This window comes from Macaca nemestrina, chromosome 1, assembly GCF_043159975.1.
Source record: "Macaca nemestrina isolate mMacNem1 chromosome 1, mMacNem.hap1, whole genome shotgun sequence".
Lineage (NCBI taxonomy): Eukaryota > Metazoa > Chordata > Mammalia > Primates > Cercopithecidae > Macaca > Macaca nemestrina.
This window is the reverse complement of record NC_092125.1, coordinates 25,416,810-25,660,602: the sequence shown is the minus strand read 5'-3', so window position 1 is coordinate 25,660,602 and position 243,793 is coordinate 25,416,810. Positions and strand designations below refer to the sequence as shown.

At 44.3% G+C, this 243,793-nt stretch overlaps 3 protein-coding genes, 1 long non-coding RNA gene, 2 other non-coding genes and 1 pseudogene across 12 annotated transcripts; 3 read left to right on the top strand and 4 right to left on the bottom strand.

The window, feature by feature from the left end:
* Window positions 1-258: 258 nt before the first annotated feature.
* LOC105492995 (myelin protein zero like 1) lies at window positions 259-72,259 on the bottom strand. Of its 4 annotated transcripts, XM_011760403.3 has the most exons (7): window positions 72,058-72,259; window positions 64,928-64,969; window positions 23,013-23,179; window positions 17,129-17,342; window positions 15,617-15,749; window positions 12,836-12,938; window positions 259-3,301 (listed from the first exon to the last, which is right to left on the bottom strand). In XM_011760403.3, exons 1-7 carry the CDS (start codon window positions 72,122-72,124, stop codon window positions 3,200-3,202), a joined length of 828 nt encoding a protein of 275 aa, XP_011758705.1. In that variant the 5' UTR covers window positions 72,125-72,259; the 3' UTR covers window positions 259-3,199. The 4 variants fall into 4 exon arrangements, with proteins under 4 accessions (XP_011758705.1, XP_011758703.1, XP_070931247.1 ...); XM_011760401.3 differs by lacking the exons at window positions 64,928-64,969; window positions 72,058-72,259 and adding an exon at window positions 64,352-64,750; XM_071075146.1 differs by lacking the exons at window positions 64,928-64,969; window positions 72,058-72,259 and adding an exon at window positions 48,419-48,515.
* TRNAP-AGG (transfer RNA proline (anticodon AGG)) lies at window positions 71,095-71,166 on the top strand. Its single transcript has one exon. It is a non-coding gene; the product is annotated as a tRNA-Pro (tRNA).
* TRNAP-CGG (transfer RNA proline (anticodon CGG)) lies at window positions 71,850-71,921 on the bottom strand. The gene has a single exon. It is a non-coding gene; the product is annotated as a tRNA-Pro (tRNA).
* Window positions 72,260-79,459: 7,200 nt separating the features above from the next.
* Window positions 79,460-156,064, bottom strand: LOC105492993 (RCSD domain containing 1). Of its 4 annotated transcripts, XM_071075067.1 has the most exons (8): window positions 155,866-156,064; window positions 145,632-145,774; window positions 102,665-102,766; window positions 101,147-101,236; window positions 96,898-96,969; window positions 92,697-92,900; window positions 89,128-89,871; window positions 79,460-82,742 (listed from the first exon to the last, which is right to left on the bottom strand). In XM_071075067.1, the coding sequence occupies exons 2-8, from the start codon at window positions 145,647-145,649 to the stop codon at window positions 82,710-82,712; spliced, it is 1,263 nt and encodes a 420-aa protein (XP_070931168.1). In that variant the 5' UTR covers window positions 145,650-145,774; window positions 155,866-156,064; the 3' UTR covers window positions 79,460-82,709. The 4 variants fall into 4 exon arrangements, with proteins under 4 accessions (XP_070931168.1, XP_011758701.2, XP_070931164.1 ...); XM_011760399.3 differs by lacking the exon at window positions 145,632-145,774 and having other exon boundaries at window positions 155,866-155,995; XM_071075063.1 differs by lacking the exons at window positions 145,632-145,774; window positions 155,866-156,064 and adding an exon at window positions 115,929-115,950.
* On the top strand, window positions 150,387-201,720 carry LOC105492994 (uncharacterized). Its single transcript, XR_011610806.1, has 5 exons — window positions 150,387-150,475; window positions 161,539-161,664; window positions 167,290-167,403; window positions 198,124-198,239; window positions 200,916-201,720. It is a non-coding gene; the product is annotated as an uncharacterized lncRNA (long non-coding RNA).
* LOC112428701 (small ribosomal subunit protein uS13-like) lies at window positions 190,890-195,236 on the bottom strand (annotated as a pseudogene).
* Window positions 201,721-228,410: 26,690 nt separating the features above from the next.
* Window positions 228,411-241,424, top strand: LOC105492992 (cellular repressor of E1A stimulated genes 1). The gene is made up of 4 exons (XM_011760398.2): window positions 228,411-228,804; window positions 234,292-234,411; window positions 236,147-236,331; window positions 240,147-241,424. Exons 1-4 carry the CDS (start codon window positions 228,451-228,453, stop codon window positions 240,148-240,150), a joined length of 663 nt encoding a protein of 220 aa, XP_011758700.2. The 5' UTR covers window positions 228,411-228,450; the 3' UTR covers window positions 240,151-241,424.
* The last annotated feature ends 2,369 nt before the right edge of the window (window positions 241,425-243,793 follow it).

Sequence of the window (243,793 nt, the reverse complement as noted above, 5' to 3'; positions counted from 1 at the left end):
GCGGGGGGCTTGCTCTTTTATATATCACAGAAGGTCTCCCTGAGGAGGTAACATCTGAGCAGATGCTTAAAGGAAGTCAGAGAGCAAACCACAGGATTATCTGCAGAAGGTGCTTCAGGCCCAGGGAACAGCATGTGCAAAGGCCCAGAAGCAGGTACATGGATGGCATTTTTGAAGAGAAGGCAGGTGTAGCTGGAATGGTATGAGTGAAAGGCGTATCTCTTTTTCTATTTTGGTCAAAATGAGCACACAACACAGTCCAGAAATTGAAAAAGATGTATTAAAATATTCACAAAAATACAACTGAAAATCAAAAAATAATAATGAGCTTGATGGTTTTTCCCTAGCTGATACATTTCCATTGAAAAACTACAGATAGTTTGAAATTTCAATCTCTAAGTAATGTCTTTTGCATGCTCCCGTACAGAATTAGCGCATAATTTTAAGAGGACTCTTTTTGCCAGGACGAAGACACGGAGAGGGCAGATCTGCCCTTTAGGCAACCCCAGTTCGTTATCTGCAGCCAGGCAAGGAGTGCTGAGGCATGGGGAAAAAGGGGAGCCAAAAGGGCTGGGTGTGCGGGGCTTGGGAAGAGGTCCTGCCCTGAGAGGCTCATCTCAGTGTGAGCAGCTTCCTCCAGGGAAACCCATCCTGGCAGAGTGCCAAGCTGGCAGCTTCTCTTGCCTGGGGAGAAGGTTGGTGAGAACTGGTGAGGATTCTCTGCCAGAATGCCAGGGCGCTGACAAGAGTTTGAGGTGTCTGGTTGGGCAGGAGGCCAAAAAGTCAGGCTGGGGAAGGGGATGATCAGGGAGGAAACGGCCTCCAGGTGTCATTTGAGTGAGCGGCCCCCAGAGCACCAGCTTCACCAACACATGGTGCCGGCACTGCAAGAAGAAGTGAGGGCTCTTGCTCTTAGGGAGCACCGAAATGTTTCGTTTATTCACAGGAACTGTTGAGAAAGAAGTGAAAAAACAATGCCCCTTTTCTCTGTAAAAAAACGACTGTAAGGAAACATGACACAGGCCTGTCTACAATGTGTGTCCTCTGTACCTCAAAGCACAGCCTTGGTCCGCTATGTGGTTTTCACGGTGGCAAAGGCTCACCACGAGTCTCAGCTTGAAGGATGGTGACAATCTAACACCCTTCCCCTCCAAACACACATAAGACGCCTTCCAAAGTCTCCCATAGTTTTCAAAATAGATGCCCAAAAAGTTTTAGGATGCAAGGCAGAGTTGAGCACTTTGGGGAAATGTCTCAGGGCCAGCACTATGTCACTGTGTGTCACTCTCTCGGGCTGGGCTTATGAACATGGAAGGCAGCAGGGCAAGCATATTTTTCTCCATTCCACACAGAACAAAGAGCAGACGCTGGCCAGCTTCAGATGTATGTGGTGACCAAACCTGATCCCTGTTGACTCACACGGATGTGGCATGTAAGGTGGAGCGTTACAAGAATAACAAAAATAGCTCCTCAAAAAACAAAAGGCTTCATGTGTGGGACAGTTAGTTTTGAAGCTCATATGCCCTTTATCTTATCACCTTGTGCACACCTCGAAATCTCAATCCTGTTTTATTCCCTTTACGAATTCTCTTAGAACTCAGCCTTCAAACATCCCCAGAAGATGACAAGATGAGAAGAAAAAGCAGCAGTTCATAGTGGACTCCAAACTAGAGGGGAGAAAAGTAACATTGCCCCTCACTCCCACTCACCCCAAACACGTTCTGCAGACCATCTAGACCGTATTCTTCCCGTAACTGTGGGCTTTAGGACAATTTTAAAAGGGGGAAAATTAAAAAAGAAATCCAGAAAATGGGAGAAATGACAACATAAGTGTTTAATGATCTTCACCATGCTTTCCATTCCCAGTAAAAAGTAAAAACTCATAGATTTTAAGTGGGGTGGGGAGTAGTGAATGGGAGAAAACAAGTTTTAGGAAAGGACAGCCAAATTATCTAATCTAGGCTCTCATTGACCTCAACAGGCTTTGAGGCACCATGAAGCTGTTACAAAGCCATGACTGATGCTGCTTCCTGCTGGCAGCATGACTGGCGCTTTATAAAGAAGGTGACTCTTGCCAGCTGCAGTGGTGCAACTATAGTTCGTTCCAGCTACTCGGGAGGCTGAGGAGGGAGAATCACTTGAGCCCAAGAGTTCAAGGCTAGTCTGGGCAACATAGTGAGACTCTACCTCAAAAAAAAAAAAAAAAAAAAAAAGAAAAGAAAAGAAAAAGAGAAAGAAAAAAAGCAAAAGAATGTGATTCTCTAGAGAGCAAGCTCTAGGATATTGGAGAGTGGCCGAGTGGCAACATAATGATCCCATTTCTGCCTACATAGAAGGAAAGAAACTCCTCTCCTTTAGCTGTATGGTAACTGTTATTTCAAGCAGAAAGGACATCAGCAAAGAATAAAACCGATACCTTTTGCTCTCCATTTTACAAAAGTTCTCAAGCAAAGCTTGGATTTTTCTACTTAATCAGTATTGATCCAACAGTATCCAGAATGAAGTGACCTTCGGCATTTATCCTTTGCTAATCTTGCATTATGAATCCAGAAATTGAAAGGACACATTTCAAGGGTGCAACTTAAAGTAAGTCTACACAACATGTAAGGCTAAAAATTGCCCCATATTTTAGTGAGAAAAACATCAAAAAAACTTCTCAAATTGTTTTCAAGTGGCATAGCCAATGGATGTTTTTTAAAAGCTGCAGACAAATAAATGGTACTGGTACTGTGTTAAAGGCTCCTGGGTATGCTTCCATCATAGCATCCCCATCCTCCAACTACAATAAATGCTAAGACTGATTAAGCCCTTAGATTAAAAGGCCATGTCTACTGCAAATACTACAGGATCTGCTATTGTCTCCATTAAGGCAAACCATTTCTAAATGATGGTGAAAGGAATGTTTCTGAAATCTCCCAATTGTAAATGACCTGAAAAGAAAGTACGAAAACAGCAAGACAATGGGTACATATGTAGAATCATATCATCTTTTCATCATGCAACACTGGCTCCTCACATGAGGAAGATTAAATAGAATATTTATACGTATCCTTTGTACACATCTTTCTCTCCCTCCGTGAGTACACATGGGCTTGTCCTTGCCTGGGTCTCCAAGGCTGCATGTGCAATGGGCTACATTTTCTGCACAAGAGTCCAGTTTGGTTTTGTTTCTTGCTGAGGATATGTTCTAGGTCTTCTCTTAATTTTTTCGGATATCCGCATACACCACAGACTCTGACTTGTTAATCTTGTCACTGTGATGTCCGCCGGAGTGGTCTAACTGTGCATATATGACTGGGCCCTGGAAAAGGGATGCAGAAGGATTAGAGGTTTGAAAAAGCTGGCGGTTCCTTCAGCTACAGGCATAGAAGCAATGATTAAAGTGATCACATCAGGGTTCCAAAGCAAAGACTTCCCTCTTTTGAATGTCTTCAGGAAGACTTCTTATGGATGATATGTCCAGGACTGACTTTGAAACAAGATTGGACATACGTTGACAATAGTTAAAGCAGGTACATGGGGCTTTGTTACATTATTCTTTCAAACCTTTTTATTATATTTTATTTTTATTTATTTATTTATTTTTGAGGTGGAGTCTCGCTCTGTCGCCCAGGCTGGAGTGCAGTGGTGTGATCTCGGCTCACTGCAAGCTCCACCTCCTAGGATCACGCCATTCTCCTGCCTCAGCCTCCCGAGTAGCTGGGACTACAGGCGCCTGCCACCACGCCCGGCTAATTTTTTGTATTTTTAGTACAGACAGGGTTTCACTGTGTTACCCAGGATGGTCTCCATCTCCTGACCTTGTGATCTGCCCACCTCAGCCTCCCAAAGTGCTAAGATTACAGGCGCAAGCCACAGTGCCCGGCCTCAAACCTTTTTGATGTTTGAAAATTTCCGTAATAATATAATATTCCTTCTTAGGAATATCTCTTATCTTTTTTTTTTTTTTTTTTGAGACGGAGTCTCGCTCTGTCACCCAGGCTGGAGTGCAGTGGCCGGATCTCAGCTCACTGCAAGCTCCGCCTCCTGGGTTTACGCCATTCTCCTGCCTCAGCCTCCTGAGTAGCTGGGACTACAGGCGCCCGCCACCTCGCCCGGCTAGTTTTTTGTATTTTTTAGTTGAGACGGGGTTTCACCGTGTTAGCCAGGATGGTCTCGATCTCCTGACCTCATGATCCGCCCGTCTCGGCCTCCCAAAGTGCTGGGATTACAGGCTTGAGCCACCGCGCCCGGCCTAATATCTCTTATCTTAATAGCTATTACAGAAATCCTCACCTCTTTCCATTGGGGTAAGAGTCTTAAGGACTAAGATGGGAACTTCCACCCACCTGAGACCCACAGAAATCATGAGCTTCAGAATGATCAATCCATGCAAGAAACCAACATATTTGGTGCCACCCAAAGATACAATCAATTTAATCTGGTCACATTATACAAATAGGTATAGTTTTAAGCAAATAGTTTAAAAGCATTTCAAATATTCTTCAATACAACTACTTACAGCATAATTCTTTTAGTCTGAGCCTATCGTGACCAATACAAATATTGCTTCCTTGATTTCTAATATTAAATAACTGTTCTTCCTGTTTTAAAATAAAATTAAAAAGAAAAAACAAAAAACCACAATCTACACAGATAGAAAGAAAACCCCTAAATGGAGTAAAGTAGAAAAGATCCTCTTCTTAGCCTCAGCAGTAAGGAAGAGGTTACAATTCCAGGGAATTGTCAGGGTCCCATCCAGGAGAGCAAGGGAAGTCTGGATGGCCTGGGGGCAGAGCGAATTCCCTAACTGTTGGGGGAAGAGGTCAGATAGGTGGCTGCACTTCATGACTCTTTCCGTTCAGACTCTTAAAATCGTAAACAACAACAAAATAGCCCTGGTTTTAAAAGAAAAATTTAATATTACCCAGTGTCAACTTTTCTCCCAATCTAGGGGAACTCTCCTTGAGAAGTCTAATAATGTGCTTAAGCTTTCACTTTTGAAATAATAAGCTCAGTAGCCAAAAGCACATGGTTTAAAATAAACACACTTGCCCTCATCCAGGAGCCCTAACAACCTGTGTCCTTAGTGTGTAACCTGGGGTTCTGTGGAGTTCAGGTACTCCAACGCCTACAGAAGGGACAGGCCCAGTTGTAAGGGCTATACAATGGTGCATCTAAAAACGGAGTTAGAAAATAACACTCGAGGACTAGATCCATTTGAATGTTGGCAGATCTGCAGTCTGAATTACGATATCGTCTTTGTTGAACCTTAGAGAAGAGCACTGGTCATGTGGTCCTGGGCATATTTGTAAATTTCTAAGCACAAGTTTCTTCATCTCTAAAATGGTATTACTAATAATATCTACATTTTTGTTTTTTGTTGTTATGAAAATTAAATAAGATGATACCTATAACTTAGGCAGTGTCTCACAGATAGCACTTAATACATGTTAGTTATTATTATGAACGTCTTGTTACACAAATACATTTTAAAATGCACTAAGGTAACTGATCAAGTAAATTAACTGATCAAATAAACAAACTCTGTGTGTTTATCTTTAGTCTACAATGGCTGTCATGGGTAATATTAACAGATCACATGGTTAATAATCATACAGACCCTCTATATTCATCTCAGAAAGCTGCAAGTTAAATGCTAACCCCACCAACAAACAAAAGGAAGTTAAAAAGACTGTTTTCGGCCGGGTGCGGTGACTCACGCCTGTAATCCCTGCACTTTGGGAGGCCGAGGCAGGCGGGTCATGAGGTCAGGAGATGGCGACCATCCTGGCTAATATGGTGAAACCTCGTCTCTACTAAAAATACAAAAAAATTAGCCAGGCGTGGTGGCGGGCGCCTGTAGTTCCAGCTACTTGGGAGGCTGAGGCAGGAGAATCGCGTGAACCCGGAGGCGGAGCTTGCAGTGAGCTGAGATCACACCACTGCACTCCAGCCTGGGTGACAGAACGAGACACCGTCTCAAAAAAAAAAAAAAAAAAAAGACTGTTTTCTACTAGGAACAGAATGAAAACTAACTGTTCCCTGGTAACAGCTATTTCAAAGAATAGGACAGACCTCCCAACATTAAATTATATACATTTTTAGATAATAAAACCCCATATCATAATTCCTAAAAACTCACCGAGAGTTTTAGGGTATGTTCATGGGAGAAGGGGTTTACAATGTGTGACTGACTGCACAAATGGCTACAAACTCTTTCCTTCACTGCATCTTACTCTTTGCAACATAATGCTGTAGGTCCTTCCATCAAGAGTAGAAATCTGTTTCTCTACCCTTACTGAATCTGGGCTGATCTTGTGACCAGCTCCGACTAACAGAATGAATGAGGCAGAAGTAACGCTGTGCAGTTTCCATACCCAGACCTCAACAGACTTTGCCGCTTCCACTCTCTTACTGATCTTAGGATCCACATAGCCACTATGACCATGTGAAGATGCCCAAGTTAGCCTGATGGCTGATGAGAGACACATGGCCAAGCTGTCCTCTCTCTGCCTGGTCAACAGCCTGACAATAGTTAGATTTAAGTGAGACCACTGTAGACTGTCCAGCTACCATTCAAGCTTCTAGCCAACTGCAGATGCACAAGCGAGCCAGCAGAGATCAGCTGAACTCACCCAGACCAGAATCTGCTCAACCAATCCATAGAATGGGAAGTCAAATAAATGGTGGCTGTTTTAGGCCACTATATTTTCAGGAGTTTGTTATGTGGCAGTAGATAATCGATACGCTATGTGAGTAGAAAAGAATGAGAACAGAGAAAGTAAAGAGGAAAAAGAACACAGAATTATCTCTTAGTCTGTAAACGTTAAAATATCAATGAGGTCTTTCATGTAAGACAGTACTGTCTTTCATGTCAAAAGAATACAACTATCTGTTGAAAGTAAATGGGAAAACATTGAAGAAATCCCTTCCTGCTGATGGACTTGGTATTCTTCAAACTGTTTACCACTGCCTGTTATCCTCATTCCTCTTCCCCCTTAGAATATAATAAGGTCTTAAGTCAGGAATTTGCTTAACTTCCTAGAACTTGACAGAACGTAGGTGCTAGATGAAGGGATGGATGGAATAAAGGATGCAGAGAAATTGCGGATGTAGGTTGAGATTCGGGTCTGCTGACAGATCACGCTCGATCTAGAACACCTCCATGAAGTCTGATTCTGAGTGCCCTTTAGAGGTGGAAGGAGCCCTGAGTCTCTATGGAACATGCCTCAGCACCTCGATTTTGAGGGCAAATTAGGCTGCTGAGGAATTCAAGAGGATCCTCTGAACCACGATCAACTTTGAAATGAACCCACCATTGCTAAGACGTTCACTTTTGGGTATGCAAGAATAAAGAAGGAAAACAACAACAAAACCTACATTAACCTAGCTGTTTTCACTCTACCTCTTGGTACTCACCCTCCCCACCCTCCACCTCATTTATTTATTTTTGCTTTTACACAAAGAATTACAACAATAAAGTGAAAAACTACTCGGAATATGTTTTCAACTACTTTCTACATGAATAGGCCTGAGCTACTGAAAATGTTTCAAGAAACACATTGCTTAATATAGGCCTATTATTTTAGTTACAACTAGAGATAAAATTACCTCTGAAGTTTCCTTGTACCAAAACTAATTATTTATTCCAATAAAAAACCATACTGGTGAAGGTTGGAGGAGAATGTCCAGGAAGAAAGGATTCTAGAAGAGCAAAGAGACCTGCTTCTAGATACAAATTAACTGCTCAGGAGTCATTATGCTGCGTCCTGTAGTACACCTTTCATAGTCTCTGTAGCTTGTAGCCCCATTTAATTTGATTCTAGTCCTTCAGGTGTTAGAGAATCATTCCCAACATCCTAGCATGAATCACTAAGAGAGAACATCTGCTTTTACCATATGCTCATTGACTATTGACAGAACACCTTTTTTTAGTATTTATTTCACTGTTTTTTAAGTAAAATATAAATATGAAACACAGCTATGTATTCTGACTTTCTTTGAGATAAATGAGACAAATACTGATGATCAAAGTGGAGGTGAAAAAAATTGGACAGGATAAAATATACACGTGCCTTAGAACCAGACAGATCTGGCTCAGCCACTAACTACTGACCTTGAGCAAATGACTTGCCTAACTAAGCCTCAGTTTCTTCATATGTAAAATAGGGACAACAAAAGAACTTACCCTGGAGGACTGTTGTGAGGACTAAAGGAAAAATGCACAAAACTACTTCTTGAAACATTACCCTATCTATGCTATGCACTATAGTTGACAAATACATAAATATTCCATTCAATCACTGTTTAACAACATAACCCAAAAACCTACCTTCTGCATACAAAGCATCAACGATATCCAGAAAAGGATCTGGAAAACCAACTATTCATCAAATACATATACAAAAATTACTTTATACCAATCTCATTCAAAATTAAGCTTCACAAAGAAAAAAAATTTTCTTATCTTTTCCCCAATGCCTTAACACTCTAGGTAGTGCCTATCTAACACAACACCTTCCCAACCCGGCCTCCCACTCCACTTTGCTGGAAGACCCCTAATTTGGTTCTGATCTTTACTCTCCCTTTGCTCAGGTAGACCCCACCTTCCTCTGCCCTAGGAGTGAATCAGAATGGCATCAGCTTCTAAGCCACAATGCTGGAAGCCAGAACAATCAGCAATGCCTCAAAATGCTGAAGGAAAATGATTTACAACCTGGAATCCTACCCAACCTGATTAGCAATCAAGTTTGAAGGAGGAGAGTAAAGATAATTTTAAAGGTGTTAAAAACGTATTAATTATCTCACAGTTTTACAGGTCAGAGTCTGAAATGTGTTTCACTGTGTTAAGATCAAGGACTGCATGCCTTCCACAGGCTCCAGGAGAGGATCCGTCTCCTTGCTTTTTCCAGCTTCTGGAAGCTGCCTGTATTCCTTGGTTATGAGTTCTTCATCTTTAAAGTCAGCAGTACAGCATCTTCCAGTCTTTCTCTGATGCACACCTTTCTGCCTCCCTCTTCTAACGACCTTTATGGTTACCATGGAGCTACCCAGATAACCCAGGAAAATCTCCCCATCTCAAGGCAATTTAATCACATCTGCCAAGTCCTTTTTGATATGTAAGGTAACATATCCTAAAGAATCCAAAGATTAGAATGTGAACCTCTTTGTGGGGCCATTATACGGTCTACCATGCAAGGTCTCAGAATTTTTTTACCTCCTGTGCATTTTTTTTCTCACAGGCACAGGCTGAAGAAATACAAATCTTCTCATGAGTAAATGTATTTTAAATGAAGACTCAATCAATTTGTACAAACTGCCAAGAACATAAGTATAGTCTTCAAATTATAAAACCCCCATGAGATGAGAAAATAGCCACCATTAGCAAGAAATACAGAAACAAAAACCGTAGTCAGATCAATAAAGACTACAGACACTGAAATTATCAGTTTTGAGGTATAAAATAAGAATATTTAATATGCTTAAATAAATAAGATAGTTGAAAATATAATGAAGTTATAAGGAACTATCAAAATTAGTCAGGTATATTTAAAAAAGAACCAAATAAATTTTCTAGAAAATAAACCTATAATATGAAATTGAAGTTTAAAAACTTTAAAAAGGGGCTAAACAGTAGACTAGTCACAGCTAAACAATTAGTGAATGAGGGCAGATGAAGAAATTATGCAGAAAATGGCAGAAAGACAATACGATGAAAGATATGCAAGAGAGGCTAAGAGACTTAGAGCATAGAGGCAGTACAATACACATATAATCAGAGTTCCATAAAAAGATAAATAGATAAAATGCAGAAAGGAGAAATTCAAAGAGATTGTGACTGGAAATTTTTTATAATTTATTAAAGATATCAACCTTAAGACTCAGGAGGTCCAATGAAATTACAAGCAGATGCAACAAGGAATAATTTATAATTAAATAGTATATAAAATGCAGAACACCAAAGGCATAAAGAAGATCTGAAAAGCAGCCAGAGAGAAGAGACGGATTACCTACAGGGAAACAATGAGAATGTCAGCCAATTTTTCCACAGCTCTTCTCTTAATTATTTCTATCTGTTTATGTTGGGTTTAATTTGCTCTTCTTTTTCTAGTTTCTTCAGACAGAAGCCTAGATCATCAGTTTTAGAGCTTCATTTTTTCTAATATAAACAGTTAATGCTACAAATCTTCAAAGTACTTCTTTAGCTATATCTCACAAATTTTGATATGTTGTTATTTTCACTCAGTTCAAAATATTTTCTAACTTTTCTTGTAACTTCTTGTTTTACTCATGGGTTATTCAATTTTGAAATATTTAAGACTTTCCAGGTATCTTTCTATTGTTTTCTGTTTAATTCCATTGTGGCCAGAGAACATACTCTATATGATTCCAACCCTTTTAAATTTAATGAGAATTGTTTTATGGCCCAGAATATGGTCTATATTTGGTTAATTTTCATGTGTACTTAAAAAGAGTAAGAATTCTGCTCATCCATCTGTTTATCTGAGATAGGGTCTCACTATATTGCCCAGGCTGGTCTTTCACTCTTGGGCTCAAGCAATCCTACTTTAGCCTCTCAAGTTGCTGGGACTACAGGTACACACCACTATATCTGGCTTATGTGTTTTATTTTTTGGTTTCTTTTTATGCCTGGTAGTTTTTGTTTTTTTTTTTTTTTTTTTTTTTTTTTTCTGAGATGGAATCTCACTCTGTTGCCCAGGCTGGAGTGCAGTGGCGTGATCTCAGCTCACTGCAACCTCCGCCTCCCAGGTTCAAGTGATTCTCCTGCCTCAGCCTCCTGAGTAGCTGGAATTACAGGTGCACACCACTACGCCTGGCTAATTTTTGTATTTTTAGTAGAGATGGGGTTTCACCATGTTGGTTAGGCTGGTCTCTAACTCCTGACCTCGTGATCCGCCTGCCTTGGCCTCCCAAAGTGCTGGGATTACAGGCGTAAGCCACCGTGCCCGGCCATTCCTGGTAGTTTTTGATTGGTGCCAGATATTATAAATTTTACATTGCTGGGTGCTGAATTTTGTTGTGGCATAGAGTGTTGGACTTTGTTGTAAAATGCAACTAAATTACTTTTGGATTCGTTTGATTCTTCAAAGTCTTCCTTTTAAGCTTTGTTATGGTGGGTCCATAGCATCCTGTATTCTGGTGCTAATTTAGCCCATTTAGGCATGACCATTTTGAGAACCCCAACCAATATCCTGTGTATTTTAAGTCTGTCTACTCTGGCTCTTAGGAACACAAACTAGTCCCAGACCTGTGTGAGCCCCAGGCATTGTGCAACCCATTGCATTTCAGGTACTTCTTCCCCTAGTTTCAGAGAGTCTTCTCCTCTGTGTATACAACTCTGTAATCAGACAAAGACTCAAGGGGACCCTGCTCCAGATCTCTGAAGTGCTCGTGCTCATCCTAGCACGTTCTCTCTATGGTTCCTTCTTTGGTACTCAGCCTCATAAATCCTAGCCTCCTTGACCTCCCCAAATTCTGATTTCTGCCTTCTCAATTCAGTGAGACAGCTGGGCTCGGTTTCCATTTTCCCCACCTACACTGCAGTGTGGGAACTGCTTCAAGGCGGTACACTGGGGCAATAACACAGCTCACATTGTCTGTTTCCCTTCTCTCGGGGATCACAGTGCTGCATAATCTGTGTTCCACTGTCTTGAAAACCATAGTTTCTTTTTCTTTTTTCTAGCTTGTTTTCAGCAAAAAAGCAACTTCCATAGTGCTTCAAGGGCGGAAGAAAAATGTTACAAGGCTTTTTTAGATGCTATGCCTATGTGTAACTTTCATGTCTTCATTCACAACCCTATTCCTGTTCACAACCCAAATTAGTAGACTGAGGTATCTGATGCATATTATGTAATCTGAGAGAAAGACAGACAGATAGACTGAATAGGAACAAGTAATGAGCTTGATGCTGTGGTAGAGAACATAATGTCTGGACACCTGGGTTCTAGCCCCAGTTCTGTCACCAACTAGGTGTGTGCTTTTAGTAATTTAACATCACAATGCCGTAGTTTCCTCACCACATATAACAACTATGGAGTAAGACTATGGGCACTTTCCCCACAACACTGTTACTCTCTTTATTTCCTCTAAAATCCATTCCCACCAGCTAACACCTTTTTAGGACAAAGCTATAACTGGCCAAATTCTTTAGCATGCATTCTACCCCAGAAGAATCAAACTAAATGAACAAAGCTATGGAATTTTTGCCAAGCCACAATTATAATTAAAATACGATAGCCAAAACACACAAAGCTAGATTATATGCCAACTTCCAAATAAAACCTGTTTCTCTTCTGTACTTTCCACAAGTAGAAACCAAAACCATTCCTTGTTCATCAAGCCTATTAATTATTCAGATAAATGCTTACTTTCCATTTTTTCTAAAGAATCTGTAGAAAATAATTTTTGTTTTATTATCAATACTAAGAAAACCAACTTTTCCCTGCTAATTTCTTATCTTACAGAGTACCTCAATACAGAAAGAATCTCGTTCACTAGATTCATTTCCTTGGGCAATTAAAGAAGAATCTTTTACTGACAAGCCATTTCCTAATTCTGCTTGGGGCAAGGAAGCCACATTGTTAATAAACAATTTATGTTATTGGTGGTTTCATGGAAATCTTTGCTCAAGCAGATTTTTCACCACATACTTTCCTGTGGTATTCCTAAGCCAGCCCTTTAATTCCTCACTCCCACCCTTTCTCTTTCTGTCTCTGTCTGTCTGTCTGTTTCTGTCTCTCATAGCTCAGTATTCTTTTCCACACCCAGGGAAGTGACAGAGCACCAAGCTGTAGGGAACAGTGCAGTGAGCAGAATCGCAATCACCCATTACCTGGTGAGATCCAGAAGGCAGACTCTTTACAAGACCCTCAGTGTCGGAGGGGGACTTCCGAGGAGCCTGCTTAACTGGTGACAAACTCTCTGATGTACTGCAGCTGAAGAATTGGCAATTTGAAGAACAAGTGTAAAAAATAATAATAAATAGAAACAAAAATATAGAAATGCAAGTGACGGCAAGATGAAGCAACAGATACATAAAAACAAAAGACAACGTAACAATGGGTATCAAAATGATCACATATTTTAAAACTATTTTCTATTCCTGACACTCACTCATTCTTCTAAGTCAATGAACTCATCACTGGGGGAGGCACAGAAACAAATGTGGTGGTACAACCTCTTCAACCCAGTTTACAAAAATCATATTGAGATTCTGGTTACAGTACACATTTTTCCTTTTGCTGTTTGTCTTTTCCCCCTGCCATCAACCCTCCTTTGGGATAAAGGTTTAAGGGAACAAGCTCTATGGTACCTTTTAATAGTTTAATGGCAATTCACTTTTGTTACAATCAAAGGCAAACCCCTTCTGAATGTATGTTTTAAATTACAGATATATATCCAGGCAAGTCTTGGCTTATCTTGTTCTCTCCATAGTTTTATTCCCTACCAATACCACAATCAAATCCCCCCAAAAACCCAGGAAGTCATGAATGAGAAACTAGGGAATACCACGTCACACAGGCTGAACCTTTTCACGGGGACAGGAGTCTTTAACAACAAGCACTGTCTCATAAATGAATCAGGGAAAGTGAATGCCAGGAAGTAAGCCAGCTGGGGTACAGCGTAGGGATTTTCCAATGCGATGTGTCATAAGTACAGCTTAAAGCCTTATGATGTATACTTTTTAAAACTTAGGAGTTTAGGGAGAATCACATTTAAAGCATCATTACTAAGACCAAAGCATACCATGCATTCTGCAAACTGTTCCTTCTCTGAAATGGGAGGCTACATGCTCTGAACCAAAATTGTTTAATTATTCTAAGACATAATCAGTCAGGATCTTACTTACTGATAACACAATACATGTATGAAAAAAGAAAACTAATGCACACACACACACACACACGCAATGGCATTTTACACGAAGAGCACAAATATTCAGATGTGCATAAAAACTCTATGTAACTTGACAACCCAGTTTCATCCAGATGGTTTGCTCAACATGTTTCCAATACAAACGTGTGACATACTCGTGGACAAATCATCATAGCTGTTGGGTTAGCTCAGAGCTAGCTGGTTAGTCATTAACAAGGGAGAGGGGCTGAATACGTACACAGGAATATTAACAGCAACGGGCAATGTGATTAGTTACCATGTGTCTAGTGGGAGTGGAAGAGGAGACCCAGCCCTGTTATTGTCCCAATGTGTCTTCTATGTCAGCTTTTCTTAAGAAGTGGAAGATAAGCAGGATCTGATCCCAGCACACCAAGGTAGAAAAGGTAGGGGAGGAGGAAAAAAACCAAAGTAAGAAGAACAGCAGCATTCACGATGCCATGCAGGAGTCTAAGGAACTTGTTCCTGCCCCTCATTAACCCCAAAGCAAGAACTACAAAGACTGGCATGTCACCACCCTGGATTAGTCTCATGTTGAAAATCAATAGTCCAGCTATATTTAATCATAAAACACTCACCATGCAAGGGGGGCAGATACAGTCAGAATAGAAGCATTCCAAGCAAGTAATATCTGAATTTGAACACTCAAACTTGTTAAAACACAGCACTCCTAAAAACTCTAGATCAGCAGAGCCCATAGATAGAGGTTCCCACCATCCACCAGCAAGAGTTCAGGACATGCAATCCTTTCACATCAGAGTCCCTTCAGGATGGTTAAAGTTAGATCTGTGCACCTGCAACACTGCTCATGCTACATCAACTTGAATCCAGCCTCTGCTCCCAGTCTTACCACATGAGTTCTACATAGCTTATATGGGTTAGCTTTCCAGCTGGGGTGGGGAAAAGAGAAGGTTCTTTAATTAGACACGCACCCTATGCTTAAACGTGTTCCATTTGAGAAGCCATAAACAAAAAGTCTATTTTTCTTTATTGCTGATATATTTTGTTATCAACTCATTATCCCATTGTGGGTGATTCTAGCTAAGAATGATCAAAGCAATAAAGATACTTAAGCTTGGAGTAGGGTAGGGGAACTACAAAAAGGAAAATCCCTGCACCATCATCACATTGGACTGGGGGAGGTAGTTTATTAAAACCATTTCTTCTTCTTCTTCTTCTTTTTTTTTTTTTTAAAAGAGACAGGGTCTTGCTCTGTTGCCTAGGCTAGACTCAAACACTGGGGCTCAAGCAATCCTCCCGCCTCAGCCTAAGTAGCTGGGACTACAGGCGCATGCCACTACTTCCAGCTCACAACTTCTTCTTAATTAGGGTTTTATATTTCCCAACTGGAAAGAACCACCTTGTGAGTTTATTACCAAGAAATTGAAATTAAACTCTTAAATTGGGTAAGTGACTTAAGACTAAGAATACTAATTGCATAGTGCATATATTGAAACACAGAGCACAAACTGCTGAGCAACTCATCTCACCAAACCTAAGAAGGAAACTGGAACAAAGATTAGAATCATTCCACATTTCATAGCAGGCCCACTGATTTCTGCTTGCCCATGTTAGAACACCTCCAAAGGAGACTGCCTGATTCTGACATGAAAGAAAACAGTAGTTAATTCTTCAAAATCCTTTTTTCATTAAATACATAAGTTTTTATAAACCCTGATTCCCTCCCTCCACCCCTGCCCTAAAAAACAGTGTTTCTTACCCAGTGTAATCCCGTTTAGAGTTTTTCCTTCTATAGAGGACAGCCAGAATCATGCTGATGAGCAGAGTGAGACCTAGGACCACAGCAGTAACTATGCCCACCACTACCCAAACTGGAAACACAGGCAAATTCTCTAGAGAAAAAGAACAAAATAGTTTGGTTTTTGTTTTGTTTTGTTTTTTTGAGACGGAGTCTCGCTCTGTCGCCCAGGCTGGAGTGCAGTGGCCGGATCTCAGCTCACTGCAAGCTCCGCCTCCCGGGTTCACGCCATTCTCCTGCCTCAGCCTCCCCAGGCGCCCGCCACCTCGCCCGGCTAGTTTTTTGTATTTTTTAGTAGAGACGGGGTTTCACTGTGTTAGCCAGGATGGTCTCGATCTCCTGACCTCGTGATCCACCCGTCTCGGCCTCCCAAAGTGCTGGGATTACAGGCTTGAGCCACCGCGCCCAACCAAGAACAAAATAGTTTTAAGGTACATTGCTACAGAGAGAAAACATGGAATTTTATTAAATTAACAAGCAAGTATTTTCATTTAGCAGTTACTGTACCCTCTTTTATTATACAAACTATGAGATCCCACTGTCTATCCTATTACTATGTAATTCATGACATGTGAATATTAGATGAGAAAGAATGAACTATGGAACTAAGCATTTCTACACCTACAATCCCTCTCAGTGCTCTAACGAAAAACTGGAGGTATGAATTTACCTGGATCTACTCTCTGACAAAGCAGACTTTGTCTCAAAAATGAGACACCAGAACCTGCATTTCCTGTTTGTTCTCAAAATCAAAAGGGAGAAATAACTGTGCTGTTGTTGAAAACTTTCTCCTAGAGAGTATAAAACTGTATGAATCGGCCGGGCGCGGTGGCTCAAGCCTGTAATCCCAGCACTTTGGGAGGCCGAGACGGGCGGATCACAAGGTCAGGAGATCGAGACCATCCTGGCTAACACGGTGAAACCCCGTCTCTACTAAAAAATACAAAAACTAGCCGGGCGAGGTGGCGGATGCCTGTAGTCCCAGCTACTCGGGAGGCTGAGGCAGGAGAATGGCATGAACCCGGGAGGCGGAGCTTGCAGTGAGCTGAGATCCGGCCACTGCACTCCAGTCTGGGCGACACAGGGAGACTCTGTCTCAACAAAAAAAAAAAAAAAAAAAAAAAAAAAACACCTGTATGAATCTCCTTCTTTCCCACTGTCCATCACATCCAAACATAATGAATTTGGTCTTTCTTCTGATTAACACTGAAAAATTAATATTCCTGAAATTAGACTAATAGGCTCCAGACGGCAGGAATAAAAATGGAGAACCAGCCACTCTGGGTCAGAATGAGCAACAGTTCCCCAATTCCAAGTGTGTTTGGTAGAGCCACAAGATCACGGCAACAGGGAGCACAACTGTAGGGCAAAAATCCTCCCTCCAAACCCACCATGAAATGCAACTCTGGTTCTCCATCCAAACATGAGATAAAGGAGACTGCATTAGTACTGCGAAAATACTCAAGGAAGTACCTTTTTCTACGACATAGAGCCTAATGTGTCCAGGCTGGACAACGATGTCAGGAGGGTTTTTGACATCACAAATATAGGTGCCATTGTGTATAAACTGCATATTTTCTATGTTGATTGATGCATCTTTCTTGTCAAGGTCTCCAGCCCAGCTGATTCTGTCTTTAAATGGTGGATAATTCCCAGGGTACACTTGCCCTTGGGAGTAGTGGAAAAACTGCAATTAGAAAAAAGGAACACATGAACTATTCTCAAAGGCAGAATTCCTAAACTCTGTAATGTGCATGCTATGAAAGGTTCTTTTAAAGACTTCATACTGAAAGAAATGCAACATCATACTACAAATCACAAGTTATGGAATCTAAGCCAGATAGAAGTTTAGAGATCATGGGACTCAACTCTGCCAGGTTTCAATGAAAGAATCAGACTCACACGTCATCTCGAATCCTCTCAGTATTTCACTGATATAATTATTACCACCCATAATTTTATAAAAGACAAAATGGAGACTTAAGCCATTTTCCCAAGGTCCCAATGATAGTAACTGGGGACCCAGAGTAAAATTTAGACCCATCTGAGTCTTCAAAGTCAATGTTCTTCCAATAACACCATAATTGAGCCCAGTGATCCCTAAGGCTTCAGAAAGCTTAATGTTCACTTAGCTTACCACTAAGATACACAAAGGCACAAAGGAAAAGAATCCTAAATATCTCAGATCAGCTAATCTGAGTTTCTCCCTCTTCCTTCTGGTTTCCCATGGAGAAGTCATGGGTGTGTGAAAGGAACAAAGTCCAGATAACACAAGATACTCTTTTGAAAGTTCAGCCTTTGACCCCTTTCTCTTTCCACTCCTCACTCTCTCCTCAGTCCTGCTTTCAGCAAAGGAACTGTCTTCTCAAAGTAACCTTGTCAAATTCAGCACCTGGAAGCAGGGTTAAGGCCCAGTGGGAGGGGATCTATCCTCACACTTGGCTCTAATCCAAGCAGCTATGCTGGAGGCCTGATGTCTGGTTCATGGCCCGGGTGATGGTGGAGCTGGGGATAGAAACCAGCTCTATTAGCAATGCAAACAGAACATTTTCAGAACTGTTTGAGCATGCTGAACACACCAGTGCAGACTCATCCATTCCCATGATTTAATGATCATCTGGATTTTCTTAACTCCCAGACCTCTCATCAATAGCGTCCCGTAAGCTCTAGACTCCTCGCCCAACTGCCTACTCACTTTACCACCTGACTGCCCCTCTCCCCCAAGCTTGTCACCTTCTCTTACAAACTTTATCTTCCCATCTTCACGTATCCCATCTTCACTGATGGCTACCGTTTCTTTCCCAAACCATAAATCTTGAAGTAATCCTTGATTCTCTTTCTTCCCATCCAGTTAATCCCCCAGTATTGTCAATTTGTCTCATTAGTTTCTCTCAGTTCTCCCTTCTCTCTATTCAGTTCCCAATGACAATGTCTGTTTTTATGCTTTCATTATCTTGGGCCTCTTAACTGGTATGTCTAACTCATCATCTTCCACAATGCCTAAATGATCACTGATAAAGAATAATGGTTATTATTATAACATTTATCAAATATTTACCCTGCATTTCATATGATCTAAATGCCTGTTAAGAACGCTGAAGGGTCTGGGATTTTATCCTACTTACAAGCTAACAAAGTTAGTTGGCCACATGTTCATACATGGCTGACAGAAGACACAGACTCCTGTGAAATCTTCACTCCCATGAAGAAGACTCAGAAACAAAGAACCTTATGAGCAGAAAGCATGTGTTTGTTCCCCTTGCCCCCCAAGTCCCACAGCCATGACATGGAGGGGCTCACATGGATGTTGTGCAGGCAGGGGCATTATATCACAGCGGAGTAACCCCAAGCTCAGGGAACACAAATCTCTTACAAGGGGCAGAAGACATGTCTGACTTTAGCCCTGAATGGAGACACTACCTTCACTATACTCAAGAATAAACAAACCTGTCCTCTGCTCCAGAGGGAAATATCATCTCTGCTTTCCAAGGCTAGTTACTGCACAAACAAAGTCCAGAACAAAGGCAGCCAGTGCCTTTGCTAGCAAGGTGTGCAAAAACGTGAAAGACCCACGGAAAACTGTCTCCCAACAACTCCCCAACCCTCACAACCACCCTGCAAGGGGAGACTCACCTACCTGATATTTCATCAACAGGGAATGTGAGGCTCAGGAAACCTTGGTTACTTTCCCAAAGTTACAAGTTTTAGAGATGGAGTTCAAACTCAGCTTTGATTTCAAAGCTTATGCTATTTTCAATGTTTAATGCCTCTTGGGTGAGATCATGTCTTATCTGTTCAAAGTCCTTCACTCTCTCTTCTTCACCAGAAAAATGAACCATAAACTCTCAGCTTTGCAAACGAATCCTTACATCATCAGCTCTCTGCGTTCCCTTCCCACAACATCTCCACATATTCCCTGCCTTACATTTGTGAACCAGCGGGGATGAGCTACATGATGCTGTTTCCCAGCACTGGGTCTAAGACAGCTCCCTCAGTCAGGCTCCCTCATTGACTGGGGGCCATTGAAGGCAGGGGATAAGTTGTATTTATCTCTGTACTCCTTAGCACTTTGCACACAGCCGGAACTACATAGTTTGCTGAACCAAACTGAGGAATAATGCCTTGGTCAAACCTTTGAGAGATGGAAATAAAACAGTGAAAAATTCACAGAAAAGACTAGAATCATTATCAATCAATATTTTTAAAGTACAAGCCATGGTGCTAAAGCTATGAGGTATACTAAAGATGTAAGATAGGCATGTCCTCTTAAAACACCCATATTCAGGATGAAGAAGAGGAAAATTGTCATATTAAGGGATCTGTATTACAGGAATGGCCCAGATAAGGGTAGTGAGTTTTAAGGGCTAAAAGGTTTTTTTAAAAAAAGAGGCATTATGGAGGAGACAGAAGGTAAAAATGGGGTACAACTTAAATGACAAGTGTTCAGAAGTAGGAAAACAAAGCACAAAGCATTTTTACTAAACTGGAAGTGATGCCGTAAGAGAACAGAAGCGTGGCTAAAGTGGTAGGCTGGGCCAAACTGTAATGAGCTTTTAATTCTAGACAAATGTTGTCAGCAATGGGTATCTAAGTTTCTGACAACTTGCAGTGGAAAGGTGAAAGAACTGTTATAAGACTACGCACCTGCTGGCATATAAGGGTTGGATTGAAAGATGAAAACACAGAAGCAGAAGAATAACAAGGGGTTACTGCACGAGACCACGCACACAGTTAACACTGCTCAATAGACAGCAGAGACACAGGAAGGCTGACAAAAAGCTAGATGCTAGAAACAAAGTAGGAAGAACCAGCAAAGGTTCTTATTTCTTGGGGACAGAAGGGAAGTGGTAAGGGACAGGGAAGGAAAGGGCAGAAAACACAAAACAAAACAAAAATTGATCACAAAACTCATCTCTAGATGAACATAATTACACGCCCCCCCTCCCCCCACCAAAAAAAAAAAAAAAAAAAAAAAAGGCAAAGAAGGGAAACAGAAGGGAGAAAAAATGAGTTCAGTTTCAGATATGTGGATCCTGAGGCCATGGGACAAAAAAGCCATCTACAGTATGGCTTTTGAATATACTGGGTTTGAATATACTTTTCCTGTAAAACCTACAAAAACAAAAAAGCAACCCACTCATCTTATTAAATGTGTCCCGACATTTTGGAATTAAAGGATCCTATGTCAATAACTGAACATGCTCGGATTAACTGCAATCAGACTCGTGTGTAAGTATAAATTGATTAGCTAAAAATATTAATCAGAATTACAGCATGTTCTGAATAGTAAGCCTGAGTTATGTAAACCTTCATGGACCCACCTGACCAGACTGTTTCCAGCAGAAATGGAACTGCTCTTTAAAAGAAAGTTATTACCTCTGGTGTCTTCCTGATGACTGCTTCATTTTCTGTGGACTTAAATAATGGCCCTCACACCAACTCTTGCAAAAGACTTCAGTGGGAAATCTTTAAATGTTTAAATAGTTCTTTGGATTCTCTTGAGTAAACTTATGTGTTTAATCTTGCCTCTATGGGAACATTAGTGTATGTTCTATGCTGATGCCATATTTATGTGAAGCAGAGAATGCCTTTGTATGTCTTCCCACGATATCTGTATGGATCTCTGTGCTTACCATTATGGTTACTGTAAGGGAAGGCCTCTCTTATAAAGACCTCTAGACTATGCATTCTCCATAGGGCAGATTCTCCCCCAAGGGAGCAAACACTTGCTCTTGGGTGGGAAGCTTTGAGAAAATCTTACTCTTTTATATATAAAACAGATACAGAGGATATCTACCATATTAAAATTTCATGGAAGGGGGCAGAGATTAAGAAAAAACGTCAAAAGGCTCCTTTTAAAAATAAATTTTAAAAAATACTGAGAAGCACTGCCTTAGGTAATCCCTAAAACCTATGAGGCAGTAAATATTATTAGCAGAGTTTTCTACCTGAGAGAGAAATAATATATAAGGGAAATCATACCGTATTGAACTTTCAACAATTCTAACCTGTGTGGTGTGGCCACTGGTGAATAATCTTGAGTCAGTGTCTCCCATCCTCCCCACCCTGTCTTCCACATAGAGCTGTGAAGAGTAAATGGCATAGGCATATGACGGGCCCAACATCTAGGTGGTGATCAACAAATGTAACTCACCATTCAGAAGAATTGGGTATTCTTTTTTTTTTTTTGAGACGGAGTCTCGCTCTGTCACCCAGGCTGGAGTGCAGTGGCGCGATCTCCACTCACTGCAAGCTCCGCCTCCCGGGTTCATGCCATTCAGCCTCCCGAGTAGCTGGGACTACAGGCACCTGCAACCGCGCCCGGCTAATTTTTGTATTTTTAGTAGAGATGGGGTTTCACCGTGTTAGCCAAGATGGTCTTGATCTCCTGACCTCGTGATCTGCCCGTCTCGGCCGCCCAAAGTGCTGGGATTACAGGCGTGAGCCACCGTGCCTAGCTGGGTATTCTTAAAGATAGATGACAGACTGTCCTTGCTAAGTACTAACAACCTGAAAAGTGCAACAGTACTAAAATATGTGCCAATATGTGAAGGGCATTCAACATGCTGGGAGAGCAACAGTAACAACAAATTGTGTATATTAGTAACTCAAGAGCTAGACACTTTCCTGAGCACTTGTCTTGTATAATCTTACTTTATCCTCCTAACACCCTTGTGTGGGAGGTTTTATCATCTCCATTTTACAGACCAGAACCAGGATAGTCAGTTCATGTTTAATAAACACCCACTGCATAACCAGCACTCCACTAGTTACTAACTAACCTTTTTTTCAACCCTCTGGTGCTGTATTTCTGTTACATCCTTCATCTTACTTCAAAGTCAAGTATATATCAGCCTTCCTTCTAATCATCTCTGGGTGACAGCAAGGATTGTTTTAGACATTTTTGAAGGCCCTACGTAACCCACTACATAGTAAGCTCCCAATCAATATTGCTAAATCAGATGGACTATATGCTAAATTAAAAAAAATAATCAAATCAGAAGGTACATACACACACATATATATAAAATCTGGTAATATGTAAAATAAATATCAATAAAAATGGGGCAATGAAAGATGAAAAGATGCAGGATAAATCCTGATTAGAGTCAATTAAGATCAATTTCAGAATGGGATTTGATGGTGGAGAGGAACTGAGCAAAGACAAGGAAACCAGCTGCATTTAAGACATGCTGAACTTATTTTATCCTGAAGCAAGAGAAGGGCCTTGAAGTCTATAATAGATAATAAATACACTCATTTTAGAAATGAACCATCAGAAAAATGGATCACTAATTATACAGCAGTAAAGAAACCTGTGAGGTAGGAGTAGCCAAGAGTAGTCAAGCATTCTTACCGACACGGTAGTATCAGCCCCCTCTGGCTGGAAGCTCCACGTGACTGAGGTCAACCCGCCAGTCTCATCAGTAGACTTGAACTTGCAGGTCAGCTTCCCTTGTGTACCATTTGCCACGAAGATTTCTTTTGGTGTATATACTTCCAAGGCTGATACTCCAGCTGTCACTGAAGAGAGAGGAATAAGGGTAGTTAAAAGTAGGACTTAGCATGAATACCACTGCATATTTTTGCCAGACAAGAAAAGATACAGCAAAGTTACTAGATATATATAGTAATTCATTGCCATTACATATTTCTGGCAGAATATTCTATAGCTAAGTTCAATCAGAATAGTACCATAAACAGAATAATTGCTGATAGTTTAGGTTTGTATTGCTTTTTAGTTAAGATATGCTTATTAGTTTGGCTATATTGAATATTTATTTAACTAATAGACTTTTTAAAAGAGCAGTTTTAGGTTTACAGAAACATTGAATGGAAGGTAGAATTCTCATATTCCCTCACTCCCCCATGGCCATCCTGTTTCTCCTATTATTAACATCTGGCATTAGTGCTATACATTTGTTTTAATTGATGAGCCAATATGGTTATATCATCGTTAACCAAAGTCCATAGTTTACATTAGGATTTGAGTTAGTGTTGTAGATCCTATGGATTTTGACAAAGGTGTGTAGTGACATCTCCACCATTACAGTATCATATAGAATAGTTTCACTCCCTAAGCGTCTCCTGTGCTACACCTATTTATTCCTGCCCTCCTTTCCCGCACATCCCTGGCAAACACTGACCTTATACTGTCTCTATAGGTTTGCCTTTTCTAGAATGTTATCTAGTTAAAACCATGCAGCATGTAGCCTTTTAAGGTTGGCTTCTTTCAGTTAGTAATATGCATTTAACTTTCTTCCATGTCTTTGTGTGGCATAATATCTCATTTCTTTTTATTGCTGAATAATATACAAATTGTATGGACGTACCACAGTTTATTCATCCACCTTCTGAAGGACTTCTTGGTGGCTTCCCTGATGGTCTATTTTTAATGACGTGATGGGCGTATTTTTACTTCTTTAAGTAGTTCTGATGCGCATCTGTTACGCAATTATCACACTGAACTCTTCTCATCATCCATGTATAATGCAATTAAAACTATCCTAAGATATAACTTGATTTTAAAGCCACATTTATTATTTAACTGATCCTTTTCTTATAAAGAACTTAAGGAAGAAAAATGCTTATTTTGGTTTTGTTAGTGAAACCATACATACCATAAGATTTCACTGTGCTAGGTAAGTAAACAGCTGATTACACCGTATATCACATTTTCATTTTACCCATCAAGTTTTGTCAGTTAGCCTAAGCCCAGGAAATAGTAATTAAAATGTGTCTACCACTTGGAATATAAAAATGGCTCTTTTTTCAAGATCTGCAATCACAGGCAACTGCAGGAATTGTTAAGGACTGTTGCTAAAAGTATTTGCCAAATTGTTAAAGATTGCTAACTTGAACATGCTGCTCTAAAAGCAATGCTTTCACAGACAAAATGAAAGTCAGAAAAAGAAAAAACTTATTTGGCCTAAAATTGGTAACTTAAAAATATCCATCTTCGATATTTTTTAAAGAAATAGTTTGGAATAAATATCTGCAGTGTTGCAATTATTCTTAGAATGTAACAGATGGGCAGAATAAGGAAGAGTATTGTCAGGCAGGACTGATGGTCATTTTCAGAATTTTTTCTCCTTGAAGACTTAACTGACTCTCAGCCAAGGAGAACAAGAGTACTCCCCCATTACTCCCAACCATCTTGCAAATGTTTATTCTCAGGACACAATGGGCACTTTTGGCTATTCTTTTAAATAAACTGATAGCCATACTGCATCAAGCAGATTTTTTTTTCTGCTAAAGAGGGTGGATTATTATTACAGGGAACAACAGATTATTATTTGTGGTCCAAACCTCAAAACAAGCATTTCTTTCAGAGGAGATGCAAACAAAAGAGTTCCTTGCTATTGTGGGTAGGCAGAAAAGTAGCCCCAGGGCACTTGGGTTCAAAATGAAGGACAAAGCACAAGACTAGACTAGTGGACCAGCTTATTCCAGGAAGCAGCACTGGCTTGCAACCCTTATTCACTCTGTGTGATTTTGACTAGTTTTCTCCATGGTGATGAGTACTGGAAAGCCACAGTCTCTAAAGTCTATAAATAAGGTTTCTTAAGGATTTTCTCTTTCTTTCTTTCTTTTTTTTTCTTTTCCCGAGTCTCAATCTTGTGACCCAGGCTGGCGTGCAGTGGCACAACCTCCGCCTCCTGGGTTCAAGCAATTCTCCTGTCTCAGTCTCCTGAGTAGCTGGGATTACAGATGCCTGCCACCATGCCTGGCTGATTTTTGTATTTTTAGTAGAGAAGGGGTTTCACCATGTTGGCCAGGCTGGCCTCGAACTCCTGACCTCAGGTGATTCACCAGCCTCGGCCTCGCAAAGTGCTGGGATTATAGGCGTGAGCCCCTGCACCTGGCCTTCTCAAGGATTTTCTTAAACCAGATCCCTTCCTCAAGGCCTGGTTGCAAGACTTGTCATCCTGAAACATTATTTAAAGATGGAATTAGACCACGCGTCCACGTTTACAGTCACAGAATTTTGAGCAAAAAGACTAACCAAATTCCCAAACAGCTTTTAGGCATCTATTTTAAGACAAAGATTTCGTTACACCAAAGTTAGTTAATAAACAGGTGACTTTTTAAAAAACACACAACACTCTTTGGCTAATTTGAACGTGTAGCTCTTAGCCAGGATTATGAAATCCAAAGCTAGCCTATCAGCTAGCTCAAGAAAAAGAAAATGACTCCACACACTGAGAAATTAGCTTCTTCCATCCCTGGCTATCTACGCTTTTCTCTAATACTACTCTTGTCATCATTTTTGGAGATTTCATCAGTCGTAAGATAAACCTTCTAAAACCTTAGTCTGTTTCTCTTCTCCAACAATCTGGGTAAGATCAGGCCTATCCCAGCCACTCATTTCTACGGTCATACCTGTTCAATCAAATTTAGCCTAAAGCTGCCTCCTTACATATTTTAAGTTCAGCATAAGGGTTTTTCTGTACACTGTGAACTATAACAAGTATAGGTGTAAACAGGCCATAGCCAATCACCTTGTGCCAATCACCGAGTTTTGGCCAATCAAATGTAGCCAACTGTTCAGATTGTGTTCAAATAAGGCAAATGTCAAGCTATAATCAATGCAGCTGTTTCTGTACCTCACTCCCGTTTTCTGTACATCACTTTCATTTTTCTGTACATAAATCTTCTTCCACCACATGGCTGTGCTGGCATCTCTGAGACTACCTTGGCTCAGAAGGCTGCCCAATTCGCAATTCATTCATTGTTCAATTAAACTCCGTTAAATTTAAATTCAGCTGAAGTTTTTATTTTATCATACCCTAAACCAGGGCTTCTCAACCTCAGCACTACTGGCATGCCTTGTAGGATGCTGAGCAGCACCCCGGCCTCTACCAGATGACAGCAGTATCTCCTCTACCTCCAGTTATGACAACCAAAAACGTCCCCAGACATTGCAAATGCCTCCTCAGAGGCGAAACCCCCCGGCTGAGAATCACTAGCTCTAGACCCTATCATCAGTACCTGCACCCACTCCAGAATCACAGTTTCAGGCTTCTCTACTCCCTAACTGACCACCTCTTAGCTTTCCAATATCCTCCAAAACCCTGAGTTCGTTGATCCCTAAGCTGCATCAAAAACTAAAATCCCAGCATGTCTTCATTTGCTTTACTCAGATTAAACCCCATAAGCCACCATTATACTCACAGCCTAGAATACACAATCAGCTTTCTTGCTTCTCCCTTCAGGGCCTTCATGTGGCCAAACGTCTATCCTGGTTAAATTCAATTCTTTACCCACTCTGCATCTCCATCAGGGTGGCTGACCACAGCTGGACAAAAGCACACAATCCCACTGACTATTTTCGCCTTAAATTTATGGTCACTAATCTCAAAGGGACTCAATGCTGTCTGGCAATCCATCCACATTGCCCTAATCCATCTGCTTTCTATTTCCCTAGAGAACTATTTTAAACCTTCCTCTCTAACCTCAAATTTCCACTTCCTCTGGTTTCTCACTACCAGCTAATGACTGAGCTGCTTATTTCATTGAGAAAACAGAAGCAATGAGAAGAGAACCTCCCTGTGTCCAGATACCATAGCTACCCACCTCCCTGCATCTGTGCCCATTCTGCTTTCCTTGCACTCCTATGAAGAAAGTGTCTGTCTGCATTCCTCTCAGGATGAACCTCTCTACTGCACATTGCATCTCATCTCTTGCCTACCTAAGGACATTCATTGATCCAGCAATTCTCCCTCTTCTGAATTTTTCACTCACTACTGAATTACCACCAGCAGCAATATAAACATACATATTTATATTTATACCCCAGGTTTAGAGAAAAAAATCTTGACCCTGCATCTCCCTGTAGCTCTGGCCCCTTTGTCCTCCTTTATTTTACCAATCTTGAAAGAACTGTCTGTACACATGGTGTCCAATTTCTCTCCTCCTCTGTTCTCTTGAATAAATCCAATTTAGGCTTTCATCTCCGTTACTCCATAGAAATTGTTTTTGTTAAGGAATGCAATGACCTCCATGATTAATTCTCAAGTCTTGTCTTATTTCCCTATCTGAAACCTCTGACAGTTACTCCCTCCTAAAACTTTTTGTTTTGTTTTTTAACAGTTTAGCTTTTGGAATGCCTCTCCCTCTTGATTCTCTTATCTCATTGACTGCTCATTCCCTGGTTCTCCTGACTTCTATATGATTAAGAGCCCAAATCATTTCTCTGACAGCTTGTCTATTTAACATTCCTTCTCTTGGTGACCTCATCCAGTTTCAAATGCTCCCAAATGCTGATGACACCTGTATGCGCGCGCGCACACACACACACACACACACACACACATACACAGCCTATTCAACTTCGCTTGGATATAATTGGCATCATCTCAGATTCAATATGTCCAAATTAAACTCCTGATTCCCAACCCCCAAACTTCCTTTTCATGGGCTTCTCCAAATCAGTGAATGGCAACACTTGTTTTCTAGTGGCTGAGACCAAAATCCTGAACTAGTTTGTGACTCCTCTCATTTGCACAACTTTCCTCCAAGCTGTCAGCTACACATGTCTTCTCTACTTAGAAACCTATCTAGAAACTGCTCTCTCTCTGCCTCATTTAGTGTCACCATCTTGGTCCAAGTCACTGTCATCTTTCACCTGGATTAAGTATTGAGAGCTTCCTAATTGGTGTCTGCCTCCTCCAGCTTTCCCCACTTCACAGCAACTAGTCCACAGAGAGGCCAAAGAAATCTCGTAAAAATTCAGGTCGGATCATATCACTCTTCTACTGAAAATCCTCTAAGGGTATCCCATCAGCCAGATCAGGCCAGTCTTCATGTGGCCCACAAAGTCCTACATGAGCTAACTCCTGGCTACCTTCGGACCTCACTGCCTACCCTGACCCCCTCAAATATGTTGCAGCAGCCACCCTGGTCACCATGTTTTTCCTCTGCCTGTGGTGAGTGTACCCCAGATAGAGAATGCTATGGACAAAGAGACCAAAGGTATCCTAGGAAATCATGACGCATGGCCAACTGTGTCAAATGCTGAGAGCTGGGTGCTCTACGTAGCTGACGGTAGGGAGAAATTTCAGTGAAGATCCTTGCTTAAAACTGCACATGGTTTCCTTGCACACAGCATCTAAAATTCAAATCAACTTTTGCCAAGCACAGAGCAGCAGTTTCTGACCAACTACGACGAGCACGAATGGCATCTTGTTAGAACTGTTCTCCTGTGTGGGTCAAGAGAGAAACGAAATCACAGGTTTCCCTCTCAGGCTGTATTCCATGCAGTCCGAGCAAGGGATGTGCTCACTGGTTTCTTAAACAATTGGGAATGGTTGGCTTTGTCCATTCCCCTGTCTTTTTTTAAATGACTAGGAGTATTATGGGAATACATAGTAAAATTATTGTTGAATTCAGACAGCTCATCTGCAGAGTCATAAAAGACAGTTTTAAGGGGCTAGTTAAAATGGCTAAAAATGCAAATGTAAAGACCATTGAGATATACAGAAACTATTGTTCTAATCTATATTCCATGTCACTAAAGACTAGAATCTCAATCTGAATAAGATATTAAATAGGTTTCTTTGAGGCCGAGGATTTATAATTATGGCATAGTGGCAAAAATGGCTGTGAAATGTATTACTACATTTGGTTCAAACTTTGGTTCAAAAACTCATAGATGGATTTTAAAAAGCCTGTTGATTCCTGAATAAAACCAACTGCTTTGGGAATAAAAACACAGAAATGAAATGAAATAAAACAGATTAAATGATATACAAATGTTTTCATATCCTGCCAACTTTGGATTCTGAGCTCCACATAAACTTGCAAACAAACATCAACATGGAAATGAGAGTTACCGAGCTTACTTTCTCTCTGGGGTACGGTTTTATAAGGAGGGGAGAATCCTGCTGAGTTATGCTAGAGTTTAAAGGGCAAGAATATAAACAAATAAAATCCAAATAACCCTTCTCTTAGAGTACTCTGGGGAATAAGCTTTCTAAAATGTACTGCGTTACTCAGAGGTATCATTTAGCAATGAAGTAAGTGATATACTGACTCTTAAAATGGGCGATCAATTCAAATGAAAAAAGCCCGCAAAGTCATTTGACAAGTAATCAAAAAGTCTGTGGAATCATCTGACTAGAGGTCATTTTTACAATAATCAAAGGATATTCAAAATGTAATATTCTTACAATTTGGATGGACAACCAGAACATTTCAGAAAGAAAAAAAAAAAAAAAGTAAAGATGGAAAACAAAACAATATCCATCACAATCACAAAGAAAAAAAAGGCAAATTCAAGAATGGTTCACCTCAGAGGCTATTTCCTGACATCACTGACCTATTTCAATATTCTGAATGACTGAAACAATAGTGTAAATAATGTCTCCCAACTACATGCCAAGATGATCTTACTCCAAGTAAATTCAAACTCTCATACCATAAAATCATTTGAAATACACTGTGGCAGCATTATTAGGAACAAATAAACACGTTCACAGCAGGAAACACAGGCAGGGATATTGAAGCTGTTACTGGTTGAAGCAATTCCATGTCATGTTACTACTGGGTCCATTTATAGCATACCGGTTTGTAAAAAACTTTACCTTTTTTTTTTTTTTTTTTTTTTTTTTTGAGACAAAAGTCTTGCTCTGGCCGGGCGCGGTGGCTCAAGCCTGTAATCCCAGCACTTTGGGAGGCCGAGACCGGCGGATCACGAGGTCAGGAGATCGAGACCATCCTGGCTAACCCAGTGAAACCCCGTCTCTACTAAAAAATACAAAAAACTAGCCGGGCGAGGCGGCGGGCGCCTGTAGTCCCAGCTACTTGGGAGGCTGAGGCAGGAGAATGGCGTGAACCCGGGAGGCGGAGCTTGCAGTGAGCTGAGATCCGGCCACTGCACTCCAGCCTGGGCGACAGACCGAGACTCCGTCTCAAAAAGAAAAAAAAAAAAAAAGTCTTGCTCTGTTCAGGCTGGAGTGCAGTGGAGCAATCTCAACTCACTGCAACCTCCGCCTCCTGGGTTCAAGTGATTCTCTGGCCTCAACCTCCTGAGTAGCTGGGACTACAGGTGCGCACCACCACACCTAGCTCATTTTTCTATTTTTTTAAGTAGAGACGGGGTTTCACCATGTTGGTCAGGCTGGTCTTGAACTCCTGACCTCAAGTGATCCACCCGCCTTGGCCTCCCAAAGTGCTGGGATTAAAGGTGTAAGCCACCTCACGCGGCCCCTAGAAACCTTATCTTTTTAACACACCTCGTTAAGGTTTTCCTTGTAATTGAAAAAGGCTTTTGTTTTGAAATTTTTTAAGCACTTTGATGTTACCAGTATAAACTCCTGCTTAAAAGAGTACAATCAAGCAATCTATTTAAACAGCGTTCTGACCTATCTCTTGTTCTCTCTTGGTACAAAGCAAGAGTCTGATATTGTAATATTTCCTAGTAAGCAAAAATATGACCTTTTAAAACATACTAAGAGAGAGGAACAAAAGAGAATACTAAATATAAATTCAGGGTAGTAGTTACAACTGGAACAGGGTGGAGGAGGCAGGAAGTGAAAAGTACACACTATTGGTAATGTTTTATTTCCTAGGCTGGTCATGAGTACATGGGTGCTCATTTTAATACTGACAGTGTAAACTGTACACACATACACTCTTTGTATATATTTTACTTCTTACAATAAAAATTCTACAAAAGAGAGAGACAGGAAGACATTAGTAAAGCAATAAAAGATTTACTTTTTAAGTTTCAGAATGCTCCAGTGAAAATTCCACACGATTCCCTCACAGTGTCTACTGTGACTTCTACAATCAGGCTGGATGAAGTAAAGCTGACTCGATGACGTGTGCTGTGGAGATAATGCATGCACAGAGCTGCCTTGCTGCCACTGTGGGGTCAGACTCAAATCTCTCCTGGGAACAGGGCCACCCTGCAGCTGAAGTGGGCTCTTTCCTCCCGCGAATCAGGGCTGCTATTGTAGACCTCTCTCGGCTGGATGGCACAAAGTAGGGGAGGGCTGCAAAAGTATACTCCATTCAACAAGCCCTAAGTATTAATAAACTAAGCTTTTCATTAGTCAGGAACACACTCTTCTGTACTCTTTGTCTAAAGTTATGCTTCAGGCCTTAATCTCAGGGACTTCCTCCTAGCGTCTGCCCTACACTCCCCACACTGTGCTCCCAGGCATCCTGTCCTTTCCTTGTCAATGCTCTCCTCACACCCCACGTAAATGACCGGCTGTCTGCACCCCTCAGAGGGCAAAGGGCTGTGTCTACCTTGTTTACCATTATATCCTCATTACCTGACAAATGCCTAGCCCTTTCACAATGTGTTCAACAAACATTTGTTTGAATGTCAGGAAAAATGAATGAATCAGTGAATGAATGAATGAATGAATAAATAATACAATATATCAAACTAAACTCAGATAAGCTCAGCCATAAAAATCAACTTGCTCTACAACAAATGGCTTCAGCATAATGCCCAACATAAAAAGTGTCTGAGGAGATGATTTGGGGTCAACTTTGAACGCTGACACTACTTTGGAGGATGCCTAGATACGTTTCCTCCAAGAATCATCTTTCTGTGTGAGAGAATCATCCCAAAGAAGACTTACCTTTTGAAACATTTGATTACAAAAAAAAAAAAAAAAAATCCAGCCAGACAAGGTGGCTCACACCTGTAATCCCAGCATTTTGGGGGACGGAGACAGGAGGATGGTTTGAGCCCTGGAGTTCAAGACCAGCCCTCATCTTTACAAAAAAATATTAGCTGGGCATAGTGACTCAAACCTGTGATCTCATGATCTCAGCTACTCAGGGGGCTGAGATAGGGAGGATTGCCTGGGCCTGGGAGGAGGAGGCTGCAGTGAGCTGTGATTGTGCTACTACACTCCAGCCTGGGTGACAGAGTGAGACTGTCAAAAAAAACAAAAAACAAAAAACAAAACAAACAAACAAAAAAACCATGTACTTTTACTAACACACAAGATTACCAAATCCCTCTCAGAGTCAATTCCTTCCGCTCATGATCGATGTCCAGCTGGCCACATATCTATCCTTAACCTTTTTTGTACCAACAAAGATCTTTCTGTTTCTCAAATGAGAAATGCTCAAAGGGTCCTGAATCAGGCCAGTCATTGAACTAATCACTTGACTTTTTAAAGCCCTGGGATTTCTTCTTGCCCTCCTCTATGTATGTACTGTTCATCTCTCTCTCTCTCCTGCAAATGGTCTCCTTTCTTCAATCAACCATTCATTATTTCAACACACACTGAGACTCAGCCTCTACTCGAATGTACTGACAGTCTAGTGGAGACAAATAAACAAACATCTACAGTGCGGCTGCAGAAGCACCGTGCATGGCCGCTGGGATGTACAAAGTGCATTAGGAGATTTTCCACAGCGCAGGGCTTCCATTAAATACTAAAGGCTCAAAACACGAAGCAGGCAACACAAATGCCCCAGTTGCAGTTAGCTTGAATTGTATCATCTGCATAAAGCATCCAAACATTTCTCAGTTCTTAGCAAGCAGATGAAAATAAGGAACTTTTGGTAGGAAAAATCAGATTTTACCTCTGCTAGAGTACAGTGGGCTAAAATGCTTAACATAAAGAACATGTTGAAAGCTCTGGAGGCACAGCTGATAGATAGGAAAATAACACTCTCACATATTTTACACTTCCCAGGTGCTGAAATGGCATATTAAAAATGCTCTTCAGGAAAAAGACCACTGTACCCTAAATCTATCTTTCTGAGCTCTCAAATCTTATCAGGTTTATAGTATATTTGAAGATATATGAACCAAAATTTAATTGAAACCAGAAAAGGCCAATACAATTACTACAAGGACAGAACAAGAGATTGGAAACAATACGCCTATGGTTGATGGCAATAAGAGTATATTCCTCTCCTCCAAAATACAGCAAACTTTTTAAAAAATTTAAAAATATTGCCTACTGAAACTACTGAAAAAATATTAAATTACTCTATATGATATCATAATAATAGATATATATCATTGTACATCTGTAGAAACCCATACAACGTACAACAGAAATAACGAACCCTAAGATACATACAATGGTCTTTGGGTGATAATGATGTGTTATCATCATTATCAACTCTAGGTTCATCAACTGTAACAATGTATCACTCTGGTGAGGGATACTGATAATAGGAGAAGCCATGCAGGAGATAGATGGGAAATCTGTACCTTCTGCTCTATTTTGCTGTAAACCAAAAACTTCTCTAAACAGTCTAAGTCTTAAAAGAATAGTAGTGCCTGGGTCCCACCCTTACCTCCAGGAATTCTGATTTAATTGGTAAGGGGGATGGCCTGGGTATCAGGAATTTTAAAAGGCCCCCAGGTGATTTGAAACATGTAATTACTACCCAGCACACAAATGAGATGTTGGGACTTCACTTATGATGCTATTATACAATAAGACCATGCCTGAAGCAGATGAGCCACACCTTGCCTGGCATTTGACTGACTGCAGGTATAGGTATGTTCACTTGTAAAATATGTATTAGTGCACATGCATGAACCTGAACTTTTCAAAATACCAGGGCAGTGCTCTACTCAGCTTCTTTTTTTTTGAGACGGAGTCTCTGTCACCCAGGCTGGAGTGCAGTGGCCAGATCTCAGCTCACTGCAAGCTCCGCCTCCCAGGTTTACACCATTCTCCTGCCTCAGCCTCCCAAGTAGCTGGGACTACAGGCGCCCGCCACCTCGCCCAGCTAGTATTTTTTGTATTTTTTAGTAGAGACGGGGTTTCACCGTGTTAGCCAGGATGGTCTCGATCTCCTGACCTCGTGATCCGCCCGTCTCGGCCTCCCAAAGTGCTGGGATTACAGGCTTGAGCCACCGTGCCCGGCCTTCAGCTTCTTAATCAATAACACACTTGTATAAGTTTCCATGTCGACAGAGAAAAATTACAAAAATCTACTTTATTCTGAAGACTGCACTGGCAGCCTGAGTTAACACAACATTGGTGTCCAAAGTCCACAAATTATATATAAAACCACCCACAAGTGTGTGTGCGCTATTTTTTATTGTGATTTTAATGGTTTAAAATGTACTTTGGAAACAAATGAAATATGCACTAAGCATTTGGAAGCTCTGAAGTGCAGCTGTGCCAGGTGCCGTGGCTTACGCCTGTAATCCCAGCACTTTGGGAGGCTGAGATGGGTGGATCGCTTGAGCTCAGGAGTTCAAGACCAGCCTGGGCAACATGGTGAAACTCCATCTCTACCAAAAATACAAAAAGTTAGCCGAGCCTATGGCACACACCTGTAGTCTCAGCTACTTGGGAGGCTGAGCGGGGAGGATCGCTTGAGCCCAGGAGGCAGAGGTTGCAGCAAATGGAGATCGGGCCACTGCCCTCCAGCCTGGGTGACAGAGTGAGACCGTCTCAAATAAATAAAGCTCAGCTGCTAGAATCTACTGAAGAGAGCTTGAAAATCTCTGTTCTGCTTGGTTTTAAGAAATTCAAAGGCCGGGCGTGGTGGCTCACACCTGTAATCCCAACACTTTGGGAAGCTGAGGCGGGTGGATCACCTGAGGTCAGGAGTTTGAGACCAACTGGACAACATGGTGAAACACTGTCTCTACCAAAAATACGAAAATTCGCCAGGTGTTATGGCAGGCGCCTGTAATCCCAGCTACCTGGGAGACTGAGGTAGGAGAATGGCTTAAACCCGGGAGGCGGAGGCTGCAGTGAGCCAAGATCGCATCACTGCACTCCAGCCTGGGTGACAGAGCGAGACTCCGTCTCAAAAAAAAAAAAAAGAAAGAAAGAAATTCAAGTTTACTTCACGGTGTAAAACCAGTCTGCTGCAGCTGGACAAACGGCCTAACCACAAACCAATCACCCAGGGGAAGGTAAATTAAATGGAGAAAGAAATACTTCGCCTTTGTTACAGCTGTGAGTACTTTCAAGATGTGTTTATGGTAGAGTTATCCTTTGGACAAGTTCTTAATGAGATCTGAATTTAACGCAGATTTGTCCATGACAATTTCCTATTGAAAATACATTTAAAAGCTCCTCCATTGCATCATAAAGTCCATAATTATCAGCATGGCACACTAGGCTTTTCAAAGTAACCTTCCTTTTCCTGCTTTACATTTGGCAAAGCCTGTTGGTGGTGAGCTGGTATCAGCTTGCTCTCACTTCCCTAACATGCCACACAGCCAGCATATCTCGGGGCTGCACTAACACAGCTTGGAACGAGGCCGACCTCTGAAAGTTTACAGAATTTCAAGACTCCACCTGAACGTGATTTTGGTAAAGCCCTCCCTGATCTCGCCACCTCTTCTTCTGCCACACTCTTCAGTATTTCTTCACACGACTCTGGCAGCAGTCTACTGAAGACACACCTTTCAGTGAAAAGCACAATCTCCCCTGCAATTAACTCCAGCTCCCCTGTTAGACTCACAACTCCTTGAGCCATGGAACTACACCTTAACTTGCCTTCGGTGTGCCCAGCACCTACTACACTTCCTGGTGGTCAGAGAGCTCTCAAAGAACATTTCAAAAGGAGTGAACAGATAACACCGAATTTTTTGGTTCCCTGGAAAGTGAAGTTATAATTAATGAAACATATAAGCACTATTTTTTTTCCTAAAATAAGGAAACCAATCTGCCCTTAAATGGATGCCTAACTCCAGTCAAGCTCTCTCTGGCTCCTAGAAAAATCTGGCAAAAAAGTACAGGTTAATCAGCACTGATTTGTCACTGCCAGAAAGAGTTCAAAGGGTAAACACTCACCCTTGAACAGAAAGTAAAATATGAGTAAGGAAGGGAAACATCTGCCTCTGCTTCCTATTGAGATGCTGGCTTTATCAGAATTTTTAAAAGACAGTATCAATTGAACAATTCATTTATTGAATAGATAGTAAATCCTAAGTTCTGAGTGGGACGAGTCTCATTAGATACTGTACATGGAAATATACACAACAGTGTATATAACAAACTTTGTGTCCCTACAGTATGCAGGGTATGGCACAGTGCAGGGCATGGGAAAATGGCCCTCCAAGCAGGCAGTCGGCACTACCTGGTCTGTATCTTATTGTTTATGCCACCTTACCTTCCCTAAGATAAGTTCCTACTAAACTATCCCCCTAAAATAGCAAACAGACTATAGGTAGCTAATTAAAGTCAAAATTTGAAAAATGAAGAGGTCAGGGAATATTTTATGAAAGATGCACTTGAACTTTATCTGGTATACTGAGAAGACTCAAAATAGATCGAAAGGGCATTTTGCAGAGACAGGAAAACGTGAGATGATGTTGAAAGATGAATTATGGAGATTAATTTGGCTAGAAGAGAGGAAAAGTTTTCAGATGAAAAGGTAGTCTGAATTCAGATGAGCTAGAACTTGATCCTGTAGGAAGTGGGCACCACGGAGGATTCTTAAGCAGGCCTGATATAGTAACAGTGGACTTTTTGGTTGAGTCGTAAAGATACACAAAAAAGGGAGGAAAAGAAGAGACATTTGGAATAATTATTGGAAAATTTATTGGAATAATTTTTTCCCAAAGGATTTTTGTTAGTTTCATTTTGCCTCCAATACTGGAAAAACAGAAAAATTTCCATGAGTTGACTCATCTCTAAATCTTTCAAAAACAACACTACTAACAAATGAAATTATTTTTACATGTATAAACCTGCAAACTGACTTTAGATATGTGAGGGATATTTTTAAAAACTTAAGTATTGCATACATTTAATTTCTTTTTTTTTGAGATGGAGTCTTATCCTGTCGCCCATGCTGGAGTATAATGGCGCCATCTCGGCTCACTGCAACCTCCGCCTCCTGGGTTCAAGCGATTCTCCGGCCTCAGCCTCCTGAGTAGCTGGAATTACAGCGTGAGCCACCACGCCCGCCTAATTTTTTGCATCTTTAGTAAAGACGGGGTTTCACCATGTTGGCCAGGCTGGTCTCAAACTCCTGACCTCATGATCCACCCGCCTCAGCCTCCCAAAGTGCCGGGATTACAGACGTGAGCCACCACACCCGGCGCATACATTTAATTTCTAATAGTAGGTAATTCTACATGATTATATTTGTCAAATAACTACCCCATGTTCCTTGAAGTTATTTTTTTAAACATCACAACCATTTTGATGGGACTCCTACTAAAATGGTATTATTTTCCTTCTGTCTTCATAAAAAGATAATATTGTGCGTAAAAGTTTAAGGAGAAACATGGTAGTTGCCTAGCTTCAAAGAATTACCCACAAGATAGTTATTAATTACAAAGGGGGAAAAAACAGTTACTTTAGAGTGGAGAAACATGGCAGACAACACCTTAACCAAGGATCAAAGTCAACATTACCAGTAATGGAACAAAAGAGCAGCACCTTTCTCCTTAGGTCAGGCACTGAGAACAGAATATTACTTCTGTGGTGTTCCTGCCAAACATGGATAGCCTAAATCATCAGACACGCCTGAATGAGGGGCAATCTACTATGTAAATGGCTTATATAATATACATTAAAAATATTAATGTTAAACTTTAAAGAAAACGACTCAGGAAATGCTGCAGACTACAGGTAATGAAAGAGACATGATGGCTAAGTGAATTACGTGATTCTGGATTTTCTTCTGCTCTAATGGACATTGCTGGATCAATGGGCATCATCCAAATAAAGTCTACATATTAGATAACAGTACTGCTACTGTTTCAATATTCATGTCCTAATTTTGATAATTTGATAATTACACCGTGGTTATATAACATTATGTCCTTAGTCTTCAGGAAATACACGTTAAATTATTTAGAAATAAAGGAATGGCATTTTTACTGCTCTCATGTGGAACAGAAACACATATACAAGGTGGGAGGGGGAGGAAGGGGAGAGAAAGATTAAAGCAAATGTAATAAAATATTAACATCTGAAAAACCTGGGTGGGCCGGGCACAGTGGCTCACGCCTATAATCCCAGCATTTTGGGAGGCTGAGGCAGGCAGATCACCTGAGGTCAGGAGTTCGAGATCAGCTTGACCAATATGATGAAACCCTGTCTCTACTAAAAATACAAAAATTAGCTGGGCGTTGGTGGCATGTGCCTGTAATCCCAGCTACTTGGGAGGCTGAGACAGAATTGCTTGAACCTGGGAGGCAGAGGTTGCAATGAGCCAAGATCGCGGCATTGCACTCCAGCCTGGGCAACAAGAGCGAAACTCCATCTCAAAGAAGAAAAGAAAAGAAAAACCTGGGTGAAGGATAGATGGTATTCTTTGTGTTCTTTCTGAACCTTTCTGTAGTCAGAAATTTTATCAAAATAAAACTGCAAAAGAAAGAACTACAGTATTCCATTTAACCTTTATTTGGTAGCTCAGAACTTGTGTGGACATTAGGGACATAATATAACTTAGTGTGCCCTCTGGGGCCACTAAGGTATGTCGGACTATTTGCTCCTAGCCAGATGTCTCCAGCCATGGTTATTTTTGAACTTTTGTAAATACTTTTAACATTCTTATTGTCTACTCCATGCAGATCAGGCCAGGCCACTGCTGATTGCAGCTTGCCTCCAGTAGCCTCTCTTTCACTTCAAATTAATTGTTCTGTTATAGGCTTGAAAACTCATCTAGTTCACATTCATTTTACAGATGAAAATACTCTAGCCCAAAAACGTATTGAAGGTATCCAGATCATAAAGAACAGAAACAGGATTTAAACAATTCCGAAGTTCTTTTTTTGTGATATCATACTGATTTGATCAGTGTATAAAATACAAATAGTCTCTTGGTGAAGAACTGTGTTACAGGTAAAGCTCAAGAACTTGAAGGAATGGGTTTTGCCATACTAATCTTAGCTTCCTATTAGCCTTTTTTTTGTTTACTTTCGAGTGGCCAAATATGCCTCTGCAGATTAGTAAAGTGTTGATGTATTTCAAGATTTTCCCCTAAGCCTGCTCTTTAACAAAGAAACCTACATGTTTCATAATCTCTGGATATTTTACATCTTACTGAGTTGGCTGCCTGTATTGCCTGAAGTTTAGATTACTACTCGCTTTGATTTATATACACAGACAACAATTCAACAAAAGACTAAAAGAACACATGCCATTAAGTCATCTGAAACTGACTGTAGCTTAGAATGTACAACAAAATTTTAGAGCACCTTGTTCCTCCAAAAGTATTTTTCCATATATTTTCAGATAATTGAAAGAACTTTTTGCTTCCTGACTTACTGTAAACATTTAATGGAATGAAGTATCTTGAATTTCTTGGGGTCATTCTACCCAAAGGACTGGGATTTATTCCAGGGCTTCTGAATGGCAAGAGTTGCCTGGAACAGCCAAATCCCTGAAATGGTTGAAACTGCATTTTGAAAAGGGTGATATGAAACAACTTTCAAGCCACAATGTCGTTTCGAGATAATTTCCAAACCCAAATGTTTGTGTAAATTTCCATCAATGAGGGACTGTTTAAAGTAGCTATAATACATCAACATAAGAGAATACCATAGTATCATAAGAAAAACTGAGGAAATTCTTTAGTGCTGGTATAGAATGATCTCAAGACATTATTAAATGAAAAGTACAAAATGTAAAGCACATCATATACAAAAATTAACTCAAATAAAACACAAACTTATATGTAAGAGCTAAAACTATAAAACCCTTAGAAGAAAACATACGAGTAAGCTCTGTGATCTTGTATTAGGCAATGGTTTCTTAGATACCACACCAAAGCATGAGTAACAAAATAAGTAAAAGGTAAATTGGACTTACCCAAAATTTAAAACTTTTCTGCTTTAAACTACCAAGAAAGCAAGAAGACATCCACAGAATGGGAGAAAATATTTGCAAATCATATATAAGAGACTTATATTCAAATATATAAAGAACACTTATAAATCAACGATGCAAAGATTAAACAATTTAAAAATGGATACTGTACATGAATATCATTTCTCCAAAGATATACATAGCCAATAAGCACTTAGTGGTGCTCAAGGATCACTAAGTCATTAGCAAAAAGGCATATTGGAACCACAATGAAATACTACTTCACACTAACTAGGATGGCTATATCAAAAAGATGGTACTAACCAGTAGCTGGAGAGGATGCAGAGAAATTAGAACCCTCTACATTGTTGATGGGAACAGAAACGATGCAGCCTTTTGAAAAACAGTCTGGCGGGACCTCAAATGGTTAAACACAGAGTTATGATGACTCAACAGCAATCCTAAGTACGCACACAAGAGAAAAACATATCCCTCATCTTATGAATGGATAAACAAAATGTGGTATATTCACACAATGGAATATTATAGCTATAAAAAGAAATGAAATATTGATACATGCTACATCATTAATGAAAACTGAAAATGTTATGCTAAGTGAAAGATGCCAGACAGAAAAGGCCCATATTATCTGATTCCATCCATATGAAATTTCTAAAACTTGGAAACTCACAGATACAGAAAGTAGATTAGTAGTTGCTAGGGGAAGAGAGACTAAGCCCTAATGGATGTAAGGTTTCTTTATGGGGTGATGAAAGTGTTCTAATATTATATAATGATGGCTGCACCACACTGTGAATACACTGAAAAACCACTGAATCCCACTTGAAATGGGCGAATTCCACAGTACGTGAATTATATCTCAACAAAACTTCTGTTTAAAAAAAACAAGGCAGCTGTAGAACCATGTGTATGGTATGCTATCACTTATGTATGGATTTGCTCACATCTCCATAAAATATCTCTGGAACCATACACAGGATACTAACATTAGGTTCCTCAGCAAAGGGACAGGGGACTAGGAGGAAGACTTTTTATCATGTATTCTTTTTTAACTTTTGAACTATGTCAACATACTACTCTCTAACATTTTTATTTAAACGTGAAATACAAGATCTGGTGTGGTGGTTCACTCAGCACTTTGGGAGGCTGAAGCAGGAGGATCACTTGAGCCTAGGAGTTCTAGACCAGCCTGGGCAACATAGTGAGACCCCTGTTTCTACAAAAAATTTTTAAAAAACTTGCCAGGCATGGTGGCTCATGCTGTAAATCCCAGTTATTTGAGAGACTGAGGCGGGAGGATTGCTTGAGCCTGGAAGGTTGAGGCTGCAGTGAACTGAGATCGCACCACTGCACTCTGGCCTAGACGACAGAGTGAGGCCCTGTCTCAAAAGAAAAAAAAAGGGAATGAAATTAGAAAATGTTTTTAACAGACTAGTTCCTTCTACTGGCTTAGCAATGCAAGGCTCTATGCAAAACAATACACTTGTGGGCTGCAAATGGTAATGAGTGTTAAAATTAGGCTGAAACAAGAGAAGTATTTGTACAGTTTTCTTCTTCTATTGTATAATTCTGGTTCCATTAATGTTTCCTGATTGATCTTCTAACTCTCTATATATCTCACTGGCTCTCTGATTTTCTGTCTCTTGTTTGGAGACCCAAACTGAATAAATTTCTGCTATGAAGGATCAAATTCCCAAATTTCTTATAAAAATAAAACCACAGCAAGAATAACAAACCTATTTTTTCTTAAATTTTGTGATAAAGCTTCTCTCTACAAAAAGTTGTATTTTAGAGGAAACTAAGAATGGTAAATCACCCTTAATTTAAGAATATATAGCCCTTAGGAAAAACCGGCTTAGAAACACATGTTCCACTCCTAAATTTCCATCCAAATGAATTAATATTGCCCTCTGAAAGCCATTCCTCATTTTTCAACAACTTTGTCACAGAGCTCACCCACAAACAGGCTTCTAAAACAGGCCACTGAACCCCACCTCCACTCACAACAGGGGCAGAAGGAAATAGCACCCCCTTGGTAAAGTTCTCCCTTCCATCTGATTCCAGGGTGCAGCCCTTTCCATTTTGGAGAGCTCTGTGCTACAGATCTTATTCAACGTATGTACTGTCTTCACTCTTCTGTTATTGGTGCCGATGCTGCCCACCCCTTTGCTGATGCAAACGGGGAGGGAGAGCTGCTTTACAATGCTGCATAACATGCCAAGACAGCCAGCCTCAACTCCCTCGCACGGCACACAGAGCCTTTCAAAGGCTGGCACCAGGTTACCATTCCAGCCAGTTTATCGTTCTCATCTCACCCCAGAGCCTACATTTCTGCCACATCAAACTTCTAGCCCTTTCCCCAACACAGCACACTCTTTATAATATGCTTTATATGCTCTCTCTCAGTCTGAATGCCTTCTCCACCAACCCACTCCCGTTGGGCCAACTCCCACTCTTCCTTCAAGGCAACTCCAAGGCAATCACCACTGCAAAGTCCTCCCTAACTCGTGGTCTCATCATAGATATTTTTTCTGAAGTATAAAGGAATTTTTTATTTTAAAAGACTTATAAAGGCATAAAAATTGGCATAGTTCATGTAATCGAAGACACCACTGATGGTAAGACGCATTATTTTCTGTGTCACCAGGAAATAAAAATGCTGGCTATGACTCGCCAACAATTGTAGGGCATGGCCCAATGTCAGAGATATTAAAATGTTAAAAACTGTGTCAGAATTAATGCAAGGCAGTAAACCACAAACCCGAAAGGCATGTTGTCTTCCAACTATCAGTTAACCTATAACACATCTCAATAATTGTTTTCCAGAGTCTCCCTGGCTTCTGGCATCTAAGACTCTGAATTTTACTCAAATTTGGTTCTTCTGTCTCTCGGTTCTTAGCTCAGAACTTAAAATCCAGGATATGCATAGGAAAATGAATCCTATTTATTAAGTTTGAAAATAAGAGTGCCCATTTATTCAAAACATGTTTAATAAAATACAAAAAGAATATGATAAAATATAGAAATCAGTAATATCATGAAACTAAACAAAAACAAAAAAAGCTTCTTTGCCCAGAGTGACCCAGGCAATCAATACCCAACATTTCAGCATCAGTGTTAACTCAAACTTAATAGAGACACTAAACATTTTCAGTGTTTTTAAAAGACACACAGGATATTCCCTGTGGTCAAGGTTCCAAAAACATTCTTGACATTAGTCTGCTGAATCTTCTATTCACACTACTAGTAACATGGTGTTTAGTACAATGCAAGGTTTTTGCCCCATAACATAAACAATGACAAGCACTTAAAAATATATTTGTGGCCAGGCATGGTGGCTCACGCCTGTAATCCCAGAACTTTGGGAGGCCAGCGTGGGTGGATCACGAGGTCAGGAGATCGAGACCATCCTGGCTAACACGGTGAAACCCCGTCTCTAATAAATGTACAAAAAATTAGCCGGGCGAGGTGGCAGGCGCCTGTGGTCCCAGCTACTCGGGAGGCTGAGGCAGGAGAATGACGTAGACCCGGGAGGCGGAGCTTGCAGTGAGCTGAGATCGCGCCACTGCACTCCAGCCTGGGCAACACAGTGAGACTCCATCTCAAAAAAAAAAAAAAAAATATATATATATATATACACACACACACACACACACACACACACACACACTTGTAATAAAGAGTCTGACATCATTTTTGATATTTGACTGCCAAGAGCTTTCAAGCTGTACCCCTTTCCTCAGGGCAAGCTAATAAGAAAGCCCAGGTGAACCATCCTTTGGAACAGGTGGGAAGTTCAAACCAAGACCTGGCTGAAGAAGCACATAAGGACCTTCACTCCAGACTCAGCAACTTATCACCATAAAAGTAGAGCCAGTCTCCTTTTCCTGCTTTCTCAAGCCACTCTTGTACGTGCATAGGAAGCCTGCCCTGCTCTCCCCAGAAAGCCACAGTAAGTCAGTCATAAACCCTTTTCGTACCGTCCTGGTACACATGTGGTATCATCAATTTACATATCTTAACCAAATTTTGCAGTGGAGGGGAAAAGTAGTGGATCCATCCGCCTGTGCAGAATAAACACAACATTTATTCTTAAACTGATGACAGTAAACATTATTCTATTTTGATCTTATTCCCAATTTAATGGAAATAAATTTAATGAAACAAGTGGATAAAAATATTTACTAGTTGTTGGAGTCTGTAACTTTTATTAAGGTCTATATGTGAACTTAGAAGGAGAAAATGGGCAAACCACTTGTCTATCTGGAAGTTCCTGGTTTTTTTTTTTTTGAGATGGAGTTTCGCTCTTTCGCCCAGGCTGGAGTGAAGTGGCGCAATCTTGGCTCACTGTAACCTCTGACCCCCAGGTTCAAGCGATTCTCCTGCCTCAGCCTCCCCAGTAGCTGGGATTATAGGTGCACAGCACCATGGCCCACTAATTTTTGTATTTTTAGTAGAGACAGGGTTTTGCCATGTTGGCCAGGCTGGTCTCAAACTCCTGACCTCAGGTGATCCACCCGTCTCGGCCTCCCAAAGTGCTGGGATTACAGGCACGAGCCATTGCACCCGGCCTTTATTTGTTTTTTAAAGAACACTTAGACTCTGTTTGGACACACTTCCTAATTGTTTTACACATCAAAAGTTGTCCCCTTAGTAAGTTTTTAACAAGATGTCTAGAAAGGTTTCCTGAAAAACTTCCAGTGTGACCATGTGGTCTGCAACTATGTGAAACACAGGGTTACCCGAGACAAGAAAGAATGACGTGGGACCTTGTGCAAAAAGTCCTCCATGTCTCAGTTTCTCATACTTTCAAGTTTATTCTAATAGTAATGACTTCAAAGAGTCATTACAAGAATGAAATGAGTTAATATTTGTAAAGGGCTTAGAAGAATGCCTGTCCATTACATACCTCAATGTAATAAAAGCCATCTATGACAAACCCACAGCCAACATAATAATGAATAGGGAAAAGTTGAAAGCATTCCCTCTGAGAACTGGAACAGGACAAGGATGCCCACTCTCACCACTTCTCTTCAACATAGTACCGGAAGTCCTAGCCTGAGCAATCAGACAAGAGAAAGAAAGAAAGGGCATTCAAATCAGTAAAGAGGAAGTCAAACTGTTCTTGTTTGCTGATGATATGACTGTTTACCTAGAAAACCCTAAAGACTCCTCCAGAAAGCTCCCAGAACTGATGAAAGAATTCAGCAGTTTCCAGATACAAAATTAATGAAAACAAATCAGTAGCTCTTCTATACACCAACAGCAACCAAGCTAAGAATCAAATCAAGAATCCAACCCCTTTTACAATAGCTGCAAAAAAAAGTAAAACAAAATACTTAAGAATATACCTAACCAAGTAGGTGAAACACCTCTACAAGGAAAACTACAGAACACTGCTGAAAGACATCACAGATGACACAAACAAAAGGAAACACATCCCATGCTCATGGACAGGTAGAATTAATATTGTGAAGGCCAGGCACGGTGGCTCATGCCTGTAATCCCAGTACTTTGGGAGGCCAAGGTAGGAGGATCACGAGGTCAAGAGATCGAGACCACCCCAGCCAACATGGTGAAACCCTGTCTCTACTAAAAATACAAATATTAGCTGGGCTTGGTGGCGTGTGCCTGTAGTCCCAGCTACTAGGGAGGCTGAGGCAGGAGAATCACTTGAACCTGGGAGGTAGAGGTTGCTGTAAGGCAAGATTACGCCACTGCACTCCAGCCTGGCGGCAGAGCAAGACTCTGTCTCAAAAACAACAACAACAACAAAATTGTGAAAATGACGATACTGCCAAAAACAATCTACAAATTCAACACAGTTCCCATCAAAATACCTCCATCAGTCTTCACAGAACTAGAAAAAACAATTCTAAAACTCATATGGAGCCAAAAAAGAGCCTGCAAAGCCAAAGCAAGACTAAGCAAAAGGAACAAATCTGGAGACATCACATTACCTGATTTCAAACCATATTATAAGGCCATAGTCATCAAAGCAGCATGGCACTGTAATAAAAATAGGCACACAGACCAAAAGGAACAGAATAGAGAACCTAAAAATAAACCCAAATACGTACAGCCAACTGATCATTGGCAAAGCAAACAAAAACCCCAAGTGGGGAAAGGACACCCTATTCAACAAATGGTGCCGGGATAATTGGAAAGTCACATGTAGGAGAACGAAACTGGATCCTCATCTCTCACCTTATATGAAAATAAACTCAAGATAGATCAAGGACTTAAATCTAAGACCTGAAACTATAAAAATTCTAGAAGAGAACATTGGAAAAACCCTTCGAGACATTGGCTTAGGCAAGGATTTCAAAAGCGAATGTAATAAAAACAAAGATAAATAGCTGGAACTTAACTAAAGAACTTTTGTGTGGCAAAAGAACAGTCAGCAGAGTAAACGGACAACTCACAGAGTGACAGAAAATCTTCATAATCTATACATCTGATAAAGGATACTAATATCCAGAATCTACAACGAACTGAAAAAAATTAGCATGAAAAAAGGAATAATCACATCAAAATGTGGGCTAAGGACAAAAATAGACAACTCTCAAAAGATATACAAACGGCCAATGAACATATGAAAAAAAGCTCAACATCACTAACGATCAGGGAAATGTAAATGAAAATCATAATGCGTTATCACCTTACTCCTGCAAGAATGGCCATAATCAAAAAATCAAAAAATAGATGTTGGCATGGATGTGGCAAACAGGGAACACTTCTACACTGCTGGTGGGAATGTAAACTAGTACAACCACTATGGAAAACAGTGTGGAGAGTCCTTAAAGAAGTAAAAGTAGAACTACCATTTGATACAGCAATCCCACTACTGGGTTTCTACCCAGAGGAAAAGAAGTCATTATATGAAAAAGACACTTGCACACACGTTTATAGCGGCACAATTTGAAACTACAAAAATGCAGAACCAACCCAAATGCCCATCAATCAATGAGTGGATAAAGAAACTGTGGTTCAAGCAATTCTCCTGCCTCAGCCTCACAAGTAACTGGGATTACAGGTGTCCACCACCAAGATTTTTTCATATTTTTTTTTTTTAGTAGAGAAAGGGTTTCGCCATGTTGGCCAGGGAGTGCAGGAGTCAAGATCGTGCCACTGCACTCCAGCCTGGGTGACAGACCAAGACTCTGTTTCAAAAAAAAAAAAAAAAAAGGAAGCTGTGATATATATATATGATGGAATACTACTCAGCCATAAAAAGGAATGAATTAATGGCATTCACAGCAACCTGAATGAGACTGGAGACTATTATTCTAAGTGAAGTAACTCAGGAATGGAAAACCAAAAATCATATGTTCTCACTCATAAGTGGGAACTAAGCTATGAGGATGCAAAGCATAAGAATGATACAATGGACTTTGGGGACTCAGGGGAAAGGGTGAGAAGGGGGTGAGGGATAAAAGACTACCAATTGTGAGCAGTGCATTCTGTTTGGGTGATGCATGCACCAAAATCTCACAAATCACCACTAAAGAACTTACTCATGTAAGTTCATGGGTGGGAGGGCTGGGTGGGGCACGGGGGAGAGCAGTGGACCAAGAAACTATCTCTGGGAGGCAGGGAGGTGGCAGGAGGCAAGACTTCATGTGAGCTGAGGCTCCAAGCCTCTGTGCATACTCCACTGCTTCATCTACTTTCCCATGGAAAATATAAATTGAGAGATAAAATAATTAAGAATTTTAAGACAATCACTGTAGAACATTAAACCTCAAGTTGGTTGTGAGTGCAAGGCCCATGTTACTGGTTGCATGCCTATAAAATCATTAAAAATTCTGCAAAATATTCTCACAAAATGTCTAATTTGAGTGATAAAACTTATTAGTAGGCCAGACACAGTGGCTCACGCCTATAGTCCCAGTACTTCGGGAAGCCAAGGCAGGTGGATTGCTGGAGCCCAGGAGTTTAAGACCAGCCTGGGCAACATGGCAAAACCCCATCTCTATAAAAAGTACAAAAATTAGCCAGGCATGGTGGTACATACCTGTAGTCCCAGCTGCTAGGGAGGCTACGGTGGGAGGATCACTTGAGCCCAGGAGCTGGAGGCTGCAGTGAACTGAGATCATGCCACTGCACTCCTGCCTCGGTGAAAGCGTGAGACCCTATCTCAAAACAAAACAAAACAAAACAAAAACAAAAAACGCAAAAATACTTAACTATAATCTACCAACTGAATGAACTGAAAAACATATTTCTCTGTCACATTTATAATTCTATATCCTAGCAAATAAAGTACACGTGGTTTAAAGTTACCACTACTACCACTATCACTATCTGACAGGAGAAGTTTCGATGGAGTGGCAGAGGCAGCTGAGGGATGGCTGGACAGAAGAAAGTGGGAAGGGAGGGTGTACATACAAAGAAAGGAGTATAGTCCATTTTTGTAAAAATTTGCTAAGAGTTACAGCCCAGAAATGTAGCTAAAGAGGATTGTAGAACCAACAGAAGGCTTTTAAGATTAGAAATTCTAGCTCACGTTTGTATTGTAGTAAGAATGATCTAAAGAGGGCAATTATTAAAGCAACAAATGCTTCAGGATGTAAAAAGAGACGGTAGGGTTTTCCCAAGGTTGTGGGATTGCCAAGTAAGTGCAATGATGGCACAGAAGGGCTGGGGAAGTAGGAGCCTTTACAAAGGAATGATTATAACAATGAACTATGGACTCCAAGTTGGAGCGGGAGAGGGAAGCAGCCAGGAAGTAACGAATGCAAAACAAAAGTAGGGAGGGATGGGAAGAGTTGATGAGTTCCAGAAACTCTCCTAGTGAAACTATAAAAGGAGATGGCGCTTGAAGGGTGGGATAAGATGTTGGAGTTGCTACATGTTCTGGTAATGAGGTTCTGAGCAGATAAGAGGGGTAAGGAAAGAGAGCCAAAGTAGAGGTTTAGAGTAGTGACTGTAGTTAACAGGGATATGACAAATGAGGGGGCAAATCCAGACACTTTTGAGAGTGAGGTACAAAACAAAAGTTCTCTAGCTGTATTTCCCGTGTATATGGCTGCTTACCAGGCTCCCTCCCTGGGGCTTCTCTGGGTGTCATGGCAATGTTTAATGTTTATGGGAAGGCAGCACGTACAGAGAATTTGAGAGCTCAATTTCTACATCTGTATAAGGTAAACTACATATCTTAGAATTTTTGAAAGCTTTAATTATTATTGAAAAGTTCCAAAGCTCTTCTACTTAAAAACTTTCAATTAGCAAACTAACAAAGCACGGTAATACTCTGCACACCACCAAATTCATTCAACAAACACCTGAATTCCTTCTATGTCCCAGTCACTTTTCTAAATCCAGGGAGGTGAGGTAAGGAAAGGGAAGGATTCTAGGATGAAGACCAAATTTTTGGCTTGGCTGACTTGAGGGAAAGACAAATAGGACAGCAGCAAGCAATAACAATAGCGAGTGGCGTGCAGGAGGAAGCATCGTTTGAAGAGGAGAGATATATGGAGTTGAGTTCTGAGCATACAGAGTTTGAGGTGCCTCTGGACATTCAAATGGATATGTCCAGTGGTATGTAATGGTCAGTAGGTAAGATTCTGCAGTTCAGAGCACTGGGAATATATTTGGGAGTCACCGTTTATTCAACAAATACGTAGCTGCCACATATTCGCTATCAACAAACAAAAATGGATGAAATTACCAAAGATAAGCATGCAGTGAGACTAGCAAAGGGCTGAGAGCAGAACTTGCCTAAGGAAAATCAACACTGGGGCACAGGTAGAGGATGAACACGTGAAGAAGACAGGGAAGGGAGATGAGAACCAGGAGTAATGTCACAAAGGCAAAGGAAATGAGATCAAAGTGGTCAACAATGTCAAGGAAAGCAAAAAGGTCTGGAAATAAAAGGCTGAAACAGGTTAGTTGATTTGGCAATATCAGGTGCCCTTTATCAAAGTGTCAAATAGTGAGAGGAGGAGGAAGTCAGATAGCACCAAGTTGAGATGTGAAGAGAAAATGCTAAAATAGAGACAACAAAGAATAGATTTGTTTATGATCATGGGAAACCACAATTTGAGATCTCCACATATGGCTTCTCTTTTAAAATTCATTAGTTATTTCTGTGAAGTTGCTTTTTGTTAAGATTAACATTACAATTGGGGACTCTGAGTAAAGCAGATTACGCTCCATTATAATGTAGGTGTGCCTTATCCAATCAGTTGAAGGTCTTAACAATAACAAAGACTGACCATCCCTGAAAAAGAAGGAATTCTGCCAGCAGAAGGCCTTTGGACTTGAAATGCAACTTTTCCCTAGGTCTCCAGCCTGCCAGCCTACCCTACAGATTTAGGACTTACCAAGCCTCCACAATCATGTGAGCCAATTCCTCTCTTTCTATCTATCTATCTATGCCAGCAAAATATAGATAGGTTATCCATCTATATTTATATAAAGAAAAAGAGAATGCACACACATGCACATCCTGCTGGTTCTGTTTCTCTGGAGAACCCTAATTTTGGTATTGAGAGTGGCTCTAAAGGAGTAGAATCTTAAGGATGAGTTCTCTGAATTGATTCTAGGCTTTCAGGACTTGGCTCTCTAATGGATTAAAGGACACTAATTACTATTTCCAGTAGTAAAGAGTGCACTTACGGGTATGATGTGGCAATAGAGATATGCAAAATATCGCCATTGGGTACTTTTAATCAAACACATATAAGAATACGGTTCTGGGTGACCACAAATACTATACCTTTAAAGATTTTTGTCAAACTAATGAGTATAATGAGATTTGTTGGTTACTCCTAATGGCAATGGACAAAGTGAGAAAAGAAATGGATGAGCTCAGGGATTCAGATTCCCAGCTTGAGCACTACATATCTGACCAGAAAACTTTATGTCTGAAAGATACCCTTATCTCCATTAGCCGCAGAGCTGAGATTGCTGAAAATCAAATCCAGAATCTTATTCTGCAAATGACTGAACAACAGCACAAATTGAATTCCCAACCTCTGCAGGGTGTCTACTACTAAAGTGAGGGCATTGATTGGGAAAGAATGGGATCTTGAATACTGGAATGGAGAAACGTGGGAACTCCCTTATGGAGCTGGAAACATTGAATCCCTAAATTCTTATGAGTCTTCTTTGCCAGTGGAAGCAGCCATCCACCCACATCTGAGGAGATTAAACCTGCTGTGCCTGAGGAAACTTTAACAGCCTCCCCTGAGGCAGCTGCATTGCAAGACACTGCTGATTCTCCTCAGGACCTACCCCCAACACCTCTCTTTGCTTCTAGATCTATAACTAGACTTAAGTCTCAGGAGGCTCCCAAAGGTGAGGTACAAAGTGTGAACCATGAAGGTGTACATACTCTAAAAAAAGACTTGATTTTTCTAATTTATATAAACAGAAATTTGGGGAATATGTGTGGAAATGGATATTAAGGGTATGGGATCATGGTAGAGTGAATGTCAAGTTGGGTTAGACCAAATTTACTGATATGGGCCCACTAATTACAGATTCTGCATTTAATGTTGCAACTCAGGGAGTTAGAAAGTGCTCTAACAGTTTGGTTTGCTGGCTGAAACATGGACCAAAATGTGGCCCTCAGTAAATGAACTTGAAATGCCAGGCCTGCCTCAGCTTACTCTGGAGGAAGGCATTCAAAGGTCTAGGGAGATTGGAATGTTACAGTGGGTTTATCTTTTAAGATCTACTTACTCACCTGTGAGTGTCCAGAGGACGTTATCTTTTTTTTTTTTTTTTTTTGTGAAAGAGGGTCTTGCTCTGTTGCAGGCTACAGTGAAGTGGCTCAATCATAGCTCACTGCAGCCTTGAGCTCTTGGGCTCAAATAATTTTCCCGCCTCAGCCTTTCACGCAGCTAGGACTACAGGCTCACACCACTAAGCCTGGCTTTTTTTTTTTTTTTTGACAGAGTCTCACTCTGTCACCCAGGGTGGAGTGCAGTGGCACTATTTCAGTTCACTGCAAGCCCACCTCCTAGATTCAAGCCATTCTTGTGCCCCAGTCTCCTGAGTAGCTGGGATTATAGGCAAGCATCTTCACGCCCAGCTGATTTTTGTATTTTTAGTAGAAACGGGGTTTTGCCATGTTGGCCAGGCTGGTCTCAAACTCCTGACCTCAAGTGATCCACCCATCTCAGCCTCCCAACATGCTGGGATTACAGGCATAAGCCACCATGTCCAGCCAGAGAACACAACTTTCACCACATGACTGTGAAAAGCAGATCTGTGAGGGGATTCCCAGCATTTTAAAAGAACTTTGTGACACTCTTATCTATAGTCTAGAACTTACAGTGGGAACTGCTGTCACTAAATTGGGAAACATAAATGCAGTGGGAATAATTAGATCGTAGGATGACAGGGGCCAAGTGGCAGCAATGAACTTCTAAAAGCAAGGTAGGCATGACTACCATGATGGACAGCAGAGTCAAGGCACAGTTCGAAGTCTGATTCTCACAGATCTATGGCACTGATCGGTTGGTCATGGTATTCCTACAAGTGAAATAGATAGGAAGCCTACTAAATGGGGAAGCCTACTAAATTCTCACTTGACCTATATAAGCAGAAAAGTTCTAGGGCAAGTGAACAAAAATCTAATGTGAATCATAAAAACAGAAAGTCAGGACCCTTCAATCAATTCGCAAACTTGTGTCAGTTCACAGATTTAGAATTCCTTGAATAAAACACAGGCTGAGTCCAAAGTAGCATAAATATCTAAAGGAGTTTCAATGAACGCTCTTAAGTGGAAAGCACATTAGCTTTATTGACCAAAACATTTACAGAATTAAAACGACTTTGGGAGGCCAAAGCAGGCAGGTCACCTGAGGTCAGGAGTTCAAGACCAGCCTTGTCAACATTGTGAAATCCCATCTCCACAAAAATTAGCCAAGTATGGCAGTGCATGCCTGTAATCCCAACTACTCGGGAGGCTGTGGCAGGAAAACTGCTTGAACCCAGGAAGCAGAGGTTGTGATAAGCCGAGGGCACACCACTGCACTCTAACCCGGGCAACAGAGCTAGACTCATCTCAAAAAAAAAAAAAAGGAACTAAAATGAGCTGGGTTTGACACACCTATAGTCCCAGTTACTTGGAGGCCGAGACAGGAGGATCACTTGAGCCCAAAAGTTTGAGGCTACAGGGAACTTTGATCATACCTGTGAATAGCCAGCCACTGCACTCCAGCCTGATCATCATAGTGAGACCGCATTTCTAAAAATGAAAAAATAAAGAACTAAACTGTATTTTGTAGTTTTTTGTTTGTTTTTGGGACAGGGTCTCCCTCTGTCGCCCAGGCTGGAGTGCAGTAGCGTAAACATGGCTTACTTCAGCCTCCATTCCTAAGTAATCTTCCCAAAGATGGGGTTTTGCCATGTTGCCCAGGCAATATTTTGTAGTTCTTAGTACTTACTAGAAGGAAATTTCTGAGATAAGATATTGTACAGGCCAGCAAGCTAATCAAAAATCCTTAAGGCCAGGTGTATTTCAGAATATAGAATTTTTCGGATTTTAAAAAATTAATACAATACCTATATGTTACGTAATAGTCCCAACAGAGTATAGGGCAGCATCCCACAATCAAACATATTAATATCTCTGTGGTAAAAAATACAATTAATCATACCAAATAGGATCACAGTTGTAAACAGTATCTTATTACTCCAGGTTGAATTTTGCAGCCAAAGAATTTGTATCAAGCTTAGGAAAAAACTTAATTTTCAAAGTTTTTATGGCTTTGGAGTTACAGATAAAAAAACTGTGGACCTATAATTTGTTTTTTGGTTTATTTTTACTTTGTAAAGATGGGGTCTTGCTATTTTGCCCCAGCCAGTCTTGAACTCCTGTCCTCACGTGATCCTCCTGCCTCCTTAGCCTCCTTAGCATTTTCTGATCCTTTTTCTTTTTTTGAGACACAGTTTCACTCTGTCACCCAGGCAGGAGTGCAGTAGCACAATCTCGGCTTACTGCAACCTCCGTCTCCCAGTTTCCAGTGATTCTCGTGCCTCAGCCTCCCAGATAGCTGGGATAACAGGTGCGTACCACCACATCCAACTAATTTTTTGCATTATTAGTAGAGATGGGGTTTCATCATGTTGGCCAGGCTGGTTTCAAACTCCTGCCCTCAAGTGATTCGTCTGCCTCGGCCTCCCAAAGTGCTGGGATTACAGGCGTGAGCCACTGCACCTGGCCCATTTTCTGGTCTTAAATCCATATTATTCAACTTGATTATAAATTAGCATCACCTCTGTTCATTATTAATTCATTCACCAATTTCTTTAGTGTGCAAGATTCAGCAAGCCTCACTGGAGTTCTAAATTTGCAGTCACTGAAGAAAAAAAAGAAGAATTAAATTCCTAATAGCTGAAAATGATCAAGACTCAAAGTTCCCAAGAGTTAACAGACAAGTGCTAGACCTCTGACTTGTGGCAGATAACATGGCTACAGAACCTCTGTCAATGGGGCAGAGGAGCCAAGAAGAGGTACAAGTGAGGAGTCTCTGGTTTGGATGCCTGGGCCTGTTTGGACATTCTGTAGGGCAAGCATGCCAGGAGTCTAATTGCAAAAGGACCTGCACAGCCTCCAGAGAAGAATTCATCTCAAAGGAAGAGAGTCTAGGCTTAGTGGCTTCTTCCACAGGTCATGTCAGCTAATGAGGGGCAAGGAACCATTCTGAGCCCAGTATGGTACCAGACACTCAGTATAATGGATTCATGCTTGTGCTCTTGATAGCAGGAGAGGTATGAGTGAGAAGAACCTACAAGAACCACATCAGCTGACGCGGTGGCTCACATCTGTAATCCCAACTCTTTGGGAGGCTGAGGCAGGTGGATCACCTGAGGTCAGGAGTTCAAGACCAGCCTGGCCAACATGGTGAAACCCTGTCTCTACTAAAAATACTAAAATTGGCCTGGTGTGGTGGCAGGAACCCATAATCCCAGCTATTCGGGAGGCTAAGACGGGAGAAAGGCTTGAACCAGGGAGGTGGAGGCTGCAAGTGAGTGGAGATCGTGCCACTGCACTCTAGCCTGGGCCGTATCGACTCTGTCTCAAAAAACAAAAAACAAATAAACAAACAAAAACCAACATCATTAAAAATCCCTGAGGAGCATTCAGAGTACTGGGTGGCACAAAGAGATTCTGCATGGTTGGTGAGGATGGCTTCAACACGGCAGCTTTATTTCTCTTTGACAGAGTCAACAGTATCGAGGCATGAGGGATCTTGGCACAAACAACATTACTCCAAAGAGGAAGAAATCTGGATGCCCCAGGACAGCTAAAAAGCCACTCTGTAAACACTTAAGATATTCCAGAATCTTCCCCAAAATGTTTAGAGACTTTGAAGAAAAAATTCCATAATATAGGAGAGTGGTTGCAAACATGTGCTTTGGAGTCTCAACTCTACCATATATTAGCTGTGTGATCTTAGACAAGTTACATAATCTCTCTGAAACTTAGTCTTCTTATCTATAAAATTAATAAAAAATAATTACTGCACAGAGCTGTAAGGAGTATGTAAGTAAATTGCTTAGCAGAGGCGTGGCACATAGTCAAGCACTCAATAAATGAGAGCAGAGCAGAAGATATAACATGAACCTAGTTCTATGCCCTAACTTCTAAGGGCTAAGAAACAGAAAAGGGAGAGGGAGAAGTGAAGACATCTCCGTAACTGCTCACTCACTCTCTTTCTTTGCCCTTTTCAGACATCTAGGAGATTTCAAATATTTGCATTTTACTACATTTCTCTTAGGAACCTGAGTCTTCTATCTATGCTTCCTATTCCTCAGCAACACCCTTTGGAAGAACGTATACAGCAATGATAACCTGGACTTGACTAGAGAATAACTATTAGACACTGTCTGGCCACAGGGTCACTAGGTTCTCATTGAAGCTAAACTGACAATACAACACCTTATAACTTTTCATCTTTTCAAGTTTACCAAGTGTTATCTGGAAGAAGCACATGATTATGTTAAATTTATATAACTTCACATTGTAAACTTAATGTTTGGAGAGAAAAGAACACATTTCTGAATTTTAATAACAGTGTCTTTTTTTTTTTTTTCTTTTGAGACAGGATGTCACTCTATCACCCAGGCTGGAGTGCAGTGGCATGATCTCAGCTCACTGCAACCTCTGCCTCCCAGGCTCAAGTGATTCTCATGCCTCAGTCTCCCGAGTAGCTGGGATTATAGGCATGCGCCACCACGCCCAGCAAATTTTTTTTATTTTCAGTCAAGATGGGGTTTTTATCATGTTGTCCAGGCTGGTCTTGAACTCCTTAGCTCAGGCAATCCATCCGCCTCAGCCTCCCAAAGTGTTGGGATTACAGGCATGAGCCACCACGCCCGGCCGATAACAGCATCTTTTTTTAATTAATTAATTTATTTATTTATTTTGAGACAGAGTCTTGCTCTATTGCCCAGGCTGGAGTGCCGTGGCCGGATCTCAGCTTACTGCAAGCTTTGCCTCCCGGGTTTACGCCATTCTCCTGCCACAGCCTCCCAAGTAGCTGGGACTACAGGCGCCTGCCACCTCGCCCGGCTAGTTTTTTTAATTTTTTTTTTTTTATTTTTTAGTAGAGACGGGGTTTCACTGTGTTAGCCAGGATGGTCTTGATCTCCTGACCTCGTGATCTGCCCGTCTCGGCCTCCCTAAGTGCTGGGATTACAGGCTTGAGCCACCGCGCCCGGCACAGCATCTTTTAAAATGCACATAATAAACTCCCTAGATCTCCAAGTAGAATATCAGGGTCCCAGTATAAAAAAATGTTCATTGCAAGTTCATCGAGGTTTGTTCAGTTGGTTGCAGCATGCTCCTAACAAAACTTAAGTCACGGATTTCATTCTATGGGGCAATCTTATCTGCAATACAGAGGATAGGCAAAGACATACTGCCATTTCTAACCCCAATCAATTAAACCTAAGTACTGGATTCAATGTATCACTGTTGCTAAAAAACTACTCAAGCTCTATGTTCTGACAGTAAGATCAGAGGTATCAAAAGGTATCACATCTAGAGACTCTGAGTTTAGAAGAAAAAACCTACTGAAGGAGGATTTATCAATGAAATCATCTTGGATAAAGGCCTAATGGGATCAAGAAAAAATTATAAGTGAATAAAAAATTACAGTAGCCACATGCATTGAAAGACAATGAATAGGTTGGGCACGGTGGCTCATGCCTATAATCCTAGCATTTTGGGAGGCCGAGGCAGGTGGATCACCTGAGGTCAGGAGTTCGAGAGCAGCCTGGCCAACATGGTGAAACCCCATCTCTACTAAAAATACAAAAAAAAAAAAAAAAAATTAGGGCCGGGCGCAGTGGCTCACGCCTGTAATCTCAGCACTTTGGGAGGCTGAGGTGGGTGGATCACCTGAGGTCAGGAGTTGGAGACCAGCCTGCCCAACATGGCAAAATTCTGTCTCTACTAAACATACAAAAAATCAGCCAGGCATGGTGGCAGGTGCCTGTAATCCCAGCTACTTGGCAGGCTGAGGCAGAAGAATCACTTGAACCTGGGAGGTGGAGGCTGCAATGAGCCAAGATCATGCCACTGCACTCCAGCCTGGGCAAGAGGAGCGAAACTCTGTCTCAAAAAAAAAAAAAAAAAAAAATTAGGCGTGGTGGCTTATGCCTGTAATCCCAGTTACTCAAGAGGCTGAGGCAGGAGAATCACTTGAACCTGGGAGGCAGAGGTTGCTGTGGGCCGAGATTGCACACTGCACTCCAGCCTGGGTGACAAAACGAGACTCTGTCTCCAAAAAAAAAAAAAAGTGATAATGAATAAATAAAGGGGTTTAAAGGCAAAGATATAAATATCCCAGGAGACAACTACGATTTATCAATTTATGCACTATGGTGAACGGAGTCGACTGACCTCTGCTTTCTTACAGCAGCAAAAATTCCAAAGACTTTTGTCTGGACTCTAGGGCACTGCTAATGTCAAAAGACTTAGCAAAGTAAGAGTGGAAAAGGAAAAAAGGAATATCACTCAAGATACATGAAGGCTTAATATCACCAGCCTTAGGGGTTAAGTCTCAGAGCCATATGACACTTGAGACCTCAGGAGATGCTTCTAGTTCTTCTAATAACTATATTGCCTTCGATGGGGCTAAAGACTAATTTATAACAAATTATATGCCAAAGCTTACCATTTTACTCTCCCTTTTAAAATGACATCTGTGGTCTTAGAGAGCAAGATTAGAAATCTTTCCAAGGTTGAGGTACACATGAGATGTCTTACACAAATAATTCAAATTCTCAGATAAAAGATACAACTCAAAAACACTCAGGCTCCAGTTAGAAGGCTGTAATTATCCAGAAAAGACGTGATTGTGGCTGTACTATATTAGCTTCAGTGCGGATGCAAAGAGGATGGTGAGAAATATTTAGGAGGTACACCAGCATCTACTGGCTGGAGGAGAAACAGCAATATTTCTGAAAAGCTGTTTTTCCCAATTAAATCACATTTTTAAAACTCAGTGGGAAAGATCAACCTTTAAAGAAATCCTACAATATATCCCTTGTAAGTTTTAAAAATATCTTGTAACACAAATAAGATGTTCCATTTTTTAAAAATTTGCTGCAAATTATCATATTAAATCAATCATATTTTCTTAAAAGTTATGACTGTCGGGAATTTAATCTGTCCTTTGGCATTATTTATTTGAGTAGATGTTTCCTGTCTGTCACTTCTCACTAGCATCTAGGCTCCCGGCTGCATCCCATACATAAACAGTGCCTGGTGCCTAGTAGGTGTTCATTTAAGTTGAATAATAAATTAGACTTAGTAAAAACACAAATTTGCATTTTATGTACTTTTGCATATAGCTGTCTTTCACTTAATATTTATCTTTTTCTTTTGGCAGCATCTAAGCCTAGTGGATATCCTGGAGTTGGAGTAAACAAAAATATATTTTATAGGACTAAGTTTCTATTTTACTATCCCGACTAGTAAACAAGTAAAAGGCCAAGGGAACTGATAATGAGAAATAATCAAGCAATGTTCACACTTGGGAAAAATTCTTCTTGCATAAACACATATTGAGTACCTACTTATACCATGCTAAATCATAACTACATATTGCAAACTCCTACCAAACTGTTGTCAAGACATGCCTATGCCTCACTGCCATTTAACAAATATTTTTAGCATCTACCATATCCACTATGTTAAGCACTAGGAAACTTCTATGAGCAAGACAGATGCTTTGTCTGTCCTAGATTCTGATGGAGGAAAAAAAAGAGAAGAAAAACCAAAGAGAAATTACAATAAGGAGGTAAACAGCAAACCAGCAAAGAGTAACAGGTAAGTATCCTAGAATAAGGTGGTCAGAGAGGTCTCCCTAAAGAAGTGAAACTTAGGTTAAAGCCTCCATGATGAAAGGGAGCCAGCCCTGGGCAACATCAGAATAGCTAGTTCAAAGGCCCTGAGGTGGGATGGGCGTCACAGAGCAGAAAGATGGCAGGGTGGCTTGAATATAGTGAGAAGGGGGTGGTGGGTGGTACAAGTTGAGGTTACAGAGGTAGGCAGAAACCAGATCACAAAGAGCTTTTTAAGCTATGGGAAGTGTAGATTTCATTCCAAGTGCAATGGGAAGCCATTAAGGATTTTAAACAAGAAAGCAACATGATCTGATTTGCATTTTAACAAAATCATTCTTGCAGTTTTGTAAAGAATGGATTAAAAAGAACCAAGCGGGGTACTGGGCGTGGTGGCTTTTGCCTGTAATCCCAGCACTTTGGGAGGCTGAGGCAGGCCCGTCACTTGAGGTCAGGAATTCCAGACCTGGCAAACATGGTGAAACCCTGTCTCTACTAAAAATAAAAAAATCAGCCAGGTGAGGTGGCTCACGCCTGTAATCTCAACACTTTGGGAGGCCAAGGTGGGGGGATCACGAGGTCAGGAGTTCGAGATCAGCCTGGCCAACACTGTGAAACCCAGTTTCTACTAAAAAATACAAAAATTAGCCAGGCATGGTGGCATGCACCTGTAGTCCCAGCTACTTGGGAGGCTGAGGCACAAGAAGAATCACTTGAATCTGGGATATGGAGGTTGCAGTGAGCTGAGATTGCACCACTGCATTCCAGCCTGGGCAAGACAGAGCAAGACTCCATAACCAAAAAAAAAAAAAAAAAAAAAAAAAAATCCCAGAGGGGGAAAAAGAGGAAGAACAGCTGGGAGGCTATCACAGTAACATAGGCAAGAAATGATGGTGACTTTGACTAAAAGGCTAGGAGTGGAGGTAGAAAAAACATCAATTCCAGATGCATTTTATTTTTTATTTATTTTTTTTATTTTTATTTTTTTTTTTTGAGACGGAGTCTCGCTCTGTCGCCCAGGCTGGAGTGCAGTGGCGCCATCTCGGCTCACTGCAAGCTCCGACTCCCGGGTTCACGCCATTCTCCTGCCTCAGCCTCCCGAGTAGCTGGGACTACAGGCGCCCACAACCGCGCCCGGCTAATTTTTTGTATTTTTAGTAGAGATGGGGTTTCACCGTGGTCTCAATCTCCTGACCTTGTGATCCGCCCGCCTCGGCCTCCCAAAGTGCTGGGATTACAGGCGTGAGCCACCGCGCCCGGCTCCAGATGCATTTTAAAGACGGGAGAACTGATTGGATGTGAAGGACAGGGAAGAATCAGGCATGGACCCTAGGTTTCTGGCCTGCACAATTAGATGTATGCAGGTTCCATTTACTGAAATGGATGGTACAAATTATGGAGATTTAGTCCTCATATACTGTGTGCTCATTTCAATTGCCAAATTCAGTGAATTCTTATCACATTTAATCTCTCTTCATCTGACAATGCTGAAATACCAAACTCGCCTGGTTTTTCTCTTAGTCACAGAGCCTCTTTCTCAGGTTTCATATACCCCAGAACTCTGTCCTTGGCTCTCTGCGATGTTCTTCAGTGCATTTTCCCTGGATGACCTCATCCAAACAATCCAAGCTTTAACTATTAGCCACGTAATTCTCCAAATCTCCATTTCCAACCAGAACTTTCTCCTCACCTCCAGAACTGTCTATCCAATTGTTTTCTGCCCATCTCCATTTGGCTGTCTTACCTGCATCTCAAACTCAACATGTTCAAAATTATCTCCATCATCTTCTTCCCCCAAGACTCCTATTTACCCATCTGTGAAAAGGCCAAAAATATGCCCAGCTTCCCAAGCCCAAAATCTATGATCATTTTATCCACCTCCTCTTTCAAGCCTGCATCAATGTTTCCAAGCTCTATCAAATGTACTTTCTTTTTTTTTTTTTTTTTTTTTTTTTGAGACAGAGTCTCGCTTAGTCACCCAGGCTGGAGTGCAATGGCGCGATCTCGGCTCACTGCAAGCTCCACCTCCCGGGTTCACGCCATTCTCCTGCCTCAGCCTCCCGAGTAGCTGGGACTACAGGCGCCTGCCACCTCGCCCGGCTAATTTTTTGCATTTTTAGTAGAGACGGGGTTTCACCGTGTTAGCCAGGATGGTCTCGATCTCCTGACCTCGTGATCCACCCGCCTCGGCCTCCCAAAGTGCTGGGATTACAGGCGTGAGCCACCGCGCCCGGCCTCAAATGTACTTTCTAAGTGGCTCATGAATATGTGTCCTCTCTTCATGGCCCAATGCTTGAATTCAGATCTTCATCATCCTCCCCTGGATTATTACAATAGTCCTCTGCCTTCTCTGGCTTCAGCCTCACCCCACCCTAAGCCATCCTTCACATCTCAATAGACAGAGAAATCCTCATTGGATTAAGTGTGGCAGACAAGGCCTTTTGTAAGTTGGTGCCCTTGGCAGGCTCTCCTGCCTCAACTCCCACCATCCCCCTTATATACAGTCCAACCTCCCACTATACTGAACGACCAACAGGTTCACTCATAACTCTGTATGTACTTCTGCCCCTCCCCCATGCCTACTCAGTTTAAACTCCTTTCTTCCAGTAGCCTGAACTACAATCTGAGATAATGACCCTCCTTCAAGCTTCCACAGTACATCTTTACCAATGTGCTTCTGATCCTACACAGTGGCACACACCTGTAGCCCCAGCTGCTTGGGAGGAAAAGGCAGAAGAATCACTGGAGCCCAGGAGTTTAAGCTCCAGAGCAGCCTGGGCAATACAGTGAGACCCATCCTACCACCACCTGCCGCAGGGGGAAAAAAATAGACTTCTTATAGCACTTTTCACAGTGTTTCTCTCACTGAATTGCAAATTATTCAAAGGTGAGGACTCTCTTTCCTAGAGCAGCTTGGTGCTTAACACTTAAAAGGTGCTTGGTAAATGTTTGCTGAATAACTGTCTTGATAAAACTTGAGAAGCTTTCCTGTAAAAGATGAACTCTTATGTGCAGTATCCATGACCAGAAAAACGGTGATTTGGCAACAATTTTAGATACAATAATTTTCTAAATTGAACCAATAACATCAGCTGTTGATTTGTACATATCAACATTCATTTTCATTACTGAAGAATTACGTCCAAGGTGTATGGGGCTATTACTCTAGTGACCTTTCCACTACTATGTAGTTTTGCACTCCTGCTACATTTAACACCCCGATTTTAATTAAGATCACCCTAACTGCTTTGTCCTCCATAGCAATGTCTGACCTCTCATGCATAATAATTGTCTGAAGCATATTTCTGATGAACCTTAATTTTAGGCTATTTTCTATTTGTTTGATTAAACACAAATACCACCACCACCAAACACACTTTTAACCTTTTTTTCTAAGACAAAATACAGAATGGATTGTGTCTTATACAAAGTGTGTCATCATCTGTCAACCTCTGGAGGGTAGGGAGACTTTACCTTTGCGCTTTACAGCCCCTGGAATCACTGTTTATAAGTGGAACAGTTGGTGATCCAACAGAACTTCACCTAGTTTCCCTGGTCCAAGGATTATATTAAGAACTTTTCCATGAAGAAAGAAATTACTGAGTAAACTCTGGTATTCAGATACTGAGATGCAACTGACATTTTGAAAACAAAGAGAATGAAAAAAAATCTACGTGGTTTCTTAGCAGCTGGCCCTCTTTATAACTATTTTTTAACCGAATTCGGAGACAGCAACAAGTACTTTGCTTTGAACAACACAGAAAAGTCCTGTGGCAGATACCACTTCAGATGTCCATAAAACAACTCATCCAATTCCCATAAATTGAGGCCAAGGTTTACCTTAAGCTTGAGTCACAATATTTGGTAAGAAAAAGGAGCTTTTTTTTTTCCTTTAGGAAAATTATGCTTTTTAATGCTCTGTATGTTGTCAAATTATGGTGGCTACGTCTGGAATTATGATGGATTTGACCAAATTCTTTTAAGCCAGGCCATCTCACTGGTATTCCAAGCTCTTTGCATTCTAACCTTGAAGTAACAATATTTTATATTGGCGTTTTGCAGACCATGGAAATGAGGCAAATGAGATTCCAGGACTCTTATTACGGAGACTTAAATCTGAATGAGAGCATGGGAAAGGCAACTTACAAGTACAATAAAACCCTGGCTTAACAGGAAACGAACCAACAAAGGCCCTACAAATGAAAAACCTGCAACCTTCCGCCACCTCCCAAAGGTGGAGAACGCCAGAACCCTAGTTCCCGAATCAGAATCCGGGAGGGCCCAGACGATCCAGAGTCACCGTGAGGAGAGAGCAGGCGGTGCCGCGAGGGCTCACCGCAGCAGCCCGCCGGGCCCGCTCCCCCGGACCGCCCCCCGGGAAGGAGCAAGATAGAGCGCTCTCCCCTCCTCCTCCGCACTCGAGGATCCAGGAAGGAGAAGAAAGAGGCTCTGCGCCTTCCTGGCCGGTCGCGGGGGCCCGCGTTCCCCATGGGCTGGGTTCCCTCGGCCCCAGAGAGCGCAGGCCGCGCCCCCTCCCCACCTGGGGTCTCAGCACGCGCGCCTGGCCTGCGAGGGGCGTGTGCCGGGCCCGGGAGCCCCCCTCCCCGGCCCCAGCCCTGGTCCTGGCATCACTCACAGAGCCCGAGCGCCGCCGCCAGCACCGACCACAGCCAGCGACTACTGTCTGGGGCTGCAATCACCGCCCCGGCTCCGGCGGCCGCTGCCATCGTCCAACCGCTGCAGTCGCCGCCGCCGCGCCCCTAAGCCCCGGTCCCCGCTGAGGTTGGCTCGGCTTGGGGAAGACGGTTCTGATCTCTCCGCCACCCGCGCCGGGTGGCACCTCCACGCTGCGCTCCCCACTCCGGCCCCAGCCGCGGCTCGCCAGCTCTGCACCCAAGCCTCAGCCCGGCTCCGGCCCTCGCTGTCCGCTCATTGGCCTGCCCTCGCCCTTTTAAGGACGCGATTGGAGAGACAGTCTGTCCATCACCCGTCCACGGGGAAGGCCCCGCCTCCTCGGTCCCACCCAGGCGGCTTGGCCCCGCGCGGAGGCCGGGTCTGCAGCGGTCCCAGGCCGAGCCGAGCCCTCCGCCTGCCTGCGTGGCTGTCCGCCTGCGGGCCCAGCCAGCCAGCGTCTCCTTTGCCTTTCTCAGGGTCCAGTCCCATGGTCCTCTTCATTGTCTCTCCTCGCCACGGGTCTTTGCTGGGTACTAACCTCGCCTCCGCTTCAGCTCTTCTTGGTCTCTGCCGGCCTCACCTAACGAAAAAGAAGCAATTCATTTACCTTAAAAAGAAAGAAAAGACAGAATGAAAAATAGTGAGGCGTTCAATTGATGGGGGAGAGACTTCTAATTCAGTCGTGCAGGTGGAACACGTTCCCCTTGCCCTGTCCCCAAGGCCTGTCCTTTGCGTGGACTAGATAATGTATGTGTCGCAATTTGCGAAATCTGCTAGTTTAAAAAGAAGTCTCCATCTTGTCCTAACCTCCTCTTAGGAACCTCCCTCCTGGCTTCAGAAGGATGGGAATCTGGAACTCGGGTTTCCTACTACCTGGAAAACAAATAAAAATGCTTTTTGATTGTTTTGCTTTTGCATCTCAGTGTTCCTGTCTGTGTCCGTGAAAAATAGAATGCCGAAGTTCCCCGACACTGATTCTGAAGTGCCCTGCAGAAGTTCCCGACACTGATTGCTGGCCCTGCTCAACTTGGTTACCTTGGCCCAGAACAGTCTGCCACCTACGGGTTGTCCAATCAGTAGGGGAAGTATTTGGAAGGATTCTTATGAAAATGACTTACAAAAGGGAAAAATGGAGGGACAGGGGCACAAGAAAGATGAGTGTGAAGGAGGAACAGGGAAGATTCAGGTGGGAGGCTGATACGGTGAGGAAGGGAAACAAGCTTTAGACAATTAGGACAAGAGCCGGGGAAGAGTATGGTGAGAACCCAAAATGCAACCTGTCACTTCAAGGTTTTGTCTAAGGTCAGTCTTAACAATGCCATTCCTGATAGCTGTGCTGTTTTAGCTAACACTGTAGTACAGCAAAATTATAAGAACATTAGAAAAAAAACTAAAAAAAAATACCAGAACCACTTCGCCCTATTTCTCTCAGCAGATCCTTTTGAAGTGTGTCTTACATGCCATAGGTTGGAAAAGATACCAATGCATTAATTGAACCATGGATGTAGAACGCCTGGGCTTTACTCTCAAGAAGCACATCCTCTACTAGGGGTACACAAACAAGTACTCGAGTAAAAATGAGGGCTGGGCGCGGTGGCTCACACTTGTAATCCCAGCACTTCGGGAGGCCGACGCAGGCAGATCACGAGGTCATGAGTTCGAGACCAGCCTGGCCAACGTGGTGAACCTGTCTCTACTAAAAGATACAAAAAAATTGGCCGGCCATGGTGGCGCGCTGCCCGACTATACCCAGCTACTCGGGTGACTGGGGCAGGAGAATCGCTTGAACCTGGGAGGCGGAGGCTGCAGTGACAGAAGATCAGTGCCATTGCACTCCAGCCTGGGCGACAGGGCGAGACTCCGTCTCTACTAAAAATACAAAAACTTACCTGGCGTGGTGACGGGGGCCTGTAGTCCCAGCTACTCGGGAGGCTGAGGCAGGAGAATGGCGTGAACCCGGGAGGCGGAGCTTGCAGTGAGCCGAGATCGCGCCACTGCACTCCAGCCTCGGCGATAGAGCCAGACTGCGTCTCGGAAAAAAAAAAAAAAAAGCGGGGTGGGAAGAGTGACTAAGGATGAAACCCAAAGCCAGCAGAGACAGTGACACTCAGCAGTGTTTAAAGCTTCTCTGCTGATTGTGATGTACCTCAGCCACATATACCTTGCTCTCCCAAAATCCACTGGCCCAAGAAGCATCTAGAAAGATTCACCAAGGATGAATAAAAGTTCACCAGAGAGAAAACAGGAAAAGAAAAAGAAAACTCAGAGAACCGATGAATAAAAGTTCACCAGAGAGAAAACAGGAAAAGAAAACTCAGAGAACCGAGAAAACAGGAAAAGCACACTCATCGAGAAATGAAACCACCTACCAAGTGTGAGAAACATCAGGTTTGCAACTTGAGGGGAGTGAGGGGAAGAGGGGAAGACAGAATGCCAGGAAAGGAGGCTGCGGTCATATTTTGAAGAGCCTTGAGTTGTTTTTTCTGGAGGCAGTGGAGAGTGGTGAAAGGGGTGTAGGAAGTTCAGATCTGTGTTTTAAAAAGGTAACCACTGCAGCAGGGCAAGAATGAAGAGGGCAGGAAATAAGGTATTGACAGTGGGGATAAGAAGACAGGATTTGAGAGACATTTCACAAAAAGAACTACAGGACTGGATGTAAATTGGATGAGAATATAATGAAGAGAAAAAGAGTCTCAATTTCTAGCCTGTCTATCCTTGTCTTCAAGATCTGTTGCCAGAGGAAAACTGGAATGTGAGTGTTTTTCCAGGAACCCTGAGAATTTGACTCCTCACAGATAACAATCAGACAGAGTCAAAGAGGAATCCCTGGCCACCTTGAGAAAGATTTGCCTGAAGCCAAATCAGTTTCACAAAGAATGTCTTAATCCAGAAGCATTGTTGCTAGAAAATTTTGAAAATTGGAAAATTAGAGTTCTAGTGTCTCCTGCCCCTGGGCACAGAGACACCAATTCGGGGGAACAAGGGTAAAAGGGTCCTTAGGGAGGTGTTAATTCTTACAGGAGAAGGCTGTGTTGCCAGACTTCTAAATTCACTGTAGCTGGGATAGAATTTTCCTCAAGATACACTGTCTTCCTGGGCCCTGCAACCATCTGTGTACTGCATCTGCTTCACAAGGACCTAATTCTAAGGAAGCATGTGCCTGGACAGATAGCGCAGGCCTTTCTGCTACCAAATAAGGATGTTTCCCACTGTCAATGAAGCAATCGATATTCTGAGTTTTGTTATTGTTAGTCTTTCTGCATCATTGTTATGACAGTCAAATGAAATACTCAAGTATTTGGTCTGCCGAGTAAAAGACAAGTTCCTTTTAATGATTAGAGAGAAGTAGAAGTTGGGGGAAAAAAACCTAAAATGATAATAGCGATAGTAAATTCAAATGGGAAAAGAGAGCGAGCAGGGACACTTCTTGAGACTGAGGCTTTCAGATATCTGAAGTGGTTACATTATTTTCTCTAACCAGTTATATTCTATGGCTTCCTCATTTTAAGGAGAAAAGCAGTATAAACTTCTTAGGTGTCCAGGGCATATTTTTTTCCAGTTAGATTTTGATGAATACACAATCCTGGCAATCTAGAACTTGTTAACATTGTACAGGGTATTCTTATCCTCCCTCCTTTCCTGGAGCCCTAAGAACTGAAGACTCAAGTTAGGGCAGTTTGAAATGAAACAAAGAAGGGTGAAGACAGTGCTAGATTTTCTATAATTTTCTGTTGTCAAACCATAGGAAGAAAGTTGACAGTTTGAAGTCGGCCACACAGTACTTGTCGTTAAATGTTTGTTGAAAAATGAGCAGGCCGGACGCGGTGGCTCACGCCTGTAATCCCAGCACTTTGGGAGGCCGAGGCGGGCGGATCACGAGGTCAGATCGAGAACAGCCTCGACAACATGGCGAAACACCCCGCTCCGCCCCCACCGCCCCGTCTCTGCTAAAAATACATTTGGTGCCGGCCTTTTGTAATTCCAGCTACTGGGGAGGCTGAGGCGGGAAAATTGCTTGAACCCGGGAGGCGGAGGTTGCAGTGAGCTGAGATTGCGCCACTGCACTCCAGCCTGGGTGACAGAGCAAGATTTCTGTCTCGGAAAAAGATAAAAAAGAATGAGCAATGAATGAATGAATAAACCGATGAATGCATGACACATGAAATAAAATTAATGAATGGGTCTATTTAGGATAGTCACTCTGTCTACTCGTTTCCTATCTGGTTGGTTATTTGCTAGAATGACAATTCACAATTACTGTTTATCAACGTGTTTGTCAACGTGATATGGAAGCAGAATTCTAGGAAAGCTAGAATAACGCCATTTTAAGTTCGGCTCCATTTTAGGACTAAGAAGGCACACTCCTTGCCTGCCACGACCCATAGTCATGGGATGTTTATAGTTAAGTAAACAGCCTGAAGATCTCTAGGACCCACTCCTACAACAGCAAGAAGTCCAAATGTCCTAATATCCACAGCAATATATGCCTTTAAGGTATCATAGTTATGCTTTTATGTATTCACACACTAAAATGTCAATAATTGTCTTCTTTAAATCAATAGAGTAGGCCGGGCGCGGTGGCTCAAGCCTGTAATCCCAGCACTTTGGGAGGCCGAGACGGGCGGATCACTAGGTCAGGAGATCGAGACCATCCTGGCTAACACAGTGAAACCCCGTCTCTACTAAAAAATACAAAAAACTAGCCGGGCGAGGTGGCGGGCGCCTGCGGTCCCAGCTACTTGGGAGGCTGAGGCAGGAGAATGGCGTAAACCTGGGAGGCGGAGCTTGCAGCGAGCTGAGATCCGGCCACTGCACTCCAGCCTAGGAGACAGAGCCAGACTCAGTCTCAAAAAAAAAAATAAATAAATAAATAGAGTAACAAATTTTGTCATGTTGTCTGCTCACCCGCATGTAGGCACAGCTTAGCTTAGCTTTTACATAGGTAAGATCACTATATAAGAAAAACTTAAGGACAGGGTGTTTCTCCTCCTACTTTCTGAGGATGTCCTGCTCTGTAAGAGTAGTTTCCAATAAACCTGCTTCTTGCATTACGCTCTGCAACTCAACCTGAATTCTTTCCTGCACGAGATCCAAGAACCCTCTCTCTAGGTCTGGGTGAAGATCCCTTTTTCCGGTAACAAAAGTACTAAAATGCAGTGAGCCATGATCATGCCACTGCACTCCAGCCTGGGTGACAGAGTGAGACCCTGTATCAAAAAACAAAACAAACAAACAAAACACCTAAAATTTCTATTGTTAAGGAATTTGGGACAAATTGTAACCATTCAGAATTATTCATTGAGCGCTAGCTTTCCTATGGTAAGCCTCAATGCTAAGTATTTAAGAATTTAGGGCCGGGCGCGATGGCTCACGCCTGTAATCCCAGTACTTTGGGAGGCCGAGGCGGGCGGATCACCAGATCAGGAGATTGAGACCATCCTAGCTAACACGGTGAAACCCTGTCTCTATTAAAATACAAAAAAATTAGCCGGGCCTGGTGGCAGGCGCCTGTTGTCCCAGCTAGTCGGATGGCTGAGGCAGGAGAATGGCATGAACCCAGGAGGCGGAGCTTGCAGTGAGCTGAGATCTCACCACTGCACTCCAGCCTGGGCGACAGAGCGAGACTCCGTCGCAAAAAAAAAAAAAAAAAAGAATTTAGGCGGGGGGCAGTGGCTCACGCCTGTAATCCTATTAGGGAGGCCGAGGACGGTGGATCAGCTGAGGTCAGGAGTTCGAGACCAGCCTGGCCAACATGGTAAAACCCGTCTCTTCTAAAAATACAAAAATTAGCTGGGCGTGGTGGCCTGCGCCTCTAATCCCAGCTACTCCGGAGGCGGAGAATCGCTTGAACCTGGAGGGCGGAGGGGGCGGAGGTTGCAGTGAGCCGAGATCACACCACTTCACTCCAGCCTGGCGAAAGAGCGAAGCGAGACTCCGTTTCAAAAAAAAAAAGAAAGAAAAAAAAAAAAGAATTTAAAATATAGTTAAGAAGCCATGCCTACTATATCTAATTAAAGATATTGGGACAATCGAACAGCAATCACACAATTGGTTACCAATTCTACAGTACAAATCAGTGTTGGTGTAGGTGTCTTGCACTCTAGGAAGTTACAGTTAGAGGAGATAAGATTGAAACCCAGTTATTTACCACATACAATTGGTTTTGATATGTTAAAGGATCTTTTTCTGGGAAGGTTAGAGTTTGGGATTTATCCAAAAGCAAACAGGTTTTCCAGCTGAAGAGAACACTGAGTAAAAACAGAGATGAGAATTCACAAGGCTAAATAGGTGGGGCTTTGAATACTACAATAAAAAATATCGGCAAGAAACCGAGATTTCAACATTACAGAAAAGTGCGAAAGAGAACGAATGAAACATCCAGGACCCAGTAACGGAGAGAGTCTGGAATCTGCCACAGTGACATTGTCCCACACTCAGAGCCATTTATTAGCCATGAATAGAAATAAAATTACAGTTTTCGAAATAACAGGTCGATATTATACTGATAGTGACAACTACTTTGCTTTCTTCTGTGTTACTGATTTTTAAAGAGCAAAACAGAAAAGAAAGAAAATTGAAAACGCATAATCTCTAGAAAGCAAACACAACCGAAAGATCGAATCCTAACATGCGAACAACCACATGAGGGCGCCTGACTAAATAGCTATGCATTCCTCAGCGATGACGGTAAACCAGAAGCATATCGGCTCGTTGGTCTAGGGGTATGATTCTCGCTTAGGGTGCGAGAGGTCCCGGGTTCAAATCCCGGACGAGCCCTCTTTTGTAGTAACAATCTCCTAAGTGCATGTTTTGTAGATAGATTACTAAACATAATAAACACAGGTTGGTCAGAGTAAAACACAAAATTGAGACTTTTAGAAACTTGGAGCACACTCCACGTTGGAATACCATTAAAAGGCCTCATTTTGAAAATGCAAAAAGTTTGCTAGTAATGTAGTATTGTACTATGAAAACGTTGTTCCTACCTGTCTATTCCTGGATGCAGCGCATGTACAGAGACATCGGGAGATCTGCTCTTGGTTGCCTATGGCGTGGTTTAAACTCATCCACGACAGTGCCCAGCACCGGGGGGGTATCTCCCGAGCGCCCCTTTCCTCGGAAATGCTCATTCCCGAACCCCGGGACCTGCTAATCCATGACGCCCCCTGCTCGTTTGGAGGAGTTAAAGGCGTGCACAGGATTCCGCACTAGGCGTCTGTTTTTCAAGTGTGTGTTTTACATGGTACAAAGCAATTTGAATGCGTTGCCCTTGGGCGTACAGTAACCATATGTTGTATTAATTGAGCTCACATGGTCCTTCGCTTCAAAACACAAAGGGGATCAACATTTGAGATCATGGGACCAGTATGCTTTCATTTAAGTTTCTGAATGGAATATGGGGGACAGGGGGGAAAAATCTGTTTTTAAATTTTGGGTGTAGGTGGGTGGGGTAAAAGCCTGGGCTCGTCCGGGATTTGAACCCGGGACCTCTCGCACCCGAAGCGAGAATCATACCCCTAGACCAACGAGCCGCTCTCGGCAAGGGCGCTCTCAGCGCTTCCCTTCAGCCTTGTTCCGCCTCTCGCCTCACGTTCCGAACAACCACAACCTGCGACCCTTCTGCTGCGTGTCCTCTGATTCCCTAAGCCTCTGGTCCGGAGCGCTTACCGCCCAGCCGCGTGGAGGAGCAGGGAGGGACAGGCTTTTGCCTGGTTCGGCCGTTCCAACCCCCCATCGCCGGCAGGGCCTCCACGTTCTCACGCGCTCCCGGAAGCCGCCTTCCGGAGCCCGGGCAGGCCCCGGCGGTTCTACTCGCAGTGTTGGCGGGCGCCGGGAGTACCGGCCGAGGAAAGTGCGCAGGGGGCAGGGCGCCTCAGTACGCAGCCCGGTGCCAGGTCCCCCGTCCAGGTGAGAGGGCAAAACACCACAAGGACCTGGAAGAACGCCCTGACCAGGCTACAGAGCGATGGATTCCTTTTACGCTGAACTGAAAGTAGCCTAAGAATGCAGGAGTGTTTTCGAAATAAGGGACCTCTGCACTTGGCCACGCCCCGCCCAGCGCGTCAGTGCACGCAGAGCTGGGCCTGCTCGCTCCGCGACTGGGTCGGTGAATGAGGATGGGGAACTCGGGCGAGGGAAGGGAATACCCGAATCCTGGCTAAGAAAGGGGTGGTGGGAGACGAAAGAGTGAATATGAAGTTAACTCCCCGAACCTTCATTTGGGGGTAATGCACTCTTTTAAGCCCTTTGCTTGTATTGAACTCACCTGATATTCGTAATAATCACCTAGGTGCCATTGTATCTCCATTTGCAGATGAGGAAACTGAGGCTCAGAGATGTTAAGTCGCTCACATACGTCCACAGGGCTAGGAGCTGGCGGTGGCGCTGGTCTAGGAACTCCCGAGGTCCTGGAGGGTGGGAGAACTGGGGGCTGGGGCGTATAAAAGGGACTGGAGAGTCGGGGAGAAGATTGGTACCTTGGTAGGTTGGAGGAGAGAGGGCAGTGGCAGTGGGCCCGGTCTCCTCCCTCCCATCCAGCAGAAAATCTGAGCCTGCCCTACGGCCCTTCCGCCCAGAGGAGCTGGAGTCCGAGTGCGGGGTCTCCCGCGGGTGTGGTTTCCCGGCCTGGGGGTCCAGCTCGTCTTGCCTGCTTTCGGACTGCTCTCACCGCTTCCCCCCGCCCCACGACTCCCGCCCGCCACCCTGCACTCCGGCTCCTTGCAGTTTGTGGCCAAGTTGCAGAGGTCCCTTATTTCTAAAACACTCTTGCATTCTTAGGCTACTTTCAGTTTAGCGTAAAAGGAACCCATTGCTCTGTAGCCTGGGCCGACCGTTCTTCTAGGTCCTGGTGGTGCTTTTGCCCTCTCACCTGCTAACCGAGAGCTTCCCACGTGCACCCGCTTCTCTGCTCTTTTCTCTCTCTCCCTCTCTTCCTTTTAATGTCAGTGAGCTTTTGGGACGACACTTAGCCATAGGAGGTCAGGACCAGGGTTCATGCCCGTGGGGAACGTAACAGGGGAAATGCAGCGAAGACACCTCAGAACAAACAGCGAGCACTGAAAAACCTTTCTTTAGCCCACTCTGGCGCTGTAGAGAGCCCTGTCGCTGGCTGGTACAGGGCCCAGGTCTAAGGTGGGCAGCCCTGTCTACGCCTTCTATTTGTTTGGAAGTGCGTAAAACTATTGACACCCTCTGCTTGTCTGAGACCACTTTTCTTCCTCCCACTGACCTAAGGTGTGAGAACTGGATATTGCTTTTTTTCTTTTCTTTCTTTCTTTTTTTTTTTTTTTTTTTTGAGACGGAGTTTCGCTCTTGTTGCCTAGGCTGGAGTGCAATGGTGCGATCTCAGCTCACCGCAACCTCTGTCTCCCAGGTTCAAGCGATTCTCCCCGCTCAGCCTCCCGAGTAGCTGGAATTACAGGCATGGGCTACCACGCCTGGCTAATTTTGTATTTTTAGTAGAGACAGAGTTTCTCCATGTTGGTCAGGCTGGTCGCGAACTCCCGACCTCACGTGGTCGGCCTTTCTCGGCCTCCCAAAGTGTTGGGTTGAGCCACCGCGCCCGACTGGATATTGCTTTTAACACACTGTTTGGTAGTTTGAGGGTGGTCAAGGGTGGGGAAGGTTGGGGAGAGAGTTTTCATTAGGGCAAGTCCTGAGCAGCTAAGTGTCACCCTCCTTCCCTTTGAGAGTGTGCGTGCCTTCGCTGGGGCTCTCTCTGCCTTGCCTGAGCTCATCCCACTCCTGGGAGCTCTGACTCATTCCTGCCACTCACCATATGCCTGGTACATGACAGAGCTGGACACTTCTTTTATCTTTGCTGAGTATACACTCTCAAGTGTTTTTTGTTTGTTTGTTTTTGTTCGTTGTTGTTTTAATTTCCCAAGCCTGGGGAGAGGGATAAAAAATGAAAATAAGTTCGCAAGTCTGCTTTTCCATTCCTTTAAGTTGTTTGTAATGGCTTCATAGTATCCCACCAAGTTAATGGCACATCCTTTTCTTAATTATTCTTCCACTGTATGATAAGTAAGTGGTGTCAAACATTTCATTGAAATTTTGTGTATATAATTTTTTTTTTTTTTTTTTTTTTTTTTTGAGACAGGGTCTCACTCTGTCACTCAGACTGTAGTGCAGTGGTGCGATCATGGCTCACTGCAGCCTCAACCTCCTGGGCTCAAGTGATCCTCCCACCTCAGTCTCCCAGGTAGCTGGGACAGGCATGTGCCACCTACACCTGGCTAGTTCACCGACACCTGGCTAATATTTTTGTATTTTTCTGTAGAGATGGAGTTTCACTATGTTGCCCAGGCTGGTCTCCAACTCCTGGGCTCAAGTGATCTGTCCACCTCCGCCTCCCAAAGTGCTGGGATTACAGGCATGAGCCACTGCACCCGGCCCCTTTATATGTACTTTGGATTATATTTCCTTAGAACACAATCCCAGAGTTGGTCTGGTCACAGGGATAAACACTGGTCCTTGGCCACTTTTATAATTCTTGATGCAATTATGTGCTAAGGAGCGTGGCTTGGCTGGTTAACAAGTAAGATGGAAATGTGGAAGAAGAGGACCAGTGGCTCTTGGAGAACTTTAAAGCCCATGATTTCATCTTTTAATTTCATTTAAGGGTTTTGATGGCATCAAAGCTTTTGAGAATGGTGATAATGTTAAAAGTATTATTGACAACAACAATTTTGACTTGGGGTCAGAGGTGTAAAAGGGAGTAAAAGAAATTAGAAAACTAGTAAATCCATTAGGAGATGATTAGAATAACTCCAGGATGACATTATTGAAACTGTGAATGGGCATTTAAATCACTTGTAATGAGGATTCAGTGACTATTTAATAACTAAGATTTGCTGGCCACTGAATTCTTACCCAATTTAGGCTTAAGTGGTGCAGACTTGGCTCTGTCTAGCAAGGTCAGTCCTTAGAAATGAGAATACAATTAATTACATGGGTTCACTACTCCAAGGAACCTTCTCGCTAACTTGGCACACAGGACTGACCTCATGCTCATATGCTGAGCCTTGTTTGCTGCTTGTGTACGAGAAGGCCATGGCAGTTGTCTTGGTAGGCTTGTGTCACCCACAGCAAGCCTTCCTCCAATTTAAACAGAAACTTGGATCTGACTGAAAATTCGTGTCTTTTTCCAGATTCTAGTCCAATATCCAGCAAAAGCTTCAGCTACGTGTTACTAAATGCATTTCTATTTGGTTTCCCTCAATGATCCTTTTTACGAGGTATAGATCATGTGTCCCTCTGAATTTTGCAGTCCCTTCATTGAACCACTATTAATGAATTCTTGGAACTCCCTCAGCCTCTTCATTTTTCATTCAAAAGGTTTTGCTTGTTTTTAAGTTTTGAGAGTACATGAGGTCGGAGGGATAATATGAATCTTAGATCTAGATTGTGAAAGAACTGCTCTCCACTAGGACACCTTCACTTCTACCAGGGAATCTTATTACCTGTTTATCTTATTACCCTCTGTTTTATACAGAGCTAGTTCTGGTCAGATGTTTCTGGTTAACACAAAAATGTATCGTTTTCATGATCAAACTTGTGATTCTTTATGAAGACATGCTCATGACAGCATGTTACAAAAAAGAAAGAGAAAATTAGATATAGTAAAATCCCAATTTTGCACCAACCAAGAATTAAAACAAACGTATATAATGCACTGAAAAAAAAAAAAAGAAGAAAATGCATAAAATAGTAACATTAGTTATCCCTGGATAGTGGACTTAAAAATACTTTTTTATTTGCTTCTTAAAATTTTTTCTTTCCCCCCACCAATTTTCTAAAAGAAAGATGCATTGCTTTTACAATGAGAAAAAAATAAGGATAATTAACATTTTTAAGCCACAAAGAAAACAGAGGTCTTAAAACTGCATTTCTTTTTTTGTGGTAGAATGAATAGAGACACAGAATTAGAAGCAATGTAAAGCAGGCCCTGTTGTGCTTCTCCATCCCTTCTGCTTCCAGAGGTGGTCAATGAGCCTGTTTGTATCACTCCTGAGGCCAGGTGTAGCTGTGATGGGGATGTGCCTGGCACTGTCTAGTACGCGTGGCTTCCTTAGATGGTCAAACAGCAGTGACTAGTGTTGGAGGTCCTATTGTTTGAAGAGGCTATTGTTTTCTTGGAGAGGAATGAGTATCTGTGTCTTGGTAATATCCATCCTTTGAGTACCAATCACATAATTATTCTAGAATTTTGTTTCTGCATGCTGGTTAAAGTGCAATTCAGTCTACTCATTCTTTAAAACAGAAGAAACTGGTAAGTGTGGTAACTGACTCTAACTAGGGTTTACCCAAGTTAGAGTAACTTTCTCTAATTTCTTTCTTTTCTTTTTCTTTTTTTTTTTTTATTTAGAGACAGTCTCACTCTGTCACCCAGGCTGGAGTACAATGGCACCATCTCGGCTCACTGCAACTTCCACCTCCCAGGTTCAAGCGATTCTCCTGCCTCGGTCCCTGGAGTAGCTGGGATTACAGATGTGTGGCACCATGCCCAGCTAATTTTTGGATTTTCAGTAGAGACAGGGTTTTACCATGTTGGCCAGGCTGGTCTCGAACTCCTGACCTCAGGTGATCCACCCGCCTCCGCCTCCCAAAGTGCTGGGATTACAGGTGTGAGCCACCACGCCCGGCCACTTTCTCAAATTTCTATGTAAAATTACATCATGAAGGACTAGAGTCATTACTTACAGGAGTACTCAGGGGGAATCCTAGCCTTCTTTTTTTTTTTCTTTTTTTTTTTTTTTTTTTGAGACCGAGTCTTACTCTGTCATGCAGGCTGGAGTACAGTGGCATCATCTCAGCTCACTGCTGCCTCCAACTCCTGGGTTCAAGCGTTTCTCCTGCCTCAGAGTTCCCAGTAGCTGGGATTACAGGCACACCAACAGACTCGGCTAATTTTTGTATTTGTAATAAAGACGGGACTTCACCATGCTGGTTGATCTTGAACTCCCAGCCTCAAGTGATCCACCCACTTTGGCCTCCCAAAGTGCTAGGATTACAGGCATAAGCCACCGCGCCTGCCCAGAATCCTAGCCTTTTCTGACCTCTTCCTTCATAGTGTCTTCCTGGCTGCTCCAGCTCCCATGGAGAAGCCCCACAGCTTTTCAGGATTAGGAGGATGTGTAAGACGTCTCTTAGTTCCTGTTTTGGATGTGGGTGGTTTTACTCTTTTGGCTTCCTTTACCCTCTGAGGCATGTAATACATTCATCATGTCTTCCTCCTCTGAGGAGTCTCAAAGAACCAGTTTCCTGCCCCATTTGACCACAGTGAGACTTCGCTGGAATTCCCACAGCTCTCCTGGGATTTGAGGGCAAAACTGGAATAATGGTCTCTTGTCAGCATCCATAGCCACCGTGATCAGGACATCCAGCACAGGGCTCGTGGAGAGCCTGGGTTACCCCAACAAAACTGGGAAGGCAGAAAAGTGTGTCTCCTGACCCTAGAATTTTGTGCACTTTGCTCCTCTTTTGTGACCCCCTCTGGGAAGGGTCTCAAGAAACTTCTCACACCTAGGTATAAATGACAAAGGAGGCTTCAAATAATGATCTCTCTCAGAAGTATTTGCATATTGAAGGAAGCTAATGAGGACATTTCAGGTGTTTGCTATCAGTTAAGAGAGGTGTTAAGCAGGGATGATTGTTGAAAAAAATCCCATCTCAGCTCTTAAATCAATTCAGTCATTCATTATTTAACAAATATTTATTGAGTACCTACCATATCTGAGGCACTGTGTACACTGAAGAATAATACAAACACATTGTACTCCCCTAGAGCTACAGGTTAGCTCTGGGCACAGTAATACATTATTATATAAAAAATGAGACTGATTTTCTTGGGTGGCTTATGAAACCTAATCCCATTTTATGTGAGCATTTGGATTTTGTTCAGTGCTTTTGACATCTTCATAAACCACCTGATCATGCATTATATAGAGACATTCTTTTTATCCTTTTCTTCACCTGGTCCATCGAGCAAAAACTTGACTGGAACTAGTTGGGGTCAAATAAAATTTAATTTTGAAGCAAACAATGGAATTGGGTGTTTCGGGTTTTGTCCCGTGGGAAACAGCTGTTGTTTTTTGCCTGCCTTCATAGCTTCTTTTGGTAACGGCACCCTGATTTCACTTTGGGGGAATCTTCTTGCTTGCCTTTGCAGGCCTTGTAGAGACAGTGCAGGATTGACTCACCTAGCTCCTAGCTCCAGGAAAGGGCACACAGTCTCTGCATCTCCTTGGTTGTAACGATTGATTCAGGGCATAGGGCCTATGGAAAGCCTCTACAGGATTTTTTCCCCACAGTAATGGGGAAAGAGTAAGCCCTTTCACTGGGTTTGCGGACTGGGAAGAACCTGCTTAAGAATATGACCAGCTGGACGTGGTGGCTTATGCCTGTAATCCCACTTTGGGAGGCCGAGGCGGGAGGATCATTTGAGGCCAGGAGTTTGAGATCAGCCTGGCCAACATGGTGAAACCTGGTCTCTACTAAAAAATACAAAAATTAGCTGGGCGTGGTGGTGCATGCTTGTAATCCGAGCTATTAGGTTGGTGCAAAAGTAATTGCAGTACTTGGGAAGCTGAGGCACGAGAATTGCTTGAATCCAGGAGGCAGAGGTTGCAATGAGCTGTGATTGTGCCACTGCACTCCAGCCTGAGTGACAGAGTGAGACTCTGTCTCATGTCAAAAAAAAGAAAAGAAAAAGAGAGAGAGAGCGCGCGCTCGCGTGAGCGAGCCTTGGCTGCAGCTATTAAGGAAAATTCATTAAATAATTTTTAAAAAAAGAATACGGCCAACAAGAGGGAAAGCAGAGACCAATGCCATGAGAGATTCCTGACATCACTTGGGTGACTGTACTTAGGTTTGTTTTTTTCAGATCTATGAAACTGAAAAAGGGGGAGAGATTCATTGATCTGTATAGTTCTGTTTTTCATCAACTAGTTTGAGTTGGGTTTCTGTCACCAGCAGCTAGGTGAACTTATTCATTCGGCTGTACTAAACACATACCTAATCAAGAAAACCTAATCAGAAGATGATGGACTGGTCGCCTTTTCACGCATTTATTTCTTTGACATATATTTATTGAACATGTAGTTAACTGGTCATAGGACAAAACCTGCATGAAAAACTGGGCATTGTTCAGGGTGACATCAGTGAGGAGCATGGAGTTCTGAGGCCCCTGAAGCTTACCTAGTTCCACATGCAGCTGAAACAGAATCCCAACCCCCTTTTAAATAGTGGCAGATCCCTTCAAAGCATCCAGGATTTTTTTCTTGCTGCCTCTCTGGAATAAGGAAGGACACAGTTTGAAATTCAAGCTAGACTATAAAGAGAGTGGAAGAATGACTCTGACTCTTTCTTTAGCTCTGTTGATGTAGAAGGATCAGTGTTTTCTTTCAAACCCATTAAGAAAGCCTGAAAGAAACAAAGTCTTCCTGGCCTGTTAATAACTTTGTGCTACTTAAAACACAGATGAATTTCTTTAATCCCAAATTTAGAAGTTGCAGTTTCAACCATGCAAATAAAACACCTGATCATGGTTGCTTCGAGAAAGGAGAGTTTTGGCCGGGCGCGGTGGCTCAAGCCTGTAATCCCAGCACTTTGGGAGGCCGAGACGGGCGGATCACGAGGTCAGGAGATCGAGACCATCCTGGCTAACACAATGAAACCCCGTCTCCACTAAAAATACAAAAAAAATTAGCCGGGCGTGGTGGCGGCGCCTGTAGTCCCAGCTACTCGGGAGGCTGAGGCAGGAGAATGGCGGGAACCCGGGAGGCGGAGCTTGCAGTGAGCCGAGATCGCGCCACTGCACTCCAGCCTGGGCGACAGAGCGAGACTCCGCCTCAAAAAAAAAAAAAAAAAAAAAAAAAGAGAAAGGAGAGTTTTAAGCAGTGGGGCTGCAGCACTAAGAAAACTCAGTCCCTGCACTTCGCGAGTTCCCTGCCAAGAGCCCCCTTCATTGATGAACAAGCCCTAGGAATGGGGCCTCTGTTTTTTTCACAAGGTAGACCAAATAATGTGACTAACAGGAGACCTGGGGGATAGAAAGGTATTTTGATGCCCACAAGCATGGTCCCGCAATGTCACATTCTTGTCATTTTTACTGCCCCTTTCTTGTCTGCTACTATGTTTAGACCCTCCAGAAGAAAAATGCAGTTTCTGGCCGGGCGCAGTGGCTCAAGCCTGTAATCCCAGCACTTTGGGAGGCCGAGACGGGCGGATCACGAGGTCAGGAGATCGAGACCATCCTGGCTAACACGGTGAAAACCCGTCTCTACTAAAAAATACAAAAATCTAGCCGGGCGAGGCGGCGGGCGCCTGTAGTCCCAGCTACTCGGGAGGCTGAGGCAGGAGAATGGCGTGAACCTGGGAGGCGGAGCTTGCAGTGAGCTGAGATCTGGCCACTGCACTCCAGCCTGGGCGACAGAGCGAGACTCCGTCTCAAAAAAAAAAAAGAAAGAAAGAAAGAAAAATGCAGTTTCATTTTTCATATCTAAATCTCATACTTTCTATTCCATGCCTTCCTCAAGTAAAGTGGCCCTTTTCATCACACACTCATAATCATGCACACATTCACAAAGTACTTGCCCAGATAGTGCATGTGTATAAACAACCCAAAGACATATATAAATAAAACCAAGTATTGTTTAGGGGTAGACTTCTCTCTCAATAAATGGATGGTAGCTCGATTGATAGCAAGCTAGCGAGCTAGCTAGACAAGTTTATAGATCTCAAAATAATTGACACACACATTTCCCAAATTCTGCTAATATCCAAAGTTTATCATAACTATGACAATATCAGTCTCAACCAGGTTACAAGTTTGTTACAAATTACAAACTACTTAAAAATAGTTTTGAAAAAAAAAAATCCCAAATATTAACACTAAACACTACCCTGGAGTTAGAAAAACTGTAAATGGGATGAGGAAACTGAGGTACCAGTGGTGACATAAGGCCTTTTTGTCTGAGAGACTGTTTTCTGAAGTCAGCATAGGATGTAGTCTAACAGCCCTCCAGAAGAATAATTCTTCCAGCTACCAAATCAGCACATTGAGACATTAAAATACTCAGATCAGAATAAGGACCAACACTAAGTTTAAATGTGTATTTGGATTAACATTTTTCAGCAGGAGTGCATGAAGATGGGAGAGGATATAAGTCAAAGACTGGGTAGTCAGGCGCCCTGTCCCTTGCAGAACCTCCTACACTCACCAAACAGAATATTAAAGCAAGAGCTACCCAATAAGAAGAGACTAAAGACCCCAACTCACTCCTCCTGTGTTGGCCAGAAGAACCTGGGCTGTGAGTCAAGAAAAGCTTCCCAGGGAAACTAAGAAAAATGTTTTAATTATGTAGCTTGCACATCATGGTACTCAGGGCACCTCCCAGGAAACATCTAATCCACACTCAAGGATTCTGGAAATGCAAATTCATCCTCACAGGATCAATTGGGCAGCTGCCATTATTCAGGTATCACTGCTTTGCTTTCAGGAGGAGATGCAATGTGGGACATGAAACCTCCTGCCATTCTGCCTCTCCATGGGAGTTCTCCACATTCTCAAGGGCAGGAGAAGGGAGTGAGCCAAGGCAGCAACCTCCCATGGTGGTCACCAACTGGAAAAGCACAGGGCAGGAAAAGCTACTGCGAATGGAGCAGACACTTTTTTTTTTTTTTAATGTTTTAATCATTATCTCTTCCAGTCCAATGTTTTAAAGACTGGTTGGCCAGTTCAAATTTGGACCAAGTTGAAAAGTTGTCTCTAGGGTTTTGATACAATTTAGGGTCTTCTGTAACTTACAGGATTTCTATTTTATGTTTATGGCCACCTAAAATTAGTTTTTAACTGATATTTGAGAACCGTAAACACTTTAGAACAATAAAAAGGAACTTTACCCAAGCAAATCTGATAAGCTAAATCAGAGCTCAGGTCGGAGGTCAGAGGTTGGAGGTCGGCTGCAGGGATGGGTGAGTGTGGATAGCATCCAGGGCTCCACAGGCTGACCAGTGCCCCTGGGACTCATCGCCACACGGCATTGTTTTCAGTAAGTTGTTGTTTAACCAAGTCCATCAAATGACATAAACTCAAACTGATAAAAGTCTGCTGCCCTCAGATCCAGTCTCTATCTGCCAGGGAACATTTGGTGTGGAGTCCAGGAAATAATCCACCCTGTGTCTTCAGGCTGACTCCAGACTCTCAGCATATTCTGCCTCTGCAATGCCTTCGTCTGCTGCTGCTACGACTGTTGCTGCTACTTGCAAAGAGATGTGTCCAGCAACTTCATCACTGGGGCACAATGAGCTGTTCTTCACATTTTAGTGTCCTGGACAGGAGTGTCATCCTGTGAACAGGGGAGGAAAGAATTAATTAGGAAAATGGTGAGGAAATCCTGACACTCAGTATCTCTCCTCAGGGATGCTGGATCAGGCAATAGTAACAGTAGGAGTAGTAAGAATGATAGTCATAAGAATGCTATGTGCCTGACTTAGTTTTATTTTTTAATGCATTGACTTATTTAATCCTCACGAAAGCAATATGAGGTAGCTACTTCTATTAACTCTGTCATAGGTGAGGCAGTGAAAGCACAGAGAGGTTATATCCCCTAGGTCACACAGCTAGTAAGTGGTGAAGTCAGGATTTTAACCTAGAGATCAGAGCTTGAGTCGTCAAGTACCAAGTGACCCCGCCCACCCCTTGATGCCTGAGTTCCCTCTATCTTGGCCTCTTACCTATTCACTCATTCCCATTCAATGTGCTCTCCTGAAACTCTGCTCAAGATTCTTTGGCAGCATATAAATGGAAAAAGGACAGAAAGAGTTGAAAATAAAAGACTAACACTTGAGTAAAAGGACAGTAAAGTAGCTTTTTATTCAACAGTCATTCAGAAGGTATTACTTCGAGATCCTTCTGTGCTAGGAGCTGTACCAGGACTCCAGCCTCGTCTCCATCAGTTCTTTAGCTGAGAAATGGAAACATTTGGGAATGTAACCACAGTACAAGGTGGGGTGTGATGTGGACCATCCTAATGGATTATACTGAGCAGGGGGGCATTTGTCCTCAGAGCAATCAGAAAAGGCCTGTGGAGGGAAAGATAGAGGTGTGGTGAGAGGACTTCCAGGTACCAGTGAGGGCTGGGTTTAAGTGGACTGCTGGCAATTTCAGCTGGCAGTGCAGGCATTTGGGCAAAGAGGCTGAGGGATTGGATGAGGGGATGCCTTGCCTATTGTGGAATGGTGCAGGGTGCAGGCTGGCTGGAGCCCCAGCCACGCTGTTAAGGGGCGTGGAGACAGCGAAGGTTAGGCAGGTGGCAAAGCCCAGCCTGTGGAGGAGCATGAACTCCATTTTTCAGTGGGCAGTATCAAAGGGTTTGGGATAGGAGAGCAGACAACCTATGGTATTTATAGGAAGAAGAATATGGCAATGATGTGTAGGGTGAGTCTGGAGACCAGGAATTCTGTTAGGAATGAGTTGTGATTGTAGAGATAGAAAAGAAAGGCTAGCACTGGTATCATCATAGAGATGGGGTTGTGCCATGTTGCCCAGGCTGGTCTCCAGCTCCTGGGCTCCAGCGATCCTCATGCCTCGCCTTCCTAAAATACTGGGATCACAGGTGTGAGGGACTGTGCCCTGCCACAATTCCATTACTGATTGAGCTCCCACAAAGCACTGGTCATGTTTGGGGCTGGGGAGGGCCAAGGAGGAGGAGGGGGAAAGGGGAGAAGAAGAAGGAGAGGCAGAGGGATCTCTGGGGAGGACAGTTAATGTGTCTGAGGGATGATGGAGGTGGGAATGCAGGGAGTGCGTCCCCAGGAGAACTGAGAAGAAATAAGGGCCAAGAACTGAGTCTGTTGACCTGCCAGTTAACCAGGAGGGAGAAGAAAGAAAGAACAAAGTAAACACTACAAAGTTACAAAGGTAGGGGATTCTCAAGAGAAGGATGTATTTCATCAGCTCAGGGAGAAAAGAATTTCAAATCAAATGTTGAGAAACCAAGGGGAATGACTTGGAAAGCAATTCAATCAGGCAATTAAGAAGTCAGCACTTATCGTTAATACAACAAAGTCTCAGATTTGATGTCCAAACATTTCGAATGTCTTTGTTTGGGTAAGTTAGTCTCTGGCATAGCTGAGTGCCCTACACAATACTGGATACATAATGAGTGTTTGAGAAACATTTATTTATTTATTTTTAAAACATTTATAAATTTATTTTTAGACGGAGTCTCTGTCGCCCAGGCTGGAGTGGCTCGATCTCAGCTCACTGCAACCTCCACTTCCTGGGTTCAAGTGATTCTCCTGCCTCAGCCTCCTGAGTAGCTGGGACTGCAGGCTCGCACCACCACCCCTGGCTAGTTTTCGTATTTTTAGTAGAGCCACGGTTTCACCATGTTGGCCAGGCTGATCTCGAACTCCTGACCTCAAGTGATCTGCCCGCCTCAGCCTCCCAGAGTGCTGGGATTACAGGCGTGAGCCACCGTGCCCAGATAACACTTGCTAAATTTATTTGAAGTATTAGAGTTGTATCTGATTCTGGGCCCTCTTTCCAGGGTGACTTTTCCTTATAAACAGAATCCTAAGTGCAGTGACTTGATACGTCCAGCCTGCCTGTGATCGAAATCCCCACAATGGCTCCTTCTTTCAGCATGACATGTTAAAACACTTGTGAGGGGCAACCTAACAGTAAGGGAACCCTTTATAGTGCTTTCACACATCTGATGCCTTCGGCGTACTTATGGAACTTTCCTGTTTTCTCTCGAAGAACAAATTGCTCCTGCCTTTGTGCTTCACATAGCACCCTTCGAGGGCAGAATCCCATTTATTCCACTGCCTTGTCGTTATTTGTTTATGCCTCTGTCTTTTTCACTTTTGACTCCCGGTATCTCACATACTGGTAGGGATAACGGGTGCTTATTAAATGCTGATTGCATGAATGCAACCATAATTAGTTTGTCTGATCAATCTATTTCTACCACCAAGGAACAAGATGGGAATTAGGTTGGGGGTTAGAAAACTGCTTAGAGGTGTGTGCTGCCTCTGGGGGATCCAGGAAAGACCTGGGACAGGCATGGGTGCCTCAGGAAGCCTATAACTCAAGGAGTCAACCTTGTAATTGTTTTCACTGATGATTCCTTTTGTACTAGTGACTCAGGCATTTTGATTCTGACCTTGACCTGGTTTAAGAGGAACAGGGAGGACTGGAGAACCAGTGCCCTCTTCCAGATTAAACAAATTATGCACACGTGCACAGGTACTTTGTAAGCAGTTTATTCTGATGATGGGGCAGGTGCCTAATATATCAACATTGATAGAGCTCTGTGACTATGGACAACTCCTGTCCTCCTCAGAGCCTTGGTTTCTTTCTCTCTCTAGACTAGTCTGGGCGTGGTGGCTCACGCCTGTAATCCCATCACTTTGGGAGGCTGAGGTGGGCAGATCGCTTGAGATCAGGAATTCAAGACCAGCCTGGCCAATATGGTGAAATCCTTATCTCTACTAAAAATACAAAAATTAGCCTGACATGGTGGTGCGGGCTTGTAATCCCAGCTACTTGGGAGGCTGATGCAGGAGAATCACTTGAACGCAGGAGGCAGAGTCTGCAGTGAGCTGAGATTGTGCCACTGCACTCCAGCCTGGGTGATAGAGCAAGACTCCATGTCAAAAAAAAAAAAAAAAAAAAAAAAGAAACTAGGCAATTGGGTTAAGTGGCATCTCAGAGATGACAAGAGGAAAAGCATTCCTTTCATTCCATTCAGAGGTGGAAGTGGAGCTACTCTTTGTCAACCTGAGCTGCCTGTTTGGGAGGAGTGTGCTCCTGAGGGTGCTGGGCATTCTCTTCCTCTGCCCAGGGCTCTGTCGGGAATATGGAAGTGGCAAGGCTTGAGGGATTACCAGTGAGGCTGCCCCAGAGCTCCTGGAGTTCCTGCAGGAAGACTTCTTCTATCTGAGACCTCCCTGAAGCAGCCCTCTTCCCTACTAGCTTTTCAACCAACGCGACTTTTCAACCCTTCAGGATTGGAAGGTGCTGTCAGTGAAATGGGGAGGTCTCCTGGCAAGGCATGTGTCTCCTAACCCGAAAATAAGATGTGGCAACCCCTGGCAGGTGACTACTTGGACCCAGTGACTTCATCCTCAAAAAGGACTAACAGTTTGGGGCATGTATTTGCCTTCTGTAGAGCTGGTGGAATCTCTCAGTTCCAGAAGATTCTAAATCTAAAGACTGCTTACGTAGAATGGAAAGTGTTAAAGAAATCTGGAGCACCTCTGCCTGACAACTTAACCCAGGGGTCTCAGTCATACTTTATGAGTCTTTGGGACTCAGACATTTTTCTCCCTGATCTAGCATGAGTGAGAATAATGTGAGGGTCCTAGGAGATCCCCTAAACACATCAATTCCTCTTATATGTGTACTTCTATCATTAGAGAGTATTTCTTTTGGGTCAATTTCTGTCTTCCTTCAAAATTCATTCACTCAGTCAACAAAGATTTTTTAAAGAACCTACTATGTTCCAGGTTCTGTAGCAGGTGCTGGAGATGCAGGGAGGAAAAGGAGTAGAGAAAGACAATTAAAAAATACACAGGAGAATTTCAAATAGTGATGTGTTCTGTGATGACGAAGTAGAATCGTGGGAGAGAGTAACTGATGGGGTGGAGGGAGGTCCGCTTAGACTGAGTGACACAGACAGGCCTCGGTGAGAAGGGACCATCTGAGCTGAGCTCTGAGCCATGGGTAAGAAGTGGCCCTGTAAGGATCAGAAGAAAGGTCCCACACAGAGGGGACGGCAAGGATAGAGCTCTGAAGTGGGAATGAGCTTGCTGTATTTGAAGAACAAAAAGACCTCAGCATGGCTGGAGCACAGTGAGGGGGAGAGTCAGGGAGAGGTGGGTACATCCAATCCAAACCCCTAGTACCGGTGAATGTGACCTTATTTGGAAAGAGGTTCTTGGCAGATGTAACTAAGAATCTCAAGACAAGATCCTTCCGGATTTAGGGTGGACCCTACATCTAATGACTGACATCTTTATAAGAGGGAGGAGGGGGACTTTGAGACACACAGTAACAGTGAAAGGCCATGTGATGGAGATGGAGGCAGAGACTGGAGTGGTGCATCTATACGCCAAGAGATGCCATGAATTGCAGCAGCCACCAGGAGCCGGAGGAGGCAAGGGAGAATTCCAAGGGTTGCAGGCAGCCACCAGAACTTAGGGGAGAGGAACAAATTCTCCCCCAAAACTGCTAGAGGAAACCAACCCAGCCAACAACTTAATTTTGGAGGCCTGAACTGTAGAACTGTAAGAAAGTATATTTCTATTGTTTTACGCCACCAAGTTTGCGGTAATTTTTTTATGGCAACCCTAATACAAGAGGAGAATAATTTTAGCAAAGAGCAGTTGATCTAAAAAACAAACCAAACCTGCTGGTTGCTGTCCAGAGAACGGATTATATAGGCAGGGGAAAAAAAAAAAAGTGGAAGCAGGAAGCCAGAAAAGAGTCTACTGTAGCAGGAAGCTGATAGTGGTGTGAGTAAATGAATGCATGCATGAATGAATGCACTAACAAAAGTGAAGGGGGAAACAATTGTGGGTGACTGACTTGATGAGATTGTTAGGGACTCTGCAGGGCTGGTTCTGCTCTTATTTATTTATTTATTTATTTTGAGACAGAGTTTCGCTCTTGTTGCCCAGGCTGGAGTGCAATGGCGCAATCTCGGCTCACCGCAACCTCTCTGCCTCCCAGGTTCAAGCGATTCTCCTGCCTCAGCCTCCCTGGTAGCTGAGATGACAGGCATGTGCCACCACGCCTGGCTAATTTTGTATTTTTAGTAGAGATGGGGGTTTCTCCATGTTGGTCAGGCTGGTCTCGAACTCCCGACCTCAGGTGATCTGCCCACCTTGGCCTCCCAAAGTGCTGGGATTACAGGCATGAGCCACCGCGCCCGGCCTGGTTCTGCTCTTAAAGCATAGATAGGTGGGCTCAAGATGGGCTTCCTGGGAGTTGGTGGGGAGCAGACGGGTGTAGGGGAAAGGGCCAGTTAGCGCAGGCCTAGGCAGAAGGGCACGGGCTGAGTCACTCCGTCCTCCTCATGTGCAGCAGATGCCCAATTCCTGAGAGAGAGAGTGAACGTCCCAACGTCACATACAGCCTCTTTCTCTGAGGGCCAACTCAAATGCTACCTTGGCCCTGAAGCATCCCCAACTTTTTGTCCCATCCACACACAAATTGTTTCTGCCACCCTTGCACTTTGGGCTTCCCTAGGAATGCCCCCTGTCCACTGCCCAATTCCACCTTGTTTATGCACGTGAAAGAGCTGCTGGTCTCATGTGCTAAACTGAGATGATTTTTAGAAAGGAGCTCCCCTTTCTTTTTCATCTCTGGATCCCCTGCAGCAGCCTGCCCAGGCTCCTGCACTCAGCAGGCTTCCATAAAAGCCTCAGTTACTGAGCCGTGCCGAGGCTCGGTCATTCCACACACACCCAGAAGCTTGCCAGAACTCCCAAGTCAGCGAGAAGCTGGCAAGAGCACAAGACACACTTCCCCTTTGTGTCCTTTTGTCCCCTCAGCCTCAGCAACAGCCTTTCTCCAACCAGTTGGCACGAGGCAGGAGCCTGGCACCTTTGTTTCTGCAGATTGAGCTGATTTATGAAGGGATGTACAGAACAGGGCATGTGACAGACGCACTCCCTGGTCCTGGCACTGACTTCTGCGTGTGAACGAGCCAGACCACCTACCTCTGGCCTGGGGACCGCTCGCTCGCTCTGGACCTCACTGCTGGTCTCCAGCTGGTCAGGGGCGGTCTGGGGGCTGCAACCTGGCTCGAGCACTGCCCCTTCCTGTTGTTTTTCCTTGCCTTTCTCCTGCTTGGGGACATCACCGCCCTTCACTCCTCCAGGGGGACTATGGGGGGTCTCCTTCCCTGCAGCTCCCTCCTCCGGCTTCTTTGTTTCTTGGCTCTCATGTTCAGGTCCCGCCTCTTCATTTTGCACCGTCTCCTCCTTCACCTCTGCAGCCTTTTCCATCTCTGCTTCCTCTCCAGCTGGCTTTTCCTCCCTGGGGCTCCCACACCTATTTTCTGCCTCTGGGCCAGAGGTCTGGAGTGCTTTCGGGGCCTCCTCCTGGGCCGGGTGCTGGCCGTCCACGTCCTCTGAACTCCGCCTGGCCTTTTCGCCGTTCTTGGCTTCCTCTGTGGCCCTGTCCTCCTCCTGCTTCTCTGTCCTGCTGGGTGACCTCCTCAGAGGAGGCTTTTCAGCGGGCCCCAGGGTTCTCACTCCCTCTCCTGCTGCCCCCTCACTGGACGAAGGGGATCCTGGGGCCTTGCTCTTGGATGGGAACACCTCATCCCCATCCTCTTCCTTAGCACCATTCTCCTGAGATGACTCCGCCGCCCTGAAATCTCCAAGTTCCCCACAGTCTGACTGCGACCTTCGGAATCGCCTGGAGGGAGGGCGCCTTTTGATTGAGCCCCTCGTCCGCACCTGGAAGAAAGTGTTAAGGAAAATTATCCAAAATCCATTAAAAAAAAGGCCAAGAGGAGGGCTGTATGAGCTTTCAATGTCAGTCTGGTGCACTGCTTCACAAGTCCATGCAAGGACCATTTAATTTTCCAGGAGAACGAATCATTGTTTGCTATTTATTATAGGTTAGAGTCGTGTGGGATTGTGAAATCACATGGTGACTTGCAGACTTATATTTTGTGAAGATGAAAATGCTCTCCATTAAGTAAAAAACAAAAACAAAAACTCATGATGTTATTACACTGTAAAACACTAACCAGTTTGGTGTCTAATTTAGCAATTTTATTCTGACACTTAAAAAAATTGCTGCCAGGCATGGTGGCTCACACATGTAATCCAGCACTTTGGGAGGCTGAGGCAGGAGGATCACTTGAGCTCAGGAGTTCAAGATCAGCCTGGGCAACATAGCAAGACTCCATCTCTACTAAAAGTAAGAAAAATTTGCTGGGTGTGCTGATGCACGCCTGTGGTCCTAGCTACTTGGGAGGCTGAGGTGGGAATATAGCTTGAGCCTGGGAGATGGAGGCTGCAGTGAGCTGTCATCATGCCACGGCACTTCAGCCTGGGCAACACAGCAAGACTCTGCATTAAAAAAAAAAAAAAGAAATTGTCTAATTGTCTATAAATAACCAGTTCTTCAAATGCTGTTTCAGTAAGTTTTACCATCTTACAAGTTTCCTCATAAATTGACATGTTGAATAAAATCTTTCTCTATTTTGCGTAAGAGTCAGATTTTTATCTTGTGAAGATGCAAAAATGCTTTCTATCCAGTAAAAAAGATAACTTATGATTTTACTGCACTGTAAAATTTTGAAAAATTTGAAAATTGAACTTTTGAAAATTATACTTTGACAAAGATGAATCGCACCAAGAAGAGTGTTAGAGACCTGCTGACGGTCAGGTCCTGGTGCAGGGACCTCAGGAGTGCTGAGCTGGACACCTGGTGACTAGCTTCCTCTCTTGCCTGACTGTGCCCTTCCCATCCCCCATGAAGCTGGCTGATACTGGGAAACCTGAGCAGCCAGATTCCTTTGCTTCTGGAACTCAGGTCCACCACGGTCAGAAGCTGTTCCCCAGGAGCACCAGCAGAGCTGCCTGAAGGTGGTATCTCTGGGGAGCATGTGAATCTCAGAATCGGGCCTCTTCTCAGCTCATCAGACTTAGTCAAAGGTGCAATGGAAATGTTCACATCAGATACCCTATCTACTGGAGTGATGCATCCTTTAAAAATTAGTATGTAAGTGGGCTGGGCGTGGTGGTGCACGCCTGTAATCCTAGTACTTTGGGAGGCATAGGCAGCGGACCACTTGAGCCCAGAAGCTGCAGGAGCTGGTTGAAGACATGGCAAAACCCTGTCTCTACAAAAAAAAACAAAACAAGGCGTGGTGGTGCGTGCCTGTAGTCCCAGCTACTAGGAGGCTTGCTTGAGCCCAGGAGGTGGGGCTTGCTATGAGCCAACATCTCACCACTGCACTCCAGCCTGAGTGACAGAGGAAGACCCTGCCTCAACAAAACAAAACAAAACAAAACAAAATAATTAGTTTGTAAAATAAATTTTTGTAAATGTTATTTTCCCACTGATTTACATTTTGGTATTTGTCAATCCTGGTTCCCCATCTATGAGGTTTGGAATGAATACTTGGTTTATCAGGGCCTCCCAAGCCCTTTCCTGAGACCATGATGGGGTCAGCTCTGGAAGATATCAAGGCCCCAGCCCTTAGGACCAGCAGGGTTCCAAAATCACTTCCCCTTGCTGCTGTCAGAAGGCCGAAGCCTCCAGGCATTATGACCAGGTAGCAGCTCCTCCCTCCCTGTCTTACCCTGTGAGAAGGTGGCTCTCTGGGAAGGTTCCTCTCTGCCTTCAGGGGTCTCCATCACCCTGGCTGGGGAACTTCCACTCTGCCCCTAGCCCACAGGCTCAAGCCTGCCCGAACCCCTCCTTACCACTAGTTTATTTCCTTGAGCCCTCCCTGTTTTTACACATTTGACTTTTTTTTTTTTTTTTTTTTTTTTTTGCTAGCTGGACTTCCTAGAATGGCCTAGAAGATCTCATTTCTCCATCATTAATTTTAAAGCTGCACCCATTTAGCATTCCCTGGCACCAGACCCCCAGAAGTCTTGGCTCCTGCTTGGCCCTGGCCCACATTTGTTGGCTACCTGCTTGGCCCGTACCTCTGATCCTTACTTCCTCCCAGCAGGGCCAGGGATGTGATGAAAGCTCACACAGAGGACCAGGGTTGCATCTGTAGAAATGCACCCTGCCGTGTCATTTTTGCAAAGGGAACAGTTTGGATGTTCTTTAACTGGGCCAAGCTGCAGGAAGAATGATTTGAGTCCACACTGGGACACTTAGGACTATTCACACCAGGCCAGACAGGATGTTTTGGAGTTCTAGGGATGCTGCCCAGCATTCTGTGCGAATCACTGATCAGGCCTTTAGCTTTTGTGTTCAGCTTTTGACATTAATGAACCATACAGCTGGGATCAGTCGTGAATTTCCATACCTCTCTCCGCAAAGGAGAGAGCACACCATCCCCCAAGCTTGTCTTGGGGCCGAATGGCATAGTTATAGGGAGAGAAGATGAGCCAGTCAGTCAAGGAAGGTTATCCTAGTTCAGGAATCACTTGCAAAGGAGGGGAGAAATTTCACTTGGGTTAAAACGCAGCTCTGAGAATAACTCCGAACATTTCCTCCTTTCCTCAGGACAAAAGGGTAGAGAAAATTCAGGGGTGCCAGAGTCCACATTTCCACAGACACACTGCCATAATCTGGAGCTAGAATTTACCTTGTTGTAACAGGGCAGATGACTGCCTTCAGGGGGCTGGTCGAAGCTGACAGGCACCTCCTCTGCCTCGCTGGGCCGAGATCGCACACCAGGGCTACTGGGGGTAGAAGGTGGGCTATGAAACGGTGACACCATGGCCTTGAGTCCAGGACTCTTGGGTGAGGCCCCAGGCAGCAGAGCAGCTGGGTCAAAGGTTAAATTGGCCTGTCAAGGAAAGATGAAAAACTTCAAATAGGACTGGGGAGAAGATGAGAGCCTCTACTTTAGCTTGTCGCTTACCTGGCCTCAGGCCTGGTTGAGACTAGGTAACACCCGGCTTTTCATGCTAATTCCCAATCCATTATCCACTGTCCCATCACCGCCTGCTCTTGGAAAGCATCACCTACTCTGTCCTCCTTCCGCTACCTGGCTTGCCACAGGCTGCATTCCAAAATGCTCAGCCAGCACTGATGAGGATCCAACAAAAATGTCCCAGAACAAGCCCAACTTATCAACAAAGTGGCGAAGCAGCAGCTGCCAGGAGCACCTGTGGTGCCAGAATCTCACAGGAAGTCAGGCTCTGTGATCGCCTTTCTCATCAGAGTCAATAGTACTCACTCCCACTGGGTGCCTACTATTGCCGGGCACAGGTAGCCGTGTCCTCCACAGCAACCCCACACGTTCAGCTGTGTTCTCATTGCACAATCAAGAAAGTGGCTAAGGGATCTGCCCTGAGATTCACACCGGGTCTGATTCTCCCTCAGCCTCCAGGTATCAGGTTCCTTCTTAACAGATGGCAGAGCGGTGAACACAGTAGGCCGCTGAGCTCCTCTAGGAAGAAGGCAGCAGGACACACCATAGTATGAGCCACCACTTGGGGTATCAAGGTACAGGTATGACCCGATCAAAATGAAAGGTGGCCAAATGGGAGAGTCACCCAGAGGTAACGAAAGCCTCAGGGAGTCTTGAGTTTGGTTGGGGAGGAGGCAGATGGTCCCAGATGCCCGAAGGTGTCCACGGGGGGAACGTGCGTGAGTGTCCAATCCTCTTTAAGGCCATCTAGGGGCGCTTCTCCTGCCCTCGGCATTCCTGAATCACCGCAGAGCTGCATCCCGCAGACCCTGTGGCAGTGCCGAACCAGGAGACAGAGCCACTTTGAGACTTCACAGAGAAGGGACGGAGTGTGAGGGGCAGACGGTGCAATGGGAAGTTCATGGGTTTTCCACACCGACAGATCTCACTTTAAATACTGGATCTTTCAGTAGCAGTGTGACCTTCAGGCCTTCAACAAGTCCAACAGCCTTTCTGAATCTCAGATTCTTTGTCTGTCCAAACCTCTTGTCCTGACTTCCAAAGTCTTTTCTGTCTGGTCCCTGTGTACTCTTTCCTGCCCCACACTCACACCCTCTCCCTCCCGGCTCCCCTTGGCCACCTTCCCACCTCCCACCAGCCAGACTCTGCTGTCCTGGAAACCTCCTATGTATATTTTAGGACTTGTAGACTTGAAAGCATTGCACACGTTTAGAAGGGTGTTAGTGTTTTCATTGTGATCTTAAGAAAGAAGGTATCATACAGACAAGACTGAGTCATGGTAACAGTTCAAGATATAAAATACGAAAGTTAAATAGCATACTAGCCCAAACTATGTCAAAAAGCAGCATATGAAGCTGGGTGCAGTGGTGTGTGCCTGTAATTCTTACTACACAGGAGGCTGAGGTGGGAGGATTGCTTGAGCCCTGGAGTCTGAGAGTTTGAGTCCATCCAGGGCAACAAAGCAAAGCAAGACCCTGTCTCAAAAAAAAAAAAAAAAAAAAAAAAAAAAAGGCAGTATATGGGGAGTACCAGGGAAGGATTTGCAGCATAGTTGCTGTGCAGGTTGATGTGCTAGCATGATTGAGAGGGCTTCATGGCAGAGGGGGTTCACTGGACCTTAAAGGAAATGCCCTTCTCTAAATTTCAAGCAGAGAAATTCCCTCTGTAAGACTGCTTGCAAATAAAATGGATGTTGACAGTCAGCAGAAAAGTTGAGTTGTGAATTTTGGACTATCCTAAAAAAGAAAACCCCTAGTTCACAATTCATTCAGTAGAATAGTTAGAAGAAAATCTAGCTGGTGATGCATTTCTTAGCTCTTTCTCCCACATATTCCCAAGAAAGTAAGGTTCCTGTGAGATTTGGCTAAGTTGTCGTTCTGTTGCTGACAATCTCAATGAGATTGAACAGCTAGACATCCAAACCACATTCTCAAGTTGTTGTGTTTCCCCAAAAGACTCACTAATGCCTGGAAAAAGGAATGGGTCCAAAACTACAGGGTACACAACATTTGGTAACTGGTTTCTGGCACTTGAATGAGGACTAGGGTGGGCTGCAGGGAGCCAGAGGTAAGAGTCTGGGGCTGCATCCCTTAGCTGGATGCTAGGAGGGGTGCTGGAGTTCTGGGATCCCTTCTGAGAGATCCCTGTTACATATTTAGGGGCCCTGCAGTCTCCCAGAGTGACAGGTAGCACCACCCTATTCCTGCAGCCGGGTGGAGGGCTTCTCAGCTTGAATTAAATTTCAGGTAGACACTGCAGAGCCCTCCCCACCTTCCACAGGGTAGGCTCATGGCCAGAAACCAGAGATGCTTGCCTTAACCCCCAATCAGGCTGGGATCCAAATCTCTAGGCTCTTCCATGGCTGGGAACTACAGAGGCTGTGGCTATTCGTCTTGACACCTTTGATGCCTTCAGAATGAAGTTGGTGAGCCAGTGCTCTTAGGTGAGCCTGGATGGGAGGCTACAGCGCACAAGAGCCTTGTTCCTTCTCCTGGGTGGTTGGAAAGAGGGTGGGGTGAAAACAGGAGCCTCTCCTATAGCCCCCGCCTGGACATAACATACCTACCTCTCCTCTGCACTTTAGCTTCTGCCATTCCTCCACGGGGAACATCTTCCTCCCTCCTTTTCAGCCACCCATCCCTTAAGGACGGGCTCAGGACACAGGTGTTTCATAAGACATTCATTAATTACTCTGGGCCACTCCATTCTCTTCTTGCTCTGAAATTCTAGAATGGTGGGTCTCACCTGGGGTCGGAGATGGGAGACGATTTTGCCCCCAGGGGACATTTGGCAATGTCTAGAGACATTTTTCATTGTCACAACTTGTTGGAGAGTGCTACTGGCATCAGTGGGTAGGACCAGGGATGCTGCTAAACATCTTGCAGTGCACAGGACAGCCCCTGCAACAACACTATCCAGCTCGAGTAATACCAAGGCTGAGAAACCCTGGTCTCGAGCAGCAGGAGCTGGGCAGTGACCCACCGTGGAGATCTCTGGCATTAGCTCCTTTTATTATATCACCTGTGAAAGCTCTCTCTCCACAAGACTGTGAGCTCAGGGCCAGTGTCTTCCGCTTAATTACAGTCCCAGGGAGCCAACCAGCCCTGGGCATGGTGGGCGAGGGCTCTGGGCACACAGGATTACTGGTGGAGGGGTTGGACAGCATGCTTCCCAAACAACAAATCTGTCCATACTGGTACAGTGTGCAGCAGCTGAACACCAGCCCTATGCAGGGCTGAAATGGTGTGTGGCTTGCATTCAGGCCTTGGGAGAGAGGGCTTGGCTATTTTGGAAATGTTTCTTGCAACTATGGTGTCCTTTCCCATAAGACTCTTTTTTTTTTCTTTTCTTTTCTTTTTTGGAGACAAGAGCTTGCTCTGTCACTCAGGCTGGAGTGTAGTGAAGCGACCTCCGTTCAATGCAGCCTCAACCTCCTGGGCCCAAGCGATCCTCCCACCTTGGCCCTCAGAGTAGCTGAGACTACAGATGCACATCACCATGCCTGGTTAATTTTAAAATATTTTGTAGAGATGGTGTCCCACTATGTTGTCCAGGCTGGTCTTGAACTCCTGGGCTCAAGTGATCCTCCAGCCTCAGTCTCCCAAAGAGCTGGGATTATAGGCGTGAGCCCAGTCGCATAAAGACTCTTGAGGCATCCCATTATCCATCAACTCCCGCTAAATGTCAAATACATGAGTTTATGCTTGATGTGGTCCTTATGTTAATTCTTTTCCCTCAGGCAGGGCTGTGAGATCCTCATGGTTTACTACAATTTGATTACTGGCTGATTATTGGGGTCAATTATCCAGGTGACACATGGGCTACCCGATGAGCCTCAAAGTCATGCAAATTTTGGATAAGAAGTGGAATTAGATAAAAGGTAGCAATGGACAATGAATTTTGCACTTACCTGAAGCTTCTCAATCAGAGGCGAGCTCTTGACCTTGAACTTAGGAGGGTGGCTCGCATTGGGTGGTGATTTCTATGGGGCAAATCAACCAAAACAACCAGATAAGTAAGGTGAGGAAAGTGGGGTTCTGGTTGGAACCCGGAAGCCACAGGCAGAAGGAGAAGAGAAGCTGGTGTTGCCACTTTCTCATTAGTTCAGTAGCCCACATACCTCATCAGGGCCTGGGTGATGTGGACTTTCCCCCTCCCTCCCTCCCTCATCCCACCACAGCAACATCTTCCAATCAGATCAGAGAAGTCAGCACCGAAGTCCTCAATACAGAAGGTCTCTCCCAGGAAGAGTGACTTCATTGTCATTTTGAGGGAAAACTATGTCTGAGCAAGATCTTCACCTCATGACCTTCAACACTGTGAATCAACAATTTGGGGAATTTCAAAGATAAAGGGCAAAAATGACCATCCTGTTTGTCACACACACAACAAGAAACCAGACCAGGATGACAGAGGTCAGACTGGAATTCCTCCCTGGACCCAGTGATATTTTGGAAAATCCCATTGATGGCATGATTTATAAATTACGATTTTCCAAAATGTTGAATATTCTTTTTTTTCTTCTTTTTTTCTTTTTATGAGACGGAGTCCTGCTTGTTGCCCAAGCTGGCATGCAGTGGCGCAATCTTGGCTCACTGCAACCTCCACCTCCTGGGTTCAAGCAATTCTCCTGCCTCTGCCTCCCAAGTAGCTGGAATTGCAGGCATGCACCACCATGCCCGGCTAGTTTTTGTATTTTTAGTAGAGACAGGGTTTCACCATGTTGGCCAGGCTGCTCTCGAACTCCTGACCTCAGGTGATCCACCCATCTCGGCATCCCAAAGTGCTGGGATTATAGGCGTGAGCCACCGCGCCCAGCCTTAATATTTTTTTTAATCAAGTAACCATTTACTACGTTCCAGACATTGTGTGGGTCATAGAAAGATGAGCATGATTCAGTCTCGGCCGCAGGAGCAGTCCGTGGCTAATACATGTGCTACATAATCACACATATTCTCTGTTAGTTGTAGATATTTTTGTGACGAATGTATGCCAGGAATCTTGTCTGCCTTTGGGATCTATATCACGTAAAAATATTACCTCTGTTTTGCATAAAATCCCCACAAATATGTGGGAATGGTGACAGTGATAGGATGATGATGAAGAAAAGGAAGAGGATGACTTCCATGTGGTGGGACAGAGGCCAAGGCAAAGAAAGGATCTCCCGATAGTTTGGAGACCAGTGTGTATGATCTGCTCCTTGACCCAATGTACTAATTTACCTGAACCATAAGAAGAGGAACCACACTGATCTCTTAGAAAGATTCTGAGATATTTATGATGTGAGATGATTGTATTTTAGGGATGGAAGGAGGGAGGCTCACTCAACTGAACTGCTCGTGATCTTTTTACAGCCCAACACCAAGGGAGAGCATGGGCTGTACTCACAAGATCCCCACTCCTTCTAATTCTAATTTTGGCAGGAGCCAGACGATACCCCTGGCTTCAGCCTCCTCTACCAAGATGCAGCTGGGCAGGAATAAATGATTCTAAGGACTCCTGCTGCCTCTGCCTCCATGTGTCTTCAATGTCGGGTATGTTCCTATAGCAGTCTTTCAAGGAGCTTTTTATCTATAAAAAGTATAAAGAGCTTCCAGCTACAGTGGAAGTGTCCTTAGTTTCTGTGCTTTACAGGGAAATTTCAGATGGGCTGGGGTTTTCAGAGAAACTTTTAGAGACTGTAGCAACAATTTTGCTGATAAAGCTCACTTCACGTAATACTATGAGTTCTTCTCTTCCCCAGCTGACCACTGTCTTCTGAAATCTGTGGAAATTCAGTGGACTCTGCCCCTTAACCACAGTATAGTACTGGGGACCCAGCTGATGCTCCATAAAACCCTATTGATTTGAATTGCAAAGCAGAAAGAATCCTAAAGAGCCTCTAGTGCAGTTCCTAGAAATGACAGCAGGCGGCATCATTTCCTTTACAGTTTAACAAGGGGCTTCAGGCAAGTGGCTGAGACTAACAATTGGTGGAGGAAAAACCAGCTTTCCATCCCTATATATGTATATATATAGATTTATCTACATGACATTCTTACCACGTCTAGAAACTACGGACTAATTTTCAGATGGGAATGCTTTTCGAACTTTTCTGAGTAGAGGAGGTAGGATCTGTGACTGCATTAAACACCCTTTGGCTGGTTCTTCTAGAGAGGGGTAACCCCCATCAGGAGGGGTCCTGCAGTCAGCAGGTGCTGTCAGGGGGCTGACCCCGCTGTCTCAGACCTGAGCAAGCATAGCGGGGCAGGGACGAAATTTCTGGCACTGTGCATTGGGAACCGAGGGGTAGCCTGACTGGGGCCCTCCCTGCAGGCCCCCAAGGTTCCCAGCATTAGGACCTCTGCAGGCTGAGCTACAGGAGTTTGGAAGGAGAAATTGTGGACAGCAGCCTCCAATTAGCCCTGTAAGACAAAGCTGGCTGCTCATTTTATTTCTATGTGAATTTGGAGGCCACAAAAAGTCATTGATCCCTGGAGGTAGTGTCCTTTCAATGTGCGAGCAGCTTGTCATTCCAGGCAGGACTTTCTAAAATCCACCCTTGGACTTATCCAGCCCTTGGCCATTATAAGCCATTTAACTTCTGGGTGACGTGCCCCATGGGGTGAAACCTGCGAATGCATTTCCACAGAGCTGCCAGGATGGAGTTATTTAACCCAATCACTAGCCTAACTCCCTGTGCCTTTACTCCAGGGGATAAAACTTCCCTAGCCAGCCTCCCTGATCTAGCTGGTTAGTGTTTTTGTCCTCATTTCACAAACAAGAAAAGAGATTCGGTATGGTGCGGTGACTTCTCCTGGGCCAAGCCTGGGCTATCAGGGGGCAGCCTCATATTAAGCTCTGAGTGGCCATAGCCTCAGCCCATTGCACAGCAACAGAGACACTGAGCCCAGAGGATGAGGGTTACAAGGAGAAGCTGACCCTCTGGAAAGAGAAGTTGTTGGTATGTGTTTGGTTACAGCATTGGCTGATGACCCCATAAAGCCACAGAATCATATTGTTGGCACTTGAAGAGACCCAAGGAAAACCTCAGTATTTTTGAACTGTGCTCCTTGGGGTTCTCATCCCAGAATAAGACCCTTGTTGAGTGGGGAGAGAGTATTCTGAGAGCATTTGGGGCTCCAGGCCTCCCCTCCCCCATCTCACTTGGCCTGGGCCAGCGATGAGTTTCTGCTTTACCTCGTGGGTTTCTGCTTATAAGCCTTAGGTTGACAAAAAGGCTTGAAAACCATTGATCTACTTCAGCTGTTTCACTTTATAGATGAGAAAATTATAGGCATTAAGATGCTTGCCCAAGTTCACATAGGGGTACCTAATGGCTATTGTCAGGATGCTGGTTCCCCAAAAAGAAGAAGAGAATAAAGAGGTTGTTGAAAGAGGTTGGGATTCGGGGATGAAATTGTCTTTGGCTTGCTTGCTTTATTTTGGGGTTGGCCTCCCAGGTCAGATGACAGAACATGCAAATCCATTTCTGGCACATACCATGACCACAGTGAAGTTTCATGGGTTGCTGGCATAGGTGTGGAGAAGACACTCCTGCAGCTACAATTAGATAAATAAAGATAGTAGAATATGCAGGCTAAGAACCTATTACTGGCTCTGATCTATGATACCAGAGCCTTTATTATGTTGGTAACATTGGCTATTTATATCTGAGAGCAACGAGGCCTCCTGTGTGCTCTGGTTTTCTTCCAGTGATCTTGAACAATAGCCAGGCTTTACAAGGATGTTGCAGAACCACGGGGTTTTCTCACGCTTCCGTCCTACCCCATGTGAGTGTAGCCCCCTTTCCAGGTCCCTTCTCCACACCTTATTCCAAGATCATCTAAGTCAGACCTGTGAATAAAACAGAACGTTCCTGGCTCCTGAATTGGGTCTGTTAATAATATATGACCCATTCTCTTTGCTAAAATTCTCAGGCTTGGAAAATAGTGTTCCTATCCTTGACAAATCATAAAGGAACCTCAGTACAAAGGAGCAGGGAGGAACCTAGTCTCCAAAGTAAAGGATTCAGGAAACATTTAAGAGGAGATTCACTCTGAAATGGAGACATTCCTCGCATAGAGTCTGAGCTTTCAAGTATGAGTTTGGTGCCCCCTCCTCCAAGAAGGCGATAGAACCCGTCACAGTGTCGTCTGAGCCCCAACAGCAGCACTTACCTCCTCACCATTCTGGCCCAGCTCTACCTTGGGGGGGAACAGGGGTAGGGAACAGGGCGGTTTCCTTCGGGTTGGTTTACTGGCTGGTGTCTGGAGGGAGGGCGACAGACAGACACACAGAGAAAAAGAGAGCACTGATCAGGCAACAGGGAGGAAGAGCAAGGAAGTGGAAACTGGTTTCCGGAAGGTTTAGGGATTTAGGAATGTTAGGATGTTAGGGAAGTGTAGGAATATTTAAGAATGGAGGAAGGGAATTGCATGTCATTAGGACAGCCCGCTTACTATTTAAATTAATTCTGTTTACCATCTACCCATTTTGACTTTCATCCTCTCGGCTCCATTTCCTTTCCTGCTAGAACGTCCTCTTTTACTTGAGATTCACTGACTGAGTCACATTCAGTTTTCAGACAGTGCCAGCACCTGAGATCAATGCTATCTTCTTTATCCTTTATGACATGCCTACACTGTCTAGAAATTATGAACCTGATTTTTCAGATGGGAAAACAAAACCCCAAAATAGTGCACTTAAAAACGCAGGGCAAATAAGTACTCACTTGCCCCAAGGGGCCATGATAGATTTCTCTCCACCTTGGGGCACCCTTCTCTCCTCTCACTTCGTATGTAGGTATGTATTTATTTATTTTGAGACTGAGTTTCGCTCTTGTTGCCCAGGCTGGAGTGCAATGGCACAATCTCAGCTCACTGCAACTTCTGCCTCCCAGATTCAAGCGATCCTCCTGCCTCAGCCTCCCGAGTAGCTGGGATTACAGGCATGTGCCACCACGCCAGGCTAATTTTGTATTTTTAGTAGAGACGAGGTTTCTCCATGTTGGTCAGGCTGGTTGTGAACTCCCAACCTTAAGTGATCCGCCCGCCTTGGCCTCCCAAAGTGCTGAAATTACAGGGGTGAGCCACCGTGCTTGGCCCTGTCATCTCACTTCTAATGAGCTTCTCACACTGCATGACTCAAGAAAATCTAGCCCAAATCTCTCCAAAGTTAAGACCCTCCCTTGTCATACTTTATTCTACTGGTGACCGGACGCTCTTCCTTCCTGATCCCTGGTTTCCCATCTGAATGTGCTTTCCTTCAAGTCCTCTCTTCTTTCTCAATTCTCAGTTTGGAGTCTGCCTCACCCTTGCCTTGCTCTGACTACGGGGCAGGAGCTGGCTGTAGGAACTTCTTTGTTCTGACCCCAGTCCAGGCCTGGCACAGCTGTGTGGGATCTAAGTCTGTATAGGTGGATGATCAAGATGGAAATGGATACGAATGCCCATCTCTGCCCTGTGTCTCATCCCTCCTGGCCACAGTGCAAGCCTCACCCTGGTGGGGACAGATTCTGCCCAGGCACAGCAGCCATGAGACATTCCTCACATTCAGAGAAACCCCTCCAGCCCTTGGCTTCTCTTCCTAATTTGGTAACTCCCAAGCCTCCTCCCTCCCTCTCTGCTGGGCCTGACCAGGTTTCCCCTTCCTCCTGCCCCCTGCCGAAGAGGCTGCTCTGAAGCTGCCTGACTCACCTCCTTGGCTGCAGCCGCCTGCTCCCTAAACCGCCCGGCCAGCTGGGCCACCGAGGGGGACGCTGAATTGTCCACATTGGCATTGGTCTCTGCTGGTCGTTCCTGGCAAATCGAGGAGAAGCAACAGTTCATCAGCAAATGGGTACCAGATGCCATGCAAGGCATTTGTTTTGTGGCCACAAGCAGGAATGCTGTGACAATGAGGTATTTTAAGAGCCTTATCCAACGGGCTCCTGCATTCAAGGACTTAAAAAATTCGGTCAACCACATTTAGTGAACATCTACGATGCTCTTAGCCCTGGGTGTGGCTTTGGGGACCTGGAGACGAGCAAAACCTGGTTCTGTCCTGGAGGGATGCCCAGGGATCTTAGAGGCAGTATGGGTCCAATTTTCTCATTCCTCAACGACCCCACTGACAAAGGATAATGTCTGCGACAGTGTACGAGTCTCCTTACCTCCTGAATGAGGGTGAGCAAATGCCCTTTACTGAACTTGAAACACACATATATGTGTCTTGTGTTCCCTAGTTGAGTGCTATGGGTAAAGAAGTGTTCAGTATATATTTGTGGAATTAATAAATAAGTGACATGAGAGCAGATAGCACTGTGGATGGGAGCCAAACTGCCTGGATTCAAGTACTGACTTGCTCCATCGCTTACCAGCTTGGGGACCTGGGGCAAATGGCTTAACCTTTCTGTGCCTTGACAAGGATGGTTGTAGCGCATCCCTCATCCGTTGTTTTGTGGATTAAATGATTTGCTATACACCCAGAGTGCTGGGACAAGGCCTGGCACGTCGCAAGTGCTTTGGAAGGGTGGTTGTTACTGTTACTGGCGATGAGTCTTGCCTCCAGTGCGGTCATCAGTTTACCGTGGCTGTCCCTCCATTGAGGTGCCTCCAGGTTCCCTGAAGAGGCCAAGATGCACCCCAGGACACCATTTATTCTTATGTACCATTTGTCACCAAGACACACAGTAAGTCGGTGACGCTGGAAATGGCCAGTTCATTTCTGCCTTGTTATAGGAGGCCTACATAACCACTTGGTTTGAATCAGATTTTTTACATGTCCAGTCCCAGAGACATTAGGTTTTTGTCTTTTGTCACCACGATGGCAGCATTTCTTACACAGACTTCGAACTCCCCCGTCACTTCCCCTCCTCACTTCTAGTCTGAAAATGGGAGGATTTGGGCAGTAGTTTGTCTGAGAAAGTCCATCTCTGCCTTTCCCTGGCTCTTGTGGTCTACAAAACAAGAGATGCTTCCCTCCAGCAGCGAGCTTACTCCCTCGTCCACACAAAAACACACACACACAAACACACACACACACTTCCATGGCCCTCCTTTTGTGCTGAAAGTGGTATCTCCGAGCTTTCTTATTTGGGTGCTCCCTCCAAAGTAAATAACTTTAGTCGTTCTAAGACGCTGTCCCCTTGGAGCAAAGGAGGGGCAGATCTCCTCACCTCCCACCCACTTCCGGCAGGGAAGTTAAGTTAATGGGGTCAAGCTTTGAGAAGAAGGCTTTGACAGGCCAGGCACGGTGGCTCACGCCTGTAATCCCAGCACGTTGAGAGGCTGAGGCAGGTGGATCATTTGAGGTCAGGAGTTCGAGACCAGTCTGGCCAACATGGTGAAACCCCATCTCTACTAAAAATACAAAATTAGCTGGGTGTGGTGGTGTGTGCCTGTAATCTCAGCTACTCGGGAGGCTGAGGCAGGAGAATCACTTGAACCTGGGAGGCAGAGGTTGCAGTGAGCCAATATCGCGCCACTGTACTCCAGACTGGGCAACAGTGAGACTCCGTCTTTAAAAGAAAAAAAAAAAAAGGCTTCATTTAGGGATTTGAAGGACCTGCTGGGACCATGGACTTTCCGATCTGTGAACGGCTGTTCTGGAGGAAAAGACAAGTACCTGTTTACTGTGGGTTGCTCTAATTCAAGCTCATCTCCATCCCAGCCTAAACACCAAATACTGATTTCATATAAAGATATAAAAGGAGTCACCTCTATTCAAGATTCCAGATTTCCACATGATGCTGGGGGAAAACCGGGGAGTGCAGGGCCCCACCCTAATGAGTTCCCCACTGGGGAGGGCTCCTAGACCTGACCCGTTTTACTCTCACACTTGCCACATAAGGAGGTCAGAGAATGGAACAACGAAGAGAGGCTTGGGGACAGTGTGTGATTAATTGAGCTGTTCTTGGCAAAGACGCTGGCTGATTGGTTTGTCCATCTGTCTAACTTCCTGCCCACATCACAGATCAGTCTCTCTGTCCCCTGCTATTTACGCTTGGGTCCTGCTGACAGTGCGCTTTACCTCAGCTTCAAAGGCGCCAATCGCTGGTGGAGCAGGAAGATAAATTCCAGTTAAAAATAGAGCTGTATAGGAATCAAAAGCTCCTCCCTTACTTCCCTGTCTCAAACTGGCCTTGGCAAGGGGCTCAGAAGTGAGAGAACTCTGAGGTTTCTGGAAGCGTTTAGGGCTTAAAATTTGGGTTGAAGGAAATACTCTAATACCTCTGAGTTTGTTTTCCTGGAGCCTAGTGAATGGGTTTTCTTTAGACCAAGGACTCCAGAGCTTGTTGAAGCTTGGCAGATCCTCTCACCATCAGCCCCTCTCCAGACACTTCCCATCCTCTTTTGTGGAAGACTGATTGATTATTACCGTCTGCCCTCTGGGCACATTAAACCCAGAGAAGGCAAGTGACAGCCAGAGTCACACAGGACAGACCAAACAGGATAATCTGTGAAACATCTGACTCCAACTCCTGAGACTCCAGTAATGGACATCGGTTAAGTAGCATCGTTTGTGAAAGTGCCTTGGCAACTGTAAAGTGCTATACAAATCTCACCATTATTATTAGCCTCTGAGTTGCATAGGTGCAGTGGAAGAAGCGTGGTCTTAGGGATGAATCGGGGCTGGCGGCTCAGCCTGTTTGACGCTTGGCCTGGATTTCTGCCTTGCAATTCTGGCAGGTACAGCTGCTAACCCCACTGCAGTGTGCTCAGTGCCACACCACCTCGGCCATGGGCCAGGAACTCTTCACGGCAGTCTTGCTAAGGCCATACCCTCACCTTGACTGTTAGGTCTGAGAACTTCAGTTTCTCTACCTATTCCCAGACTTTCCTGAGACACCCTTAGCCTCTCTGGATTAAAAGTTCTTTCTCTGTTCCTGTGATGTCCATAAAGCACTTAGCACAGAGCCTGAAACATAGCATGTGCTTGGCTGGGCACAGCAGCTCATGCCTGGAATCCCAGCATTTTGGGAGTCCAAGGCAGGAGGATCTCTTGAGCTCAGGAGTTCGAGACCAGACTGGGCAATAAAGAGATACCCCATCTGTATACAATATTAGCCTAGTGTGGTGGCATGTGCCTATGGTCCCAGCTACTCAGGAGGCTGAGGAGAGAGGATCGCTTGGGCCCAGGTAGTCAAGGCTGCAGTAAATCATGCTCACATCACTGCACTACTGCACTCCCGCCTGGGCAACAGAGACTCTGCCTCAAAAAAAAAAAAAAAAAAAAAAAGTGCTCATCTAAGGTTGGTTTCTTCCTCCTCATTCCATCTGACCTGGTCTGTTGGTGTCAGGACCTGGGGCCTGCTGCCAGAGTCACTGACACCCTCAACTCACCCCTGCGGACCATACCCAGATGTAAGTCCCTCCCCTGCCAGCACCTACCCTCTAGGTCTTGGTCATTGCCTTGACTTTAGCTTGTCCTTTCTTCTTGGGCCATTTTCCATGTCTTAGATCTGTTTTCTGTACTCATCTCCCTTTGTGCCCTGCTTTAGCTCACACTTGTCTTTACAGATCGCAGGCCTGCACTCCATCTTCCTGGGCCCAGGCCTTGCTTACGAAGCCCTCCCTGCTACCTTCCAGCTGGGCCATGCCAGGTAACTCGGAAACCATGCCTTTGGTTACTGTCTGGTCTGACTTTGCCAAGGCCAGGAGAAAATCACCTCTGGTGTTTACTTTCTATTTCTATGGGACTTTCTTCTGAGAACTGAGGAGCCCCTTTGTCTGGACAGCATGGAACTTCCCCTCCACTGTTGCCATGTTGCGTAAACACAATTTGGATGCTGCTGACCATCCACATAATGAGACCTTTATGTACAGGCCAGACTAGGCTCTACCTGCTTCCTAGGCTCTGCCCTGTCTCTCCACCCTCTACGCTGGTCCAAGGTCTCAGTATCTCCCAGCCTTTGGGCTATGGTTTAGGGAAACAAGGCACCAGGGAAGGCCTCATCATCTACAGTTTAAGAGAAGATGCAGTGAGAGAGCCCAGCATGGGGCTGGAAGAACTATGCTCTTAGCTAAAAGGAAGTTTCTCTCTCTCACCAGAAATAGGCTAGAGCCCAGAGCCTCAAAGGTCTGAGGTATGTTTGCTTCTTCACACCTCCAGAACTGAAGGGGATCACCCCTTCCAGTGTGACCATGCTTAAACCATCACTTCCAAAGGACCACCACAGAGTCTCTCTGAAATACTGCAATGACTCTAGAATCTTCCTTTATGTCCTTACTTATCTCTAGTTCTTCAATTTATCCCAATGTTTGACCATTACCATCCTAGAAGGAGGGAAAAGGTTCTGGACTGGGAACCAGGTAGGTCTTTTGACCTACTTGTCTATCAGAGTACCTCCTATGTGAGAGGCACTGTCCTTACAGCCTTCGATATATTTTCTACAATTCTTACCTCTCTAAAAGAGGAAACTGGGGCCCAGAGTTGCTAAGTAACTTACTATTCAAGTCAGTAAGTGCAGGCATGAGAATTTTCTGGATTCCAAAGTTCTAGCTCTTTCCACACCAACATGCTGTACTAACTCTGTACCTTTACTGGAAGAGTTAACTTACTCAGTCTCTTGTTAATAGACATTTACTGGTCTAGGCCCTGAGATACATCAGTGAACAAGACAGTCCTTGCCCTTCAGAAGTTGCTACTTCAGCAATAAACAGGCACACAGCGAAACCATAAGATACTTTGTTATATTCTATGAAGAAAATAAAACAGGGCACTTATTTTATGGGAATGTGGAAAGACATCTCTGAAGAGAGAGCACATGAGTTGAATCCCAGTTGGGGCAAAGAGAAAAGGAAAATTGTTCTGAGCAGAAGCACAGACAGAAACAAAGGTTGAGAGGCAGAGAAAAGAGAAGGGTGGCAGGGACAAGAGGGGGCGGGAAGATGCGAGAGGTGGTGTGAGGCCAGCTACATTGGGCCTCATGGACCAGAGCACGCAGTTTGTGTTTTATCTTGAGCCAGCGGGATGTCATTTGGAGGATTTCAAGGAGGGATGTGACCTGAATCACACATCAAGGGGCTGTCTGTGGAGGAGGGACAGGAGTGGAAGAGGGTGAGCAGAGGCAGGTGCTGGCGGCAGTCCAGCTGAGAGTGGGTACGGGAGTGAACCGGGCTTGTGCAGGCGGATGGGATTTGAAGGTCAGGCTGCCAGGAATTACCAATGCATGGGTGTGAGCAAAGGAAAGAGAAGAATCATGGATGACTCCTGAGGGTTTGACTTGGATAACAGGATGCATGGGGTATTTGCTTCTGGGTTGGAAAGCCATGTTGGGGAGAGAGGAGTGGGTGGGGCTAGGTGGGCAATGAATAGTTCTTTCTTGGTCATGAAAGTCTGACATGTCTATTAGACATCTAAGTGGAGATGCAGTGCAGGAGGTTGAATATATACCCAAGTCTGGAGTTCAGAGAAGTGTTTCAGGCCAGAAACCAAACTTGGAGAGTCACTAGCTAGAGATGGTAGTTGATGTTACAGGACTGCACAAAGTCAGAGGAAATAGAGAATAGGGAAGAGAAGAGGCCCAAAGACTGAGGTCTGGGTTGTCTCCTTAGCCACCCTAATCTGCCTTTCATTCTCAATGTGAGGGGACTGGTCCTGTTATTCCAGTGGGAGCCTGGAGGGCATTTTGGTGTAGAATGCAGATGGGATGGGCTTGAAAGGAAAATAAACCTCAGACCCCAAAATCACTAAGCCAAAGGGAAAAGTCAAGCTGTGAAATGCATCAGGCAAATCTGCCTCCCACTTTATTCCTGAATAAGATAGACAAAGATTACAAAGCGACATACCCCTCTCATAATTTTCCCACTAGAAAATTCCTTGTGGCCCCAAGATATTTACCCTAAAACAGTTTTGTTGAATTTTACCCTGATAATGTAAATTAATAGCTTATCTTCACAGGTGTGGGACAAAGGACAGAACTCTAAGTCACTCTCCTGCTCACCTGAGACAAATTCATACCTGAGTCCTTCCTCTGATGTAAAAATGCAGATTCACTGAGCTATGGAGGCAATAGGTGGACTGTTTACTCATCTCTCACATGTAAATTGTGTATCTGGTGAAAGGCTGATCAAAGTCTGAAAAGAATGCAACCATTTGTCTCTTATCTACTCACACCTTTTTAAAATTTCTTCCTCTTTCCCCAATATTCATCCTTTCCCCTTTAAATATTAAAGCCCTCAACATCATCTTTGGAGAAGGGCACAGACCTGCCTCCTGGGGGTACATCCTTAACTTTGGCAAAATAAACTTTCTAAATAAAGACCTATCTCAGATACTTTTGGTTTACATGGGTTAGGGCCAGAAGATTTCTTTGGCTAAAGTGATAGAGGGTAAGAAATCCTGAACGTCATTCGTGAATGTTGCGTGCCCCATCCATATGGTTGGGTCATTTAATCATCCCTTCTGAGCATCTGTAGACACTGTAGAATGCATTGGGGTAACCGTGATGGCCCTCAAGGAGTGAACAGACTTTTTCAGGGGTGGGGAGAATACAGAGAGATAAAGAAGAACTGCAAGAAATAGATAATGTAGAGGAATTGAAACAAGTATATATTAACAAATACATGTAATCAGATATTTCACACAAAAGCAAAAAAGTCCCAGATGTCCCCTACCTAACCACTTGTAGACTTTAAGGATCAGAAAATGGCAGGTCCTTGGCTACTGCAACTGGCTCCCAGGGAAAATCCCACCTGAGGTGCTCCACTCACACAAAGGACCCACACACAGGCACTGACCCCGGGAGTGTGTCCCTGTTTGGAACCTCCAGGGCTTCCCAATTGCTCCCAGGACTTGGCATTGTCACCCAATAGTCCGGTTAGGGTTTAGCCATCCTCACACTGTAGGGAACAGTCCTGGCTGCTTCAGTGGTTTTAAAATCAGCATAGTTCACAGCCGCTGGTGCCTGGGAGGGTCCTCCAGGTGGGGGTCTGTGGGTTTAGTAGTGATGGCTAGTGTCTGGGCAAATTCCCAAGTGCCAGCAGGAAACCACAGAGGCAAGGGAGATGTTCATCCAGAATGCCATTGCAGTGACAGTATTTTATCAGTGTAATATGGGAGATGATGGTGGGAAATTTGTCTCTAAAATGTGTTAACAGTTGTACAAGCATAAAGAAAGAAAAGAAATTATTTTGAGTCTGGTGGGGGGTTGGGAAAGCACAGAGAACAACAAATTCAGAGTCAGATCTGGGTTTCAGTCTCACTTCTGATATATTTTGGGTGTGAACATCTCTGAGTCTCAGTTTCCTTGTTTGTAAATGAGGCCATTAATATCCATCATCCTTTGGTCCAACCCAATATGCAAACACTCATCCTGTTTTCTGGCAGTGGCACCGCCCTTCTTCCATGGGTGGCAGGAAGGAGGCTGATGCACTGTCTGCCCTGGAGGGTGCACTGTGCTTTGAACTGCTTTATGAAGGGAGGAGCACAGAGGTGAGGCTTTGAGCCAGACTGCCTGGGTTCAGATCCCAGCTCTACATTTACTAGTTCTATGGCCTTGGACAAGTTACCTAATTTGTCCGTGCCTCAGACTGCCTATCTGTAAAACGGAATGATGGTGATAGTAGCTATGTTACAGGCTCATTGGAAGGATTTAATGAGTTTTTGTATGTGAAATGCTTAGAACAGGGCCTGGCATGTAGGAAGTGTTTGATAATTGTTAGCTATTACTGGATGTTGGCTATGGGGCTAGCAGCATTCCTGAATACTCTGAGGGATGTCTAGGCTTGCATCCTAGATGTCTAATCTTCTCCTGTCCTTCCATTCCCTCTTGGATACAGAAGTCCCAGACAGAGCCCCAGCTAGCTAAGATGTGCTCCCTGCTGCTTGCAGCCATTCTTTGCTCAAGAATGGACCATCTGGACTCAGCCATCTTGGTGGGCTCTTTTGTTACTAAGGCAGGAGCTTAACAGACACTCTCACCCCATCCCTGAGAGATGGATGTGCATGATATCTAGCAATTGAAAAATAAATACAGCTAAGTTTCACTTTATGGCTTTTAGGGTCTTGACAAGGATTTTGAACACTCGCACATCCCAGCTGTCCAGAGCCCTGGGTCAAGTCAAACAGCTGAACCAAAATATCAAGTCCATGTCTGACATGGTTTGGCTGTGTCCCTGCCCCAATCTCATCTTGAATTCCAGCTCTCCTAATTCCCATGTGTAATGGGAGGGACCAGGTGGGAGGTAGTTGAATTACGGAAGCAGGTCTTTCCCATGCTGTTCTCATGATAGTGAACAAGTCTCACGAGATCTAATGGTTTTATAAAGGGGAGTTCCCCTGCAAAATCTCTCTTGCCTGCCGCTGTGTAGGCCGTGTCTTTCTTTTCTTTTGCCTTCCACCATGCTTGTGAGGCCTCCCCAGTCATGTGGAACTGTGAGTCCATTAAACCTCTTTCCTTTATAAATTACCCAGTCTTGGGTATGCCTTTTTTTTTTTTTTTGAGATGGAGTCTCACTCTGTCACCCAGGCTGGAGTGCAGTGGTGCGATCTCGGCTCACAGCAACCTCCATCTCCTGGGTTCAAGCGGCTGTCCTGCCTCAGCCTCCCAAGTAGCTGAGACCACAGGCACATGCCACCATGCTCAGCTAATTTTCTGTATTTTTAGTAGAGATGGGGTTTCACTGGTTAGCCAGGATGGTTTTGATCTCCTGACCTTGTGAGGTTCACCCACCTCAGCCTCCCAAAGTGCTGGGATTACAGGCGTGAGCCACCGTGCCTGGCCGGATATGTCTTTATTAGCAGTGTGAGAACAGACTAAATACAATGTCCACTCACTGACAAATGGAGAAACAAAATGTGACACAGACACACAGTGGAATATTTTTCACCTATAAAAATGAATGAAGCTCTAATATATAGTAAATGTGATGAACCTTGAAAACATTATGCTAAGTGAAAGAAGCCCATCACAAAAGACCACATATTATGTGATTCCATTGTTATGAAATGTTCAGAATAGGCAAATCCAGAGAGAAAGAAAGTAGATTAATAGTTGCCTGGAGGAGATGGGAAGACAGGAGGTGGGGTGATAACTAAAGCTTTCTTCTTTCTCGGTGATGAAAATGTTCTAAAATTGACTGTGGCGGTGGTTGCACAGTCTGTGAATATACCAAAAAGTATTTCATTGTACACTTTAAATAGGTGACTTGTATGTAAATTATATCTCAATAAAACTGTTATTATAAAAATTGTCAAGTTCTTACAGCCAGTCTGTTGGATTGTGGGTAGGAGGGGCCAATGGAGGGAAATTGGCATTGCTTCCATGTTCGTGACTTCCCTTCCCTCGTGCTCAGCACCCTCCACCCCCAGGCTCAGCCCTTCCCTGCTCCCAGCATGCCTTGCAGCTGCAGACACATCTGAGAAGTCTCTTCCAACCCTCCACTGGGAGGGCTTACATGTCTGTGAGGAAGACAGAGTGAGTTTCATGTCAAGTACCTGTGAAGGGTCTGGCTTGAGGGGGCACTCAGTCCATGGCTGTTCACTTATTCATTCATTCAGTGAATATTTATTGAACACCTAATGGGCCCGACACTGGTCAGATGTGGGGATATAAAGATGAAGTTTCATGGTCCTAGAGCTCAATGAGCTTCTACTCTAGTTAAAGGCAGACTTATAATAAAACTATCAGAATGAAAACAGGCCATTGCTGCAATTGGGACATGCATAACACTGCAATGGAAGCTCAGGAGAAGGGGTACTTAACCTGCTTAGGTGAATCAGGGAACACTTCACGAGGAAGTGATGCTTATGCAGAGTCTTGAAGGACAAATAACAGCTTGCCAGGAGAGAAGGTGGGCATGAGGGGAGAAGGAGGAAGGCATGTTGTAGGCACAGGGGCTAGCTGGTACGTGTAAAGTGTCAAAAGCATGGAAAAGCATGGTGTCTATGGGAAACTTTAGTTCGATATGGTCTAAGCAAAAAGAAAGGTAGAGAAATTGAAAGACGTGGCTTGTCCAGAGTAAAACATATACAAGTTATAATTCAGGCTCCAGAACTTATTAGCTATATAGGTGACCTTGGGCAAGTCACTTGATTTCTTGAGTCTCAGTTTCAACATCTGTAAAATCAGGTGGGCAATCCCTGTGTCATTGTGTGGTGATGAGGAGTATCTAAGATGATAGCAGCCGTCATAGCCACCACTCACCGTGAGCTTCTTCAGTGCTGGCTCATACCTCAAGTGCCCGCTAAGCATGTGGGAAGTGCTTGGTAAAAGCAGTTATACTGAGGCTGTGCTACAACATGTGGACTTCATTTCTTAAGCCGGAATGATGAGGAAAGTTATATTATTTGCTATTTAGAAGGATTACCTAGAAGCAGATAGGTATCAATCTACGTTTCAATCCATTCTGAAAACCTTGGGCAAATAGAGGGAATCTGCTGTGACTCTTTTAAGGCAGTGCTATTAAAAAGGAATTTGTCATGTCCTCTTCCTCCTCTTTTTCTTCTCCTTCTTCTCTTCTTCTTACAGTTATGCTTATTGCTGTCTTTCATATGCTCTCCCATTGCCTAATGCAGGGAGCTCTCAGAGGCTTGCTGGTAAGAATGCAAGGTTAGTCCTGAGCATCATCTTGGATCTGTCTCTTTCCTGAGTGTCAGATCACATGAGCTCTTGCAGTCTCAGCCTCCTCATCTGTAAAATGGGATCATAACACCTGCCTTACCTACCCCAACTATCATGGGATAGTTATGAGGCTCTAAAGACACAATGAATGAAAGCACCCTGGATGAGACATACACAGAGAAGGACAGGATGAGTACGGTCTATAACTCTGGAGTTTATGGCCTACTGTGGAACAGGGACAATAAAGCAAGTACGTAAAGTATGATAAGGTCAGTCAGTATGGTAGCAGAATAACGGCCCTCAAAGATGTCCATATCCTAATCCCTGGAACCTGTGAATATGTTAGATTAAATGGCAATTAGGAATTAAGATTACAGACGGAATTAAGGCTGCCAATCAGCTGACTGGATTACTTGGTGGGTCCCATATTATCACATGGGCCCTTAAAAGTGGAAGAGGATGGCAGGAGAGTGAGAGCCAGAGTGATGGGAGGCAAGAAAGACTCTACCCACCATTGCTGTCTTTGAAGATGGAGGAAGGAGCCACAAACCAGCAAAGGCAGGCAACCTCTAGAAACTGAAAAAGGCAAGAAAATGGTTTCTTCCTTAGACCCCTCAGAAGAAATGCAGCCCTGCTAAAAACTTGATTGTAGTCCATCTTGAGCTTTTGACTTCCAGAACTCTAAGATAATAAGTTCATACAGTGCAAGCCGCTAAGTTGGACATTTGTTACAGCAGCCATAGGAAACTAATACGGTCAGTGGGTCAAGTATTTGCAAGCACCCACGATGTGTTCTGAGTTCTGAGAACATAGTGGGGAAGAAGAGAAAGTCACTGCTTATCACTGGAGCTCACATTCCAGTGGAGAGAGCTAGCTAAGACTTCCAGGAGGAAGTAACAAACTGGCCAAGCCTGAAGGGTAAGTAGAGTTGGTCATTCTCACGAGGGAGCTGCACAGGTGAGGAGTTCAAGGCCGGGGAAGCCTCAGGGAATGACAAGTTCTGTCATGTAGGCATGCGTGCAAGATGAGGCCAGAGCATGAAAGGCTGCCTAAGTTGGGACTCTGGCCTAAGGGCCATCTGAGGTCACTGGAGGGTTCTAAGCAAAAGGCAAAACCACAGATTCATTTTTGCAAGATGCCTATGGTTGCAGGGTAAGAAATGTGTGGGCTGGGGGTCAGGAGTAGGCTTCAGGGGTGGAGAGCCCAGTCTAGAGGCCACTGCCACTGTCATGGAAGGTAAAAAATGAGCAAGTTGGCAACTATGCCACCTCCTGCAGAAGGTGGCAGATGATCTTTTCATTGGGCTGAGCTTCTTGTGGGGTCTGCATCTGCCAAGGGAACTGGGAGCCGCATTTGGGAAGAGTGAGTGTGGAGGAGAGCAGGAGCAAGGAGAGCTGAGAAATGGATAAGGGCTGACCCCTTCTGGGGTGAAGTGGCAAGAAAGAAAGAACCTCTGGCAATGGGATGGCTGAAAGGACTGTGAGGATCAGAATTTCAAATGCTTGATTTAGAATTGTTAGCTGTGTGGTGTCAGCACGACCTCTTCCTGCAATCTTCAGACCTTCAGTAAAAGTTGAACTGTGTGCAGCAGCCTTTTTATTTGTGGGTGCTTTTTAGACCTGTAGAGTGAGAATCAAGAGCGTAGTCCACATTTAGAGGAGTAAAGGAATAGCTTCAAGATGTGGAGTTTGTTGAATGAACTACTTAGTAGATATTAATGAGGCCCAGAACATGCCAGACCCTAGGCCAGGCTCTAGGGATTCATCAGAGCAGAGCAGAGCAGAGCAGAGCAGATGAGGCTCCCTCCTTATAGGAGAATCGAGAACAGAGATTCAGCAGAGGCAGAAAACTGGGCCCAGTGGTGACCATGAGCAGGTAAGTCCATCTGAGAATAAATAGAGATCTTAAGGATGGCTTGGATCCACAGGGTTGGAGTCAATATTCTGTTGATTTCAGGAGTCTTTAAAACTAGAAAGGATGATGGCCTGGATGGGGGTATGGTTAGTGGAGGGGAGATTATTGATAGGACTCAAAAGCAATTTAGGAGGAAGGACTGACCAGAATTGGGGACTGAAAGGTGGGGGCAGGGAGGAGTCAAAATGATGCCCAGATTTCTGGCTCTGGCTTCTGGGTGGAGATGAGTGTCATTTACAGAGACGGGGAGCTGAGGGGAGGAGTAGGACTGGAGGAGTGCTCAGACAGGGTGAGTTGCCAGAGTGGAGGGCCCAGGGCAGACCCTGAAGCACCTGCTTGGGATTTGTGGAGTCAGACAAACCTAAGGGTGAATCTTGGCTCAAATTACAAGGTGATGGCAGAGCCTGAAGACAGGGAGGGTGAGCGAAGGCTGCAAAGGAGATGGAGAGGGTGCTGGGATGAAGAGGCAGAAGGCAGCAATGCCTCAGGGGGTTACACACAACCATTTTTGTCTTCTTCCTTTTCCCACCAGCAGGCATGCAGGGGCAGAGGTGCCGATCAAACTCAACCTTGTCAGTCTGGCAGCCTCTGAACAGCTTGAGTGTCTTCTTCTTCTTCTTCTTCTTTTTTTCCACAAAGGGCAAGAGCGGGAAAGAAGTGTCTCTTCATAGCTGGCATGGGTGATTTAGATGGATTTACTCACCTAGGCCAGCAAGTAAATGTATGATTTGTTACTCTCTAAGGTAAGTTCAGAATCTCCCTGTCATGCACTACTCTGACTCTCTACTGTTGGTTAGTTCAATAATACAATTGACTTCACAGAGAGCTCCTCTAAGTCTGAAGGGCGGTTGGGCTCCAGGGAGCCACCTTTCCAGGGTTGCCTGGAGTCCTGGGGTATGTTACAGCCACCTGGAGGCCCACACAAGTACCCTTCACTAGGGGCCATTCCTGCCTCCCAGGCAGGAGTCAAGTGACAGTGTGAGTGTGCGTGTGTGTCCTGAGGTCTGGGACACTTGTCCTTCAGGCTGCAGCAGGAAGCCAAGGCATACCTTCTAAGATTAGAACAAATTTCCCAAGGACCTGGCCCCCGGTCTGCATCCCAGTCAGCTGTAGCCTATCCTGTTACAGCGTCTCCCAACCCTACCTCCCTTGCAGTCAGGAGTGAGCATGAGCAGGACATGGTGCTGGGCCCTCTGGTCCCTGCCCTTGCAAGCCTCACGAGGGGGTACTGGAGGGAGACAGGAGAGGACCATCAGTTAAGACAAATTTTTGCATTTGACTTGTGGATCCAGGTCACATGCAGAAGAAATCAATGATAATAATTCAGTAGCTGCAACATCCTGAGCACCTAGTACATGCCAGGCCATCTGCATGCACAGTCTTCGTTAAAGTATGTAACAAAACCCAAAGAGGAAGCCACTTTGCCTAGTAGCCCATGTAAAGTGAAAAGAGCAGATGGGGCAAGGGCTATGCTGGAGACCAAAGGAGGCCCTGCCGGCTGCAAATAGACATAATTTCTCATGGTTCCCAGGCCCATTCTCAGAGGCTCAGGGCTGGCCTTGAAGTGACAGGTCAGGCAGGTTCAAGCATGCCCAGAGTACAGCCTAGGGCTTGTCCTGTGGAGGCCAATGGGCCTTGGCTCACATTATCAAGGCAATGGCAGAGCAGGAAGCTAGGAAGAAAAAAAAGAATGTTTTCCACTTTAATCAGTCTGTATCTGCACCAATGGTTTGACATGGCCACTTGATCAAATTGCCTATTGTTATTTGTCCATGATCCCTTGAAAATTCTAGATAACCTTATTATCCACAAATCAAGGTGTTTTCAGTGTTTAGATGTCACAGTCATTAGATTATTAGCAAAAAAAATTAGAAATTTTTCATGCGCCTCATTTCCTTACTTAATCTTTGACTGTACTTGGAATTAATGCATGGGGGAAGTGTCTAATTTGGAGGCAGAAGAAAAATAACTGGATTCAGAAGAACATTAGAAGAATACAAGCTTAAGTTTTTATAAATTATTGAATTCGCAAATCTATTTAACTATATTTGCAAAATACTACATAAAGTTCTAGAAGAATCTACGAGTGCCTAGATATACAGAGAGCACAATCTGAAAAACTGACATCTGAGCTTCCTTCAGGCACAGTTTCACCCTGAGCACTTCCAGAAAACGCCCTGTGAATCTCCCCTTCCCCACCATGCACCTTCCCCCATTCAGGCAGAATTGGCAGCTCCCTCGTTTTGTTTTTTTTTTTTTTTTAGTACATCTTGGACATATTCATTCATTCATTATTTCTGTATTCCAGGCCCTGCACTGAGTGCTCAGGGTATAGGAATGAGCCAAATCAAAAGGGTCCTTTCATAATGGAGGTTACAGTTTAGTAGGGGAGACATATATTCCATAGCCATTATTATCTTAACTCCAGCTTATTATTTATTAGGGTGATAAATGCTGAAGAGGAAAAGGGTTCTAGGAGGTCATGGGACAAGAAAATCTGACCCAAAGATGTGACATTTAAACTGAGGTCAGTAGAAGTGATCCAGGCAAAGTGTGAGGTTTGAGGGATGAGAAGGGTTAGTCAGAGGGCGGGCAGAGGTAGCCAAGGGTATTCCAAGTAGAGTTTACACAAAAACCTCCTGGAGGAGAGACAGGAGGTGTTCGAGGAACTGAAAGAAGGTGTTGCTGGGACTCAGAGAGTTTTTGCTTTTGTTTTTGGAGATGGAGTCTTGCTCTGTGCCCAGGCTTGAGTGCAGTGGTGCAATCTCAGCTCACTGCAACCTCCGCCTGCCGGGTTCAAGTGATTCTCCTGCCTCGGCCTCCCGAGTAGCTGGGATTACAAGTCCCCACCACCATACCTAGCCAATTTTTTTAGTTTTAGTAGGGACGGGGTTTCACTATGTTAGCCAGGCTGGTTTCGAACTCCTGACCTCGGGTGATCCACCCGCCTTGACCTAAATTGTTGGGATTACAGGCGTGAGCCACTGCACCTGGCCTGAGAGCTTTTAAAATACCCACATTTTTTCATGTTTTTCTCTTTCTACTGTAAATGCTGAGCACAGAGACCATGTGTTATTCATGGCCCCATCCCCTAGCCCATAGTAGGTACTCAGTAAATGCTGGTAAAGTGAATGAACGAATAAATGAGTGATGCCTCCATAAACCAATACCACTGGGACAACATTGTGAAGGCTTGATAAATATAGATCCAGACCTTGAAGTGAAAATGGAAACAAATTGTCATCCAGGGAGGCTCTGAGCATGTCAGGCTTGAATATTTTAATTAAGGTTCAGTGACTTGTCCAAGCTCCCTACAATAGTAACCAAAGGGCAAAGAATGAGGCTTTCTCCTGCCCAAGCCATTACTTAACAGTCTGAGCCTCCTGTCTCTACTTGGAGCTATGAAATCTATTATAATTCCATATCTCTATCCATGGGTATCTGTCTTCTCCAGTTTTAACAACCCAACCTATCCTAGAACATGACACATCGAAAATACTTAAAATTTGTTTCTTTATCTAGAGTGGTTGAATATATCTGTTGGCTGCTTGATATTTTCAGACCCCTTTCAGCAAGGAGAAAATTTGAAGAAAAGAGAGGTATAATGCAGAAGGTAGAATTAATGTATTATGAATATAGTAGAATGCTGTCTGCCCCGGGTCCGAAGTCCACATCTCTGGTCTGGTCTCAGTATCTGCCTTCAGTCACTAAGGGAGAGGCTCCACGCCTCCAGGCCCCTTCCAAGGGGTCCTCTGCTGCCCAGGGATACTCAAGGCGGGATTCCACAGTCTCTAGTATATCAAGAGGGCTCCATCCAAAGTACGGGATAGACCCCCGCTCCCTTGAAGCCTACTCAGCTACAATGGGACCAAAGGGGATCTTGGAGCTGACTTTTTAAAACAAACTTTTCCATCTCCTCTCACCGACCTGCTACAAAAAGGGAAAAGAAACAAAAGCCATCCAGCTGAGTTGAGTTGCTTCCCTTGAAAGTTCGATTGCAGGGTTCTTCAATCTTTTGGCTTCCCTGGGCCACAGTGGAAGAATTGTCTTAGGGCACACATAAAATACACGAAAAAAAACTCATGATGTTTTAAGAAAGTTTATGAATTTGTGTTAGGCCACATTCAAACCACTCCCCTTGGCCACATGTGGCCCATGGGCCGTGGGTTGGACAAGCTTGTTCTATTGGGTTTTACAGAGCAAAGCAGCTAGGCTCCTGGCATGGCAGGCAAGATTGTTGGGTATTCAGCCTGTAGAGGCTTGCTGATGGCCAGCCCTCTCTCTTCCACCCACCCTTTCCTCTGGATGCTCCCTTTGGGCCTTGAGCTGATTCACGGTTACTGTCCCCTCCCAGGGCTGACAGAAAGCACTCCAGGGCATTGGTCCCATGAGAATTCAGACCTGCGTGTGGGGAATGGCTGCTGGGCACTCAAGTCCCCTCTGTAACTAGCATCATCCGCATACTCAGGAATTCTCTCTACACTTCCTTCCTGCTCACTGTCTCTCTTTAGAAACTGGTTTTGAATTAGTAATAGTAGGCGTTCGTAATGTATTTTTCAACAATAATAAAACAGCCAATTTACTGAATGATTATTGTGCCAGGTACTGTGCTAAGATGATCTCATTTAATCCCCATGACACCTCTGTGACATGGATTCATAATTATCTCCTTTTTACTGAAGAGAGTTGAGACTCAGGAGCCCAAGTAACTGAATTATGGGTTGCGGAGCTACGGATGGGAGATCTGGAAACCATGCTCAGTTGGTCTATTAAAGCCTGTGCTCCCGACCACAACACCACACTGCGTCCAGCAGGAAAAGCATAGAGAGTTTACATTTTGGGATTAAAAAGTGCTCATGTGGCCACGCACGGTGGCTCATGCCTGTAATCCCAGCACTTTGGGAGGCTGAGGCAGGCCGATCACTTAAGGCCAGGAGTTTGAGACCAGCCGGGCAAACATGGCAAAACCCCATCTCGACTAAAAATACAAAAATTAGCCAGGCGTAGTGGCACACGCCTGTAATTCCAGCTACTCAGGAGGCTGAGGCATGAGAATCTCTGAAACCCAGAGGCGGAGCTTGCAGTGAGCAGAGATCGTGCCACTGCACTCCAGACTGGGCAACAGAGTGAGACTCTGTCTCAAAAAAAGAAAAAAAAAAAGAAAAGAAAAAAGGTTGCCCATCAAACTTATTAATAATGAGACAACAGTAAAAATGGGCAAAGGATTTAAATAGACACTTCACCAAAAAATACATATGAATCACTAATAAGCACATTAGTCATCAGGTAAACATAAATTAAGACTACAAAGAGATACTACTACACACCCACAAGAATGGCAGAATTAAAATAAACTGACAATACCAAACGATGGTGAAGCTGCAGAACAACCGGATCACTCCTATGTTATTGGTGGGAATGTGAAATAGTATAGTCACTTTGAAAAATATTTTGGTAGCTTCTCATGAATTTAAGCATACACCTACGCTACACCTACCAACAATCTCACTTGTATTTGCCCAAGACAAATGAAAGCATATGTTCACTTAAATACTTGTATACAAATCTTCAAAGAAACTTTATTATTAATATTGGAGACCTAGAAATAACTCTAATGTCCATCAACAGGTAAGTAGATTGACAAATTGTGTTATACGTGCATTATGGAATACTATTCAGCAATAAAAAGGAACAAACTACACACAACAACATGCATGAATCTCAAAAGCACTGTGCTAAGTGAAAGAAGTCAGACAGAAATGACTTCCCGTATGATTCTATTTACATAACGTTCTTTAAAAGGCAAAACTACAATAACAGAAAGAAGATCACTGATTGAGTGGGACCAGTGGTGGGGGCAGGGAATTGACTGTAAAGAGTGTGAAGGGTCTTTTGGGGTGATAGAAATGTTCTATATCTTCTTTTTTTTTTTTGACACAGCGTCTCACTTAGTCACCCAGGCTGGAGTGCAGTGGTGTGATCTCAGCTTACTGCAACCTCCAGCTCCTGGGTTCAAGAGATTCTTGTGCTTCAGTCTCCTGAGTAGTTGGAATTACAGGCATGCACCACCACACCTGGCTAATTTGTATTTTTAGTAGAGACAAGGTTTCTCCAGATTGTTCAGCCTGGTCTTGAACTCCTGACCTCAGGTGATCCACCCGCCTTGGCCTCCCAAAGTGCTGGGATTATAGTCGTGAGCCACTGCACCTGGCCAATTTTTGTATTTTTAGTAGAGACAGGGTTTTGCCATATTGGCCAGGCTGGTCTCAAACTCCTGACCTCAAGTGATCCGCCAGCCTCAGCTTCCTAAAGTGTGAGGATTACAGGCGTGAGCCACAACACCCAACCAGAAATACTCTATATCTTGATCATGTTCTATACATCTCGTGCTGGTGGCTATATGACTGTATACATTTGTCAACACTCATCAATGTATACACTTAAAATGGTTGAATTTTATTGTATGTATATTTTACCTCAAAAAGGTGATTAAAACATTTTAAAGTGCTCATGATAGTTCAAATACAAAAGTTGAGGTGCACTCAGCCTGCAGGAGGTCTCCTTTCATTTGCCCTAGGGCTAGAAGCCTGGCTTAGTCTCAGGATGCCAGCTCTGTGTGCCTCAGGGCGTCAGCAGGAAGGCACTGTGGCTGCAGGAGGCTGGCAGCCTCTGGCCGCTGCTGGGGGCAGGCCACATCCAGCCACTCCTGCCCTGCCCAGGGCGGCTGCCAGGCAAGACAGTAGAGACAGCACAGAATTTGGAGTTTGATAAGACCAGGTTTGGATCCCACTCTATAATTGATGGGTTGTGGGATCCTAGGCAATTGACTTAACTGTTCAGACTCTCATTTGTAAAATGAGGATAATAACACCCCCTACAGGGTTATGGGGACACTAGGAGATGGTGTTTGATTAGACAGTTTGGGTTCACATCCAGACCCTGCCTTTTACTAAATGTGTGATCTTAGGCAAGACACTTGACCTGGTTGAGCCTCAGTTTCCCGACTTGTAAAATAAACATTTATAATAGCACTTATTTTTTAGGATTGTGATAAAGCCCAAATGAAATATTGCATATAAAGCCCCAGCACAGTGTCTGGCACATAATAAGCTCTCCCCTTATTTTAGCTATTGTTGTTGTCACCTAAGATACCAACTGACACACAGTAGGTGTTAGTCAAAATGTGGGCTGCCTCGCACTCCTTGTAGAGATACCAGGCTGTTGCCAGTTTGGCCCTGAAGGATTGTAAGGGGGTGGCAGGGATCTGCTACTGCCAACTCATTTTCATTCCCATCTTGCAGAATAGGTTGGCAGAGCAGATGGGCTGGTACTGCATCTTCATGTCGGAGGAATTTACAAATGGGAGTCTTCTGAACCACAGGAGCTAGCTGGAGTGTGTTTCTGGCCTCCAGCCACAAGGACACTCACTCAGAGCAGGGCCGTTCATGTGCGGGGGTCATTTGGATGTCTCCAGGCTGTGGGGTAGGGCAGTGGGGTCAGGATCAGCCTTCAGAGGGAAGACTGCTTCTGGCTTCTGCAGGTTGGGGAGGGTCTTGCCGTTACCCAGGCGTATGGTATGAAGGGGCCATAAAGAGCAAGTCCCGAACGCAGCTGGCCTCAGGGGTGTGGCCACAGTTTGAGGGTTGTGCCTGCCCCTGCTGGGGATAATTTCTCAAGTGAGGGCAGGGGCTCTCAGAGGCTTCCGTGGGTGAATGGCCTGAGTAGTTCTCCAGGGAAGGTAATGGTCTAGGGAGTGGGACTACGGGGTTAAGTCTCTGAGCAGACAAGCCCTGTCCTGCAAAGTTAAAGGGGAAGGTCCAGATGAGTCATTTCAAGAGCTGAGCAGCTGGGAGGCGGGTGAGGCCACTGACCCAGCAGTCAGAGGAGCGGCGTGAACTCACTGGCCCCCATGCCCTTCCGCTTCATCTGTGAGATGAGGGGCTTGCAAAGGACCCACGCTGCTAAGACCCATGCTGCTGGCTTGCTCTTCATTTTCAACATAACGTAAGAAGAAAATTGGAAAAACTTGGGTTATCTTTCTTATGTAGATGAAAATAGAGGTGGATAATGGATAACCTAATTAAGTTCAGGCAGAATCGGAACAAACTCTGCCAGGAAACTCAGGGATGCCAAGCAAACCCAGCGATTGCTACAGACCCAACACCTTCACACTCAGCTCTTCCAACTAAAGAATCCCATCCCTCCTCCTCCTCCTCCTTCCTAAGCTTTTAGGAGTGGAACTCCCTACCTTTCTTAAATCAGGAATAAAATGCACAATATGATATGGTCCTTTTATTCCAAATTAGCAAGCTGAGGCCAGCCATTCTTTTGAAAAGGAGAGTTTCAGGAAAGCAGATGGCATGGCTCAAATAGCCTAGGAGGTATCCACAAGCACTTATAGAAGAAAGTGGGTGAAAAACTGGTAATGAATAACTGACCAAGATGGTCAAAGGATACAAGGTCAGAAGAAGTTTAACTGTGAAAGGGAAAAAGAAAAACAGAAATGAGGAGATAGAAAGAGAAAGAAAGAGACAGCAAGATCAAGAGAGCCTGCATATGCACACATACACACACGAGTGTGCTGCCTGCACACCCCAACTCCCCCAACACCCCGGGGGATTGCTGCCACCCAGCTAGGGAAACAATAACCTTCACTTTGGTTTTATCAGAAAAGTCATACAAAGAAGGAATGAAGATTTTGTTTTCTTTCCTGTTACTTTTTTGCCATCTGCTACACCAAGGGCACAGGCCTAGCCCCTTGGCCAGCTTGAGAGCCTCATGGTTCTGAAGCAGGAAGGGTCCAAGCAGGAAGCAGGGGCTCTAAGAATAGAATGGGTCATCTAGGGAGGCTTTTGGAGTAGATACAGACTGGGTTTCTCACTAATCCCCCAGGGTGAGTTACTGGGGCCCTCCTGCCTCCCGCAGGGGGCTCCCAGGCTCTAAGCAGAGGTTAACATACAAGGTTGCTGCACAGATCAATCTGTGCGTTATATTCCTCATGGGAAACCCAAGAAGGGTTCTCCTTATAGTGAGCACAGAAATATAATGGCCCCCCAGCCCAAGAAGCAATGCATATAAGGTCTAAGATACAAATAATTCAATCTCCTTTTGCTACACTCCTATCAGCATCTGTACCGTCTTCCACCAGATGCATGAGAAATCTCTTTTTGGATACTGGCCAATCTGCTCCTTGTATAGTTATTTGAGCAGATGACTCACAAGATTTTATATATATTAATTGACAGCAGAGTTGTGGACAGCCCAGGCAGTACTTTATCCCACCACCTCAGCACATCCACATCCACTTCCTAGTGGCCTCCAGGAACCCAGGATGGTGGCTGCTGTGGCTTTTGCAGGAGAGGTGGCTCCACTCGTAATTTGGCTTCCAGCCACTTCACCCAGAGAGGATCGAGGATTGCTAAAGGACCTTCTGGATCTCCACAGAAAGCAGAGAGTAGAAATGGTGTTCACTTCCACCCCAGGGTCAGCACAGTGCTGGCAGTGAGGTCAGACAGGCCCATGCTGGTCTGTCTGGGATCAGCCTAACGTCCAAGCACAGCCTGGCATGGAAGATCCAGAACTAGGCCCTGAACTTGGGACTCCACAAGGGGAGGATGTGGAATTGGAAGTGCAGGGTCTAGTCCCAGACCTACACTTCACAGCAGGGACCCTGGACAAGCTACCTATCTTTTCTCAACTTCATTTTCTTCCTCTGTAAAATAGGGATGATATCTACTACATAGGATCATTATGAAGATAAGTGAAATAAGGTGTATGGTAAGTGCTTTATAAACCAATGTTTATTTAAAAACAAGGAAATCCCAACATGTATTATTCCCATTTTCAACTGATTTTACTTAACATGGTTAGGGGCTGGCCCATATTGGGGATAGAACCTGCTTGACAGTCAAGATCAAGCAGGGACTTCTGCAGGCCCCTAGTTGAAAGCAATGAGATTTAAGAAGATTCAGTCTCCCTATAGAAGTCTTAGCTAAGCCTCATTTTGATGGAGGCCAAAGGAAGTTCCTGAAAAATAAGATACTATCAACTAACAATTTGGTGGTGGGGAGGAGTTTACAGAGAAATTAAGTTGTGATTCCTCTGTATTGAAGTTGACAGACCAGTTAGGGAAATATGAAACCAGGGTACACCAAATGCGAGAGTGAATTAAAGCGGGGCACGGCGGCTCACACCTGTAATCCCAGCACTTTGGGAGGCCAAGTCAGAAGGACTGCTTGAAGCCAGGACTTCGAGAACAGCCTGGACAACAAAATGAGACTCCATCGCTACACAAAAATAGAGAAATTAGCCTGGCATGCTGGCATGCACCTGTAGTCCTAGGTATTCAAGAGGTATTCAAGAGGCTGAGGTGGGAGGATCACTTGAGCCCAAGACTTCAAGGCTGCAGAGAGCTATCACTGCACTCCAGCCTGTAACAGAGTGAGACCCTGTTTCTAAAAACAAACAAACAAACAAACAACAAATAGCGAGTTAAGGAGATAATGGTATAGAAGTTGTAACTGTAGGGGCATGATTCATAGCTCAAGGAGCAGCACAGGCTGTAAGTGTGGCTGTGGCTATGGGCCCAGGAAGGAGAAGTGATGGGGTAAGGATGGGGGTCAGATGTGATCAAAACGTGATTATAGACAGTGTTCTGGACATGGAGTGTCTGACTGACATCTCCATTCTGTTCCTTATGTGACCTTGGGCAAGTAACAACCTCTGTAAGCATCCGTGGCCTCATCTAAAAGTGAGGACAGGAACACTTAACGTCATAGGCTCATATAAGAATCAAACGAGAGAGCACATGTAAAATGCTTAACACAGAGCTTGGCACACGAACAAGTGCTCAACAAATGCAAGCTATTAAGCATGGAGCCAAGGTATTTGGAATCTATCCTGAAGGGGTAAATATGGCGAGGAGTTTAAGAGAAAACACTTGTCCTAAATTCTTACATGCAAACCAAGATTGCAAAAAAGAGGCACATGAGCAGCCCCCACAGTGATGCAGACATCCTTTTGGAGAGAGAGTTCGACGTCCAGGGGAGGGTGGGTGACCTGGCTAAGATGGCAGGAAAAGACCCTGTAACCCTGGGAGGCCCTGGAGTAGGGGCACAGCGAGTTCAGGGACATTCCATATCTATCCCGCCAGAGAGGAGGGCAAAATATAGAAGAGAGCTGAGAAAATGGAAGGAAAACTTCTATTTAAGGAGCAAATGGGGGAGGGGGCTGACATGGGAGGAAAGAGATGACAGAAGCTAAGAGCTGGAGCTAGAAAAATTCCAGACTCGTATCAGCTACAAGATCTGGCCAGGGAATGGACACGTGGTCCAAGGGGAGCCTGTGATCACAGTTCCCAGCATGCTTTGCTGGATTCCCACGCCTGGCTCCGCAGTTCATGGCGTTCTAAAGGCAAATTGAGATTACTTAATTGAAACATAGGATGCAGCAGCAGAGTGTAGAATGTGCCCAAGAGGGTGTTAAAATGAATGTATCCCTTTTTAACTAAGGGAAAACTCCCAGAAGCTATTACAATTTTAAAACCCCAGGAAAAAAAGCCCTCCTGACTATGAAGGAAAATGTAAAACTTATTTACATATAGAAATACTATCAAAGAAGTCAAGAGAAAACTAGAGACCTGGAAAAGTATTCTAAAACAGATGAAAATGAGGTAGTGTCTGTTATATAAAGCACTCTCACATAATGACCGGAACGATACATAAGAAAGGATATAAATAGGCAATTCATAGAAAAGCAAATTCAAAAAGCCAATCAACATAAAAAGATGCTCAAACTTACTACAGTAGTTGTCAGGGAAATGCAAATTAAATTAACACTAAGATTTCTTTTTACGCTTATCAGATGATGGGTGATGGGAAGGAGAGGGAGAGAGAGAGAGGAGAAAAAAATAGCAATTGCGGTTGGGGAAATGGAGATAAGGAACCTTCATATATTGATATATTGCTGGAGTAAATGTGACTTGTTACAGCCTTTTGGGAAAGTAATCTGGCAACATCGATTAAATTAGATTACACAAACCCTTCAGCTCACCCTACATTCCTGAGAATCTACTCCATAGACATAAACGCCAGCGTACACAGCCATGGGGGCTAACTGCAGTACTGTTTACAGCAGCAAAACACTGGAGACAAAGTGAATACCATAAAAAGGGAAATGGTTTATGGCCCATCCACTTAACGGGTTATTAGGAAACCATTAAAAAGAATGAATTAGGCCAGGCACAGTGACTCACGCCTGTAATCTCAGCACTTTGGGAGGCCGAGGTAGGTGGATCATTTGAGGTCAGGAGTTCGAGGCCAGCCTGGGCAACATGGTAAAACCCCGTCTCTCAAAAAAAAAAAAAAAAAAAAAAAAAATTAGCCGGGCATGGTGGCGGGTACCTGTAATCCCAGCTACTCTGGAGGCTGAGGCACAAGAATCGCTTGAACCCAGGAGGCGGAGGTTGCCATGAGCCAAGATTGCACCACTACACTCCAGCCTGGGCAACAGAGTGAGACTTCTTCTCAAAAAACAAACAAACAAGCAAACAACAACAAAAAACTCCAAACTGCCAGGAAAAATTGCAAAGTCAGAATTGTAAGATGCAGATAAGTTTATATAATATGACACCAGTTTTATAAATCAACAGCCAAAAAAGCTTACCCCTTATGGGTGTGTATCTCTATGTACACATATGCACACAATGTATATGTAATTATTTATATAGTTATGTGAATATAAACTATCCTACAGAAAGGTATAGATGAAGTTTCTGGAGGCTGGACACAGGGAGGGGGGCTGATCTGGGGGAAGCAAACCAAAAGAAAAGCACTGCTGCATAAACCCAGTGTGTCTCATCCCATCTCAGTTATGTAAAAGTGTGCGTAGCCAGGTGTGGTGGTGCACACCTGCAGTCCCAGTTACTTGAGAGGCTGAGGCAGGAGGATCACTTGAGCCTGGGAGCTTGAGGCTGCAGTGAGCTAAGATGACACCACTGCACCCCAGCCTGGGTGACAGAGTGAGACCCTGTCTCTAAAAAATTAAAACAAAAATAAGAGCATGTGCACGTGTGTGTGTGTGTGCGCGCGCACATGAGTAAACTAGAACTGATTTTATAGGGCTGTCCATGATATATTTTCAAGGGAAAGGAAGCAACAAGATACGTAATATGGAAAACATCAAATAAAGAAAAAAAAATTTTAATGCTGAAATGAAAATTTCAAGCTCTGCTCTCAGGACGTATGATTTGAGCAGGGGAACAAATACCAGGAAAACAACGCTGCAGTGAGCTGTCAGTCTTCTCAGAATATCAAAACCAAGTCCTGGGTGTCTGGGGACTGGGCACATATGCCCAGAGGGGAGGGGAGGAAGGAGGTGAACTTACTAATAATACCATAAGGATATTTCATTACTAAATTTAAATGTATGCACCTTGAAGCTGTTTTTAGGAAGCATGAGGCTTACTAAAATTTAAGTCACTTTGCCCCATTTGCAGCCAGCCCTAAACATATTTTTTTAAATGCTGTCCCTTTGCTATTGGCAACTACTTTCAGCTCAAGGAAATGATCAATCTGAAGTCAAAATGGGCCCTGTCATCTCAGCATATACTCTTAAAAATCCAAATCACAAGACAAGAGAAAGAGAATGGGAACATAGGTGATTTCCTTTAGGCCTCACACCCTGGATTTTCTGTAGGTTTTGGACATATCAGCATAGATTCATCTATATCCCTGGTGATAAACAGACTGTATCTCCAAAGGAGTCACGTATTCACCAGTTTCGGAAAAACCAGAAGGACGGGAATCAACATCTATAGATTGAGTGCTTACTATGTGCAAAGCACATCACAGACATTGGCTCACTTAATCCTCTTACTACCCTGTGAAGTAGATATTCTTGTATTATCAGTCCCATCTAACAGGGAAGCAGAGAGAGAAAGTGGCTTTCCCAACCATGGTCACATGCTGGCATAGTGAAGTTGGGTTCAAAATGTGTCCCAGTCTGACTCTGAACAAGACACAGCTATCCTCCCTTCTATGAACTCTCTTTCTACTCTACGTCAGTGATGTAAATTCTGAACAGGAGCTCCTATTCCGAGACTGCAGTTTGACTCCTGGGAGCAATGACCCCCTTTGGAGCAGATGGAAAAGGGAGAGCTTCCCAATGTGCAAGACGCATTTTCATCCAGGCCCACCTTTTAGCTTGTTTCCATGCCTCCCTCTGCCATCATTTAGAGGAGGCGTTGCTAACTCCAGTGCCTTTAGAGGGCGGGCAGGCAATGTAAATGAACATGTGGAAAGCGTCCTGTCCTGACCCCACCCAAATGAATGGAGCTGCTGTTCCTCAGCTCTAGCTCACTCTCTGCCTGTGTTACACTGGGTCATTTTTCAAAAGATCATTCAAGGCCCAGCGTCACCAAATGATCGGATTTTTCAAAAGAAGATTAAAATCCAGATTAAGTGCAATCTGTTGATTTTTAAAATTTGCTCAATTAAAAAAGAAAAACAAGGAAGAACCTCAATAGTGGAGAAAATTTTTGCCTGCTGCATTTTATCCCAATAAAAGCACTCCGTTTGCCTGGACAGGAGGTGTCTCTTGGTTTAACATATTAATTTCTTTTTAATTATTATATGCATATCATTATACCACTGTTCTTAATGTGAAATAATATCAAAGGTATCATTACCTCCTCACTGAATTCTAGGGAGGATTATGACATAGAACTCGAGACAGGATGAAAAGACCTGGGTTCAAGTCCTCCACTTGCGCCTCAGCAGCTACTCAACCCCCTAACCATCCTGAGCCGTAGTTTCTTAAATGAGTTCACAATACCCACCTCACAGAATGCCTGTGAGGGTTTTAAAAGATAGGCTGTATAATTAAAATATTCAATAAATATTTGTTCTGTTACTTCTAAAAGACAGATGTGAGGCTCCATAAATCCTTGTATATTGTAAACAGATACATTTAGAGAGATTATGTTGTTTAACTAATAGTTTCTTCACTTTAGAGAAGGATTTCCCATAATGGGCTTCTGTGGTGCAAGGAGAACATGGTGTTTTTCCCAGAGTTTTAGTTTATGTATAACATTTTTCTTGCCTAAATGAACAAGTATTCTGCCTTTTCAACAGCGAACGCATCCTCACCTGTTCTTTGGGGCTGCCATCTCTGGTTGGGATGGAGAGTTGTCTTATATATGAGAAGCAAAGAAGATTCTATTGCAGCTGCTAGCAGTAGCTAGGAACTCAACAACCACAGAGTATTGCTGGAGACCAAAGGCTTCCTGCTCTCCTAATCTCTGCTTTTGTACCTCTTATCAGCTGGTACTAAGAGAGAGCCCTGCTATGCACCCCTGGGTGACTGGTGGAGGGCACAGAGCAGGTTATGCAGCAGTGGTGTGCTCCCTTCGCCTTGCCCAGAGGGGGTTTGGGATGGCACATGCAGGTCATAGCAGGGAGACTTTTTGATAATCTCAGGAACAAAGCTGATTCTGTGACGAGCTCTGTCCTTTCTGACAGCAATACCATAGGAAACACCTGTATACAGCAGGAAACTAGAGGAATTAAAAATATTTCCCTGATCCCTAAAAAATAAATAAAAGAGGAGAGAAAAAATGGTCTCTCTTTTTCACAGGGAAAACAAACAAAGCGATATCTGGTTTGAGCCATTTCCTCTCCGCAAAGCACATCCCTCCTGTGGGCCAGCCCTCCCCAGGCAGAGATGGGCCTGGACCAGACGCTTTAACAAGCTGTCTGGATGCCTAAGGGTGATCGTCAGTGCGGGTCTTGGGGCAGGCTCCAAGTGTCCAAGCTTAAGATTTCTTTTCCAGGAGGGAGGTTTGGGGAAGCTGAGCTCATTTCCTTCGGGAGAGGTGCAGCCTCCATCCAGCTTCAGAAACAAGAGGCCCTTGTACTCTTCCTCCACAGCCTTCTCAACCTCAGGAAGCCAGTCCCTGGGAGGCAGGAAGAGCAGCAATGACAGGCTCGTCTGGAGTAGACATGACGGCTGGGTCTGCAGGACCTAGCTGAACTCAGGAGCAGATTTGGGGATGGCAATCAGGTGATGTCGGACTCTGTCTCCCCTGCTTTCTCACATCCAGTAGGTCACTAAGCCTAGTCCTGTCTTCTAGATCTTTATTACTGGTCTAGACTCTTCATCCTCACTGTAGTTACTGAACTTCAGGCTGCTATCATTTGTCTCTGGACTGTGGGGAGAGATTATGGCTACCTAACTGATTTCTTTCTGCTCTCCTCCTTCTTGTCTATTCTGCCCTCTTCTGCCCACATAACCTTTCTCAAATATAAGTCTCATCATGACTTTTCTCGGTTTATATGCTACCTACTAAGTAATCAAAACATCTTAGTGGAGAATATAAGGCCCCTGTCAATCTCTCCTTCCTGAAAGGTAACTGTGGAGGCTAACATAGCACTAGATTGACTTCTGCTTAACCCTGGTTATAGGAATGCCTCTGAAATGTCCAGTTTAAGTATTGTTCCTCGTGTAAGAGCACAAACTTCCTGTACATCCTGCCCTTACATACAATCATCCTTGATAAACTTGTACTGACTTAAATCCTGCCCTTAGATCAAATTCCTACCCATTCCCTCTGAAGCACGTGTACCCTTTCCCTATGGTATATAATCCCTGGTCTGAGGGGTAATGGTGCAGAGATCTTCCTGTCTTGCAGCCACCCAAGACCATACTTCTGTCCATAAGTTCCCCAATAAAATCACCCTCCAATGGCAAGCTGGACTTCTTTGTGGCTCAGTTGCCTCTGCATTTGGGAGTCACTTTGTGTATATGACCCTTTCACCAAACAGTAACACTTCCTCAATAATGGCGAACACTTATTAAACATTTACCATGTGCCGGATACCATGCTTAGCGCTTAATGAAGATTATTTCATTTGATCCTCAAAATTACCTTTTGAGCCAGCCAAGCATTATGATCCGTATGCTGTGGATGGTGGAATTGGAGCTCAGAGAAGCAAAATGACAAAGGTGACAAAGCTGCAGTAGAGCTGGGGTTTCAACCCTGGCAGTCCAATTCCAGGCCCCTGCTCTTCCCACCAGGGACTTCCTGCAGCCTTCTGAACCTATTATGCATTTTCCTGCCTCTGTGTCTGCAGATGCTGTTCTTCTACCTCAAATGCCTTGATCCTTATTCCCTTCACCTGGATAGCTCTTCTTCATCATCCAAGACCCAGCTCCTTCCTGCCTTTTTTAAGAAGCCTTCATGGACCTCTCCCCTGGGTTATGCCATCACAGCCACTCCATGCAATTCTCCCTCATAGCACTTATCTTGCTATATTGAACTATCTGTCCCTTTAACAGAGTGTGAGCCCACCTTGAAGGTAGGTACCCCCTCACCTTTACCTTGACATCCCCATATTCCTAGCAGAGTGGCCAACACATAATAGGTGTGCAATATTTGTGGGTTTAAAGATATCAGCCACTGGACACAGACTGAGGGTCTGTCTTCTGGATCAAGTAACTGGGCTACTGTGCCTAGGGGATCTCCATCTGTTAAATAACACTAGCAGTCTGTTCAGTTCCTCAGGTGTTGAAATTTTAGAAACTCTCCCCACGGGACTCTAACAGGCATCCAGGGTTGAGAACCACTGCTTTCATCTAAAGCAGATTTGGTGGAGGCAAGGGCTGCAGGGTAGAAGCTTGCTAAGGAAAATTACACAACATGTTTATACATGCGAAATCTGTGTAAAATAAACACCAGAAAGCAACTAAAGGAGATAAACTTCCAAAGCATGGGAGAAAATACCAACCCAAAGTTATCGTTTAGGAAGACCCCTGACATTGACAGTCGTTAATAAAATGCAAAGTAACTCTAAGGTATGGTTGCACAATTGTGAGATGGTCAGAAATCTGTAATATTGATAAAAAGTTGCCAGGATTATGGCGAAAACTTTTCCCTTAAAAACTGCTGTTAGCATTACCCATTGATTACTTCTACTCTGTTTTGAGACAATAATCTGCGACTGTGTAACCAAAGCTCCAAAAGTCTTTGTTCCATTTCTAGAATATACACTAAGAAAATCAAGGAGAAGAATGCAGTTTATTCCAAATTATCTGCAGCAGTGGCATGACATAAAGGTGAAAAATTAGTAGCCATCTAAATACTACATTTTGAAGAGTAGTTGAAGTAAATTATGGATCACAAAGTAAATTCTGGAGCGTAATAACACATTATGCTCCCATTACAGAATGATGAATATCCAACATTTCTCACACATGGAGATGTGTATGAAACAAGAAAAAGGCTAGAAAAAATCCCCCGTGCTTTGTACCCCACGATGAGTCACATAACAGCAAATCAATATAAATTCACAAAGACTGGAAGTGTGTTTGACAGACAGGCAAAAATGTACCGTTCATTAGCCTTGAAGTTGTTTGACTTTCTCGTAATTAGAAAATAATATTTAGAAAATGTATGTCCTCTGCTGGGGCAGCAACTGTCTGTCTCGAGGGAGCAGCAGGCCTGGTTCCAGCCTGACAACTGCTTGTCTCTTTACCTAGGCCTCTGGCTGAAAATATACTCAAGTATCTGGGCCTGGTGAGGTTTCATCTTTAAAGGGCTCAGTTCCTTTCAAACTTAAACCCTCTCCGGGCTAGATGCTAAGAGGAGAATCATGGCTCCAGGAGGAATGAAAAGTGAACAGAGGCCAGGTGTGGTGGCTCACACCTGTAATCCCAGCACTTTGGGAGGCTGAGGTGGGCAGATCACCTGAGGCCAGGAGTTCGAGACCATCCTGGCCAACATGGTGAAACCCTGTCTCTACTAAAAATACAAAAATTAGCCGGGCGTGGTGGTGCACGCCTGTAATCCCAGCTACTCAGGAGGCTGAGGCAGGAGAATCGCTTGAACCCGGGTGGCAAAGATTGCAGTGAGCTGAGATCGTGCCACTGCACTCCAGCCTGGGTGACAGAGCAAGACTCTATCTCAAAAAAAAAAAAGGATGAGCAGAGGCAGGAGCCGGGGCTGGGGGAACCTCCTCCAATCTCAGGCCTGGAAACAGGGCTTCTGCCCTCCCATGGGAAAAGGCACTGTTGACTGTTTGGGTGAGAAGAAACACCTGGGCCCAACCCCCAGATAATGGTGGAGGTCGGGGAGGAACGCAGCCTCCCACAGGAACAGCGGGGAGAAGGCCTATCAGAGGCTCATCCCACCCTGTTCCCTGCCATGCTTTCCCCGTATCTATACCCTCTTTTCCTCTGTCTTGGCTGGGAAGACCTAGCACCCCAAATGGAATAATCCTGGGAGGGTGAGAACCCAAAAGGACCAATATTACTCGCAGGATGGCAGGGAGGTGTTGCAGGTAGAGGGACCAGCAGGAGCAACGGGCCGAGAAGACAGAAGGGCAGGAAGACACCTGGTCACAGTCCACAGCATTGCACTCTGTGTTAGAAAGGGGTGACACGAATTTATCAACCCAGAAGGAGGTGACATAAGGGTAGCCGGGCCCAGGTTGGCGTGTGAGGAGAGCTGCACAGCAACAGTGCCAGTGCAGATGCAGTGTGCCCTGGTGCCTGGGATGCTCTTTCTAGGATATGGCCCAGAGCAGGCATGACAGAAGGAGCTAGGCATGAAGGGAAAGGTTGGACCCAGAACTCCAGCACGGATCGGGTGTTCAGAGCCCGTGGCATTCCGTGGTTGGGAGTGGTGACCTCTGCTGTGACTTTTCCATTCTCACCCACAGCTGGAAGTGAGGCTCCAGGCTCGAGGCATTGTCCTGGGCTGAACTGTCTCCTGAAATTTCCATGTTGAAGCCCTAACCCCTAGTACCGCAGAATGAGACTGTATTTGGAGGTATGGTCTTGACAGAGGAAATTAAGTTAAAATAAGATCATTACGATGGGCCTTGGTCCCACCTGACTGGTGTCCTTATGAGAAGAGACGAGGACACAGACACCCACAGAGGGAAGACCACGTGAAGACACAGGGAGAAGATGGAGAGAGGCCTCAGAGGGAGCCAGCCCCACTGACACCTCTATCTCACATTTCTAGCCTCTAGAATTGCAAGGAAATAAAGTTCTGCTATCTAAGCCATCCAGTCCATGGCACTTTGTTACAGCAGCGCTAGCAAACTAATAAAGGCATTGAACTTGGCCTTGGGGAAGCTGCTTCTGGGGCTGCCCCCCTCCTCACCCCATTGTACCATGCAGGCTCCTCTCACCCTTCTCCCTACTCCATTGCCAACCTCACACAAGCAGAACCATTGGCTCCACTCCCTGCTCTCTGCTTAATTGGTGCTTTTGTTTCTAAACCTCAAAATGCTTAACCAGACAGAGGGTAGTCCCTATAGCTCCTGGACTTTGGCCTTGGCTGTGGCTGGAACAGAGCTCTTGGCTGAAGGGATGGGCAGCGGTCCTTCTGGTTAGAGCGCACAGGCCTCCTGGTAGGCCTCTGGTGTACCAGGCCAGAGCTGGACCCAAACACTCGAGAGTCAGGAAATCCTGCCTACCCGCTGGCTGGTGGCCTCAAACACAGCCTCTGCTTCTGAGTGAGTGGTCTGGGCCTGACCCAGCCTGGCCTTTCATCTGTAACAGCTGCTCAGAGCTTCAAAGGGAAGCCACAAGACGAGGAGGAAGCAGAGGCCAGAGGGGAGGTGAACGCCCCACAGCTTGACCCTGCCCCCACCCCAACACATGCACATCCGGACTCCAGAGCACCTGCTTTTCTTTGAGGGACCAAGCTGTTTCTGGACATTTCCCCATGTTTTCCAAAACACAGTGGAGACAACACCTTGCTTGCATCTGTGGAGTCTTTTATACTCTTTCCAAATCCTTAACTCTGAATTCATTATCTCATTTAATCCTCCCAATAAGCCAGGCAGGGATGAGATGATCATCCTGGTGAGGCCCCCAAATCTTGTGCCACGGATTCAAGATCCCACAGCAATTTAGTGATGGGATTTGGTTCAGAGCCTTGAACTCCTGTTGGCCACTCTGCCTAGCTTCCTCCTGCAACCTGTTAATGCTTGCTTGGTTCCCGTCTGGCACACACATGGACACACACAGTGCATCTTTACAGCTGTCCTAGAGGCACAGGTGAGCTGTTTATTATTATGGACACAAGACACCCAGGCCCTGGTCTGTCTGTCCTTTAAATGTTATGCCTACACCCAGGCATCCCCATTAACACACAGGTCCCTTGGAACAATGCTGTCCCCTCCCTTAGTCATCAGCTAGGCCTTAGAAAATGCTTGTCCCTGTGAGGAAGGGTCCTCCTCTCAAACTCCTTTCTCTTTCTCTGCCCCCACAGTCCCTTCTGAAGCCCAGCTCTCCTGGTCTTTAGTCCATATGAATGACCAGCCTCCTAAAGGCCTCATACCATGCTCTCTCCAATCCATTCCCTGAACCATGGCCAGAGCCAACTTCCTGAAATTCAAGTCTGGTTATGTAACTTTCTGCCCCCCCAGCACTCTGGGAATAAAACAAGTGATGAGGTCAAGCTGTGGTTTTTGAGAGCTGTAACACCCCATAATATCATCAGCCACACCAAATACATATTCCGTTTTAGGCAAAAAGTATGTTTGTTATACAAATAACAGTGTCAAGGCTAGCCCTTTGGACTCTCCCCTTGCAATTAGACTGTAGCTCCAAGCGCCTTCTGTGTAGAAATCCTGACACCTTCTAGATCAAGTCCTGAAGAGGCTCTCAAGGTCTTGCCTGGCTTACCAACTCAATCAGGTTGGACCCCGCACACTGTTCTCTTTCATGCTATTTCCTCCAGCTAGAACACCCTCCTCTTCACCCTTCAACTATCCATTCCCTCTTTGTCCTTCTGGATTGAGCTCAGGTATCACCGCCTTTAAGAAGCCTTTCTTTCCCCCAGCCCGTCCCCATTCTAGGCAAGATACCCAGGTCGTACTCAGATCTGTGTTCTGAGCATAGATCTCTTAGAATACTTAACCAAACTGTTTCAATCACTTGTTATTCTGATTGTCTTACTAGACTGCAAGCTCCCTGAGGGCAGGATCCAAGTTTTATTACCTTTTGTGTCCAGAATTCCCAGCAGAGAACCTGACATAGCGGGCACTTTAAAAATATTTATTAAGCAAGTGAGTGAGTGATTGCTTCTACTCTCAAACCCGGGCTATTCTTGCTCAGGACTTCAAGGGATTTCCTAGAGGACAAGCCCATCACCCTCTAGAGTTCAGCCCAAACCCTCAGGTGCTCTGCCTCCATCCCTGACTCGTGGGTGAGATTCTTGGTGCCCTGGTGTCCCCGGGCTCACTGTTGCCTACACCCCATCACTGGTATGTAACTTCCCCCTATCTACAGCTGCTCCAGCGGGAACTACCATATGATTGCTTCATTTCCAGGGTGTCCACACCCTTTTCCTGTGCTACCCTCCTGTCCGCTCCCTGCTGGTGGAGGGGGAACCACAGGACTTGCTGGAATGCACTGGGAGGAAAGGGCTCTTTGCTAAACAGGCTTAGTGGAGGGCTCTCACCTCACATCTCCTCCCTGGCACATCTCGCTGAGCCTGCAATTGTGCACACCAGGTACATACAGTGAGTCTTTGCAAAAGGAAGGAAGGCCAAGGCCGATTTGGCAATGCTCATCAAGAGACATTCATATCCTTTGACCTAATAATTCCACTCCTGGGAATTGGTTCCAGAGAAATAATTCAAAAGAAGAAAAAGGATACATGTACTGTTTATAGCTATGTTATTTGTAATAAGGAGAAAGTAAAAGCAAATGCCGTGTTCCAAAATAGAAAAATGATTAAATAATTATTATATATTTGTATAATGGAGTGTCATGAAGACATTTACAATGAAAACATGACTATGAGGAACAAGAATACTGACCTGGAAATAATGTTAAGAGAAAAGATAGAGTACAGAGTTGTATATACACTGATTACAATTATGTAAGAATTATGTATTTGGCTAAAATTAATAAAGATATGGAAAACTGGAGGAGTTACATTATGCAGGATTGTCTTTTTATTCCGACTTTAAAAAATAATAAAAGAGATATAATTAACGGTTCAAGGAAGCAAAAAAAAAAAACGAAAAAGAAAATAGTTATGTTAAGATGATGAATTTCAAATCTTAAAATATTTAAGATAAGCTTAATTTTAGCTAATTAATATTTTAAAACAAAGTGACTAGAAACTAGAGAAAATGTCTTGAACAGAGTCCTAGGGCTTTCTAGAAAGAATTTTTATTGGTTGCGGTCTTATCGTTGTTTTGTTTTATTTTATTTTTGAGATAGGGTCTTACTCCGTCACCCAGGCTGGAGTGCAGTGATATGACCACAGCTCACTGTAGCCTCCATCTCCCAGGCTCAAGCAATCTTCCTGTCTCAGCCTCTGGAATAGCTGGGACTACAGGTGCACCACCATGGACTGCTTTTATTTTATTTATTTAGTTAGTTAGTTAGTTATTTTAGAGATGAGGTCTCACTGTGTTGCCCACGCTGGTCTTGAACTTCTAAGCTCAAGCAACTCTCCTTCCTCAGCCTCCTGAATAACTGGGACTACAGGTACACCACCATGCACTGCTACTTTTTTTTTGTAGCGATGGGATCTCACTATGTTGCCCAGGCTGGTCTTGAACACCTGGGCTCAAGTAGTCCACCCTCAAGTAGTCCAAAGTGCTGAGGTTACAGGTGTGAACCACCATGCTTGGCCCCTTGTTTTAAAAATAAGAACATGCCTCATGCAGGCCTTCCCAATGCATGGGTTATAAATTATTTGCTGTGGAACCCACAGCCTGATTAACACTAAAAGCACTTAAAGACATGTGCCTAATGAACAAGTAATTCTGTTGCCTCTACCCCCTTCTCTCTCTCTCTTTTTTTTTTTTTTTTTTGAGATGGAGTTTCACTCTTGTTGCCCAGGCTGGAGTGCAATGGCACGATCTCAGCTCACTGCAACTTCCGCCTCCCAGGTTCAAGTGATTCTCCTGCCACAGCCTCCCAAGTAGCTGGGATTACAGGCATGCACCACCATGCCCAGCTAACTTTTGTATTTTTAATAGAGATGGGGGGTTTCACCATGTTGGTCAGGCTGGTCTCGAACTCCTGACCTCAGGTGATCCACCCTCCTTGTCCTCCCAAAGTGCTGGGATTACAGTGAGCCACCACACCGGCCTCTATGCGCTTCTCTACTTGGCTACCAATACCCCAGCTTTCCGGCTATGCCCCGGAAGTTCCGAGGATCCTATTTCTCTTGAGGCGTCCATTCCCTGAGCTTGAGAAAGAGCTCTGGAAAGGAGGGGGTCACAGAAAGGAGAGTCCTGGGGAGAACGCCTAGGCAGGATTAGAAACTCGAGCATCAGGACAAATAGCTATGGCATGTGGGGCTTAAAACCTAGATGACGGGTTGATAATTGCAGCAAACCACAATGGCACATGTATACCTATGTAATAAACCTGCATGCACGCATCCTGGAACTTAAAGTAACATAAGAAGAAAAAGAAAAATAAAGAAACTCTAAGTCTCACACAAAATTGAGTCTTTCTACTTCTTTTTCTTCTTCTTTTTCTTTTAGAAAAGTGTTAGCTTATGGTCGGTTATAACTCCCAAGCCCTCTTTCACTGTCCTTAGTCTTCTTGGCATTCCTCAAATGTGAGGGCCGTCCCGAGCTGTCCTTGGCCTGCTTCTCTCCTCATAGCCGCCGCTCACTACCCAGGCCTGCGGTGAACCACTGCTGCGCAGATGACCACCCAGCTGCGCCTCAGCCCAAAGCCCTCCAAACTCCACTTCGGAATTTCCAATGGGGTGTCCTGTCAATGCCTCCACCAAAACTCAGCCTCTTCCGCACCCCCAACGAGTAAAATTCTCCATGCTCCTAGATGGAAAACGCAGTCATTCTGATCGCTTTCTCTCTAACTCTGCCCCTGTGACAGTCTCCAACCAAATACCAACTCTGCACTGTGGATTCTTCCCACAGCTGGTTTCGCAGCTTCATTGCCTTTCCATTCTCAAGGCCACCTTTCAGCGGTGCCTTGGCCTCTCAACTGGTATTTCGGCTTCTAGATTAATCAATGGCCCTCCAGTGCTCCTTCCATCGCGTGAGCCCCACTCTGCAAGGACCTTCATTACAGACTGAGGGAAGTAGGCAGCATCAGTGCTGTCTCCCTAGTGTGTGCACCACCTCATTGCATCCAGTCCTTCCAACAGTGTTTACCCTCCCACTCCCCATCCGCTGTGCACACACATGCGCACCCACACCCACACATGTGGGTTAAGAGGTCCTCCACCCTGGTCACTTAGGGCACTCACAGTTCCCCATGGGCCTCCTTCATTCCTTCTCATCACACTAGCTTCTCACCACCATCCCTTTCTTTGCCCCTTAATTACTAATACCTGTTTAAAAAAATTCTTCCTAGTTTTTGGTGGCCACTCTGATGTCACCCTATCCCAAGAAGCCTTCTTCACTTGCACAAGTTGAGAATGTCCTTTCTCTGTGAAATTCCCCAGCCTCATGGTCTTGTTCCTTATATAATACTTTAGCATATCCTGTGTCCTGCTTTATCTAGGGACACATCTTATCTCTTGGCACCACCAGTACTAAACCTCCAGCTTATTGAGATACTGTCTTTATATTTCACTCCCTTCAGGAATCTAGACAGCATCTCTCATACAGTAGGCCCAATAAATATTTGTGGAACAAATGCATGCATATTTCTAAGCCAGGTCTGTCCTACGCTGGTGCATGAAATTTTCCGAAAGTTAGGCAGAGGATTTTACATTCATCCCTGTTTAATTTTATTATGTTGGTTTTGGCCCAGCATCCCATCCTGTATAAATCATTTTGAACTTGAGTATGTCACGTAGCATATCAACTGTCCCAGCTGTGGGTCATCTGGATTCTTTCTATTTTTCATCCAAGTCATTAACAAAAATGTTTAACAATCAGGGCCAAGGATAGAGCCCTGTGGCCTGCCACTGGAGACTTTATTCAGGAAAGACCTGGGGTCCTTAATCAAAATCCTTTAGGCAAGGTAGTTCAACCTGCACTGAATACATCTTGTCAAAAAATCCTTTGTAATACAAGTAACATGACCACATGAGAAATCAGAATACCCTTGTTGGCACAGGAAAGCACTCAACTCCTTAAGCCCAGTCGGAAAGATCAGGACTGATGTCAGCTTAGATAGGGAGAGGGGCTCTGGTTTGAATGCTTAGCCTCTTACTGTTCAGTCCTTGCAGCTGTTTTAGCAGTCTCCGAATCCCACGCTGTTCAGCTCCATAGCAGGGGCCTCCCCACAGAGGTGTGAAAGGTAAGGAATTGCCAGGGTACAGGCAACCCAGGTATGTGAGGGGAGGAAGTGGAAGGGAAGCTCTACTCCACACTGCTCTCCTTCCCATTTCTTACCTCCTCCTCTCACTCATCTACCACGGTGAACCCACAAAATACACTTGCCATTTGCTCTCCTTCCCTCCCTTTCTTTGGAATTTATTTATTTATTTTATTATTATTATTATTATTTTAGATGGAGTTTCACTCTTGTTGTCCAGGATGGAGTGCAATGCTGCGATCTTGGCTCACTGCAACTTCTGCCTCCCAGGTTCAAGCAATTCTCTTGTCTCAGCCTCTCGAGTAGCTGGGATTACAGGTGCACGCCACCACGCCCGGGTAATTTTGTATTTTTAGTAGAGACAGGGTTTCTCCATGTTGGTCAGACTGGTCTCAAACTCCTGACCTCAGGTGATCGTCTGTCTGGGCCTCCCAAAGTGCTGGGATTACAGGTGTGAGCCACCGCGCCCAGCTGAAATGTATTTCTTGAGCCAAGGAGACTCCCTTTTTCTTGCAGGTCTTGGCTGCCCATAAGCCTGACACTTGGATTTGCTATTCTATGCCCAAGGCTCCCCTAGTCTCCCAGGTTCTAGTATGGATTTGTGTGGGATACTGTTCCAGCATTGCCCCCAAGACCCAGCCTCCTACAGAGATTTCCCAGCAGAGTTTTGCATGCAGGATGCAGTAACCACCCCTCTGTGAAACTCTCAGGCTGGAGGAGAACTTCAGACGTCCTCTTGTCCATCCCGTGTCCCAGTCAGAGCTGCACCAAAAGCACAGAGGCTGTTCTCTTCTAAATGATTACAAAAGCCTCTTTCCTTAATCAATAAACAATTACATTACACCTAATATGTACCAGGCACTAAGCACTTTACACAACCGCTAACTCATTTACACCTCATAACAACCCTATCAGGTAGATGTTATCATTATTTCCATTTTACAAATGGAAAAACCAAGCCACGGAAAGGTCACAAGCTAGTAAATGGCAAAGTCAAACTCAAACCCAGCCATATGGCTCTCTGTGCTCTTAGCCCTTAAGTTATTGCGCTGCCTCCCCATGAGGCATATGAAGCCTGCATTCCTGCATCTACTCACAGGATGTGTTGAACATACATTATGCTCATCACAGGCTGTTAGGACCTATGATGGGGATTTGCAGAGCTTACAGTTTAGCTGACCTGATATGAGAAAGTACTTTGAAAATAAAGTGTGGTAGAAGTGTAAAGTATTTTTCCTATTACTGTTGCACAGCTTAGAACTTCCTTTATGCTATAAAAAGCCTCTTTGTCCTATATTGGAAAGGTTCACTTTGCTCATATGCACCAATGCCACCCTCTTTGCCTTTCCTTCTGCCACCTTCCACTAGGCACAGAGAGTGAAGACACACTCAGGATTGTTACAATTTTTCACAATATCAGTTTAATAAATACTAATAACACCACCATCATGCATTTGTGAAAGAATTGAACATTTCAAGGTACTTTCATAAGATATTTATTACATGTATGATCTTACTTCCTTTTCAAAATAACCCTGGAAAGTAGGTAAAGCAGGTGTCAGTTTTACAGAGGGGGGAACTGATCGGGATCCTGAGGCTAGTAACTGACCCTGAACCTAAAACCCAGGATTGATGGTCTTTCTCTGCATGGCATCCCCCTTGGTCTATTACAAATTCAATAATGAGGCAACGACAGCCTTAAGGGAGCAGAGGGCAGTCTGTTGCTACCATTTCTTCAACTTCTACTGCCTAATTCCAGTGTTACTCACAGGCTTTCACCAACTCCTTCCTTAGGGACAAAAGGTAGGGCTTATGTACAAGGCTTATGGGAAAGAATGGTGAGTCTAAGTGTTATGTAACTACATGTAGAAAAAAGGCATAGATTCCCTTTCACCAAGGAGGAGGGCGTTCCAGTCAAAAGGTGTGTGGACAATTCTATGCTGCTCACATAGCAATAAAGACGTCCACCTCCCAGGAGCCACCTAGGCTATGAGCTGTAACTCCTGGAGGCCTGGTCCATGGAATTGGCTGTTCCAGGGCTAAGAGGCTTGAGAAACAGTCTAAACAGAGGCCCTTAATGGCTTATGTTTACATTTCTCTGATATGTTTTCCTGCATATCTGCACCCCCAGCTTCTTGTTCAAACCTACTTGACTCTCTCAATCACCCCCAAAGCACGAAGAACAGTTGACATCATTGAAAACATTATTTGTGCTTGTGAAGCAGTTTTCATTTCAATCTGCAAGAACATCTCCAACCACAAAAGCTGTGTAAGACTCAAGCGAATGAGCCCTGAGTGGTGCAGATACACGCTTTCTCCCTCAGCTTTTCCCCCCTTGTCAGCCTGAAAGACACAGTCTTACTTCCAGACACAGCTCAAAGATCGCCTGCTTTGTGAAGGCTTCTAAGACTCCACCAGGCCACTAACAATGTTTGTGAAGTACTTCTAGCTCTCATCATTTGGAGTCCATGAGTGGATGGTACTTTCTGCCCCTGTGGTTAAGTGGAGCCACGTGGATAGTTAGCAACTTTCCAAGAGAGAGCATTTAATGGCCAGTACGAGTCCTTCAGAACTTTCCTTCCTTCTGCCACGACAATCAGCAAAGGCGTAGCTGCTCCCACAGCTTAGGTCTCAGAGGGAGGACAAGCAATGACCCAGAGCAGAGCCCAGCTAACCCTCAACAGACTTGCCGCAGACATGAAAAGGAAACCGTTGTTGTTTTCAGCCACTAAGATTGTGGCATGGTTACAGCAACACTAGCCTGTCCTGTGATTTATGAAACAGGACTGTTTACTCACTGCCTTTTCAGAACCAATCACACTGTTTTGTAGTTATTTCTTTCATTTATGTCCCTCTTTACCTTCAGACTGTATGGATCTTGAGGGCAAGGATTGTGTTTTATTATTGTTATTTTTTTAAGACAGAGTTTTACTTTTGTTGACCAGGCTGGAGTGCAATGGCGTGATCTCGGCTCACCGCAACCTCTGCCTCCCAGGTTCAAGCGATTCTCCTGCCTCAGCCTCCCGAGTATCTGGGATTACAGGCATGCACCACCATGCCCGGCTAATTTTGTATTTTTAGTAGAGACGGGGTTTCTCCATGTTGGTCAGGGTGGTCTCCAACTCCCGACCTCAGGTGATCCACCCGCCTGGGCCTCCCAAAGTGCTGGGATTACAGGCGTGAACCATGGCACCCAGCCAGGATTGGTCTTATTAATTCGCATTTGGTAGCTTCTTGGTACATGTCTCTAAATAAATGAATGAAGGGATGAATGAAAGAATAAGATAGGTGAAAATAGGATTTTATAATCTTGCTAGGCATGATCCTTTACAATGGTGGTGGTGATCCTAGATAATCTTGAGTGGCTCTTTCCAGCCTGCTTACACCATAGTTATCTCCCTGAAAAGGGACCAGATGAGTTGGGGATGATCCTCATGGCTTCATGGAAATGCTCCATGGCGGCCTGGAGACAGACTTTCCCTCCCAACTGCAGCTCTCTGAACAGAGAATTATAGCTGAGACCCAAGCCACTAGGGGTATGGAGGACACAGCTGTGTATACGGGCTACCTAAGAGGCAGGAAATTAGTCACACAACAGGTGTCAATAAATATTCCTTGGTAATTTGCACCCAAGGCACTAGTGGGGGCTCACGGGGTGGTTATAATATAGCTTAACAATAACCCGGGATTCATTCCACCAATCCCCAAGTCCTTTACCTCTATATAGATAACATGTTGCCTGCAATAGTGGAGTGAGTGGTGACCCCCTAAAAGATATGATAATTTCCTGGACAGACACAGTGTCTCACACCTGTAATCCCAGTGCTTCAGGAGTCTGTGGTGGGAGGATCACTTGAGTCCAAGAGTTCGAGACTAGTCTGGGCAACATAGTGAGACCTCGTCTCTATTAAAAATACAAAAGTTACCTGGGCGTGGTGGTGCATGCCTATAGTCCCAGCTACTCAGGAGGATGAGGTGAGAGGATCACTTAAGCCCTGGAAGGTTGAGGCTGCAGTGAACCATGATTGTGCCACTGCACTCCAGCCTGAGCAACAGAGCAAGACCCTGCCTTGAGAAAAAAAAAACAAAATAAAACATATGCTCACTTCCTAATCCCTGGAACCTGTGAATGTTACCTTATGTGCAAAAACAGTCTTAGCAGAGGTAGTTACCAATTTTGAGATGAAGAGATCATTCTGGCTTATTAACGTAGGTCCTGATCCAATGACCCAGGTCCTTATAAGAGACACACAGAGGAGAAGGTGCGGCAAAGATGAGGCAAAGACTGGAGTGACGTGGCCACAAGTCAAGGAAGCTGGCAACTACCAGGAGCCAAAAGAAACATGGAATGGAGCCGCCCCTTGAGCCTTAGTGGGGAATGAGGTCCTGTTGACTCCTTGCTTTTAGACATCTGGCCTCCAGAACCGTGACAGAAGACGTTTCTGTTGTTTTCAGCCGCCCAGTTTGTGGTAATCTGTTACGGCAGCAGCCCTTGCAAACTCATACACCTGCCAACTCCAATGGCATCAGATTCTCCACCTGGGCAGCATTTCCGCACTCTATAGCAGCCTGGAGTGCCAGGCATCTCTTTGAGTCTCCCATTTGTTTCCACAAGGAAAACAAGCATTTGGAATCATCCTTGTTCTTCTCCTCTCCAGTACTTAAATTCAGGCCTTTGTGAGGGGATTCAGGCATGACTGGACAACAGGGGCCAAGGGGCTCCCCCAGAAAGATCCCTTGAGGGCATCAGAGAACGTAAGCCTAGTAGAACAAGGTGTGGCGCTGCAGCTAGGGTAGCTGGGCCCTCCTAGCTTCGGCTCTGGGTCTTTTGGCATTTGTTAAAACAATGAGAATGGGCTGGGCATGCCGGCTCACGCCTATAATCCCAGCACTTTGGGAGGCTGAGGCAGGTGGATCACCTGAGGTCAGGAGTTTGAGACCAGCTTGGCCAACATGGTGAAACTCTGTCTCTACTAAAAAATACAAAAATTAGCTGAGCGCAGTGGCAGGCGCCTGTAATCCCTGCTACTTGGAAGGCTGAGGCAGGAGAATCATTCGAACTGGGGAGGTGGAGGTTGCAGTGAGCTGAGATTGCACCATTGCACTCCACCCTAGGAGACAGAGCAAGACTCTGTTTCAAAACAAACAAACAAAGAAAAAACAAACAATGAGAATGAAAACGGTTCTTCTCCCTGCCCACCCTATCCCCACAGAGAGTGGTCCTTGCTAGGGAAGACCTAGAGAGCTGAGCACTGTGTGGAGGACTTCAGAGAGCCAAGAAGACAATACACAGAAATGCGAAGTCAATAAAGTCATTATTTATGAGTCCATTTAAACAGGCGGATCAAAGGCACCCTAGTGTGCTGGGAGTCAGAGGACCTTGTTTTTTTTGTTTTTTGTTTTTTTGTTTTTGCTTTTGTTTGTTTGTTTGTTTTGAGATGGAGTCTCGCTCTGTCTGGAGTGGAGTGCAGTGGCGCGATCTCGGCTCACTGCAAGTTCCGCCTCCTGGGTTCACGCTGTTCTCCTGCCTCAGCCTCCTGAGTAGCTGGGACTACAGGTGCTTGCCATCACACCCGGCTAATTTTTTGCATTTTTAGTAGAGACAGGGTTTCACCATGTTAGCCAGAATGGTCTCGATCTCCTGACCTCGTGATCCACCCACCTCAGCCTCCCAAAGTGCTGGGATTACAGGCGTGAGCCACCACACCCACCCAGGACCTTGGTTTTAACTCTTGACTTGGCTACTAACTGACTTTAAGTACGACCATTGGTAAATCACGTATGTTCAATTTCCTCATCTTTAAAATGAAGGGGATGGAAGAAATTGCTATGGTTCTCTCTTGCTCTCAAAACTCCAAAGTCCCAAAAATGAATTTGGAAAAATCTTCCTGGTTTGCTTTAGGTATGGGCAGCAGTTTCACCCACAGACACAACTGGAGCCTTTCAGAAGTCTTTTAGCTGTGCAGAGGAGGGCTCGGCGTAAACCTGTGCCAGGCCTCACAAGCGCCAAGCCTTGAGCTGGCTGGCCTCCGCCGTGGCCTGGCCTGAGCTGGAGGAAGACTGGCCAGGCTGAGGGGCATGTTGTCTCCCTGAGAGCCCACACAGGCGCTGTGGGGGAAGCCAGAGTTTCTCCAGAGCAAGAGAAAGAACAGGGGTCACAGGATCCCACTCGATAGGGTAGGTTCAAATGTTAGAAGGTTGGTAATTACCTTCTAGACCCTGGGCACATTATTTAAGCGTCTCAAAGCCTCAGCATCCTTTCCTAGAAGACTGACATAATACGACTTTATGAAGATTAAAAGAAATCAATTTGTGCATAGCATCTATATATAGTAGGCATTCAACAAGTGGTAGTAATTACCATGACAACAAGCTTTAGGTCTCTCCCACACTGACATCGGTGTGGCTGCTCAGAAACGAATTTCCCATTATTCATCAAAACATCTCTAAAGCATGACAAGCCAGGAACCTGAGGCCTGGGAATATGCTTCAGATATGGAGGTTATGGTGGATGGCCCAGCACGGTGGGAAAAGTGTATGTTTAGCTCATGTGTTGGGAATGAACTATTGAAAGTCTAGGGTCTAGGCTCAGAGGAGGCCCAAAACCTGCTGTGGCACATTGTGAGATGCAAATGCTCTGTGACCTGTGGCGTGGGTGCCTGGATTGTGCAATAGCAGCCACAAGGCCCAGTGGCACTGCTTACTGGGTTGGGGCTGATGCATGTGGTTGGCTGCTGCTCTACAGTCCACCCTGGTGCATGCCTTGGCTGCCTCTGGGCAAGCAGGAGACACGCTGGCTTTTCCGGGGGTGTAGAGAGTGTGTGGCCATAGGGGAAGGAATGAGCGGAGCTGCAGGTGGAGGTGTGCGTGGGAACAGAAGAGAGGTGTATGTGTGTGTGTATGGTCTATTCCTAGAGCTCTCTTTCTGTCAGAGAAGGTAGGAGGACTTGGGGTGGCTTTTGGTGAGCTTGACCAAAGGCATTCCCTTGGGACCTGGAGCCTATTTCAAATCAACTTCTCTAGCTGAAGCCTTTGGGGCAGGCCCCAGGCAGACACGTGCCCGCCATTAGATTGAGGTCTCCTGTGTGTTCTGCACCCTAGGGCTGCCAGGAGGTGGGGGAAGAACAGCACTTGTGGAGGAATCCCCAGCACAGGAAACCAGTTTTCTCTACCTTGTATTAGAGGAGCTTTAGAACGCCCACGCACCTTAGAACTTACCAATATTCTATCTTGCATGTTTTTATGTCATGTCATTTGGGTATATCTTGTTTCCCCAAATAGAAGAGAGCTCCTTTTAGGGCAGGAACTGCAACTTACATTTCCTGTACTCCCCACCTAGTTCTCAAATATCTTTATCTTGCTTTATCCTCCAGGGATGAACTACTCATTATCTCCCATGCACACCATGCTGTTTCTTGCACCAGTAGCTTTGCTCTTGTCACTTTCTCTGATTAGAATGCTCTTCCCAATTTTCTGCCCTTGGTTAGCTCTTACTCACCCCTCAAGATTCAACTCAGAAATTATTTTTAGCAGGAAGCCTTCCCTGAGCCCCAGGCTGATGTTCCTCCTCTGTGAGTGTAAGCTCTCATCCCTGCTCTGCAATAATCTGTTTAGGTGTTTGTCTCCCCTCTTAGACTGCAAGTTCTTCAAGGGTCAGCAAGCTGGTAGATATGTACCCTTTTAGATCTGCAGTGCCTGGCAGGCAGTAAGGACTCAGTGTGTGCTTACTGAATCTAACTAAAAAGCTAGTGCATGGGCCAGGCGTGGTGGCTCACACCTGTAATCCCAGCATTTCGGGAGGCCGAGGTGGGTGGATTACCTGAGGTCAGAAGTTCAAGACCAGCCTGACCAACAAGGTGAAACCTCGTCTCTACTAAAATACAAAATTAGCCGGGTGTGGTGGTGCATACCTGTAATCCCAGCTACTTGGGAGGCTGAGGCAGGAGAATCGCCTGAACCCGGGAGGAGGCTGCAGTGAGCTGAGACCATGCCATTGCACTCTAGCCCAGGTAACAAGAGCAAAACTCCATCTCAAAAAAAGAAGAAGAAGAAGAAGAAGAAGAAGAAGAAGAAGAAGCTAGTGCCTGGCATGCTGTGAATCATTAATGATTAATGATAAAAGATTCAGCCTGGGAAAGAGTAGTGATTGCTCTCCCGAGTCCAGGAGGTTGGCCCTGGCATGGTACAAACAGGTTCAAAACAAAGGGCTGGAGACATCTGTGATGCTGACTCAAATTTTTCGCTGGGGATAATGTCTGTTCCAAAGTCCAGAATTTCTCAGTGCCCCCATCTGACAGCTCCAGCTTGGAGGCTTCTAATACTATTCATTAAAGATAGACTCTAATGGCAACTCAGACAGGTCTCTTACAGAGGTAAGGGCCCTGCACCCCTCTTAGGGAGTCATTGGGATTTGGAATTGCACTGGCTGGAGGCCCTTCCCATGGAATAGGATTTGATCCATCCAAATAAATGGCTCTACAGGGTTAGCCTCATGGGCTTAGCCATCTGTTTCCACGATTACCAGGAGATAGGTATTCAGGAAGCCCCAAAGGGAAAAAATGGCAGGCTGACTGCCCAGAAGACCAAAGAACCAGGAGAGTGTTCATTCGGGTCTGGCTCTGGTGATGAGCTTCAGGAGATTCCTAGGGCAATCCTGTCGATGGTGGCAACTCAGTGTTCATCCTGTGTCCGAAGCATTACTGAAACTTTGATACTACAAGAACCATCCTTCTGTCTTACTTCTGAAGGCTTGGGCTGAACTACTCCTCAGGTAAGAGAAAAATTGCAAGCTGTTGACTTTCCCAAAGTCCAATAGTGCCTAAATCCTCAGGATACTTCTTGGTGAGTTGGTTTATCCCTTTACCTTATGGCAGAGGGCAGTTAAAAATTGTTTTATTTCACCCAGAGCTCTGAGATTTTTAGATTCTAATGAGTTGAATAGGGGTGGTCAGGCTGGCTCCACAGACTTAAATATTATTACTGGAGGAAAGCGGAGCTGCCTTCAGATTTCTCTGGAACCAAAATGCTTTCTCTTGCGGCCCTGATAAGATTACCGGGCTGCTGAGCCGCCAGTGTTCAGATTTCCCACGGAACCGCGCTCGCCAAGCTCTGGCTGGCCGTGCTGTGAGGAGCCACGCTGCGGATCAGGCTCTGAAACCCGACTCCTTTCCAGGAATGCACACTCACCCCCTCCTGTGATAGGGCCTGGGCTGGGCCCTTAAAGTCTCACTCCCCAAATTCCCCCTGTCGTCGCAGTCCAACAAATGGAAGATGTCTGCTGAGTGGGGGCCAGTGTGACAGTGAGGGTCCCACAGAGCACGTGGGAGCCAGAGAAGAATGTGGGGTATTTTGGCATGCCGCAAGTCCACCGAGCCAAACTCTGGCTTTAGAGGCTGTGCAATTCCTAATTACGGCCGATCAGCTCCAACCAGCAGCCAACATATGGCTCAGGGAGAGGGTGGGTGGGTCAAAACACAGCGAGGCCGTGGGTGTTTCTCCTAGTGTTTCACGGTGAAATATCAAAATAATCTTTTTAAGACTTGGATTCGTTACATGTTTCTCTTCTATCTCCTAGCCCCATAATTTAAAAAAAATGTGGTAGAAAATGTTTACTGAAGTAAAAAGATACGGATGAAAAAGTAGGTTACAAAACGAACACATTATATACACCAATATGTACACACACACATGCACGCACACACACACAGACTCTCATCAGAGTAATACTGACAGTCTGTGAGAATGAAAAGACATGAGAGCTCCATAATTTTTAAGTAACATTTAAAATACAAGATCCAGTATGTAATAAGGGCCCAATAAATACTGAGATTTGCAGTTACCCCAGAGAAAATGATTCATTTATTGACTCCACCTAAGTTAGAAATTCATGATTTTATCAGTGCCATGATGTGCCTACAATTTAGTTGAACAAACAAAGGATTTAGTCAGTGAAAATTATACTTTTTTTTCAAGTGACCTCAGGCTATTGGCAGTGCACACAATTTATATTTAAGCGACCAAGAATATTAATTTAAATGTGACATCCTACGCCTCCAGCTCCTTCTTTACACACTTCTGTCCTCTGGGTTCCTATCCACAATAACATCACCTATTATCTCTTCTAGAAGAGAATCACATTTATAACATAACAGGTTTGTATTTCTTAGGGAGTGGTGGATATTCTGCTTAGAACAATCAAAACCAACATATCTAAACCCTGCTTGTCAACAAAAAACCATGATCTTTCTACCGTCTTCAATATTTGCTCATGCAACAAGCCTTTCTTGATGCCATTAGGCTCTAAACGTGTAAGACATGGCCCCTGCCCTCAAGGAGCCTTCCAGGGTGACAGTCAGGGAGGCTGACAGTTCCAGTTCTGCCTAGTGTTCTGATAGTGGCTTGAGCAAAGTGCTCTGAGAGTGCTGGGGGCATCACAGAGGTTTCCAGAGGTGGAGACGTTTGAGCTACAGACCGAGAGGGGAAGGAGTTCCTTATTTCTGCTAATCATTTATTAAGCAAACTTTTATTGAGAAATTATATGACTATATGCCAGGCACTGTGCTCATTCTGGAGACTCAAAGACCAGTGAGACAATCCCTGCCTGCAAAAGGCTTTGTATGGAGCTATAAAAGTTGGTACTGCCATTTTCCCTGGCACCATAGAGAACTTCACTCTTCTGGGCAGCTTGGTGACTTCTGACTTCCCTTCCAGCACATGGTCTTTACTCTTTTCCACTCTCTCCATTCTTATTGTATCCCGAAGTCAGAATATACCTGGACTCAAAAAGATGCTTTCTCCCCTGGTTCCCTTGCTCACTCCATGAACTGGCATTTTTGCTGTATCATCCCTGCTACATCACTGCTGCCAGCTGCCTCAACACCTCTCAGAGTTTCCTACTGTCCATGGAGCAGAATCCAGGGCCATACACCTCTGGCCTTCAAGGGTTGCAGATGGCCTCTGCATGAATTAGAAAAAGCCACCTGTGTGAGGCTCAACTAGGCAAGGAGATTTTGTATGAACAAAAAGTAACCTTTTCCTTCAAGTGATTTGGATTTCAGCTCCCACTCACCCACTTAGCTGGGCATCTACTATACTCAGTGACCTTGGATTTATCTTAATACTTTCATTTTTTTCTGTTACTGCTTTCCTACCTTCCTTCCCAGCCGGTTGGACAAAGCTGGCATGTTCTCCCTGTGCCCATTCCTTATACCTTCTCCGCCTCACCCACATCTTTCTTCCAAGGCTTCTTCTGAACCTAATCTAGTCTAAACTCCTGCAGAACTCATGACCTGCAGCAGTATTCAACTGGCACTTATGCATTTGAAGATTATGTATATGACAGGATATAGTCAGTCTCATTCCCTTTATTGGGTTGTGAGCTTTTAAAAGGCAGGGATCAGATGGCATCTATACTTTGTTTATTCCAGAGGGCTTTATGAGGGCTGAAGTAATGATTGATGTTGTTGATAATGGTAACAGTGACTTTAAAAAAAGATATCTCAAAGACTTCCAATGGGTACATGAGCTTTAGAGAATGAATGTTGAGTAACCCTTGTTGGTCTGGTTTGGATTCCTAATACTGAGAAGTAACATAACTTCATTTCTTTCCATATACAGTAGCCCTTTCATGTCCGAAAAGTGAGTTTCACCTCTCAAAAGAGGGTTTTACTCTGAGATTTTCAGAAACCCCCAAGTCCCACTCCTGCATAACATGCTTCACCATGAAAAGTTTACTTCCTGGCTAAGAATTGTCACTTCCCTGGCCCCTAGTTTTCCTCTTTACTTTCTTCACTAGCAGTTGCAGGGTTTTTTTGTTTTTTTTGTTTTTTCCCCCCCCAGGCATTTTGACAAAGAAACTTCAAAAGCAGCCACTGTCCAACCAATAAATTGACACCCTGCAATAGATGCAGGGTGATTTGTCAGGCCTCTGGCTGGCTGAGCGATTCCCTCCCGTGTCCCTCCCAAATCCTAGCACGGGAGTGATTTTGGTATCTTGTGGAATCCTGCATAAGTTACTAAACATCTCGATAAGGAAGGGCCTTCTCTTTTTTTGCAATCCCCTCCACCCCCCAAGCCACACAGGAAGTTGCTCAGCTGATAGTTTCAGTGCCTCTGCCATACACTATCCCTTCCTCAACTGAGGGGGGAGAAAGTGCCTCTGTGGAAGGAGACCCTCCTTGTTTTCCTAGAACAAAGTTGACACTTGCATTTGGCCCTCCAGTAGCAACCTGCTTGAAGTCTAAGAGTTGCTTTCCTCTTATCTCCAATCCGTTTCTTCAAGAGGTTAGACAGGTCATACATCATAGTGAACCTGCAGCCTGGGGCCTAAGGCACTTCGTACACTTCCAGAAGAGGGAAACCACTTCTAAAACAATATCTTAAGGAGCCTTCACCCAACCCAAGAAGCTGGGCGTAGCCTGGGCCATTTCCCTCCTCTGCCCTGAAGCAGTGGCCAGCTCAGAGAGAACCCTGTTGTTTTGTGCTTGTGTGATCTTTGGGTGGATGTGTGCACACCACCTGCTGAGCTTCGCTGTGTGCGTGCCTCACCCCCAGCCCTAATCTGCCTGAGCTTCCTGGCCTTGCAAATGTTTCTATGGAGGGTCCATCTTAGACTCCAGTGGTTCTTGCACTCTATAAAGTCTCCTTGAATGTAATTCCCTGTTCCTTGAAGACAACTGGTTGGGCTGGATGCCTGGATACAGCTCCGTGATTTCTCTAAAGTACAAATTTATTGCCCCTTTAGAGAAGTCATGAAGCTTTGCCGGCAAGCACAGTCTAGCTTAGAAAAGACAACCAGGACCAGGAGTGGTGTGGCTCATGCCTGCAAATCCAGCACTTTGGGAAGCCAAGGCTTAGAGGATCTCTTGAGCCCAGGAGTTCAAGACCTGCATGGGCAATATAGTGATAACTTGTCACTACAAAAAAATTTAGAGCTAGCTAGGCATGGTGGTACACACCTGTAGCCCCAGCCACTTGGGAGGCTGAGGTGGGAGAATCCTTCCAGCCTGGGAGGCAGAGGTTGCAGTGAGCTGAGATTGTGCCACTACACTCCAGCCTGGGTAACAGAATGAGACCCTGTCTCAAAAGAAAAAAATAAAAAGACCACCAGGGCCCAGGCACAGAGCCTGGAGCAGGGAAGAGATAGCGGAGTTAATTGTGAATCCTGATTGCACTGACCACAGTCTAGTGAGCAACACAGGTTTCCTTTTGAATATGAGTGGGAATCACCTTTAAAACTATATAACATTAGCATCTTCTCAAAAGCCCCAGGTTCTACTAAGATTGACTTAGGGCTACATATCAGGTCTTATTTGCAAGGGGGAAACATACCGAAGCCTCAAGATGTGCAGAAGAGAGGGATGTGGGGAATACACCCAACCGCTCCTCTGCTGAGGTTGGAACAGAACAAGGAAAGTCCCCAGACCTCCTCTCAGCAGGCAGAGATGTGCGGGGCCTGGCTCTGGCACAGCCTGCATATGTGGCCAGCATACCTCCGGACACACAGCTTCAGAGGCAGGGGTGTCCAAGGGAGTCTTAAGTTTTATCAGAAATAATGTCATTCGACTGATCAGTGAGGGGAACTTTTCAGAAAGTTATGGAAGAAGATGCGACAGATCCAGGAAGGACTTCAGAAGCAAGAGGACAACTGGACTCTCTAAAATGCCACTCCGAAAGCGAAAAGGGAAGCCCACAGACCCACCAAGGCGTGCTGGCCTCGTGTTGCCACTTCTGTTTCCCTTTCAATACTCATCTCTTCAGATTCAAGGGCTTCTGCCTTCTTGCAAAGTTTTTGCTGACACGTTTACCCGTTTACAAACCTTGGCTGCACCTAACTTTTTTTTTTTTTTTTTTTTTTTTTTTTTTTTTTTAGCATTTAAGTTCCTAACCAAAATACCCGGGCCTCTAGGAAAGCCGTTTTCTCTCCCTCTGATGTCTTTCCTTACCAACCCCAGCCTGCCCACTCGGGTGTCCTAGGTGGGACCAGGGATGATCCTCCGGAGTTGGCCAAGGAGGCATCGGAACAGCAGGCATTTGCCCTTCTAGTTGGCAGCAGCGATGAGCCGCGTGCTCCATGCTCAGAGCAGGGGCAGCCGCCCGGGGAAGGGGTGCCCGGTACCCCGCTCACTGCCCAGCCCCGCGTCCCTCTCCAGGGTCCTTTACCTCCATGTCCTTCAGGTGCCGACTCTGAGGCGGACGCACCCGCTCGCTCGGGTCGGAGCTCACGATCCCCGCTGTCCCCTCCACTCCCGGCCGTGGCCAGTTTCGGGCTGCGGCGGGCACAGGGCGAGTGGGCGGCGGCGCGCGCCCGGCTGCGCTCGGCTGCGGGACTGCCCCGGCCGCGGGGGCCCTGCGCGAGAGAACGAGGAAGGAGGAGGAGGGAGGGAGGGAGGAAGGGGAGGGGAGGGGAGGGTGGGGAGCGGGGAGGGAGGCCGACGATCAGGGTTTAAATTTAGACGCAAATCTAAACAGATACTGTCCCTCCCAGGGCAGGACTCAAGAGCGGGAGCCACGACTCCATGTGCCCAAACATGGGGATGGGCAGCTGCAGGGCCCCTCTGTCTCGCGAAGTTTCTCAGGACCCTGGGCTTTGCCACGGTCTCAGTCCTTCTCAATGTCTCCCTCCCTTAATGCGTCTTCTTTCTTTTTCCTGTCCCTTCAAGAATTAGAGTGGTCCTTTAATTCTTTTGATTTCCTCTCTTTTCGATTTCCTTCTTCTGTGTCCATCCGTCCTGCTTTCCTTCTTCCTCTCCCTCTTTTTAAAATTGCATTACTGTCGTACCTGGTTTCCCTGCAGTTCTTGGGTGGAGTTCGAGGACCCTAGCTAGTGGAAGGCATTTGTGTTCCCCCAAAAGAGGAGCCCTTCAGACGGAGGCTTCAGAGCTCAGCTTGGCGCCGTCTTTTCCCTTCGCACGACTTTTCCTTCGCACGTCTTTTCCTCTCCACCTTCCAGGAAAACACTATCTATCCATCTATCATCTGTGTACGAGGAGAAGGAGGAGGAGGAGGAAAATGAGGAATCCACGCAAAGTTTTCCAAGCTCCCTGAAGTGATAAATCTGTTCTTCAAATCTTGCTTTGACTGATGCATTCGGTTTTTTGGGAATTTTGGCTCCCACAAGCTGCTTGCTAAAGGGCCTCGTCTCCATTCCTGTTAAATATAGTAAAGGGCAGGATGCTCAACATCTGATTCCCACGGGGCCCAGCATAGCAACCTTCCTTTGGGGCCATCCCGGCTGGGCAGCAAAGAGACCGCGTGGGAGGGATGCGGGGACTGGAATCTGCACCAGGGCAGATCCGCTCCCTGCTATCCGGATCCCTGCTCCCTTCGGACCTTTTGGCAGAGAGAAACAGGAAAATGCCTTCAGAGACCTGCGAGTGTCAGGGTATTGGCTGGATATATGACGCCTCTGGGTTATCCCACAGCATTCTCACTGGCCCGACCCCAACTCAACCCGGGAGGGGAGCCCCGTCAGAGGCGGCCAATGGGACAGGTTATGGTGAGCGCTGTGAAGAGACATGTGGAGAAACAGTAGAGAAAACAAGCTGAGAGTCTGCTCCTGCTACAAAGACTGCCCTGATTCTGCTTATCCAGGCACCATCTGTGCACTTTCAGGCACTTAGATTGTTGCTTTGGGTACCAGTCTTAGAAATATGGCGTCCTTCATGTCCTAGAACTTTCTAAGGCCCAACTTTCTAAAACACTGGCAGCCCTAATGCCAGAGTGGCTTCTAGTTCTTTAGCTTAGCTAAGTATAGAGGAAGACCCCTGGTTTTAGAAACAGACTGAGGGCTTAATTCCAGCTCTGCTACTTTCTGGCTGTATTTTCTTTCTTTCTTTTTTTTTTTTTTTTTTTTTTTGAGACGGAGTCTCGCTCTGTCGCCCAGGCTGGAGTTCAGTGGCTGGATCTCTGCTCACTGCAAGCTCCGCCTCCCGGGTTTACGCCATTCTCCTGCCTCAGCCTCCTGAGTAGCTGGGACTACAGGCGCCCGCCACCTCGCCCTGCTAGTTTTTTGTATTTTTTAGTAGAGACGGGATTTCACCGTGTTAGCCAGGATGGTCTCGATCTGCTGACCTCGTGATCCGCCCGCCTCGGCCTCCCAAAGTGCTGGGATTACAGGCGTGAGCCACCGCGCCCGGCCCTGATATTTTTTTTATTTAGAGCCAGGCACTCAGGGACCTAGTGAAAAGAGCCGTCACTCTCAGGAATTAATGGTGAGCCCCTCCCAGTCCAGCCACATGGCTGCTCAGGTGAGGACTCTGGAGCAGAGTCGGCAGTAAGGAAGGGTATTTACTGGTAACCTGCAATGCACGCTTTTGCTTGTGATATTTTCCGTTCTTCTTTTTAAAGGTTCAGGACATAGTGATGACTGCATAGTCTACTACCAGGTCTTCTAACTCTGCTCCACAGGGCCTTTTCCTTTCTCCTTCTACCTAGTCCTCCTTTGTGCTCAGAATGGGGCTGCCCCAGCACAGGTTTCTGGCTTCACAAACAGGAGGGCGGAAGTGCTTACCCAGAGGAAACCGTTAGGCCCAGATAACATCACAGTCACCCAAGGTGACTTGCAGCTGCTCCCCACGCCCTGCTCAGGCCTCCCTTGGCTGAGAACGAATGACCACAAAGCAAACAAGCTTGGCCTCCACCATGCTCCTGGGTCCCCAGTGCAGAGCTGAATGCTGCTCCAGAGCTATCTGGGCCCCAGACTGGGACTCCTCCTGAGGGAGGGGCTGGAAAAAGGGGAGGGAAGGACCAAGAGGTAGCCCGAGCTGTGTTTCGGCAGCCACGAGTAGGTGTGGTATGTGTATTCCTCTCATCTTCTTCTGTCCCTACAGAAGATCTCCAGGAGCCAGAATAGCAGTAACTCTGCTGATAAACACCCAGGTTTGCTGGGTTATCTGGGATTGTAACTGGCTGCTGTGGGGGCTGGGAGGAAACAACAGCCCAAGGGGAAGGGAAAGTGACTTTCAGAGGAGTTGGTTCCCCTCTCTTTCTGGGGGTCTGGCTAGCTAACATGGAACCACTTCCTTCACTCCACCCTGGGCCCTTACCCTTCATATACCCTGATAGTCAGAACCAGCCACACAATAAGTAGAGGTCATCAGGTAACTAACAATAAGAACACCAGGCTGGGCGCGGCAGCTCACGCCTGTAATCCCAGAACTTTGGGAGGTGAGGCAGGTGGATCATGAGGTCAGGAGTTAAAGAGACCAGCCTGGCCAACATGGTGAAACCCCATCTCTACTAAAAAAATACAAAAATTAGCTGGGCATGGTGGCGTGTGCCTGTAATCCCTGTCACTCAGGAGGCTGAGGCAGGAGAATTGCTTGAACCGGGGAGGTGGAGGTTGCAGTGAGCCAAATTCTTGCCACTGCACTCCAGCCTGGGTGACAGAGCCAAGACTCTGACTCAAAAAAAAAAAAAAAAAAAAAAAATGCCAGGCGCGGTAGCTCACGCCTGTAATCCCAGCACTTAGGGAGGTTGAGGCAGGCAGATCACGAGGTCAGGAGTTTGAGACCAGCCTGGCCAACATGGTGAAGCCCTGCCTCTACTAAAAATACAAAAATTAGCTGGATGTAGTGGCATGCGCCTGTAATCCCAGCTACTTGGGAGGCTGAGGCAAGAGAATCGATTGAACCCGGAAGGCAGAGGTTGCAGTGAGCTGAGATTGCGCCGCTGCACTCCAGCCTGGGCAACAGAGTGAGACTCCATCTCAAAAAAACAAAAAAACAAGAACAAGAACAAGAACACCAGAGATACAGCTCAGCCAGGGGAAGGACGTGTGGGGAGGAGCCAGAGGTTCCTCCAGGCATATAGAAGGCCCTCAATACATATTTAGTGAATGAGGCCAGGTGGTAGCTCACACCTGTAATCCCAGTGCTTTGGGAGGTGGAGGATGGTTTGAGCCCAGGAGTTCAAGGCTAAAGTGAGCACTGTAGCCTTGGCAACAGAACAAGACCTTGTCTCTAAAAAAAAAAAAAAGTAAAATAAAAATAATTTGGTGAATATGTGCATGAATGAATGAACAAGTGAAGCAAATTAGGATTTTCCCCTTTAAGTCAAAGACAGAGTCTTTCAGAGATGGGTCTCCCATGGGAATAAAGACCCAGTGGGAGAAAAGATCATGAAAGGCCACAATAAGTAGTAACTTAATTAGCTTTCAAGCAGAATTGCAAAGAGCTCCAATCAATCAGCTGTTTATAGTGGACACATTTATTTTAAAAATGAAGAGCAAGAAGCAAATATTCTTTTTTGACTACAACTACTACCTAGTATGGTATAGGTAAATGCATATATAGGTAAAAATTACCTAATATGGTATTAAGTAAAATATCATCTATATAATACAGTTATATTAATAGAATATATAAATATATACAATATAAATATATAAAATAATATAAACATATAATATATATAACATTTTACATAATACCATTCATTCCTAAATTCTGATAAATTGGCAAAACAAAATATAATGAAACACACACACACACACACAGGAGTTTGAGAACAGCCTGACCAACATGGTGAAACCCCGTCTCTACTAAAAATACAAAAGTTAGCCAGGTGTAGTGGTGTGCGTCTGTAATCCCAGCTACTCGGGACTCTGAGGCAGTAGAGTAGCTTGAACCTGGGAGGTGGAGGTTTCAGTGAGCCAAAATCACCCCACTCACTTCAGCCTGGGAGACAGACCAAGACTCCATCTCAAAAAAAAAAAAAAAAAAAAAAAAGAAAAGAAAAAGAAAAACATACAAAATGCCAACTAACATGTGTAAAAAAAATTTCCATCTAACAACCATCATACTTAATTTTAGGAAAGAAATAAAGTTGTATGCTAAATCTATTGGGTAAAAGTGGGGTAAGGAATGAGGTTTTACATAATTTAAACCAGCTCCCTCAAGTCACTGATTAATTACAATAAGGAGAAAAGCAACCTTACAGAGAAGAAACTTTAATAGACATAATATTAATCAAGTGACCAAAGTCAACATCACCAGTAATGAAACAAATTGACGTCACATGATGGGATGCAATAAGAATGCACCATCACTTCTGTAATATTCTGGCCAAAAGGGCATAACTTGAATCTAATCATGAGGAAACATTGGACAAACCAAATAGGAAGACATTCCTCAAAATGACTGGTCTGTAATTTTCATAAGTGTCAATGTCAGGAAAGTCAAGGGAAGGCTGAGGAGGGGTTCTGGTTAAAGGAGACTACAGAGACATGATAACTGGGTTAAATGAGTGGTTTGAGCCAAGCATATTAAAGGAATTATTAGGATAATTGGCAAAACTAAAAGGAATTCTGGGTGGGAGGCTATATGGGAGTTCTTTGTGTTAACTTTACAACTTTTCTCAAAGTTTAAAATTATTTCAGGCTGGGCACAGTGGCTCATGCTGGTAATCTCAGCACTTTGGGAGGCCAGGGTGGGAGGATTGCTTGAGCTCAGGAATTTGAGACCAGCCTGAGCAACATGGCAAGACCCTGTCTCTATAAAAAATAAAAAAAATTAGCTGGGCATAGTGGTATTCTACAGATTGTAGTCCCAGCAACTTGGGAGGCTGAGGTGGGAGGATTGCTTGAGCCTGGGAGGTCAAGGCTGCAGTGAACTGTGATCATGCCACTGCACTCCAGCCTGGGTGACAGAGTCAGACCCTGTCTCAAAAAATAAAAATAAAATAAAAATAAAATAAATAAATAAAATTGCTTCAATTTTAAAAATTAAGAAAAAAGGTAGTTGGGGGGAGGAATTGAGCCCTCACACTGCTTTGATTCTGGACTGACTCCTGTGCCAGCCTTCTGTCACCCCCTCCTCCTTACCCCCACCACAGAGATCCACTGACAAGCCGGGGCCTGAGGACACTGGCCGTGGAGAAAGACAGGCCCAGAGAGAGCCTCATCTTCTGGAATAATAGAGAATGGATACAGGAAGAGGAAGATTATTCAACTATTTCTTGGTAAAAATAACTTTGTGCTGTTTGAGTGGTTACAGTAAACACATGTATTTTCATAATTTGGGGGGAGAGATTTAATTTTTAAAAAAGAAGAAAACAAAAGAGTCCCAGACTGGACTGAAGAAAGGGTGGCTGTGAGGATGGAGACTGCACTCAGCTCAGGTGCTCTGAGGAAAGGGGTGGGTGGTCTCCAGCTGAGAGAAAGGCCAACGATGGATGGGGCTAGGAGAAGACTCTGGTCTAATAACTGAGGCTAAAAAACAGTGTTGATGGAAAACCCAAGGGGATGACTTAGAGATCCCAAAAGATTACAGCCTTCTCCTTCTAGCACATTTTCCCAGGTTTTAGGAATGACATTTGGTAAATCTACCAAGGAAGCTCGAACCTTCTTAAACCTAAAAAGTATATCATGTAGGGCACCTGCACAACAGTTTCAACTCAGGCTGTAAATTAGAATGACCCAGGGAGCTTTGGAAAAAATCTTTCTTGACTGGATTCAGTGGCTAATGCCTGTAATTCCAACACTTTGGGAGGCTGAGGCAGGAAGATCGCTTGAGGTAGAGACCAGTCTGGGTAGTGTAGTGAGACCCCATCTCTTAAAAAAAAAAAAAAAAAAATCTGTCCTAGCTACTCAGGAGGATGAGGTGGGAGGATCACTTGAGCCGGGAATTCGAGGCTGCAGTGAGATACGATCATGCCACTGTACTCCAGTCTGGGCAACAGAGTGAGACCCTGTTTTAAAAAAAAAATCTGGGCCTGGGCCCCATGCTAGAACAATAGGGAGCGGGGCCTGGTGTTAGTGGGTTATTCCTGAATAGTCTAAGCCAGTTTTAGAAATATCATTCCCCTTGCCAGAAACTGTTTTAGGGAGGGATAAGTGAGGAATGTTGGCTAATGAGACAAAAGGGGGAAAGCATTACCCTTTCTGATAAAGAAACACACAGGAAGAGATGCCCTGTAAATATTGGGTGTTATCCTACCTTATAAGGATGCCTGGAACTGCAACAGCCATTTTGCTACCATGAGGCAAAGCTGCGAAAAGCTAGAATGTAAACTCCATGAACACAGATATTTTTGTTTCTTTTCTTTCACTGTGTATCCTGTGTGCCCAAATCAAGGCCAGGCACAAATAGGTGCTCAGTGAACATTCATTGAATTAAAAACCCAGTAACTTTGTTGAGGTGCTGAATCAAGCAACCCTGGGATGACTTCCCCCTCTGGACTTCTTGTTATGAGAAACAAGTGCTTCCTTCCTCCTCTCCCCTCCTCTCCCCTCCTCTCCCCTCCCCTCCCCTCCCCTCCCCTCCCCTCCCCTCCCCTCCCCTCCTCTCCCTCCTCTCCCCTCCTCTCCCCCCCTCTCCCCTCCTGTCCCCTCCCCTCCCCTCCCCTCCTGTCCCCTCCTCTCCCCTCCTCTCCCCTCCTGTCCCGTCCTCTCCCTTCCTTTCACCTCCCCTCCCCTCCCCTCCCCTCCTCTCCCCTCCTCTCCCCTCCTGTCCCCTCCTCTCCCCTCCTGTCCCCTCCTCTCCCTTCCTTTCCCCTCCTGTCCCCTCCCCTCCCCTCCCCTCCCTTCCCCTCCCCTCCTCTCCTCTTTTCCTCTCCTCTCCTCTCTTTCTTTTTCCTGAGACGGAGTCTTGCTCTGTTGCCCAGGCTGGAGTGCAATGTCTTGATCTTGGCTCACTACAATCTCCACCTCCTGGGTTCAAGCAATTCTCTGGCCTCAGCCTCCTGAATGGCTGGGATTACAGGTGCAAGTCATCACGCCCAGCTATTTTTAGTGTATTTTTTAGTAGAGACAGGGTTTCACCATGTTGGCCAGGCGGATCTCAAACTCCTGACCTTGTTATCTGCCTGCCTCGTCCTCCCAAAGTGGTGGGATTACAGACATGAACCACGGCGCCCAGCAGAGCAATACATTTCTTTATGCCTTAAGCCATTTGAGTTATAATCTTCCCTCCCCCACCCCCGGAGACGGAGTCTCGCTCTGTCACCCAGGTTGGAGGGCAGTGGTGTGATCTCGGCTCACTGCAACCTCCGCCTCCCGGGTTCAAGTGATTATCCTGCCTCAGCCTGCTGAGTAGCTGGGATTACCGGTGCCCGCCACCATGCCTGGCTAATTTTTGTATTTTTAGTAGAGATGGGGTTTCACTACGTTAGCCGGGCTGGTCTCGAACTCCTTACCTCAAGTGATCCTCCTGCCTCGGCCTCCCAAAGTGCTGGGATTACAGGCGTGAGCCACTGTGCCTGGCCGAGTTATAATCTTTTGTTATAGCTGAAGGTATTCAACTGAGTCAGATAGATACAAACTTTAAGAAGACAAAATCAGACACATATATCAGTACAAAGAAAGAAGTTGACCCTCAGAAAAATGTGGAGCAGAGATGGGGAGAAAGAGACTGGCAGGGAAGGGTAGAGAGAGAAACACATGCGCGCGCGCACACACACACACACACACACACACACACACACACAGAAAGAGATAGAAAGATGGGAGAATGCGACACAGAAAAAGCGAGTGAGAAACCTAACATCACTCGTGGAGGAAAAACAATTTTAAATTGAAAAAAATAAGAGTAACCATTATCAGAATTTGAAGTGTTTTAATTCCTATCTAAATTTTAAACAGCAATGGGTATTGATAATCCTTTCTCTCATTCTTAACAAAGAACTAATTTCTTCTAGAAAATGAGGTGATGTTTAGTTAAAATTAAGGTTTTTTGGATGTAATTTCTTTAGGATATTGTTAGTAAGGTTAAGCGACTTTGCAGTTTTGCCTCTAAGGGCATTTGCTAATACAAATGAGTATCTTGAAGTGGGCAAGAACTTGTCCAAGCTCGAGGTTACCCACTTGGCCTTAAAACAATTATCTCCAATAATTCTATACAAATAAAGTGAAACAGACTATAAGAAATAAGAGTATCCAAATCCCACCTATGACTCATCCTCCTCTGTCTTTTTACATGGATAACAGGCAGAGAAGTATGTCAAAAGTTTTCTGCACAACGTGTTCTTGTTTTTGACTTTGGCAAAGTACTCATTTGCAAAAACATATTGAAAACCTGGGTCCCCACCTGATAGTTTCTCTTTCCTTCTTGTAGTGGCCTCAGTATCCATCCATTTGCTCATGACAGAAACCTGGGAGTCACTCTTGATTTTTCGTTCATCTTTAGCAATCAGGTGCTGCAGTTCTAGCTCTGAAATACCCTGACATCATCGCCGCTCCCTCCCTCACTGTCACTGCCGTCTTACATCAGGATTATGAAAACAGTGTCCTAGTTCATCTCTGCATCTTCTAGTTGTTCTCCTTGCCTCCAACCTTGACTTGTACTCCCCCCCCACCCCATCTATTTTCCACTCCACAGGCAGTAATCTTTCTAGAACGTGTAACTGGCTCCCAGGAGCACTCAGGATAAAGGCTGACTTCTTAGATGTCTCACTCACACCCTTTCCTGACATGGCTGCACTTATCTGCCTGGCCTGTTCTCAACAGAGAACAGCCAGTATTCCAGACTCCAGGCATTCTGAGCTGCTTTCAGGTCCCTGAATGGGCTCTTCCCTCTGCCTGGAATACATTTCCTGATTTGCACAAAGTGAACTCTTATTCATTTTTGAAAAAGAGTTCTTGGTTTAGGGTTTCTCTAGGAAGATGATCCTGACCACCGCCACCCGTTTCTCCACTCTCCTACCACCTGGGAGAGAGACATTTCCTATGTGCCACTCAACACCTGTACTATTACTGCCATTGAAAGAATTATTATATAATTGCCCATTTACTTTCTTTTTTTGTTTGTTTTTTTTTGAGACGGAGTCTTGCTCTGTTACCCAGGCTGGAGTACAACGGCACGATCTCGGCTCACTGCAACCTCCGCCACCCAGGTTCAAGTGATTCTCTTGCCTCAGTCTCCCCAGTAGCTGGGATTGCATGTGCCCACCTCCATGCCTGGCTAATTTTGTATTTGTAGTAGAGACGGCGTTTCACCACGTTGGCCAGGCTGGTCTTGAACTCCTGACCTCAAGTGGTCCATCCACCTCAGCCTCCCTCCCAAATTGCTGGGATTACAGGTGTGAGCCACTGCGCCCGACCCCATCTACTTTCTTCATTTTCTCATGAAACTGTAAGCTTAATAAAGGCACATTCCACCCTATCTAGGTCAAAGTTCTATGATCAGTGTCACCTTCAAATCTGGTGAATCAATACATGTTGGATGAATGAGTGCACACTAGCCCCATGCAAAAAGGTAGATAATTCATTTTGTAATCCATTCTCACATGCCCACTTAAAAATGCAGTAATAACATAGGGAGTTGTAATATACAATATACCATAGCACAGTTAAAGGCCTGACCTTTTTTCCTAATTACCACATATCAACTAGTTTACGTACTATCATGTCCTTGTATAAAGTCACAGCTCCTGGTGCTGAAATCTCTTGCATGTTTTTACAGTTTGGGAGTATGTTATAATTACACTGTCTGCTTCCTGCTGTGTGATAATCTTTGAGACTTTTAAAGACTTTTCTCATCTTGGTGTACCTAATACCACTCTAGGACCCATGAGGCAAGCATAGAGTTCATACCTTGTGAGTGTCATTTATCTGAAAAGGCAATAATAGATCCTTGAGCCTTTGAATCAGAGTACAAGCTAAATACTAAATGTGTTGAAGCAGTGTAAGACTGGATGTTGCTGGATACTGAGGAAGGCCAGAGGGACAAGGATGGAGTGCCAAGGAAGGCCTTGGGGGCAAGAGGAAGAAGGTGTTGGCTTAGGTGTGCTCAGTGCAGGGGCTGATGGCAGAGCTTTGTGCCGAAGGATCCTGTGAGCAAAGAGCCCCAGAAGCCTGCGGAGGGGGTAGAAGAGAACGTGAGCTATTGCCAGAGCCAGCTTCAGTCCTCAGGTTTGCAGGGCCCGCTCCAACAGGGTGCACATCAGCCCTTTGAGTGGACACAAAGTTTGGAATCCATTTCAGTCTCCTTATGGAGATCCTGCTGCACTCAGCATGTTGTTCTGGGAGAGTTTTGCGCTTGGTGTTTGCCTCGGTGAAAATGGGTGAAATCTGCATTTTGAAGATGATTGAACTTGAGTAGAATGGCTTCTGATTTGTATTTTCTGCTTCTGTTTCCTTCATTGCACATGGAAGGGCTTTTAGGTGGCAACAAAGAGAAAGAGCTGGGATGAGAGTAACCAAGGGAAAGAAAGATTTGACAACAAATTACCTATAGATAACCTGTAGGCAAAGGGGCCAAAGTGAGGCCTGGGGATTCGAAGATCCTACCAGATAGGTGACTTGCAGAGAGCAAAGTGACTTTATCGTTCTCCTTTTCTAATTTGAGGAGAGTTCTCATCAGTCACCCAGGGATGTGGTAAGGAACTCCTAATCAAAATGACCATAAATCTGAAACCATAATGAAATGGGTTAAGCACTAATCTGACCCCTCACAGCCAGGCCGGCAATGAAGCAAAGGACGCAGACAGCCCCTGATGGAAGTCACACAGGGAGATGAATGCTTTGCTGCAGAAAGGGGAATGGTGTGGGTGGCAGCCGTTGGGGAGAGGGGTGGGGGTGGGGTGGAAAAGGAATTTGCATCTCATGGCTCAATCAGATCTGAAACCTAACATCCTGTTTTTCTGTAGGTTGGGCACATCAGTAGCTGAGAGACTCCTCTGACCATGGTCAGCCTCAGGAAGTGAGTGTCAACAGCCTTGCAGATGGGAACTCAACTCCTGAGTACCCATGCCTGAAAAGACGTAAGTCCCGCTCCCACCGGCACCAGACCCCCTGCCCTCCCTCTACCCCAATACTAGAACTCCAGACCTCACCCCTCCTCCCCAGAGACATATCAACAGGAAGTTAAGTCAGCTGGAACACTCTGTTCCCTTGACATTTCTGTTTTAATTCTGCAGCTGTGTTTAAGGCTTCATGAATGATCTGTCTGGCACGGTGTGTTTGTCTGCCTGATGCTTCTTCTCCCTGCACCAGGTCATGATTACCCTAAGGCTGGTAGAGCAAAACTAGAACTAGGGTTGGTAAGAAGGAAGTGGGATGGTAAGAAAGGGCATTAGGGACTGTAGTATTAGCTGTTGATGAGCTAAGGAGGATGATCTGATTGCTTGCTCAGGGAGAAGGAATTCCTAAATCATTAACAGTGTGCATTGCCCATAGCTCTCTTTCCTCACCCCCTTATGGTATTTATCTCTACGTCACATCATAGTGATGTATGGGTGTGTCTTTTCTCCTCAGTATTCTATAGTGCCTACTTACATGCCCTATTCATGCTTATTCATGTTCAGGAAGTAGTTGGTAATTGAAGGAATGAGCCTTCTCTCCTTCCTTTTATCTCGTCAGCTTATCACTTAAAAACAAAAACAAGCCATAGCTTCCAAATTCAACTTGGTCCTGCTCAGGGTGGTATTTCTTAATTTCTTGTAGCTGCAAATCACAGTTCTGTATCCTTGCTTGCCAATGTCTGTTTTGATATTCATCTAGTTGGTTCTGAGACATATCAGAGCACTATTTTGTTCTTTCCTGGCTGCTTTTTCTTCTACTGCCTCTCGTCGAAGTCTAGAGAGAAACTTAGAGATCTTCAGTTTCTAAAGCCACTAAGAACCTAGAAGGAAAATGGTGATTAGTCTCTCCAAGTTCTTCTTCCTCAACAGACCCAAAAAGAGTCTTCTCCATTCACTGGTCCATCGGGCTCACATGTGTGAAACATCAAGGCTGGCTTTAAAGGACCACCCAGCAAATGGCTTATTGTTAGTTACACGAGCTGGATATGCTTTGTCAGTCACTCCGCTTGAAACCTAAGCATGAGAGAACATAGCTCACAAGACAGGTATGGCCCCATATGTCTCCATAAGCCCACATCTAGAAAATACATATGCAGATTTTTCTGTTGACAGTTGGTCATCCTGGGCTATCATTTCTAATGCGTGACTAGTTTCAACCAAATTTAATATTTTAAAACCAGTCTCAAAGCCCTATATTTTAAAAAGTAAAACTAGAAGTGGGCCAGGCATGGTGGCTCATGCCTGTAATCCCAGCACTTTGGGAGGCTGAGGCAGGTGGATCACGAGATCAGGAGTTCAAGACTAGCCTGATTAATATGGTGAAACCCCGTCTCTACTAAAAATACAAAAATTAGCCAGGCATGGTGGTGCGCACCTGTAGTCCCAGCTGCTTGTGAGGCTGAGGCAGGAGAATCACTTGAACCCGGGAGGTGGAGGTTGCAATGAGCCAAGAGCACATCACTGCACTCCAGCCTGGGCGACAGAGCGAGACTCCATCTCAAAAAAAAAAAAAAAAAAAAAAAAAATCTATATAAAGCCCACAGTTAACATTACAGTCAACAGTGAAAAACTGAAAGCTTTCTTTTTTTTTTTCCTTTTTTTGAGATATAGTCTCACTCTGTCACCCAGGCTGGAGTGCAGTGGAACGATCTTGGCTCACTGCAACATCCATCTCCCAAGTTCAAGTGATTCTCTTGCCTCAGCCTCCCAAGTAGCTGGGATTACAGGTGCGTGCCACCACACCTGGCTGATTTTTGTATTTTTAGTAGAGGCGGGGTTTCGCCATGTTGGTCAGGCTGGTCTCAAACTCCTGACCTCAAATGATCCACCCCACCTCAGCCTCCCAAAGTGTTAGGATTATAGGCATGAGCCACTGCACCCAGTCAACTGAAAGCTTTCTAAGACCAAGAACAAGGCAAGCTTGCCTGCTCTTACCACTTGTATTCAACTTGGTACTGGAAGTCCTTGCCAGAGCAATTAGGCAGGAAAAAGAAATAAAAGGGATACAAATCAGAAAGGAAGAAGTAAAATGATCTGTTCACAGATGACATGATCTTATATGTAGGAAGCCCTGAATATTGTACACCAAAACACAGTTAGAGTTATTACATGAATTCAGCAAAGTTACATGATACAAAATTAGCATAGAAATCAGTTGTGCTTTTATTGTACTAACAATGAACAATCCAAGAAAAAAATTAAGAAAACAATCCCATTTCCAATAGCAACAAAAAGAGTAAAATACTTAGGAGTAAACTTAACCAAGGAGGCAAGCTGAGAACAACACCTATACACTGAAAACTACAAATCATTGCTGAAAGAAATTAAAGACACAAACAAAAACACACTCTGTGTTCATAGATCAGAAGACTTAATGTTGTTAAAATGGCCATACCCCCAAGGCTGTCTGCAAATTCAATGTAATACCTATCAAAATTTCAATAGCTTTTTTTTTTTGCATAAATAGAAAAAAATTTAAAATTCATATGGAATCTCAAGGGACCCCAAACTGCCGAAACAATCTTGAAAAAGAACAAAATTAGAAGCTTCACACGTCCCGATTTCAAAACATATTATAAAGCTACAATAATCAAAACAATGTGGCACTAGCATAATGACAGACATATAGACCACTGAAACAGAATAGAGAGCCCAGAAATAAACCCTCATGCATATGGACAAATGATCTTCAAAAAGGTTACCAAGACCATATGATGGGGCAAGGACAATCTCTTCAATGAATGGTGTTGGGAAAGCTGGGATATCCACATGTGAAAGAATGAAGTTGGACCCTTACCTTACAGTACATACAAAAATTAACACAAAATAGATTAAAGACCTAAACCTAAGGCCTGAAACTATAAAAGTCCTGGAAGAAAACAGGGGGAAAGTTTTATGACATTGGATTTGATGGTAACTTCTTGAATATGACACCGAAAGTGTAGGAAACAAAAGCAAAAATAGACAAATGAGACTATATCAAGCTTAAAAATTCCACCACATTAAAGGAAACAACAGTGAAAATGCAATCTATGTAATAGGAGAAAACAATTGCAAATCACATATCTCATAAGGGGTTAATATCTAGAATATAAAAAAGTCCTACAACTCAACAATAGAAAAACAAGTAACCAGCCAGGTGTGGTGTCTCATGCCTGTTAGCCCAACACTTTGGGAGGCCAAGGCAGGAGAACAGCTTAAGCCCAGGAGTTCGAGATCAGCCTGGGCAGCATAGCAGAACCCTGTCTCTAAAAAAAAAAAAACAAAAAAATTAGCCAGGCATGGTGACATGTACCCATAGTCCTAACTACTCAGGAGGCTGAGGTGGGAGGATCATTTGAGCCCAGGAGGTTGAGGTTGCAGTGAGCCATGATTGTACCACTGTACTCCAACCTGAGTAACAGAGCAAGACCCCATCTCAAGAACAACAGCAACAACAAACCAAAACAACAACAACAACAACAAAAAACAAAAACAAAAAAACAATAACAAAGGCAGGAAGGAAGGAGGGTGGAAGAGAGGGAGAGACGGAAGAAGAAGGGAAGAAGGGAGGAAGGGAGGGAGGGAGGAAGGAAGGAAGAAAGGAAGGAGGGAAGGAAGGTCCGTTAAAAAAAATAGGCAAAGGACTTGAAAGGACATTTCTGCAAAGAAGATACATGAATGACCAATAAGCATATGAAAGGATGCTCAACATCACTAATTACTGGAGAAGTGCAAATCAAAACCACAATGAGATAGTTGAGCATACCCCATACTCATTAGGGTGGCCACTATCAGAAAAAAAAAACCCAGAATTCTCTAATTTTTTATGGAGAAATTAGAACACTGTGCACTGCTGGTGGGAATATAAAATGGTGCAGTCCCAATGAAAAACAGTATGAAGTTTCCTTTAAAAACTAAAAAGAGAATTACCATATGATCCTGTAATCTCACTTTAGGGTATATATTCAAAAGAATTGAAAGCAAGATCTTGAAGAGATTATTTGCACACCCACGTTCATGGAAGCATTATTCACAATAGCCTAGAGGTGGAAGCAACTTAAACGTCCATTGACAGATGAATGGATAAAGAAAATGTGTTTGGCTGGGCGCGTTGGCTTACGCCTGTAATCCCAGCCCTCTGGGAGGCCAAGCTGGGTAAATTGCTTGAGCCTAGGAGTTTGAGACCAGCATGGGCAATATAGTGAGACCACATCTTTACAAAAAATACAAAAATTAGCCAGCCCATGATTGCACCACTGCACTCCAGTCTGGGTGACAAAGCAAGACCCTGTCTCAGAAAAAAGGAAAAGAAAAAGAACAAAAACAGAAAATGTGTTATATGCATTCAATGGGATATTATGCAGCCTTTAAAAAAAGGGAATCTTGTCACATACTATAACATGAATAAACCTTGAGGATGACATTTATGCTAAGTGAAATAAGCCAGGCACAAAGGACTGCATGATTCTACTTGTGTGATATGTCTAGAGTAGTCCAAATCATGGAAAACGAAAGAATATTGGTTGTCAGAAACTCGGGGAAGGAGGAAAAGAGGAATTGCTTGACAGAAAGTTTCAATTTTGGAAGATGAAGAAGTTCTAGAGATCTGTTACACAACAATGTAAATATAGTTACCATTACTGAACTGTACACTGTACATTACTGAACTGAAAAAAACGAGAGGGCAAATTTTGTAATATGTGATTTTTTTACCGCAATTAAAAATTATTTTAATAAAACAATAAACACCTGAATATGCCTGACCATAAATTGCCACCATCAGTGTCACTCCTCTGGGTTAACTTCTAAGTTCAGGTTTATGACTAACTGGGTAAAAATTCTAAGAAAGCAGATTTGGCATCAATAAAGACAACACTTTTATAAGCCTTCTAGCTGTGGCCTCTTTTCTAAAGATGTGTGTTCTCCAGTACTGAACATCACAAACAAATCTCAGACAGACAATCACTTTTGGGTTGTTACGTCCATGTTCTGATAGAGTCTAATGATTTGACTTTCAAAGTAGTTTCCACTGTGGAGATTCGGAGGTTAGAAACCATACATTTGGGCTGAGAAGTGGTGATAGGAGAGGTAGAAGGCCCTTTGGCTTTGCACATTATCTCCCTTTCTGTGATTAGTAATGATATTAACTGCTGAAGCCACAAACTAATGTCACACTTGAGTGGATGAAATGTAGGACATCTATGACAATGTGTGTCTGGTGGATTGGCTGGGGGTGGCGATGTGGTATGTGGGCATTGACAAGGGGGCAGGAATACAGCGGAAAACAAGCAAAGTCCTCAGGGAGTGAAAGGGAGGAGGGCAGGTGAAAGCATCTTTCAAAATGAGGCAAGAAGACATTACGCCCATCCTGATATGATGCAGTAAGGACACAGTGCCACCTATGATGATGGGATATTTGCAAAAGTAAAAAAATATAAAATGAAACCAGAGACTAATCAAGCCTCTAGCTCTAACTTTCAGTTTACAGGAAACATGGCAGATGGCCCATGTACATCCCATGAGGATTTAATCAGCAAAAACTAGAATGTGGGAAATTTCTATAGATCAAATGAACTGGTTTCTTTAACAAATAAACAACATTTTAAAAAAAGAAAGAGAAATAATTGTTATACATTTAAGGAGACTTAAGGGAAGTATTAGCAAAATGCAATGTGTGGATCTTCACTGGGTCCTGATTCAAACACACCAATAATTTTGAGACAATTAGGAAAATTTGAACACAGATGGTATTAGATGATGTCAAGAAATCCATGTTACTTTTCCTAGGTGTGAAAGTGATGTAGAGATTGTGTTAAAAATAAAATATTTTATCTGCCAGAGATATATACTGAAGTACCATGGCTAAAGTTGCATGAGGTGTGAGATTTGCTTTAAAATCTTCCAGGGGCAAAAAATCCTTAAGGAGATAGATGAGGCAGGATTGGGAATGCATTGATAGTTGAAACTGGGTGCAGGCATGTGGGAATTCATAGCACTATTCTCTCTGGACTTGTATATCCTCATAAATTTCCACAATAACAACAACAACAACAACAACAACAACAACAACAAAAACAGTGAGTAGACTCAAGGTGATTGGATAACCAGGACAGGCTCTTGGTGTTGGAGAGAGAAAGGTCATTGAAAACTCTGAGATCAGTAAATACATCTTTATCTACTTTAGAGGTTTGCTTCAGGGCAGCATTCTTCATATGGCTGTTGGAAGAGTTTATTCATTTCCTGAAAAATTGTTGACTCTGCTCCATGAACCAGCAATTCCAAACCTAGGCATGCTCCCAAGAGAAATAGGTAGATATGCCTTCAAAAGACACATACAAGTCTATCATAATGGTACAAATCAGTTTTATCCATGATAGTACAAAACTAGGAACAATCCCAATGTCCAAGAACAGATCAACAAATTGTGGAATATTAATGCAGTATTAATGACCACACTCAGCAATAAAAAGAAACAAAATACTGACACACATGACAGAGGTGAATTTCAAAAACATAATGCTGAGCAGAAGACAGACACAGAAGAGTATGTGCTATGACGTTTAACAATAGGCGCAACTAATTCAGAGTGACGGATGTTAGAATAATAGCTACCCCTGAGGTGGGATATTGATGGGGAAGGTGCATGAGGGACCCTTCTGAGGTGATGGAAATGTTTTACATCTTGATTCAGGTGCTGGTGTATACAAACACAATAACTCATTGAGCAGGACATTTAAGATCAGTGCACTTGTGCACTCTATGCTATTTGTATTGTATAACTCAAAAATAGTAATCATAATGAATAAACAATAAAAAAGGAAAATAAAAAAAACCTGGAAATGTTTTGAATTTCCAAAATAAATCTAATGGTAGCAAAATTTAAGACAATATTTTTAGGGTCTAATGAAAATTGAGTTCGTGACTCAGAAAGCTAAAGTCTTATGCTAGGAAAATGTTGTCTGGAATGTTCTATAGTCCAGGGGTCAGGGAAAGGGTTCCAGTTCTATTGCAGACTTCCACCCTGCCTTTTTCTTTTTGCAAAATGCGTCAGCCCTGCTTAGTCAGTTCTTTGCCCCAGTAGCAATTAAAGAATCCAGTCTTTTTTTCTATTTTTTTTTTTTTTCCTGAAAACATTCATGAGAAAATCCTAATAATCACCAGGTCAACACATTAAGCCAAAGGAAGTTGTCATCTACAGAATAATGAGCATGCAGCCTGCAAAGAAGAAATGGTTTGTTTCCCAGGACCTCCTCCTGGGGTACAAGGTCTGAGGGAGAGGGGGATATGAGGTAGGATGAGGTGGGGTAGGGTGGTCGAGTTCAGTAGATGGTACTAGGCTGGTCTTCCTACTAAAAGACTTGGGTCCTAAATATAGCTATTTTTCGAGTGTGTTTGGGGGCAAATCATGCCAACTTCTCTTGTCATCAGTTCTTCCTATAAAAATTCAGGGTGATGAAATTGCAGGGATATCGTGAGGATTAAATCAGATCATGTGCACACAGTCGCACAATCAACAGAGACTTAAATAGAAAAGAAGTAGGAGGAACCAACATTTTCTGGTTTTTTCTTTTCATCTTTGTACTAGTTCCTTTTCTCTTCCTCTTACCTCCTGGTGCCTCAGAGGACCTCAGGCCCTCCTGCTATGGTCAGTACCACACTCTGGCACCTCCTCTCAAGTGCTCCACTATAAACCTGAGATACAGTCTTAGATGTAGCCAGTGCCCTTAGCCTGGGGCAGAGATGGGACAGCAGTGAGAGCTAAGGTGCTGAGGAGGGGTCACTGAGGACTGAGCACTGGGATTAATAACAAAGACCCATGTCAGATTTTTCCAGGCTGCGAAGCCATCAGGAGCAAACCGGAGGACACACAAAGTGGTGCACTGTACAGAGGGAAAAGCAAAGTCCATTGTGACGGGGATGAGAGAGAGGAACAGGGGCTGGAATTGGACATGCAAAGTAATTTGGACTTTGTCAGTAGGAGAAAGGGCAACATCTTAAGAGCTGTTTTGCAAGAGTAAGATTTACATTTTAGGAAGATGATTCTGACAGCAGAAGGAATCAGAGGCAATTTTGCATACAGGAAAACAAGTCAGGAGAGTTGAAGACCTAAGCTGGAGAGGAAAAAGAGGGTTGAAAGACACTACAAGGTTGATTTTCCAGGGGTTACATACATACGAGGATGTGGGAGTAAGTAGGAGGAGCCGAGATTAACTTAAACTTTCAGAGTAAGGCTGCCAGGTTTATCAAATAAAAATACAAGCCATCCAGTTAAATTTGGACAATAGACCATTGATAAGTAATTTTTGGTATAAATATGTCCCATGTGTATTAGTCTGTTCTCACATTGCTATAAAGAAATACTTGAGACTGAGTAATTTATAAGGAAAAGAGGTTTCATTGGCTCACAGTTCTGCAGGCTGTACAGGAAGCATGACGGCATCTGCCTCTGGGGAGGCCTCAGGGAGCTTTCACTTATCGTGGAAGGCAAAGCGGGAGCAGGTGTCTTACATGGCAGGAGCAGGACTGAAAGACAGGAGGAGGTGCCATGGACTTTCAAACAACCAGATTTTATGAAAACTCATCATTCTCAAGTTCAAAGTTCCACAGATACTTAGGGCAGGGGCATAATGCCTGTGAGTTCTTTGCTAATGCATAACAAAAGTGACCTTCGCTCCAGTTTCCAGTAAGTTCCCCATCTCCATCCGAGTCCTCCCCAGCCCGGCCTTCACTGTTCATATCACCATCAGCGTTTTGGTCACAATTCAAGCAGTCTCTAGGAAGTTCCAAAATTTCCCCCATCTTCCAGTCTTCTGAGCCCTCCATACTCCTCCAACCTCTGCCTGTTACCCAATTCCAAAGTCGCTTCCCTTTTCAGGTATTCTTATAGCAATGCCCTACTTCTCAGTACCCATTTTCTGTATTAGTTCATTCTGGTACTGCTGTAAATAAATACCTGAGACTGGGTAATTTATAAGGAAAAGAGGTTTAATTCACTCACAGCTCCACAGACTATCCAGGAAGCATAACAGCATCTGCTTCTGGGGAGGCCTCAGGGAGCTTTTACTTATGGCAAAAGGCAAAGCCAGAGCAGACATCTTATATGGCAGGAGCGGGACCAAGGGTGGGGGGTGGTGCCACACACATTTAAGCAATCAGATCTTGTGAGAACTCAATCCCTAGCATGAGGACACCAAGGGGATGGTGCTAAACTCTTCATTAAAACCCTGACTCCATGATCCAATTACCTCCCATCAGGCCCCACTTTCTTTCTTTTTTTGTTTGAGATGGAGTCTTGCTCTGTCGCCCAGGCTGGAGTGCAGTGGCAATCTCGGCTCACTGCAAGCTCCGCCTCCCGGGTTCACCCCCATTCTCCTGCCTCAGCCTCCCAAGTAGCTGGGATTACAGGCACGTGCCACCACACCTGGCTAATTTTTTTTTGGATTTTTAGTAGAGACAGGGTTTCACCGTGTTGGCCAGGATGGTCTCGATCTCTTGACCTCGCGATCTGCCTACCTCAGCCTCCCAAAGTGCTGGGATTACAGGCATGAGCCACTGTGCCTGGCCAGGCCCCACTTTCAACACTGGAGATTACAATTCAACATGAGATTTGAGTGGGGACAGATTCAAACCATATCACCATGCAATAATTAATCCAAAGTTCAAATTGAATTGAGTGTCCTGTATTTTACCTGGCAACTCTATTTCAGAATCACCTCCCTAAAATGCAAAGCTGATCTGTTTTATCTATTGCTATCTTAATGTGACTTCACAGGTAAATAATCTTCCTCAAAAGAGACTGTATTTGTCAGCTGGAAGGAGTATTTGGGTCAATTGAAAAATCATATTTCTCATTTTCAACCAGAGAATCAGCATAGTGAAGGGCATTTTCCCAGCACCATTTTTGTTTCGGTGCCATGGGCCATCCCTACCGTGATTTTTTCAGTATATTTTAGATCTATATTAAATTAATTTACTTTTTAAATTTTGCATTACACTAAGTAATGATATCCATGAAATTACCACTACAATGGGCTACTGAGTTTCTATACCTATTACAATACACACAGGGCTATAATAAATTTTTATTCCCATATTATCTAAAACTTGCATGTACACTTTGGGAAATACCAATAGAGGAAGGAGAGCTGTGCTGGCGCTAGTCTGATCTGACTCATACTCTACCAGCCCAGAGGCCTCAATCGCCATCTGGATGGAGAGGAGAATGCTGTGGTGTGCTGGCAAACCCCGAACTTGATTGGATTAGATTAGGATGGAGGGACAGGACAGTCAGACTTCTGGTAAGGATGGGCAAATGGGAATTGGAGCTCAGCCTCCAGGAATCCCGCAGGTCCCATGGTAGTGGAGCCATATATATATGTGGGGTCCTACTACCAAAGAAGAGATACATGGGGACTGGTGAGGGCCAAGAATGTGGCTGGAGGTTGTGCTTGAGGAGTTTAGGACCCCAGATGAACAACACCTCTCTCCAGGGGCTGTAAGCAGATACTTAAGAATTCTTCTTGTGGGATTTGGACACCGACTGCGATCTACCTGCCTGCACAATGTCTCATTGTTCTTGACTTGTTAAGAAAGCTTCTCCTGATACTTGGTAGCAGTTCAGGTTGATGTCAGTCCCTGGGCTGTCCAGCAGAAAGATTTTCCCAGGTTTCTCAGTGGAGACTGGAGCCACCAGAACTGTGACACCCTGAACTTGAACCAACCAGCCAGTCTTGCCTAGGCACCTCTGACCCTAAAGGTCATGCTGAGAGCCCAGAGGCTCTGATCATGATCTCAGCACTTCATCCACATAATGAAGTCCACTGTTGTGCTGCCCAAATGCTGCAAGGCTCTTTTGCTCCGGCTCTCACTGATCTGCCCCTCCTTTTAAAAAGACTCTTGGATTCTGCCAACATTACTCTGGGTCCCCACTCTCTGCTCACCAAAGCCTAAGCCCTGAAGTATGGGCCGATGAGTCCTTAGATACATTTCCCAGTGTGTTTTTCCTTGGTGGGCTGCTGAGACAAGAGATGATGGGGGTCTGTACTTGTGTATGTAACACAAGGCTGTTCTACAGAGGGGCTGGGCAGGAGGGAGAGTATGAAGTGTCTGTTATGTGCCAAGCATTGAGCCAAGCCAATTGTCACAATAATCCTGGAGGCAGATACCATCATCTTCAGTTTATAGATGAGGAAAGCTAAGCTCAGAGAGATTAAATAACTGTGAACGGGAGAAAAAACAGAGCCAGAATTAGACTTCGGGCCTTCCGACCTTAAGTCTGGTGCTCTTTGAGTCACACCACCTGAAATCAATTCGAGAGAAAGGGCAATTGTTGGCTCAACTTTGATGAAATAAGAGTTTGAGGGGACACCCTCTGTGTGCCTAAGGATGAGGCCCAACACAGGGAACAGAATTCAGGAGACTCTGCACGGGCAGAGCATACTGGTAACACATCCTGCAGGCTTTAACTCCTATTCTTTTTTCATGATTGTTCCACAGTCTTCTTTCCTAAGGGCTATTATCAGATCCATATATCGATGTTAGTTAGAGTAAATGTTAGGCTTCTGTAACAAATAAACCCAAAATAGAATGGCTTAAGCTTATCTCTCTCACACAGCATTCCAGGTGAGTGGTTCAGAGCTGGCGCACAACAAAATGGCTTCCTCAGCTCCTACCATCACATCCTGCATCCCTGCCATCAAGATGGAGGAGAACATGCAATTTCTTTTTAAGAATCTGGCCTTGAGGATTGCACGTATCACCTCTACTTGTATCTCATGTTGTCCCAAACAATGACATGAACAATTGTAGCTGCAAGGGAAGTTGGGAAATAGAGTCTTTATTTGAGTTACCACGTACACAGTAAAAACTTCTGTTGCTATAGAAAAAGAGGAAAAAATTGGAGAAAACAGAGAGGAGCCACTACTACAATAATTTGGGACACTCTTACATGAATTGAGAGCTCATTTATGTTTTCTTTAAGAAGTCTGGGCCAGGCACGGTGGCTCACACCTGTAATCCCAGCACTTTGGGAGGCCGAGGCAGGCAGATCACCTGAGGTCAGGAGTTCAAGACCAGCCTGGCCAACATGGTGAAACCTTGTCTCTACTAAAACTACAAAAATTAGCTGGGCATGATGGTGGGTGCCTGTAATCCCAGCTACTTCGGAGGCTGAGGTGGGAGAATTGCTTGAACCCAGGAGGCGGAGCTTGCAGTGGCGCCACTGCGCTAAAGCCTGGGTGACAGAGTGAGACTCCATCTCAAAAAAAAAAAAAAAAGTCTGGATTATGTGGCTTAGAGTCACCACTCTGCCACTTAGATGTGATCTTGGCAAGTTGTGTAACTTCTCTGAATCCCACATTTTTCCTCCGTACAATGAGGTGATGGAATTAGCCTGCCTACCAAACTGGGATGTTGGGAGGCCCAAATAAACTCATATCTTTGAGTACTGCATGTAGGCTGCAAGGTCCCATGAAAAGTGAAGTGCTACAGCATCGGGCCACCCAGAGGGGGCTTTTTTATTTTTGTCTGTGTATTTGTTAAGCATTTGGTGCTCATTCCTCAGCTTGGTTTAGGGTGAAAACCACATATCCAAGTCTTCTATATTATATTTCCACTCTCAGGGGAATACTTTAGCACATCCTATTCACTTCTGCTGGTTAGCCTGCCTCTCTCCCCAGAGCCCTGCCACTCTTGTGGGCTCCCATCCTTCCCTTGGGTGCAAGTCACTGCCAACCCACCCCCACTGACCACTTCTGATCTCTAATCACATACGGGTAATAAAGGCTCCGAAACTTACTCCTCCTGGAGTGGATTTGGGTGGAGGCCCCCGAAACAGGGCCTGCAGGAAGGAGCCCAGGAAACGGCCCCCAGCAATGCTAATCTGAGCCATTTTTCCCAAGCATATGCAACAAACCTCAAAAGGCCACCTGCATGCTTTCACACCCCTAGTTGAGTTTGTTTGACAGTCTGCAGTGTGTGTTAGTTACAGCAGAACCAGTTGTTATCTATTAGCCTCTAAGCTCCTTAAGGAAGGAAATAAACCTTTTCTCAGCATCTATTATGCCTTAGGCTCATAAACAACTTGCCAGCATTTATTCCTCACCCAACCTCACTGCCAGCAGGAATTATGACCTCCTTCTTGTAGACGAGGAGTAAGATGTTGAAAGAGTACCTTGTTCAGTACCAGACAGTCATCAAGTGAAGGAGGCAAGATTTGAATCCAGGATCTGCTGCCAAGTCTGGCTCTCTCCTATGATACCGTGATTAATGTGTCTTGTAGTTGAGTGTGAAAAGGTGGAAACTGCGTGTTCAGCCATTGTACCTTCCCTTGAGCACTAACACAATTTCATGCCAGTAGGGCCTCAAAAGGGTTAAAGAGAATGGCATTTTTCACTATTTTATCTCTGACAGTGCACAGCACAGTTCCTGACACGCGAAACAGGTCATTATGATATTTCTTGGACATACCGAAATTGTTGGATTGGTATTTAAAAAAAAAATCATAGCTGCATTCATTCATTCCAAGAGCGGAAGGTGAAAGTGCCTTGCAAAGCCTTCCTGGGAGTAAGGTTGTCATGCAGATAAAACAAGTGAGTGAAATCAGGGAAAAGATTTCCTGGACACGACTGTTCATGCCTGGCTTCCTGGCAGAACCACAGCAGGAGTTAACCAAGGGCCTACTGTGGTTAGTGCCTGGGCCCCACTCACAGCCATGAATCTGTGGCAAAAGCAGATGGCACTTCCGGCAGACATCCCCCAGAGGAGAGAATTTTCCATGAGGTCTGTGTATGGCAGCCGTCCATCCTGGGTTTCCTGGCATGGTCCAATTTCCCATCTTTTGTCTCAAAGTCCTTAGAAGGACATATGTATGGGGCGGGTAAAGTCCTACTCTTAGTTATTTAATTTATTTATTTTTACAGGCAGCCTCTCAAACCAGAGTAGGCTAGAGAGACTCCAAGCTCTGCTTTTGAATTTGGAAAATACGGTTATAGCAGGCACGTGGAAAGTGGCTTTTACTGCCTCCCACCTGCAGATCAAAGGCAGAGGGGCCGGCCCGCCCAGGTCAGCCTGTTTCACCCGGGAAAGGGAGGGCCATCTGCTCCAGTCAGGAAGCCCTGGGAAACCTTCTAATAGAAGAAGCCCACCAGGGCCAGAGCAGGGCTATGTCCTAAGAATTCAACAGTCCCCAAAAAGTCAAAGAAAGTGGTGACAGGAAAGAAGCAGCAGCAGAGGCAGAAACCGCTCTTTTGATCTCATTGCGCAAAGGAAGGAGGTGACCCAAGGCCTCTTGTGACACACACAGAAGCACATAGAAGTATATTTGGGGAAGTGCGTGAGAGCTCGCCCCAAAGATGTCTTCAGATTAGAGGCCAACCCTGGGTGGCTGCCCTGGGGCAAACTGGGATGCTCTATGTGGTTCAACTCTTTCCACACTCAGATGGGGTCACTGCTGGGTAACTGTACGCCTAGCAAGCACGGGTAAACCAAGCCAAATGCCTATTTGTTTTCTAGGATCAGTCTGTTAACCCCTCAACTCCCAGCCAGGTCAGGCAGGTCCCTATGGGTTAAGCTTTGTGCTAGGCCTCAGGAGACCTTGGGTCTCATCCCGATTCCCTAAACAGCTCTGAAGCCTGGGACACATCACTCTTTTCCTCTGACCTCAGCATTCTCGCCGGTTCAGCTGACGAATCAAGAAGACTAACAGAGGTTTAGAGGGCTTCCTGCACACTGGCTGATCGCTTTGCCCTGAAGTGATTCAACACTAAAAAAGCTCGAAAGTGTTCGTTTTCTTCAGTTTGGTAAAACCTGTGTGATTCTACACACCCTATTCATTCATTCACTTGCTTAAACTTGTCCTGAGCATCACTATACATCAGCACTGCTAAATAACAAACACTATTAGTGTCTCCTTATTGAGTTCCTACTAAGTGTCAGGCACTTTATACAGATTACCCCCACTTAATCCTCCTCACAGATCCATGCGGTAATACCTCCATTTTTATTTATTTACTTTTCTTTTTTTGAGACAGGGTCTTACTCTGTCACCCACGCTAGAGGACAGTGATGCAATCATAGCTCACTTCAGCCTTGACCTCTCAGGCTCAGTTGACCCTCCCACCTCAGCCTCCCAAGTAGCTGGGACTATAGGTATGTGCCACCATGCCCAGCTTATTTTTATATTTTTTTGTAGAGACGGTGTTTCACCATGTTACCCAGGTTGGTCTCAGACTCCTGAGCTCAAGCAATCTGCCCACCTTGACCTCTCAAAGTGCTGGGATTACAGGCGTGAGCCAATGTGATCAGCAATACCTCCATCATTAGAGCAAGAAAAGGTTAGGCAACTTGCTCTAGGTCATTCATCTTTCATTCTCGGTCAGTCTCCAAAGCTGGTGTTTTAACACACTAGTTCTATCCCTGCAGAGATAAATGAGATGCGGTCATCCTCATTTCAAGGAAGTTCCAACTAGCAGCCCTGTGGTCAGAAGGCCAGCTTGCAGCCCCGAGAGTCCTGGCATTGTTCATAGAGTACATTAGGACATGTCACACTTGGAAAACTTGGTGAGCCTAGAACACATAGCAAACCATTTTTCTCAGCATGTTCCTAGCCACGGTTCTGCAGACCTAGCTTCCCACAAGAATTTCTGTACCATGAATATTATAAACTATAGAAATAGTGCCCTCATGTGTCAGGAGCACAACACACCTTTGAACTCTGGAGAAAGGCACATTTTAAACATTCTTAAAACTAAACACTTTTGTTTTTGCTTCTTTCATTTGTTTTCGCTTTTGCTTTCTATGTCTTTGAAGCATGCTGGGAAGAAATGATGAAAAATTGCTCAATCTGCAGAACTCCACCCAGAGGCAAATTACTAAGTACCGGGACCTGCAGGAGAAACCAAAGGGAAGTAATCTTGGAATGGCTGGTATTCCATGAGTTGTCCATCTGTGGATTCAACCAACCGTGGATCAAAAATGTGTGAAAAAAAATTCCACAAAGTTTCAAAAAGTAAAACTTGAATTTGTGTGCACTGAGTACTACATTAAATCCAGGCAAGTGAAGTGATATATAGGCATGGCATCAGGTAGTCTAGATGTGATTTAAAGTATTTGGGAGGGTATGTGTACATTATATGCAAATACAATGCCATTTTATATAAGGGACTTGGGCATTGATATGGTTTGGCTCTGTCCCCACACAAATCTCAACTTGAATTCTATATCCCAGAATTCCTACATGTTGTGGGAGGGAACCAGGAGGAGGTAATTGAATCATGGGGGCTGGTCTTTCTCATGCTATTCTCCTGATAATAAGTCTTATGAGATCTGATGGGTTTATCAGGGGTTTCTGCTTTTGCTTCTTCCTCTTCTCTCTTGCCACCACCACGTAAGAAGTGCCTTTTGCCCTCTGCCATCATTCTGAGGCCTCTGCAGCCATGTGGAACTGTAAGTCAATTACACCTCTTTTTCTTCCTAGTTTTGAGTATGTCTTTATCAGCAGCATGAAAACAGACTGATAGAGTAAATTGGTACCAGTAGAGTGGGGCGTTGCTGAAAAGATACCTGAAAATGTGGAAGCAACTTTGGAACTGAGTAACATGCAGAGGTTGGAATAGTTTGGAGGGCTCAGAATAAGACAGGAAAATGTGAGAAAATTTGGAACTTCCTAGAGACTTGTTGAATGGCTTTGCCCAAAATGCTGATAGCAATATGAAAAATAAAATCCAGGCTGAGGTGGTCTCAGATGGAGATGAGGAACTTTTTGGGAACTGGAGCAAAGGTGACTCTTGTATGTTTTAGCAAAGAGACTGGTGGCATTTTGCCCCTGCCCTAGAGATTTGTGGAACTTTGAACTTGAGAGGGATAATTTAGGGTATCTGGTAGAAGAAATTTCTAAGCAGCAAAGCATTCAAGAGGTGACTTGGGTGCTGTTGAAGGCATTCAGTTTTAAAAGGGAAACAGAGCATAAAAGTTCAGAAAATTTGCAGTCTGACTATGCAATAGAAAAGAAAAACCCATTTTCTGAGGAGAAATTTAAGTCCGCTGCAGAAATTTGCATAAGTAGCAAGAGCCTAACATTAATCCCCAAGACCATGGGGAAAATGTCTCCAAGGCGTGTCAGAGGTCTTCACAGTAGCCCTTCCCATCACAGGCCCAGAGGCCCAGGAGGAGAAAGTGGTTTTGTGGGCCGGGCCCAGAGTCCCCGTGCTGTGTGGAACCTAGGGACTTGGTTCCCTATGTCCCAGCTGCTCCAGCTATGGCTGAAAGGCACCAACACAGAGTTCAGGCTGTAGCTTCAGAGGGTGGAAGCCCCAAGCCTTGGCAGCTTCCACGTGGTATTGAGTCTGCTGGGGCACAGAAGTCAAGAATTGAGGTTTGGGAACCTTCGCCTAGATTTCAGAAGATGTATGGAAATGTTTGGATGCCCAGGAAAACGTTTGCTGCAGGAGAACCTCTAGTAGGGCAGTGCAGAAGGGAAATGTGGGGTTGGAGCCCCCACATAAAGTCCCTACTGGGGCACTGCTTAGTGGAGCTGTGAGAAGAGGGCTGCTGTCCTCCAGACCCCAGAATGGTAGATCCACTGACAGCTTGCACCATGCGCCTGGAAAAACCGCAGACACTCAATGCCAGCCTGTGAAAGCAGCCAGAAGGGAGGCTGCACCCTGCAAAGTCACAGGGGCAGAGCTGCCCAAGACCATGGGAACCCACCTCTTGTATCAGCATGACCTGGTTGTGAGACCTGGAGTCAAAGGAGACCCATTTTGGAGCTTTAAACTTTGACTGCCCCACTGGGTTTCAGACTTGCATGGGCTCTGTAGCCCCTTTGTTTAGATCAATTTCTCCCATTTGGAATGCTGTATTTACCTAATACCTGTGCCCTTATTGTATCTAGGAAGTAATTAACTTGCTTTTGATTTTACAGGCTCATAGGTGGAAGGGACTTGTCTTGTCTCAAATGAGACTTTGGACTGTGGACTTTTGGGTTAATGCTGAAATGACTTAAGACTTTCAGAGACTGTTGGGAAGGCATGATTGGTTTTGAAATGTGAGGACATGAGATTTGGAGGGGCCGGGGCAGAATGATAAGGTTTGGCTGTGTCCCCACCCAAATCTCAACTTGAATTGCGTCTCCCAGAATTCCCACATGTTGTGGGAGGGAACCAGGGGGAGGTAATTGAATCATGAGAGCTGGTCTTTCCCATGCTGTTCTCGTGATAGTGAATAAGTCTCATGGATCTGATGGGTTTATCAGGGGTTTCTGCTTTTGCTTCTTCCTCTTCTCTCTTGCTGCTGCCATGTAAGAAATGCCTTTCACTCTCCACCATGATTTCAACCTCCCCAGCCATGTGGAACTGTAAATCCAATTAAACCTCTTTTTCTTCCCAGTCTGGAGTATGTCTTTATCAGCAGCATGAAATTGGACTAATACAGGCATCCATGGATTTTGGTACCTGCTGGGAATCCTGGGATCAATCCCCCATGGATACCCAGGAATGACCGTACTCTCATGCATGCTGAGGGGAGCTGATGTCCTATGCTAGCCTGGAAAGTCTAAAACTTTTGTTTCAAGAGATATGATGAGGAAAATATATATAATAATAATAATAATCATAAAATGATCCTTACTTCTTTACATGTTTGTTTCTTCTTTTATACTTTCCTTTTCATGTCTTTTATTATTTTCCCTTCATTTGCTTTTTTCCTTCCTCTCTCTACTCTTCCTATCAACTTTTAGAAATAGTTATGTTTACTTAGAAATCATGGTATTTTTATTTTGTTCATTTATGTGGTTTTAAAACTTTGCCACTTCATTTTTGAGTGTATGTTGGGGTGAATGTAGATGTGCAGAGATTGAAGCACTATGATATAACCAAGAGAAAACCAGACTTGGATTTAAAAGATCTAGGTTCCTCTCCATCTGTCCTTCTCTCCCTGCTCTCTTCACAAAGGATTAGCAATCATTCATTAAAACACATACAGTAAATAATCATACAATATACTTTTAAGGGGTATGATGAAGGAAAATAATAAAAAGGTCATGGGTAAGACCAGTGCAAAGTAATGTATAACATAGAGTCCATATTTGCTCAGAGTAGATCACAAGATATTTCATTGTGAAAACTCTCAGAAACCAAAGCAAAAAGGAAAAATAATTAATAATTGTTTTTGTCATCTCCATTAGATTAAAAGAAACCAATTGCTCTTTGGAAGTATTATGCTTTCTGATATTGAGAATTGACACATTCTCTTATGGGTGCTCATAAAGAAAGTATTGTTTTATAGAGGGAGACATCTCAACACAGCCCTACAAGAGCAATAGTAACACATTTCCTCCTGTTCTTTCTTATAACTATGTTTGAAGTAAGCTGATATTGTAACTCCAGGGTACAATTCAATAAAAACAAAACCAAACAAAAGGCCAAATAATACTCAGATACATTTCAAGGGTACAATTTAGAATACCTAAAAACAAACAAATAAACAAAAACAAAACAAAACAAAAAACCCAATATGAATGGACTGCATGTTCTTAGGAAATCCACCATGGGTATTATTTCTCCTAACTGGGCTTTTGATAACACTAAACATGGCAGAGTGTGAAGCTGTGAAATCTCAAAAGAAGCAGCAGAAGGTAGATTAAGGGGGTATGCAAAAACGGAAGCCAAAGTCTCTTTCAAAGAACAGTTTGGGATCTCCTTTAGCGTATGAGAGAAAGAGAGGCATCGAAGAATTCTCGAATGTTGTTGTGCATAGGCCATACTTGGATATTTGTTAAAAATGCAGAGTCCCAGGAATCTCTCTATGGAGTTTTGATTCCATTGTTCTAGAGCAGGCCAATGAATCTGCATTTTAAACAATTACTCAAGAAACAACTGGGACAGGACACTGCCTTAAGCAGGTTTACGATAACTCTAGCTGGGGAAAAAATTCAAAGCAGATGCTCAGGATTGCTCACTTGGACAAACATCTCTCAGTAAAACACCTTAACTTAATTTTAAAATACGGAGTTAAAACAAGTTTAGCCTAAAGCTGCCTCCTTACGTATAAATATCTTAGGTTCGGCCTAAAGGTTTCTCTATATATCATGAACTGTAACCTAAATGGACTTGTAAACAGACGGTAGCCTACTCTTGTGCCAATTACCAAGTTTTGGCCAATCAAAGGTGGCCAACTGTTCCAACCCTGTTCAAATAAGGCGAACACTGAGCTGTAACCCATCTGACTATTTTGGCCCTCATTTCCATTTTTTATAGGGCACTTTCCTTTTTCTGTCTATAAATCTTCCATCACGTGTCAGTGCTGGAGTCTCAGAGCCTACTCTGGCTTGGGAGGCTGCCCGATTCACACATCAGTCTTTGCTGAATTAAACTCTGTTAAATTTAATTTGCCTAACAAATTAATTTTTTTTTTTTTTATTTTAACAGTAGCTTCCTGGTAAACCCTCTAGGACAAATTAGTTTGGAATTGCGGTCCCTGAGTAAATGAATGTTTTCACCCACTGTATAGAATTGCTGCTAAAGCTAATTTATGTTAAAGGATGTGTGCCAAACTTTTTGATTTTAGAGTAGATAAACTAAAGCCATTAGATCAGTTTGGATTAGGTTTGGCTGCATATGACAGAAAAAATACAGTGGCCTAAATACCATAGATGTTCTTTCTCATAGAAATGGGTTTCTCATTTCATCCTGTAATCCCAGCACTTTGGGAGGCTGAGTCAGGCAGATCACTTGAGCCTGGGAGTTCGAGACCACCCCAGGCAGCTTAGTGAAACTGCATCTCTACAAAAAATACAAAACTTAGCCGGGCATCGTGGCACAAACCTGTAGTCTCAGCTACGTGGGAGGGTGAGGTGGGAGGATCACTTAAGCCCAGGAGGCAGGGGTTGCAGTAAGCCAAGATAATACCACTGCACTCCAGCCTGGGTGACAGAGAAAGACCCAGTCTCAAAAAAAAAAAAGAAAAAGAAAAGAAAGAAAGGAAAAGGGTTTCAGAGGTTGGCAGTGCTGAGTGCTGAGCAGGTAGCAGGTATCATGCTCTCCAATGGCAGGGACCTAGGCTCCCTCCATTGCTCTGGGCATGTGGCTTCTACATGCTGAAAACATCACACCCAAGATGGCTGCTGAAGCTCCTGCCACAGTTCCACATTGCAGATTGCTGGAAATAAGAAGGGCAAAGGTGGACGTACTCCATCCCTTTAAGGACATTTTCCGATTTTGCATTCAGGATGTGTACATACATGTCATTGACCAGAACTTAGTCTCATGGCCATACCTAGCTATGAGGAGTTGGGGGTAAGAGGGTGTTGGGAAATGTAATTTTTATTTTGGATAGCCACATGCCCAGCTAAATATGGAGGTTGGTTACAAAAGAAAAAGGGGGAAAATGGGTCTACCAGTCTCGGCCATAGCCGTTTGTGGACATAGATTAGGAGACAAAAGCAATTGTCTATTGAAGCTAGACATGATACTATGATAAAACCTAGTAGGCAACATCAAAGCCATGTCACCTCTCTTAGAAAAAGTCTTTCTGATTTCAATATCAAATGTACATGCTTCCTCCTTACCTGAAAGCAAAAGCAATTCATGAGATACACACTGAAAAGGTGTGTGGTCAAAATCCCTCTGCTTTTTTCCATTTCTACTGTTATGGAATTTTTACATGTGTAATGTACCCTTATTGTGACAAACCCAAGCAGCACAGAAGAGTAAAAAGTGAAGCATCCTCCTGTTGAAGCGCCTCCTTCCCCCAATCCTACCTCAAGTGCTGCTTTGGTTAACATTTTGAGTGTTTCTTTCCAAACAAGATTTGTCTCCTACTCCAAATTGTTACTTAATCTATCAGGACTCTATGCTTCTCCTGACTTATATTTTGCTTTGTTTCATATTAGTGTGGCATTTTAAGTCATTCATTGCAAGAAGGGATGCAGTGGGGGTCAAAGATTACAAATGTTAAAAAGTGAAAGGGGCTTGAGATATCACAAAGCATCCTCACAAATGATTCCTTTGTTTATGTTGGAATGTAAGTATGACTACACTTGCTTTTTTCCCACATGACTTAAGGAATTTTCTTCATGTTGTAATGTTTGATGGATGCAAAGCAAATGTGTAACTTACATGTTTAGGAAGCATAATAACATAACGAAACCTGTGCATCCACCGCCAAATTTATAAACCAATTTATGATAGGTGCCATCTAAACTACTTGCATGTTTCTCCTTTCAGCCCTCCACCTCCCCACGAGAGGTCGTACTACCCTAACTTTTACATTTTAATTAATTTGGCTTAAAAAAAAATAGTTTTACTACAGATGTATATGTGTACAAACTATATATCAATCTTACTTCTTTTTTGAGCTTCAAAAAAGGGATTATATGGTGAATCGCCTTCTGCAACTTGACTTTCTTTTTCCCACTACGTTATACTTCCCAGATGCATTCATTTCGATACAGGTAGCTGGTGAAAACATTTTTTTTTCTTTCCTTTTCTTTTTCTTTTTTTGAGACAGGTCTTGCTCTGTCACCCAGGTTGGAGCACAGTGGTGTGATCATAACTTACTGCAGCCTCAAACTCCTGGACTCAAGCGATCCTCCCACCTCAGCCTCCTGAGTTGCTGAGACTACAGGCACATGAAACTGTGCCCAGATAAAGATAGAGTTTTTCATTGTTGTATGATATTCCACTGGGTAAATATTTCACAAGTTATTTATCTATTCTCCTGTTGATGGAATTTGGGTAGCTTCTGTTCTGTTTTGTTTGGGTCATATAAAAAGTGCTGCCCTAAGCATGTTTCTTGGTGGGCGTACATGAGCAACAGTTTCTCTAGGATATTATGTCCATGATGAAAGGAGAGGTGGGTGGTAGGATATGTGTCTAACTATAGAAGATAATTACAAATTATTTTTCTTTTTTTTCTTTTCTTTTTGTTTTTCTTAAGACAGAGTCTCACACTGTCGCCCGGGCTGGAGTGCAGTGGCACAATCTTGGCTCACTGCAACCTCCACCTCCCAGGTTGAAGCGATTCTCCTGCCTCAACCTCCTGAGTACCTGGGATTACAGGCGCCCGCCACCACGCCCAGCTAATTTTTTGTATTTTTAGTAGAGACAGGGCTTCAGCCTGTTGGCCAGGCTGATCTTGAGCTCCTGACCTCAAGTGATCTGCCCGCCTCGGCCTCCCAAAGTGCTGGGATTATAGGCGTGAGCCACTGCGCCCAGCCCGACAAATTGTTTTTCATAGTGGCTAAACCAATTTACATTCCCACAGTCATGTATAATACGTTATTGACATTTGGTTTAGTCAGACTTTGTTATTTCTGTCCATCTACTGGATATAAACAGTGCTCTCATTTGTATAATTCATAGTGTGGCTTGGGATCTTTTCACAGTGACCTTATCCTAAACTTTAAGGTGATACCAGGACTTTGTTTTATTTTTATTTTTTTAAGTATATATACAGACAGGCCTACAAACTTACTGCTTCCTGAATCCACTCACAGTACAGCCATGGCAGCCAGTGGTCTTGGCATGCTGGCCTCAGACACAAAGGTCCCAGAAGTGGCACAGCCCTCTATGGGTCTCCATGTCTTCAAAGAGCTTGTTGTCCGGACCAGAACCTAGCCATAGTTTCCATCCTTTACATCCTTCTGTCTGTTCAGGAACTAGTGTGGGATCTTGTACTGGCGTGGATTCTGCATAAGGGTGATCCTCAGGGAGTTCCACTTCATCCTCAGTGAATTCTCCTGCCCTCTTGGGGAGGTTGATGTCTGCTTTTTCAACTCCACACGAGCATAACTTCGGCGCATACCCTTTATGGCAGTGATGGCAAAGGCTATTTTCTGCCACATGTTGATGTTGGTGTTGAGTATTCACAAAACATGCTGGAACTTCTCAGGGATCACTAAAGACACAGTGGCAGCATGAGTGGCGATGCGCAGGCCTCCTGTGGAAGAGCTATGTCAGCGCTTTGGATGACCAAACATCAAGATTAAGTCTGCACAGCTCCGACTGATAACCTGTCCTATCCATAGGCTCAAAGGCTAAGGAAAAAATATTTTTAAATAAAGGACACAACCTTTTTTTTTTGAGATGAAGACTCACTCTGTTGCCCAGGGTGGAGTGCAGTGGCGCAATCTCGGCTCACTGCAACCTCTGCCTCCCAGGTTCAAGCAATTCTCCTACCTCAGCCTCCTGAGTGGCTGGGATTACAGGCGCCCGCCACCACGCCCGACTAATTTTTGTAGTTTTAGTAGAGGCGGGGTTTCAGCATGTTGGCCAGGCTGGTCTTGAATTCCTGACGTCAGGTGATCCGCCTATCTTGGCCTCCCAAAGTGCTGGCATTACAGGCATGTGCCACCACGCCCGGACAAGGGCACATTCTTACGTTGATTCTGACAGACTTCCCCACAAGGTGTTTCACATATAAGTCATGAACTGGGGCTGGGTTCCAAATCCACATGCTTCTGGTAGGGAATATTGATCCAAAAAACCAGATCTGTCAAGTATGAAAAGCAACCTGGAGTTTATAAGCTGTTTATTATATAAACTGACCTATTATTTATGGGAATAGAGAATTGTCCTCCTAACTATGAATCAGGTTTATATTTAGGATAGGCTTAAGATAAATCTGATTATAGAAAACCTTTAGCTTTATATTAGTCCATTTTCACGATGCTGATAAAAACATACCCAAGACTGGGCTGGGCACAGTGACTCATGCCTGTAATCCCAGTACTTTGGGAGGCTGAGGCAGGCAGATCATGAAGTCAGGAGATCGAGACCATCCTGGCTAACACGGTGAAACCCCGTCTCTACTAAAACTACAAAAAATTAACTGGGCGTGATGGTGGGCGCCTGTAGCCCCAGCTACTCGGGATACTGAGGCAGGAGAATGGCGTGAACCCGGGAGGCGAAGCTTGTAGTGAGCTGAGATTGCGCCACTGCACTCCAGCCTGGGTGACAGAGCGAGACTCCATCTCAAAACAAACAAACAAACAAACAAAAAATACCCGAGACTGGGCAACTTACAAAACAAAAGAGGTTTAATGTACTTACAGTTCCACATGGCTGCGGAGGCCTCATAATCATGGTGGAAGGCAAGGAGGAGCAAGTTACATCTTACATGGATGGTAGCAAAGAGAGAGCTTGTGCAGGGAATCTCCACATTTTTAAAATCATCAGATCTTGTGAGACTCATTCACTATCATGAGAACAGTGCAGGAAAGACCCACCCCCATAATTCAATCACCTCCCAGCAGGTTCTTCCCAAGCCATGAGGGAATTGTGGGAGCTAAAATTCAAGATGAGATTTGGGTGGGGATACAGCCGAACAGTATCAAGCCTGTTATTTGAGGGTTCTGATCTCCTGTACCCGATCACAGAGGGACCTGGGATCAGCAAAGATCAGAGTGGTTTCTCCTGGATCACACGGCCAAACAATCTTTCTGCATGAGATACTGACCACACCTTTTGGGAGCAAATGCACCCGAAACTACATTGCTTGATTCCATGTCGTCAGCTTGGTTGGTGGTGGGGAGCTCACGAGCCTGGTTCAGTAAGCAGGCTTAGTTGTTGGAGAGGAAAGATTTTGACTAAGATAGTTTTCTTCTGTTAGTCTGCCTCACGAACAGTCCCCAGGAACTTACGGCTTGGTGGTCCTGTAGAGAAGGGGGGTGTACATTAGAACTCCTTGAGGAGTGGAGGCACAAGCAGTTCTTCTTTGTTTGTGGCCAATCTGTGGCCAGTATTTCTTTGTTTGTCTCCCAGCATCCTCTCCCTTGGTGCAGCAACGTTCCCTGACTTCCCCACCCTCTCCTAGTCATGTTGTTGGGGTGCAACACATGACTCAGCCTTGGGCAGTCAGCATAGTTCATTCCCCGGCTTAGGAGTGGGCTCCTCACCTGAGTTGGTCTGATGAGAAGAAACCCAAGACTCCTCTGCAGAACTCCCAGAAGAGAGGCTTTCCTTGTACTGCCTTGGAGGCCATTAGGTTATGATGGTTTGCCCCTGCCTAGAGCCTAAGAATGCTGAAAACCCAGGGAACAGCAGAGCAAAGAGATAGAAAGAACCCAGAAGACATCACTCGAGCTCTGAGCCCAGCCACATCTGAACGTAAAGCTCCTCTTGGGATTTTTTTTTAACACTATACTTTTTAATTTTTATTTTTAATTATCTATATTATTTGTACATATTTTGGGATACATAAGATATTTTGATACAGGCATACAATGTGTAAGGATCAAATCAGGGTAACTGGATATCCATCATGTCAAACATTTTTCTTTTCTTTGTGTTGGGAACATTACAATTCTTCTCTTCTAGCTGTTTTGAAATACACAATAAGTTGTTAACTATAGGCCAGGTGTGGTGGCTCATGCCTGTAATCCTAGCCCTTTGGGAGGCTGAGAAGGGCAGATCACCTGAGGTCAGGAGTTTGAGACCAGCCTGGCCAACATGGTGAAACCCCATTTCTACTAAAAATACAAAAATTAGTAGTCCCAGCTACTTGGGAGGCTGAGGTGGGAGAATCAGTTGAACCCATGAGGCAGAGGTTGCAGTGAGCCGAGATCACGCCACCGCACTCCAGCCTGGGTGACAGAGCAAGACTCCGTCTCAAAAAAAAAAAAAAAAAAAAAAAATTAACTGTAACTTCCCATTACACTATAAAATACTAGAACTTATTCCTTCTATCTAACTGTATCTCTGCACCCATTAACCAACTTCTCTTGATCTTCCTCCCGCTTCCTTTCCCAGTTTCTGGTAGCCACCATTCTACTTTCTATGTCCATGAGGTCCACTCTTTTAGTTCCCACATATGCATGAGAACATGTGATGTTTGTCTTTCTGTGCCTGACTTATTTTACTTAACATAATGACCTCCGGTTCCATCCATGTTGCTGTAAATGACAGGATTTCATTATTTTCCATGGCCAAATAGTATTCTACCGTGTATATATGCCATATTTGCTTTATCCATTCTCCTGCTGATTGACAATTAGGCTGATTCTGCATCTTTGATATTATGAATAGTGCTCCAATAAACATGGGAGTGCAGATGTCTCTTTGATATATTAATTTCCCTTCTTTTGAAGATATACCCAGCAGTGGGATTGCTAGATCATACGGTAATTCTATTTTAAGCTTTTTAAGGAACCTCCATATTGTTTCCTGTAATAGATGTACTAATTTACATTCCCACCAACAGTGTGTGTTCCCCTTTCTCCATATTCTCAGCAGCAGTTTTTTTGTCTTTTTGATAATAGCTATTCTAACTGGGGTCACATGACATCTCATTGTGGTTTTGATTTGCATTTTCCTGATGATTAGTGATGCTGAGCATTTCTCAAATACCCACTGGCCATTTGTATGTCATCTTCTAAGAAATGTCTTCAATCACATAAATAGTATCTTCCTTTTGTTTACTTATTTATTTTTTGCCATGGTCAGTTTGAGTGTGATTTTGCTGACACTTGATTCAGAAAATGTCCCCATAGGTAACTACCTAAAAGAGGTGTGAAACAAATTCAGGAAAAGAGAGGCCATCTTCCTTTTCTACCACAGCATTTAGGGGCTCCAGTGGCACAGAAGGTGGCAGAAGCCCCCAGCCAGGAATTGTGGGGTCTGCCACAGTGGCCCCTGCAGATGCATGTGAAGAGGCCAGCAGAAGTAGTGATACCTTGCAAGGGCAGTGGTGTCTGGAGCAGATCCCCAGCAGAGGAGGCTCTAGCAGGAGGAGGTGAGAACGTGGTCTACATGATGCGTACCCCAGTCTCCTCGTCCCAGGGCTGTGGCTGCCAGTGCGCTTGCTGCTGTGGTCGTCATCACTTCATCTTCTCATAGTGCCAGCAGCCTCAGCCTCCCCCTGGAGAGGGCCTGCTTCTACTTGGCTTCTATAACGCTTGTGGGGACAGCACAGGTGCCCTGATTTTTCCTTACTAGATCCACAGCTGCTGTGGCTCCTCCCACACTTCTGGGCTCAGGTGAAGGCCGTATTGGAGGACATGGGATTTGGCCTCCCTATCAACTGCATAGAGCAGCCACATAACTCAACCAGAAGAGGGGGGAATCAATGCCCTGTGTAGTGAATCTTAACAATGACAGAAGGTGAAAGACCTAGCAGATGTAGCCTTCTCCTTTTTCACCAAGAGGGACATTTCCAAGGCATGGTGTGTCTACAGGGCCTGTCCAGACAACATTCCGCACAACTAGGCAGCCTCTCTCTTTCCTTGGAAGCTGTGGGCTGCTAATCCAAGTGCCACTTTGCATTCTCTTTCCTTCCTTCCCTGCCTTGCCCCTGCCCTGGGATTTACAATGAGCTGTAGCATGTGAAGCTTGCCTCTGCTCTGTTTTTCTAGAAAACATGGGCCAAGGGAGTAACTGATAGTATTTGTCGTGAACACATGTGAGCTGCTCCCTAAAGGCAGCATTGCTAGATTTAACAAATAAAAACACAAGGCCAGGTGCGGTGGCTCACGCCTGTAATCCCACCACTTTGGGAGGTTGAGGTGGGCGGATCACCTGAGGTCAGGAGTTCGAGACCAGCCTGGCTCACATGGTGAAATCCCATTCCTACTGAAAATACAAAAAAATTAGCTGGGCATGGTGGCGCACACCTGTAGTCCCAGCTACTTGTGAGGGTGAGGAAAGGAAATCGCTTGAACCCAGGAGGCAGAGGTTTCAGTGAATCGAGATCCACCACTGCACTCCAGCCTGGGCAACAGAGAAACACTCCATCTAAAAAAAAAAAACAAAACCAGGACACTCAGTTAATATTGAATTCCAGATGAAAATCAAAAAAATGTTTAATATACATATGTCCCAAATATTGCATGGGATGTAGTCATGCTAAGAGGAATTATTTGTTATTTACCTGAAATTCAAATTTAACTATGTGTCCTGTATTTTATCTGGCAACCTTATCTGATGACTCCCAGAAATACCTGGGGGAAAAGGAGGACCTAGGTCTTTGATGATGTCATTAAGGCACTGCACGATCTCTGGACTATATTTCTTCAGACTTCTTATAGTGTAAGAAAATGAAACCCCAATTAATTAGGGCTACAAATGTCAGGTTTTATTTCACTTGCAAAAAATTGATTAACCTCTCAAATTCATCTTTGTTTCTTTCTTTAGAACTTAGCACAGTGTTTAAGCCCAGAGTAAGTGCTAAATAAATGACTGTTAAATCATTTATATTTAGAGGAAATAAATTTCTTTCAATGCATAGACTAGGCATCATATACTTATAGTTTAAAACAAGGGAGACTGGGCACGGTGGCCCACGCCACTAATCCCAACACTTTGGGAGGCCGAGGCAGGAGACTGCTTGAGCCCAGGAGTTCATGATCCACCTGGGCAACATAGTGAGACCCTATCTCTTTAAAACAAACAAACAAGGGCTAAGTAATTTTGTCAAGTTTTTATTAAGGAAAAATTTAAACATATAAAATAACATAATAAGCCCTGAAGTCCCATGTACATACCACCCAGCTTAACAATTGAGGATAAATAATTTAATGCTTTATGACTATGTATTACATAAAATGATACTTTATATCCATCACTGATAACTTTCTTTTTTTTTTGAGATGGAGTCTCACTCTGTTGCCCAACCTGGAGTGCAGTGGCACAATCTCGGCTCACTGCAACCTCTGCCTCATGGGTTCAAGCAATTCTTCTGCCTCAGCCTCTCAAGTAGCTGAGACTACAGGAGCATGCCGCCACGCCCAGCTACTTTTTTTTATTTTAGTAGAGACGGGGTTTCACCGTGTTGCCCAGGCTGGTTGCGAACTCCTGAGCTCAGGCAATCCGCCTGCCTTGGCCTCCCAAAGTGCTGGGATGACAGGTGTGAGCCATCGCGCCCGGACCATCACTGATAACTTTCTTTTGTGGGGGTGATCACTGTTCAATCGCCATTCCATCTCATGCATCCTGAGATAATAACAAATATGTAGTTGGTTTTTTGCCAAATTAAATATCACCATTTAGACTCCTTCAGCAGATACAAAGAGAAAGATTTTCAGAATTTTATAGAGTCAAAACCAGAAAGCCATAGCAGAAACAGCAATACCGGAAGTCGAAAGCTCTGTTTGGGTCAAATTGTGTCTAAATTTCTCATCCATAACAAGTGGGGTCTGAAACGGAATCTCCTCTAAGGGTTTTCAACTCCAACAATACATGAGTTTTGAAAGAATCCTAAATGTTTACTAGGCAAATGGCATTTGAACCATACACTCAAGGTATGAGTTCTGCTTTGAGTCTGCACTCAGATCCTGCTTTAGGTCAAGAATGACTTAAGCTGCTCTGCATAGACTTTCTCAGAGAGGATGCTGTGGTGTGCCCCTCAGATACCCACTTCCAACCCCTTTCAGGACCGGGTCACTTATTTCCTCATTCGCTCAGAGTGTTGACAACTCATAGCTGGCAGCTGAGTCCCTCTCTGGAGATTGCCCTCAGCTGGTGAACACAGCTAGTAAAGGCAGAGTGTATAAATGTCTAGCCCCCTTGCCCCAGTGTGGGATGGCTATGAGCCATCTCAGCTCCATAGGACCAGTGGCATTGGTTCAGGCTTTTGATGTGACTACGTCACAGCTTAACTTCCCTTGTTGCCCCATCATGCTCCCTTCACTTCCCCTGGGGATTAATTTTAAAAGCACTCCCCAATAAACCTCTTTTTCTTGTTTTTGTTTGTTTGTTTGTTTTGAGACAGAATTTCACTCTTGTGGCCCAGGCTGGAGTGTAATGGCATGATCTCAGCTCACTGCAACCTCCGCCTCCCAGATTCAAGCAATTCTCCTGCCTCAGCCTCCCAAACTGGGATTACAGGTATGTGTCACCAAGCACCTCTTGCACCTGGTCTCCATCTCAGAGTCTGACGCCCAGGGAACCTGATCTGTGGCAGTGTGGGGACTCGTCCAAGAATGAAGACTGTTTGTAAATTGGGATTTGAGGTTGGAGTCATCCACTGGCCAGCGAGCAGTGAGGACCTGCTGCTGGTGGTTGGGGGTGCACAGATGGCCTCATGCCCGCTGTGCTGCTGCAACTATTAAAACTCCACCATGGTGGACATGGAAGGATGGCTGGTGGAATAGAACATACTGTTAAGTAGTGTATCAGGCATTTGAGAGATACAGGGAAATAGTCATTATAAAGACAATAGAACTAGATAGTTTTTGTTAGGAAATAATCTATTCTTTGGGGCAAGACAGTAAAAGGCTGAGGATAATTGGTCACCTATTATAGGTTAAGTCAGAGTTCCAGAGGACATCCTCAGAAGCATAAAAAGATACCCTCATCTCCTATCACTGGAGTGCAGAAAAACCTGAGGACTGAATTTAGGATTTAATTATGGAAGCACAGAGCTCCAGAGAAGGTTGAGTTCTGAGTTCCACAGACCAGCTCTGCCAAGGTCAGAGCCCTAATTATGAAGGAATGTGACTGCAATACATGGGATGTGGATAACTGATGTAGAATTTTTTCTTCTTGGTCACTTTGCAAACCTGAGACCTCCAGGCAGTGATGTCCTCCCAGGGCTTGCTTGGCCATGCTGGTGTGCCTCAGCTCACCTGTGTTATAGCTTGTACCTGCATTCGGTGATTCTCAAGCTCTTGTACCACACCCAAGAAGAATGAGGATATGCTGCACATTGAAGGGTGAGGAGGGCAGAGAAGAATTTTACTGAGCAACAGAACAGCTCTCAGTAGAGAGGGGACACAGGGGATGGTCCCTCATCCCCACAGTCTGGTGGTTCTCTCCTCCTTGTGTAGCTGGGTCCGCAGATTTTTATGGGCTCTGAATAGGGGAGGGGCAGGCCATAGGCAGTATTGGAAAAGGCAGCATTCAATTAGTTCAAAAGTGTTATTCAGACCCTATTGATTCTTTCTGAATAATACAATCTATACAACCCAAAGAAATCAAGAGTAGATGATTAGGAGACTAAAAGTAGCCACCACAGTAAAAACTTAAAATCTCCTTTTTAGTTTCCAGACCTGAGCCAGTTTTCTGACCTAGCAACCATTGATTGAAGGAGAGTCTAAATCCCCAGGAAGGCCTTGTAACACTATAGCAAGTATAAATGGCAATGATTCCCCTAGTCTTCCCCTCAAAATACTAAGAACTATTTATTCTGGTAATTATGTACTGGGAAAGGGTGGTACCAAAATAGTTTGAGGACACAGAATCCAAGCTAATATTGGTACCTGGAAACCTAAGACATTATGAGAGCCATCTATTAGAGGAGGTGTGAATGGGCACCAGATAATAAATGGTCCTGGCCTAGGTCGAGTTCACACTTGGTTCCCTGGGGTCCACAGACTCACCCAGTGGTCATGGTCCTAATCCCCAAATGTGTAATTTTAAATGGACATACTTGAGGATTGGCAGAAACCTTACATTGGTTCATTGGCCTGCAGAATGAGAAGTATCACAGTAGAGAAGGCTCAGTGCAAACCTTGAACTATCCCTCCAGCCCATGCAGATAAGACAGAACAGGAACTCCTTTTCGGAGCCTGTACCCTCCTTCCCCTGAGCATGAAAATAAAGGAAAATCTTCCTTCAAAGGAAATTCAAGGCAACTACTTAGCCTCAATAAGGGAACAACTTAATAAGCAAGAAGGTAATAGTAACTTAAAACAATAGCCAAGGAAGTTAGAGCCAGCAGATGTTTTGTTCTTATAGAAACTAAAGGTAACATCCTAACACATGTCACTGAGTTGTTTTTCAAAAACCCGGATCCCCACCAAATGGATCCATTGGCACTCAGGCCTCAGATAAGGAGGAAATGAGGACTGAACTCCTACCGCCGTTCTTTGTTCTAAATTTCTTCCTAAGGGGCCTGGAGAAGGTCACACCCATGAGCCAGAGCTGACGTTCTTTTTTAGAGACAAACCTTTGCCTCCTTAACTAATTGCAAATGTGAAAATCTTTGAGTCTACCACCAACCTATGGGCTCCTGCTTTGAGATATCCCACTTTTTTAGGTCAAACAAATGTGTAGCCTCCATGTTTTGCTTTATGACTTTGCCTGTAACCTCTGCCTCTTCACCTTTAGAAACTCTTACCTGGAAGTTCTGGTCTTAAGTATGAGCTGCTCGTTCTTCTTGCTTGGTGCCCTGCAATAAATACCTCACTTTCTCTTGATGCTATGCCAATGTTAGCGTTTGACTTTGCTGCCCCGGGCAAGTGGACTCCAGTTCAGTTTGATAACAAAGATAAGTAAATCAAAACCAATATCACATTCTGGGGGAAAACAGCAGCTGAAAATATCTGCCTCTTCCATGGTCGTATTCCCACATCCAGGGGCAGGCCAGTCCTGGAGGATCAGGACAATTCTAAAAGGCCATCCTTCATCTGGAGCCCTCCATGAGATTGGCTGAGACCATTGGTATGACCGTGTCACACTCCAATTCTCCTTCTGCCCAGTCTGACTTTCTCCACCCCTCACAGGTGTTGATTCCCAAGAGTCCCTCCCAATAACCTTATTGCATATGAATATATATTTCAGAATCTGCTTCCTGGGAAATCTGACATGACAGAATGAATCCACAACATTCATTACCAGAAGATGCTCTGCCTTTGAACTGGCCTGCCCATGGGCTTTTCCCTGGACTTCGGGAGCCCTTCTAATCAAAAGTTAATACCCAGAGGCTCAGAGGTTTCACTCAAACACTGCCCAGGAAGGAGTCACTGAAAATCCTATGAGGAAGGGAAGTGGGGGAACCTGGGAGGAAGGAAAGTACACAATCTGAAAGATGTATAAATACAAGGTTTCCATAAGTTTGGGGCTTGAATCATATACCTGAGAGAGAGAGATTGCTAGGAATGAAAAGAAGCAATCTACAGCCTTTTATCAACTACCTAAGCCAAGCAGTGGGCAGATCTACCGGCTGGCCACTCAGGGAGTGCTGAATGGCTGTCAGTCTTGTGGGCAGGACGTCCCAACTATTCTGACCCGTCATCGCCATTTTGGGCACAGAAGGGAGGACTGTGGGGCAGTCAGCCTCAAGGCACTTAGTCTTCTACTCCTTTTCTCTTCCTTTCCAGTTCTTTAAACTGAGAATCAGGGTTTATGTCCAGTCCCAGAGTGACACTTAATTACACCACTTTGTTCTCTGTCTCTCTCTCTCTTTTTTTTTTTTTTTTTCTGAGATGGAATTTTGCTCTTGTTGCCCAGGCTGGAGTACAATGGTGCAATCTCGGCTCACAACAACCTTCCCCTCCCAAGTTAAAGTGATTCTCCTACCTTAGCATCCCAAGTAGCTGAGATTACAGGCATGCACCACCACACCCTGCTAATTTTTGTATTTTTAGTAGAGACAGGGTTTCTCCATTTTGGTCAGGCTGGTCTCGAACTCCCAACCTCAAGTGATCTGCCTGCCAAAGTGCTGGGACTACAGGCGTGAGACTACAACATGGTCCAGCCCTGATGCCTCCCTTTTCCTCCACCCCCATCTAAGTTGAGAAGATTCTTAGCTGTAAAACTGTCATGAGCTGACTGGAGAGGTCTACATTTTGAGCTTTAAATGCAACTGGAAAGCATATTTTTGCTCTGAAAGTGCCCAGACATGGAAGAATTTAAACAGTTTCTAATTTCCACTTTCTACAGGACTCAGAGGAAGAAAACCCACCTGAGAGGCATTTTTTTCTCTTACTCGGTGTCTCAGTTTCCTAGGGCTGCTGTAACAAAGCACCACAAACTGGGTACTTAACAGAAATGTCTCGTCCCATAGTGCTGGAGGCTAGACATCTGCAGTCAAGCTGCGGGCAGGGCCAACCTGCCTTTGAAAACTGTGGGGACCCTTTCTAGCCTCGCTGCTAACTTCTGCTGATTTGCTGGCAATCTTTGGTGATTTGATTTTTGGCTTGCATCTGCATGACTCCACTCTGCCCTCATTGTCACATGGTGAGGGAGAACCCTGTGTGTCTCTGTGCCTTCTCGTGGCCATCTTAAAGGACACCAGACAGATTAGGGGCCCACTCTATTCTAGCATGACCTCATCTTAACTAATTGCATCTGCAAGAGCCCTGTTTCCAAACGAGGTCACATTCTGAGGCACTGGAGGTTAGAACTTTAGAATATGAACTTGGAGGGCATGCAATTCAACCCATAATACTCATTGGGGATTGCATTGCCACCCTTTCTCTGAACCCCTGGTAAAAAGAAAATAAAGAAATCGTGCTTGGGATGAAATGAAAGGTCAGAATGATTGGAAATCTCACTCTTTCAGGCACTCCTGGGTGGTATTTGATTGGGAGTCAGTAAAAAGAGAAGAGCTCAGCTGGGCATGGTGGCTCACACCTGCAATCCCAGCACTTCGGGAGACCGAGGTAGATGGATCACCTGAGGTCAGGAGTTCAAGACCAGCCTGGGCAATGTGGTGAAACCTCGTCTCTACTAAAAATACAAAAATTAACTGGGTGTGGTAGCGCGTGCCTGTAATCCCAGCTACTCGGGAGGCTGAGGTGGGAGAATTGATTGAGCCTGGGAGGCGGAGGTTGCAGAGAGTTGAGATTGCACCACTGCACTCCAGCCTGAATGACAGAGCGAGACTCCATCTCAAAAAAAAAAAAAAAAAAAAAAAAGAAGAGAAGAGCTCAGGCCAGGCGCGGTGGCTCAAGCCTGTAATCCCAGCACTTTGGGAGGCCAAGACAGGCAGATCACGAGGTCAGGAGATCGAGACCATCCTGGCTAACACGGTGAAACCCCGTCTCTACTAAAAATACAAAAAATTAGCCGAGCACGGTGGCGGGCGCCTGTAGTCCCAGCTACTAGGGAGACTGAGGCAGGAGAATGGCGTGAACCCGGGAGGCGGAGCTTGCCGTGAGCAGAGATCCGGCCACTGCACTCCAGCCTGGGTGACAGAGTGAGACTCCGTCTCAAAAAAGAAAAAAAAAAAAAAAAAAAAAGAGCTCAAATGTGTTATTAAATACAAAGTAGCCAGCAGAGTTGTTGGATGATTACAAGACATCTAATAAAAAAATCATATTTTCAGAAGACATTATTCTCTAAGTAAGTACCAAAGGCTAGCACCATATCTGGGCTTGTGGAAATAAAATGTTTGATTTCAATGTTGGTCTAGTTCAGAAGAATGTAACCTGCTTAACGTTCACTAGAATTTTTTTTTTTTTTTTTTTTTTTTTTTTTTTGAGACGGAGTCTCGCTCTGTCACCCAGGCTGGAGTGCAGTGGCCGGATCTCAGCTCACTGCAAGCTCCGCCTCCCGGGTTTACGCCATTCTCCGGCCTCAGCCTCCCGAGTAGCTGGGACTACAGGCGCCCGCCACCTCGCCCGGCTAGTTTTTTGTATTTCTTAATAGAGACGGGGTTTCACCGTGTTAGCCAGGATGGTCTCGATCTCCCGACCTCGTGATCCGCCCGTCTCGGCCTCCCAAAGTGCTGGGATTACAGGCTTGAGCCACCGCGCCCGGTCTGTTCACTAGAATTTTTATCTGTGCTCTTCCTTGTCACAGAATGTTATCCAGGGCACTTTGACCCAGGAATAAATGTAGTATAATATACTAACATTTATCAAGTGCTGATTTTGTACCAGGTACTTTTCTAAGAACTTTATCTGTGTATTTAATCCTCACAACAATTCTCTTATTGCCATTTGACAAATTAGGAGATTGAGGTACAAAGAGGTTACACAGCTAGGAAGTGGCAGCATGAACAACAAAAGAAAAGGTTAGATAAACTGGACTTCCTCAAAATTAAAAACTTCTGTGCATCAAAGGACTTTATCAAGAAAGTGAAAAGGAGACGTGTAGAACGGGAGAAAATATTTGCAAATCACATACCTGATAAGCGTCTAATATCCAGCGTATGTAAAGAACTCTTGTAGTCCAGCCTAACATGAAAAGGACTACCCAATTTTAAAAATGGGCAAAGGACCTGAATAGACATTTTTCCAAAGATATACAAATGACCATCAAGCACCTGAAAACACACTCAACATCATTAGTCATTAGGGAAATGCAAAGCAAAACTTCAACCAGCTACCACTTAACACCCATTAGCATGGCAGTAATCAAAAAAATAGCCAATTACAAGTGCCGGTGAGGATGTGGAGAAATTGAAACTCTTGTTCATGGCTGATGGAAACAGAAAATGGTGAATCCACTATCCAAAAGAGTTTGTTAGTAACTCAAAGAGTTAAACATAGAACTTTCATTTGACCCAGCAATTCCAGTCCTAGGTATATACTCAAAAGAATTGAATACAGGTACTGAAATCCTTGTACATGAATGTTCACAGTAGCACTCTTTAGCATAGCCAAAAGGTGGAAACAACCCAAAGCTGCCTCAATGGATGAGTGGATGAACGAATGGTGGTATATATATACAAAGGAATATTATTCAGTCATAAAAAGGAATGAAGACTGACACATGCTATGACATGGATAAACCACAAAAACATCATGATCAATGAAAGAAGGCAGTCACAGAACAGCATACGCATACTGTATGGTTTCATTTATTTGAAGTATCTAGAATAGGAAAATCCATGGAAACAGAAAGCAGATGGATGGTCTCCTGGGAATGAAAGTAAAAGGAATGGGCACAACTGCTTAATCGGTACAGAGTTTTATTTGGCAGTGATTAAAAGGTCTTAGGACTAGATAGATGTGATGGTACAACATTGTGAATGTACTAAATGCCATTGAATTGTTCTGTTTTAAATGATTTATGTTATGTGAATTTCACCTCCATTGAGAAAAAACTTTATTCTACAAGCAATGGGACATAGTAAAAAGGTTTAAAAGCAGGAGAATACCCCAAGTTCTTGTATTTGTAAAGCCATTCTGGCTCCTTTGTGGAGAATGGACTCTTGGCAAGGGTGGCAAGAGTAGGGACATGGAGGCACTCAGGAGGCTACTACAACCATCCAAGTGAGAAAAGGGTGCCTTTACCTTTGGTGCTAAGAAGGGGTTAGGGAGAAGGCATGGGAGGAAGAATCAGCACAGTTAAGTGTTAGATGAAGGAGGAGTCAAAGATGGCTCAGGTTTTCAGGTGACAAACCAGCAGTGTACCCTTTAATTTAGTTAAAAAATACAAGAATAAGATTGGGTGGGAAGTTTGGTTTTACACTTAAGGTTGAGAGTCCTGTGACACATTCAAGTGGAGCTGCTAATTAGGAAGCTGGAAATACAGAGCCGAGAGCTGTTAACCTTCTGGTGGCTAATGAAGCCACAGGAGAGGATGGGAGTGCTTAGGGAAAGAGTGTAGAATAAGAAGGAAAGATGGCTTACAACAGAGCCTCAAGGAACTGCAAATTTTATGGTGAAGTAGAAAAGGAGGAGCAGGCAGAGGAGATTAAGATGTGCCAAAAAATAGTAGAACAGGAGAAGAAAATCAGGGGGTCAAAGGAAGAGAATGTTTTGAGAAGAATGAAGTTAGCAGTTGTGTTGAATGCTTCTGAGAAGTGAAGTGTCCACTGACTTTAGTAACATGGGAGTAATTGTCACTTCTGTATGGAAGGATGGGGAGGAAAGCCAGAGTCATTAAGTCAAAGAGTGGGAACTGTTATTTCTTCACCCTCTTGGCATCCAGGTCACTGCAGGATTGTCTTAGATTTTGTCCTCCAACTTCTCACTCCTCATTCCTTATTCTTCATTTTTTTCCCTGTGATGCACAGTTTTTGCTCCTTAGTTCAGCTAAAATCCAGGTCCTTGTCTCATGACCAAGACAAATTAGGCATGCAGACACACTGAAAAGTGAGGAGGGTGGAAAGGAAAACCCTCAACAAGAAGGGTCCTGCACGCAGGTTTTCCACCTCAAAAATTGAATACTAGGCCACCACACACACGAGTCGAAGAGGCCCAGCTCCCACCTGCATAAGGCACGAATTCCTGGTGGCTCCACCCCATTCTTCCAGTGCGCATGCAGGCCCTTAGTCTGAGCCACTTCACATTGACTTATTTTCCTTACTGCACATGTGTTAAGGGATGGAATTTTCCAACCAATCTCGGCTCACTGCAACCTCTGCCTCCCGATTCAAGTGATTCTCCTGCCTCAGCCTCCTGAATAGCTGGGTTTACAGGTGCATGCCACCACGCCTGGCTAATTTTTTGTATTTTAGTAGAGACAGGGTTTCACCGTGTGGCCCAGGCTGGTCTCAAACTCCTGAGCTCAGGCAATCCACCTGCCTCGGCCTCCCAAAGTGCTAGGATTACAGGCATAAGCCACTGCACCTGGCCCACCGTGGGCATGTTAGGGAAGCCCCCTGTGCACAATGACCTGGATGGCATTTGGCTGTCTCCTGCCTCTATCATTCCCCACCTAAAGAAATACATCTAACTGCCATTAGAATAAGGATAATGATAAGGATGAAGACTAATCTTAACTGCTTCCTGCTGACAGGATATGCTGTTTTGGGAAAATGGTAGTCAGAGCTCCCTCAGAGACCTATGTAAGGGTCTGGTAAAAGGGGTCATCGTCCAAGGCTCCAGTTGCATGACCATTTGGAGTTTAATGGCCTGAAGGTTAGAAGAGACAAACCAGGTTATTAGAAGACATATATCGAAATAAAACAAGAGGGCGAGGATGGCTCAAAAATCCCAAGGCTGCTGATACACCCAGATAACTTGTGACTATAGTTATGCTTGCTAAGATTTGGGTGCATGGGGCTTGGCTTTGGTTAGCTCCCTTGCTCTTATTTTCTCAAAAAAGGAAACCTCCGGGTGATGGGCACCCTATTTACCCCTATTACCTGGAAGGATTTGTAGGATAATTCCAGAACTAGAATATTGATCCAAGCGCTTATCCTTCTTTAAGTGCATTAATTAGAGCTCTTTCTATAGACATCACACACAACACGTATATAACTATACAGAGAAAGAAGATCTGATAGCTATAAGACTTTTTATTTGCCAATCTCCTAATTGTATTATTGGCCTCCAGGTGGGGCCCTTTAAGAGCAAGGCTAGGAAAGCATGCTGTTTCCGGGGCCCAACAAATAGGTATCGCTGGAAGACAAAAACAAATTTTGAGAGGGACCTATCTGTTTTTAATTCCTGGGGTTCCATGAGGAAAACAGAGGTTTCTCCCAAAATGGAATCCATGGCACCTTTTCTGTTTTTTCCAAGGAGTTCCAGGCCACCAGAAATTATCTTAGAGTCTCTCATGCATTCATTAAGAGTGGCAGTGCAAAATGGAGAAAAGTAATTCAGTCAACTTTTTCTAGCAAAACAAGATCCAAGAAGAGAAAAACATAAAGTCCTTTTAAATACGCCTATAACTGGGATATCAAGTTTTAATTAAGCTGAGTGCTCTTTAAGAAAGTCCTGATTGGGTGTGGTGGCTCAAACCTGTAATCCCAGCACTTTGGGAGGTCAAGGCGGATGGATCACTTGAGGTCAGGAACTCAAGACCAGCCTGGCCAACATGGTGAAAGCCTGTCTCTACTAAAAACACAAAAATTAGGCTGGGCATGGTGGCTCATGCATGTAATCCTAGCACTTTGGGAAGCCAAGATGGCTGGATCACCTGAGGTTGGGAGTTCAAGGCCAGCTTGACCAATATGGTGAAACCTTGTCTCTACTAAAAATACAAAAATTAGCTGGACATGGTGGCATGTGCCCGAAGTCCCAGCTACTCGGGAGGCTGAGGCAGGAGAATTGCTTGAACCTGGGAGGTGGAGGTTGCAGTGAGCTGAGATCACACCACTGCACTCCAGCTTGGGCCACAGAGTGAGACTCCATCTCAAAAAATAAAATAAAAAAATAAATAAACAAACAAACAAACAAACAAAAAGCAAAAGTTAGTCAGGTGTGGTGGTGTGCACCTGTAGCCTGTAGTCCCAGCTACTCAGGAGGCTGAGACAGGAGAATTACCTGAACCTGGGAGGTGGATGTTGCAGTGAGCCAAGACTGGGCCACTGCACTCCAACGTGGGTGACCAGGGCTGACATTCCTGACCCCTTAGAGTGTCAGGGTTGGGGGATAGGGTGCAGTTTCCTCTGCCTTAAGTCTGAGGACAAGAAGGCTCAGAAACAAAAGGGAAAGAGATTTTTGAGTCTGCATTTTACTCACCATTTTTCAGGTCCCTATATGGGCACCAAAATAATGCGGGATTTTTTGCTCCTTAGTTCAGCTAAAATCCAGCTAAATTCTTGTCCCACAACCAAAAAAAATTAGGCATGCAGACTCATTGAAAAGTGAGGAGGTCGTAATTTATTAAGTGAAAAGAAAAACTGTCAACAAAAAGAGGGGTCCTGCACACAGATTTTCCACCTCACAAAATTGAATACCAGGCCACCATACACAAGCTGAAGAGGCCCACACCTCCCCTCCATAAGGCGTGAATTCCTGGTGGCTCCACCCCATTCTTCCAGTGCACATGTGGGCCCTTAGTCTGAACCACTCCACATTGATTTATTTCCCTTACTGTGCATGTGTTAAGGGATGGAATTTTCCACTGTAGGCATGTTTAGGCAAGCTCCTTGTGCACAGTGACTTGGACAGCATTTGTCTGTCTCCTGCCTCTATCACCTGGATGACTTTCTTTATGTCTCTCCTTCTTCTTAACAGGTAACAGACCTCCCAGATTGGGCACAGAAGTTTGAGGCAAATTTGTCTCTGGTGCAAGGGCATGGTTGCCCAGGAAGCACATTTAATATTATTTTCCACTTTCTAGTACTAGGGCAAGAGCCACCATTCACACAAAGCCCTAGTAATCAATGGTGTGCTGGTAAGTGTTTAACAACCAACTCTCCAGGTAGGAAAAAAAAGGGCCCTACTTTTCAGCATTTGCTAATATCTGTGGTGTAAATTCTCTCCACATGGCCAATTTCAAGCCACTGTGAGGTGACTGAACTTGGAGATAGGAAGCTACACGTGGAATCGGCTATTAAGAGCTGGTACATACCGGCTCCAGAACACCACTGCCTCTGCACCTACCTCCAAACTTCTGTGTGGAAACCAGTCGTACATTTCTTTTTTCAAATCTACTTCCTCCAGAATGTTATCAACAGATTTAGCTTAAGAAGCATGCTTGGCACATAGGAGCTATTGAATTGTATTTGTTGAAAGAGTGAAGGAATGTACGAAATCGTTTCATGTTCTACTAACTGTGTGTATATAGCATGAGGCAAATGGTACTCATTGAAGAAAATATAGTTTATTTGCAAGGCAACCTAGACATAGAAAGCACACTGAACTTGAAGTCAGAAAACTTAGGTTTAAGACCTAGCTCTGTCACACATGATGAATCTCACTTAAGGTATGTCTGTTAATGGCTCTGGACTTCATTTGGATCATCTGTAAAATGAGGCTAATAAGAATGTGCCAGAGGCTGCTGGCAAGATGGCCGGACGGAACGGCTCCGGTCTGCAGCTCCCAGCCCGACCAACACAGAAGGCGGGTGATTTCTGCACTTCCAACCGAGGTGCCCTGTTCATCTCCCTGGGACTGGTTAGACAGTGGGTGCAGCCCATGGAGGGTGAGCAGAAGCAGGGTGGGGTGTCACCTCACCCAAGAAGTGCAAGGAGTTGGGGAGCCTCTCTTTCCCAGCCAAGGGAAGCCATGAGGGACTGTGCTATGCGGCCCAGATACTATGCTTCTCCCATAGTTTTTGCAACCCACAGACCAGGAGATTCCCTCGGGTGCCTACACCACCAGGGCCCTGGTTTTCAAGCACAAAACTGGGCTGCTGTTTGTGCAGACACTGAGCTGGCTGTGGGAGTTTTTTTTTCGTACCCCAGTGGCGCCTGGAACCCCCGTGAGATAGGCCCGTTCACTCCCCTGGAAAGGGGGCTGAGGCCGGAGAGCCAAGTGGTCTCGCTCAGCAGGTCCCACTCCCATGGAGCCTAGCAAACTAAGAACCACTGGCTTGAAATTCTCGCTGCCAGCACAGCAGTCTGAAGTCAACCTGGGACGATTGAACTTGGTGGGGGGCGGGGTGTCTGCCATTCCTGAGGCTTGAGTAGGCGGTTTTCCCCTGACTGCTAAAAAGGCCTGGAAGTTTGGAACGGGCAGAACTCGACACAGCACGGCAAATTGGCTGTGGCCAGACTGCCTCTCTAGATTCCTGTTCACTGGGCAGGGCATCGCTGAAAGAAGGGCAGCAGCGCCAGTCAGGGGCTTGTTGATAAAACTCCCATCTCACTGGGACAGAGCACCTGTGGGAAGGGGCGGCTGTGGGCGTAGCTTCAGCAGATTTAAATGTTTCTGCCTGCCAGCTCTGAAAAGAGCAGCAGATCCTGACAAAGAGGGTTCTACCAGCACAGTAGAGCTCGAGCTCGGCTAAGGGGCAGGCTGCCTCCTCAAGTGGGTCCCTGATCCCTGTGCCTCCTGACTGGGAGAGACATCCCAACAGGGATGGACAGACACCTCCTACGGGAGAGCTTCAGTGGGCATCAGGCCAGTAGCCCTCTGGGACAAAGCTTCTAGAGGAAGGAGCAGGCAGCAATCAGAGGATGCAGAGAAATAGGAACGCTTTTACCCTGTGAGTGGGAGTGTAAATTATTTCAACCATTGTAGAAGACAGTGTGGCGATTCCTCAAGGACATAGAACCAGAAATACCATTTGACCCAGCCATCCCATTACTGCAGTATATACCCAAAGGATTATAAATCATTCTGTTATAAAGACACATGCACACGTATGTTTGCTTCAGCACTTTTTACAATAGCAAAGACTTGGAGCCAACCCAAATGCCCATCAATGACAGACTGTACAAAGAAAATGTGGCACATATACACCATGGAATACTATGCAGCCATAAAAAAGAATGAGCTCATGCTCTTTGCAGGGACATTGATGAAGCTGGAAGTCATCATCCTCAGCAAACTAACACAGGAAGAGAAAACCAAACACTGCACGTTCTTACTCATAAGTGGGAGCTGAACAATGGGAACACATAGACACAGAGAGGGGAATAACACACACCAGGACCTGTCGGGAGGTGGGGGTCAAGGAGAGGGAGAGCATTAGGACAAATACCTAATGCATGTGGAGCTTAAAACCTAGATGACGGGTTGATGGGTGCAGCAAACCACCATGGCACATGTATACCTATGTAACAAACCTGCACGTTCAGCACATGTATCCCAGAACTTAAAGTAAAATTTTTTTTTTTTTTTTTTTTTTGAGACGGAGTCTCGCTCTGTCGCCCAGGCTGGAGTGCAGTGGCCGGGTCTCAGCTCACTGCAAGCTCCGCCTCCCAGGTTTACGCCATTCTCCTGCCTCAGCCTCCGGAGTAGCTGGGACTACAGGCGCCCGCCACCTCGCCCGGCTAGTTTTTTGTATTTTTAGTAGAGACGGGGTTTCACCATGTTAGCCAGGATGGTCTCGATCTCCTGACCTTGTGACCCGCCCGTCTCGGCCTCCCAAAGTGCTGGGATTACAGGCTTGAGCCACCGCGCCCGGCCTAAAGTAAAATTTTTAAAAATTATACAAGAATCTAGAACCAGAAACACTATTTGACCCAGCAATCCCATTACTGGGTATATACCCACAGGATTATAAATCATTCTACTATAAAGACACATGTACACATATGTTTATTGCAGCACTGTTCACAATAGCAAAGACTTGGAACCAAACCAAATGCCCATGAATGAGGGACTCAAAAAAGAAAACGTGGCACATATATACCATGGAATACTATGCAGCCATAGAAAAGAATGAGAACATGTCCTTTGCAGGAACATAGATGAAGCTGGAAGCCATCATTCTCAGCAAACCAACACAGGAACAGAAAACCAAACACCGCATGTTCTCACTCAAAGTGGGAGTTGAACAATGAGAACACATGGACACAGAGAGGGGAACATCACACAGTGGGTCCTGTGGGGGGTGGGGGCAAGGGGAGGGAGAACATTAGGACAAATACCTAATGCATGCAGGGCTTAAAACCTAGATGACGGGTTGATAATTGCAGCAAACCCCCATGGCACATGTATACCTATGTAACAAACCTGCACGTTTTGTACATGTATCCTGGAACTTAAAGTAAAATAAAAAATTAAAACCAAAACAAACAAACAAAAGAATGTGCCTGACATAACAGGAGTGTTGTGGGGATCATATGAAATTATATTGAGTAAAAATTCTATGGTGCTATTTTATTGGCAACACTGCACAGCAGAATTGGAAATTCAAAAAAGCTATGAATCTGTTTGTAAGAATATTCACCAAAAAGTAAAGTTAATAAGAGTAACTATAAATTCAGTGTAGTGAGCACAGGCACTGGATCAGATGGATGTGGATTTGAAAATAGTCTCCACCACGTATTGCTCTGTGGTCTGAGAAAATCACATCAATAACATGGAGATAATAATACCTGTTTCAGAGAGTGATTGCAAGAACTACAATTAGATAGTATCTCAAAGTAGGCTAGGCTATACTATGGTAACAAATATCTCTTAAATCTCAGTGACTTCAAACAACAGGTTTATTGTTTATTTCCCACTCATAATACGTGTTTACTGGGTCCCTGCAGACCAGCTTTGGTGGGAGGAGGATCTACTCTACACTGATCCAAGACGCAAGTGGACAGAGCACCCACAATCTGGAACGTAGCAACCTAGGTTGAGGTAAAGAGCCTTCTGGAGGGTCTGAATGGAAGTGATACATATCATTTCCATTTAGATCTCAGTGGCCAGAACGAGTCATATGGCCCCACTGACCCTAAGTTGGTCCCCCTTGTGCCCAGAAGGCAGACAGCCAGAAATATTAGGTGGATGGTATAATGCTTACCACAGATAGCACACATGATTACCCTTGGCACAAAATGCCCACTCAGATGTTCCTCCGCCACACACAAATGTTACACACACACACACATACACACACACACACACACACCCTTTTTTTTTTTTTTGAGAATCTCACTCTGTCACCCAGACTGAAGAGCAGTGGCATGCTCACAGCTCACTGCAGCCTTGATCTTCTGGGCTCAAGTGATCCTCTCACCTCAGTCTCCCTAGTAACTTGGGCTACAGGTGTATGCCACCATGTCCAGCTATTTTTTTTTTTTTTGTATTTATTGTAGAGATGGGGTTTCGCCTTGTTGCCCAGGCTGGTCTCAAACTCCTGGGCTCAACTGACCTGCCTACCTTGGCCTCCCAAAGTGCTGGGATTACAGGCGTGAGCCACTGTGCCCAGCCTTTCCTCCCTTTCTATGGAGGAATAAGATGAATTTAACCAATATGCTTGAAATTTATTTGATCAGCATATACTGATTAACTACTTAAAGTTTCCCTTTGAAATTTTGTAAATGTGAAAGAGGGAGTTTTAAAATAGGCCCCAGAGTTCCTTTAAAAGAAGAAATATATTTCATTGAACAAAATGCTCAGAAAGCCATTTTGTTGTGGAAAAGTAGCCCCCATGCCTTGGTGGCTGTACTAGGAAAAGACACTAAGCAAAATTATTGTACATATTAAAGGGAAAAGAATTTCAAGTTTCTTGAGGCAGCCTGGGAAACGTTATAGAATAGAGACTCAAACATTCCATTTTAAATAATCTGCAGTGGTACATGCAATGTAACGCCTCCCGCAAAGCTTCAACAAAAACCTGCCACGCTTTGGGTAAGCAGTGTTTGTTGCGGGGAAATTAAGGCAAAGTAGTGTTTGTTGGGTTAATTCAGGACAACAAGCAAAGAAAGCTTTAAGCAAGATAAAAAATCTAGCAGAAAACTATTGTAAACAGCATATACCCCTGGGAATCCTCAGTCATTCTGTGGGGAAATGCTGAGTTTCCAAGCCCAGCGTATGAAATATTTCCATTTAAATGTTAAAGGAAAAAGTGACCCCACTAAACTGAAGGAAACGGGGCTCTCTAGGCTGCTGAGTTTTAAATAACCAGTATAGCCCTCCGATATTGGTGGGTTACTTTGTAGTTGGTTAGTATTTAAAAAATCATAGTTGAAGCCGATTTCTTTGACAAATGCCAGACTCTTATTAAGCAAGTTCAGTATATAAAGTATTGAAATGAGTTCCCTGCAGAGACTTTGCTATTATAATACAGCAAGTCAGGCAACCATTTCCCTGTGCGGTTGAGATGGGAGCTGCTCCAGCCTTTCTTCCCGAGCATCCCTCTGTTCTCCTAATGAAGTCACTCTGTAACCCACAGCCCTCCAGGGCAGCTGAGCCAGCAATAAGAAAGGAGGTTAATTTACCTCTACCTGCCTCCTGTCAAACAGAAAATCACATATTTGAAATCCACACGAAACTTAGGGTCGTAATAAGCTTATGGGTGAAGAATGTAGGTGGTTTGGGCTCTTTGTAGAACAAAACTAGGCTCTGTGAAGAGGTTGCAGTGAAATAAACATTTTATGGAGCCCTTCCTGAGGTGTTCTTTTTGTTTGTTTGTTTTTTGGAGGTAGGGCCTACTTAAAATTTTTGTAACATATCTACTTTTAAAAACATTTGCCCGTCTTTACCCATGAAGTATTGAGAGCGCTTATTGAGGGTTAAAGTGCTTATTAGTGGGAGTTCACCTCATGGCTGCATGGCCAGAGAAGCCCTGCAGTGGGAAAGGGCTGCCCTTGTTTTCCTGCCAGATCTTGAAGGCCTGGCCAGAGCATGTCACCCTCTTTAAGCATTTTTCTTTTTACTTTCAATGAAGGCGTAGGCTTATAAAAACATCCTATGTCATCCTTAAGGAAAACATAAAAATAAATGATTGTGAATGGCCAAGGAAGTGTATCAGGGAGGAAATATAGTGGAGAGAAAAACAACCACAGGCTCTCTCATCAACTCTCGGAGAGGCAAGAACTATGGTAACGTCAGGGTGAGTTTTCACTCATCCTTGACCTCTGTCTGGAGAGGGGCAGTGACTCCACCTCCCGCCCAGGACAGGATGCTGTGGACGTGAGGAGGGCAGCTCTGGGCACAGCACCTACCTGAGGCCATGCATTCCTTCTAAGCCTCTCGGGCACCTGGGAGTGACTTTTGGAATACAGGATATCTGTTAGTCCACTCACTAAATGCTACATCTTGGGCAAGATCTGTGACCCCCAGGGGCCTCGGTTTCCTCAGCTGTAAGATGGGGCTGAGAAAAAGAGCTTGTAATCCCTTACCCAAGACCCTTGGGTCAAATGTGTCTCCGAATTCAGGATTTTCAGATCTGAGAAAGGCAAGAAGCTGGCCAAAAGTATCCATTTTATGTACTACACACAAAAGAAAAGAATTTCACATTTCTTGAGGCAGCCTGGGAAACTTCCTAGAATAGAGAAAGTGGTGTCTGGAGCAGTACTTGCAATCGAATACACTGAGAGACACACTGAGGATGGAGAAGTTTCCACTGAGGCTGTGGCATGTCCTCGTCCTCCACGGCTGTTTTTCCACCCACTCTAACACATGACCTTAGCCCCTAACTCCTCCTTCTCATCCCTCTTAATGAAATCCAAATTGCCTGAACAACGGTGGTTGATGTGCAAGAATTCCTCTCTCTTCTAAAATCCATCCCTCATCTACTATTCCTGAACTTCCTGAATTAGGGCTGACCCCCCTGCTAAGGCCCTATAACGGCAACAACAACAACAACAACAACAACAGCAACAAACAACAAACCAAAAACCCTCCCTCCTCCCCAAGGTATTTGAGAACACTCCTTTCAGGGACTGCTCCTGCCTGGCAGTCTGGATGAAAGTCTATGGTCATGGTGTTCTGGTTGCGTTTCCTCCACAACATTCATAGTTCTGCAGTGAGACATAGGAACACCTGTGGTGCATAGGAATGGATAAAAAACACGCAGAGCCTCGCCGAGGGAAGGTGTGCTGGTAAATGACTGATGAAAATGTCCCGTTTTCAGAGCTTTTTGAATTTTGGAAATGAGGATGTGAAATTGACGACCTTTGCTGCTATGTGGTCGGGTTGATATGAAAATGAAATGAGATAGTACATGAAAGTATTTGGAATAGTATTGGGCACACAGAGCTTAATAAATATTTGCCATGGTGATTATGCTGAGAGTTTTGTGTAACCAAGGAGCTGTCACATTGGGGTTCAGACTCACGGGTGCACAGAGGGACCACAGCTTAGGACAACGCCATGGGAGAGGGCATCCTCTCATCCCTGCACCCTGAAAAACTTTGCAAGGGCAGGTTTCCAGCCATACCTGCATCTGGCTCTAGGCTGCCTGTTTCTGGGAGAGATCCTGTGCATCCTCAACAGCTCCACATAAAAGCTCTGAATGCAGCCTGTCTGCAGAAGACTCCAGTTTCCCAGTTATCCAATGATTTATTTTTGTACAAGGCAATTGTAACAGGACTGAGCCCATAGCTTGAAGAGCAGCCCAGAATTCTTGGGCTTCTTACTGAGGCACATAGATAGAAAGAATATATTCTTTTGATAGAAGTATAAGAATGTAGAGTGATATCATCTTAAATTGTACTTCAAGTTATACAAACTATAGAAGTAAACATAGCTAAAAACATTTAAAACAAACTTGTACAACCCGTGGCCCATGCGTTGCCCAAATTGGTATACTTTCTTACAACATTATGAGTTTTTTTGCGATTTTTTTTTTTTTTTGCTCATCAGCTATCATTAGTGTTAGTGTATTTTACAAGTGGCCCAAGACAATTTTTCTTCCAGTGCAGCCTAGGGAAGCCAAAAAATTGGACACCCCTGATTTAAAACATGGCCCATAATTTAATCATCCACATATTAATGCATTTAACAGTCAGTGCCCGTGTACCTGTGTGGCCCAGGCACTGATCTATGCCCAGGAATTCAGAGCTGAACAAAACAGACAAGTTTCTCCTCCCATGGAGTTTCCATCCTAGTGAAGACAGTGGACAAATAACTAAATAATATAATTGTTAATTGTGGTGGATGCTAGGAAAAAAACAAAACTGAGTAATGGAGCTGGGAGTGTCTGGAAGTGCGTATTTTGAATGGGGTAAGTCAGGAAAGGTCTCTATGAAATTATCTTCAACAGTTGAGAAGGGGGTTGGAAAGAAGCTGGCTCATGAAGACCTCAGAGACGAAAGTTCTTAGCAGAAGGAGGAGCAAGTGTAAAGCCCCTGAGGCAGAAAGGATTGGAGATGTTTGGGGAGCAGCCAGGAGAGGCATGTGGATGGAGCTGGGGATTGAGAACAGGAAGTGTGGTTGGAGAAGTGTGCAGGGGCCTGCTCCACCAGCTCAGACCCTGCAGGCCATGCCAAGCGGTGTAGATAGGAAGTGTAAGGAGTAGCCACTGGAGGGTTTAAGCAAAGACATGACACAATCTCATTTATAATTGCTTGAGGAGCAGGATAATTATTTTCTATAGTTCCATTTTTCACACACCCTTAAGGGAATTTGCTAGGCATAGCTTTTAAAGGGCTCTGAATTCATTCTTGTGACTGTATCTGGTATTCTAGTAGTCACCTAGGTCACTAACAGTGCCTTGAGTCACCACCTCCAAAATTAAGCCATCCCCACATATGGAAACCTGTGACTATCAGACTTAATGCATATGATGTTGTGTGGCTTTTTCTACTGTACAAAAAAAACCCCTTACATTAAATATAAATGCACATTAAATATTTAGCAAACACTTGTTTAAGGAATGATGCACGTGGAGCAAGAAATAAATGGCATAAGCTCCCGACATACAGGCCACATAATATCATGACAATTCCACCTTACCTGCCACTACTTAGCTTTCATTTTCCTTCTGGCCTTTAGGAAAAACAGCCCTAGCATTCCCTATCTCCTGATGCCTCGCTGCATCACATATCCACATTTTGGGTAGAAGGAGACTTTGACACCCAGCTCAAGACTCTCGGAGGTTGTAGACAAGCAACAAGGGCAACGTAAGGACCAGCCAATCTGGATTCAGTCCAGCAGCTGCCCGGTTGACACCTTGAGCAAAGCCAGCTTCTCACTCACCTCTAGCATAGTTACTATCTATCTAGCTGATGATTTCTCCTTCCTTTCAGTGAAAGCTTTACCTACATAAGTGGCTTCTATTTGCCTGGAAGACAAAGTGGATCACATTCACAGTAGCACTTTATATTGATGACTATTGTCTCCACTCATGTGGGGCCTCTAGTTCTCCTCCAAGTTGCTCCTATCACCAGAGGCACCTCATTTATGAGCTCAACCTCCATTGCCTGCTGGGGCCACCTCTGCCTGCACAGCTGCACAAGGGCCTTTCTTCTGTTGTCACAGCCCTCAGATGAGCCACTTTCACGGGGAACTGTTGCACCAGATGCTGCAGCTCTGCACTGGCCTACAACCACCAGGGACCATCGAAGCTGGGCCTCCACTGTTGCCAAACATTATTGCCAACATATGCACTTTCAGTTCATGTTGTTGAGGATTTTTTTAGCCCCTCCTTCCCCTTTCCATCATGTTCCACTTCTAGACTAAGGCATGAGACCAGGGGAGGTCATAAAGCTGGACTGGAGGATAAATATAAGTTGTAGATGTTCTTCCGTCGTCTTTGTTACGCCTCCTCTCTGAATACTGGAGTAGTATAACAGCACCAATCATATATGCTTACTTTCCTCACCTCCTGGTATCATGCCCTGTGTTAATCCCCTCTCCTTGAATGACGGAATGTCATTCTGAGATTATGAAAAAATTGTAAGACTCCAGTGGAGCCCTGAGATGACTGCAGCACCAGCCAACAGCTTGATTGCAACTATCACGATAGATCTTAAGCCAGAACTATTTAGTCAACCCACACCTTGATTCCTGACCCAAAGAAATAATGAAATAATTCATGTTCATTATTTAAGTCACTAAGTTTAGGTGTAATTTGTTAAGGAGCAACACAAACATAGACACATAGAAGGATATAAATCAAGTGTAGAGCTCAGTGATTATTTCATAAGGTAAGCACACCTCTACAAGCACTGCTCAGTTCCAGAAATGAACATTGCCAACAGCCTTGAAGCTCCCCTCGTGCTCTCTTCCAGTCATTATCTCCCAAAAGGAACTGTTGTTTTCATATTTAGACCTTAGAATTATTTGTCTACTTTTGAATTTTATATAAGCAGAATCATACATGTGTTTTGTGGCTGGCTTCTCTTGCTCAGCATCATCCTTATGTGATTCATTCATGTTGCTTCATGTAGCAGCACTCATTGCTGAACTATTCCACTGTGGGAATAGACTACATCTTATTTTCCATCCCACTGTTGATGGACATTTGGGGGCTATTACAAATAATGCTGCTATGAACATTCTTATACACATCTTTTGGTCAACATATGTCAGTATTTCAGGCTGGGTATGGTGGCTCACACCTGTAATCCCAGCATTGTGGGAGGCCAAGGTGGGTGGATGACTTGAGTCTAGGAGTTCAAGACCACCTGGGCAACATAGCGAAACCCTGTATCTACCAAAAAGTACAGAAAATTAGCCAGGCAGGATGGTGTGCGTCTGTAGTCCCAGCTACTTGGGAAGCTGAGGTGGGAGAATTACCTGAGCCTGGGAAGTTGAGGCTGCAATGAGCCGAGATCGTGCCACTGCACTCCAGCCTGGGCAACCGGAGTGAGACACTGTCTTAAAAACAAACAAAACAAAACTATATATATATATATATATGTATTTCAGCTGGGTATATACTGGGGAGTGGAATTTCTGGGCCATATGTTTAATAGACACTGCTGGCTGGGCTCAGTGGCTCATGCCTGTAATCCCAGCACTTTGGGAACCTGAGGCGGGGGATCACAAGGTCAGGAGATCGAGATCATCTTGGCCAACATGGTGAAACCCTGTCTTTACTAAAAATACAAAAAATTAGCTGGACGTGGTGGTGTGTGCCTGTAATCCCAGTTACTCAGGAGGCTGAGGCAGGAGAATCGCTTGAACCAGGCAGTAGGAGGTTGCAGTGAGCTGAGATCGCGCCACTGCACTCCCGCCTGGTGACAGAGGGAGATTCTGTCTCAAAAAAAAAGACATTGCCAATCAGTTTCCACCCTGGCTGCAGCAGTTCACGTTTCCACCAGTGGTATACAAAAGTTCCCACTGTCTCACATTCTCACCAACACTTGGAGTTTAGCTATTCTGGTGGGTATGTAGTCATATCACATTGCGATTTTAATCTGCATCTCATGAGTCATCATGCTATTGCTCCACTTCTGATGGACCATCTACACTCCAGAACTCCTTATGAAGAGGGGCTTTGTCAGGCCTGCACTGCAGGTTGGCTTCTCTCTCTGCCCAATCCTGCTGTCACCCTTTTTTTCCCCACCGATGTTGATCCTTAGTAAGCACAGCTGCTCCTCAACTTACGATGGGGATCTGTCCCAACAAGCCCATTGTAAGCTTGAATATTATAAGTCAAAATGCATTTAACTTAAACCTGCCTACCTTAAACGTGCTCAGAACACTTACATTAGTCTACAGTTGGGCAAAGCTATCTAACACAAAGCCAATATTGTAATAAAGGATTGAATATCTCATGTAATTTATTGAATACTGTACTGGAAGTAAAATAGAATTGTTGTGTGGGTACTCAAAGTATGGTTTCTACTGAATGCCCATCACTTTTGTACCATCTTAAAGTCCAGCAATCGTTAAGTCGAAGCATTGTTAATCAGGGACCGTCTGTGCTCTGCAGGCCAAACTCTGTCAGTGTCTCCTTCTGAAGAATCCAATCTGTAACGATTTGCCTGTTTCTACCATAGTTCCTACAGCTGTCTTAATTACTGTCATGTACAGTATGTTTTAACCTATGAGCTTTTGTCAATGAACACATATATATTTGTTTTTCATGACACTGTAAGGTAGCAAAAATCAATCTAAGTCCTACAAATGGTATTGTAATATGTTTGTTAAAATTATGCTTTAAAGCTTTAAGTTATATTGTTATGTTTTCTTGAAGAGATTACAGTATGAATGATATTTATAGGGCAATTTCCCCCTCACTGCTTTTCTTTTGCAAAAGTATCTTAGTTATCCCCATAGATTACAGTTCCAAATAAATTCCAAAACCAGCTCATCAGTTTCCCTTACAAAATTCTGTGGAGATTTTGGTTGGAAGTCACTGAATTAATAGGATAACTTGGGGAGAACAGATATCTTCATAAAATTACATTTCTCTTCTTTCTTTCTTTCTTTCTTTCTTTCTTTCTTTCTTTCTTTCTTTCTTTCTTTCTTTCTTTCTTTCTTTCTTTCTCTTTCTTTCTTCCCTTCTTTTTCTTTTTGTTTTTTGTTGAGACAAGGTCTAACTCTGTCACCTAGGCTGGAGTACAGTGATACAATCTTGGCTTACTGCAACCTCTGCCTTCTGAGCTCAAGTGATCCTCCCACCTCAGCCTCCCCAGTAGCTGATACTACAGGTATGCACCACCATGCCCAGTTAAATTTTTTTGTATTTTTTGGTAGAGATGGGATTTTGCCATTTTGTCTAAGCTGGTCTTGAACCCCTGAGCTCAAGTGATACACCTACCTTGGCATCCCAAAGTGCTGGGATTACAGGCATGAGCCATCGTGCCTGAACTGATCTTTCTAACACATGAATTTTCTATGGCTTCCCAAAGTCAAAATCTCTTCTTGGCATGATACATTTCCCCTACCCAGCTGAACATGCTCATCTCCCCGCATTGGTTCTTCACATTCTCTTCAACTTAAAATGGCTTTTTCTGACAAATCATGTCTTCTTGCCAATGTACCTACTATTTCCTCTGTGTAAAACTCTTCCTCTCCTTCTCTCTCTCCCACCTCCTCACTGTCTGCCACACTTCTATTTATTCTTCAAGATTCAACTCAAGAATACCTCTGATATGAACATTCCCTCGAGACAGGCCTCTGCTCCTTCTTCCCTCGCCCCTTTACCTGTGGATAGCCCTCCACATTGCACTAATGACATCGAAGTATAATTTGTCTCTTTGCTTATTTGTGAATAAATTAAGCAGAAATTTTTCTTAAAATTAGGGACAATGTCTATTAATAATTTTCATCCTCAGCACCCATCACAGCACCCAGGGCGTGTTTGGCACTCAATGCATACTTAAGTGTTAAATGCATACATATAATGTACAAATGCATAAGTAGTGGAATTATGGGCATTTAGCAGGCAAAGTGGACAGATATTTTGTTATAGGGCACTCTTTCATTTGTGCTTTTAAAACTGCTATGGTGATGATGTGAAAGGCTGGCCTTGTTTTAGTGCAAATTCTGATTTAATTATTTTCTTCTGACTTGCAGGTAACTTTCTTTTCCTGTTTAATATGACTGATATATTGATACACCATGGAATAATTTGTAGCCATAAAAAAGGATGAGTTCATGTCCTTTGCAGCAAGAAGCCATCATTCTCAGCAAACTAACACAGGAACAGAAAACCAAACATTGCATGTTATCACTCGTAAGTAGGAGCTGAACAATGAGAACAAATGTACACAGGGAGGGGAACATCACACACCAGGACCTGTGGGGGGGTGGGGGTAAAGGGGAGGGAGAGCATTAGGACAAATACCTAATGCATTTGGAGCTTAAAACCTAGATGACAGGTTGATGGGTGCAGCAAACCACCATGGCACGTGTATACCTACGTAACAAACCTGCACGTTCTGCCTATGTATCCCAGAACTTAAAGTAAAATTAAAAAAACAAATATTACAAATATATTGAAATACTGGGATGACTACTCTTCTAAAGCTTAGTTAATGAGTTTTTGATTAAACAAATGCAATCCAAAAGATACATATTAACAAGTCTTTCTATGTACCAAGCACTGTAAGGCATTTGGAAAACATGTCCTCTAGATTGAAAGGAGTCACGAATTGTTCCCCAAATGTCTGGAAAATAATTGTTATCCAAATGTAAATGTGCATGAAAGAGAAAAATGTAAAACTCAAGGCAGTCAGCAAAAGGGCAAGTTGTCATTGCTACCTTTTAAATTCGGAACATTTGATTCAAGTGAAGGGATGTGAGAAGAACCATGGGGAAAGGCTATCTGCTTAATGAAAAATAACAAGCATCAGCATTTTCTCCCTCAAAGCTGGGGTGAGCTATGAAAGTTCTTCCTCAATAGCTGCCTGGGGACTTTCAAGACATCTTATAAAGTTATTTTTTTCAAGAGCCTTCTTTTTTCCTGCAGAGGCCACAGTGAAAAGTGTGAAAAATCTATAGAGAAATTAAATGAAGTAATCTACAGTTTTTTAGAGTAGAAAGTGGGAACAGAAATAGTGGAAAAAGGCCGGGTATAGTGGCTCATGCCTGTAATCCCAGCACTTCAGGAGGCCGAGACGGGTGGATCACCTGAGGTCAGGAGTTCGAGACCAGTCTGGCCAATATAGTGAAACCCCATTTCAACTAAAAATACAAAAAATTAGCTGAGTGCGGTGGCACGTGCCTGTAATCCCAGCTACTTGGGAGGCTGAGGCAGGAGAATCGCTTGAACCCTGGAGGTGGAGGTTGCAGTGAGCTGAGATTGCACCACTGCACTCCAGCCTGGGTGACAGAACAAGGCTCCGTCTAAAAAAAAAAAAAAAAAAAGAAATAGTAGGGAAAAAAACTAACAATTACTAACACATAGCTAATAACTACTGAGCATCTATTCTGTTCCAGGCACTATAATGGATATTTTAAATGCATTCTCTCATTTAATCCCCATAAAAATCCAGTGAAGAAGGAGCCATGATTTTAATGACAGGGAAATTGTGGTTCAGTATCATCCTATGTAAGGTCATGCTTAAGTGGCTAACTCCAGAGCTAACTCTCTTCACTGTTTTACTAGCTATCTACTATTTGAAGCATGCGTACCACAAAAGAGAAATTTTCTATTCTTCAAAGACTAAAGCCTGAGCTACGGCAGACAGCCTGGGAACCCTCTGCCCTTGGTGTGATTGTTCTGATACAATTCATTTGTCAATAACATGTAATGGGTACCTGCTGAATGCCTGGATCTGTGCTCAGTGCTGGGGCACAGAAAGGACAAAGCCACCACTTCTAACCCAGAAGGAACCGGTGGTGGCCTAGACAAATAAACAAGGGCAACACCATGTAAAAGAAGGAGTTGGCAGAGTGGGTTGGTCACAAGGATCAAACCTCGACATAAGGAAAAGATAGCTATTCCACAGTGGGCCTGTGGGAATGGGGACCAGTGTAGGCTGTTCAAATGAAAACATAAAGTCAGGATGAGAAGCAGCAGGATCTGGAATGACCATTTTAGCCACTCCTGGCTGAGGGCTTCCCCTAATATCCCAATGAGGAGGATTTGCTAAGCAAAAGCTGGAGTGTCTGGTGGAGTGTCTGGTTGTTAGTCATCCTCACTTCCTATTAATTTTATACAGCTCTATGTGCAAAGAATTTTGCCAGGTATTACTCACCATCAGGTAGTCATTCAATAAATATTTATGTAGTGCCCACTCTGAGCATTGGGAATACGAAGGTGAACAGGATAGACAACATTCCTGCTCTCCCGGACCTCCCATTCTACCAGTGGAGACAATTAACACGTAGCTAAAAAAATAGATAAATACTGTTATGATAGTATTTATTTTTGTTATGATGAATTAATGATTGCTATGAAAGAAATAGAGTTGGTTGATGGAGAGTAACTGGGGAAGGCCTCTCGGAAAGAGTGCTCCAGGAATCACTGCTGAGGAGTGACATCTAAGTGGAGGTCCCGACGGGAGTGCCAGCAGCTGAGGGAAGAGCATTTTGAGCATAGGGAACAGCAAACACAAAGACAGATACTGAGGTGGTGTGCTTAAAGCCGGAGGGTTTGTAGACCTCATTCTCCTGCTCTGATGCCTGAGACCAAGCTCTAGGCACGTGTTTTATAATGGAGCTGTAAGAGGGTCTATTGCTATTTTGTATGCCAGTAATAAATGGTGTAGCAATAAATAAATGTTTTAATCTTCTTGCAAAAAAATTCACATTGTGAAACTTACAAAGGGCTCATACTTTGCATGTTAATGGAAAAATAAGGCCAGGCATAGTGGCTCATGCCTATAATCCCAGCACTTTGGGAGAATGAGGTGGGAGGACCAGTTGAGGCCAGAAGTTCAAGACCAGCCTGGGCAGCATATGAGACTCCATCTCTACAAAAAATGAAAAATTAGCCAGCTGTGGTGGCATACATCTTTAGTCCCAACTACATGGGAGTCTGAGGTGGGAGGATCACTTGAGGGAGGATCACATGAGCCCAGGAGTTTGAGGCTGCAGTGAGCTATGAGCCACCACCACAGTGTAGCCTGGGTGACAGAGCAAGACCTTGTCTCAAAAAAGAAAAGAAAAGAAAAACAAACCAACAACCACAAGGAAAAAGAAGATACAGGGCTACAAGAGGCATCAGATGTTAATACCATCTAATTCAATTCCTCATTTTAGAGGAGAAAATTGAGGCCCAAAGGTAAGATAAAATCACATGGTCACATGGCAAGATAGTGGCAGACCTGAGATTAGAACTCCAAATGTGAGAGTATTCTTTCCTCAACAGGTAAGGGATGAAATGTTTATAACTGGCAGGTACTCAAACTATTTGTATTAATCATTTGTTTTTCAAATGATGAACCCAATTTTCCTCCTTTTGAACTTCTCCCACTTAGTTTTCCATCTATCTTGAAGTTCCTCCAAATTCAGTTGTTATAAAGCAAACCAACTTTAATTAAAGATCCTTCTACCCCAACGTCGAAATCAGGGTGTGTGACATCATTTGGCCATCAGAGGGCACTGAAGTCTCCTACTCAGAGTAGATGATCTTGCTTCTGATACACAATTCCTTCTGAGTAGCCTGAGAAGTTGGCTGAATATTAGGAGGCTGGGTTTGAGAAGGGAAGTAGCGGTGGGACTTTGGCTCACACACCTGTTGCCCACAGCTGCTCAGCAGCTGAGTGAAATTACTTCACCTCTGTTACACAACTCAGCCTCACAGGGCCAGGTGTCTGCCAGAGCCAGCTTTACAAGATGACAAACTGTTGCACTAACACCACCATACAGTCTTTATAACAACAATTACAGTGGATATTTGAGGCCAGGCCAAAAAGATTAAGACTTGCTCCAAAAAGACGCGACCAAAGCTTAAAGTCATGAAGAATGGAGGGCAGGTGCTATGAGCTTATTTACCAGTTTCCAGAATAGCAGAATCAGGAGCACCCCTGAAAGAATGAGACAGGTCATCTTAGAAGAAGCAAAAGGAATGTCCCTTACATGGAGCAGGGAAGGGCAGCAGGGGCAATAAATTCATGAAACCACCAACCCCAAGCTTTATGTCTTAACAGGTCCTGAAATGGTAAGTTCAAATTTATACATGGGATATTGATAGTAGACTAACAATCCCTTTGCGTGTCTATATGAGGGACTCCTGGGCCAGTAGTTTAAAAGGTCTTGACAGGCAATAACAAATGCTGGTGAGGATGTGGGGAAAAGGGAACCCTTGTACAGTGTTGGTGGGAATGTAAATTAGTATAACCGCTATGGAAAAAAATTTGAAGGTTCCTCAAAAAATTAAAAATAGAGGTACCATATGATCCAGCAATCCCACAGCTAGGTATATCCCCAAAATAAAGAAAATCAGTATATTGAGAGATGTCTGCACTCCTGTGTTTATTGCAGCACTATTCACAACAGCCAAGATTTGGAAGTAACCTAAGTGTCCATCAACAGATGAATGGATAAAGCAAATGTGGTATATATACACAATGGAGTACTATTCAGCCATAAAAAATGAATGGGATCCTGTCTGTCTTTGCAACAACATGGTTGGAACTGGAGGTTATTATGTGAAGTGAAATAACTCAGGCACAGAAAGACAAACTTCACATGTCCTCACTTATTTGTGGGAGCTTAAATGGAAACAATTGAACTCATGGAGATAGAGAGTAGAGGGATGGTCACCAGAAGCCAGGAGGGGTAGCGGGGGGACTTGCAGGCAAGGAGTGGGGATGGCTAATGGGTACAAAAAATAGTTAGAATAAGACCTAGTATTTGATAGCAAAACAGGGTGACTAGAGTCAATAATAATTTAAGTGTACATTTAAAATAACTAAAAGTATAGTTGGATTGTTTGTAACACAAAAGATAAATGCTTGAGGCAATGGATACCCCATTTGCCCAGATATGAGTATTATGCATTGTATGCCTGTAGCAAAATATCTCATGTACCCCATAAATGTATACACCTACTCTGTACCCACAAAAATTAAAAATGTAAAAATAAGTAAATAAAAATTTTTTAAAGGTCTTGAACTTTTGGGTTTCTGCCTAACTTTACTACTAGTGTAAGGGGGCCCCTTGAGATTTCAGCACCCCAGCATTTGTTAGTGACTGAAATAATGAAACTTCTGATTAGGCCCTTGCTTGCACATGTTAACAACTCTCTTTTTGCCCAATATTCCTTGTTACTACAACATAATCATAAACTGCTGATGTACTGTGTCTTTCTCAAGCAAGAGGAGATAACTTCAGGGTTACGAAAAAGTTTGTAGGAGGAATAAGTCCTTTGAGGTACATTGAGACTAGCTTCTGACACCCAGAAATCTGATTGTTCAAGGAATTATCTGAGATTGAAGAAACACAGACTTTTCCCCTCATTCCCTGAAACTCCTCCTCCCTGACTCTCTGGCCGCATAAAGACTCTCTACTTCTTTTTGTAAAGGCAGATTTGAGAGATCTTGCCCTCCCGCCTTCTCGCTTTGGCCAAATCGAATAAACGTTTATCTCCAAGCACCTATATGTCAGTGTTTGCTTGACTCTCGCTGTTCTTTGGAGCTGATGGTAAATTCAACAGAAAAGAGGCGCATGGGTAGAAAATGCAGCATTTCCTCTCAGATGCCAGATATTCATCTTCAAAGGTATTAAAAGGAGGGGTGTGTGCCTGTGTAAAGAGGCTGGTCTTTTCCTAGCAGTACGACTTGGGCAAGTTGCTGGATTTCTTCAAGCCTTTCTTTTTCCGCCTGTCAAACAAAACAAAACAAATATCCCATTTAGGACAAATTCACAATACTTAAAGAGGGCGGGCGGAGCGATTGGAAGGCGGATGAACCAATCGCGTCTCCCGCAGGTTGCGGAACGGCAGAGGGACCCCGCCCCCTGCATTGTGCTTAGCTCTGATTGGCACATCGCGGAGAGGCGGGGCCTGGGCGCGCCGGGTTCACGCTGGGTCGCTGCAGGTGTTGGGGCCTGGGACTCTGGCTGGAGATACCGCCATGGCCTGGCTAGCCCGCGGGTCCGCGCGCGCCCTGCTTGCCGCCCTGCTGGCGTCGACGCTGTTGGCGCTGCTCGTGTCGCCCGCGCGGGGTCGCGGTGGCCGGGACCACGGGGACTGGGACGAGGCCTCGCTGCTGCCGCCGCTACCACCCCGCGAGGACGCGGCGCGCGTGGCCCGCTTCGTGACGCACGTCTCCGACTGGGGCGCTCTGGCCACCATCTCTACGCTGGAGGCGGTGCGCGGCCGGCCCTTCGCTGACGTGCTCTCGCTCAGCGACGGGCCCCCGGGCGCGGGCAGCGGCGTGCCCTACTTCTACCTGAGCCCGCTGCAGCTCTCCGTCAACAACCTGCAGGTGAGCTGAGGCCCGCGGCTTCCCCAGGCGGGCTGTGGGCGGGGCGGCCACAGAGCAAGCCTTCACCTTGGCCCAAATTCTTCCCGGGAAGTGGAGCGTGGCTCGAACGTCTGCCGCTTCTCAGCAGCGCTGGCGGGTGGGCATTGCAGCGTCCCGGGTGTTGGGCAACTAGGTACCAGGAATTTCGCACACGCCCCTGCGACTGGGCCACGCACCTGGGGTATAAATTCTCTGCCAGCAGCCCGAGGACTTCTCATCCCTGAGTGGTCCTGAGTCATCTTGGGGCACAGTGTCTCTATTAACTGTGCTCCTTTTTTTTTTTTTTTTTTTTTTTTTTTTTTTTTGAGACGGAGTCTCCCTTTGTGGCCCAAGCTGGAGTGCAGTGGCGCTATCTCAGCTCACTGCAACCTCTGCCTCCCAGGTTCAAGCGATTCTCGTGCCTCAGCCTACCGAGTAGCTGGGATTACAGGTGCGTGCCACCACACCCGGCTAATTTTTGTATTTTTAGAGGAGGCGGGGTTTCACCATGTTGGCCAGGCTGGTCTCGAACTCCTGACCTCAAGTGATCCACCCGTCTCGGCCTCCCAAAGTGCTGGGATGATAGGTGTGAACCACGGCGCCCGGCCTGGGCTCCTATTCTTAAAGGTTTTACAGGGCATAGAGATTGTTGGGTATTTAAGCACTTTAATATGTGACTTCAGGGTTTCTTGCTCTCTCTTACCCTTTCTGAATTAAGCTTTTCCCTCCTGCAGCAAGAAACTAATGTACAATGTCGTGGACGATTACAATGATTACTGCAGTCTTTAGGCCTCCACAGGCATAGTGGCTCCTCAGTAAGATGCAGAGCTAATTGAAGGTCCATCTCTTCCTCGCCCTTTGCCCACCTTCTGGTGCAGGGCTACACTTACAACTCTGGTGGACCTCTGCTCTCTCAGGGATGGGGTCACAGACACAGCTTGGCAGGCCGGAGACGCAGAGAGTCCAGGAACGAAACCTGATTTGATGGAGGGTCTTTTTGACAAAGCTCTCACATTTGAGTTCAACTCTGAAAGTACAGCGTTGTTGATAAAGACAGGATGTAAGAAACTGATGCTTGATTCATCACTTTTCCATTCGCCTTCCATTCATTGTCTCTTCTGTTAATTATTTGAAGTAGGTATTATATACCCCATTCTGCAGATGAAGAACTTGAGGCCTACCTAGGTTAAGTAACTTGTTTAAAGCCAGCGGGCAAACCCGTAGTTTCATCTCAGGTTCATCTTTCTTCCCACCACATATCCCAGGCTGGTGGCCCATCAGCTGAATGTGTCCCACCGACCAGTTTGGCGCACACAAAGTTCTGTTTTGTTTTTAATAAAGTTGAATTTGTGACCAACATTTTAAAATTTAGATTTTACTTTAAAATGTAAATCTCTAACTTTTCTTGAAAAATGGGAAGATCCAGTGACACTGTGGGCCTGCATTCTCTGAGCCAAAACAGAAGCAGTGCCCTCTTTTAGCTAAGGCAGATACACCCCAGTTCACCATTTTCTCATTCCCAGCCCATTCCACACCTTTAGGCATTTGCTCAAAACAAACTCACTCCACTCCATCGGCGGTGCTCAACTTTGACTGCAAATCGCAGTCACTTAAGAAGGCTTTAACAATGGGATGCCAAGGTATTTTATTGAAAACACATTTTATTTTAAGACAACACCCCTTCCCCCATGCCCCACAAACCACTCCCTGATGATTCTAATGGGGAAGGAGGGAGGTTGAGCAATACATAATCATATTTAAATTTGTGAGGTGACCAGGGAGTTCCTGGTATTATTGTCCCCATTTCAGAAGTGAGGAAACACAGACTCAGAGGTGCAGGGACTTACCCTGTGACCAGCCAGCTAATGGCTGTCAGGTAGGACTTTAGCCCAGGTCTTTCATGTTTCTAGAAATAGATAGGACAGTGGCAAGGAACCTACCCAGGGCTTCAGGTTTCCATGATGGCAGTGAAAAGAAGTGGCCACATCTGAATTTGTCTGACTTGATTCCATCAATTAGCTGGTCAAAGTTTCTGCTTTTTTCTTTTCCTCCTTCTGACCTCCAGGGTGCTCTGCATTTCTTCTCATTGACAGGGGGTGAAATCGTTCAGAAGGAACAAGAAGACCTAGGTTTGGGACCATTTCTCACGTGTAAAATGCCTGTCCTCTGTAACTTAGAGATAGGTTGTGAACTTCAAATGGACTTACCACTGGGATGTGTCTTTTGTCTGTCTCTTTCTTTGTGGCATTTTTGTATAGTAAATGTCTGTAGGACAGAGTTGCTGATGTTAGCTTGTAGCGGGACCATGTTTGGCTGCAGAGCCAGTGAGTCAGAAGGGAAATCTTGGGGTTTGATTATCTGCACCAAGACCTCTTACTATTAGCCTCCCTTCTGTTTTGGCATTCTTTTCTTGTGATGTGCCCTTTCTGTTCTGGTCACTCTTGATTTTTTTCTCTGACCTACTAAAATAAGTATCCCTCAAAGTCAGTTTCCTACCCTTTTGTTCCCTGTAATGATCCTCAGAAGATTGTATACACTATCATTGTATACACTCTCATTGTATACACTCTCACTGTATACACTCTCATTGTATACACTCTCATTGTATACACTCTCATTGTGTACACTCTCATTGTATACACTCTCAATGTATACACCCTCACTGTATACACTCTCACTGTGTACACTCTCATTGTATACACTCTCATTGTGTACACTCATTGTATACACTCTCAATGTATACACCCTCACTGTATACACTCTCACTGTATACACTCTCATTGTATACACTCTCTTCTAGTCCTTACTAGGACTCACTTCCAGATGTGTGTCCATTTCTGACCTCTTCAGGGTTTTCTGTATTTCTGCTTGCTGTTCATTTTTACTTCATTAGTTTGCCACCACCTCAAATTCAACATCCAGTCCTTTCTCTTCCTCCTGAAACCAGCTGCTTTTGATCTTCTGCATTTCTGTTAGTGGAAGTACTGTTTTCTCATTAAACCCAGTTGGTTCTCACTGCCTCCCCAAATCCCTCGGTTCCCAAGTCCTGACAGTTTTCTGTTGCCTTCTTTGCCTCTATCCTTGCCCCTTCCTCTTTATTCCTGCCACCTCGTCCTTAAGCTTGTCACCTCATGCCTAAAAGTACTAGAACAACTCTTACATAGTCTTCCTGTCTGCCCCATCCACCTTGCCTACCCAAATAGATTAACAAAAATACCTGTCACAGCGTTGCCCTCTGGCCAGAAACCTTTAACAACACCCAACTGCCTAGAGCTGCGGAAGAGTTACCTGGAATGTTTGTTTAAAACGCACATGGAGGCAGGGTACGATGGCTCCAGCCTGTAATCCTAGCACTTTGGGAGGTCGAGGCGAGCGGATCACCTGAGGTCAGGAGTTTGAGACCAGCCTGGCCAATATGGTGAAACCCGCCTCTACTAAAAATACAAAACTTAACTGGGTATGGTGGTGTGCGCCTGTAGTCCCAGCTATTTGGGAGGCTGAGGTGAGAGCATCACTTGAGCCTGGGAGGCAGAGGTTGCAGGGAGCTGAGATCACGCCATTGCACTCCAGCCTGGGTGACAGAGCTTGATTCTGTTTCTAAATAAATAAAATGCAGATAGAGGACAGCTTGGTGGCTCATGCCTGTAATCCCAACACTTTGGAAGGCCGAGGTGGGAGATCACTTGAGTCCAGGATTTTGAGACCAGCCAGGGCAACATAGTGAAACCCCACGTCTACAACAATTAAAAAAAACATTAGCTGGGTGTGGTGATGCACACCTATAGTCCCAGCTACTCCGGAGGCTGAGATGGGAGGATCACATGAGCCCTGGAGGTTGAGGCCACAATGAGCCATGATTGTGCTGCTGCACTGGGTGACTGCCTGGGTGACAGAGTGAGACGCTGTCTTAAAGAAAACATTGCAGGCCAGGTGCGATGTCTCACGCCTGTAATCCCAACACTTTGGGAGGCTGAGGCGGGCAGATCACAAGGTCAGGAGTTCAAGACCAGCCTGGCCAACATGATGAAACCCTGTCTCTACTAAAAATACAAAAATTACCGGGCATGGTGGCACACACCTGTAATCCCAGCTACTTGGGAGGCTGAGGCAGGAGAGTCGCTTGAACCCAGGAGTCAGAGGTTGCAGTGAGCTGAGATCGTACCACTGCACTCCAGCCTGGGTGACAGAGCAAGACTCCGTCTCAAAAAAAAAAAAAAAGAAAAAATTGCAGTTATCTAGGTTGGGAGTGAGGCCTGTTTCAACATTTTAACCCAAATCAGCATTTTAACAAGCTCTCCAGGCAGGTGGTTCTTCGAAAACACTGCCTAAAACTGGCCTACAAATTACAATCTAGACTCCTTAACTTGAGTTTGAGCCCTCTCCACTCCCAACCCCAGCCTCCTCCCGTAGGAAGGCCCCTCTTTCCAGCAAATCAGGTTTCTTGGTGCTTTTCATTAAGTCTTAGGCTCACCCAGTTCTGTGTTTTTTGCAGTCAGCATCTCCTCTCCCTTTAATATGTCCTCCCACCTTCTATCCTGGTTTTGAATGTATTATAAAGCCCCTTATAGTTCCTCTATCACTCCAGTCTATGCTGGACATACACTTTTGTTTATGTCTGCCTTTTCAACCAGATTCTAAACTCAGAGGGAGTTTACCTGGGTGTCCCCCTCCCCCTTTTTGGTCTTCTGTGGTGCCTTGCCTAATAGTTTCTAGACAGTGACTATTTGGCTAAATGATTTCAAAGGAATCTCTTTATGACTCTCTGTTCTGATAGATCACTGTGAAATGGCACAGTTCTCCACACAAGACACTTAGAGCTTAAAGACCAAAATAGTCTAAAATGCAATGTGTGAATTTTGCTATCTGTCAACAATGCTTTTTATGAAGTTGATGTCTGAATAAGAAGGCATTAAGAATTTTACTTGTGTTACTTTTTGAATGTGGGGTAAGACTTACTGAAGCAGGAATGAACAACTTCTCCAGTTTTGAAATCACATGACAGTTTCTGCTAATGTAAGATAACCAAGCAGCATGATTCAGCTACTTTCTTGCTTACATCGCATAGTCAGCCAGTTGAGCAACTGTGGTGTTTTTATGCAGTGGTTCTGTATTAGAGTTTAACCCTTTAAATCTTTCAGTGAAGCCTATAGAACAGCCTTGAATTTGGGTGTCACTGTAATTATAATTCTTCTGATGAATATGGATTAAATTCAGGGTTTCAGAAAAAGTATATTGAAATAATTTTTACCAAGTCAGTTAATTTTAAATGTGAAAACCCCCCACCCCTTTGGGGAGTGGTCAGGATACTATCCAAGTATTATTTTCCCGAGTGGAAGGTGATGTTTTACAATTCGTTGTTTCATGGAAGACCAGTCAAGTTCTAGGGACATGATGTATGCAACTTTTGAAATTTACTACCTCTCCAGAAACCATATTTCACATGAGAGGATCTTCATTTTCTCTCCACAGGAGAATCCATATGCTACACTGACCATGACTTTGGCACAGACCAACTTCTGCAAGAAACATGGATTTGATCCACAAAGTCCCCTTTGTGCTCACATAATACTGTCAGGAACTGTGACCAAGGTAAGTAGTTATCCCACCGGAAGGGAGATAGTTTCAGAACACCATCGTATTCACAATGAAAGATCTTTTTTCTTTTGAGACAGAGTCTCACTCTGTCTCCCAGGCTGGAATGCAGTGGTGTGATCTCGGCTCACTGCAACCTCTGCCTCCTGGCTTCAAGCGAGTCTTGTGCCTCAGCTTCCCTAGTAGCTGGTATTACAGGCACGCATCACCACACCCAGCTAATTTTTGTATTTTTAGTAGAGATGGGGTTTCACCATGTTGGCCAGGCTGGTCTCGAACTCCTGACCTCAAGTGATCCACCAACCTTGGCCTCCCAAAGTGCTGGGATTACAGGCGTGAGCCACCATGCCTGGCAGAATAGATCTTTTGAGAGTGAAATGCAGTTGATTTGTGAATGCCATGCCCAGTCAGGACATGTTCTATTCTAATAGGTGAAGTAATTCCATGAAAACCAAACGTTTTAATAAGTTGTTTTCATATAGGTGTCAAATAAGGTATGAGGAAAATGAATGATTTTCTGAAACCAAGCAGATGTAACAACTATGAAGCTCCTGTATATAAAGTTATTCTTACTAAAGAACATCTGGTTGACCAAAGCCGTCGACTCTCCATTATATTTTACATTGGTATAATGTTTTTTCATGTCTGGGCTCCTTGTCTCCATATTTTAACAGTGGCTTAAAGCAGAGAAAACATATTAAGTAGGCGAACCAGAGGACTGTCCGTTACTGAAAACTGGAAGTGAATTTAGTTTGGATCACCTGCTGAAGGGAAGAGGTCAAATACAATCTCCGGAAGAGCAGTGGGCACGGTGTCAGGAGTGCTGATCTGATTACCCAGCCAGCAGATTTGCTTTTTGACTGTGTCAATCATTAATCATTAATGATGTGTCAACCATTAATGACAAGTGTTATTTATGGTCTGAAAATTCTTTGTGGATGCATCTCTGTAGTTGAGTGTCCTTCACTGGCAGGAAAAAGATGGAGGAGCAGCACATGCTTTTGAGTTCTGTTATGTGGCTTCCAAACATTTTTATCCTTCAGTACATTCATCTGTATGTTTAACATGTCCATGTTATGGGGTAAATATGCTAGACATTACATGTCTTAGGCACCAGTAATGTTATAGTACTTAGTGCTGGTTATTCTAATAGCTCAAAATGCCTTTTTACCAATGGAAGTTGGTATTATACTTACAGTGGTTTCCCACTTCGTTATATCTGTTTTCACCAACAATTGAAATCTTTATTCTCTGCATTCTTTACATTTCCTTTGTTTTCTCTTGATTCCAAAAGGCTAAGACCAAGATTTACAATTAAGTAAACTCTTAGGATTTATAGAATGCTAGAATCACACATTCTTTTTTTTTTTTTTTTTTTTTTTTGAGGTGGAGTCTCACTGTCGCCCAGGCTGGAGTGCAGTGGCGCGATCTCGGCTCACTGCAAGCTCCGCCTCCCAGGTTCACGCCATTCTCCTGCCTCAGCCTCCCAAGTAGCTGGGACTACAGGCGCCCACCACCATGCCTGGCTAATTTTTTGTTTTTTTTGTGTTTTTAGTAGAGATGGGGTTTCACCGTGTTAGCCAAGTTGACCTCATGATTGCCCGCCTCAGCCTCCCAAAGTGCTTGGATTACAGTCATGAGCCACTGTGCCCGGCCAAATCACACATTCTCAACAAATGAGAAAATGAAGTGTTACTGCTATAAGAATGTTTATTTCATATATGTCCTTTAGGTGAATGAAACAGAAATGGATATTGCAAAGCATTCGTTATTCATTCGACACCCTGAGATGAAAACCTGGCCTTCCAGCCATAATTGGTTCTTTGCTAAGTTGAATATAACCAGTATCTGGGTCCTGGACTACTTTGGTGGACCAAAAATCGTGACACCGGAAGAATATTATAATGTCACAGTTCAGTAAGTACTTACACATCTTTCACCTAAGATTGCTGCCCTTACAGCCATCTTCAGCCTTCTAAAGCAAGGGGGGTTTAACCATTTCATGTGCCCTGGACCCCCTGGGCAGTCTGGTAAAGGCACTGACCCCTTCTCAGAATAATGTTTTAAACACATAAAATATATAGAATTAAAAAGAAAATCAACTGTAATGAAATACATTTATAAAAATATTTGTAAATGTGTGATATAATAATTCATTGTTTTATTAATATATTAAATATAAGATCTAGTAATGCATCTATTACTTTTTCCTTTTTTTTTTTTTTTTTTTTTTTAAGACAGAGTCTTACTCTGTCACCCAGGCTGAGTGCAGTGGCACCAGCTCAGCTCATTGCAGCTCCACCTCCTGGGTTCAAACAATTCTTGTGCCTCAAGCCTCCCAAGCAGCTGGGAATACAGGCACAGACCTCCACGCCCAGCTGATTTTTTGTATTTTCTTAAAGACAGGGTTTTGCCATGTTGCCCAGGGTGGTGTCTAACTCCTGAGCTCAAGCAATCTGCCTGCCTCAGCCTCCCAAAGTGCTAGGATTATAGGCATGAGCCACCGTGCCTGGCCTTTTCTGTGCTTTTAAAGTAGTGAGGATTGAAGACAATATTTTAAGACATCTGCAACACCTGTAACATGATGTGAAAGTATCTGTGATTTCTCTATTTCTGTTGGAGACAGTCACAGATATGCTGTCACCCTCTGGTTTATTCCCTACATTCATTATTGAAGGAAATGATACATTTCAGTTAGAGCCTAATGAAAACGAAAAAAAAATTTTTGAGCCAAGTTCGTAGACCCCCTGAACTCTGTGTACAGGCCTGGATACCAGGTTGAGACTCCATTTTAAGGCTATGCTTGTTGGGCCCTGGACAGAACCCAGTTATGATCCATGATGGCATTTTCTCATGAGGCTTAGACTCAGGTGCTCCTGGACTGTGAACGTCCTTCATCTGAGTCTGAGCAAGTAACCCCATCCCATCAGCCCCAGTACTACAGATGCCTGTGGGGATTGTGGTTTATCCCACCAAGAAGTACTTGGAAGGGAGGAGGCTGAGACAAACGAGGCCATGGGAGAAAATGAAGCCCAGGACCTAAAGACAGAAAGAGAAAGGAAAGAAGAGTGTAATCAGAGTCTTTGGAGTTAGTTCAGGGTTCAAATGAAGGAATACAAGGGACTGGTGCTTCTCTCAGGTGACACAGGGAATTCTGGCATATCTGGGGAGGTGATAAGAACAGTAACAATAACAGCTAGTGTCCATTGTTTATTACTGGCTGGGTGCTGTACTGGTTACTTTTCATGTATTAACTCATTCTATTCTCAACACATCCCTATCTTACGCAACCTTCCACTGCAACAGGTAGGCGCTGTTTTTCTCATGTGTGAAATGGAAAGCTGATGCACAGAGACGAAACTGGACTAAAGTCTTGCAGTCAGAAAGTGGTGGTGCTGGGATTCAAACCCCGGCATTCTTGCTCCAGAGCCATCACCTGACTTCTGTTCATGATGCTGTACTTCTCCTCTGGCTGCCTCACTGGTAGTGGGCCAGGCTCCTAACTCAGTGCAATTTATAATGCACATTCTGCTTGTAATGACTGACTGCTGTTTCAGGAGATTATGGTGATGATACTAAGGTAGACTTGTAAGTTGTAGGTCATTTGAGGGCTTAAATTCTTAGCATTTATTTAATCTGTGTCTTTTTCAATTGTAGAACAGTTCCGTGTTGAACTATTGACTATTGACTCCCTACCATGATTGGAAATTTCTTGACAGTGAAGCTCAGTTTTGTTTTGTTTCTATTTTTAAAAAATTCCGAGCAGGGCCTAGGACAGCATGTGTCACAGAGCAGGTGTTTAGGAATGATTGTCTGGCTCGTTACTTGAGACAAACACTCTCACGCTCTGTTGGGATAAAGAATCCGACAGTCCTCACGCTTGTTTTGCTGCTGTGCATGCAGGAGAGGCACGGGCCTGGGATCGTCTTCTGGGCTGGCGAAGCCGTCTGACTTCGTAGGAATATAGGGGTAGCAATTACAACCTTATTCCCCGGCAGCAAATTATCAGGATGACCGTTAAGAATGACAGGCCTGCTCTTTGAAGTTACAGTTTACTTTCACAGGACGTAATATCTGAAACGCAGTTATCTTTGTATAAATAACATGCCCAAAGGCAGTGCCTGGTTCAATGACAAAACCAAACTGTTTTCCCATAAGTCTCACACTGAATAAGTGAGTAAAACAGATGCTTTTGAGGTTCCCACTTTATTATGCAGACAAAGAAGCACTTTTCTGCAGCACAGAGAGAACATTTTTTCCTTGTGCTGAGAGGAGGCCCAAAGGCGAGAGCAGGATGTGGCTCTTCTGAGGCAGCGCACCGGAACCTGGGGGGTGGGCAGTCTGCTAGGAATTGTCCATCGCCAAGTCTAGGAGGGCCCCCACTAATCCCACCCACCAGGTCTGCCACCGGAGCTGTTTAATAGTCCAGGGAGTGTACAGTGATCTCTGTGAGAACCAGAGCCCCCATCTTCTTGGGGAACCACTCACAGGGGCCTCACAGGCATTCTGGAGCTTCCCCACCTTGGCAGGCACTTTACTTGGCTTGTCCAGATGGGTTTTGGAAGTTATCATTCCTCCAAATACCACGAAGCCCTCTGCATCTGAAATCTGTTTCACACAGACGGAGACTGCCACTTGTGAGAGCTGATAAGGAGCTTAACTGAATGTGGTTTGCCTCATTGGACTGCTGGGTGAAGACCCCGTGAGCATGTTTGCATGCTGAGTGGAGGGCTTAAATGTCTACACGAAGCATTTGCAGGCACCCTGGAATAAGCAGTTCTTTTTTTTTTTTCAGACAGAGTCTCGCTCTGTTGCCCAGGCTGGCGCGCGGTAGCGCGATCTCGGCTCACTGCAAGCTCCGCCTCCCCAGTTCACGCCATTCTCCTGCCTCAGCCTCCTGAGCAGCTGGGAGCACAGGCGCCCGCCCCCACGCCCAGCTAGTTTTTTGTATTTTTAGTAGAGGCGTGTTAGCCAGGATGGTCTCGATTTCCTGGCCTCGTGATGCACCCGCCTCGGCCTCCCAAAGTGTTGGAATTACAGGCATGAGCCACTGCACCTGGCCAATAAGCAGTTCTTATAAGCATAAGCATTGCTTCCGACCACTGTTAAGTCTGGGCAGCAGCATGTTTGTGCTAAGCCTCATTTTATCTCCTCTGGCGCACATCCAGATATTTCCTAGCAAACACACAGGTAACAAAAGGTCATAGATTACAGACTTGCCTAGTCTCGATACTTAGAGATGGATTTCCTGGTTGGTGGCAGCCGGAAGGGGGAAAGTTCACCTGCCAGCTGGGGTCAGTATCACTGGGCAATGGCTCATCACTGCTCTTCTGCCCTGATGTTCAGGACCCCTTCTGTTCTCAACTATTTTTGTCTTTTAAACCTTCAGATATTCTTAAATGAGATAGCAGCAGCAGCCATGGCAATGGCCTGCTTCTTGCTACATCCTAGTAGAGTTCATCAAAGTGTATCAGAATCATACTTGGAGAGGAGGGTTGCTTGTTAAAATAAAGATTCCTAGGCCCTACCTTCAACTTACTGAAGCCAAAACTCAGGAATCTGCATTTTAACAAACCCAAGCAGTTCTTTAGTATATTCTGGTGGCTGAAATGAACTCAAAATCTTATTTTAGATCAGAAATTTTATCTAGTCCTTCCCTAGGATGAATTAGTTTTTAAGATGTGTTAACCCAGTTTAACAAAATAATTCTTCCTCTCTGTTCCCCTTTCTAGGTGAAGCAGACTGTGACGAATTTAGCAACACTTATGAAGTTTCTTAAAGTGGCTCATACACACTTAAAGGGCTTAATGTTTCTCTGGAAAGCATCTCAGAAAATTAGCCTGTTTTCTGTCACATGCTGGTTTGTTTGCTTGCTTGTTTACGAATAGAGTTGACCTGTTACTGGATTTCTTGGAAGATGTGGTTGCTACTTTTTTCATATTTTGAAGCCATTTTCATAGAGAAATATCCTTCACTATAATCAAATAAGTTTTGTCCCATCAATTCCAAAGATGTTTCCAGTGGTGCTCTTGAAGAGGAGTGAGTACCAGATTTAAATTGCCCATTGGCATTGAAGGTACTTGAGTATGTGTTCTTTATTTCTGGAAGCCACTGTGCTGGGTAGAGTGCGTCACTCACCACAGCTGCCTCCTGAGCTGTCTGAGCCTCGTGCAAAAGATTGGCCCCCATTATGGTGCGCCTGAATACATCTTGCCTAGATAGACAAACAATGATGAAACTCAAATGGAGCTTCCTACTCACGTTGATTTATGTCTCACAATCCTGGGTATTGTTAATCCAACATAGAGTGAAACTATTTCTGATAAAGAACTTTTTGAAAAACTTTTTACACTCTAAAGTGATACTCAGAACAAAAGAAAGTCATGAAACTCCTGAATTTAATTTCCCCACCTAAGTTGAGACTGTATTATCAAAACACATGTGCACACAGATTACTTTTTGGCCCCAAAACTGGATTACAAAAGAAAGAGGAGAAGAATATTTTGTGTGTTACTGGTATTCTTTTATAAGTAAAGTTTACCCAGCATGGACCAGCTTCAACCAGGGACAAAATCCCCTCCAAAACCACTCTCCACAGCTTTTTAAAAATACTGCTACTCTTAACAATTACCTAAACCTTCCTCAACTGCTCCAAATCTCTTAATAGCGTCTAGTGCTACTACGATCTAAGGTCACCAGAGGGAAGAGAACATGGCATTAAAAGAATCACATCTTCAGAAGAGAAGACACTAATATTACTACCCATATACATGATTTCAGAAGATGACATAAGATTCCTCTTAAAGAGGAAATGTCAGGAATCAAGCCACTGAATCCTTAAATGGCAAAGAGAAAAGTTGAATATGAGTCATTGTGTCTGAAAACTACAAAGTGAACTTAACTGAGATCCAGCAAACAGGTTCTGTTTAAGAAAAATAATTTATACTAACTTCAGTAAAATGGACTTCTTATTCAAAGCATCAATAATTAAAAGAATTATTTTAATGAAATGTGTTGGATTTGTTTTCTTAAACATAGACATTAATATTTATTACACTTTGTTTTATTGTCTACCATCAAAATAGCATGCTCCTAAATCAGTCACTGGCTGTTTCGAAACTTGAAGTGAATAATACCACTCTTTCCAATTGGCAAAAAGCTCGTATGTCCTAAAATTCTGGGCATGGCCAGAATCTAACCTTTGTCACAGGTTTTGCCTCAGATTTGGTTGCCAGTGTACCTTGTGATAGAATTAGGTTGAGGGCAGCTATTTGGTTTTCTCCCTTTACCCACTTACTGAGTTTTTTCTCCAGCATTTGGAACCACATAGATACATATCAACATTCAGGTAAGACCCAGTTATCATACAGGGTAAAGTCAACCAGTGTTTCACAGCAGGCGCTGCAGATTCTTTTATAATTGAATGTGACAGAATATGTCGCTGTTAATATTCCAGTCAGCCACTAGGGGGCACTGTGGACTACTTTTTGTGCAGGTGTGGGTTTCTTACACAGCTAAATTAAGCCCCTAGGAATGATTCCCTGGGCTGGGTTAGGAGCTGGAGTAAATGCAGCTGAGAAGGGGCAAGAGGAGAAGCAGAGGCCTGATTTGCTGCTGCTGCTGCTGCTGCTGCTGCTGCTGCTAGATTTTCCTGGGCTTATCACTCCCTCCACACCATGTGTTTCTACATCAGGCTTCTGATCCTCTTGCACCCCACGTGCTGCAGAAGGAGAACAGATTCCTGGTCTCAAACAGCTAGGAGATGAGTGTCTTAGACTGGGGTGGGGAGGGGGAGTCAGCCTTGGTGCAGAGAGCAGGACAGGCCCTGATAGAGAAAGATAAAAGTGGAAAGAGGGAGTGGCTCAGGAGCCTGAAGCTACAGAGTCCAGACAGCTGCCTTTGGCAGATGCTGTCTTGGACCATCGATCTACACTCAGCTGGTCGAGGCCATTTGTCTTTACCGACCATGGCCAATAATCATAGTTTATTCTGTCTTTTAGTCTAGGTTCAAAGACCTTGGCAGGTATGTGGGGGAGTGGAGAAAAATATGAAATGTGACGAGGTTCAGTGAAATAAATGCATCAGATATTCTGAAGAGATTGCTAGTGTGATGTTCCATTCTTAGTAATATTTAGACTAAAGATCACAAAGTAATTGAAAAGGAGACTACTTTCTTTTAATGGAGCCTAGTTTTCGGTTTCAGTACTGAGGAAATCATGCTCTGTGTAATGCTGGTTGGCCAGTGTTTCCTAGGGGAGTTCCAAACTGTCACTTCAAAACCAAGTGTTCTATCAATTTTCATTAGAGAAGACAATTATAATTTAATTGTAATTCCTTTTGCAATTAAGGGGGGTACAAATCAATAAAATGTAAGTTTTTTGGTTTTTAAGATTTATTGTAAGACATTTGTACAGGAAATGTGTAGAATAAAAAGTTTGAATTTTTTTTTTTTTTTTTTTTTGTATTTTTTAGCAGAGACAGGGTTTCACCATGTTAGCCGGGCGAGGTGGTGGGCGCCTGTAGTCCCAGCTACTCGGGAGGCTGAGGCAGGAGAATGGCGTAAACCCGGGAGGCGGAGCTTGCAGTGAGCTGAGATCCGGCCACTGCACTCCAGCCTGGGCAACACAGCGAGACTCCGTCTCAAAAAAAAAAAAAAAAAAAGTTTGAAATTTGTAACCTCACCAACCAGTGTGGCTGCTAGTATTTTGGGTGTGTTTTCTTGGGAGCGATGTTTAAACGTAGTCAAGATCTGGCTGTTTAATGATTGTATATTAGGCTTCTTTCACTTTATCATAAAAAACTGTGTTCCTAGAAGCCATTCACAAGGATGGCTGAGAATGGCTGCAGAATATTTCATCAGACCAATATAAGCAGACCAGCAAATAATGGTCTGTACTGGGACTCTGTTGCTAGTGACAAGAAACCCAAGTGAAAGTTGTTTAAGCAAAAAGAGTTCATTGATCTTACATTATTCAGAACTTGGCCTCCATTTCCTGGCTTCTCTTTCTGCCGTGTTGGTTTTGATTGCAGCCAGCAATCTTATAGCAAAGAGGATGTGTCCTTCCTAGCTGGGCCCTAACCGGTCCTGAATGATCACTGTGTCTGGGAATGGGGTGCCCTCTGTGGCTGAACTTGAGTAGTGTATCTTCTGAAGTTGCGGGTTCACTCAGCACCATCAGAATCACAGAGACTGGGAGAATGTAGAACGGGGACTCCTGCAAGGAAAAGGGTGATTATGCGAACTGAAGGAACACTGAGCAGGCAAAAACCAAAGGCTATTAACATTTTCTCCAGTTTTTGCACATTTAGGTTACTTTCAGTTTTTTCCTGTTATAAAAGAAAAGTCTTTCCGCATAAAACATTTTTTACATTTCTGTTC

Coding starts and splice junctions, on each gene's coding strand:
- LOC105492992 (XM_011760398.2), top strand. CDS start 228,451: ATGGCCTGGCTAGCCCGCGGGTCCGCGCGCGCCCTGCTTGCCGCCCTG. Junction 228,805..234,291: donor TCTCCGTCAACAACCTGCAG/GTGAGCTGAGGC, acceptor TTCTCTCCACAG/GAGAATCCATATGCTACACT. Junction 234,412..236,146: donor TGTCAGGAACTGTGACCAAG/GTAAGTAGTTAT, acceptor TATGTCCTTTAG/GTGAATGAAACAGAAATGGA.
- LOC105492995 (XM_011760403.3), bottom strand. CDS start 72,124: ATGGGGGGTTGGAACGGCCGAACCAGGCAAAAGCCTGTCCCTCCCTGC. Junction 23,180..64,927: donor AGAGCTGAAGCGGAGGCGAG/GTTAGTACCCAG, acceptor CTCTCTCTTCAG/TGACAGCTGGAGTATCAGCC. Junction 15,750..17,128: donor GCTCTATGTCGTAGAAAAAG/GTACTTCCTTGA, acceptor CTTTTTCTCTAG/AGAATTTGCCTGTGTTTCCA.
- LOC105492993 (XM_071075067.1), bottom strand. Junction 92,901..96,897: donor CTCTGATTGAGAAGCTTCAG/GTAAGTGCAAAA, acceptor TTTCCTTGACAG/GCCAATTTAACCTTTGACCC. Junction 82,743..89,127: donor GAGCGGTCCCCAGGCCAGAG/GTAGGTGGTCTG, acceptor CCCTGTTCACAG/GATGACACTCCTGTCCAGGA.